General features: G+C 45.7%; 7 protein-coding genes across 12 annotated transcripts in view; 2 read left to right on the forward strand and 5 right to left on the reverse strand.

Annotated features, from left to right (window-relative positions):
- Positions 1-372: 372 nt before the first annotated feature.
- On the reverse strand, positions 373-9320 carry P2RX1 (purinergic receptor P2X 1). Its single transcript, XM_026107249.2, has 13 exons — positions 8970-9320; positions 7361-7508; positions 6948-7019; positions 6392-6461; positions 5765-5861; positions 4789-4869; positions 3394-3535; positions 2713-2843; positions 2461-2551; positions 2117-2182; positions 1339-1431; positions 784-831; positions 373-698 (listed from the first exon to the last, which is right to left on the reverse strand). The coding sequence occupies exons 1-12, from the start codon at positions 9104-9106 to the stop codon at positions 787-789; spliced, it is 1173 nt and encodes a 390-aa protein (XP_025963034.2). The 5' UTR covers positions 9107-9320; the 3' UTR covers positions 373-698; positions 784-786.
- A 3857-nt stretch (positions 9321-13177) lies between these two features.
- On the reverse strand, positions 13178-78723 carry ATP2A3 (ATPase sarcoplasmic/endoplasmic reticulum Ca2+ transporting 3). 2 transcript variants are annotated; one of them, XM_064523420.1, is made up of 22 exons: positions 78386-78720; positions 66170-66187; positions 65539-65621; positions 58138-58242; positions 56656-56794; positions 50919-50999; positions 49551-49636; positions 47441-47905; positions 39231-39319; positions 35878-35980; positions 35415-35546; positions 32946-33071; positions 31209-31427; positions 30447-30782; positions 30090-30310; positions 29372-29574; positions 29074-29159; positions 28095-28228; positions 27504-27621; positions 26791-26908; positions 24490-24565; positions 13178-19042 (listed from the first exon to the last, which is right to left on the reverse strand). In XM_064523420.1, the coding sequence occupies exons 1-22, from the start codon at positions 78501-78503 to the stop codon at positions 18967-18969; spliced, it is 3132 nt and encodes a 1043-aa protein (XP_064379490.1). In that variant the 5' UTR covers positions 78504-78720; the 3' UTR covers positions 13178-18966. The 2 variants fall into 2 exon arrangements, with proteins under 2 accessions (XP_064379490.1, XP_064379491.1); XM_064523421.1 differs by lacking the exon at positions 24490-24565 and having other exon boundaries at positions 78386-78723.
- Positions 78724-99769: 21046 nt separating this feature from the next.
- ZZEF1 (zinc finger ZZ-type and EF-hand domain containing 1) lies at positions 99770-160356 on the reverse strand. 2 transcript variants are annotated; one of them, XM_064523423.1, is made up of 55 exons: positions 159745-160356; positions 155737-155881; positions 154476-154670; positions 153338-153509; positions 152486-152685; positions 151235-151445; positions 149119-149235; positions 147974-148152; positions 146835-146933; positions 145708-145799; positions 144494-144642; positions 143829-143940; positions 142471-142686; positions 141432-141532; positions 140926-141095; positions 139984-140117; positions 138862-138932; positions 138219-138333; positions 137475-137634; positions 136429-136550; positions 136228-136338; positions 135118-135284; positions 134416-134497; positions 133570-133771; positions 132041-132189; positions 131498-131738; positions 129852-129931; positions 128480-128573; positions 127408-127921; positions 126590-126754; positions 125214-125333; positions 124262-124423; positions 123404-123533; positions 123021-123159; positions 122645-122810; positions 121802-122064; positions 120572-120744; positions 119833-119986; positions 119020-119156; positions 118176-118453; positions 116892-117066; positions 116225-116357; positions 114652-114848; positions 113863-113982; positions 112436-112624; positions 111979-112079; positions 111316-111451; positions 109850-110209; positions 107777-107920; positions 106562-106730; positions 104550-104648; positions 103666-103831; positions 102007-102157; positions 101428-101499; positions 99770-100903 (listed from the first exon to the last, which is right to left on the reverse strand). In XM_064523423.1, the coding sequence occupies exons 1-55, from the start codon at positions 160096-160098 to the stop codon at positions 100829-100831; spliced, it is 8928 nt and encodes a 2975-aa protein (XP_064379493.1). In that variant the 5' UTR covers positions 160099-160356; the 3' UTR covers positions 99770-100828. The 2 variants fall into 2 exon arrangements, with proteins under 2 accessions (XP_064379493.1, XP_064379492.1); XM_064523422.1 differs by having other exon boundaries at positions 119020-119159; positions 159745-160355.
- LOC112987309 (neuferricin) lies at positions 160330-166712 on the forward strand. The gene is made up of 4 exons (XM_064523425.1): positions 160330-160755; positions 161067-161207; positions 162156-162342; positions 163925-166712. The coding sequence occupies exons 1-4, from the start codon at positions 160512-160514 to the stop codon at positions 164136-164138; spliced, it is 786 nt and encodes a 261-aa protein (XP_064379495.1). The 5' UTR covers positions 160330-160511; the 3' UTR covers positions 164139-166712.
- Positions 166713-167249: 537 nt separating this feature from the next.
- On the reverse strand, positions 167250-201723 carry ANKFY1 (ankyrin repeat and FYVE domain containing 1). Its single transcript, XM_064523424.1, has 25 exons — positions 201549-201723; positions 196122-196314; positions 194395-194513; positions 191920-192055; positions 190220-190343; positions 188791-188940; positions 187812-187977; positions 185512-185716; positions 184629-184697; positions 183661-183860; positions 183061-183158; positions 182410-182632; positions 181337-181435; positions 179955-180108; positions 178830-178998; positions 177525-177643; positions 177019-177175; positions 175572-175772; positions 174289-174465; positions 173729-173876; positions 173354-173444; positions 172886-173010; positions 172523-172669; positions 171928-172018; positions 167250-171158 (listed from the first exon to the last, which is right to left on the reverse strand). Exons 1-25 carry the CDS (start codon positions 201556-201558, stop codon positions 171026-171028), a joined length of 3504 nt encoding a protein of 1167 aa, XP_064379494.1. The 5' UTR covers positions 201559-201723; the 3' UTR covers positions 167250-171025.
- A 3102-nt stretch (positions 201724-204825) lies between these two features.
- Positions 204826-231806, reverse strand: UBE2G1 (ubiquitin conjugating enzyme E2 G1). Of its 2 annotated transcripts, XM_064523426.1 has the most exons (6): positions 231473-231806; positions 216106-216208; positions 212887-212984; positions 211716-211894; positions 208154-208277; positions 204826-206008 (listed from the first exon to the last, which is right to left on the reverse strand). In XM_064523426.1, the coding sequence occupies exons 1-5, from the start codon at positions 231516-231518 to the stop codon at positions 208191-208193; spliced, it is 513 nt and encodes a 170-aa protein (XP_064379496.1). In that variant the 5' UTR covers positions 231519-231806; the 3' UTR covers positions 204826-206008; positions 208154-208190. The 2 variants fall into 2 exon arrangements, with proteins under 2 accessions (XP_064379496.1, XP_025962987.1); XM_026107202.2 differs by lacking the exon at positions 231473-231806 and having other exon boundaries at positions 212887-212979.
- A 16546-nt stretch (positions 231807-248352) lies between these two features.
- LOC112987426 (SPNS lysolipid transporter 3, sphingosine-1-phosphate (putative)) overlaps positions 248353-285330 on the forward strand; it is a 37528-nt gene continuing 550 nt past the window's right edge. Inside the window, exons 1-13 of one of the 3 annotated variants that reach the window (XR_003260266.2) lie at positions 248353-248633; positions 252313-252378; positions 252840-252976; positions 253492-253643; positions 254653-254719; positions 255564-255754; positions 257962-258114; positions 261426-261615; positions 266713-266778; positions 274891-274989; positions 278828-278996; positions 279485-281058; positions 282088-285330. The exon at positions 282088-285330 is cut by the window's right edge and continues 550 nt beyond it. Coding sequence is in view for 2 of the 3 variants with exons in the window: in XM_026107336.2 (XP_025963121.2) it covers positions 248426-248633; positions 252313-252378; positions 252840-252976; positions 253492-253643; positions 254653-254719; positions 255564-255754; positions 257962-258114; positions 261426-261615; positions 266713-266778; positions 274891-274989; positions 278828-278995 (1497 nt within the window). In the remaining variant the exon portion in view is untranslated. The other 2 variants (XM_026107336.2, XM_064523427.1) reach the window with 2 other exon arrangements.

A 285330-nucleotide genomic window follows, 5' to 3' on the forward strand; every position in this document is an offset into this window, starting at 1 on the left:
CCCCGGGGATGTGCGGCTTCAAGCGAGTTTTCTGGCCGCGTATCCGAATTTCCGCTGCGCTGGTGCGTGGCACACGCCTGCCTCCCTCCCGCGCCCGCACGCGGCACCTCTTGCAGGCCCTGGATTCATGCTCCCACCGGAGGCACCTGTCTTTCAGCAACAGGCAACGCAACCCCTAGAGCTTCTTTACCTGCCTTTCCAGTGCAGATGCAATCCAATTTTGAAGTGGCAGTGGCAAAATTTCCTCCAGAAGGTGCAAAACAGAGTGCAGAGCCAGCGGGCCACATCCCGGAGCAACGCGGCTTTGCAAGCGTGACCCTCCGTGCCGACGAGCCCGGCACACCGGGGCAAGCACCACGCCGCAGGGGGATGTAATAGAAAAACTAAAAGTTTATTTTTTTTGATAAAATAATACACTCTTATAAAATAACCGCTTTTCTGCCGCGCTGGGGGCCAGCGGCTGCCCCGGGAGAAGGAGGCGCTGCACCTCCCCGTGCGGCAGCACCCGGCCGGGCAGGAGACGGGTCGGCAAGCGGCCGCGTCGCCCAGCAGCTCCTGCCGCTCTCCATCCGCCTTCCCTCAGCTTGGAGCTGCCCCAGGCCTCGGCGCTTCCCCCGCCGGCACCGCTGAGGGGGACGATGGCCGCGGGGTAGGGGAGGAGGAGGAAGAGGGTGCGGGTCCGTCGGCTGGCGCGGATGCTGCCGGGACAGAAAGGCTCGTGGGCGCCCGCGGTGTCCTGCCGCCGCCGCCACGCCGCCCGAGGGCCGCGACGTCCCCGCTCACCTCTCACTGCGCGTTGTCCAGCTTCTTCTCCTTCTTATGTGACTTCGACTAGGGGTTAAGTGAGAGAATTTTTTTTTCTTCTTTTTAACAGCCTTCCCCTTACTAACACCAGTGAGAAATGGCTCTGGAGGAGCCACGTCTAACCCGCAGGGTATAAGCACGTTTTTGGATGAATCTGAGGGTTGCATCCATGCTCTGCAGGCAGCAGGGCCATGGGGGTGGTCTCAAAAGGGGGACGTTTTCCAGACTGCTAAAGCACTGGTCGACCTCTGCTTCCCGTAAAGCAGTGGAAGTTTCACCAGGTACTGGACCACGGAGGGAATACAGAAGCTATTACAGTTAACAACAGCTCACGTAGAAGGGCTGTCTAATTTTGGAGAGGAGATTCATGGCTTCCAGCCTCTGACAATCCCAAGGGAGAACTAGCTCAGAGAAGGTGCCTGGCCGCTCCTCGATGTAAGCGTTGTACCTGCTATGGCATCTTTCCCCCTGCACGCCTCCACACTCATGGGAGCCTCCAGCCCGCAGGCCGGGGAGGGCTGAACTGTTACTCACAGGCTCCTGTTCCGCGTATTTGAATTTCTTCTGCTTGTAATAGTCCCGTCCTTGGAGGAAATGCAGCAGCAGCAGGTCGCAGAGGACAGAGGCCTTAAATCAAAGCGAGACAGAAACCAAAGCGTGGGTTGGGGCTGGTCTCCAGACCACCTGGGCCACCTCGTACCTTCCAGCTTCGTTCCAAAGGTCCCAGTTTGCGCCTCAAACTGGGGCCACATCTGCTTCAGACCCATGGCGCGGCCGCTGCTTGAGAGCGTACAGCCCAGGCGTGCACGTGGGGCCGAAGGGAAGCGTGCCGGGTTCGACACCGGGCGATTTAGGTCAAGGGATATTAATTGCTGCCACTTTAGGTATATCCAGAGCCCAGCACACTTTGGGTTCATGGCCTTCAATGGCCACAACCAAACTGGATCTTGGCTGTCTGTCTGGCATGAAATTCTGCCCCTCACCTCCAAAAACCATTCAAAGCACCCCAATACTGGTTCTAGCTCGGAAACTCTCGGGGGTACCAAGACACGGCTCTCTCGCAAAAGCCTCCCCATCGCTCAAGCAAGACGGCGGCCCATGCTAGCAGACTTCACATCAGCCTGTGGTCAGTGGGCACCTATTTCCCTGAGCTACACAAGGCGAGAAAGCAGCTCCCTTCTTCCTTCGCACGTCCCTCGCGGCCTGAGCGGGAACCAGTATTGCGCTGTCCACAGGGACACGTCCCGCTGAGGTCACCCGCCAGGGGAATAAGGGGAGTCTCCGTTTAGGGGCTGGAAATATCTGAACTTACCACTCCAAAAATACCAATTCCGGAGCCGATTGTGGTCATGGTCGGGATAATGTCAAATTTTCCTGCCTGGAAAAAATCAGAGAAAAGAGGAGATATGTCAGAATCAGCTGAGGAAAAGAAAAGGCTGCGAGAGGTGTAGATGGGAGCTCAGCCAAAGAGCAACTCGCACCACAAAATTCACCACCACACAGAGATAAACGGGTGCTGGGTGAGAGCTGGTTTTGAGCTCATTGGTCAAAAAAGGAAAAATAAGACAGGTTGCGTTTCGGGCTGACCCCAACAGTTCGGTGCCGGCGAGCCCGCGGGAGAGCCCGGAGGAGCGGCAGGCGCCCAGCCACCCTCACCTTGCCGTTCACCAGGATGTCGAACCGGATCCCGAACACCTTGTACAGCGTCCTCTTGTCTATCCCGTCCTCTTTGTAGTACTTGGCGTATCTGCCCAATTGGACAAGCAGCGTTACTGGCCGGCCGGGGCGTTCGATGGCCCCACGGCCCCACAGCACCGGGTGCTCGGCGGGCGGCAGAGCCGTTTCCCCCGGCGAGTGCTGCGGCATCCCGAAAGACGTCCCCTCCTGCCTGGAAAGATAATCCCTGACCTGAAGTTGAAGCCCGGCGACACGTTGCTGTCGTCGTTGTAGAGGCCGTGGAACTGGTAGATGGGTTTGCAGTGCCGGACGGGCCAGTCGAGGTCGCAGTTCCAGTCTATGGTGATGCCCACGACACCCCCCTGCAGCGGAGAGAGGCCGTTTCGTGGGGCGCCGCGATGCTACGCCCCGGAGGCTCTTCCCTTTGCATCTTTAATACACGCAAGGCTCTGCTTTAGTTTAATGCTTGCCAAAGTTGGCTCAAGGCTGCGAGATGCAGATATTCTGGCGTACGGCACTGAGAAGGGTTGGGCCGAGCTCGGTTTGGAGCCTGCAGGGAAGCTGCAGAGCTTGCGCTGCGTGGTGACCGATATTTGACTTTTCAGCTGAGGTTTCAGAACTCAAACAAACAGGATTTGGCCATGCAGCTCTAGTCATTAGCTATAAAAATTAAAACAAACCGAATCCTGGATTTACTGGCAGCAGGTCAAATCCTGTCAATCTTACAGAGGAGTTTCCCAGAAAGGCTTAAATATTAGGCCACGTCCAAGGAGGTTCATAATTCAGACATTGCCGCACAAATCCTTGAGAAAACAGATCCCTCTTGTCTCAACAGCTCGGGGGCAATTCCTCCGCTGGCCCTGCTGGCCCCCTTCCCACGTCAGCAAGAAACATCAGTTGAAATTTAAATACCTTAACAGCCAGGAGGGTAAAATTTTGTCCCGACTCCTTCACTATGTATCCCAGGTCAAACACGGGGCATAGGGAGTCTGTGACTTTGTGATACGTGCATTTCTTCAGGTACTGCTTGGTGACGCTCTCAACTAAGTTGCGCCTGTGACGGAAAACAGAGTAAGAGAGTCTGAATCACAGCCCAGCTAAATGATTTGGGTCAGAAAGGACCTCTGGAGGTCTCCAGTCCAGCTCGTGGCTCAAAGCAGGGTAACTTCACAGTCGGGTGACATTGCTCAGGCCTTGTCCTCCTCTGACCCATGCTTGGGACATCCCTCGGGTGGACAGCAGGGCCTCCCTCCGTGCTAGCCTGTCTCCTCTGGGTGTGACAGCCTGCTCTTCCCTGGTTTCTCCTGCCCCACCAGCGGCTTGAAACCTCCCTGAACCTCCTCCTGCAGAGGAGACCTCGCTGCTGAGTTTTCCCTCCCCCAAGTGCTCTCTACTTCTGCTTTTGGCTTGCTATCTTGGCTGCTGCCCATGTCAGTGCATCCTGACTTCTTGCAGCTCTCTCTTCCCTCCCCCAAGTTTGCAAGCCCTCCCGTGGCCTCTGTCATCCTTCCCAGCTGCCTCGCTAGTCCGCCCATCAGCTCCTCCGTGGGATCTGCCAGGCAATGCTTCATGCACAAATAGTTTTCATTTGGAACAGCTCATGGATAACGCATCCTAGAGCTTCAATATTTAGCAATTCTTTTGCTATGTAGTCCAGAAAGGATGAAAAAGAAAGGCTAATTTCTTGCCTGCCACTCCGCCTCTGCCCTTTTGCCTAAAAATAGTCTTTCTGTGAAGCCTCCCTGACCCTGATGCAAGCCTTGTGCCCCGGTCAACCCGTCCCACCATTCACGCTCAGCAGCAGTGATCAAAGGCAGGACGTCTCCCCATGACCTGGCGGGTGGGCGCTCAGCCGGGCCCCCGGTGCAGCCGGGCCACCGAGCACGGGAATTCGCAGCCCGCCTCCCCCGCTGGCCCTCGCAAACCAGGCCTGCTCTCGCCCACTGTCACATTGGGTATTCTACTATTACCTTTGGGGAGGGAAGGGAGAAGAAAAATGGGAGAGAAACCATACTATCATGTGCATCGTAGGAGGTAACTCAAGGGAAGGTAATCCCAGAAACCCTCTTTCTTGTAACTGCAGCCACCAGCTAAGGTAGGGTGGATTTGGGAGGGAGGGCACTGAGGGAAATGTCTCAGTTCCTATCAGCTGATTTGGTAACCAGTGTGGCAGTTAAACCAGTCCTGGGTTTGCCGATGAGGGACTGCATCTTCCACCTGAAGGGTCCAATCACATGCACCGTTTTCCTCCTAGAGCTACGGCTGGGGGAACTGAGCAGAAGCCGTCCCTCCCAAATCTCCCCTTACCTGGACACCTTGAACCTGGGGAAGGTGATGCTGTTCTTGATGAACAAGGTGAACTTTTCTGCTTCCAACAGGAGGGCAGGGCTGAAAAAACAGAAGTGTTGACACATGTCCGTCACTCGGCTCTCCAGCCTCTAGGGAAGGACCTGTTTGGTGGAGATGCATCCAAACCAGGACAGGCAGAACCCAGCAAAAGTGGTGATCTTGTTCCTGCCCTTCCTAAGTAAAAGATCCCCAAGAGGTTTGGAAAAGGACAGAAGTGCCTGCTGGAGGACAGAGAAGGAGTTTGGTGGGGTTAAGAAACCCCAAATGCAGAGTGAGGGGGGTTTGAAGACTGCCAAAAGGCCCTGAGTGCTTCCCTGCATGTCGGCAGGACCTTTCCTGGGCTCCCTCGCAGACCTTTCTCTGTCCCTGCAGCTTCATGGCAAGAAGCCAGGCAGAAATAGGATGTTTCATCTACCAGGAGCTTCTTCACAGCGGCCAAGGAGGTCAGATTTAGAGAGCAACTCACGGGCAGAGGAAGAGGCACAGCTGGATTAATGAACAGAGCCCAGAACTGGTACTGGTCTGTATCGATGGTCCCAAACGGAGATACCCACAGAGCTTCCTCTGCTCTGACAGAGACCTGAAGGCCTCTCTGAACTGTAGCCACAGACCTGGGAAGGGAAGAGCCGCCAGTGCCCAAGCTCCGCTGGGCCTGGGAGATGTGAGCAGGTTGCTGCTTTGGGCGACGTGACCATAAGAGACCACCAAACTCCAGCGCAGGAGGAGCAGGGGCACCTGCATTACGTCCACCCAGAGCGTTTGTAACGGGCAACGTTGGGATGCTTGAACATTTTGTCTGCCCAGCCTCGGCGGGGTGACTTCACTGCAAGGGCAGAGAGCCTGGCTTTGCGCTGCCCTACGCTATGTGCTGCTGGTGCCCTCTCGTGAGCATGGGACTGGGCTGGAAAACAGGGGCAACAACGTAATTTCTTACTTAGGAATGTGATAGTCTACTTCAACGGGGCACCAGCCAAAGATCTCGCAGGTCTTCACGGAGCTGTTGAAATGCACACACTTGCCAGTCATGAGGCCTGCAGAGAAGAGAGACAGCTGCTCACACCCCTGCATGCTGGAAAATCCCAGTGTAATACTGGTCGCCTTTCAATAGACCAAGTCTGAGATTTATGGGATCTGGTAGGAGTATTAGCCCTACCACAGGCTTCCAAGGCACAAAGTACCTGGTGGTTTGGCACCCTTTTACGAAAAGGGTAGTTAATTCTGGCCTCTCAGTTTGGGGCAGGAGTTTCTCTTGCGCCGTCATTGTACAGGGGAGCAACTGGGCATTTTTCTTGCTAAAATACGGCTCAGAAAATGCCTCGCCTTTAGAAAGATACCGGTTCTGTGGAAATGTTTTCGTCTGGATTAAACTTTTGTTGGGAAGGTGTTTTTCAGCTCAGGTATCTTTAGGGAGGGAAAAGCAAGGCCAGCCCAGGCGGGATCCACTCCCGGGATGCCGTGTGGACCCCATCAGCTACCGACCCAAGGCCTCCAAGAGCAGCGGGCAGCTGGCACGCGAGCCGCGGGGACCCTGTGCCCTGCCGGGATGCGGCTGGCCACCTACCTTGTCCCTGGCGGCTGTACCGCCCCTGGCTGCAGTCGCTGTCCTGCTCGCAGAGCCCGGCGTCCGGCAGCTGTCGGGGCAAGCAGGCACGGCTCAGCGTCGGCCCGGGGCTTCGGTCGGGCTCTCCCTCCCGCCCTGCGACGTGGGTGAAAGCTCACCGCGGGCGCCCCAGGGAAAACGCTGCTCGGCTGCAGCCAGAGCCTTGTCCGTACACAGCTTCCCGGGCAAAGGAGGCCACATTAACTAAGGGAGAGGTGGGAATCTATCTAAGCCCCGGGCAGGTGGTTTTTTTCAGACTGGACATGGCCTTAAGCCTGCTCTACTCGATCATCTCCAGAAGGGAAGAAAATGTGGATTCTGGCCCTTTTCAGCAGAACAGATGCCACCACATCACGCTTGCAAGCCAGTAACAACAGCAAGGGGCCTGGCTCAGACCCTCACGAAACTTCTCGATGTGAGGAAAAGCAGCAAAGCCAGCTCCTTCCTCAACACCGCTGCCACAAGCCAGCCCTAAGCATAAGAAGCTGAGACCTAGGATGGCAGTAACAGCACTTACCTCAGGGCACGTTCCTTGCTTCTGGCCGGGGGTGATAATGAAGTTGGTCATCACCACGAAAGAGCTGTCACCCTGCAGACAAACCCGCCAAGCTCAGACCTGGCTTTGGGTTGTCCTCTCTCGCCCTGCTCCGCATGCAACTCCGAAACCCGCTGGCGGGTGGCCCTGGGGACTTGCCGTGCCACCCAGCAGCAGGAGATGCGTCCCCACTAGTCCAGAAGGCCGACGAGGGTCTCCTCTCGAGACGCCCATCAGCACGGTGCTTCGTGGCACTGCGAGCGGGCAGAAGCTGGCCGCAGACACAACCCGCTTGCAGCCGCGGGGACACCTCGCCGGTGCAGCCACCGGCCGCGGGTTCAGGGCAACACGGCGGCCAGGGGAGAGCCCAGCCACCGCCCGCCCTGCCTCCTTACCTGGGGTGGGAAGACGTAATCAACCACGTCCCAGATGTGGGGGCCCAGGCGGCTCTCGTTGGTCAGCGTCAGCCCCTTGAGCTTCACGGACACGGAGCTGACAATGCTGTCCTGCGTCTGGTAGCCCTTCTCGTAGAGGAAAACCCACCTGCGGCGAACGGAGGTGCCCGGGTGAGCGCGGGGCCAGGCAGCTCTCGCGCTGGGACCCCGCTGCCGGCCACGCGGGCTGCCTGGGCCATGTGCGTGGTCGTTAGCTTCTGGCACCAATTAACCCAGAGCATAAACAGCGCGCGGGGGGGTTCAACCGCGCCGCAGGGAGAGCGCGAACGCGGGCGAGCGCTGCTGGGCCGTCCCCGCGCTAAAAAAGGAGCAGTGTGGTTTGCGTCCCCGGGGGTGTGGGTCCCGCTGCGCCGCCGGCGGGGAGGGGACGGAAGGAAGGGGACGGGAACGCCCGGGCACAGCGGCGGGGGCCAAGCGGGGACCGCAGAGCCGGCCGGCGGGGGGACCTCGGCCACGACCTGCTGCCCTCGATGGCGATTTTGGCACTGCCAAAGAAGTCCTCTTTTTCGCCTTAAATTAGCAGCCAGAGCTCAGAGCAGCACCCTCGAGATGCACCCCTGGGGCCCCCCCAGGCCCTCCTCCGAGGCAGGGGCTGTACTGGGCTGCACTGGTGCCACTGGGCGCCCCTCCGGCAGCCCGCGGAGGGGAGGAAAGCCCCGAAGCCGGGGCGGCCCGGGGAGCGTGCGGAGCTGCCGGGCCGCGGCGACGCTGCCTTATCTCAGCGCGGAGGCAAAGCACGCGAGCGGGCAGCGGAAGCAGGCACTGCCGACGGGCGAAGCTGCGCCTCGCCGGAGCACGGCAGCCCCCGCGTCCCCCCCGGCGGCAAGCGCCTTGCGCCAGCGTCGTTGCAAATAAATAAGTATCTGCTGGCCAAACACGCTTGCAGAGGAGAGAGAGGAATCTCGAGCATCCCGGCTTGCTGCGGCCGGGAAAACACGGGCTGGGAGCGGCGGCCGGCCGGGGGGACGCTGGGGACCGAGCAGCCTGGCGGGGAGGGGACACGGCGGCCGTAGGGCCAGCACGGACCCCGCCAGAAAGCGTAGCCAGCGCAGTGACACGGTGCTGACGGCCTCCCACCGCCTCTTGTCCTCACCCGTGGTTGCTATGTTTTTTTAAAACCTTCCTTGCTGCCAGTCCCAATTTTAGCTCGGTTGCTCAAGCCGTATTTCCTTAGGAAACCAGGTGCCAAGCAACCGCCTCTGCCCGTTTCCCCATCCCGCGGCGGCCGTCCCCGGGCTGCGGCTGGGCGACCTCGGCCGCGTGCCCCTCACCCCGGCGGCCGGCCACCAGGAGCCAGGGGAAGGAAGCCGTGGCCTCTCGGCCGCGCGATAAGCACCGAGGGGCGGGTGGCAGGGAGACACCGCGAAAGCAAAATGCGTTTTTTTTCTTTGGGTGCGGAGCATCCCTGCGAGCCCGTCTCCAGGACGGGCCACCCCAGCGGTGCCACCCACGGCGGGACGTGCTGTGCCCACCCGCTGCCCCCGGCGCTTTTTCACCCCAAAGGTGGCAACGCGTTAGCCGGGGAGCCCGGCGCGGCGGCGAGCCTCACCCGATGATGTAGGTCAGGACGACGAGCTGGATGAGGCGGAAGGTCAGCCCCACCTTCTTGTTCCTCACCAGCACCATGCGGGGGGTGTCGTACTCGAAGAGGAAGGAGGCCACCTTCTCCATGCACTTCTGCCCCATGGCTGCGGCGGGACCCCCCGCTCCCGCCGGCGGGTGGGAGGGCCGTGCCCGCTGCTCGCCCGACTCCGGCGCTTGTAGAGAGGAGGAAGAAAAGAAAAAAAAGGGGGAAAAAAGAAAAAAAGGAAAAAATAAAAAGACAAAAGCAAAAGCTAGCAGCGCGTCTCGGCGCACATCTGGGCAGCGCGGTCCCCTCCTCTGCGCGGGGCCGGGGCTTCCTCTTCCTATAAGCGCTGGGCTGGTGCAGCCGGCGCCCTACATGGCCCGGGGGAGGGCCGCGCCGGGGGCAGCCGCCGCGAGGCCGCGGTGTCGGGCAGCGCCGCCGCTCTGCCGCGCAGCGCAGCGCCCCGGGCCGGGCAGAGGCGCCGGGGACGGAGCCGGGGCGGGGAAAACGCGGGCGGAGGCTGGAGGCTGGATGCCTCGGGCAGGGCTCGGGGCAGGGGCTTGCGGGCTCTCGGCTGGCGCTGCCAAGGGGACCCCGAGCATGAACGCGCCCGGCTCCGAGCGCATCCCACATTGGTGGCCTCGCTGCCCATCGCACCCGCTGCCCGCCGGCTCGGGTGGCCGGTCACACCGGCTCTTCCCAAATTTTCCCAAATTCCTGGCCCTGCATCCCCCCTGTGCAGTCAGCGGAGACCCCCAAATCGCTGACCCCGTCATGGGGGGCCGGCGGCTCAGCCGAGCACCTGCCTCGAACGACGCAGAGTTGGGGAGTTTCTGCTGCGGGAGGCGAGGAGAGCATTGGGCTGGGGGGGTTCTCGCGGAAACGGGGGCTGTTTTCCACACAAAAGCTGCCCCCCGGCAGCCCTGGTCCTCCCGCGAGCCGCTGCCCGGATCGGCGCGCTGTGCCGTGCTGCACCGCGGGCTCCAAGCCTGCACGGGAGCCTCTGCTCCGTCCCACCCCAGGGGGAACATTTTTGGAAATACAGAAAAATTTAAGGGTCCAGGAAAAACGTTTCCTTTCCAGAACAATTTTTTAACATTGCCACCTTTCACATTCAAAATACCCCTGAGCTGAGGGCAAGTGACAGCAGAGGAAGAGCGCGACGAACCCATGTGCTTCGCCAGGCGGTGGGAACCACCTGGAGCATCTTGAACAGCCCAGGGGAACATGCGGATGAACCATTTATCCCAACGTTTCGGGCGTACCATGGAGCTCGGGACCCAAAATCAGGCGATCCCACGCTACAAGTGACGCGACATCATCCGAACTCCCAGATCCGGAGCAACGCGGAAAGCCGCCCGCCGGGGAGCCAAGAGCAAGTACGAAACGCTGATGCTAATCACACGAGATTGAAGCCCGATACCGCTATTGAGCCGAGCAGACAAACCTTATAAGCTTAGATATCTGTCAGGAGAGAAGCAAATAACTTACTGTATGAAACGAGGCCTTTTAGGGAAGGCTGTCCACCCTTGCCAAAGCCATGGGGATAATGAAAATAGGACAGCTAAATTTAACAGCAAAATGACTTGTAAAGAAGTCACTTCTAATGTCCTCTCTGGTGCTCCAAGTCAATAAAATGGTTATAGCATGGATTTAGCAAAAATAGTTTCCATCAGGAGATGGTTTGCGTATCCCAATTTAGCCTCTCGCGGAGCCACGTCGCAGCCCGCGGGTGCCGGGAGCGGGCGGCCTCGCACGGGGCCTGGGCACCTCTCCCGCGCCGGCTAAATCGCTTTATACCGGGTAACTAAACGGCTCCGGGCTGGCGTCGCTCAGCTTGGGCGCTCCTCTTGATAACCTCGTTGCTTAAAAATCCAAAAGATAATACTTAAAATCCAAAAAATAAATAAAATACTTAGAATCCCCCAAATAATGCTTTTGCGGGAGGTACGTCGAAGCATGCGCTCACCCTCACTTTGAGCTGCAACAGGCAGCTAGCGCTCCCGGCCCGCGGCCCCGGCGGGGAAGGAGCAGCTCCCGGGAGCTGCCGGGCTGGGAAAAGCGGGAGCCCAAACCCCCGCGCTGGATGCGAGCCCGCCTGCACCCGCCGAGGAAAGGCTGCAGCGGCTTTGCAGAGCCGGCGAGAGACTCTCGGCCGTTGCTTTTTCAAAAACTTCAACTCTCTGTGAAAAAAAAAAGATAATAAATGAAGCCCGTTACACGCTCCAGACTCAGGCTTGGCAGCGTCCGTAACGGCGCTCCGAATCGCAGCCCGAAAATCCACAGCGCGATGGAAACGCGAGGGCAGGGGCAAGACCAGGCTGGGGAGCAGGGCCATGAGCGGCACCTGAGCAAGGTGGTGGCCGTAGGGCTTCGGGCTGCCACCACTGCGCCACGCGGCCACCGCGGTGCCACCGCCACCAGCCGATTCCCGGCCACCGCGGTGACCGTGGCCCCCCTTGCAGCCCGGCTCCCCGGCCACCGCTGCCCACCACGGCGGGCCTTCGGGGCGCAGCGCGCTGCCAGCGGCACGACGGGAAAAAACTTTGGCAGGGGAGAACGAGCGAGGTCCTACAAAACAGCATGTTCAGTTTTATTTCCAATTTTAACTTGTTCTTGACCTCTCCTCCCTCCTTCCCAGCAGTGCTGGCCTCGCTCTGCCTCCGCTCTCCGCTGCAACGCCCCGGCTCAGACAGATGTTTCTGGTGGTATTAACTCCGCAGAAGTGGCATTTCAGTCCTGGGTTGCCACAGCAACACTTCTGACTAGAAATATCTTGGCGATGATTTAGCCAACTCCAAAGCAAACAAATCAAACGGAGATGCTGAAGATACCGAAGGGAGCCACAAGCCCTGCTCCCATCCCAACCGATGGGAACGCACCACCCGCGCCCTACGGGGCGGCCTGGGAAGCCGTACGGGAGAGGCCACGGTGCACGGGGACCCGTTTTGGTGCAACGTGTTTTGTGGCTCGTGCCCTGAGGCGGCACGCGGCAGCGCAGGGGTGGCCCGGAGACGGGCGCTGCGGCGGGAGGGGGACGCGGTGCGGATGCTGCACGCCAAGGCCGTGGCGCATCTTGAGGGCACCGGACATTGAGGGTAGGATACATGACATACCCCGAGGTGCCGGGTCTGGACCCAGCACGCAGACCTGGGGTCCCTCTTTCTACATGCAAACAAGTTATTCTCCCCTTTCAAGCCCAGGATTCACCTGGCCACCTCACTTCAATCCCTGCCCAACACCCCCCGCTTTTGCAGCTAACCCTCAGCAGCACCAGCTCTCCGCAAGCCGGCCGGCAGCAGCCCGCCCGCGGGGTTTAGCCTCCATCCCCTCCTTGGCAAAACAGCATAAAAACAGGGTAAAATAGGGCCTGTTTTCCTCGGGCTGGTGACCTAATAGGATAGAAGCAGACTGTTTGTAAAAAAAAACTGTTTTGGGTCCCATCACCCTTGGTCAGCACCTTTCTCAATCACGGCATCTAGCAAGGGAGCTCCAGGTTCTCGTCTTGGGGCAGATCACCTTGGACCGATGTTATCATGAATTCAAGCTCGTCCCAAAACACAACCTCCAGCTGCAGCAGGGTTCTCCACTCAAAACATTATAATCAGTAGAGCCCCGGGTGACCTGGAGATAGAAATGTAGAGCCCCAAGTTTCTCTCGCAGCTTGCAGGTCTTGGGCCGTCCTCCAGGCTGAAATGGCCTGGACCAGACCCTTTGCTGGCATCTTGGGGCAGCTTTGATTCACCTCTGGGGAGAGTCCACTGAAGGACTAAAAGGGAAGGATGCACTTTTGAGATCATGGTGCATGCAGGACTTATTTCAAGCTACTCTCTCAGCTGAGGGAGATAAGGTGGGGACTGTTCTGGGTACAATCAAAATCAGCACTGTTATTTGTATCCTTGTGCCCTGAGAGTGAATTAGCTGGTTCTTTAAAAATCCTCAACAGTCATATCATGCCACTCCTTTCCTTTCGCCTTTGTCGTCTGATGCCAAAGGCAGGCTCAGCTCCATTTCTAGTTTGGCTGCTACGAAAACCCACAAGAAACCCTGATCTGGTGAGTACAATTCCTTTTACGGCTGAAGAATGCCCTCAGGCACTCCATACAGCTCTTAAGGGCTTCTGAATTTCCCCCAAATGTGCGACAAACAGGCAAGAGCGGGGCAAGAAAAGCAAAAAAAACCCAGAGCCATCCAGTAAAATTGCTTTTATTTCTGTAATTTCATAAGTATAAAACAAATCAGCCCAATATTGTGTGAACAGAGTGGATCATAGTTATGTGACCACAATGAGCCTTCTTACGTCTTCACGACACACCTGGCTATTTACAGTCAGACACAGGACACAATTTAGGAAGCAGTAATTGAGTGGAAAAATATCTCTCATATAATAAAATAGGAAACCTTGTTTCTTTCAATCCTACCCCTCAAATAATACCCTCCCCCCGAGATACGATGATCTACCTTTCACTATGAAGCATAAACTCAGAGATTTCTAGATTTGGCTGTTCGGGCATCATATATAAAAAAAAAAAAATAATCAGCACGTTCCCCAGTTCAAGCCATGACACGAATAGCACCTGCTAACAGCTCAGTGGTCTCCCTCTCCCTCGTCCTTAGTGCTCAGATGAAGCCCAGCAGCACCCGCACCGCTTGGACATGAGCCTGCTCTACAGATGCCTCCATCCCTCCAGGTCACGCAGGGACATCCCGGCTCGTTTAGCACCCTGTCCCTACCGAAAGCTGAATGGCACCGAAAGAAAAGGGTCCAAGGAGCACGATCAACCCTGTCCACCTCCTTACTCACTCCAGTCCTGCAAGCCCTAAACCCAGGCTGTGCCTTACAGACGCCGCTGCTGGCTCTCCCACGGAGCACAGCTCTTTTCCTCCAGTCCCGCAAACCCAGCTCGACCGATCTGCAAGGCAGCCGCTGCCCTGCTGCCGCCCAGCGAAGGCGGGATGCACGCCGCCGAGGAGCGGGGACGCCGCAGGGTGCGGGCAGAGCTGGCTGTTCCCGCTGGGCCACGCGCGGCCAGGGAGGTGCCACTGGAGAGGGGGGGAAAACCAGGTGGGAGCGAGCGGGGACGTGCTCTCAGAGGAGCGGCAGCGAAGGGGACGGCCTGGGGACGCTGGGCCGGCACGGGTGGCGAGCCGTGGCCCGTGGGGACGTGTGGCCTTGCCGCCAGGACCACGGACAGCGCCCAGTGCCACCAGTTGGGCAACTGGGGCGCGCGGGAGCCCCCCTGCCGTGGGGCAGAGCTCTCTAACAGGGCAAGGGGGCCAAGGGGAAGAGACACCTCTTCTTCAGGTTTTTTCAACTGGGATCTCCAGCTTCTTTTATTTGAGGTGGTGGCCACTCCAGATACAAACGAAAAAAAATCACAACAAAACTTAGGAGCCGATTTGGGGAGCTCCTGTGCGTTAGGGTTTCAGGAGAACCACAAACATGATCCCCAGGTTACTGAAACTCAAGAAACAACTCCCACTGATGGGAAGAGCCCACAGGCTGAACCCCAGGCACACCGTTTATTTGAGGAGTGCTTGCAGAATGAGACCCTGCCTCGTAAGCAGCACCATTATCTGATGTACAAAAGAGGGACCAAAATCTGCTGCTGAGTGGTCCTATTGCTCCTCCTGCTACTTCTGCCATGCACCATGCACGCAGTTAGCAGAGATTCTAGTTTAAAACCCCATCCTTCCTTTCTCTCTGGCCTTCCAGATTCATTTCTGTTACAAGAATGAAAGTTCACCGAGCCCTCCAACAAAGTCTATGCTTCCACCTTCTGACTGCTCTGAAACCTAATGGTACCATCCAGGCTTGGCTGAGCAGAACACTGGAAATACACGTAAGACATCACAGCAGTGCCAAAGTCTCAAAGCCCCAAATGAAAAAACTCATGGATTCAACATCAAGACCCTGAACCATATTTGGACCAGCGAAGAAATTACCTGATAGAAATAAAACATAAGATGCAGTACTTCTCAATGTCATTTTTGCCTTTCTTTCCTCTCAGTTGCTTCAAGTAACAGCTGCCTTTTTACATTTCTAACGTACCTCCTGATAGGATTATGTGCCACAGATGGAAAAGCTTATCCAACAACTGACTGCAATGATACGACATCCTGAAACAGCACAAAAGAGTCTTCACAGCTGTTGCCCAACGCTCACACAGCTGGTGCTTGCTCAAGGGACGAGGGACCCTCGCCTCCCACCTTTAATTTACTGGCGCAACCCAACGTGTTGACTGGCCCCTGAGAAAGGAGTTTAAAGTGCTCACAGACAACCCCGCGCTGCCATCCTGGCACTCCCTCTGCGATGCATTATGCATGGTTGCTTCCTTTTGCCGAGGAAGATCTGTCAGAAGAGCCCACGTATGGTAAAAGTGTTGCTGGAAAGACACTGAATTTTATTAAAGAATTCGGACTATGCCAGGCATCAAAAAAAAAAAGTGATTCTTAAGCTCTGTTATCACAAAGGCAAAGATCCTAGCAGCTCTCCCCCTAGGCTGCCTTTTGTAACAAGCTCTTGGGCGAAACAACTACACCAGTGTCCATCTCCAGTCTATTGCACACAACCAAACGTTTCGGTAACACGCAAGACCCAATCCAAAAGCAATGGTCTCAGGTCTTTAATCTCCAAGTCTGTAGAAGAACATACTCTAGCATGTAAAAGCACCCAGCATGCTGCTGGTGACATACACATAATAAATAACTACTCTGATTTATCCTGACCCTTCACCAAAGCATAAAAGAAAAATAATTAGGTCTAAGGATATTTTTCTACTTTATTAAAATACTTGAACTATAAGCCCCTGTAATCAAAAAGCAGAGTGAAACCTGTCTTTCCCAACCAACAAAGGGACAAGCAACTAAAGAACAGAGGAGGAAAAAAAAAAGAGAGAAACGCAGATGTGTAAAGACTGATGTCTCCTAACAAAGGGGATGCTTGTTCCAGGTATCCTTAGTGCAGGTTTCATGGACTCATCATTGATTTCTTAAAGTGACCTAGAGATTTGCACTAAAAAGGCAAATGCAGATTTGCTGCTGCTGGAAAGAACAAGCCCTTGGCTGAGACATGGCTCTGATCTCTTGCACTCGATGGCTTGGTGTTTGGTAACTCACAATTGTAACCAAAGGACTGCAGGAAGAGAGCAAGGTTGCCAGGGCTTTCAGTGGTGTGGCACCTCTGCTAACAAGAAAATAACACAAACTTCATCTCTCTTAAAATAGCCTTTCTGTTAGAGGGTTCAGAAGGATGTTTGGTACAGCCACCCTCAACTCTCTGGTGTCAAATAAGACTAAGCAAAATTACCAGCAGGAATTTAATAGCAACTTAAAATTTCATGGTTTTATCTCTCTGTGCATATGCCTGAAACATAGCTATTTTTTTTTTTTAAATCTCCTTACGTTACAGAACTGTAATCATTATTCATTACTCATTATTGAGACCTTTACATACGAAACTCTTGCACACGCATACGCATTTGGGTAAAATTAACAATCACACACCAGACCTTCAGCTCAGGGAAGCACTGCCATCCTGGTGGTGCCACTTGGCACAGATGGATCAAAGAAGTCGCTGCCGGTGGGATTGGCCCAGGCAGCGGCAACCCAGGGAGCGGCCACGAGGCAGCCGAAGTGCCCAGCTGGACCCCATACCACGGAGCAACATCGAACGGGCTGGGATGCTCTGAATCAGGTCTAGCCTCCACCTGTGTTTCCCGGATTTTCAGCTTCCAGGAAACACAGAAGCCATTTCTTCTGAAGTCACTGGGCTGGTACTGAGCATACGAGAGGCTGGATTCAGCCCTGGATTAAATTCCCACTGGTTATTTCCTCGCACAGAGAGCTGGAGATGATTTGTACTAGAACAAAGTGAAATCCACCCTTTGGGGGAAGGGCAATCACACATATATGGCACTAGTCTTACTGAAACCTTATTTTGAAGGCTTAAGCAGTACCTGGGTCATGCCCTGGTCTTCTGCTCCAGGGCGAGCTTCATCCACGGTGAAAATAGCCTTTAAAGAGGAATTGGCTGTCCCGTCGGATCACCAATTAAATCAATCAGACATAAACTGTTTGAAAAATAAAACTTCTTCAAGACAAAGTATAATAATATTTAAAAAAATCAGCAACGACCTTCCTGTAACCACAGAATATCTATAAAGATTTTTTTTAAAGAGCTCCATATTAAAATTCCTTGAATACATTATATATTAAATACAGTTACAACATTTCATGCAAGGTTTTCTGTACATTAAATCAGCTCAGTAGTATAACAATTCTGTACATTCCCATTGGTCTGGGGGCTCTACTCATCTTTTTCAATGCTGGTGATGGAGAAAAGAAAGGAAGGATGATTTTTGGCACATACTATACAGAAGAAGATTAGCTTGCTAGCTCTTGCCCATACAAAAGAGAAACAGAAAAGCACTGGAAGCTCTTAAGAGGCAAAACTAAAATAAAAACCCAGACAGGAAAGGAGCAAAATGCGATCCAAACAACCTGGCTTAGTGCCATTGGGTACTCCAGGCTGGAATTTAAGAGAGAGGCAAGGCATGGTGTCCAGCCAACTGAGTATTATCGGGATGGGATCATGGGGAAAGGGAGGAAAAGAGGAGGGAGCATTTGGAGAGCTGGGAAAGAAATCACCTAGAAACATATTCTCAGCTAATGCTACTCAATGAGAAAGGTCAATACACTGGATCCCAAAATCCATTCCTGATCCACACACACTCACTTGCAGACTGTGTAATTCCTGCTGCAGAAACATCCCAAGAGGTTAAAATACAGCTGGTGCCTTATAAAAAGGGATTCCATGAAAAACACTGCTCCCAGAGAAGGACTGTATTATGTACAAGCATACATTCCTTCCCATCTTGAAGGCAAATCATTGATGTCAAGGATGGCTTGTGCGAGACAGCGTTGTCCTCCCAGACAGAGAACACAAACTAATGGACAGCTGCTTCTACAGGCTTAAGCTCTGCACACTGCTCCTGCTAGGGAAATACTGAAAAAATTAACCTAGTAAAGGGCGTGTGACCAGAAATAAGCAGTAGATGTGAGGAACCCAAAGTTGTGCGTTCCCAGGTTTTGTTTAAATGATTGGCTCTACATGGAAGATGGCTACAGCTTAAATAGCGCAGGAGATCTAACAAGGTGGTCTGTGGAGGAGAAAAGACAAGACTAAGTCATGCTTTGATGTCTGATGAGCCTGAGAAGCTGCAGGGCTTTCCGCAACAAGGAGAAAAACCAGAGAACAATGTGATAAATAGGGAGATCTTCAGCGTCCGTCACACACACACATGCACGCACACGCAATCTCTACATATAAATACACGTCCACAAGATCTACAACAGTGGTAGTTATCCAGGATATAGGGCACCGAGCCTTGAAACTACCTTCAGACCTGCTGCCAAAGCATCTAGGCAACACAGCTACCCTAGCACTGAGCCTGGCCCCTGCATGCGATGCTCCTGTGGACACCACCAAGGGTCAGTGGCCGTGATCTGCTGCTGCCACGTGTCTCCCTCGTTTCCTCCCCTGCCCTCACACAGATCCTAGCACTTCCCAGTACTGAGAGCTGTCCTGGTGTTATCTTGCCCAGCTCAGGAGAGCATCCTCCCATCCACTTTCCACACACATTCAGTCTTGTTTTAAAACCAGACTCTCCCCCGTTGATCTCCTGTGAAGGAAGCCTTCACTGAGCTCACCTGTTAGGGTGAAAATTTAAAAAAGGGTCTCAAATTTTGCAGGAATAAATCCCCAAGGAACTGGGTTACAATGACTCAGTTACATATAGGTCCATCCCCAAACCATACTTTAGCTGTCCAGTAATTGCACTGTTATGTACAGGAAAAAGAAAGCTACGAAACAAAACAAAATCAGTATTTTTCTTTTCGACAATTCACCCGCATTTGTCGGATAGTCGGACACATGCATGTCCTGCTGGCTTCTAGTGATGGTCAAACATGCAAGACTTCAGTCCGAGTTACAAATTAGGGTTCCTTTACTTAGGAGAGTTTCCTTTGTGTCATTCATTTCTTGTCCTCTTCTCCTGAAACAAAGAAAAAGAGAAGTATTGGCTAGTGTTCAAAAGCAAACCAGCTCCCCATTTTCGTTGTCACATGAGGCCCATCCTGCTTCACAAGCCGGGAAAGGACCTGGTACAGCATCCAGAAGGAGCCAGTCCCGTGGACGGCTCTCTGGCCGGAGCATTCACTCTCCAGCTGCCGACAGCTCGGACCGGACAAGGAGGGGGAACCTGCGTGAGGAAGGACGAGGCAGGCTCAGTCTGCAGGTTTCAGGAGAAGAAACGAGTCAGAGCAAGGGGCATTACAGAGCTACGCAACCGCGAGCAAGGGAAGGTGGATACGCAGGGATCATTCACCACTTCTGACAGAAGGATTCACGGGCACCCAAGGAACAAGGAGGTGGGCGCCTCGAAGCAAGGAGCACGAAACTCTGCTTTGGCTCTTGATACGGCGCGTACTTCGCTGGTGGAGCTCTTTGCTCCTGCTTGCCACCATCCTCCCCGAAGCACGTGTCCCCAGCCACAGCTGGCAGCAGGACGGGGTCTAAATGGATACGGTGCCTCCGTGGCCACTCCCAGGTCCAGCTTTGCTCCACACGCTGGCTTAACCTCTGACAGAGCAATTTTATGACACTTCACGTACGGAATATATAGTTACATCCATATATATACTGCCAGTGCAACTAGCAAGGAACAGGCTACACACTATTTCTACAGCACTTCTTAGCCAAGGGCTCTGCAGGTACCAACAAATTTAGCTTCCTGATGCTCCCTAGGGATTGCACTACCTTCATTTTGCTGCTCGGGAGACTACGGCAAAGGCACCAAGTGACGTGGCCCAGTCTCTAAGCAAACTGCAACTTGTTTGAGAGCAAGCCAAGATTTTGTAGCTGCTGGTCCTCTGTTACAAGCCCAAGGCTGCTCTTTTCCGTCTGCTCCACCCTGTTGGTGAATGAACGAGAATATGTAATGTAATAGGCAAAATGTGGCCTATTCCGTTTTCTATTATATTTTCTCCCTATATAGCAGGAGAAAACCCACTAACTTGTTTGTCTGCCCATGACATCTATCTTTCTTCTCTCTCTCTCTCTCTCTCTTTTTCCTTTAAATAAGGTTGCACTTTTTGAGATGGCTTAGAAAATCACTTATCATGAATATTTTGACCATATTCCTGTTGCTTTTATCTCTGTACACATCACCAACACATCTTGCAGAGATGACTGTTATTATTATGCTCTTGACAAATAAAGGTCTTATCTGAGGTTACAGATTAGCCTCAACATTAGCGCTGGCAATCCAGGCGCCTGCAAGCTTCCAGGGAAATAAAAGGAGAGAGTGAGAACTTTTTCACAACTTCTGCCAAAATTTCCTTTCAGACCCTTTGTGTCCTGATTTAACGCCGATTGTTAAAACAGCAGCTTCTCTCCAGATGAGTTAATCCTACTACATTTGACCATTAAAAACCAACCGAAGCAAACCAGCTCCCTCTACTCCTCATGGCATCAGATGGAGGCGATGACTGAGCAGGAGGCACCTCCCCAGGACAGCCCTGAGCTCCTCAAGCCTGACGGAGCCTTTGGAGTCACCCATCCTCGTTCGTTATGGAGTTGTGCCCACAGCTGGTCTGTGCAAACAGCTGTCCCAATGACACATGATGGGAGTCACCTGGCTGGGGACCGTTGTCAGGAACCTGGTCCTGCCTACCCCACGTGTCTATAGACCTCCACGGTGCACAGCTTGGGTGTGGGCTGGGAGACACGTGTGCTTCTGCCACGTTTGGCTGGTGAAATGTGGAACATCTGTGGTTCCCAGCTGTCATCACGGGAAGCAGGGGCATCCCACTTTCCCTACCGTGAGCCAGGAACTGCACCCTCACTCCGTCACCACAAGCCCTACCAGCGACTTCCGAGCGAAGAACTGCAAAGTTAGTCTACTCTGAAGTACCACCAAGAGGGAAGAAATGCAGAAGAGTTTTCACTGAGAAAAGCCAGCTGAAATGTCGCGATTCAAAAATAACTCAGACATATAACTTTTAAGAAACAAGAAGAACTTCTAAGAAACCAAGAAGTTGGTTTGACACAGGGACAGGAAGGGGGCACTTCTGCAGCACCAACACCGAACATTTAACCGCAGCCTCAGGCTCCTCAACCTCTCCAGATACTTCTGAAAATATTACTCACAGGCCTCCGAGCAAAAATACCCAAGCACGCAGGCCTGCAGGTCTTGCAGCGAGTCTGAGATTTCCCAAAAAACTGAAATCAGCCAAGTGCCCAATGCCCACTTAATTTTACTAGGATCTAGCTCCTTAAATGCCTCTATGGGGCTGTCCTCTCTGCACACCAATGAGAGACTACAAGGTAGGTCCAAGGAACTATCTGCAGAAATAGCTGTTGGGGGCCACCTCAAGTCCCCTGATCCCATTTTGATCCTGCCTCACAACAACAAATTTATCAAGGCTGTCACAGCCCTTAAACTCACGTAGATTTGCATCCAAACAACGTGAGCCCTCTTCCTGCGAGATCTGCTCTCCACCAGAAAAGCCAAGGCTTTGCAGGACAATTTCATTATTACTTTTGACTTTTCTCTTCTCTTACTGTGTTCCTGCAAAAGCGGACGCTGGGGGAGCGCAGCAGCTCGCCCGTGGCACTGATCGCTCCCTCGGCCAAGCTCTGGCAGCAGAACAAACAGCTGCAGCACATGTGGCTCCAAAAACAAGCACCGCTGCCGCAGGGCCCCTGGCAGCTCCAGCCGAGACGCCGGCTCCCAGGAGGAGATGGAAAGGGAAACGGGCTCACATCCCTCGGGACTGGCACAGCGGCGGCACTGAGCGCTGCACCCCCGGCCAGGGGCAGCTTTGCTGCTCCTGCAGCCAGGCCCTGCAGCACGAGGATGTTTTCCTCCCATGTTTCCCTCTGCTCTCCTGCTTCTAAAGCATGGCATGCACAAAAAAAAAAAAAAAAAGAAAAAGAAAAAAAAGCCAGAAGCTGTAAAGTCCCATCTGGAGGGATTCGCACACTCAAAGGTGCAGCCACGCTCTCCTCGAGAGTATCCCACAACTCAAACAGACGACTTGGCATCTCGGGAAGCATTCCTTCCCCTTCCGCGCACAGCTTGGCTAAGGTAGCCACGCGCAGAGATTACCCTACAAGGGCACATCACGGCCTTGCAAATGCAGTACCAGCTCTTCTGCTGCTCTCCGTCTCCTGGAAAGAGGACGACTATTTTGTCCACACTGAAACTGCATTGCTACAACCGCTCGCTTGCTTCAGAGGGCCTTTTACAGACTGCTGTTGTCTCCAGGTGTGGCTGCACTGGGGAGATAAGAGAGAGGAGGGCCCTTTTGCAAAGCACTGCAGCTTTTTTATGATCAGAAATGAAGATTATAACCCCTGTATCTGGGGCTGTCTCTGACGGAGGTTGGGTTGAGGGACCTGCAGCACTGGGTCCGCTCCCACTGAGCTGAAGTCACTGCCCTGAGCTGCACCACTGGGCCACACACCGTAGAGACGGGCCCCTGCACCGTCATCACTGCGCTACTACACCGGCAAACTGCTCTTCACATGGACGATTTCAAAGCATAAAGATGAAATAAGATAAGAAGCCAAATTCCCCGCAGCAGTCTGGATGCCCACACAAATGCACAATCTCTTGTTCAGATCAGCTCCTGCAGCAGAAGAGAGCAGAAAGCAGTGCTGTATGGGCCAAGAATGGGTGAAAACACTAACAAATGGGACAAGTTTGCTTCAAGATAGTGAAAACGAGAAGGACGATGAGAAGGTGCAGAGGGGGAGTGACCAGAGGGGCAGCAAAAGGGCAGGGAGAAGTGGCTGATGATGTACGGAGGAGAACAAGCACTGACGATTAATCACAGGGACTTGTCTGGATTTTATACCTTCTTGAAACCACTCGGAAAAGAGACTTCTGCTTGATTTTGGCACAGATCCCTGGAAACCTTCCTTCTGCATGCCACAGGGCTGAGAAAGAGCAATACACTTGCTTAGGGGTATATTGTATATACTTATACGTAGGGGATGGCAAATATTAGAAATATCAGGTCAGGAGGTCCTCGAGAGTGGTCAGCCACAAGAGCAAAACCCTCGCGAGCCCATCAGTATGTATCTGTCTGAGAAGGACTTCGTGGAGGCCTTGGAGAACACCTCCAAGTTCCCAATCCAAACATCTACGGGTCAGACCATGTGGATACAGCTCAACCACGCGCTCCTGTTCGTTGTCTCACACTCACTTTGCTTCCCAAAACTGAGACAGCAGAAATCGTAGAGGGGCCAGAGACGGGTGAAGTCAGTGATAAATATGCAACGGATGCCAGATGAGAGGCTGGAAATGGACTGGGCAGAGATATGTAAAATATTGAGACCAGAGTAAAACCAGAGGAGTCTCAGCTTTCTTCCACTTCAAGGACAAAGAAAAAAAAAATCAATGGAAATACAACTTATCTAGATCAGATCAAAGGAGAAGCTTTTCCATGCGAAAACTGAGTCAGCAGAACTCACAGCTATAAATCTGCATCCGTCCCCTGAAGACTAAGCTTTGGCCTGGAGAAACAGCTAACACTAAACAACAAAAACACGCCGAGTTTTCAGAGGCGCTGCAGCCCTGTGCTGCCTGCAGGGAACAGAGCAGGCAGCTGGGCTGGGGGCTTTTGGCCTCTCCGCTTGCAACTGTGCAGTGTCCCATGTCGGAGACCATGGCCCAAGCCCCATCTTGCAGAGGCTAAGTTACAGCCTGGCCCCTTGTGCAAACTGCCACAGAAATGGCAGCTTTGCGGGCTTTTTAAACCTCCTTGTGAAGCAAAATGTGGCAAGCCACTGCTAGAAAGAGGACCCCTCATATGAGAGCACTTTTGAAGTGAAAAGAGCAAGATTTTAGTTCTGCGTCACCTCCCAATTTGGCATCCAAATGACGAACAGTGAAGCGCATTGATTTATTCTCAGCTCTTCTGGAGAGCCTGGACTGGAGGCCACGTTTTATATTAATGACCTATAACACTTTTTTTATCTTCATGACCTTTGCAGTGCTGTATTACACATCTTGAGAGGAGAGAGCGCACTGCCAAACACTCTTCTTATTTACAAAACTGACAGACACAGAAACTGGGGATCCTGCTCAGCAGTGCTGTCCTGCAGTCACCTAGAAATCACAGAAAAACCAGGCAGGATGGGACTTTGAGAGCCTCCTAGCCACCACCGTTATGACCAGCTCCACCTACGTCACTCCTCCCTGGCCTTCCTCCACGTCACGATCTCCATCACCACCATCTCCCCACGCTTCACTACGAGGAAGAAAGCAAAACTGGGGCCAGAGATACCCTGATCACAGATACATTATCAAGTAGTTTTCAAAGACACGTTCACCAAGATGCTGTCCAAGCAGGTCCCCACCACATATGACAAAGACTTTGGCAGCAGCACAGGAACACAGTATTCAAGGACGATGCACATAAGAAAGCCAACCCTGTTTGCTCTGGAGTCCTGCAGGTTTTCAACTGGTGCTCCCCGCTCCATGTGTTTCTTACCGTCCTCAGAATGCCTGGCAAAAAAATGACAATACCACATTTAAAAGTGGTTTCTGTTTTGTTTTTAAGTAAATCTGCCCAGGGGAATTAGGAAGATGCAGGGTTTTAATTATTTCTTTCAAATGGGATGATTTAAGCATGATTTTGCCCTGTAGCTGTGAATGAATAGCTGCATTGGAAACTCTTGCTGGATGAGACACAGAGCGACCGGTTAGCATGACCAGCACCAGCACCATGACCGCGTGGATGGAGGTGGCTCAGGGGAACAGGCATGTCGGTAGCATGGCAGGAGGGACCCAAAAGCGAGAAAAACTGTGAGCTGGGATGATCAGATTCAAAAGGATTACACGTATTCCAGAAACAGCTGCCAGAAACCCCGCTGTGCTTGGAGCTGTAGGTAGAGAGCAACAGAAAAGCCCTTCTTCAAAGAACATTTAGTTTTTAGAGAGAAATGCAAAGTGCGGGAGAAGGAAAGACTCATCCCCACACCACAGATGGTGAAGGGAAGACGAGGGGCATGCACGGATTGTGACAGCCAAGAATTACACTTGCTCGCCCGAGTCCTAGCCCAGTGCCGCGCCACGAGATGATTGCTACAGGCTTGTAATAATGCCATGAGCAGACCTGGGTGATGCAAAGCACCTGACCAGTCTGTTGAGAGATGCATCAAATAAAAATAAGCAATTTCCATCCGCTCTATAAAAACACAAGCCTGCCCATCTCCAATTCCGGGCAGAGGGTTAGCTGAACAGTTGCTGTGGTTATGACTCGGCTCGCCAGAGAAAGCGGAGCTGGTGCGAGCACCGCCAGCCCGCCGCTCCCCAGCAAGATGGAGCGATGGGAAACGTGGCCAGGGCAGGCCAAGCCGGCTTGCCCCTATTTCCCTTTCACTATTTGAGAAACCAAACTTCCACGGGGTTTCCTGTTTGACATTTTCCCATGCAAGCGCACTCAGCTTCTAAGCGAACAGGCTGCTGAAGGAGCCGGGGGCCTGCGAATGCCCCCAGCGCAGCGGTGGCCGCCCTCCCTCGGGGTCTGCCCGGTCCCCGGCGCTGGTGCGATCCCCCAAGCCCCCTCCTGCCAGGGCTAACCACACCGCCTTCAGCCCTGAAATGCAGGAATGGATTCGCACAATTTGTAGCAGGGGGAAGTGAAAAGGAGAGGGTTTGCTGGGATGCTGGTGGCCTGCGGGGGGAGAAAGCAAGACCTGAGCAAGGCGATGGTGCGCAGCAGGGCCTGGAGGTCACCCAGGTTGCTCATCGCCCACCCCAGGCCCACTACGTCACCTTCCCTGGGCAAGGACAGGCTTTCTCCTGCCTTTCTTCTTTCTGCTGTCACTGCCAGGGTGGGCAAGCACACCCTGAAAAATGAATAAAATCTATTTTCCTGTTGCTGCCCATACACCAGGGCCCAGAGCTCTGGCAAGGGCTAGCTCCCATGGTGGGCACAGGGCCCTCCGCCACCCCTGGCCACCCCAGCCAAGGCTTTCCACAAAGGCAGGGAAAACCTGAAGGTTTAACTCAGGACAGAGATATCACCCACAGCAACATCTTTTGCAAGAAATGAAAGAAAAGACGATATAATATTTTTCAGAGAGCTGTCTAAACACGCACCGTGATTTACAGTGCAGAGCCGTGGAGCGCACAGGAGCCCCGGCCCTGCTATAAACAGGCTTGGCCTCATCTGAGCTGCTTTCCCACCTCCGTCTGCCAGTGGTCCAAGCCCTAAGAGGGGCTGGCCAATGGCAACCCCCATTAGAAACAGCTTTTAAGGTGTTTGAGTGGTTTGAACTTAAAATAAACGTGGCAAACTTGACATAAGGGTGGCCACAGAGAGGTGGAAGATCCAGGAGTAGGAGGGAAGGACTCCTGTTAGCAACCAGTGTTTGCTTTGTTTTGCTTTAAAGAGAGGGGACTTGATTCCCAGAGATTCAAGAGGAGCTGGATAAACAAATGTGGCAGATTTATCTGTTGTTTCAACTTCTGGGGAGTATTTCAAACAGATTTTAGTATCAACTGTTATGCCTGGCGTGGCAACGGGGAAGGAAGGGGGTGCCAGGGAAGGACCATCTTTCACAGCATGCCACGCTGGAGAAAGCGGATGACCATGCAGGGTGCAAACTCAACGCGAGTACAAAAAGTGAATGAGGGGCTTCGAAGCCATCAAGCAACACCAAGCAAAGCGCCACGGAGCAAACACGGCATTGGTCAGCAGCTGTTTTCTTGCAGACCATGCTCACCGTCTAAGTGGTTGCGGGAAAGGTACTTGAGTCCTTCATCGAGCAGGATAACAGGCAGGGAAATTTTCAGTACAACCACCCACTGTGGCCAGCTCAGGGGGGTTACTTGGAAGATGAGCTGCAAGGCAGAAAGGATTTGACATGTTAACAGGGAAGGAGATAGGATTTTTTGTTTTAAAGATCAGGTTAACTTCTCTTCTATCACCACAGATTGAGGCAAAGGTCAGCCCAGGTACAAGGACTGGGGGTCCAGACAGGCCAAACAGCAGGATTTCTCCAACGTCTGTCAAAATCACAAAGTAGCTCCTGGCCAGGAGTCAAAAGCACAGACCAGGGCTTTGCTCATGTTCACAGAGGAACTCAGCAGCAGAACGGGACACTTGCACCCCTAGACACTTCATCTCACTCACCCTCAGGCATCAGCTGAGGAACCCCAGTGCTGGACGGCAAAGGGAGGTGATGCCTCCAGAAGCCTCCGTGAGCTCCCTTCTGGAGGTAGCTGCACCTCTTCGCATTGCCCTGAAGAGCTAGCTCAATAAGTGCCTCATTGGGACAGGGTGAATCATGGCCCCCATGTCTCAGGTCCTGGTCCTCAGGCACTCGCCAGGAAGGATCATCCCGACAGCTTCCAGACCCAATGGTGCCAGGGGAGTTGCTCGTCCAGGGAACGAGCCCACCATGAGCTGCGCAGGGAGGAAGCACAGAGCACTTACAGGCATGGGCTTGACGTAGAGAATGAGGAAGTGCAGTGCCATGGACATGACAATCGCCCCCAGCAGCCAGATGTTGAGCCACGGGGGCATCCGTAGCAGCGACTGGTTCTCAGACACGCTGCGAAAGCGAGGGGACAGACATTAGCCCAAATAACCTCTCAGCTCCACAAGTGTGTCCAAGCTGGAAAGCTTCCACCTCTCTCCAGGATGCAGGGCTATACAACATAGCTCCCCTCTTCCACATTTCAAAGCTTGAGGCTTTGCCACAATTTGGATTTGAACACCCACTTCAATACAGCCAGCCATGCATGGATTAGGACTGGATGTTAGCATGGCAAAACTTTACTAAAGGATGCAGATCTAGTCATTCCTCCACCACTGTTAACAGTGGCACATTGACTTGGAGGAATGTATTTACAGTAAGTCAATGGTCCCCTGCAAAACCACTCAAAATGGCTCTGCCGAGTCAAACCAAAGACCCTCCTCAGCCTCTATCCGTGCTCTGACACTGCCCACTAACAGATGCTCAAAGAAACCTTTGTGGAAGGGGTGAGGTGGAGAGCACACAGGACTATCCTGCACCAACCGTACCTGTTCAGAGCGTTGCACATTTCGATTGTCACCAGCACGGACAGAGCCATAGTGGTTGGGTATCGGGACTCAAAGATTTCACAGTCGATTCCTTCAAAGATTGGGTTGTCCTCTGTGCACCTCATAAAGTTCCTCTGTCAGCACAGGAAACTGTTCGTAAATACTTTGCAGAACAACAGTACCATATAGAAAAGGCAGGAAAGAGGTGGAAGAGGTAGACTGCTTTGTGGGAGAACATGGGGAATCTGGCTTATTAGAGTTGCCATTGACAGCCTGTGGTTCAGAGCAACTGATAAAACAGTATAAAGCAATCCACCGTCTGTTTTGATTGTGGCTTTGCACAGTTATGTCTGGATAGTTGCTAGGAGATTTTTATGTGCAGCTAATTAGTTGTTCAAGTGAACACGCATCTCTATCAGAAACAGATCTTCCATTGCACAAGACATTAGTTACAGAGCTGTGGCCAACCATGTTGGACGAGAGGGCAAGTCAGGACAAAATGAACGTGAAGATGAATCCTTGGTGAAAGAGCTAACGAAGTTGGAGACAAGCCTAGACCTTATCTCCGTACAGGGACCTCAGGCTCTGGCCAGGGCTCTGCAGCCTGGAAGCTGCAACCTCCTCCTGCCAAGCCCTAGTGACTGCTTCTCACCAAGGGTGTGATGGGACTCCACTTCCCATCGACCCGTTCAGACCCTATGGTAGTGCAATAATTGGTCCGTTTTAACCCGGCATCAGATACAGGAGTTACTTTCAGCTTCTTCGGATAAAGTCCCTCTGACCATGCTGGTTGCTGACAGAAGCAAGGATAGGAACATGGATCTGAGGGAGAACATTTGCTATTTTTTTTAATTAGTCTTTTCTATCAGGAATTTGGCAATGTTACAGTAAGCGCAGAAGGAAGGAGACAGAGGCAAAGGCCCCAGGACTTGAATCCAAGTCCTTACCTGCTCAACACATCACCACTTTCCCAACTTACCAGCTGATAAAAGGAGACTTGTGGTCCTTCGGCATCATACAAGAACCACCAGGTTGCTGCCCCCACCGTAGCCAGGCCAACGTACACTGCAGCCGAAGAGAGAGAAACTCTTACCACAAGCACCGTGGTTGCCACACTATGGCGGGGTGAGGACCAGTAGCCTGTCCCCAAGACCGGACAGACACATTCAGCCCCGCGAGATGTTACAGCATGGGGCAGGACTGCCAGCGGGCCCCAGGAGGAGCATGAAGGCCACAGCCGGCAGGAAACACGGCATGGCACGCGTGAGGGCTCTCACCTCCGATGGCCAGATAGCGGAAGAAGAGCCAGCCGCTGATGAGGGGCTCCTTGGGGTTGCGGGGCAGCTTGTCCATGATGTCGAGGTCGGGAGGGTTGAAGCCCAGCGCGGTGGCCGGCAGCCCATCCGTCACCAGGTTCACCCACAGCAGCTGCACTGGGATGAGCGCCTCGGGCAAGCCCAGGATAGCCGTCAGGAAGATGCTGCAGGCCAAAGACCAGAGAGTCCTAAATTAGATGCCATCCAGGGAGGCAGGGTAAAGTATTTGTACTGTGCGAGGGGAGAGCGAGCAGGTACCCTGGATCCAGACACACCATACTGAATGTTGACCCAGATTCCCACAGCCAAACCCACAACCCCAGAGTCAGGAGTCTGAAATCCAGACCTGAATTTTGCGGTTACAATTTGATTCACCATTAAAATTCATTTTGCAGTCAAAACCAACCTTTGAGCTAACCATCAACCCACCACAGCCACGTGGTTTCCCATTCCCAATGCAGATATTCCTGCTGAAAAAACAAAGGATTCCCAGGTGATCCCTGATATCCATAAGGTTGTGCCCGCATTGCCAAGGAGGGCTCTGATTTATGGGGAGAGTAGTTTCATGGGACTGACGGGCGAGCAGGAGCAGGCAGCTCAGCACCCAAAAGGACACATCTCTCCTGCTATTTTCCCACTTCCCTCAAGCTGGGGCTCAGAAGAGACGGGAAGCTCTCACCAAACGACCTCTCCAACGTTAGAGGAGATGAGATAGCGGATGAACTGCTTCATGTTGTTGTAAATGGCTCTGCCCTCCTCGACAGCAGACACGATGGTGGAGAAATTGTCGTCGGAGAGCACCATCTCGGCAGCCGACTTCGCCACAGCTGTGCCAGACCCCATCGCAATGCCGATCTCGGCCTTCTTCAGGGCAGGCGCATCATTCACGCCATCACCAGTCTGAACAAAGCGCAGGGCGGGTATTAGAAGGACAGAATGAAACAGGCTGGGCAGAAAGGCAAGCTTCAGGCATGAAAAAGCAGGCTAGGCCCTCTGAAATCCCCTCCCGCCAGGCTGGGACCGGCGCGGGACTCACCATCGCCGTGATCTCATTGAAGGACTGGAGATACTCGACGATCTTGGACTTGTGAGCGGGCTCCACGCGGGCGAAGCAGCGGGCTGAGCGGCAGGCCTGCCGCTGGGCCTCCGGCGAGAGGTCGTCGAACTCCCGGCCTGTGTAGGCCTTGTCTGCCACGTCCTCGCTCTCCGAGAAGATCCCGATCCTCCGGCAGATGGCCACGGCCGTGCCCTTGTTGTCCCCCGTGATCATGATGACGCGGATGCCAGCTTTGCGGCACATCTCAATGGATGAGGTCACCTCCTTGCGGGGGGGATCCAGCATCCCCACGCAGCCCACGAAGGTCAGGTTGTCCTGACGGTAAAAGGAGAGGAGGCACATTAATCTCTCCAGGTCTCCTTGGGGATGGAGCCATCTTGGGTCCCCACAGAAACCAGAGAGCACACAAGAAACTCTGCTGGGGCAGTGGAAGTCAATGGAAAACTCAGTTTTGGGAAAAAGAAAAGCTGCTGCAGCCTGTGAGCTCTGCTGCTGCAGGGGAAGCAATCATAGCAAGGAGATCACAGTCACACAGTTGAACAAGAGCAAAACCAAAGACCACCCTGTTGCTTGGGGTTCAGCTCCTCCTGGCAAATGAAGCCAGGATTTTCCCCATGCTGCCTGGCCATGCCCTCTCAGATCTCTGCTCTCCACTGCTGCAAGGGAGTGTGATAGCAAGAAAGATCCTCCCAGTGCTACGGCATCAGCCAGCCCCGGGGGTCCCCCTTCGCTCCCCATTACCTCGTAGCGGATGAACTTGGTGGAGTCGTCCAGCTGCATGGACTCCTTCCGGACAGGGGCATCGTGGGTGGCCAGGGCCAGGCAGCGCAGTGTGTCCATGCCCATGCCCCAGTCCCGGACCCGGGAGAGGATCTTCTCCCGGATGGAGGAGGTCAGTGGGACCCTGGCAGTGCCCACGCGGACGTAGGTGCAGCGCTCGATCACGCTTTCCGGGGCACCCTGGGGAGGAGGAGACGAACCAGCCTCAGGGTGGCCCAGCCACCCCAGGCAGCTTCTTGCCAACAGGCTGAATTCCCCAAATACCCCAGAAATCACCTTGTGCATCAACCAGACCTCAGCCCTGGTCACGCTCTTGCAGATGGGCTTGGAAGCAAAGTGCAACCAAGGGTAAAAAGCCCTTTAAAATAGCTACAAGTATTAGAAACCGGAGGTTGACCGTCTTTTGCAAGCACCGAAGAAAGCGACCGTGGGAAGGCAAAGCTGCAGAGCGCACGTGGTCTCCCTGCAAAGGCTGGTGAGACAGGGAGCTCCACGTCCTCAGCTTGCGCTAGATGGCACCCTCAACCGTGGCAACGCGCCGCCGGCCCGCCTGGGAGAGATGAACTCTCTTCAGGTCACCAGACAGAGGAATCCGGCTTGAGGGGGAAATCTGTCTCTCTCCTCCAGATCTACAGGCCTCCCCGGGTCACTCTGAGAGCACCTATCGCATCTCAGGTCCGAAGGAAGTGAGGATAACAGGTCTCCTCTTCCTACCAGGGGAGGATGCTCGCAACGCCTGCGTGATTTAGGAACACACATCCCATTGCCCTTTAACGTCTCGGCATCACACCCCAGCCCTTTTGACCCTACAAAGGGCCCTCAGCATTCCTCTAACACAGCACTTGCAGAACGATACGCAATCCCACAGTTGCTCCTCTTAAAAAAAGCCGGCTCACACAGCTGACAGCCAAGTCTACAGCTCCGGCAGCATTCAGACAATCCTGACCTGACCGAGAAGAGAGAGTTCATCCAGAAGAGCTCCAAGTGGGAACAACAACATACAAATCTTCTCAGAGACGGTAGGGGGAAATTCCTGCCACTTCTCTGTTTCCTTCTCTTGGGAAGAAAATCCCTTTAAAATACTGTTTTATTTTTGGTTACAGCAGAAAGTTGAATGTAGCCCTCTGGGCATTACTGGAGTCAGAGGGTACAACCCATAAATGCAAGCCCCCCTGTTTTCTGCGGGGGCAGCTCTCCCTCGCCCCAGCACCCTGCACCAGGAGATCTAACTCCCTCCCTCCCTCTAAATGATCTACCTCCTTTTTCTATCCATACAGCAAAGACTCACCTCCTACCCGACCACACCAGTTTATCTGCTGGTTCTTGGACCCTCTGGTCAGCTCATGGAGGAGACAAACGAAGCGACCACAGAGGCTGGATTACACTTGAGACGGCCACGTGCTCCCAGAGAGGGGCATAGCTTCTCCTGCCTCACAGCAGCGCTTTCTAACCGCATCTTTTGCTCCTTGATCCAACTTAGCTCCACTCACAGGACCTCTACGCACACCCATACAGACACACACAGAGCTTTTCCTGGCTGTAAGGAAATGCCAGCTGAAAATCCCCACCTTTCCACAAGCAGACCATCACCACCTTCTCCAGCATGAGCCAGATCTCGACGAGGTGTGTGCAAGGCCGGGGGCGTGGGAAGGAGGCTGTGAACCCCCTCGGGCTGGTGAGGAAGACCTTGGCCCCTACCTTAACGAACATCTTGCTGCCGGCGGAGTTGTGGCCAGTGCCGATGGGGGTGCAATACACAGACATGGACTTGCGGTCGCGGGAGAACTCCAGCGTGCACTCCTTCTTCATCAGCTGCTTGATCACCTGCAGGGAGAGGCAGAGGCGCAGGGCTCAGCGGCCTCCAGCACGCGGCTGACGCAGCCCTGACGAGCGCACGAGCTGGGAGAGACCGGAGGGACGATGCAGAGACATGCACAGACACATCCACCCCTACGCAAACGCAGTCACAGGCACGCAGAGAGGCGCGCACACACACACACACACACACACACCTCCGTACGCCCTGCCACACCAACCCAACCACAAACCAGGCTTGTCACGGTTGCTACTATTAATAACTTAAGGAGCCAAGTATCTAGCAAGATAGTTGCTGGCCCTCGTTAGACCTATCCCCATGACGGTAAAAGATTTATGAACACATCTTCTTGCACGTCCACGTTAGCATCACGATGGCTGAGCCCTCCTCCCTGGGAGGACACATCTTGTCCCAGAAAAGTCAATTACTGAGCAGGGCACTTGGGACTGATTTCAAGTATATTCTGCGGAGGGGAGCAGGGACGTTCAATGACCATCTTGATTACTTGAGTGTTTTTGTGGCTGAATATTTATACAATCATTTTTTGTTGCTAGGAGGTTGCCATTTGTGACAAGGATACAAACAGTTTGGGGCAGGAGTTCTGCTCAGCTGGCCGCGGCCTCGGAGTGCTCTCCAGCAGCAGATGCATCCCAGGAAAAGCGGCACCGCAAGCGGACCTGTCCTGGCAGGAGAGAGCAGCGTTGTGGCCGCTGGAGGGAAGGGCACAGGCTGCAGATGCGATGCAGCATCCAGGAAAAGCGAGCTGCGGCTGCAGCAGACCCAAGGAGGGCTCCTGCGAGAACCGGCAGCAGGTGGCTGATCTTATCAGGAGGTGCAAGAAGGGGCTGCCTTGTTTGACCATGCAAAACGCAAGCCCACAGCAGATTTGACTGCTGTCTATGGATGCACGAGGGCAAACACCACGGGACTCTCTAAGTAAACAGCAAAACCGAGCACAGGAGTACACAGACACAAACTCCAGCGAACACGTGGGCAGGAAGTTTTGTAACCACAAAAGGAGAGAAGTTCTGAGTTTCTCAGTCACAGGAGGGCTGTGACAGCCTCACTCAGTGGGCTCAGGCATGGGCTCCCCAGCACCATCACCTGGGACACGGCTGCAGGGACCCATGAGGGTCCCGACCACGATGGTCCTCATGGGGCCTTCCATGCTCAGAGGGATGGGAAGGACACCTGCATGCAGCCAGCTGCTCATCTGCACCACGGAAAACATCCAAAAATCCTGCTGGAGAGACAGGGGAGCGTGGGAAGGTCCAGCAGAGGACGACACGAACCCTCCTGTAGCACAAAATCAAAGCATGGAGAGCAAAGGTGGCCACAGCACCGAGGCGCAGGGAGAGAAGGAATCCTCTAATTGCCTGTGCACTGCTGCTAACAGCCGGGTAATGGAGAAAAGAAGCAGGAATTGCTCCTTGTGAGCCCCAAACGAAGCTGGTAGTGATGACGGCAACAGAGGACATTTGCATGGCTGGCAAGGCCAAGGCCGAGGGCCATGTACTAATTAGGGAGGAACGAGTGGGCAGAAAAGGAGGGCAATGGCCCTCTGTCTTCACACCCCCTTCCAGGTCCCCGGCACGGTCCGTGCCCTGGCACAAGCAGTATAAGGTACGGCTCCTCCATGCCCAAATAGAAGAGCAAAGCAAGCAGGCAAAGGTGATCGAATGGCCGGGCATCTGAGCGGAAAGACGGCAAAGCAAGAGCCACGTGCAGCAAAGCAGATTCACGGGGCTGAGGAAAGGCTGGGAAATTCCCTTTCGCTTGTCAGAAAGGATTCAGGGGATTTATTACAACCTGTTCACACCTATCCAGGGAACAATCTCTACAGCAGAGGGCTCTTCCATCTAACAGGCAAAAGCATTAAAAAAAAATCTAACGGCATAACACCAAAGCTGAGTAAATCCAGACTTGAAATAAAGTATATTTTAACTAGAAGGATAAGGAGACATTGGAGAGCCATAGCAGCAGTGGAGTAGCCATCACTGGATGTTTTCAGATCAAAAGTAGCTATATGTTTCCAAAGAGCAAGTCTAGTTCAAGTGGAAACTGTTTTGGGGGAAGTTCTTGGGCCTGTGGTTCATAGGTTGTCTGCTCAGATGATCCCAGCGGTGCCTCCTGGCTTAGCAGTCCACAAATCTCTGCCAGTGCAAACCAGAGGCAGCTACTGCACCGTCTGCTCCACAGAGCACATCCCTCCGCACCAGCAAACTGCCTCCTGGGGCAGATCAGTGCCTCATAGTGCCAGCGGTTATTGCTCAAAAAACAGCCGTCTTCAAGCCCTGCTCTCCCTCCCCATGCCAGAGATCACGGGAGTGCCGGCCTCCGAGGCTACTCACGGCATTGCAGGCGTTGGCTCGCTCCACCTTGGAGAGCTTGCTGGTGTCGGTGTTGAAGACGTTCATCTTCTCCACCAGGCACGTCAGGGCTGTTTCCGTGGCTTCTCCCACCTTCTCGTAGACTTTTTTTGACTGGAGAGCAGACAGAAAGGCACGCTCGATTTCAAACGGTGGGACAAGCTTTAAAGCATGTCTCCTATCTCCAGGTCCGGGGACGCTTTCCTTCACTGCAGCGTTCCCAGGATTCCCCGCGCATCGTCTGAGCATCATGGGGACAGGCTACAGGTCACATGTTGGCCCCAAGGATGGATTCCTCACGTCACGAACGGAAACCCCATCCCTCCCCGGGGGCTTCGGCCGGTGCCGTGTGGCAGAACAGCGATGCTCTGCGGGGAAGACCCAGCACCGATCCGGGAGAGCTGCAAAAACTCAGCCCCGCGCACAGGACGGTGGCTTCGCTCACCTCGTTGTAGTCCAGCGAGGAGTCGTTGCAGAGCGCGCAGATGGTGGCCAGCTCCACCAGCCCGTCGTACTGCCCACACTGAACCGGCTTCTCGTCCTTGAGGCTGGGGAGAGAAATCGATGGCTCAGAGCCTCAAACGTTACCAGACTGCAAGCTGGAATAATATCTAGCACCTCCCTGTATACCCTTTGCGCAATTCTCAGAAAGAAAGGAGGAACCTAGATAAAAGCCCAGGGCTTAGAAGTAAAAGCTTGGGTTCTCATTTTGTGTTTTAAGAAATGGGGGCAGAAATACTTGCAAAAAAGAAAAATTATCTATCTATCTATCTATCGCATGGGGCAATACCCTCTTGGAGTGCCCCAGAGCAAAAGGGGGCTGCAGAGGAGTCCGTCGTGACTCAAAACAACGTCCCTTACAGGCCTCCCATCGACTTTGGCAGCTTTTGGATCTTGGTACCGCAAAGGAGGAGGAAGTCAGGCTACTAAAAAGCTGACCACAAAGAGACGTGTTGGAAAAGCAGCACAGAAAACCAGTTTAACGTTCCTTCCCTCAAGGGCTTCGAATTGCTGCGGGTACCCGGAGGAGCTGTGGGAGCGGCAGCCAGCCCCTCTCCTCCCCCAAGATGCTCCTCAGTGCTCCGGAGAGCCGAGCAGCACCCAAGGAAACGTTTCAGGACAGCAGACAAATTCAACGACTGCATCGCTGTGGCTACACCTGAGCAAGGGGCAAGCTCTGCGCTGTGATGGGCAGCTCATAAATAACAGCTCTTTGCTACGGAGCTGCTGCAACCGGCTATTTCCTCAACATCCCCCTAGGCTGAGGCCGGCCAGGCTGGAGGCTAATTGCTGATGAGTCTGGCAAGGAAGCAACGTGGTTACGTGGGAGCTCTGGAGTTAGCCCGGCCCGCTTACGACGAGCACCGGCATCTCCCGACGGGGGATGCGAAGGATACCTTTAGGACTGAATTTTTTGGCGCTCCCGACCTTAAGTAGCCAGGCACTCTGCAAAGGAGTCAGACCCCATGTAGACACGTGCTGGTCCCGGCCGCAAACGCCCCACTGAAGAATCGAACGCTGTTCCTGGTCCGAACCCATCACTGCCCGATGGCAGAAATGACAACAGGGGTTTTCAGGGGAAATAAAAAATTATTCTGACTCAAGGAGAGATAACTGCAGGTTAGAGCTGTACAAACCCAGCCGGCCATCGGCTTGCTGGAAAAATAATCTGTCAGGCATTTATTAGGATCGGTTTATTCCACTGCTGGTTCCCAATGGAAAGAACATTTTGGAGCCCTTGTTACAGCTCAGGAGCGGAAAGCAAGGAGCAGCCAAGAAAATCTGAAAAATCTGTTTGCATAGGGACAAAAAGCTGAGCTGTTTAGATACCGGACGGCAGAGCGCCGCTGCCGCGGCCCCAGCAAACACCGCGTGGTCCCGAGCTCGCACGGCGGCGAGAGGCCTGGGGCAGGACGAGGGGAGCCTGCAGACACTGGGGGGAGTGTTTTAATGTACCAAAAGGCTAGAAATCCCGGGGAAGGCTTTTGCAGCAAACCAGCTCTCCGAGCGCTCAATCCCCTCCAGCTCCGGGCAGGAAGGAGCGGGATTTCGGTGTGCAAGGACTAAGCGAGACCTCACATCCCGCTTTGGCTCACCGGGCGAGAACGGTGCCGCAACAAAAATCGAAAGCAACGGGAATCGCTGCCGGGCAGCGCGGTTTCCCGGCAGACAGGCCCCTGAAGGACCAAAGAGAGATTTCAGCTTCAGCGCTTCGCAGACGCGAGTTCAGCTCCTCAACCCCTCCAGTTTAATTGAGACACGCTGATTAATACCAGCGTATGACCTGGCGCACTTTTTCATGGAAATTTCTATGCAAGGATCAAATTGGCTTTATAAATATTCATGAATTAAGCCTGAGGCTGGGATGAATTATATTCACTCAACAGATGAGCAAAAGAAACCATGGTTAAGAACTCGCCTGTGACCACGCAGCAAAACAGGCAGGAACAGAGAGCACCTTCCCCACCAAGGCTTCCTGCCCGCCCTTTTCATCCTGCTGTTTCCAAGACTCCCAACACGCCGGGCCGGAGAACATCGCCCTGCAGCAACCAGTGCCGGAGAGCGCAAAGGGGCAGGGAGGCTTTTTGCCCTCGGAAGACCCTTCCCGGGTTTCGCACGGGCTCGGCGTGGAGTTTCCCGTGCAGCCGGCGCCGGTGCCGCGTGGCTGGGAAGGATGCAAGACCAACATGGCCCTGTCAACAGCGCAAAGCGGCTCTGCAGAAGACAACCCAGAACCTCTTTGAGAAGTGACAGCTAAAACCACTACAGGCACAACCACATCCAATGCTGGCACTTCTCCTTTCGGGAGCGGTGGAATAAACAAACATTGTCAAAAAAAACCCAAGTGTTTTATAATGCATCAGGGAAAATTCGCTGGCTTTCATTTCCAGCCCTAGGCTGCGATTCAGCAAAGCCCACGTTTCCCCTGAAACACTTCTAAAACCCATCAGCGTCAACAGGATTATACACCAGGCTGCCCTGGCCACCAAGTCCGTCTTTGCTGAGGACCCTGGACTTGGCGAGCACGTTCCACGCCAGGGTCTGCAAACCCAGGCCAAGGACCTCCACCTGGCCAGGCGACCTGGCTGCTGGCCAAGCTGTCAGATCCAGCCGTCCGGCTGCTGGGAGCTACAGGCAGGTGGGAGTAATGGTGACCACCTCACACGTAAAGGTATGGACCTCAAAAATGTGGAAAAAAGATTTGGAAGCGGTACATACTGTGGAAAACCTCATTCAGCATTCAAGTATTTCCACACTTGATGTTTCCATCCACACTGACCTCTCCGGTTCAAAAGTGGACTTGTTTTATTGTGGTTGCTAGCGAAGGGAGAGCCAAGAGGCCCCACCAAGACCCCAGCCCTGCGCTCCGTGCCCAGGAGCCCTTGCCCTGAGCAGAAAACAGGGATGAAAGTCACACCCAGGGTAAGCAGGAGGAGGCATCTCCCACACTTCGTGTGGGGCAAGAGCTGGCAATGAGGGCAGATGAACCGATTTGCCCCAGGTCCCACGGAAACCATGGGCAGCCTTAGGACATAACTAACACCTGCAAGGCCGATGCGGACCTACCAACAGCGCAGGGCAGGTATTTCCAAACACAAGGTTCAGCGCGGCAGCAAACCAGTGCCACGCTCATCCTGAGAGCTCTCGCTGCTCTGCCTCCACAGCCCCACGTGTGCTGGGGCCGGCAAGCTCCCGGCACGGGTCCTCCCAGCACAGAGGAGCCCCGCTTTCCCAGGAAAGCAGAGGGCGGCGAGGGCACAGCCGAGGCGGAGGCTGCCCGGGGGCACCGGTACTCACATCTGTCCTTCGGGGGTGTAGGTGGAGCCCGTGACGCTGAACTCGTGCAGGCTGCACTGGGCGCCCTCGACCTTCTCCATAACGAACATCTGCAAGACGGAGAGAAGGAGACAGCATGTTAGGCGTCTTTTTCCCCAGTAGGAGCCACGGCACCGGCCCGGGGACCCGCAAGCTGCCGTCGTCTCGCTGATGGAGCCGGTGCCTGGCTGCCGGCAAGCACCCGCACCGTTCCCGGCCACCCCCAACCCCCCCTGCCCTTTCCACGCTCGCCTCCCCTCGCTCTTTTTTCCGTCGGAGAGGAGCGCTCCCCAGCCAGGTCCTAAGAAGCCGTCTGTATTTTCCTTGGAGCCGGGAAGGAGGAGGTCACGGCTGCTGGCGCGGCGCGGGTCCCAGCCGCCCTGGAAAGCCGCGGGGCGCAGGCAGCCCGGGAGGGACCGGAGCCATCGCAGGAGACAGCCGGGGCGAGGGGCTCGCGGCACTGCTGGCCGGCCGGCGCGATCGCAGCTCCACAAAGCCCCGGGGGCTGCGAAAGGCCTGCACCCTCTATTTTCAGTGGTTTTGGTCTTCCCAATACCTTCCAGTTTCTGCCTCGCCTCGTCGCGAGGACAAAAAACCCAGCAAAACACGACCACGGGGTTAACGCAGGGTTAAACTCATTGCGCCCTTGTGCTGCCATCCCAGAGGGCAGGTGCCCCTGGCCCCCCAGGAGCGGCACCTCCTTTTTGGTCCGAGACACTGAAAATCTGATTTTTACTTTTTTTAAACCCTCTTAGGGGCAAACAGCACTCCAGAAAGCAACGGTGCCACGGGGCAATTACTGCAAATTGCTTCAGCCTTTTAAACCCGGTGCTTCCCGGGAGGCCGCGGGGCACTCGCGAGCCGCAGCGGGACGAGGTAGCCTTGCACGGCCCATCTCGAGCCGCCACGAATCCCACGGGGAAAGCAAAATCACCTGGCTCTGCCACACGCTGCAGCGAGTGACGGGCCAGGCGGGACTTCGCTGCCGCCAGCGCCCCGACTGCCGCCAGCACCGAACTGCCAGGGCAGAGCTCGGCTCTCGGGGCGCAGCGCCGCGGCAGCCCCAGCGCTTCGGGGTTTGACACCCCCCTAAAACGGGACCTGTTACAGGTCTTTTGCAGGAAGACTCCCACAGAAGACTCTTCTGTCCCACCTAAAATTATGATTTAAGGCTGGAATTTTTATTTTGGGGTGTTGTTTTGCAACGACAGCCTGAATGGATGGAGACGCCCGCGAGACCCTGGGCAGGCAGACGTGCCCAGCGCCGGTTCAGTCCCTCCCCAGCGCAACCACACCTGCGCTCTGACACCGCTGAGAGCACACATCCCACTGTTAAATTCATGCAACAGAATGAAATAAATAGTTTTCTGATGGCCAAAACCGTGCAAAACATGCAGGAAGCCCTCAGGCTCCTGGGAGCGGAGTGGTGCTCCCAGGCATCACCTTCCCGCACGGCAGTGACCTGCCCCGCAGAGACGCCGCCAGCTCCGCGCCCGACCCCGCAGCATCCCCATCCCCGCAGCATCTTCCCCTGCCAGCAGCATGACAGTGCCCAGGGATCACTCACGTGTCTAAATTTCAGGTGCTTCCCACCCCGTTTCAAAGGGTTTCCCCCCCCCCTCCAAGTCCCCCAACTTTTTTCTGTTTATTTGAGAAGTCGCTAGCTAGGAGAATGCAGCAAAAGGCGCTGCAAAAGCCGGGAGCTGGGCGTGCACCGGGGTCCTCTCCCCTTCAGGCTTCCTAAGGCAACTACGGAGCCTAATATTTTCCTTTTTCTCTCTCTCTCTCTTTTTTTTTTTTGAACACAGCTCCAATTCCGAAATGGCATTTCAGTTCAGGCACAGGGCTGAGCCAGAAAGCTTTGCCCTGCATCTGACCTCCCCCAGAACTGGAAGCAGAGGCGCCGCGAGTTGCAAGCTGCAAGCCGGCGGCCCGGGTTAGCGGGAGCCGAGGCGGGGGGCACGCGGGGTGCTGGGGGGCACGCGGGGCACAGGGCATCCCTGCAAAGGGCCCTCGTGGCTCTCCCGGCCCCGCACGGCTCTGCCGTCTCTTATTAAGGGCTCTCAGCCCTGCAAGGAATAAGCTACCCGCAGCACGAGAGAGGGCAAAATACCCCAGCGGGACTGTAGTCGTCGGGGAAGCCCCCGGCGGATGGAGCAGACCGAGAGCCAGTCTAGTGATTTTTGTTAATCCACTCTCTCTCGAGCCTTTTTGCCTTTTGTGCCGTGTTTCTGGGAAGCGCCATCACGACGCGGCTCAGGTCACCGCACGTGTAGGGCCGAGCGGAGCAAAGCGCTGCAAGCTCAGGGATATAAACCCAGCCGCAGGCGGGGGGAACCACCACAGCGCGCAGGCAAGGCGCAGCCGGGGGGCTCCCGCGGCCCCGAATTTGCTGGTTTGGGCAAACCGAGGCAGGTAACGCTGCTGACCCGGAGCCTCGTCACCGCCACGCCACTTCCCTGACGCGGCAGAGCATCAGACGAGCCTTGGACTTGTGGATTTTTAAAGCCGAAGGCTCAGCTTGGAGTTGTATAGCATAAAAATCAAATCAATTAACCACGAACTCCCTCACCGGGGTGAGATTATTTGTCTATACACACGAGCTGGGTGCCAACTTCCAAAACCATCAGCTACACTCCCCTCCTATTAAAAAATAATAAAAAATAGACATCCCAATAAAAAATAGACACCTGCGGATACCCTCTTTGCAGGGGTATTGCGCTCAGCTCCCTTCTCCGAGCCCATCCTCAGGGCGTCTGGGCGTCCCTGAAGGGTTTCGGAGCCGATTGCTAGCCCAAGGCTTGTTGGAGATAGGCAGGACGGTGCTGGTCCTCGTTCAAGCCACCACACTCCGGGGACGCGGCGGTGGCAACCACGCAAAGCCCAGGGCAGCCAGCGGGCAAGCTGCAGAAACCGGGGCACAACGCGGCAGGAAACAGCGCGCCGGGTGCCAAAATGCCAACGCCAATGACGGGGCTCCCGCTCCTGGAGCACTGGAAACCACCCACCCCGGCTTGGTGGCTTTTTTGCCCGATACCGGGTTGTTTTGAAATGCTCCAGGGCGCAGAACAATTAGTGCTTCCACAATAGCAGCTTTCTTATTAAAACGAGCGGCTTTGGGGGCCCTTTTATTTTTTCCATGCCTATTTAAAGAAGAATTCAAAGGCATCCTGTGACCCACAGCAACCGAGGGCCACCTCCCATTTCGTGCCCCTGCTCCATGCCCGTGCCGAGCTGCCGCGAGGCCGGGGCCAGGGCTGCCGGCGGCACCGCGAGGGGATTTGCCGGTTTTGGCACGATGCAACAGCACATTCCCCATTTCCCTTCCTAAAATAACAGAAATAACAACAATTTGAAAAGACGCACCAAACCCATCCACGGCAGCGGCTCCAGCGGACTTTTTGGGGAGGCTGCCGGCGCGGAGGCGGCCGGGGAAACCTGCTCTGGCGGCGGGGCCGCGTTTCCCCTACGAGGCCCGAGGGCGAACACTAACTCCAGTGTCAAACAGCGGAAACGGTGCTGGCACTGCACCAGGTTTCACTCTAGTAACATACCTCTGCCTTTAACCCTTTTAAGCCATACCCGTATTTTTATTTTTTTTCCTTAGATGCAATGAGAGCTCTAAAGAAACGTGCCGTGCCGCTCCTATGACAAGCACACCCTGCTCCAAGGGGGCTTGAGCCCTTCCCCTCCGGCACCTCCGCTCTTCCTTCTCCCGACTCGAGATCGCGAAGCCAGGCGACGCTGCCGTGTATTTTTGGAAAGCAACCGGCACGTGGAAATACCCGCGTCTCCCATCTGGCTGCAGGCTGCCTGGGAAGAGAGGTGTGAAAGTTGGGCCTCCAGGTCGCTGCATTTTCTATACTATTGCAAAAAGGGGGAAAAAAATAAAATAAAAAGCCAGAGCCCAGGGGGGAACCCCCGAGCGAGGAGGACTCCTGTTAACGAGCCCCAGTGTTACTCCAGATAGACGAGCCTGCCGAACCAAGCAGCCGACTCCCACGGACAAGGAAGCGCGGCTCTCCCGGGCAGCGGCAAGGGCCGGAGCATGCAGGTGGGCCAGGATCTGCTGCCGGGACCCCAACGGCTCCTTCGCTGCCCCGGCCGCGTGCCAGCACGGCAAAGCTGCGGAGCGGCGCCTGCATCTCCTTCCGAGCCCCACTTGCAGTCGGCATCCACCGCCTCCTGGAAAGCTCAGGAATGGTGCATGATAGGATGCTGTACAGCAAGTTTTATGACGTTCAGCCTAAATTGCACACAATCTCAACAACAGTCATCCAAAGGCAGCGCGGTGAGCCTAATCCAGAGGCATTAACTCACCGTACGGAGCCCGCGGGCTTCTCGGGAGGAGAGGAAGCAACCTGCGAGGACGGCGCTGAACCACGTCTCCCCCGGCTCTCCGCCTGCCGAGTAACGCTCCCGGGCGACCCACCTAACGGTCTGCAGAAGGTTGCTTCTCGCACGGCGCCTGGCGCCACGGGGGTTTTTTGGCTGCTCTGCCAACGTGCCCCGCTGCCAACCCTGGAGAAACACGGCGGGGGGATCTCCCCGTTCTGCAGTTCTGTAATTACAGCGCCCGAGGCGGAGGGGAGCGGAGCCTCGAAGGCCCCGGTGACCGCTGGCCAGCGAGCACGCGGCGCCCGGCCGCGATACGGACAACGGGGGCCTCAGCGAAAGCACCCGATTCGGGGGCTCCTGGCCACCCCGCCTCTGCTGCCGGGGCATCGCATCCGTCCCGCCTCGCGCAGGCCTAACCCGATTTACGACGTGGGTTTGCGGCTACCGAGCGTCATGGCAGAGCCGCGGCTTCCGACGGGCTGGAGGACGAGGGGAAGGCGCGGGCAGCGGGCGAGCTCGGCCGGACAGGGCCGCCGGCACAGAGGCCTGCGTGTGTTGAGGGCAGCTCAGCGCCGCTTAGTCCTTCGCTGACTGCACGCAGGATTTGCGCGTGTCCCGCTGAGCTGGGGGACGAGCCCACGCTCGTCTTTCGACAGGCGACGTCCAGAGGCGACGCAGGGCCGGGCGAAACCGCGGTGGAGGCCGCGGCAGCAGCCAGGGCCCGGGCGAGCGCGGCCCTGAGCAGCAACATGGCCCCGAGCAGCGATGCGGCCCGTCGCGCGCAGCTGGGAGGCTTTAAAAAGCAACTCGTAGGCCGGCGAAAGTCGCTTTTCAGCTATGCAGAGCTGGCGAAACCTGCCCGAGACGCAAAACGAAGACATGGTGCTGCGGTGCTCCCTCCCGCCTCCGCGGACAGGGCCCGCGCACGTGGCTGAGCAGATACGTTAATCCAAAGCAAAGGTGTGAATTAGTTAAATCACACCGAACCCGCAAGCGGATGCGCTCAATCTGAGTTAAAGCAGCCCTAACATGGCTTAACCAAATCCCCTTCCAAGCTTAATAATTGAAACCACTTTAATTTTGAAGTATCCACCCCAGGGTTCAATGGGATTTGAGGAAACCCGCTGCAACCGCCAGCACCGCTGCAGAGGCGAGGCTAAACGAAGCCGAGCAGGTGGGAAGAGCACGGCGTCCTCGCCCGGCGCAGGCTGGGACGTGGCAGCGAAACGACCGCGCCGCCCGCCCGCCGGGGAGGAGCCGCGGGTAACGGGGAGCGCGCGCGTTTTTCCAGGATATCGGCAGGCTTTTGCGCGGCCGCCACCCGCCGAGGCGGCCTGTTTGGTGAAGGCAGCGCGGGCAGGAGCGGCAAGCACCCGCGCGCGGGCACGACCGCCCAGGGCAAATATTTAACCGGTCGCCGGCGTGCAAATCCGTCAACGGGATCCGCATCCTCCATTACGCAGCTGGCTAACGCGGCCCGGGAACTCCCGAGGGTTAAACATTAACAGCAGTTTCTTTGTGTCCTGAAGCCAACGAGGCTTTAAATAATGTGCTCTGAGAATCGGGATCCAGCCAACTGAATAAAATGGATATCAGAAGGGGGGGGATGGGGTGGAGGATAAATTGAATTAACGCAGGGCTGGATTTCCAACCTTAACTCAGGCCAAGTCCGGGCTGAGTTCTAAGAAAATGAGCACCGATGCTAGGACACGCTTGTTTGCTGCCGCCCTGCTCGCTCTCCCCCCTTACCCCCTCTCCTTTTCGTTGCTTGGTTAATCCCACCGTTTCCGACATGCTCTGACCGTGGGAGTTGATGGGACTTCTGCATTACCTCCAGCCAAAGAGCAGCTCCTTTAGCGGACGTGGTTTGGGGAAGGCCCTGTCACTTCTCACCTCCGTTTCTGAAGCTCCCAGAGCTACGGAAACCCCAAACGATGGGGTAACCCGTTACTTGCTTCCCCAGCATCGGCAGGGCAGAGAACAAGCCGTGCTGCTGCGCTTTGGATCAGGGGCACGAGGGGCCACAGGCCCAGCTCCCAGCTCCCGGTTGGTACAAGCCCACCAGAGCACACGTCACCCAGCCGGGCTGGAGAGCCCTAAAGCGAAAACCCAAAAGATCTGCGGGGGGAGGAAAGAAGAAATCGGTAGTTGGCCTGGCATGAAAATCAGCCCATAAAAACGAATCTCTGATATTAATATCAAAGTTCCTGGAAACGTCTTCTGCTGCCCTCATTAACTGTTTGATAAGCAGGAGGCGCTTCTCCACCGCGCCGCAGACCCGGCCAGGCTGCACGTAATGCCGTTAGCCTCCCACGCGCTCATTATGCAGCTCGGCGCAGGCCGCTCGCTCCGCCGTGTCACTAAGGAAACTGCAAGAGCCGCGACAGAAGAGGAACCGCCTGCCAGACGCACCCCTGCAGCAGCGAGTCACGCAAGCCCGACGCGAGCCGGCCGCGCTCGAATGGGTCCGGGGGGAGAGCACGGCCGGCCCTCCGCCGCGGCTTGGACGGCCCGACGGGAGCCTGCTGCGCGTTGCCTCTGCGCGAGACGTAGACGACCCGCTGACCGTTCCAGCAACGTCCCATCTTAAATCATCGCTAGGGCAGAAATAGCCGACGTTTCCAGTCATTTGTAGTTTCTCCTTAGCAGATGAGGGGCCAAACCCTGTGGTCTGCCTACAGTATGGTCACAACTTTGCGCGCTGCTACCCAAGTTTTAGAGGAAGAGGAATGGTGGCCAGGTCTATTTTTCCCCTTGGTGACACATTTTCCAAGGTTCTTCTATAAAACCTAAGCGCCAAGACCATGAAAAAAGCTTTCCTGAGACTTGAGGATTAATGGGGAAATTGAGAAGTACTTGGATTGTCTGGTCTTTCCTAACAAATCATCTTCCCATGCAGCCAAGCAAATCCACACTTCACAGGGGGGCTACGCGCTCCTCCAGACCAGAAGCCTTTCACTCTCTTAGCCACGTTACCCTGGTGCTCCCTCTCTAGTAAGTGTTTTTTAGCCCCAGCTCAGCTGCACGCACAGTGCCACGAGACCGCTGATTGCAAACTTTCCGACAACCGAGCACGGGTAAACAAATCACTGTTTAACCTGGTCACATTAATTTGCTTCCAACCCCTGAATTTCCCGTGGGCGCTCTTTATATATAGCTGGACCAGAAAGTCGTACTGAACTTCCAGTTTCAGAAGTTAAGGCTTTATAATTTTGCACGGTTCAGAACTTCCCCCTGGCTTGGTCAAAAACAGGGAGAAAATAGGCAAGAGAGGAGAGTAGGTGCTGATCACGTTGGCTTCTCGGGGAGCTCTCTTAATACTGATTCCCAGCAGGAAGAAATGCTCCCCAGCAAGAAAGTCCTGAAATACGCCTGCAAAGCCATACCCCCAAATCGGTGTGTTTGTAAGAGGTAGTGAAAAAGTGAATTGCTAATTACAACCCATGCAAAGATAAGCCCACAAGCCATTCCTCAGCAGCAGTCAGGCAGAAAGGAAGATCAGGGTTTCTTACAGATTCAGCACCAAACAAAACATCTTTCATGCTCACCTTGAAATTCCTAATAGCCAAAATACTGCATTTGTCAGGAGAACAAAACAAGTTTTAGCTTTGTGACACCCTGGTGGGAAGGCAAACACTGTTACCCGGGTCGCCGAGCTGGGGGACACAGCCATGCAGGGGGTACGGTGACCTACCGACAGCCACCTGGCAAGTCACGGCCGAGCTGGGACCCAACGCAGATCACCCCCACGCTTGCAGGCCTCCAGAAGCAGCCTTCCCCCTCCAGAAGCAGCCTTCCCCGCTCACCTAGAAATGCAGAGTGCCCTGTGCTTTCACCCCGGCCGCGGCACTCACCCGGCAGACGGACATCTGGTTGGTGGTGAGGGTGCCGGTCTTATCGGAGCAGATGACGGAGGTGCAGCCCAGGGTTTCCACCGACGGCAGGCTCCTCACGATCGCGTTCTTCTTGGCCATACGGCGCGTGCCCAGCGCCAGGCACGTCGTGATGACGGCAGGGAGGCCCTCTGGAATGGCAGCCACTGCCAGAGCCACCGAAATCTTGAAATAGTAGATGGCCCCCCGAAACCAGGAGCCGCCGTGGACGGGGTCGCTGAAGTGGCTGACGTTGATGACCCACACAGCTATGCAGACCAGGAAAATGACCTTGGATAGCTGCTGGCTGAACTCATCCAGCTTCTGCTGCAAGGGGGTCTTCTCAGGCTCAGTTTCAACCATCTGGTTTCTGATCTTCCCGATCTCTGTGTACACCCCTGTCGCAATGACAACTCCAACAGCCTTCCCAGCTGCAATGTTGGTACCCTGGGAGGGAAGAAAGGGGTCAGAACAAGTGTTAAGGCATGAAACTTCTAAGCCAGAGGTGGGAAACGGGTCACTTGTGAAAGGAGACCCTGAGATCTTGAGTAAGAGTGAAAAATCAGACATTGTGACTCCTGGGTTTGTCCCTGAGACCAGTCACAGACCAAGAGACCTGCTTCTCTCCAGGCTTGACCCAGTAGCCTCCAGCTTATAAGAGCTGGGATGACTTTCTTCCCAATGGAGCTTTCCCTTCCTAAACTCATGCATAGTCCCCAGCCCCGACTGTGCTGCGATCTGCAAAACCCACTTGGCCTGTGTAATGGACACATCTCAACTTGCAACACATGAGACCGCAGGCAACTCTAAGAACACCTCAAGATAAATTGCTCAGTGTGAGATCCCAGGCCCCTCGCACACACGTATGATCCCAATGGCTTGTAAGGCTCAGCAACACTCCACAAACTCCAGTTTTGGTTACAGAGGAATGAACTTTACTTCTGTAGGAATTTGAATCTGGAAGTTATGAGCGCTCACAATCAGGATGATTTATTTTTAGTGACACAATCCTTCCTAACATGAAGCAAAAGGCAAGGCTCAAATACACTGACTATTCAGAAACTTGAATGCAACGTTGGCAACCTGCCTGCCTCCTGCTCTGGTCTTGGAGGACAGTTTGTATTTCACACAGTTCAAGGCTCTGTTTGGGACTTTATATAAATCCACCTTCAAATGAAACAGGTGACTCTCCTGTTCAGTCTCTCAGCCCTCATGGCCTTCATTCTGTCCAAGCAGAGTATGAGCAAGAAGAAAAACTCAAGATCTCCAGGCTCAACCACAACCCTTTTCCCCATCCGTAACCCACCCTACGAGATGAAAAGAGTTGAGATCACCAAAAGGCATTTGAGGGAGCAATGGGCCAAAGCCCAAATAAAATACAGTGGAAGCAGGCCCCCAAATTCCCTAGGATGATCTTTGCCACCAACCATTGGTATTCAGCAAGCGAGCAGCCCTGGGGGCAGCACCCTGGGCCAGCCCCGCAGCAGGGATGCTCTGCGAGAGGGCTTTTGCTGAGCTTCCCACATGCTACAAAGCAAAACTGAAAGCTTCTGAACCCCACTAAATACCAAACCCTAAATTCCACCATTTTTAAATCCCACTGGGTCAAGAGCTGCTCAGAGATGGGAGGATGCCAGCACTTTTGCTACCCTAGAGATTACCCACGGGCTCCAGCACGCCCACCTTCCCCACGCTCGCCGTGAGGAGGGACATGCCCAGCGGGTGCAGCACTGCCAGCCAACGCTGCCGACCGTCCCACCACCCCGCTTCACCCCGAGCAGACACAAGCTGATGCTCTCACTTCCATGAGTACTGCAAATCCTCACTTTTGGGGCCTTTTTTTTTTTTTACAGATTTGTCTCTTGTGCCTCACACTGGCTAACAGGTTCAAAAGCCGGTGGGGGAGAGTGGATGCAGATCCATGATCGCAGTCAGCTGCTCTGTGAGAAGCCAGGCTCATTTAAACCGCCGTGCCCATCGCAGAGCAGTAATTCCCTTTGACCACCCGCCGCCCAGAGACATTCCCTCCCTCCCGGCAATCAGGCTCCTTGCAAAAACACACAAGAAGTGGTGACAGACGTAAGGGACTTACGGAAAAGAGCATGTTCTTCTTGTCCTGGTTGACGGCCCGAGGGTCAGGGATGGGGTCAGTGTGTTTAATCACCGACACGGACTCCCCTGCCAAGACAAGAGCAGGAAGATGAACTGTTCGCATTTCCTCTCAAGGCTCCGTGCCACCAAATGCTTTTAATAGACTGGATCAGAAACTCCACAGCTTTCAAAAACTGTGCTTTGCCACAAAATCATCAAAGCATTCATCATGGAGGTGTCATAGCTGGTCCAAGGCACTTTGAGGATAACGGTTGCAGAAAAACGACTAGCTTAATTCTGTGAAGATCACCAGAGCTAACGGCCCTTGAGCTGACAACGTATCCGAAAGGGATCAGGCCAGATTCCCAAGCCAGGAAGGCAGCTAGCTGTTAGTACAGGCTTGCAAGCTCAAGGCTCTGCCTCGGAAAGCTTATAGCATCCCCTCTCATCTCTCCGCGCTTGAGGAAAAACCCCCTCTTTGGTCCTAGAACTGAAACCACAAGACATCTCTTCTGCATAAATACTCCTCCAAGCTGCACAGGCACAAGAAGTTGCCATCCTACACAAAAATGGGATTTTTAGGGCACTATAGCAGGAAAGGTGCCTAAAGCCCCTCTCCTGAAGGTTTATATTTTGTTCTTCGCAGATTTGCTCTTTTGCTACATCTGCTCTTGCCCTTGGAGAAGGGAGCTAAGTTAATACAAAGCCACGTTTCAAGGAGACTGGGCTCCTTTCCCCATGTTTTTAACATTTTTTTCTGATTGTTTTTCCTTCCCTGCTGCCATCTCCTAACTTAATGAATTTTAAAAGTCATGCAAAAGAGCTGAAATCCTGAAAGCCCTTTTTGCTGTCTGGTCCTTCATCGGCCTTTTCAGCAGAGAAAGAAGGATCGCTGCTGTCTCTCCCTGACAGCAGGGAGATATGCTCTTTGAAACATTACAGGTTACCAGAGTCAGATGCTTTTCCAGTGCAAAAACAAAAAGCCCCAAATACTACCTCACCTCACTTATTGAGCTTGCAAAGCCCCACGCACCGGCGATCGTGTTTTGATGGCCACATGGACGGGGCACGGGCAGGCACCGAGCAGCCCCGTGCAAAACGGCACGGGTTGCACGAGGAAGGCCTGCGCTTGGGGCGAAGGAGGCAGAGCCACCCGCGCCCATCTTGCCTAGGCGCTGAGCCTCAAATTAGGTGCTGGGACCTCCCAATCCTGAACCTTGCTCTTCCACCACGGCAAAGCGCTTAGCACAGTGTCAGCTCTGAAAGTTTGCTCCCGGGAGGTGACATGGGTAAACATTGCCCTGCAAATCAGCGCAACGCTCCCGGGTGCCTCCGGCTCCCCCAGCACGGCTCCCCGCGCCGCCCCTACCTGTGAGGATGGACTGGTCAACCCGCAGCGTCGTGGATCTGATTTCGATGATCCGGATGTCAGCTGGCACCTTGTCACCAACTAAGAAAAGAAGCACACAAACGCCCACCAGGTTAAATCCGCAGCGTCCACGCTCCCCGGCGAAGGGCAACGGGAACACCCAGCTCCCCAGCGTGGCAGCCCAGGAGGTGAGCCGCGCTCTGCCCCGCGGCTCAGGGCGGTCGCGTCAGCAGTTTGCATCTCCATTCCCGGACTCTTCCCTCTTTCGCTGTTGCGGCTGTCAGGCCTCGGGGCAGGGACTGGCTTTTGCTCGGTTATGTGAAAAAGATGCAGCCCCAACCCAGTTGTATCGTAGCACCCAGCCTGCTGCTACTGGGAGGCCGGCGCTTGGTAAGTTCAGGACTCTGTCCACTACTCCTCCCTTGTGGATTTAAAGCTTATTTTGTATGTCTGTAACGGTGCAATCAGTTGCAATTAGACAACGGATGGTGCACTGATGGGACCTTGAGGCATTTCTAATTTTATTGGAATTACCTTAGATAAAAGCAGCCAGCTCGTGGCGTGGCAGACGCCTCCAGCTGCTCCCACAGACCTGCCACGTGCTTGAAACTTCCCCTCCACGTGCAAAACTCAGCCGAGAGGGAGCAGGCTGGGGGACGAGCAGGGAACTCCCCCGGGCTGAACAAATCCCCTGTAATTTGAGGGTTGTGGAAAGAAGAGCCCAGCTGTCTCTCTCCTGAGCGCGAGCATCTTCCTCTCCTTGGCCAAGAAAAGCCTCGAAACGGGCCCGTCCGGGAGCAGCCCCGCAGAACGCCAGACGGCCCCGGGCCATCGCGCCGCAAGCCCTGCCGAGCGGCTGCTCTCCACCCAGCGACCGCTCTACGGCTCCGGGAGCCGACGGGAAGCCGTTAACACCTGCAGTCGTTCTGGGGCCAACAGAAACAGAAGCCGGCGGGTTCCCCGGCACCGCTCCGCCGTTACGGACAGCGGCAGCCTGGCCAACACAGAGCCATCGCTGACTGCCGAGGCACAGGCACTTAAAACCGCTCTAAAGCTGCTTTTCCTGCTGGGTTTCTTCCTCCCGGTGCTTTGGCATGTAACTGCTCTTCCTCATGTCCTCTTATCGCCTGGACACGACCGCGCTCAGGCGCTGCGGAAATACTGAGGCCAGCAGGGCCCTTGCTCGCCGGCCAGTTACATCGCGTTACACAACACTCCCGGCCTGGCCGCTAACGCTCGCCCTAAACCCCAGGCTTTAAAGCGCGCTTCCTCCCGAGACTCATAAACCCCGCCGAGCCGCGAGCGAGGGTGGATTGGCGCAAGGCCACCGCGCGCCGATTTACTCCAGCTGCAAATCCCATCGCCGTCGGGCCCCGCGTGCAGCGCCGAGCGGCCGGTAGCCCTGCGGGCCGCCGCGTCCCTTTGCGGGCCACGGCTGGGGGTGCAAACTAACGGGGGGTGGCAGGGTCCCCAAACCTGCGCCTCCCGCACCAATTCAGACTCCGGCAGCTGCCCGAGAGCCACAGAGCATCTTCGAAGGGGCAACAAGCTCTCCTCCCCTCATGGGAAACGGAGAGGGAATGTGCAAAGCACAAGCTGTTTCCAAGCCTGCAGATTAAAAATCTGTTGACGGCATCTAGAAAGACCGTATCCGAGCCTGGTGCTATGGTGGCGGCGAGGCGCTCAAGGGCAGATAGCTCGATAGCGGCCGGAGAGGCTCCCGGGGTGCAGGAGCAGGACCTGCTCAGTACCAGGCAGCGATGCCGCCGGGATGCCCGCTGGCCCCGGGGCGCTGCTCCGCCGGCCCCTGCACAAGCCGCCTCCTCCTCCTCCTCCTCCTCCTCCCTGGGCTGCTCTGCAGCAGGGACACGGTCACCGTTAGGCGGCTGGTGAGTACGAGCTAATCGTTACCCGTCCAAAAGCTGCGAGTTTCCATCGCGCTGAAAGCCAAGGGAAAGCAAGGAAAACGAGAGAAAACCCTGTGCCGCTGCAGCTGCTGGGACCCAGCCGGCCCGGCCCAGCCCAAGCAAAGGTGCAAGCGGGGTGGCAACACGCTGGCGCAAGGCCGCCGCGGCCACCGAGGAATGGTCCTGCAGGAACCGGCCCTCTCCTTTATTTGCTTAGCAAAGCAGCTAACGCTGAGGCGGCGCGGGGCAGCTGGGCTGCGTGGGGACAGCTGGCCCCAAATTCAGCAGGCATTGGCGCATCAGGCAGCACCTAAGGAAGCTGCCTGCCTGATGAGCTGCAAGCCCGCCGGGGTCAGACGATGTCCCCGGTGTGGCAGCTCAGTTTAACCCCTTTGCAGGACTCACCTCCATCTCTTCCAACAAGCCTTAACCCCATCGGGACCCCGAAACCTCTCCAAGCCAAGCAGGGAGAGCGACAGCTTAGCTCACCCCCCGGAGCCAACCGGACAGCTGCACTGTCCATAGTCATGGACCAAACCAACTCATTTAAAACAGACCAATAACTTAAAACTACCCCCGTAACCATCGTGCCACACTTAGCTTTCTGCTTTTCCAACTGTCCATCTGGTAGACAGAAGCGGAAAAGCACCCCCTTCTCTCCTGCACGCTCTATCCTCTCCCTCAGTGTATATATATACGCACCTATACGTATGTATAAAACACACGCACGTGTGCACAAGAACACTGCCAAGGGCAGAGCGAGCTCCTGGCCGAGAGGAAGCCACCGCTGCAGGACGGCACAGCGTTAAACACAGATGCTGTGACCGCGGTGGGAGCGGGAGACGCAGCCTCGCTTGCCAAGTGGAAGGAGCCGGGCATCGCTCACCCGCACCGCGGCACCGTCCCGCCGGCCGCGGAAGCGCTATTTTCCGCTTTCCTCTTGAGCATCCAGCAGCTGCCCGCGCCCTACCAGAACAGCGGGTTTTCTGACCTGGGCGGGCAAATTTATTGCATTTGCACATGCAAACAGAAGTCAGGCCCTCACACCCGTGCTGTCATCGCGACGTCACCTGGAGAGCCACCGGGCGTCACCAGCCGCTGCTCCTGCCGGGCTCCCCACCTTCCTCATTGCTCAGCCTGGCAGCATCCTTGCCAGGTGCTTTAGTTTGCTAAGCCCAGGATTTGCTACTTAATTTGCTAATAGTTTGCTAATTTAGGAACCCACCCAGAGGACAGCTCAGCCCTTTCCTCCCCAGCTGGCAGTGCCATCAAAAAATAATAATCAGCTGCGGAGAGGTACGCAAGGAGCACGTGATGGGGAAAAGGCGGCGGGACTTCACGCGCTTGGCAGGCAGCAGGGAGGAGGAGGAGGCTGCCAGCCAGCAAACGCTGCTCCCGGTCATCAGTCTCGGCACTGGCACCTGCACTGGCTGCGCAGGGCAGTTTCAAAACTCTACTTTTAAACCATGCCACAGAGCTAAGCAGAGGCAGCTCATTTCCCAGCCATGCGGCGGCGGGTGCTGCTGCTGGGGCACGTCCCACGGCCGAAACAGCCCTGGAGCCAGCCTCCTCTTCCTCCCCACCCACCTGTGCAGGCAATAAACCCCGCTACGTGGATACACCTGCCAGCCCGGCCGCGGCCTCGCGCGCAGCCGCGTCCCAGGTCTGCTCCCGATCCCTAACAGCTTGTGCAAACCCCGGGGCCAGGTCACCAGCTGGAGCTCGTCGCCGGAGCTCGCGCGGGAGCGGCGCCAGGTTACCCAGCCGAGGACCTGGCCGGCAGAGCCTCTCCTCCATCCTCTGCGCATTACTTTTATATGCATCTTCCAGATGAAGTACAACTGGAAGACATAAATAACGGCAGGCTGGCGCCGTGCACGAGGAATTGCAGCTTATTTCCACTAGCAGGGCCACGAGGAGGAAAAGAGCAGATTAGCGTGAGGCATCTGGAGGCTTACCGCGCAGTTTAACACACAAACAAAATCACTGTCGGCTCACGGAAATGCAGCGTTTCCACAACTCCGGTGGGGCAGGTAGGAAACCTCGAGGTGTCATTGATGGGAATGCGGTTCCCAGACGGAAGCACGTGCCACCAGCTAGGCCTGCTGACAGAGGCCTTCTCCAGCGAGGGAAAGGGCCCACAAACCAAGCAACACAACCCTGCCATGAGCCCTGACCGATGGAGAGCCAGATCCTGCCCGGCTTCGTACCCACAGCCCTCGGACACCTTGGTGCTGAGCCTGCTCCAGCTACCCTTCCTCCACCCTCATCCCGAGGGCAGAAAGAGGACCAAAGCACGGTCAAATAGGAGTCAAAGGGCTCGTGGTAAAAAGCATGGGTTTCCCAAAGGTTTACACGCAGTGACCTGGAAAGGAGGTGGGGAGGGGGAATCGAAGCGCGTGACGTGTCTTTCGGGCCAAGGCAGAGGAGATGCCTCCAGCACCTGCTCCCCAGCGCCGTCCCCGCAGCTGCACGCGCAGGGGTGGGATGGGGGAACCAGCCGGACGGCGCAGCGAGCGGCTGCACATGGAAACGGCCCAATCCCAGATGCAAAAACGCACGTCTCCTTGGTGCTTGCAAACCAACGCCTTCCGCTCCGCCTCTCCCGCCCCAGCCCTACTCGCCGTCCATGAATAACAAACCCAAGTTACCAAGGATCCCAGCCCACACAGATGGAACAAGCTCCGTTTCCTAAGACATTAAAAACGCAGCTCGTGTAAGGGCTCTGTTTGCATTGTCTGCACATTTGTAAGGCTGTATTGAGAGGCACCCAGGGACGGCCTTTCATCTCAGTTTTGTTTGGGTGATGTGTGTGGGAGAGCAATTTAAAAAGAGAAGAATCTTGGTGGAAAATTAAGAGTTCTTCCAGCAAATAAGCTCTATGGGAAACGCTGGAGGAAATCTCCCCCCCCCGCCGGCAACCCTCCTGAGATAAAATAACCTGTGCCAGAAATACACTTTTTTTCCTGCTCTCCACTGAATACGTGCCCTAGACACGGGGTGAAGCTTCCACAGGTCAACAAGACCTGACTTTGGCCAAAGCCACTCCAGCTCTACCTGCTCCCCAGCTGCTCTGCCTCTTCCCTTATGCCAAGCTCTCGCTCTTGCTCCAGATGCAAAGCACCATCCCATTGCTGCTCGTACCATGGTGCCAACCTGTCTGTAAGCCAAAATCCCACCACGGGACGCCCACGGTCCCCAAAGATCTCTGCAGACACCGTTACACATCTTTGCCTTGTTGCAGCAGGTTTTGAATTAAGCCCACAGAAACGCTAGCAAAGGCAGCAGGCGTCTTCCCCACAAGCGCTCAGGCTCCGAGTGCCGCCGGGCCCCGCTGCTGCTGGGCAGACACCCCGTCCCAGAAAGCCAAGCGGACAGGCGACACGCTCAACAAGACCCGAGACCCCGCTGCCACAGCTACTCGGGTTAGCAAGGCTCAAAACTGGAGTGAGTTGAGTTCTGCCACCCCGTCTGTCCACACCAAAGCCAGCGTGGGGCAGGATCACGGGGGCCCCCAGCACTAGGGTCCTGGCGCCAGCTGCAAATTGGGCACTGGGAGATGTTTGACACTGTCAGGCTGCCCAGCTCAGCTTGGGACTAAGGTCTCAAGTGTGCAAAAGAGACACCAGCAGCTGTGCCCGAGCAGCGGGGAGGCACCCGCCGGTGCCCTTGCAGAGCCGGGGTGCAAAGCAGCTCTCCTCCCTCGAGCAGGAGCGAGGGGGAGCCCAGCCTCAAAGGCCTCACAGGCACCGACAGCCCCCCTCCTCTCCTCGTCCCCACACCCACCAACAGGGGATTTTACCATGAATCTTTGGACAACGATGCTGTACCTGCCACCTCCACGATGTCCCCAGGAACGATATCGCGGGCGCGGATCCTCTGCACGCCGCTCCTGTCGGCACGGATCACCTTCCCCATCTCCGGCTCGTATTCTTTCAAGGCTTCGATAGCGCTCTCGGCATTCCTCTCCTGAAAGCACAGAGAGCAGCAGAGCTGCAGGCAGCTGGACCACTTGACAGGGAGCAGCAAGCTGCAGAGATGGGTGCTGAGCAAAGGGCTGGGAGCTCCCAGATCCTAACATCTCTCTGCACCACAGCTGGGGAAAGCGTTGCACCATCCTCAGCTGCACGGTACCCGCATCCCCTCCAGTTTGTACCACCACGGTGCCCAGGAGAATTTGGAAAACCCCTGACTGCTCCCTGGGGTCACAGGCTGCCAGACAGTGGTGACGCTGCATGGACCAAGGGCTAAATTTTATTTCCAGCTCCAAGCTGCGTGAAAGCAGAGGGGAGACCTTGTCTGATGGGGAGAGCTCCTCGCTTCAAGTCTCAACTCTCTGTTGGCTTCTGCTTCTCCACCTCTGAAGCGGAGGCAACACATGAGACGTGGTATTTAATTATTGAGCGCTGGGAAGCACTGTTCCATGAGAAGCGTTACGAATGTGTGAAGGCATGTTACTGTTTTGGAGTGACATTAAAACAGGCCCTTGACACCACAGAGAATACGTGACCTTCGGGCCCAAGGTTCTCCCTCTGCCTGGGAAGCAGGGTTTCCCGCCCAGCCTTGCTCCTCCTCGGCTAGCAACACCCTTCAGCACCGCTTCCAGCGGTCCCGCTTCGGATAAGGCTGTGGATAAACACGTGGCCTTCCAGCACGCGCAGCCACGGGGAGGAGCGTCCCTGGCCCGACGAGCAGAGTTCACGCTCCGAGAGGCTCCAGGGAGCAACGCGACGAGGCCGGCGAGAGCGGATGGCAGTGATTGCTGCCGTCAGGCAGGAACGGAGGGGGCAGAAAGCTGCCCTTTGCAAACGCGTTTGGGCACTGCCAAGAGACGAGCAGGGCTGAACTGGCAACAAGGGCAAGATGCTAAACTCCAAGTTACAAAAGTTGCCAAAGAAAGACTGAAGGAATGAGAAAATAGAGACTACATAAATGTTGTGAATGTCATTCTATGATTCACAGGGGCACTTTGGTTCCTCTCAAAGTTGTGATTATTTGCAATACGGTTTCCTCCATGAGAAATCCTGGGTGATCAGGGCTATCCTCTCCCGACTCCTTCCCCATTTGGCGAGTGGTGATGCCAAGCCCTGCTCCTACCACTGCCCTGGGCTTCCCGCCGTCCAGCTCCACACTGGTGCCAGCCCTTCTCCCCGCAATCTCCATGGCCACAGGAAAACACAACCCTTTAAAAACAAGCTCCCAATGGCAAGTGCCGACCAGGCCTTCAGAGGAGCCATTTCAGCAGCGTGGAGCAGAGGACCTCCGCACCAGAGGGACAGGGGAGGGAGGGAGGGAGGGGAGGCACCGCTTACCTGCCAGACGCCCACCACAGCATTGGCTATCAGGATCATGATAATGACGACGGGCTCCACGAACGCCGTCGTGGTCTCCTCGCCTTCCTCGAACCATGCCAGGATCTGAGACAGGCAAAGAGAGAAGGGCCACAGCGCGGCTGAAACTACAAATGCCAGTAGTTAAGAGTGAAGACGCCAACGAGAGCCAGCGAACAAGTGACGTTTGATGGAGGAATGACCACCCAAGATCGCGGCCCGCTCAACGCCAGGTTGGATCCTAGCCCTTGCCCAGGAGCACCGTGACGGACCTGACGCCTCTTCCCAGGTGTCCGGCCTGGTGTTAGTGATCGGAGCCGGGCTTGGCGAGCCTGCTGCACCTGCGGGGCCGTGCTCTCCTCCTGCCAAGCTCCAGCTCCAGCTCGCGGCAGGGCGAACAGCAGCATGCGCAAAGAGGGCCGCTGTCCCCAAGAAAGGCACGTCAACTCAACGCCCACCAAACCCAGAAGTGACTCGTGTGGTCATAACCAGCAAATAAGTGTAAGGAGCGTGGTCAGAGCCACGCGAGACCTACGTGACTATTTGCACTGGCAACGGGTGCATTGGCACCCGGAGCACCTGCAGGCACATGGGAGATGCCGGCTGTGAGCGGGGCAGCGAGGAAGCGCGGCGCATCGATGCAGCGCCGATGCCGGCCGTGTGCACGCCGGAGCACCCAGGACGGCGCCTGCCCGCTTCCCAAACAGACGCTGCCGCCTCCATCCGCCATCGCGCCTGGGGAAACCCAGCGAGCTGCTGTCGTTACCGGCTGCACTAAAACCGACCTCTGATAAGCGTCTCGCAGGCAGAAGTTCGGGGTTGCAATAACGCAGAGAGCAGCACCCCAAAGCAGGAGCCCGCGCGGGTGCAATTTCCTTCCCCCCCAGAAACGGCACACATCTAACAGCGACTCGGGGCTCAGCGCGGGGGCAAGCGCGGGGGCTGCCTTCGGCTCCCCGCACTTACCTTGCAGGGGCCCAGGGCCGCAGCTGCCCACTGCCAGCCCCACGCTTGGCTCGCTGCACTGCTAAGCAGCGTTTTGGGAGAGTTTCTACCACCCTGAGCCGCCCCTCTCCACCCTGCAAAGACCCAATACTGCACTACCAGTGAAAAAGTTATATACAAATATTTCCCCTTCATTTAATGGCTTGCCAGCCTATGTCCTGTGTCAATACGGCAACACCCTTCTTCCTCTGCAGCAGAGGCATGAAGCATTGCAAGGGAAGACCTTTGACATTACTGTGTGTGCTATAGCTCCTAGTGACACCGCACTGTTGATCTTTAGGGAGGGAGAAGAGGTGCCTCTGCTACAGCCGGGCTCACCTGTACCTGCAGAACAACAGTCGGAGGGCTCTGGTTTGGTGCCGGCAGTTCTGAGGTGCAAGGTCAGGACTGAAACCCAGGTGTCTAGAAGACATTCGTTCAACGCACGGATACCGTGGCACCTTCTTGCCCCAAAGCGCCAGCTGGTACCAGCCAGCTTTCTTCCAAACAGGGAGCAGAGAGCAGGACACGAGCGAGAGCTGTCAGATGGCACTCGCGTCCGCGGCTGCTCACCGCACGGATTACAGCAGACCCGCCGGTTCCCCAGCGAGCGGGCGTTACGCGTCGCCTCGGGGCTATATTTAAGCTCGCAAGGAAGCAGCCTGCCTCCTTCCTTCTCCACAAATTGCAACTCGCCTGTTTATTTTTCCCATGGATTCTTTATCATCCGACTCTCTCCTACTAGTGGGAAGTCACATTCAGGCACTAAAAAGCTTTATTCAAAATGTTGTGACTGTGCGAGACAGGATCCAGAAATAAGTGTCACGTAATCCTGTTTAATACGCGATGGCTTACGGCGCTTGCCAGCCCGCACCGCTACCGCAGCGTGCCGCGCTGCTGCTCCCGAGCCCGGCGTCCTGCCGGCACCCGAGAGCACCGGGCTGCCCCGCAGCCGCCTTCACCCCCATCGGCTTTGCCTCGTTACAGCACCTGGGATTTCACAGAAAAGCTGGGCTTTTTGGAGATGAAAGCCCACCTAAAACTCACCCCGGTCCAGGTGCGATTAATAGCAAGCCCTATTCCTCCCCAGGGACCACCAGTTTGACCAGCAAAGGGACAACCAGTCCTGCAGCGAGCTACATCTGCAGGGAGCCCCTGACTCCTCGCCGTGCTGGCAGGAGCTCAACAGGCAGGTCAATACTTAGCTTTGCAGCCGAACTGCTCAAGGCTTCCCCGTGGGAACACCAAAACTGAGCAAACGAGGCCTTTCACCCAGCCTTTCCCCACCAGCGGTCAGCACCAGCATCTGAGCTCACAGACGGAAGCACCCAGAGATACTTTAATCACCAAAGAGACCAAAAGGCAGAGTTGCCTGCAATCGATATTGGAAGCAAAATCAAGCTAAAGGCAACTCAGAGGGAAGCCTTCACACACTGAGTTCATGGAGAAGGAAATGATGCTGTAGGTATCTAGCCTCCCAAAAGGCTCCAGCCCCTGCACCACCAGGCACCACCTGTACTCGGCGTCTTGGCAAATGCAGGTGCAATACCGGGGCACCAGCTAAGGACCAGATCAGCGAGCGGGGAGCAAGGTGCCGCTGGTAAAGAAGGGAAGGCCAGCACGGTTTCTAAGCGCCATCAAGAGAATGTGAACAGACGGGCCAATATTCAGGTTACTCAGTGCTGCGCACAAAGGCGGCTTTGCTAAACACACGGACATTGAGTTGGTTGATGCCATATTAGCTCGCAGCGCTATTAAGCACGGAAGAGGTTGCCGGCAATAACGGTGCATGCTAATAAAGCTCCGCGCTGCATATGCTGCCCGCGGATTTTGCCTACACACCTCGGCTAAGCAAATCTGCTTTACACTCGCAGGAGGTGTTGCAAATGAATCACCGCTCCTCCTCGGGAAAGGCAAGCGCGAGATGGAAGGCTCTGAAGCATCTCCCCCAAAGAAGCGGGGGAAGAGTCTTGTCGAAGCTCTACCACTTGAGAAGGTGTACCTGTCCTATCATCTCCCCTCCCTCCCTCCCTTTTTTTTTTTCTTCCTGTGCCAAAGGACAATGGCAAATGCCTCAGGAGAACCTCTTAGAAGCCGCTGGCTTCATGATGAACGAACACTACCTGGTATTTACCCACTTCAGAGAGGCAAGCTCTGCTTTCTGCTCACAAACAGCACAAACTCCTGGAAAACAACTCGTCCCAGGCTCCTGCGCAAGTCAGCAGCAGAGGCAGCCGGGACCCCAGACACCGAACGCAGGTGTCCACCCTGCTCTTCCTGCGAGGCTAACAAGCCCGAGCGCAGTCCCACACACTGAACACACCACGCTTTTCGGGGGACACCATCAGGTGCAGGAAACGTTGGACCCTACTGTAGGAAGCTCCCTTCCAGAGACACCCCAAATTGTAATGCACCATCCCGGGAGCTCCAAGTGCCAGGGGCAGCCTAAGCAAGGCTTTGTGACATGTTAAATATAAGAAAAATCCAACCCCAAACAGATCTCTTTGACACTACCCAAACCTAACATCACATTTTCTGCAGGGCAGCCCACCAAGAGGCATATTTTGTAAGCCGGCGTTCGCATTGCATCGCATTGCCTGCATTGCACCCAGCCGTACCCCGAAATCCCTGAGCACCTCCCGCAGTGAGACACTGGGGTCTGTCTCAGGACCTCCAAGCGCTCCTTCAGCTCACATCTGTGCTGCCGGCGGGACTCGAACAGAGCAGGCTCGGCTCAGCGAACAGCAGGCAGGAGGCACCTCCCACGCACGAGGGCAAAATGCTGCAATTCCAGCTCAACCAGAGGAAGAAAATTAAACAACATATTGGATTTCCATTTCTAATTTGAAATCTGAATGCCTCTGTGCAGCAATGAAAGGACTTTGCAAAGCCCAGACTTTAACCCATCAAGAGAGAGACTTTATTTCCAAGCAGCAAAGCCACAAAGGTTTTGGAAACACTTGCAGCCTCCTCTTTTCCTCAATACGCAGAGATGCATGATTTAGCTCTGTGCCCATCCCTGCTGGTTAGATCCAAGCATAGATGAATATAGTACATGGAATTTTTGAGCTAGCTTTATGTATATAAGCCTGTCTCATCTCTCACGGCCCACCATGACTACCTGGAACAGATGGCTCCACCACCACCCCATCGCTCTAACCACACCGGGTATGGCTCAAAAGCAAGCCTGCAGCTCCTTTTTGTGGTGTGTCTCCATTCTCAGCTGAACTCCTACACTAGACCATCCTTGTCAAAAAGATCAAATTCAGGGATCTTGCAATTCGCTCAGCACACAACCAACCCTGCACCGTCCCTGGACGATGCTCCCTGCCTGCGGTGGGCGTGCTGGCCGTGGGATCCAGGCTGGCCACGGGATCCGGGCCGGCCTCACAGGGGAGCAGCCACACTTGGGTTTCACACCCGCAGTGATCCCGTCTCATAGCCCCGACTGCCACAGGGATCCGATCTGACTCAGCTCCTCGTCCCACACGGCCGGCGGGAGCACGTCTCTGTACTGGTGCTGGCACCGCAAGGAGGATCGACCTGTCAGCACAAGAGCAATTTAACCATCATCCTCCCCGCAAAGCAAGCGGGCTACCAGGCTGGGTGAAAGCAGGCCCTCATCTTTGGTTTTAGCCCCATGAGGGGCCACCTACTTTGGGCAGAGAGTGGGCTGATCCTGCCACGGATGGGCTGGAGCTCTAGGAGCTGGGAATGGAGAGCAAGGCCCTATCAAAGTGATATCCCAGCTTAACTCTACATGCAAATGAAGTGACTTTCACCCAGCTCACTAGAGAAACTGCACTGAGGTTCATATGTGATTTCAGAAGCAGAACATTGTCTACCGAGATACACCGAGGCTCAGAGAAAGACGCTAAATACAGATTTTTGGACCTTCTCATGCTGCAACTTATTTCTTTCCAAAACTTCCAAGGGAAAAATATGGAGGGGCTAATTTTTCCTTTCTGTTTTATCCATCCACACAAGCTGATGCACAAGACACGTTTTATCGGATGAAAGATGGCATTGAAAATACATTAGTCAGAATTAAAATCAGAGAAAGGGCTTGCACAGAGGCTGTTTAGATTCTAAATTAGTGGCTGGCCTGAACCGAGACCCAAAGACACACATCCCCTGCAGCTCCCCCAGCACTGCTGCCCCCATCCACCCCAGCATCCTTTCTCTTCACATGTGAGGTTTCTTCAGGGGACAGTTCTGCCCATGCCGTACACATGCACCTTGCCCATCTCATCCTTGCTCCACACCCATTCCAGAACATGACTGCACATTCCTTCTCAAAAATAAACACTTTTACTGATTCACCTGACTGCCAACTCATAACAACTCATGTTCCTGGAACTGGTGATATAAAGAGGTCAGACTTCCAGGTAGTGGAGTAGAGAATATACATTAATTTGAGGTGAGCAGTGCTTGCTCTCTTCTATGCTTCCTCTTCCACATTTTCTTTTCGCATTCTTACAAGATTTCTATTGGTTACAGACTTTCACTGCTGCCCCACAAATTAGAATTCCTAGATTTTGTGCATTTAAGATGATAAATGGTTTGGAGCAGGGACCTCACTTTCTTTGCTTAGGAGTGCTCACTTGGGTAAATCTCATCTGGGACCAGTCCAAATAAGCAGGCACCCATGAGTGCCTGGAAGGCTGGCAGCGGGAGGTCTGGGACCTAGGACCAGGGTGCTCAATCCAAGAGGTTATACATCCCCTGCAAGGAATGAAAGGGAAGCATGACAAATTCAAACTAAAGGCAAGACACAAGCTTAGCTGTGAAAACAGCTAAGTATGGCAACAACTTTCCAAAGACTGCAGTGGGTTCTGTATCTCTGTCTATTTTTACAGACTGGATGTTTTCTGAAGCGTATGTTCTGAACTCACCCATAACTATGGGGCTGCAAGAAAAAAATGATTCAGGGAAACCCTATCGCTGCTATACGTAGGAAGCTGCACGAGATGGTCAAAATGGTTCCTTCTACCCTTAAAACGTATGAATCTGCGCTGATGAAAAACCGTGCGCTGAGTCATAGGGCAGGCCACTGGCAGAGCACCGTGCAGAGCCCACGTGCTAGACCAGCTGCCGTCCTTTTGCTCATGCAAACTCTCCATCTGTAACAACTACCAGAAACAAAACCAAGACAAGACTGAGGGACACACAATAGTAGCCTTCAGGACATAAAAGTCTGCTGCAAAGTGGAAACAAATAATCTCATCCTCATGCCTGTGTCCGATCAGACTAACACATGCAGGCTCGAACCTACAACAAGGAAGAGTCAGGTTAGAATTACGTAAATGCTGTGAACTGTGAGGTTAGTGAAGGACTGGATTCATCTGGAAACCCTGTCACTGGAGACCTTTAACAACAGCTAAGAAAGATGTTAAGCCAGAAATGACGTGGGTAGAGTTGATCCTTCTCTGGGACTAGAAGACATCTCCACACCTTTGCCCGTCTATTTCTTCTGTGTCATTGGGGCTCAGAGTAGAGCAGGAACTCACAAGCTGAAGGAGTGGATGGGCACAGACCATCTTCCAACAGGACCGAGAACGCTGACAGAACTCTCCAGCTGTGACTTTCTCAACAGCTTGACATGAATTTTTTAGCCAGGCTTATTTGAATCAAAGGATTCACGTCTGCCAAGTTGTCATTAAATTGCAGTGAAAGAATCTGGCAATGGCAAAGTTTCAAGGTATGAAGATGACTGTAGGTTTTCTAATTGAATTCATTTTATTGGGATTAGCTTTGAACATCTTTTCTGGGGCTCAGCTCACACTGCCCTTGAGCTCTTTTCTGCTGGTCTCCAGTACAGTCTTGGGAAAATGTAAAGAAGCCCAGGAAGTGCTGGGATATCACTTTCAGAGGGATCAGCATTACTAAAAATCCTACAGCCTAATGTCAAAAGCGCGTACCACAATACTGTACGATGCCCTACACAACCACGGCACTGTTGGTACAGTTCCTTCACCCAGTGCTTAGATTCCTCTGGCTCCTTTGCTATTTGGCAATAAATAAATAAATAATAGAAGCCAAGGTCTATTTTACTCGTGCGGATAAAAACCACACGCTTCACTTAGACACTATCTTTTAGACCTCAATGTCATCCAGCGCCTGGCTGGGCTGGGTGCTGTGGGACCCGCGCCTGCTTCTCCCTCCTCACCCCACCACAGCTCCCAGCCGGCAGCAGGTTTTGCCGCTGGGAGAAAGAAGGGGCCTCCGTCGGCCAGCGCGGGTGCCGTGAGCCTACTCGCTTGGCGCAACATCGGCTCCCATGCCACCCAGATTGGAAAGTGCCCCGAAAGGTGCCCGTCCCATCGCACGAGCCCTCCTGCACCGGCGGCGCAGGCTGGTGTTTCTCCGAGAGCCACGCAGGGAGTCGGCGGTACTCACAAACGAGAGAAAAGCTGCCATCAGAAGGATGCGGACGAGGAGATCTTCAAACTGCTCCAGCACCAGCTCCCACAGAGACTTTCCTGGTGAGAAAACACACAAACCCAAGCACCGTGAGTGCTCAAAAACTGGCAAGCAGGCAGCTTAGACCAGACGGGCCACCAAGGCCAACGGGACACTGTCCTGCACTTGCAGTAGAGTTGCTACCAGCACCCCGTTGGCCACAGACATGAACGAGGAGATCCAGGACCGTGGGACAGCACTGAAGCAAATGAACTCGAGCGCTCACATCCTGCACTCGTCATCGCCAGGTCAGCTCAAAGCGATAAGGGATTTTTCTTTCAAATATTAAACATCTTCGTTTCTGGCATTGGCCTGTTTTAGCTAAATCTGTTCCTACTAAAGAGAGCAAGTCCTCCATGTTCCTGCTCGCACCCGGTGCCACCTGGCCGCCTTTCCTTCACAGGAACACGCTGCTCTCGGCCCTGCTATCCCCGCAGAGCGGAGCCTGCTCAGATTTAGACAAAAAAACCCCAGGAAACGCTCCCCCTCCCTCCGGCAGCATCATCATCCTCGGCATTCACCACCCCGTGTCCTCCGAGGAGGGAGCCTGCCAGCGGCGCGGGCTTACCTTCCTCCGCAGGGAGCTCTGTGGGTTTTCGTCGACGTCCAGAGAACAGAGCAGAAAGGGAAAAGAGAAAAAAGGAGATAAATTAGCGATCTGGAAGCAGACTAGCAAAAACATTCAGCATCTGAAAGTGAACTCAGTTGAATAGCTGGGTTTGAAAACGGCGAACAGGCGGCTTTCCCACCGCGTCAGGCCCCAGCGACTCCAGAAAAAGGCCGCTGGGCGCCACGCTCCGCGGCTCGCCCAACTGCCCGGAAACGCGAGACGCACCGGGTCCGCCGTCGGCGCGGCAGCTGCCACGAGCCCCCTCGCCCCGAGTTCGGGGCCGAGCCCGGCGCGTCGGAGCCCAACGGAGACGCAGCTCAGCGGTGCTGCCCGCCGCGCGGGGACGTCACCCGCTCTGCCCGGCCTCGGGTCCTCGCAGCCTCTCTCCACCTCCCTCCAGCGCGGCGAGGGAAGGACAGGCCTGGGTTACAGAGCTTTGAGAAAAAATTGCAGTTTCCCTCCAGGTTGGCAGTGTTGGCTCCTTATTAGACTCACGAAATTTGGTTCATACCGGGCTACCCCAACCGCTCACGCCTCCTGCTCCGTGAGCATGGGAATATCCCGCTCCGGCCTGGGGGTTTTCAGCGCGGACTTGGGCCAGCGCTTCTCAAAATGGCCCCCGGCCGGAGCTGCCGAGCGGCCGCCGCAAGCGGCTCCCGGTCCGGTGCCGCGGCCCAGCTGCGCGTTGCCGTTCCACCGGGGAGCAGCGGGGACCCCGCGTCCAGCCCGCCCGACGCCCGGCGCTCGCCCTCCGAGGAGCTGAGCGCCCCGGGAGCTGCCCGCGCTGCCCCTCGGCTGCAGACGGAGCCGAACCCGGGACATGGAGGTCCAGGCGCACCGTAAAAGCCAAACCTGAGCTCAGCCACCTGCGTGCCACAAAAACGGTGCTCAAAACACTGTGATGGCACCTGCCGTGGTCTCCAGGAGACCCTGACGTCCCCAGGGGACACCTCGGGGCTCTCATCCGTCCAGCACCGCTCACCCTCGCCCCAGCGATCACGCGCGGGGCCCAGGGCTGCACCGGCAACCGAACCCGGGGGCTGGGGACCGTCCTAGCGCTGGCCGCCCCGCGCGTCCCGCCGCACCTGGGCCCGGCTGCTGCTGCGCCCGGCGGCTTCCGTCGAGCCGCGCTGTAAACAAACCTCCGTCTCCCTTGATTTCTTTTTCCACAGGCGGGGAAGGGGAAACGGACGGGTAAAACAAAGAACACATCCGTAAAACAAAGAGCCCCGGCTCTGCTGACAGCTAGGGAAAAAGGCCCAAGAGAGCAGCGAGAAGAGTGAGAAAAAACCCAAAACACCTCCAGCGGGGACAGCAGCCCCCTCCCGTGACACAGAACAGGAGCCCAGACCTGCTCTGGGATCCTTCTCCCGTACAAAATAAATTGTTATTTTATCTGGCTGCGTTTCCCAATGGCAGTTGTCAGGCTGGAAGAAACCCGTCGCAGGGAGAAGCCGGCTGCATTTCAGGCTTCAGCAACAGCCGCACGGACCCCGGAGCCGCGGAGCACCCGGCTGCTGCTGCACAGCACGCTCAGCCGGTCACCCACCCAGTGCAAATCCCACCTGCAGCCAGGGCAGCTAAGCTGCTCATCGCCTTTTACACTTGAGAAATGGAAAAAAACCCCACCATCTGAAGAATAATCCCATGTATTTTAGCGTAATTGCGGATCGCAGGTACTAAAACCCTAACGGCATTAGCGTTTCGCCACGTTTGTACAGGGCAAAGTGTAGTTACCTAAATGCCTTGGCTGCATATTTATTAATGCAACCCATACGGATTTGCTTTTACATGCACCTCTGAATTTCCTGGATTTGTAAGGCCGGGACAGGAACAGTCCGACACTCCTGGAAATTATTTTGCGCCTTGCACTTCTATTCTGCACTCCTGGACTCAGATCCCACGCTGATGCCGCCCGCGCCAGGCCGGGCTTAGTGAGAGCCCCGTGCCCTTGCTGGGGAGTCCACGTCCCAAAAGATGAGCGATTTGGGGGCCGAGGGAAGGGCCAGAGGCCGTGGCAGGCGAGGTGGACGAGGACTGCCTGGGGAGCAGGTGAGATGTCTAACAGAGCTTCAGTTAGCACAAATCACTGCTTTCCAGGTGACGCTTCACGGTTAAACGTTCCAGATGTCTTCCTGGAGGACACCCAAAAGCATGGACAGCTTACGGCCAAAGAGTCGGAAAACCAGCCAATACAGCTCCCTTCTCCTTTGGCCTCCAAAGCTTTCCAGGAGGAGGAAAAGCATGGGAAGGAGACCGCGGGTGGAGATGGCCCCAAGAGCTGGTCATTAGCACGAGCCATGTGAGAACTAGAACCCAAGCGCATGCCCTGATTTCATGCCGTTCCTCTAAAAACGCTAGTACTTAACCCGTGCCATCACCCCCGGTGCATTCTGCACAGCCCTGCGCTGCTGCCACGGGCGCAGCCAGCACCGCCGCGGCAAACCACCCGCCTCCGCGGCCACCGCTGGCCCCGCCGGCCAGGTCGGGGAGAAGCTGCATGGCTCACGGGTTCTCTTCTGTGCTTATCACAACCGGCTCAGGGAGTAGGAAACGAAGTTTATCCCTGAACGCGCTGCCAGATGCCAGGGAAGCACCGCGCACCGTGGAGACCCGGCTCTGTCCCTATTGCTCGCCCTCAGGAAAATCAAAGCTTCCTCGTGCCAAGGGATCAACTACCTCTATCTCCGAAAAAACGGCCCGAGAGACACCGTGTCTCGATGGAGACGAGCAAAGACGTCACCTGGGGTTTAGTAACAGGACGCACAGCTGGGACAGTGCAGGCACAGGCGGCTCCTGCCCGCCAGCAGCGATCCCTCCAGGCACACACCGCTTCCCCGTCAGTAATCCCCCACAATTACCTACTTTTTTTTAAGGCTACATAAATAAAAGGGCAGGAGATGCTGTCTAAAGCAAGCCGCCAGCCAGGCTCACGGCTCCCACGCGGTGTTTGGAAGAATAAAGCCCCTCCGACAACACACGGGGAAATTCAGGGGGAAATTCGGGGTGAACGACCCTCCTCGGCCAGGAAGGCTCCTCCGCGCCGGCATCGCACAGCCGGGAGAGGGCTCCGGCGCCTCCGAGCGCCCGCCTTTCCGCGGCCCCCGGGGTCTCCTCCCCGGGCTTCCCTCCGTGCCAGAGGCAGGGAATCCCCCGCGGCGCCCGCCCTGGCCCCGGCTCCCGCCTTCCCTCTTCGGAAAGTCGCAGCCCGCACCGGCACGATAGCGTATCCCCTCGCCAGCAAATTTCCGCGGCTTATTTTGGGAGTGGGAGGGATAGCGCGCGGTTTAGGAAACCCACGGCGCCCTCCTAGGATGTATTATTTGCAGAAACTAAAAGACGAGTTTTGTTCTCTGCCGGACCGACGCAGTGGAAAGAATTTCCCGCTAAATCTCCTGGGTGGAAAAGCTAAAAATCTGCATTTAAATAGTAACAGGTTTTGGAAAACAAGTAAAACCCACAGGACGTTGAATAAAATAAGCTTAAGCTGGGGTGGATTTTTTTTTTTAAGTTTGTTTTTTAAATAAACACTCTCTCCCTAGCAGCAGCTGTCGGGAGACCCCGAGCTCCCGGCAGGCAGCAGGCAGGGCACCTCCCGGCCTCGACAGCGGCTCAAACAACCCTTGCGCCGTTGTTCCCTAGGGATTTCCAGGGAAACCAGAGCAGCGAGGCTGCGGCTCGTCGCTGCTGGAAACCCTCGGGGGGAGCCCGGGGCCGCAGCAGTGGCCGGTGCCGCCAGCTCCAGCACGGGGGCCCACGCTTGGCCCCGGGTACCAATTAACGCATCTCAACGAAGAGCCAAATAAAACGCAGGAGCAAGCCTTGCTGTGCTTCGAATTCACAAAATTACATGTTCTGCACATGATACTTCAAAGCAGTTGTCTCCTTCCACCTGCAGCCACTCCTCCGATCCTCCCCAAAAGCTCCTGAGATATGGACCCCTCTCCTCTTCCCCCTGCATGCTACGGATTTTGCTTTATTTTCTCCTCCACTGCCCTAAAAGCTACCTCTGGGCTCTGCTCGTTGCGAGGTGGGCTGCCGCCAGGATCTCGAGCGAGATGCCGCCCCGAGCATCCCGGCCACCACGGCTGGGGAAAAGCAAGGCAGCGCCCAGGCCACGGAAAGCCATCTCCGGGGTCCGTAAAACCTCCCAGCGCGACGGAGGGCCGCGCCGCGCCACAAGTAGGTCACTCGCAGCGAGTCAAACGCTCGACGGCCGCAACCTTAATAACATTTTCCTGGCAGCCCCGCGGAACAGTTTAGGAAACAAAACAAGTTGCACAGGCGGAGGTGCCAGGAGCCCTCCCAAAGCCCAGCGCCGGCCAGGCCACTCGCCTCCCTATCGGCCTTGCCGGGGTCACTTAGAGAAAAAAAAAAATATATATATATATACACACACATACATGTCCCTGCCAGGCTGTAAATGCCACGGGAAAGGACATTTAGTGATGAAAACAGAGCTGCACCATCCATCCGAATTTCAGGCAAGGCTCGGGGAACAGCAAGGTGGAAACATGTTCACTGTTATTCCTTAGGAAACAGAAAGGCCATTTGGGCTAAAAAAAGGCAGGTTAAGAAAAAAAAAAACACAGAAGGAAAATGAGAATAGCATGCCACTCTGAGAAAGGTCAAAAAGCTTTTTTGGTGCTCCCGAGCGGAGATGCCGACCAGCCCCGGGATGCCCCGGGCAGCTCCTGGGTGCGGCCGCGGGGAAGGCCGGCGAGCGACCGCGTTAGCGCAAGCCGCTTGCTTTTCCACGTTTTGTTTGACTTTTGCACTCGCCAACACCGAAGGTATAAATTAGCAAGGTGTTACGGCCAAATCGATCTCGGTGCATTTGCAGCTCTGTGCAGAGCGACCGGCTTCCTCCAAATCCCCAGGGCCACCTGCTGCGAGCTAAACCGCGTGCAACGCTCGCAAGGCAACAGCCCCCGAAAAAAGCAAAATAAAAAACAGTAGCAAGAGGGAAAAAAAAAAAAAGAAGAAGAAAAAAAGACCTGAAAGAGAGCAGCCTTAAATCCAAACTGCACTTTTTCCCCCTACCACCCCTCGGCCTTGGGGGGCCAGCGAGGCTGAAGGCTCACGCTTCACCCCGACTCCCATCGGCCAGCCGGGCTGCCTTTAGGGTTGATGCATTTGAACCCAGATTTTGTTTTTCATTTATTGAAGAGTCGCCGCCGCGCTGACCTCCCTCCCCGCACACACACACCCCTGCGCCTGGAGCTCTTCTCAAAACATGTCTATTCGCAACAAGCCGCTTGGATGGATTTTCACCAAAAACAAAATCTGCACCGCGCTTCACATTGTATCAGCAGAAAAAAAAGTCTCCACGACAGAAAAGATCTGGTCTTCTGGATGGGGAAAATAAATAAAAAATAAAAAGCGAGCCGGACAATTAATACTTTGCATGGCTAATCCTCCGGGGACCACACGCCTCGGCGCCGTTGAAACCGTTTCCTTCCTGCAGCGAGATGCTTGAAGATTGCTGGCGAGGCGAGGCGCGTCCAGCCTTCGCCGCGAAGCCCCTCCACCTCCTCCTCCTCCCCACCCTGCCGCGGGGCCCCCGGTGCGGGAACGCAACAGGAGTGCACGGGGGCACATGCGAAATAAATAAATAAAAATATACATATATAGGGGCAGAGGATTGTCACGAAGCAGAAGAGCGTGGGGCCGCGGGGCACTCCGACGCCAGGACCTCCCTCTGCATGAGCGGTCACGCGTTCAGATCAGTCTTTGGAAAAAGCAAGGTGGGAAGTTTGGGTAAAAACAACAAAAACGGGAAGGATAGTTGGAACGAGGTTTTTATAGACAAAACAGGAGGCCCCGAATAGCACCGGAGCTGGCTGACACCGTGCCCTGCACCCCGTCTGCTCTGGCATCCCCTTGGGGACCTCTTTGGAGGACAAGTAGGAGATGGTACCATGCATCTCCAAGACGCCGCGCGGCCACGCTGAGAATGGCTTCCTGGGCCCAACGTGGGGGCGAGGCCTTGCCACGTGTCCCGTGCTGGCGATAACACCTACAGCAAAGCCCTTTCTTCACATCCTACGGAGGTTAAAGCTGCCCAGCTCACCCCGGCGAGGAGGTTCATATTCAGCTGCAGACAGAACGAAGGTCCTGGACCTCACGAGCGTTCGAGACCGGCGTAGAAAAACCTTCAACCCGCGAGAAGCAACTGCAGGATCTCCTAAAGCAGCTCCTCCCCTGCCCAGACCAGCAGGTTCGACGCCGGTTCTGGAGGACAACCCCACAACCCCACACACTTCTTGCCAGCCCGGCTTGGGCTGCCTGCAGCTGAACTCTCCTAAGGTGAAAGAGGCCATCACGCGTTCTCCTGGTCCAAAGTTTGGGTGTTTGGGTTTTTTCCCCTCCACTCACTCACTGCATTTTCCTTATTCTAGGCCCTCTGTCGACTTAGAGGTTGCAAAAGGGAACAAAACCAAAACCGGCCGGGCACGTAAAGCCTACCAGCCAGCTGGGAGGGCGCATCCCAACGCTCTCCGCGGGATTTTGCTGTCCCCTGGCAGCCAGAAGGGACCGAACGCCCACGCACGGCAGGTTGGGTTCCTCCTCGAGTCTCTGCTTTCATCCCCTGGAGCTAAGGAAGTAAAAGAGAGTCTCTCCCCCGCCTACACACCCCTCCCAGAAAAACAACTGATTTTTATCAGCAACAAACACCAGAAAAACTGTTTCCACCCCAGAAAAAACAAGCACTTGTGCAGAGCTGCTCAGGCGGGGATGAGAGGATTAAATGGGGGACTACCAAAGTGGCCGAAGGGCTCTTCCCTGCATGAAGCCCCCAGCCGCCCTGCGCACTTTGCCATGGGCAGCTGCAGAGCCCCTGCCAAATTATTCTTTGAAATAAAAAAATAAATAGATACATAAAATAAAAAGGCAGGGGGAACCTCAGCACCAGGGAGCTGGATGATGCACAGGGCCGGAAGGGGCATTGCCATGCTGGGGCAGGAGGAGGAGGAGGAGAAGGTGGTGGTGGTGGTCCTCCAAGGGTTTCTGCATTATACTACGGTTGCTACAGTGTTTTCATAAATACCAGACAAAAACAAAGCTCGCCTTTCCAGCCAGCCCTATTCTGTTCTGCATTAATTCATGTCAGTAGCCCCTCCCTCACTCCCTACTTCACGCTAGATTAAAATATATGTACACATATATAGCTGCTAAATACCAGGAAACACCAGATGCAAAAATATCAGGGACAGGAACTGCGGGCGGCAGTGGACCCGGAGGAGGGTTTCCTCTCCGTGGCACCGCACCGCCGGCACCGAGCACGCCGCGGAGCCGCGGCGGGATGCTCTGCGGGATGCTCTGCCCGGGCTCCCGCAGCCCTCGGCAAAGCCGGGGAGCAGCAGGGACCTGCCAGCTCCCGCCGGCAGGAGCGCAGCGGAAGCACGGGACCTGCTTCGGGACGCCCGGCAGCGCAGACGGCAGAGAAGCCAAGCGGCGTTTTGTCCGGAGGAGGCTCTGGGCGAGCAGGAGCGGCTGCTGCAGGGCTGCGCCCCCGAGGCAGCACCGGGCCCCGGGTTTCGGGGGGGGGCCAGGCTCCGGCAGCCCCTGCGGCTCTCCGAAACACTGTCAAAGGCCCTAAAGCAGCACGGGGACACGGCGGACGGGGCGGCCCACGGGCACGTGGCCCTGCCCGGGAAAGCCCGAGACCCACAGGACCAAATACCCGCTGGATCCATCACCCGGGGGGGCCAGGGCAGGGCAGGCAGCGCTGCTCACCGTGCCTCCTCCCGGCCGTAGCGAGCTGTCGAACCACAAAAACAGCAAATATTAGTTACGGGCAAGAGGATAAGTCAGCGGCAAGGATGCCTTCAACAGGTTAATAACTTTTCTTCGAAGAACGAAACTCGGCACCCAAATGCGACCCCCTCCGCTCCCGCGGGCGGCACAGGGCGACCGAGTTACCCACCGGCCTCAACCCTCGGAAAGGCGATCGCGCGGGAGAAGGGGGATTTCAGCCGCAGGCCTTGAAACGGTTAAAGCACCGGGTTAAACAGCCCCGGAGGAGTCTCTCGCACGCGCGCACGTCATGGAAATACTCAAGTAACCACAGTTTTCTCTATTGCTTTTTGGCTCCAGCTATTCAACATTTCTGCACTTCCAGCCGTGGCTCTCTGCTACCTGTTTTACAGCATGATAATTGGCACAGACAGCAGTTAGCTGCCGCGTTTGGGACGGGGGTTTTTTCCAATATAGGTTACTGTTATATGTTCTGCCTCCAATACTAGCAACGCTAAGGTATAAAAAAAGACCATGAGTCACAACACCGAAAAAAATTCACATGAACAATAATAAATTCAGGTGGTGGTGGAGGGCGGTGGTTGGCGGTTTCTGAGCTTTGCTGGGTAGTTTTTGGTATTGCACCGGGTTCAAACCGTGCCCAAAAAGCTCTGCACCAGCCCTGCCGCCTTCCAGGGTGTCTCCAGGAAAGCATCAGTGCCCCGGACACCTTCGAAACCTCTCGGGACAGCTCTGCCCACTCGGCGATGCCCGCCGGGCTGCTCGCGCGGCTCTGCCGGGCCGGGACATCACCGGGCACCTGGAGCCACCGTGCTCGCGTGCTCCCTGGGATTAAAAACCTGGATTTTTTTCTAGGGCCCAATTAAAGAAACCGTGTTTAGCGTCTCCACAAATGTGAAGGCGCTCGAGATGTTTTAATGCATCAGCATTTCTCCAAAGGGAAGGGATTTTGAGGAGGAGAAAAATAAAAAAATTAAAAAAAAAAGAGAAAAGGAAAACGTAGCATGTTTATGAATCAGACTGTTAAGCGTGTGTTTCGGGGGTGGAAAAGGTGGGCGATGCACAGAGGAACAGAGAGCAGAGTGAGATGAGTCAGAAAATGCTGCTTTTCCTCTTCTTACTGGCATCTCAAATATTTCAGCATGAAATAGAAAAAAAAAAAATTCTTTTTTTTTCTCATTGTCGGGAGGGAGCGCGAACGTAACCCCGGTGAGCAACCGCCCGCGGCGAGCCGGGCGCTCAGCACCGCGCCGCCACCCCGGTCCCGCGCCGGCAGACGCACCGCTGCAGATGCCTGTGCGCACGCAGCCCCGGCTACGCGCTGTCAACGGAAATAAAACACCGGTGTTTTTGCCACCGCGTCTAGCAAAACACGGGCCGGGGCACGTGCTAACGCCTGGGAACGGCGGCGGGTTTGCAGAACCTCAGCGCCGCCGGGCCTCGCGGTGCAGCGCGGAAGGACTCTCAGGCAGGCGCTGAGCAGGGCGCACGCGGGGAAGGGGACACGGGAGCCGACGACCCGCGAAGCCACCCGAAAGGAAAGGCCTTTGCGAACCAGCAGCTGCAGAAGGGCTTTTGCTTCAGCCTCAGAGATCGTATGCAAAAACAGATAAATGCCCCTATGCTGCAAACACCCGGGCACTTGACTCCGCTGACATTCACAGTCCATTTAGGTTACTGATGAGGCAAATAAAATTCTGCATATGCATTAGTGCTGGCAATCTCATGCCCGAGATGCATGCTCATTTACACATGGAAATCCACTTAGATTAGAGAAATTAGAGCTATATTTAAAACAGAAAAAAAATCATTTGACTGTCTGCTGGGTAATTCCCATTTTTTAATCCAACCCCTCTGCAAAAGTGAACTAACTTAAGGGTCAGTTGGGCCCTTGTTTTTAAATATACAAATATTTGAACCCCTTCAGGGTGTTCAATTTGGTATAAAATGACAGCACTTTATTACACACGTGCATTTTCATTATTTTTTTTTTAAAGCTGGGATTTAAAAGCAACCTGTGCATATCTGTGCTGGTGGCTGGGGGGGGGGATACGGGAGTGCCCGAACTGGACACGGGGAACATCCCCAAGCCTCAGTTAGTTAAAATTCCCTTTGAAGACTCAGGAGCCTTTCGGGAATCGCCACGGTGAGATGTTTCACGGGTTCCCTCGGCGAGTGAGATCGCCATGCTGACGGCAGATCTGAAACTACAACCCGATCTCCTCCGAACACAGAAATACTCTCTTTTTGTCCAAAAACCTGTATCTTACAGTTCTGCTGCCAAGCCACGACGCCAGAGATATTAAACGAGCAGCATCGCTACTTCCTCCTGCAAATTTAAATGCAAGCACTGGAACTGAAGAGGCAATTTTATGCCCCAGAAGAATATACCTGCCCCCCTCCAAAACCTTATACCTCCGGATATAAAACACGGCCATAGCCACTGCTTTGCACTGCACGCTGGGGCTCGCTGCAGCTCATATTTTTGAGATGCATCCACATGAGGGGGGGGGAAAAAATAAAAAAAAATGAAGCAAGCAGCTCTGCACTGTATGTCAGGAGACGGGTTTTAAGAAAGATTATGTATTTTAGGTCGTGATTCATGACACAACTGGCAGTTTGATTTCGGGTTCAGAAGGAAATGAATGAACGCAAAACAGGAGGGCGAGAAACCGAAACTAGCTGAAGCTGAAGGAGGTCTGTCCTCGCCCCGGGAGCGCCACCAGATTTGAATTTTCTTCCCCCCGCTCTGCAAGGGCCGCCGCGCACCAGCTCGAGCGAGGCGCCCAGCCCTGCTGCGCTTCCGCCGCCGCGCCACCTGCGCCCTCTCGCCGGGCTCCCTTGGCACCTAGGGCTCGTCGTTTAAAAGGAAGAAGGGAAAAAACAACAGAAAGTGCATGAGGTCCCATTCGGCGTAATTTCAAACTGCGTTAATCTGGTGGCATCGCGGCGAGAAAGCTATAAATACTGCGCTAAATCTCAAAAAGCCAGACTTGGAAAGAAGTCGGTCCACGTTCCCCACCCAGAGTCGCGCCGTCGCCCCTGCAGCCCCCGCACGCCGCCGCGATTCCTCTCTCGGGGGAGACGCGGAGCTCCCGCAAAGCCAACAGCTCTCGCAAGCCGACGACGGGCAAGGAACCAAACGTCTGACGGCATCCGAAGCGAAAGATGGCAACGCAGATCTGCCGTGCGAAGTCTGGCACGTAGACGCTGCTGAATAAACGGGGAGGGGGGAATAACCCCAGGCATCTGACGGGCGCCGCTCACCCCTGCCCTCCGCTCCGCACCGGCATCACGCCTCCGAGCCCCCTCCGCGCGGGAGAAAGGCCGGCGCTGCCCCGCGCCTGACTCAGCGGCGATGATTCACCTGGACAAACAGGAGCCCAAAGCCACCGCGAGGACGGGGGCCAGCTCGGCCCCAGAGCCGGGGCCGGCCGGGCTATCGCCGGGCGACGGAGACTCCCGAATACGGCCCTACGCCGACCGACTCGGCGAAGGGAGGAAAAACCGCCGGGCGACCCGGCGGCAAGCGAGACGGCAAGCACGAAGGGCCCGACCGGCGCCGGGGCCCGGGCCCGCTTCGGGACGAGGCGCATCCCTCACGTCCAGCTCCACCTGCGCCGTTCTGCCGGGAGCAGCCCCGGGAGAAACCTCCGCGGATTTCCCGGAGCCTGAAATCGTAACGAGCAAACGGAAAGGAGGCAGCGCTGGAAGCGACGGGATCAGGCACCGACGGGAGAGTTTATAAGCTCACCCCCTCGCAGGAGCCGGGTTAAGGTCTCGCTTCCCAAAGCATCAGCTCACGCTCGCCCGGAGAAGCCGGCATCGCCCTGCCGGGAGCAGCGCCCTGCCCGAAGCCGGGATCAAAGCAGCTACGTGCCACAGCCACGGGTCGCCCCAGCGAGACCCACCTGTGGTCCCCAGCGGACCTGCTTAGTGCTTGCAAAACAGAATGTAGAAGTTGCCCTTATCAAAAAGGGAGAAAAAGGAAGGAAAAAACAGACAGGCGACCCACGCAGCTGCTCAGACGCGGCTCCCCGGCGCAGGCCGCCCCGCGCGTCCCCCCCGTATCACCCGCCGCCCCCCCTTCCCCTTCCGCAGCACCCCGGGAGCAGCCCCAGCCCGCGGCGCCCCCGCTTCCAGGGGACTTCGGGGAAACCCCCCCCCCGCCCTGACCGCGGCCCGCCCGTGCCCCTCCGTCCCCCCCCCCAAAATGAATCCCCACCTCAGCGAGGCGGGCGAGGGCTGCCTAAACCGACGGTAACCGGGCAGCCCCCCTCCGCCCCGCACAGCCCCGCTCCGGGGGCCGCTCCCAGGGTCCCGGCCCGGCTCAGCCCCGACGGCGGGGCCGCGGCCCGCCCCGCGGCGGCACCCCGGCCCTGCCCGGCCCCGTCCCGCCCGCGGCGCACTCACCGTTGGGGCCGTACTTCTCCCGGCTGCGGCGGACCTGCTCGGCGCTGAGCCCGCAGCTCTCGGCCACGCCGAAGCGGCGCAGCACGTCGAGCACCGGGACGCTGTGCGCCGCCTCCATGCCCGGGCGGCGCCGGCCCGGCCCCGGCCGGGGGAGCGCGGCGGGCGCACGGAGGGGCACGCGGGGCGCCGCTCGCACGGCGCTGCCTCGGCACCTCTCCGCCCGCCGCGGGAAGGGGCGCCCCGCCGCCGGGCCCGCCTCCTCCCGGCGGCACCGCCCTGCCCGCCGCTTCCCCCGCCTCCCCCGGGGCTGCAGCGGCCGCCCCGGGCCGCGCCCGCCGCCGCGGCGCTGCTGCGCAGGGGGCGCCGGGCCTCGACGGCGGCGGCGGCGGCTCCGCGCCCCGGGGACCCCCGCCCGCCCTCTCCCCCGCCGGGTACCTGCCGCGCGCCCATTGGCTCCGCCGGGCCCGCACGCACCTTGTGCCGCGCGCTGATTGGCCGCGGCGGCCCTCGGACCTGCGCGCGCGACCCCGGGGGCGCCGCCGCGGGGGCTTCCCCGCGCCCCGGCCCGGCCCGGCCCGGCCCGGCCCCGCCCCGCCGCCCCCCGCGCGCTCCCGCCGGCAGCGAGCCCCGCCCGCCCCCCCAGCGCCTCTGTTTCACTCTCTTGTGTGTGTTTTTAATTGTTTCGGGGCAAACTTCGTGGAAGCGGCGCCGGGCAGGCCTCCCCCGCAGCCGGGCAGGGCGCCGGGGCTCCGGCCGGCGCTTCGGGGCGCTGGAAGACGCCCAGAGGCCTGGCTGACGGGCGGCCCGGCGAAGCGGGGCGCGGGGCTCCCTCTGTGCTCTTCCCGCCCCGGGGCAGAGCCCGGCGAGGGGCCGCCCGAGCGTTTCCCTGGAGCCTTCGCTGGACCTCGGGGGGAGACGACGGTTCGGCGTTAACATGGGCGCTGGCAGCATCAGGGGCGACGTTCGGTGGCGATGGGAATCGGGGAAGCAGTAATCGCCGTGTAACGCTCGTTCAAGCTGCCACCGGCGTAATTAATACCCCCACCAACGTCCTTCGTCTGCGGCGCGGCGGCTGCGACGTGCTGCCTCTTTCTCGAGAAAAAACGTCAACGCAGCGAGAAGCAGGAAGTGGCCGGCGCGGTCGGCACACCATAAAAGCTGCGCGGCGGCGGCGCGGCGCGTATTCCAGCTCGGCGTGAAGGCGCCTGCACGTGCAGTCGTTGCTGCAAAGCAGCGTTACCTGCAGATGTGCCGTGCGAAACGCCCGGCGCGTCAGAAAACGACGTGCAGAAAGCGGCGAGGTGGCTTTGGGAGCCGAGACCCCAAGGCAGCGAGAAAGCGGCGGCAGAGCCGCGCGCACGGCGCCGTTAAACGCAGGGAGTTTGGGGAGCTGAGGTTCCCGGCGCCGGAGGCCGCCCGTAGCGTCCAGGCTCTGCGCCGTGCCGTGCTGCGAGCGGGGTGACCGCGAGCAAGGAGCCGGGCGTTTGCGACCGCCGCCGCGGAGCAGGGAGCAGGCAGGGAGAAGATCGAGATCGGACGTGATATCGGACGTCTCCCTCGGGACGAGGCTCTGGCGGTATGAGACACCTGGATGTAAGAGGGACAGCGGCTGCTCTGCGTAGAGGGAAGAGGCTACAGAAAAAGCCAAGTGGTGTCACTTCCTAAAAAGCCAACCCGTCCCTTGAAGCTGCGGCACTGCAGCTGGCCCCTCGGCGAGGTCGGCAGGAACGTTCTGGTCTCCAGTCAGCGACGCGTCCTCCTTCCCCTGCCTCCTCACGGGAGGGGGGGACGCGGGCTGAGCTGGCCTTTCCCCCTTCTTCCCTGTGTTAATTGTCAGACGACCCGGGGAGAGGCATCTGCAGTTGTCCTCCCGAAACACGGTCTGAAGTTCTGGTGGACTTGGAGAAACCAAGCGAAGCAGGTGGGGCCCCTGCTCCGAATGGTTTTCCGTGTTCCCAGGCCTCACCAAACCACATCAGTTTTACCCGGGATCTTTGGGGCCTTGACTGTCACCCTGCACCAGCAGTTGGTTGCACAGTTTCATCCCTGCGTTACATGGCGGTAGTTGCCAACGTCTCCGCGTTTAGCAGAGAAAGGGAGAGTGGGAGACAGCGGGATGGATGGAGAAAGCGCACGGCCATCCCACGCTGCCCCAGCGCCTCTGCTGCCTCCCAAGGATGCTCACAGGCCCGGGGTCCTGGGGGAAGCCTGTTCCAGCCGCTATTTAAGGCTCCCCTTCCCCATCATCTAGGGCAGGGACACGCACATCCGAGTGAGCGGCCCTCGTTTATGGGAGCACCAAGGTTTTGCCCATTGATTGAGCACGGCTGGGCCAGCCTCGACCCGTCCCACCACCGTCCCACCTGACGGGGCCCCTCTGTGCCCTCCTTCCTTCTCCGCTCAGGAGGAGCGAGGACCGCCATTACACAACACAGTTACTTTACATCGCTGTTTTGCAACGCTTAACTTGCAACATGCTTTTTAAAAAACTCTTTCTAGCAGTAAAAAGGCTGGGGTGTCTGTATAGCAGAGACCAGCAGTAGCAACTGGAGGAGCTACCCTGATTTGGAGAAGGAGGAGACTCATTGCCTCCAAAATTCGTGGATGGAGCATAGCTGAGACTACTCAGCTAACTCGAGCATCTGCAGACATTTTCACATTAGGCACCAAACTTCGCTGTTCACTTCAGTAGTTTTTATGTGACCTGGCTAAATGTCCCCCACGTGCATACCCAGTTCTTACTTTTCAGGTACTTCCAGTTTTTACACTGCATCTACGGTTAGAAATGTATGGCTGACTAAAATACTTTCCCTGTGAATATGAATCACTCCGTAGCCAAGAGGACAAGGAACGAGAGAAACGGGTGGTGGAGCATGAACTTCAGTTCATGCTCCAAACTGAACCAAAGCGAGCGCAGGGACAGCAGCAGTGTACGTCTCCGTGAGGATCACCAGCTGATTTATTTTTATATATATTCATTTCCATGAAATGTTTTGCTGATCCCACGAGAGTGGAGGTCCTGAAGTAAAGGTAGGTATCTGCTCCTTCTCTTAGTTCCTAATAGCTGACCGCTGCAGGAGGCAGGAGTGCTCTTTTTTGCAGGAAGCTGGTTCTCGGCGTTGCCTTTGGAGCCGTTTGGGCAATACCACTGTGCTCTGCCATGAGCTGCCCCGGGGCCATCTGGCTTGCAGAGCTGAGCAGTTCCACCAGGTGCCTGGAGAGAATAAATGCAGTCTATTATTATTAAAATATTGCATGCCCTTGATGAGGTTCACAAAGGACTTAATGCAATAGAGCATCCACAAAACTCAGAAACTGCCTTCAAGCAGCTGCGCTGGAAGGGTGTCACAGGACTCCGAGTGGCAGAGAGAGACTAAGGCTGAAAATTTTCCTTTGTGTCGGATGTGATTTTACGATGTTTTATGATGTGATTTTTCAGATCGTGTTGTGTGAGCTACCACTCACTGCGGTCAAAGCCCAGCTTGCTCAGACTTGAGTTACCGCTGTCAGTGGTCAGCACGCCCGAGCCCCGAGTCCCAGGCCAACATCCCAAAACACTGAGCGCACAGCCACCCGCTGCCTGGGACGTGGCTGTCTTGTGCCGCTTGACCAGCACACAGCAGCAGCTCTGCGCAAGAAGCAGAGCTAGAGGACAACTTCACGGGGCAGCACTCATCTCTGGTAACCAGGAGACCCTCATTCCTTTCCCTGCCATCTCCTACCTCTCTACCACATTCTGCAATGGGCACAGCAAAAGAAAAGCCGTGGTGGTTCAGACATGGGTCCACCTAGCACCCTGTGCGATCTCCAGCAGTGGCCGACCACAAGCACAAACGCCTACTGCAGAGTAAGATGAGGGCGGGCACGTGTGACACTTTCCACAAATGCCCTCCCAGCGTTTGGCCATTTTCAGCCCACCAGACTCCCTGAGCCCACTGCGGTTAGTTGTTTAGTAACCTCTAGCGGATCTCTTCTCCAAGCACTTGTCTCATCTCATCTCCCCTTAAACCCACTGAGCATTGCCTTGGGCATGGCATCCACGAGTCTGCTCTGCGTTGCGTGGACACCCACCTTCTTTTGTTCCTTGGCTCCTGCTAATTTCACATGATGGTCCTAGTCTTTGTACGGGAAGAGACAGTGACCACTAGATCCTCATCCTTCAGGATTTTGGATCCTCTGCCATATCCCTCTCCCCAAATCATCTCGTTTCCAGGCTGAGGATCCAAGTCTGCTCGGCCATTCCTTGCACGGGAGCTGTTTCAGAGTGTTGACCACGCTCCGGCACGCTGGGAAGTGCTACATCAGAGGACACCCTATTCCCAAATCGTTTGGAGCAAAACCATCCTCAAAACAGTAGTTGCAAAAGAAGGGTCTTTTGGAGCAGGTACCACGCTAGCCCTCTGGGCCGTGACCTCCCGCGGAGCAGCCAGCCGCCCCGGCGGGAGCCGGGCTGTCGGAAATCGGGCTGCAGCCTCGGCAGCACCTGGGAGCGGGGGATTCCCTTCTGGAAGCCCCAGCTGTGAACCTCGCCGCCTTCAAAACGACAGGCAAACCTCCTTATTTGCCTTGGCTTCCCAACAGTAATAATTTCTGGAGGATGAAAAACTTAAGAGAGTCATGAAAAAGAAAGAAATGGTTTTAACCCCCCCGTTCCCGCGGCCTTACAACGATCCCCTCTGCCAGTTTTAGCAGTATGGGGGGCACAACATGGCCCGGCCAGCGCTAACGCTTAGCCAAGGGCTGTACAAGGCATCTATTTCTGCACAAGGTCTTGATTTGGACCTTGTTTATACAGAAGGAAATTGGGAATAATTCTGCTGAAACCCGCGGATTTACGCTGCTATGATCTTGGTTTAAGTGAGAACAGACTTGGATGGATCGCGCCTGCTCCGGAGCCCTCCCGAGCGCGCGGAAAGGCTGCCAGCGAGCGCTGAACCGAAGCCACGGTCCTTGCCCCAAGGATTTTACAATCTGTGGAAGATTAATCTTTCGTCTCCGCTTTGCTCCTCTGAGATGGGGAAAAAATTATATTTGCTGGAAACACTCAAAGAGTAGCCAGCTTCCTGGTAGACGCGATGGCTGCTGCCCCAGCTCGGACGTGGAAGGTCGCGGGGGATAACACACGCTGAACACGCTTTTAAGGACTGTCAGCGACAATTACGGCTTGAAGGATGGGAGAAAAGGGAGAGGGCTTTCAGGCGACTGCGTTGCATCCTCTTTGTTTCTGCGGCAACACGTTTTCGGGTCGGCGTCTGCACACTGGGCTCGGCTCGGATTCCTTCTTCGTGCAGCGGGGAGTTACAGGTGGGGACAAATGCAAGCCCGGGCCCTTAGCTCGTGAATTTAACACCATTTCCAGAAAATCAGGTTTCATCACCGCCTCCGGAGCGCACCTGCAGGCTGCACGCACTCGTATGCCCGTGCCAGCTTCTCCCCGGAGAGGGATTTTGAGCCAAAGGAGAACAAATCCAGGGTTAACCGCCCAAGCCAGAGGCTAATGCAACACGAGGAGATGCGAATCTCTTCTGTCAACAGCACAATTTTGCCCCCAGCCCTCCCTTCGGCTCCAACGCTGTCAAACAAAGTGACATTATTTTATTAAATAATTCATGCAACACCGTTTGCCGTGGCCATTCCTGCCCCCAGCCCGTCGTTTTCTCCCGCTGCAGCCACCCCCGGTTCATGTGCGGCAAACCGCCCTCCACGAGGGAGAGTTGGAAACTGGGTTTGTTTTTTTTTTTTCCACAGCAACTTTGATATTTGCTTTTCCTATGGAGGAAAAAAAAAAAAAAACTCTCCTTGAAATAACAGTTTGAGGCTCCTCTAAATGTTACACACCGGCCGACCTTTCGGAGCCAGGCGTAGGGGTTTATTTTTAATCCCCCAGCCAGGACTCCAAGCAGCTCCGGGCCAAATCCTGCTCCCAGCAGCCAGGAGCCAAAGAGCCTGAAACGCACAGAAGAGCAGCAGAAACTCTCGCCACGGCCATGGCCAGGGATCCCCTTGGTGGAAAGAGGCCGCTCGCGGCTGACACATGCACGTTGAAGCATTGCAAGGGCGCAGTTATCACCGGGGTTTGGCTTCTCGGAGCAGCACACATGCCTTTTTCAGGCAATTGCCCCTTTCAAGCAATATTTTACAGTGGTGGCTATAAAACATCTGCCAGAGGTGCCCTCGTTTTATGGCTGTGTCTCTAACCAAGCTCAGACGTGGCTTTGCTGCAGCGTGCCGATGGCGCGTGGCGCCCCAAGAAGCCTCACGCCTGCGCAGAGCCGGGGGGACCTTGGGGACCGGCAGGTCCCTGCTGCCACCGCAGCTGCTGGGCCACTGAAACCCTCTGGAGACGCGTCCGGCTCCAGCCTCAGCAGAGCCGGCAGCAAAAAGCTGCCAAAGAACGGACGGGTTTGAACTGGGCTTCGAAGCCGGGGGCAGCTCCGCGCGAGCCCGACGCCGGTGCCCGGCGCTGCCGAGGAGCCTCGGGAGCTTGCGAACTTCCTGGCATTTTCGCCGACCCCAGCGGCAGCGCTGGGAGTGCCTGTTCAGGAAGCCTATATTGGACAAACTGTGTTGTTTTTTTTTTTTTAAGCTGCATTCCAACTTCTTTCAAAGGTAGGAAAAGACATTAATATCCATCTAAGGGGGAACGCCGTGACACCGCCTCTGACGCGCCAACGCTTTTTCCCTGATGCAAAACACCTCCTGGAAAAAAAAAAAAAGGAAATAAAAAAAAAAGAAAAAGCCTTTGTGGCCTTTTGTTCCCAGGGTTTTCACTGCAGTTTAGGAAACAGCACAAGCAAATCAGGCGGAAAGCGAAAGGCGGCTCCGAGAGCGCCGGGAGCGAGCGGAGCGCCTCCTCCGCCGTGGCCGGCCGGGCATCCCCGGCGCTGAGCCCGGGGAGAGCGGCCACAGCTGCTTTTGAGGTGGCCGAGGGCTACAGTTTCGCTCCGTGTTTCCCTCCGACAACAGCATAAGCCCCAAATAAAGAGAAAAAAGAAGTCCTTTTCCAATGGGGCGAAAGCGGACAATTGGGAAGGTGCCCCCGCAGCAGCCGGCGGGGATGCGGCTATTTTTGCCGGTGCATTTGCTCCGGTTTATTTTTACGCTTTTGGGGCGCTCCGGCTGCGGGAACCGCCCGTCCCGCTCGCCAGCCACCGATAAACCCGCGCCCGGAGGCAGCGAGTGCCCTTATCCCTGCAGGCTCTTCCCTGCCTCCAAACCCTCCGAAATGAGCCAAAAAGGGAAGTTCTGTGGCGTATTTTCAGCTGCAGGGCTTAGAGAAGTGACCTTTCGCGACCACGGGATCCCCGGCCGAGCAAGCACTGCTATTTTTAACTGTGTATCGGGCCCGGCGATGTCGGGTTTCCTTCCTCTTTCTTTTTCGTGTGCACCGAACAAAAGAAAACCAGATAAACCTCCAGCAAACCTCCGCTTTGAGGCAGGGAAGCCCACGAGAAAGACAGCTCAGGGCAGCCAAGCCACGCTGCTCGGCACCTTCAGGCCGGCCGGCTGAGCCCCGCGTGCGCAGAAAATGTCACTGCGAATCAGGAAAGTTAGGCAACAGTTTCATTGCAGCTTCTTTACCAAAAAAATGCAGCCTGGGGTGGAGCAAAACTGCTGGTCATTTGAGGTCAAGCCGGAAGGAACAGCAGGGAAAAAAAAAAAAAAAAAAAAAAGGCAGCGTTAGGTTTTGAAAAGCCCAAGGATCTTCTTCTGACACTCTCTAAACAAAACGTGGGAATTTTTCATTTTAAGGTGACACAGCTTTGGCTGGTTTTCAGAAGTTTCCCAAATGCCTCCTGCAAATGTGCCCCGAGTCAGCAGCCAGCTGCCTCCCCAGCTCGGGGCGATACCCCGACCCCGGCCTCGGCCCCTCCTGCAAACGGCATCCGAGACGGGCCCCAAATTATGCCGCTTTTCCCCAGAAACTCCCAAATGCTCTGCATTAAAACGTCCTCAGGGAATGGGCCGGCAGGCGCTGGTGTAGCGGCTGTATTTCCAGCCTAGCAGTAGTGTCTGCGTTTTGCAGGTAGTCTGCAAAAACGTGGAAACACTAGCTGGAGCGAGATATATATGTATTTATCTATATATAGCTTCCAGATATATCCAGAACTACCTACGCACGGCATGAAAGAAATTGTTTGCCAAATACTTAACATGCTGCTGTTGGTTTTGCTGCTTCTCTTCCCCCCAAATCCTACATTAGAGAGCAAATATATAGTGTTATAGGAACCGGTTTGGGCTCTGCAAGTGGGGAATGCGCGGGCTGCTCCGTTCATGGGGGTTTGGATATGACCCCAGAGCCGCTGCGAGCGGTTTGGTGCTGCAGGGACGCTGCGCCTCGAGGGCGGTCGCCTTTACGCGAGGTTTAATGCTTTCCCCCCCCGCTGTTTTCTGGCCTCTTGGTTTCCAGCTTGGGAAGCTGGCGATGGTTTTCCCAAGGGATCAAGCACCTCTGTCTCTCTGTCTCTGTCTCTCTCTCTCTCTCTAGATAGATAGATAGATAGATATTTTTAAGTATCTGCAAGTATTTATTGAGCAAAACGCACCCCCTGCAAGCAGGGAAATAGCCCCTGGGCTCCTCCCGGCCGCGAGGGCAGCCAGCAGGTTTGACGCTTGGCCTTCGCGGGTGGATTTGCTGCTACGGCGGGCAATTTTCCGGTGGCGCCGGGAACGCAGAGCCTGCCCCAGCCGCGGTTTCTCTGCGCCTCTCCGCCCTAGCTTCGCTGCTCCTGCCCCATGGGCGAGCAAGCACTGTGTGGATGCACAAGCCAGAGTTCATCCAGGTGGGATCCAACATTGATGGGGAAAAAAATATATATATATATTTTTTTTTAAATCGTTGTTTTAAGACCGCCTTGGGCTGCGCTGTCCCTCTGTGCCGGGGACGCGCTTGCCCCATCCTGCCTAAGCAGCAAGGTGCTGGGAGCCGTCGCGTCTCCAGGCGATGCCGGGGTTCCCCTGCATCGCTGCTTCCTTTCCGTTTTCTGCCCCGGTCGCTGAGCTTTGCAGGTTTTCAAGGTTTTCTGCAAAACCTTGAGGCCGGGGCTGCCTTTGGCCCAGGCGAGCGTGCCGGTGGTGACCACGCGAGTCCCCAGGTGCCACCAAGGAAAACGCAAAGGGCCAAACTGAATTTGCAACAGCAGGAGCATCCAAAGATGCTCAGCAACCCCAGGAGGGTTTGCGAACCGCCGGCACCCCCGCGCCGGCTACCTCCCCCCCTCGGAGAGCCGGGGGGAGCCCCGTTTCCCACGGCAGAAGGGAAACTCAGCCGAACATCTGCACCGGAGCCGCGCGGAGCGGGCGCTTACGGGAAATTCAGTTTTCGGGGGCGAGTGGGCGGCCCCGTGCAGATGGCAGCGGCGGCAGCCTCTCCGCTCAGCCTCCGGCGACGCGGATGCAGCCGAGGGCGGCGCGGTTGCTAGGCTTCCCGGGCGGCCCGGCCAGCTGGCGTGCTCCGGCGGCGGTGCCCGGGGAAGGGAGGCCGCGGCGGGCGAGGGGGTCTCCCCCCAGCGCGTCAACCCTTCGGAGGCGGCCTCAGCGCCGGTGAGCGGCGACGCTTTCGGCTGCGACGAGGCGAGCCGGCTTTCCGAGCTCGCCGGGATCCAGCCTCCCCGGCGGGAGGACAAACCGGGGGTGATGAGCCCCTGCCACCGGCCTGGGGGGGGGAAAACCTCGCGGCGCAGCACGTGCCCCCGGGGCTCCCGGCGCGCCCCGGCCGGCTTCCTGCTCTGCCGCTTATCTCGCCGGCCAGGCCGCCTCGAGGAAGCCGGCCGCCGCCGCGGAGCCGCAGCCGGGCCACGGGCCAGGGCGCAGCCGCCCCGCGCGCGAGAGGGCACCGCAGCGTGACCGAGGGCTGAGCAAAGGCGATCGGCGCCGGACCCCTTCATCCCCCCAAAAACGGAGGATGCAAAAGCAGCTTCCCGGAGTGCAGTCAGTGCTTTGCTCCGAAAAATTAGACGGGTTCAACGCGAGCCTCCCCTGGCAGCTGCAGCCTCGCAGCCGGGCTGCGGGATGGCAAAGGGGCTGCAGACCGGCTCGTGCAAGCCCGAGGTTGCACCTAAAGGGGCTTCACCGAAGGGGAAGGGTATTCACGGTCTCTCCAGGGAACGGCTGCCTAAAATCCAGCCGTGACCGCGAGACCTCGGGCGCCGCGGGGACGCAGACGCCGTGCAAGCTAAACCGAGCACCAGCGCAGCAGACGCAAAACCAACAGGGTTAAAAACTTGCTCCCAGCGGCACACGGACACGGGCGATGCAGCAAGGCTCAGCGGCCAATTCGCAAACAAAAACTGGGCAAAATTTGCTGAAGGAGTCACACGGGGCGTCACTCGGCCCCACCAGAACACCCCATGCAGGGGTGCGCCCCGAAATCCGACTCGGGCGCTGGAGAGCTGTTTTTGCAACAAACCCCTGTGTTTAACAAGTGCTATACAGACCGCGCGCGGCCTGGCAACCGGAGCCGTGCGGCCGAGGGAGCTGTGCGCCGAGGGATGCGAAAAAGCAACCGCCGGATTTTGGCAATCCCTTTGCAACAAGTTTGACGTGCGTTTAGGGGCCAAGGAAGCGTCAGCGCTTCGCGTGCCCTTTCCCGCTCGGTGGCCGCCGCGTGGGGACCGCAGGCCTCCGCAAAGAAAACAGCTAAAGGAAAAAAAAAAAAAAAGGAAAATAATAAAAAAAGGAAATCCTGCCGAAGGAAAGCTCCTCCCGGCCTTCGCCGCCACCACGGGTGCAGGGGGCTGTGGGTGCAGCCCGTTCCCGCAGCTTCGCCCTCCGCGGCCCAGGCGGAGGCAAACTGAAACGTTAGGAAACTGCACTCGCCCGTCTGGAGCGCAGGGGAAAAGCTCCGGGTTTTCCCTCCCCTGCGCTGCAGATGGCGATGCCGTGCGTAAACGCTTCGGCGGCGGTGGAAGCTGCCGGGAGCATTGCCCGCTGCAGCAGCTCCCGCGGCGAAGTGGGTGCCCGCCGCCGCCCCGCGCTCCTTTTGCATGGCAAAGTTGGGATTTTCAATGCAAATGCTGCCGCGCAGCCCGAGCCGGCGGCGGCCTCGGCCCGGCAGCGTCCAGGCAACGACGAAGGGGAAGAGCTCGCTGCCGCGGGGAACCCCTCGGGCCCTCGCCCCAGCACCTGGGGCGGCAAACAGCATCGCCGGGATTACCGTCCCCGAGCGTCTGCTTTGCAAAGTGCTTTGGGACATTTGCATTTGATTAAAATAAAGGGCTCGGAAAATCCAGGCTTTGCAGTTCCTGCCGGCGACGGCCAGGGCGAGGTCTAGCAGGGCGCCCGGCGCGAGGGAAGGCGAAGGGGCAGCCAGGACAAAACCCCACGTCTGAGATAAACTCGAGGGAAGGAGGTGGAGCAGGGGACGTGACCTGCAGGAGGCTGAACGGGAGCCAAAGCAAGCACGCAAAGCGCTCGGGACAACTTGCAGAGCTTGTTGGTCTTTGTCCCTTTTGCTTTGGCCTAGGATTTGTATATGGAAAAAACATGCCAGGCTAACAACAACAGACCCGCTCCATCTGGATAAATAGTTAACCAAGTAGTCAAAATAGTTGGTGCTACAAAACAGCTGCTGGGACAGGAGACACCGGGGAGAAGAGAAGTGTCACGGTAAAAACAAGATGGGAGGAAGGAAGCGCTCAAACGCGGGAACGTGCCGGGGAGAGGAGGGGAGGACAAGCAGCAGCCGCGGGGCAACAGCGATGGGCTCCTCGCGCAGGTCCGGCACCGCGGGACCATCAGGGCGCTCGGCATCCAGGGGCTCAGAGCAGCCCTGGCTCCAGGGTCCCCAAACTGGGGCAGCGCCCCAAAAAACATACCGTGAGAGCTGGAAGCGGTTTTTCTTTTCTAGCTGGACAACTCGACAGCAGCCAACAGCCGTGCCAGGAGCAGGCGCTGGGCACAGGGGCTCCTGCAGGAGAAGGCACCGGGGCTGCAGGACCCAGCTGGTGACATAGGTTCCCTGTGAGAGACCTTCAAAGGAGGAGTTCACCCTTTTCCATCCCTATCAGCCAGGCAGAGCTTAACCTCAAGTCAGATATCTGAACCAGCTGTGTAAACTTAAAGGCTCTGATTAGCCTCCCACCACCTTAAATACACCAGCACGTGTTAACAGGGAGGGTGGTTTGCTGGCAGGGAGCTTTCCAGCAGCAGTAGGCATGTGCTGTGGCCCATGGCCCTGAGCACCATCTCAAAGAGCTGTGCTGTGGCCCCAGACCTGGCACAGGAATTGCAGCCCGTGTTATAGAGGAGACTTGAGCAGCTGATCTCCATCGCCCGCCCCAAAGGGCTTTGGGCAGCCATTCCCGCGGCTGTCTGCCCCTGCGCTCGCCTCCGGGCACGAGCCCCGGCCCCTGCCCGGCACGGGGGGCTCCCCGGGTCTGGGGGACACTCGGCGACCACAGTTTGCCCCGCATCCAACAGACCTGGTGAGAGCTGCAGACACCCCCCAAAATGACGTCCCCATGGCCAGCCTGGTCGCGGGGGCACCTGGCAGGCTGCAGCACGCGGGGCCGCGGCAGCACCGCACCGGCACCGTGGACTTTGGCCGGGCGCGCTTGTCCCCGACCAGAGCTCAAGGGCCACCTCCGAGCCGCACACGCATCAGGCAGCCAAGGAGTTTCCGCAGGAACTGGGCAGCCCCGGCGGGCCGCTCGGGCTCCCTTCCCGGCGGCGCGGCCGAACAATGCGGCATTGTTCACTGCCGGCCGGGCGAAGCCTGCGGTGGAGCGGGCTCTCCCGCGCCGTCACCCCGCGAGCCGCGGTGCCCCGGAGCAGAGCGTGCACCCGGCCGGCTGCAGCGCGGCACCCGGCCCCGGGACTTGGATTTTCCCACGACACTGCATTAACACTTTCCTTATTGACCTGGATAATTAAGAGCCTTCTCCAGGCCTGCAGCCTCTCCTGGGGCTTCTCCAGTCCTCACCTTTCATCCGCCACGCGGTGAAAAATAACCACGCATATTCCTAGTGCGCTGGCAAAGCCGCGGCCTGTGCAGCTACAGCTTGGCCCCGTCAGTCGGAGTTACGTTCCCAGCACTAATTACCTGAATCAGTCACTTGCTGCCAAACTCCCATCCTCTCCCATAAAGGAAAAATAATTGCAGCTATTCATATACCTTGAAGGATGGTAAATTAACTGGATAGGGAGAAAATACACACACGCTCTACCCATCTGCGCAGCTCAATTTAAGATCTTAGGCTAAAGTGTACAGGTAGGAAAAGATTTTCTTTTGAAATGACACTTCCATGATATATAGGTCCTACCTGCAGCTTTCATTTATCGATGGTTTAGAAATTATTTAATAAATTACAGAAATGCTCGAGAGCAGCATATGTTCTGGATGTTTTTAAGCACATCGGTAGGAAGAGCTGCAGATGGCTATGCTCCGAGAAAGAAGCGGTATAATTGCCTGATGGACACTGAGAACTGATGAAGCTTTTATTAAAACAGTCATTAACCCTTCATGAACTATTTTTAAGCAATCTTATGATATAGCTAGGCAAAGGAGGACTGGAGAGTGCACTGAAGCTTCAGTGACTCTGACTCAGAAAAGCCCCTAAAATGTCAACATTCCCAGGGAAAATTCAGAAAAAAAGTCATTCGACTTTGGCCAAAACATTATATTCCTGCAAAATTGCTTTGTTTTCTTTGTGGCTTTTCAAAGTGTGGTAGTACAGTGTAATACAAAAAAAAAGATTTCAAAACAAGAGTAACTTTAAAATGAAAAATGTAAATATTTGTTCTGACAGAGCGAAAAGGGCTGCTCCGACATTGTCAGGCTCTTCCCTCGCTCTCGTTTCCCCACCCAGCATGTTTTGCTTCAGTTTTTATGAGAAATCAACAGTTTTAGAAAGCTTTTGGATTTTCCGATGGAAAAGAGTTCGAGGGAAGCGTTTTCAACAAGTTCCGCCAATTAGCTCTTGGCTCGCGTTCCCCGGGGCTGTTACGAATTTTCCATCGCTGGAAATCTTAAATATCAAACCTGGATGTTTTTCCCGAAGATATATTCTAAGTCAGGGCAAGGCAGCGGCTGATGTTACACAGCGCCTCAGTCCAGCTGACCGCGACGGTCCCTTCGGCCCTGTTAATTTACGCAAACGCTAAAGCGAGCGTGACGGGGCCCTTGGGCAGAGCTCGGCAGCCGCTGCGGGTTTCGCTCCGCGGCAGCAACCGGCTTGTTTTCATCCTCCTGCTTCCTTCAGAAGCACGTAACGACCGGCGGCCGAGCCCGGCCCTCGCAAAACGGTCCCGCTGCTCCCACTTCCTTCCCGGCTCCCGCGGCGGCCCCGGGCATGGCGGCACGGCTGCGGCCCAGAGCGCAAGACCCACGCGTGTTCCCCGAAAGTCATTAACGGACTTTTTATTTTTTATTTTTTTGGAAATGGTAACGCACGCGCCGTACACGTAATGCACCGCATTAATCAAAAATACAATTTTAAGCGCGTTAAATATTCAGAAGCGGCTCCAAAGCAGCGAGACCATAAATAGCGATAATATCTGTGTGAAATAGAGGCGGGTTGGTTTAACTGTTTTGTCGCCGGCCTGCGTTTTGGCAAAACGAGGGCCGAGGCCGGGACCCCTGCGCCCGGCGGGACCGTCCTGCCTGGCCACGGCAGGGACGTGGCAACATGGCAAGCGCCCGCGGCGGAGGCACCGGCTTCCCCCTCGCTTCGGGGCTGGCGGCAAGCTTCTCCCCCGCTCTTTTCAGCCTCGGCCAGGCAGAGCTCCCACCGCCGAGTTTGGGGGCAAAACCCCCGAAAGGGAGGAGGCGCGGAGGGGCGACGGGGCTGGCGCTGATGATGCCCCCCCGAGCAGGCCGGGCGGCTTTAACGGCTTTCCTGAGGCAGCGGCCGAGGCTGCGGGGCCGCCGGAAAAACAGACTAAGGGGCGACGGGCAGCAGGGCAGGGTCACTGCGGTGCCGGGACCAGCCCCGTGGGCGAAAGGCCGCGCGAAGGGCCTGTGCCAGGGTTTCAGGGCCTGCACGAGGACTTCAGGGCGTTTCGGGGGCTGGCAGACCTTGGTGGGACGCCCCGACCTGAGCCAGGCCCGTCCATCAGCCCCGCGCACGCACGCGCTTGGCCTAAGGGGACGCTGAGGCCGCACCAGCACAGAGAGTCTCTCCTTGGGGGCTCGCGCGGGAGCCCGACGGATACCTGAGGGAACAAGAGGGCGGCGATGCCGCTCCCGGCCAAGGAGGACCCCGGCGACGGGACGCAGGTGATGGCAGGACTGGCAGGAGAAACATCCCCGAAACGGGGCAGGGAAGGGCCCGTGGCTTTGGGGGCCTGGGCGGAGCAGGAGCAGTGCAGAAGGGAGACGTGAAAATCACAGAGGCACCGGCCGGTGGTTTCCCCTCCTTCTCCAACTCCCGTAGCTCAGTCTGGGCTGAAATCTAGCTGAACGAGGATTTGTGGTTCTCCAAAAGCCTCGGAGGCAGCAAAGCCCTACGAGAAAAAGAGCCAAGAGCTGCCTTGGGCAGGAGGTGGGCCGCCGCGCGTCGGCAGCAGCATCGCGGCCGTTTCGGGTCCCCGCAAGCTCCTGGCCCTTGCCCCCCCCCCCCCCCAGGTGCCTCCCGAGAGGGGCGGCCACCAGCCACACGCGGGCACAAGCAGACCTGCAGGCAGGCGACCCGCTAACCTCCCTTTCCCACCCGTGCACGTGGAAAGCGGGTCCCAGGGCCGGCGGCAGACAGCAGCTGCGTGGGCGGCCAGCCCCGCCGGGGCCGTATGCCGCGTTCGTCGCCGTCGGAGAACAAGCGGTGCCAGCTGCCGCGGCAGGACGCCCTGTTCCCCGCCGCGAGCCCCGGCACCCAGCTGCCCGGCGAGGACGCCGGAGGAAAGGGGCCTGGAAGCGCCCGGGCCCGACTCCTTGCAGAGCAAAGCAGCCGTAGCAGCAGCAGCATCGCGGCCCTGCCTTGCCCAGGGGGTACAAGGAAGCGTTGAGCATGGGGGGGGGGACACAAATGCATCAATTTTGAGGAAGCGTAGACATCTTCAGCAACAAATAAGGTGCCAAAGCTCAAACATAGCATAGTGTATTTTGAGACCAGAGAACAAATGAAGAAAAATGCAGTTCTGCAGAGCAACGCAAGAAGGATGCTTGCTGCAGGCCAGGCTCTAGTCTTTAAAATCCAGCAGTGCATCCGGTACTGATCCCAGGAGGTATGAAACACTTTTGTCTCTTTAAACATTAAAACTCACAGCAGGAAGAAGCAAAAATATAAAAAAAATTAGAATGGTTTAATTGTGCAGCAGAAGAAGAGCTTAGCCTGCTACTCAGAGGAACGTAAAAACCATGGGGGGGATTTCTGTAAAACCATTGACATTTTTGATTTGCGAATTTTCAGTGGGTGGTTTATGTAAAGGAGAAGGGTAAGAAATGCAGACATGACTTATGCTTAAGCAGGCGGATGAGACTAAAGGTCTCCTGACTCAACAGTTCTCCTGACTCAAGAATTCATCTTTTTTTTTGCCTTTGGAGGTTTTGCTGGATACAAGAGCAAGCCATACAATTTGTGTACTTAACATCAACAGTGTGCTCTGTTTAGGCTCTAAGGCAACAAAACCAGTTTAAAGGCTGTCTTTAAACACTTAAGCATGCACTTAACTATATGTGTTTAAGATTACACCCTAATTACATGTTTAATTTAATCTAAACTAAGCACTGTGATGAGCTGAGGCCCTGGTAAATGTCTCGCTTCATATGTAAGTTGAAGTCCTCCTATCACGGAGGTGACCAATGCTGACTTCCTTTCGGGAAGAGAAAAATCTTTATAGGATGTTTTTGCTGATTAGAAAGAATAAAGTCATAAGAGAAAGTATTTCCTGGGGTATCTCATGCACTGACATTGTATCTTCCACCCTAAAACTTAAACAGAGATTCAGCTACCTGCTGTGGCTGGTAGTAACTGCACTACTGCCCATACATGCAAAACGCTTCTAGAGCAATGCACAGCAACGTTTTAAGCAGCACAAAAATTACTTTATCAAGTAGTTTGAGGAAGTCGACTCTGTCTGGCTAAAAATGCATGGGAAACATATTTAAACAAAATAATTATCGACGTGGCATTTACCCAAAGCATTAAAATGCACCACACGCCACTTTGCCCCTTTTCTTCTTTTTGCATTTGTTTCACATCTGTCTGCATTCATGCTGCCACAGAAATGCTGCTAGGCAGGAGAGCGGCAGCAGCTCCTTCGGAGGCCAGTAAGCTCTTCCACCGCTGCAGCAATGCAGAAGTTTTCTACAGCAGCAGCGAGCTACAGCTAAGATTGCCTAGGAGGCTAAAAACTACAGGTCCAACAGCCACTGAAAGGCAGTAAGATGAAAGCTGAGCTCCCAGCCCAAGTACACGGAGCAGCATTACAGATAACGGGAATAAGTCTTGTTGCAAAGAACTAACAGAGTTTTGCATGTCAAATATTAGACCTGAAGTGGTAAGGTGGTCTGTACTATACTCCTGAGTATAAAAAGGACTAATCTCTAGATGCTAAGGACAATTACAAAATTCTATGAGATTTCCTTATGTTCGTCAGGAATGCATGCTGATGTTTCTGGTTGGAAGGAATGAGTTTTGGGTTTTTTTTTGCTCCTCCTTAGATCACATACCGACTTATGAGTGCCACTGCAAGATTGCAGCCTAGGTTTGAGTTCGGTAGCAGCTTTTTATTATTTGTGCTTTCTTAGGTAAAAATTAGGAAAGATTACTGCAAAATAGACCTGATTAAATTGACCTGACTGCCACGGAAAGAATGAGCATTAATCTCATTTCCTTCACCTCTCATTTAATTCCTTCCTTATTCACAATGGATTTCTGCAATTTGCTTGAATCAGAAATTGCTCCTTTGCTTTAAATTCAGAGGCAGGCCAAATTTCTGCTTCCAGCTACCAAGCTAAGCACAGTTTCTGTTTATATATATATATATATTTTATATATAAAAAATATACCAGGATTTTATACCCACAGATCAGTGGGCAGTCACTCCAGGTTTAAAAAGATGCAAAAGGACAGATCACGCCCCACCATTTACAAAGAACAACTGTACAAAATTCACAACGCCCACTGAAAACGTTACATGATAGACCCACGACGCTTACCGAGTTAGCATACAGAACTCCTGCAGCTAATATAACTCTTTAAAAGGATCCAGTCTCTTAAAAGTTTAAGGTCTAAGGCACGCAGCATTACCATATACAGTGTACACCAGCACTAAGTTTTTATTTTCTTCATATATTTATTGACTAAGCGGAAAGTGAGGCAGGATTCCTGTGAAAATACATATTAAACATCACAATACTGAGAAAGGACTCCCATTACTCTGCAAAACTGACCTTTGGGAAGCAATTCTGGACCTATTTCATTTCAACGGAAACAAATCTCACTTATTTCAGTGGAGTCAGGATCTACCCATGGCATCAAATCCTGTATTACACCTCTGGCTAAACTTGAAATGAAAGCTCTCTTCAATTTTTATTTTCTAGCACGCAGGCAAATGTGCCTGGACAACTCGGGGCATTTTGTTCAGTTCCGCTTTAACCATATTGGAGCCTCTTTTTAGAAGTAGATAAGCAAATCATCTACTTTCAAGTTAGTTTACAGCCTAATTTTGATCTTTTAGAAGACAGTCTTGATTCATTTAATCTGGAGAACAACAGTTCCCAAACATTATGGTTGTGATCTCTATTACATTCCAACGTCTGCAATCGTACTAAATTTATACTGGATTAAACTGAACTTGTTAGATTTGTAAGTTTATTTACACCAGCTGAAACCACGAGCCTGGTCCCCTAAGGAAATGGTTCCCGCTTTCCCACGACTTCACAGTTCACATTTTCCATTTGTATTTACTGAAATTACCCATCAAGACCATCCTCTTTGCACGTGGAGCCAGCAGAAACGACTCACAGCTCGGTGCAACAGTAGGAAGATGTCATCTTCCTCGCTTACGCTTCCCTGAACAGCCCTCTCCTCAAGCCAAAAGCTAATGTAAATAAGCTTTTAAATCAAGTCTGTTGGACTAGTCGAGTACAGCCACTGTTGCTGACAACCACGTTGATTTGAAACTGGGAGATACTAAGACAAATCTCAGCTTTACGAGCACAAGCCAACAACCTGGGCAACGAAACCAATGGGTCTCTGCAGTGAGGACGAGGATCTAAAGAGCAGGACAGGGATTTAAAAGAAGCCTTCAGTGGTATCCTGCACAGTGTGACCCAGTAACAGATATAAACCACATGAGGACAAGCAGGCTTACTTACAGTCATGAAAAAAACGAAGGTTCATAAGGAAACTCTTGAATCTCACTGCAAATTCAAGCATTTAACATCCAGTGAGGAGAGGAGAAAAACAAACAAGAGCAGACACTTTGTTGTACTTTTTTCTTTTTATAGAATTTTTACAATATATTTCTCTTCATTTGCATATTTTACCCACATCTTTAGCTTTCTTTTTACATGTTGAACTGAACTGGAATAAATCTAAAGGTTTGATATATTTTAAACAACTGATAAAAATTGCAAAGTAGTAAACCCGTAAGAAAAGAAATTATAAAACTTTTTTTTTTTCTTTTACGTGTTTAATGAAAGCAAGTCAAATGTATCATTAGGAACAATATGGTTTGTCTTAAACACATCATAGGTGATTCAGGCAGGAAACAACTATTTTTATATTAGGCACATTTTTTTTTTCAGCATACCTGTTTTCCAGACAGTTTTATACTATTCAACAGTATCATCCGCATCCACTTGGAACTGCTGCAGGATATTCAAAATGCGATTGATCATGAATATTCATTATTGGTATTCTCTTCCCCTTTCTTTAAAATAATCAGGAAAAAAAATCAGTGTTCCTTGTCTCTTAAAACCCACAACAATTGATTGAGTTGTAAGGCAGCAACAGATTCAGTGTCAACTCGGGTCACAGTCCTTCAGTTCCATCTAGTGGGTAGAAATAATCTGTAGTGGACAATGTTCCTAGACGGTCCCTTCGGGGCAAGACGACTGCCTGGCGAGGTCAGCCACTGCTGGTACGGGCAGTAAGTGCTATGCCTAGGCAGGAACACTGGCCACTCCCGGGTCATCCTTGCAGCCTCGTATCTCTTCATACGGAAAGCAAAGGGACAGTCCAACAGAAAAAATGCGAGAGTGATAGAGCCACGATAAGTTCTATGAATGGTTTATTTACAGTCTTCATCCCTGATGTGAAAAAAGAAAAAAGCCTTCTGCGACTAAAACATAGGCAGATCTCAGCAGCATGCTACATGCCTTAGCGATCAGCCCGTTGCATATCCTTCACTGCTTAGCCATGGATTCACGCTGAGGCAGCGAAGAGAAAGTCCTGCTGCTCAAGAAGAGCAACTGCAAAACGTTCACCTGTCCCATCCATACACCTCCCTACAGCAGACACCAGCATGTCTGTTGTGGTGTAGCAGCTCTCAGCCGTTCACACTTTTAGAAAGTGTGAAATAGCTGGTTTCTCAGGGACCTCAGACACCCTTGCAGTGGTATTGCAAACCCAAACACATTACTCAGAGGTGGGGACAAAATGATCCGTGAGTTAAAAGACATGCCACAACTCTGACAATTCCCTTCCCATCGTGATCTGCTTCTGGAAAGAAGGAGGGCTTTAACCTTCAATTACAGCATACTGGAGGAGGGTTTTCAGAGCAGGGTTTCTCTGCCTCCTCTCAGTCTTAGATAAATAGTAGGTTTTTCCTGAATTCTGGCATTCTCATTTGCTAAGAGGGCTTCTCCTTTTCTGAAGGCAATGGTTCTGCTTGGTCTTCAGTTTTAAGTTCTTCAGGCAGAATAATCATATTCTCATTTAACTGCACCCCCTGAAGAGGCATTCACTTTACACTCACCTGGCAGAACAGAAAAGTCACAGTTTCTTAGACTACAGCACTAGGGGCCATCCAAAAAAGGCGATGCATACTGCACTAATGCCTAGTTTCCCTCTCAGAGGGAGATTGCATCACCATTAAAGTATTTCCAGCCTCAACTGACAGAAAGATCGTCACTTCAGAGGTCATCCCCAAAAGCAGTGCTCCTACACACGTTGCACAATGTTATTTAGGCACCACTCGCCTTTTGGACAAGCAAGGCCAATAAACATATTCCCTTCTAACACAGCCATTGCCTTTACACTGTTTGCATTCAGTTATCAAGACTCCACTCCCGAAGTTTTTGGTTGCATTTTTTCATTCCTATGTTGAGGTGACAGAAGGGAAAAAGAAGATAATTAAGCATAAAAGTAGTTCTCCGAATTCATACATGGCAAGACCAGTCATACATACTGTGTAACAGTATACAAAACACGCCCCCCCCCCCCCCCCAAATCCTTCTATGTTCTTTCTCTCTCTTTGGAAAGGGAATAAACAGCATAGTTGAACAGGAAGAAAGCCAATTTATTTCAACATAGAAGGTCTGCAATTCATTCCACGTTCATTAAGAGTAATGCAGTTATTGCTCTATAAGATAGACTGGATTAATCATTAACCTCCACCCTAACTGCTGGGGAGTCAGGGTTTCCAACATTTCCAGGAAAGACCTCCTAAGCCACCAGTACCAAAGAATTAAAAAAAAAAAAAAAAAAAAAAAAAAAATCATGAATAATTTCTTGTGAAGATGTGATCTTTGAGAAACATGTAAGTTCCTCAGTTCTTCATATCACCACTGCTTTCTGAACGGAGGCTAGCCATTGCACTTTCTGTACTAGAATAATGTACTATTTAGAATAATACACTGCAGATAAATTAAGGTAAAAGCTGGTGATCCAGGTGATCAAATCAAAGAACAGGAGAAACATTAGCCTCTTGTACAAGGATGCTCTGAAAATGGAATCCTTTAACTGTGAATCACCCAGAATTTGTTTTACAACCTGTAGTTTAGTAATAATTAGTTTAAGTTCTTTTCCATGGCTTCTCCATGCCTTCAAAGAAAAAGGAAACGTGACAGGATTCAAGTGTGGACCATTTCTGCATCAGCCTACCAGACTCTGGTTTGCCTATTTCACTTCCAATGACATATGGATTCTGCTGATGGCATCACCCTAAGTTCAGCAAGACTTTCAAAGCTTTCACGTTCCATCAATCAAGTTTCCTTAGGAGCAGATGATATCAGCATGGGGCCTTCCATTCTCATACTTCAGATACCTTCTTTCATTTGCTTCCTCTGAATAAAAAAAATATTGTTCTGTTTACTCTAACATGCTACAATATGTGCATACATAACTGTAGGCGACGCGTGAGTTACTTCAAGATGTGCTTTTTCATTGAAGTGCGCTTTTACTTTTACAAATTCTACATCAAGGTGGAAGGAAGGAAGGCTGCAGAGTGCTCATACACTGAAGCTGAAGGAACTTTTCCTGAACGGAGTTAAGATGTTTGTTCCAAGGTTCCTATGGACAAACTACTCTATCCCATGCACTCCGGCCTGAGCCAGTATTAAACATTCCAGAAACTTGTTGATTTGTTTGGATAGTTAATGGCAAGGCTGATAGCAGCAATGTTCTTCAGGGCCTAGAAGAGAGAAAAAGTCATGTTGAAGTTTCTCCCCACTCCAAAGTCGTAAAGAAATCACTACATGAATTTAAACTGAAACAGATAAATAACCAGCCTGTTTCTACCTGGTTATCTTCTCATAGTGCAATAATTGTCATACATCCAGGCAGCTTCAGCAAGGCAGCTTTGTCCTCAGTTGCTGACTGACCTTCCCCCGACCAACACCATGTTCCAGCAATTGAGAGGTTAAAATCAAGTTAGAATCGATACACCTGGTTAAACCTACTGTATTAGAATGAGTTGGTATCGTTTCCCAACAGCCAGTTTGCGGCACATCATCTCACTATTAAAGGAGAGGAGCATTTGTGCATAGTTCATTCACAGAAAAATTTCAGAAGCCTGTCATGGTATCATAAAGCTCAAATATATTCACATTTATTTTGTAAAACTCCACTGGGCAATCAGAAGTCACTGGATACTTCTGTCTGCCGGAAAATTATTGCAGAACACACACCTCTGGGGTTGTGTATTTTTGTTATTACCTGTGCTGTGCAGCGATGAAGATGATCTTCAGTATTTAAGGCAAGCAAATACTCCTGTAGAGATCCAAGCTCCTGCAGCCAGAAAGTATTCAATGAAAACCAGAGTTTCTACCACAGATACCATCCTATGAATTAACATTAAAATGCTGATCACCGTAGCAGTCCGTAAGAACCAGAGGTACGAGAATTACACACTAGACTCCTAGACCGGAGCGTAGCTTGGGATCACAGGTGTCAGTTCACTACAAACTGTTTCATATGCAACATTCAGAATCAGCTCAGAGAGAACCACATTTAAACAGCTTTCAGTTAATTATTAAATCAAGATTCCTTTCAGAATAAAGAGCGGCTTTAGGGCCTATTGCCTTAACGAAACGAGGAAGAGTCACGACTATTACTTAAAGTCCCACAATAGATATGGCAACAACATGTCCCTCTATTAGAATTTGGTACCGGTCTCCACAAGAGAAAACTGTTAATTGTGCCAAGAAAAAGAAAAACTGCATTCAGTTTGACATTGAACTATGTAACATTCCCAACACTGGAGAGAGGCGGGATACAAATGCAATAATTGCTTACAGTAACTCTGTTTTCTGTAACGAAGAAGAGTTCAGCAAGTGCACGATGAAGAGGAAGGAGAATACCAGGCTTGGTCACATCATGACACAAGTTGTTTTCCATATGGGTGAAAAGCTGCCAAAGTGGCTTCAACAAGGTGAGGTCACAGTCCCTGAAAAAGGGTCATTTAAATGAAAACAGTGAGTAACCATGTTCTTACTCCTGTTTTGGGGATTAAACAAGCAAACCAAAAAAATTGAGAGCAGACATATGTAATTTTGACAGTTAGACGTACAGATGAAATAAGAAACAAAAGCAGCTTTTTAACACTTAAATTGAACCAAGTATTTCAGCATGTCATTAATTTTATTCTTAATCAGTGAAGCTCACAGACGTTAAGGACTTTGGACAAAAGCCTCTATCTATGAACATGTCTAAACTACTCTTCTAAACTGAATGGCCTGCTGAATTGAGGAGTTTAAAATAATTACAGACATCACTTTGCTAAATGCTCTGGCTCCACTGCTTGAAATTTTACAGTACTCAACTATAACATAGGGTAGCTGACACCCCTGAGCAGGACAGACAGACAAAAATAAATATGTATCTTTGCAAATAATTCAAAGTCTGCCTCCTTTCTAGTCCTGAGTTAAAGCAACCTAAACCAGACATTGCTTATCATACAGACAGGATGACAAATATAGCTAAGCACCATCAAAGAGGGGAACTCAATTTCAGAATCTATTACCAGATTAACACAAGAAAAATATAAAATATTTTAGGCACAATGGAGACTTGATATTTTAGCAATTAAATTTGTTGTCCACAGGACAAAGCAAATGTTTTATGATGAAAAAAATGAAAGGAACTTGGAAGTATCATATATCAATATATAAATCAGTGGTTACAGCCAAATCAGTTTCCAACTTGGATGTAGATTGGTGTATCTAAAAATTTACCAGGGGTCAAGCAATGTTTCTATGTAACTGTTTTTACTACTGTATGAGAATACATTTTTTGAGTTCTTTTCTAAAGAAAGCTGACAATGCTGTCATAGTCAGGATTTTTTTGTTCTGAATTAAAAGGACATAACTGAAATGAGCGTCAGCATTCTATTGCTGTTGTCTTGTTCTAAAGAGTTAATGCAACTTTTTACAAGAGGCTGTAAAAGCTCAGTACTTTCCAATATGTATCTTCAGAAGAAATACACACGTCATGCATACTCGAGTATTAGCGCACATATCCCTTCTGAAGCTCAATTATGGGATTTGAAATAGTATAAATAAAAACGATAATAAAAAGAGTTATCTACTTTGTATGGAATCAGATCGTCATTTCATCAGTTTATTATTGCATCCTCACTTTGATTCTGAAGGACAACTAAAACAAATAGAATCAATTTATAGAAAATTAACTGGAGTCTCCTTTTGGCCCTGTTTTGGGGCGATTTTTTTTCTTTATAATTATTACTGGAATTTGAGAAAGAAGAAAAAGTGTTTTTGAAAAAAGACTTTGTAACAAATTTCTGCTATCAAGGCACTGTGAATAAAATTTGAAAGACAAATTAAGAACACCTACTTTAAATCACGGTTTTCTGGTTTTAGCATAATAATATTAGGTTAGTCACTGCCTTTTCTTGCCCTTTGCTTTTAAGGGTACAACTTCGAACAGTGCATTTACCTCTGGGCGCTGCATTGCACTATCTTCAAGAGCAAGTGGATAGCCTTCAAACGCTGGTGACCAGTCTGACGGCATGCTACCCCCACCTGCCATTCCCAAATTTTGGCCAGTGGGAGGTGAGGAACTACCCTTTCCTCAGACAGCATCTGCTTGAGAATTTCAAACCCTGGAAATGAATTCAGTCAGCTGTTACTTTTGCAGGGAACCATTTTGCTCATGCACCCATATACCTTCTTCTCCATATCCTAAGCATTGCTCCAGCAAGCAAAAATAAAAATATGGAACAAAAAGCAGAGATAATTCTAGATAATTCCTGATATCCCCAGTCTTTTCTGGGGCAAAATTTAGGCAAACAATAGCAATAATCCTTTTTGAAATTAAAGTTTTGCCCAAATAAGGAGAACCAAAAGCAGGCTCTTATTATTAGGTGATATGGATTAGGCTTTCACTGATGGCAAATCATCCACCAGTTTCACTTCCATTAAAAATACTTAAACTTTAAAATAAACTAACAAATCCATTCATGCTGCACCTACAAATTACATCCAGAAACAGGCTATTCTAGCGGGTAACTACTTTGAAAAACACAATTAAAATGATTTCCATTTCCAATTACGGTAATCTTGGAGTGTTTGCTAAATCGCATGTATAATTATTGTCACATAATGAGTCTTTGAATGCAAATAACCTTACTATAATTGTTATCTCCAAACCTCTGTAAAGGTTTTGTATTGGCATAAAGTCACAGCAAATAAGAGACATCAGTCAAAACCCAACTTGAATGAAAATGAATCACATCTTTCCGGAATACCAAAGAAGTCTGTCAAAACTCCAGCAAAATCACCTCAAAAAGCCCTTTCAGCTACATTATGAATAGTGCTTACCAGTCTGAAACCTTCCAAGATGACCTGCCGTCACTGTAAACTTATAACCCCATTCTGTGTTACTCATATCAGAAGTGAATCGGTAATAGAGTGTATCACCTGTGTACAAGGGAGAAAGTCCACATCAGTACCTTCTGAATTACTTTTTCTGTCAGAAATAGAATTCAAATTAAAAGCCTGTTATTAAAATAAATTATCGTTAGATTTCCTCATTCAAGAGAGGCCTTCCTTTATTTTTTTGGTAATTACAAAATGCACAGAACTTTATGACAAATGGGAAGCTGATGCGAAATGCAGAATGTCTTCCACTATATAAAATTTTTTGCAGAGAACAATGCCTCTTACATTTTGAGTCAATTATACAGAACAAGGGGGAGTTAAAGAAACTCTATACTGTACGCAATTCAACTTCACTTTTCCAGTTGTATGACGGATCAATTATAATTTATGAGAAAAGAACCTCTGCATAGGCAGCAAAATTTATACTCCATTAAACAAAAGGTAAAAATTTGCTAAAGTAGAGTGGCACTGTTCTTATACGTCAGAAAATTAAGTTGCAGATTTCTACTCTAGGGAACAAAGTTATTTAACTTAGTCACTTAAAGCTGGAAGAACTATCAAGGTGTTTGACCATTTCACCGTCAGGCAGTAGAACACTCAAGAAGTTCTTGTCACTGAAGTCATGGTAGTTAGTTGTAACGCTAAACAAAAGATATCTCTATCTATTGTGTTGTGTAATACTAGAACTGGTTAAAACTTAGGATTTCCTTCTGTTCCATGAAAAATCCCATCCCACCGGGAAAAGCATGCTCGCTTTTACTGTCAAGCAGAATTTTCAAAGTTTCAAGTGGCAGGAAAGTTCTGAACACATTTGTTTATGATAAAGAAAACTAAAAATAAGCCCAAAACAAAAACTGTTCAGTTCAGTTTCCCGTTTCCCACATAAAATGGAGCCACTGCTCTCCCTACTCTCAAGCAGCAAGGACAGTCCGGGAAAAGGCCTGCCACCAAATGAAAAGCCCAGAAGCCTCCAAATGCCTAGTTTCAGCTGAGGTCTGCGTCAGTGAAATCAAGGCCTTAATCCAGAGCTTTGGTTAGAACTGAAGTTTTACAGGGTCTCTAGCCCATGGCTGATCCAAAACAATGGGCCTGAAAGTTCAGGTTTCTTGGTAATTATTCTCTGCAATTATTTGGGGGGAATGGGAGGAAAGCAAGAACTCTGTAAAAACCAAAATCATTCCATAAAACATACTTTGATTTCTACCTAGCACCTTCTAACCTAAACTGCTTTGCTCAGAACGTTCCCAAGCCTATTTACGGCCGTTGCCAGTACGCAAAGTCCAAGGTTTTCTGCAATGTCACAGAGCGCAGTGGGTTAAAACAGCTCTGCGTGAGAAGCACGAGACCCAAGGTGCTTTCTCCATGAAGTCCTTCAAATCACTGGCATTTGCTACTGTGAAATCAAAAAGGTGCTTAAAGAACACAGCCTAGAGCTGTCAGTGGACTGACCCTAATTTTTTCAGCTATGTTCAGTGGCAACAACTGGAGGCAAGGCACTGGCACCCTCTCCTTTATTTGCTCTGAGTGCTGGTAAAGTACAGAGACAAGATAGAAGCCTATCTTTTTAAACAAATGTGCTTCCTGTGGAAAGTAAGACAAGACACAAACAATGTAAGTGAATATCCTGCAGAGCTAAGACTGTGTTGGAAGAGAATCAAGATCAAAATTTGTTTCCAGTAGCTAAGTGCCTGCTTTGACTGAGGTGGGGAAGAAAAGGTCAGAAGTAAAACAATATGAGATACGTCAAGTACCAGAAGAGCAGATAAGCCCACTTTCAAGGGACAAACAGTGGAGGAGTCTGTCACAGCAAACAGTTTAGGACAAGAAAAGCAGTTTTTCCATGTATCTCAGGAACATCACCACTTAATTGTTGTCTTTCAGCAGTCGCTCTCAAGAGTCCCCAATACCAGCCATTCCCTATACGTTTACATTTTAAAACATCATATATTCACCTGGAAGCTCAAAATCAGTCCATTTCTGCGGAGACCCGCTGAAGCTGTGCCGATCCTGCTGGAAGTCACTGCTGCTGGACATGAGTAACTCATCACAGCCTTCTTCTGTATTACACTGAGAGTCAAATTTGATTGAGAGGTAGATAGCACCAGGAATGTGAACTTTATCCTGAGAAATAAACAACAGATCTGTGTGTACTATCATACTGTATTACCAAGAAGCTACTTAACTTTCACCATACAAGTAAGTGAGGTATGACAAATATTACAGCATCTCCATGGAGGAAGTTCATTAGTCTCACTGGGAACTGATTTAACAAATGCAAAGTATGGCCCATTGTATGTATTAGATATTAAGAGTGCAGAAATGAATTATTAGCAGTGGTTTACTTTTTTAGAAAATGGTAGTCATTCCTGATATTGATCTTAAGGGCAGACCTTAAAGGTTCACAGGCACTTAGAAAATAAAAAACAGAAGAGTCAAAGCTGTAGAGAAGTTAAAAATCCAAAGAATGCCATAAAATCTGGAGACCACTGGACTTTTAGTCATTCTTTTTTGTCCCATTTGCAACGCCCTTCTGAGATCTTTAATCTCTCTGCCTACCATGGGACTTGGGAGAGATGACACCATCCCAGAATATCTTGAATATACACCCAGAGGCAGCAACTGCTTTCCACCCTTGATTTGCATGTGCATACTTAGAAAGATGCTTTCAACCAATACCAAGAAAAGAAAATCAGAAATTGCTTGTGTCAGGAGAAGTTTAAAATGAGAAATACACAAAAAAAGACTCCACTCCTAGTTTTCCTCTAACACTGCGAGAAAGTAAGAGGCCAATTGAAACAGATTCCTGGAGGAAAGAGATATTTTTGCTTATTAAGGCCCTGAAATCATTTAAGTTTATGATCAGCTTTAAACACATGCATAATAAACCCTTTTAAGTTGCAGACCAATCATATGATTGAAATAGGAGTGCACTGAAGTGCCTTACTGAATATATCTCTGTGCAGGGCAAGACCCCAGTCATCCGGCAAGACCCTTCTCAAAAGCAAGACAGAATGGGATATCTGACAGGTGCTTTGAGCACTGAAGTCACAGAGATGAGATACAGGAATAACTGTGAGACTTGTGCTCCAGTCACCTCAGTATTTTTCAAATAGTCTTCACTATCTTCTTCCTCTATTTTCCACTGCACTGATATACGCATAACTAACCTCAAAATTAGTGTTGTTATTATAGGGATGTTTAGATTCACGCATCTGGACTGCCATTCCAGGTTCCTCCATAAACTGGCAAGCTGTCAGCGCCATGGTTCCTAGCATGCTCTCATTGCATCCATGCAGGACTTTCTGCAGAATCTGGGGAGAAGCGACACATCGCGTAAACACAATTTTCTGTCAAAACAGCATTTGCAAACTTACATGCTGATGGCTGATAAAAGAGCCATCTCTAGCCACACATCATTTCAGAAGAGAGAAATCAAGCTACTATGAGGCAACAAGACAAATTCACAAATGGTGTTTGCAAATGTTATCTCCCAGAGGATTTTATTCAGTCCTCCGTTTCAGACCTTTCACTCTTTAAGTGATTAAAAAAAAAAAAAAAAAGAGAGAGAGTTATTAGCTACATCTCTTTCCACAGATGCTAGACTAAAGGCTAATCTATAAAGTAATTCACAGGAAACTGAAGCTGTAAACAAGGAATATAATTTTAATCAGAAGAACTTTGTTAGCATACTAAATAGACACCTTAACCTCCTGTATCTACGGGTTTTGACTTGAAGAGAATGCGTAATATGTTTCAGCCTTCAAGTTGTACAAGTTCATATAGAAAAAGGAGAGATCACGTATCAGTTAAATGACTGCAGTGTTTAAAAAAGCTAGATACAAGTGCTGTGTCATTAAAAATAAAAATAAATGCCATTCAGTCTACCAGGACACACGAAACGATGATTTCAGAACAGCCTTAGCTCTCTTGGTAGACAAGAGCCTTTTGCTTGTTTTTCAGAAGGGCACAAAAGCCCTTAATCCAGAGTCCTGCTGCTCAAGGCCCTTTACAGGTAGTTATAGCAACCTACCGCATCACTTCACCTGCGATTTTCTAACACCTTCTACAAACCGTAAGACTAGCCATACTAGCTCAGACCAAAGGCTCCATCCAGCCTAATACCCCATCTCTAAATCAGCCAGAAGAAGATTTCTTGGGGAAAAGGAGCATAAAAAACAAACGAAGCACGTAGCATAGTTCCCTGAATGCTTTCTTTGCCTCCAGACACTTGCAAAATCACCTAAGTCAAAGGCTACACAGTTGTACTTAATACGCCTTAACGGATTTTTGTTTCATCAGTTCATCCTGTCATTTTTTTAACCTACATAAACACCCTGAGGCAACAATTTTAATGATGCAATGTGTCAAGAAACAGCTGTTTTGGTTTGTTTTGGACCTGCCACTTACTACCTTAATTTGACATTCCCTTGTTTTCTTATAGGGAAGGCCAGTAAATAATGTTGCCTGTCTGCCTTTTCCATGCTGACCATGGTTTTAAAACTACAGAGAAGGAGAGTACAGACTACGTTATTACTCCCTCCCTCCCCCACCAGGCAAAGATCCAGGATCAGGAAAACCAGTCGGTTCCTCATACGGAAGTTATTCCATACATGTAATAATCACTGTCACTCTTCTGCAGACCCCTTCCAGCTGCACTGTATCTTTTTTATGAGATGAGGGAGTCAGGCTGCATGCTGCAGTCCAGGTGAGAGCACACTATGGGTTTATACCACAGCATACTCATGCCTTCATTTTATTTTTAATTCCTTCCTTGAAGATTCCTAGCATTTGATTTGCTTTGACTGCTATGAAGCATCGAGTTGACATTTTCATATAACAGTCTATTATAATTCCAAGATCATTTCTATCATAGTAATGGTCAGCTCAGATCTCATCAGTCGAGTAGCAGGTATTTACAATACACACATTGAGGTCTAACAAAAAACAGCTTTCAAAATGGACTGCCTATTCTACCAATTTCTCTGCACCGTCTATTTCCCCCTGCCAAAGTATAACTCTTTCATAATTCTTAGTTGTTTCTAAGGAGCTAGTTTTTTCACTTTCTGTTAACAAAACCAGTATATTAAGACACTGACAGATTCTAACTGCTTTTTCAGAACTAATTGAAATTTTGTAATTTCAATTTCACTTAAAAAAGAACTGCAAGTGTTTTTGTAAGCCAGAGGCTCGTGGCACGTAGGCACAGGATTTGCTCACATATCTAAGTGCAGTCCACTTACTTTTTCCCATAACTGCTTTTCTTCTAGCTGCATAAGCATGTCGAGTATGTATGTCATATGGGCTGGGCCACTGAGATCTAGGATTTCCTCATTTATTGCCACATCATCAGGCCACTCAGCTAACAACGATGTCAGCACATGCCTGGCATAAAGAACAGCAGTTGCTTCGTTCACACGATACAGGTAGTCCCTCACAGCCTTTTTACTTCTAGAATCCAGCTCTTTGTGCAAGAGTATTGAACTCTTAGTGCGACGTTGCTTGGCATAACTAAGCTGTAGATCACTCTCTGTGTTGGTTATCAGTTTCTGGGCAACTGGATTGGTTTCTTCTGTTGCTTTATCACAGAGCACAGGCTTTGACTGCAAAAAAAGAGATGCATGTTTGAGAATGGAATTTCAACAACTTACTTCCCTATGTTTAGGCATCTGACCAGTCCATCAGATTGCAGGCTGAATTTACAAGTTAATTTGTCTTTTATATACAGCTAATCAGATGCATCAAAAAGCACAAGTTGTGCTCTTTCATGCACATACAGGGACAGAATTCCTCAGAGAAGACTGACTGTATCAATGCATAGCTACGTCTGAACTGACACTAAACACTGATTCCACATATAAACAGAAACAGCAGTTAGAACTGACTCTAACCTCGAGTGTTATTTTAAGCTAAACTACAGAGGTAAAGCAACACAGTGCCATGCTGTTTGTGAGCCTAGAATAGAATCACAGCGTGAGGTAGACTGGGATGGACCTTTGCAGGTCATTTGGTCCAAATCCCCACTCAGAGTCGAGGCAGGTTCCTCAAGGCCTAGTCCAGTCAAGTTTGGAGTATTCCCAAGGGCGGAGACTTGACAATCTCTGTAGGAGCTGTTGTAATGTGTGAATTTCTGTCTTATAACTACCTGTAACTACTTCAGGAAGCCCTTGGTCCAGCTTGCTGTGCAAATGAAACAACTGTGCTGGTGACACCCCACGGCCAGGAATAAACACCCATGGTAAAGGCAAAAAGCTGCGCAGCCATGCCATTGATTGCAAAACCTCAACCTCAGTTCCTGCTCTTTCACTGTCAGTACTGTGTCTACTTTGCAAGACATTCATTGCTTCTTTGTTCTCCTGCAATTACTATAATGTAACAGTAGAATGGTAAAACAGTAGAACTTAGTGCATAAATTTATTGTAATTAGATAGAATCTCTCTTGTATAAGTAGAGGAAATTACAGCATGCAATTACAGTTTGTTCTCCTGATCTAAGAATTAAGTTCTGTTATTTCCTTAAGGGAGGAATTACAAGGAAGACTACTCACTTCTTGTTGCACCGGTTCATTCGTTTTGACATAAAACATAAGCAAGAGATTATTTCAGATGTTAAAAAGCCTCAGATTTGAAGATACTAAACAAAACTGAAGTTAATCTAATGACTAAGTTCATTATTCCAAAATTGCTTCTCTTTATGGAGACCTACGCACCAAACACGGTAAGATGATCATATCTGTATCTACTGCTTTTGAACTCTGCTCCTCCAACCTCAAACGCTTGCTGGGTTGCCATTTCTGAGCCAATGTTCGGATCCTCTCATCTGTTGTAATTACATCTCCATCAAACCTTTAAAAAAAAAACAGAAACAAAAAAAAACCCCAAGAAACCCCCCATACAAATGTGTTTTGAAATTAAGGCAAATTAAATTTGCACTGAAAGCCTTCCCACCTTGTGTTTTAGAAAGATTCATTAAATGGTACCTATTTTTGTCATACGATGTTAACTAGCCTCCCTGTTCTAACAAGTCAGTTTTACATGTTACAGAATTGCTCATCTCTGTAAGAATGAGATGGCTCCACGATATGCTTTGATTACCAGAAGCCACGGGTAAGCTGCTCATTCGTCCTCAGTTAGGATACTTTAGAAAAACAGTAGACTGACATTTGAGAGTTACTGTATTCAAAAGAACATGCAACATATTTCAAAAGATGGTGACTTGTTTCCATAACTACAACTAAAACTTAGCAGGACTTCATTTCCTTGCTTTTTCACACATGAAAAACAAATCACCTTTGGAACAATTTCTATTTTGTACCTGTTAAAGTTACCACCTGTGCCTGACTTTGCCTTTCTGGACTCAGTCTTTCACATACCTCTTTTGAACTTCCAGGAAAAAAGAATCTGTTCTTTTCATTTGCAGCTCATACATGGCCCGAAGAATATGGAGAGGTGCATTAAGTGCATCATGTGTCATCTGAGCGGGGTGTGGGGAAAGATAACATTGTAAGAAGAGAGGAAAGTTGAGCTTCTTTAAAGATGAGGTAGGTATTATTTCTCTGTTTATCACATGAGCACAGAGTTAATGAATTTCATGCTCTCTGAATTAGTAAGAATACAAGGTAATTTAGCAAAAAGCTTAATAATCATTTTGTAGCGCTCATTACTGTCATTCTGGTATGAAGTTTTATTCCCTTTAATTAACAATACACTGAAATTGTAGCCTCATATTCTTTAAGTTTAGAAGAAAAGCAGCCTTATAAACTCCCAAATATTTTATGCAACTAGTAAATTTGCAGTAACTTCCAAGGAGGGAAAAATAAGTTTAAGTACCAAGAAGCATATTTTGGTGGCTTCATCCAAACCCTCCAGAGGGTCAAGTTTGTTCTGCTCTAAATCAGTGGGACCAACAGTGGATTGCTCCACATCTTGATCTTGTTCCCTTTCTTCCAGTTCAGTATCCTCACGTTCAGCCAGGGAACTGATCTCTTTCTTTGACGAATACAGCATTATTGACAAAATCTACACAGAGAAAAGGTAGCAAATGGTATAGCAGCTGTAGAGATTAGTGTATCTGCAATCAGCCTTTTATAAGAGCATTATAAACATTTGGACAGAGTTTAACACATGCTATTCTAAAAAGAAACATCACTTAAAAAAACAAAAAAAAACAAACCAAAAAGTATTTCCCATTCCACAAATGATTTACATCTTCCAGGCTACTACAAAGACAACTTAACTAGCTGTAAGTGTAAACATTTGAGAAAATAATTCTTTAGCCTCTTCAGGACATCAAAGGTTTCAGCATTCTGAAACAGGGACAGAACCTTGGGGACTGTCACCAATAAGCTCATGGTGTTTTTATGCACTCTTCTCCTTTGAAAATACACCTTTGGCTTCAGCTTGGCCAACAACACTACTACTTATAATAGGAGAACAATAATGTTACACACTTCCTTGGTCCTCCAATTTGCATCAGTCGCAATGCTGAGGATTAATACAGCACTATGGTGAGACATTTTAGTGCTTGAGGCAGAACATCAATTTGCTATGATGCTGCCCAAAGGAGAGCGAGGTGGGACACCTTTCTGAGCCAGGGCTAGTTCTTTGGCTGTAATGCAGAAGGCAACAAGATACCATACTCCAGATCTGATTTTGCAATATTTCCACATACAATCATTTTCAGCACTGCTCTTAAGAGGCATTCCAGGGCTTTTTTGCTTTCTCTCATCTTTGCTGCAGTCTTAATTACAGATTAATACAACGACTCTTGCCTATCATAAAACACAACAATTGAATCCAATTTTACCTTCCAGCAATCTACAAACATTCAGAAAGAACGTATCCAAATGTACATTGGACTTCCCATACTACGCTGCAGTAATGACTTGCATGTGCCAGTAACTGTGTAACAAGACTAATATTTTTGAGATCAATTAGTATGATATTTAAAATTGAAGAATAGAATTTTCTAGAACAATCTAAATAAAATTCATAAACAAAACTGAGTAGGCAATTAACGCCTCATCTTGCAAATCCCTTTCAAATACAAGCAGAAAAAATAAAAATCAGCTCCTGCCTTAATGGACTATTATCCACACAATCATGAAGGACAGAGAAAGGCAGTAAATGAACACTTTTATAAAGACTAATTAGAAATACTTTTGAGACTTTCTTCACAAAATAAAAATGCAATGCCTTAACCTTTCAGGCCATCCTGTGAAGCCTGACTTTTTATAAAATACTGCTTATTCTCTTACCTCCAAGTCTCTGAGAAGCCAGGTCTTGCTGAAGCCAGTTCCTTTGCTGCATTTCTTCACCAGAAGCTTGAGTAAACCAGACTGAAGAAAGGCAGCCTGGATTTCTTTAAAACCATGAGTCTATCAAAGACACACGCAAAATAAATAAAAAATAAAAATGCATCACAAAGCTTGCAATAGCCTTACTCACATGGCTTCAACTGAAATTCATGCCCAGATGTACTATAGTAGAATTTTTTTTCTTTTATTTCCCTAAAAAATACAGATCATCTCTTCATGTACTTTAAGAGTATCACAGAATCACAGAATGTTTGAGGTTGGAAGGGACCTCTGGAGATGATTTACTCCAACCCCCGTGCACAAACAGGGTCACTGTATCAATAACAATATGCACAGTAACAAGTGGATGTTTGTTTTACTCTGACAGTAGGAAAAAAAATACAATCTCTCTCTTCAAATACTTCAGGAGGGAAGAAAAAAAAAAAAGAACAAGTGAACTTAAATGCATGAAGTGTTACCTCTACAAATTTCTTCAACTTTCATGAGGGATCAGCCCCTGCTGAAATTTGAGGAAAATTGATCCAGCTTTCAGTTCTGACTCACTAACACTGTTTAAAACTTAATAATACTTTCAGGCCCTACAGACAGGAGATCCAGGGAGCCAGCTGTGACAGAAATGACTCTGTGCTAGTTCCCCAGTGGCTTGGTCAACGCTCAAGTCCCTGTTGCACTAGGTAGTATATAGCTAAAGGCCAGAACTTCGTATTCTACATGTCAGGGAAAAGATACCTTGAGTGTTCTGTAAAGTCCCTTCAGAGCAAGTGACAAGACCCAGGTCGCTTCCACTGCCTCAGCATAACTACTGTCTATGCTGGTTTGCAAGAGGTGACTGGATATCAGAACAAAGTGCTGGAGGTACTGTCTCAGCTGGGTCTCGGAATCGCTGCTTTCCTGTCCACATTTCTGAATCAGCTGATAGTCTTTCACTACAAGAGAGAAAAGACATGTTTCTCTATGTTCATCTTAAAATGCTGTGAGATCACCTCTTACCAGTAAATATTATTAGGTTAAGACAAGAACATGATTAGTATGTGAAGTACATTCTAATAACCATATTAAAGAGGACCACCTACCAGAGGACATGAATGTTTGCTCTGGCAAAATTCTGGCTTTGTACTCAAATTATCTCTGTTTCATTAAACAGTTAAGAAAATATCTTATCTTTCTGGGCAAATTAAAAAAGTAACAACCAGATAACAACTTCTGGCAGCAGCTTATTGACTGTACATATTTGCACACAAACAGTTCAGCATACAAAGCAGAACATGCTTTAATATTTTTAAACCAGGTGAAGTACAGGAAAAAAAAAAAACTTCCTCTGGTACAATGACCCAGGAAGCAGCATCTAGTTGTTTGGGTTTTTTTTTTGTTTGTTTGTTTTTTAAATAGCCTTTAGACACCATAATAGCCAGCACACTCTACTGATGTACCCTAGAATGGACTACTCTAAGATATCCAGACATTTTCCTTGGAGTATATATTATTTCATACTATATAACTCTCTTTACATTTATGTCCTATAACTTTAGAGATATCCAAAATGTTTCAAAAAGTTCTTCCACACAGGAGGAAAGCAGAGAAGAATACTCCTGACACATTATAAAACACATGACTAAAGAAGTCAGGCCTGTCCTCCTGGCATGCTTTTCTACAGGATCAGGAAAGAAAAACAAACACAGCACCATTTCATAAGCAATCAATCAGTTATGGGCATGCGTTTGTTTGGTTTTTGCCTTCATTTGCTAGTGGGTAGCACATCCTGCCCACACTGGGAACAGGCACTTCGTTACAAAAAAGAGTATTTTTGGAGCAACAGAAGGGACTACCTCAAACGTGTTCAGGCTCTGAGTGCCACTCCTTTAAATGGCAGCACTTAACCACACAGGAGCAGCATGTGCATTTTTCAAATTTTCAATTATTTTAAAACAATAAGCACATGTTTATAGAGGACAAGATACAGGCAGTAAGCAAATCTCAAAACAGAAAGAACTGCTTAATCAAAGGCCTAATTCTCAGACTCCTCAATTAATAAACTGGTCAACGCTGCTTCCTAAATCCTCTTCCGAATAAAAATCAAATGTTAAATCAAAGAAAAAAAAGAGGTCTCCATAATCTTTACTGCAGAAGCTTCACAATTTGATTTAACTTACAGGCAGAAAATCAGGTGATTTACAAATAAAGGAATGCAATCTCTGCAGACCTGTATCAAGGGGTCTATTTAAAACATTCGGTTTTGGCTACCCATAAGAAACTGTAAGGAAATACTCTGCAATTCTTTGATAAAACAATAATGTCACAGAACCTGTTTTCCTCTTTCGGGTTTTGATGTCTACAACAACTGCCCTGTTTTTCTCAGTGAAGTGCTTCAGGATGATCACATTATGAGGCTCATTAGCATTATCCATGTATACAGAACGAGTCCCCATACACAGCACCTGAAATTGCAGAAAAAGTTTCAGTTATGATTTGGAGTATTTATTCAAAAATACACTATCACCTTTTATGTTGGTTACATTTTGGTTATGCTTGGTATTGTATTTGTTAGCTGAACAATCTGCTTGCTGCCAGATATTTACTGGTCTTTAGAGACAGACTGTTGGCTTCTATAATGAAATACCTACTACAAACTTAATGCTAAGTAGGCAAAAATCAGAGTTATGACTACCAAGAACGACACTGGTTTGTTTCACTTGTATAAAAAACCCCTTTTTGAGATTCAAATGTACTAAGCTGGTTTTCTCATTATAAGTAATACTCATTCAAGGAAATGCAAAGCAAAACCAGCTATATTATTCTTCACTAGATAAAAATTATTTATGCGCAAGTGGAAAGATGTGAACTCTGACATACACCGGGTTTTGAAGGTTTACAATGGGATCTCCCCAATTGATGAAATCTGTAATATTTAGAAATAGAAACCTAAAAGCTTTAATCAATTTCTTTTCCTTTAATATCAACAGGCCACTTACCTCAGGAAACCCAACCAGCACCAATAAAGTGAAGATATTGGTGTGCTTTAGCTGGAAGGGTAGTTGCTTAATGCAATGGTCAGTGAAAGCAGCGATCACATTATGCCACTGCGCAGAAGAGTTCAAAGATCGAAGAATATCTGCCATGGAGCTTGCCCAGTCCAGACCTACACGACTGGAAAGCAAGAGCAGTCTGTATTAGGAGGGCTGGCTACAGACTTTCCTGAAACTACTTCTCCTCAAGACACAGTACCACTATCACAGTACTTTTTATCTGTTACAGCTATAGTTTTCATACTACTATTATACAACTGTTTCTTCCAAATATTTGAAGCTTTGATGTTCAGCGACACAAAAAAATCTATTTTGATTTGCATCATTAGAGCATAGATATTATTTTGTCTTCTTAAATCGTTTAGAGTCCCAAGTCAAAGTTTGCCTGAATGCTGTCAACTTGAATTCCTAATTTTAGTTTACAGCTTAGAATTTTTTCTTTATACAAAAGCAAGTGGTCTTCTTCCCACATACATGACTACCTGCTCTCTTACTATTAACTACGTAGGGAGTCTAGAGAGCCTGGCCTCCTTGTTCTAAAGTTACTCCTTGAGAATCTCCTTTCCCTCAGCTGATCTTCTGAATATTCTGTCTTAATATTTTAGATGCTTTTCTATTTGTTTATGAACCTACACTAGAGAACATAGCTACAATAAAAAAATAACACTGTCATATTTAACAGGCATGATACTAATCTTAGAATGCTTCAGAGCTTTCTCAAGATCCTGAAAATGGAACATCTTCCCTGCTTCTCCTCGTTACTTCCAATGTAACTTTACTATACAAGGTCTCGATCTTTAATACTCTTCCATAAAAGGGGCAGATCCAGAACTCAGCATTGATGATAGCTGCCACATGATGCGCTCTCCTCTTTTCCCAAGTTACACAAAGAAAATGTAACTCAAAGGGAGAAAATTAACTTCATACAAAAACATAGGACTGTATTTTGTTTTTCCATTAAAGTTCTAAAACATTAGGTCTTCCACCATAACATGCTACATATATAAGTGCAGGAAACTCGGCCATTCTTCACTGGACAGCCTTCTTTTGGAAGGAAGCTTAAGAGATGCTGACTGCAACAAGGGCTGAGGCTGCTAAGCCCTTCCCAGGATCAGGAGGTGGGTTTAATTGACTTCCTGGTAAAAACTTCTCCATGCATGAGGCACACGTAAAACAAAATTAGTATTAGTCCCATCAAGGAACAATTAATAGGTTTTAATTAAAAAGCACCTGTCTAAACACACAGCTCCCAGACTGAACAGAAGATGAGTTGTCTTCCACCCTTCTGGCACTGTAGACCCATCTCCTGCAGCAAACAAACTATGTTTGGCTGAAAGGACTTTAGCCACTGCAGCGTCCACTTCTGCAGGCATAAGTCGCAGGATTAACTGGCCCAGAAGTCCCAGTGTTAAATGGTAAGTTTCATTCAGGTGGCCAGCATTTGAAATTACAACCTGAAACATCAGTGGCAGTATTTGTTCCAGGTTAATCAAAGACATTGTGGAGCCCTATGGAAAAAGAAAAAAACCCAGTAAGGTGCAGAAAGAAAACAAGATTTTTAGTCTAAGTCATAGCACGTACAATAGTTTCTGTTCTGATGCTGTCTTTCAAATGGTAAAAAAAGGAAATGACAGACTAGGCTTTTGTACACTTCTGCAAGCAGGCAGAAGGCTGCAAATCATACATCTTAACATAGTTTTAGTTACATTAGGATTAACCATACAAAATGCTTTCCATAAAATTGAAACAGGAAGCCATGGTCAAGGCTGTATTCAGTAGTAAAATCTGACATACGAGCCTGAAGTGACAGTTTAACTTTTCTGGTATTGAACAGTTACGATGGACTGCTTCACAGATAGATCAAAATTCCCTTCCCCTCTACCCCCACCAAGGAATGAAGCCTAATGTGTCCTTACTAAGGTAAAATGGCTTAAAATATTCCAAGTCTGACATCAGCATTTTGTGACATGTAAGCAAGAACCCTTCTCCCACATCATTTAATTTGCTATGGATGCTATCCATGTTATTTGTGACTCCTATCCAACTATATAGATGGAAAGTACAAAGAACTAACTGATTTAAAAGGTGGTAACATAGCTGCAAGCAATCCTAGAATCCTCTTCTGAGAGCATTCAGCAAAAACTTGTTCCTGGCTAGGTATTAAAACCTTCTCTGCTTGCTTCTGTGCTGAATCTTCTGAGAGGTAATCACCTGCTTTTTAAATTAAAAAAAAGAAAAAATAAAAAGACATAAAGACATTAAAATATAAAGTAAGAAATAAATAATAGTTTAATGCTTATAATTACAATCTAAGGACAAAGCACATTTTTTGGCTTTATTAAAAATTTGATAAACCAATCTTTATATAAAAAATAGCAGACAAAGAGATACATCTACCTCATTTATCCAAAAACGTACACAGAACAATACCACGGACAGATTCATTTTACTATCACAATACTAACAATTCCAGCTTCTAATGGAATAAGACACTTAACCTCTGGTTCCACTTAATCTCTGGTAAGAATACTAATTTAAAGGTTCTCTGTAAATTAATGGGACTATTAGAAAAAACATGAGAAGTGGGTTTGAAGTGTCTAGCACAAACTTATTAAGTGTTGTGTTAGATCAGCAAGAACTATAATCCGTTTGCATGGATGTATCTCACTGAATTCTACTCTAGTTTCTAGAATCTTTTAAACAGATTGCAATGTAGCAGTTATTCAGAGCAATATGGTTGTCAGGTTTTTATGAAACAGACAGTTCACTTGCATTACAGATATTTGCAAATACACAAAAATGAGATAGGAATAAAAAAAATTCAGCTGTTTTCTTTGTATATGGGTGGATATTTCCATGATAAGAAAAATGGAAAATAATCTCTTACTTGATGGAGAAACATTATCATCTGCAGACAAGTCTGACTCTTGACTTAAAACTGCTTTCTTTGCAAAGAGAGCATTAAGATTGCTTTCAGTTCCTTGTTTTTCTGCTTTATCTTCTGTAGAGGACTGGATTTCATTGTGAGCATCTCCTTTCCCCTAAAAATAAAACAAATGCAATAAAAAGATTAAAATACAATTTAATACCTACGGAAACAGCCATGGAAAGAAAAAGTCAGTGATTTGCATTTGGCAAAAAAGTTTTTCCTAGACTATCAAAACCTTTCACTGGTTAAGAATTTCTTGATGCATACAAGTCTTAAGTTTCTACACAGTGAAAACGAATTTTTATTTTTTTGCCTGTATCTTCCACGTGTAAAACTATTACACTTAAAAAAAGAATACAATGGACTGTAAAAGACACACTTTCCTACCTAAATAGATCTAACTACTGGCGGGAACCACAAACTATTCAGAAAAGAAATGTCCTTTGATTCACCAAAATGTTGGAGGGAGGGGCAAAGTTGCTTGTGAGAAGATAAGGTGATGCTTTAATCTTTGATCAGATGAATCTAGTTAAAAACAAGGGAATCAACAATCCTTCCCTTGCCCTCCAGTTTTAACCTACAAATGAAATCCTTCCTATTCATTATTTCATTTACATGCCCCAGAGTAGGATGTTCAACCTCCTGAAGATCACACAACTAATGGATACCAGGGGCTCTATAAATAATGGGTACTCACATTGCAATGCATAAAGGAGCCTGTGTTTGCCTTCTCCTCTCTTCCCTTCGCTGCTTTATCTCCAATATGGCTTTTTGCAGCACCATCTGTGGGAGGACTGACTGGAATGGTATCATTCTCTGAAAAGGATTCACCTTCCGGCAGCATACAGAGGAGAGCTAAATTTTTCAGACCTGAAAGCAAAAAAGAGTGACAAAAGCTATTTAGAGTTTGAGTGGCAAGACAAGCAAAAAGCAGAAGTGAAACATATTGAAACAGAACTGCAAACTTCCCCTCAAACATTTCTTTTGAATTTTACTAAGTTCAACCCCATCAAAGTGATGTTCCCTATCATGTTCACTTGACTATGTAATTCCATTAAATAATTTTGTGAAGAACAGGTGGTGACATTTCCTGCCTCACAAAGATGCCATCAGGGTAGAAGTCATAATTGGTTTAAAAAAAAAAAAAAAGTTTCAGCACTCCCAGCACTCTGAGTTATGAAATGTAAATGAAATATTTGTCTTAATTTTTAATCTTCTGACCACTTAAATATTTATACAATAATACTGTACATTAAAAACAAATAGGTGAAACAATGGAGCATGCATAAGTAACATTTGGTGGCAGCAATAGTGGTATTTCAGCAGTATTAAGGCTTCTCAAAAAATGCCAATACACTCATATGAAATTGAGTCCAAAATTTTTAATACATTCAACACAGGATTCTGTTCTATCACCCTATTTTCTATTAGTAGGTCTTAGTTCACAGAAATCTTCATTTCCAGACAAAAGGACATTTTCCTCAGCAACTCATTTCATACCACAAATAATGTTAAAAAATTTTAGCCTATCAAGGCAGAACAAAAAACATTTTCTACCAAGTTATTTGCTATCCTTCGAGTCCTTCAATTAACAATAACACTGCAGCAACAGGATGTGAAACCATATTGATCCCTCTACAACATCCAAGAGGGGAAAAAAAAAAACAAACAACCGAAGAGTTGCCAAGTTGTCTTCAATGGTTTTGTAAGCAGTAAATTAATTTTCTCAAGCACCCTATTCTCCCAAAACATGTTCCAATGACCCTGAACGACACGTGTTGTACATTTGCTTTCTACATAAACAATTATTCTCAGTGAAGTACACAGTAATTTCCCCTTTCCTTTGGAAACTTCAAAGTGAGTAATCACAGACTTTTCTGAAAATCTGCTGGAAACTATTGTTTCAGAGAAGGAGGAGCTGAATCACCTTTTCCGTGCTGCGCTTTCATCAGGCAGTCTCCGATGAGCTGGATGCACTGATGTTGCAGAACTCTGGCATGACTGAGGACCTGCGAATCTAGTTGCTCTCCTTCTACTTCTTCCCCATTTGCCAGGTCTGCACTGTAGAGAGTCAAAGCTGCAAACAACAGCCAGGAATAGTTGTGGACATATGGCTGGATGAGCCTCTGTCGATCGCTGATTCGAATGGTCACCATTGGGTACACTGTGATGCTGTGAGTGGGCAAGTGACTGAAAGAAGAAGATATTGACAATTTTGAAACACAGCTCCTTTCTTGATATGTTATTAATAACGCAAAATATGTTTATAGGAAACTATCACAAAAGAACGTATATTCCAGAACTTCAAGCTGTGGACCTTCAAGTGGTGTAAACTATCAGAGCCTCACTGACATCAGCAGTGCTCACTTAAGAGAACCTGAACTGTCAAGAGAACACCTGCTTGAGGAACACAGCTTGAGAAGATCTTCAGTGTCAAACATACACTGAAACCTACGTTGTCTAACCGCAGCATTGTGTTCCCTTATTCTAGCCTATCATTCAGGATAGATGAATCTCCTCCTGCGGCTTTCACAGCCACAGCTAGGAAACACCTGGAACCAAGTAAGTTCAGAACTTAGGGCAGGTTTCCAAGCTACAGAAATATTTGCTGAACCAGTCCTATATCTGCTGTTTCCTCTAAGCACATCAATTACATGTTCTGATGTCAGACATGACCTTGCAAGAAGTGACATGAGAATGACTGTACTTGGTTGCTAATTAACACTTTTATAGCACATGAACTAGGGGCACAAAATCACATATTCAATACCTGTCAGAGTACTTCTTTGCAGAATAGCATCCATAGCAAAGGTCAAAGTCATCACACACATTGCAGTTCATTCGCCGACCTATGATAACTCCTTGACAGTGATCACAGGCGTACTCCATGTTAACCATTTCATGGTCATCTTCGTGACCTTCAGGTTTAACTCCACCTGTAAAGAAATTTTTTAAAATTCTGCCAATAATCCTTTTTGGTAAAGGATCTTTCTTAATTTCACGGACAGATTAGAAAAAGACAAAAAGCCTAACATTTCCAAAATGTGCAAAAGAAAAGTTTTTCCCTTTGTTTTATGTACAATTTAGGAGAGACTATTTTGCTTTCACAGGTAAGGCTTTGAGGGTTTTTTTTTCTTAATTCTTACCAAGGAAACAAGTTTTACAAAGATCCATGTCATTACACTGCAGACAGCGGTAGCGGTGCCACGGTGCAATTTCATCACAGCCATCACAGGATATGTCCACATTTAACAGGTCACAGTAACGAGCAACAAACATGTGCATCTAGAACAATAAATGGATACATTTATTTCCTGACTTTAAGAAAGCCCTTTCTAGACAGAAAGCAGAACACTCCCCCCATAACAAAAGGATGGGCATTTTTTTAATCGTTTTAGACTTTTGAAGGCCTGTGTGGAGCCAGGGATCCAACTCATGAAAAAAATCAGTGGAAGCCAGATGCCTTTCTCTCCTTCGTGCTTTTAAAAATCTCCTATTTACCCCTTCGGCAGATAAATAAGCAAATCACCTTTCTCTGCTTCTCTGGGTCAGCTTGAGCTATCTTTTCATACCAGGTCTCAAACATTACATCCTGACATTCATCCATCCACTCACAGTTTTGCTTGTAGTCTGCAATTTCATCTTCTTCGCTCCACTGACTAAAAGAAAAGCAAGCTCAAAATGAAGTTTGAATGCAATAAGGCTTCCCACTAACATAACTTGGAATGCTTTTTTTTATTATTATTATTTAAACAAGGTGCTATAACCTAAAAATAAGATAGCAAGAATTCCAGTTCACTTGATTAATAAATGACTAAGTAGCAACCTCCTTGTTGCCTCTGTGACAAGTTCTTAAACACATATGAGGAGCATAATGCAAAACCAGAAAAATCCACGTTTACAAAACTGCTGTTAGTAACTCCGGCAGATTAGATCAGAATTTTTGAAAGGTTATTTCCCTCTATATTTGTTCACGTGTAAGAAGAATGAGCTTTATAAAAATGCAACATGAAGCTGTTAAATACATTCAATATTTAGCAAGACAAGGTACTGTATTATCTGCCTTGTACAATGCTAAACGAATGAAGCATTCCATCAATAGTCAGTTTAAAGATCAAATTTTAATAGCCTTTGCACTAGTAACACTGAAGAAAACCCAAACAAATACTTAAGCACTTCAATACTTGCCAAAGTTTTGACCTACTTATTAACAATACAAAGTTCAGAACTCATCCTTAACTAAGTATATATACACACAAACATAAATATATCTTTATGTGTGTGTGTGTATATACATACATACATACACACAGACACACACAGAGACACACAGAGACATGTATCAATAGTTAGCCACACGTGAAAGTTGCATTTCTTCCTGACTCACCAGATCACACTGTCATGAATACTTATGTTTTCTTGTGATGTGGTCATAAGAAGATACGGTAACTGAATCTCAACAAAGAAGGAAAGATCACTTGGTTCCCAACTCATATCCAAAAGATGAAGGAGAGTTGTCTGCACGCAAGATAAGGCAGGAAGCAATGATCTAAATAAGAAACAAGATAACAAAATATGACAGCTCTAACCTAAAGCTGGAATCGCGTATTTGGGGGTGGGGAGGGGAACATTACTGTAGACTGATTTCAAGGCTTTACTTTGCAGTAAATCAACTCTGTGGCAGAACCTCAGGTTTACTTATACACAAAAACTTACATGATTTAGCAAGAAGCATAGCCAACACAGTTTGAACCAAAGATGGCATCTTTTAAAGATTCAGGAGAGAGAGAGCTTATGCTATAACCTGAGTACAGCAAGGGGGTCTGTCTCCTGTCTACAGTAAACTGTTTTTTCTTGATATTCGCAGGAGCTTTCTCTCTTTGAAAATTTGCCACGATCAGTTGAAACTGGCCAAAGGACTCAGAAGTTATTTGCAGGCAGACAGACATCATAGTCGCAAAGTCTCATTTCTCTAGGACACCTGGCTAGAAATCCTAACAGTTCTAACCAAAACATTATCAAAACACGAGGCTTTAATGTTACAGCATGGTGGCAGAACTGTGATATTACGGTTTTAGTAGAACTACAAAATGCCATGTAGTCAAAGTTTGAACATTAATGAATTTATTGAGCTTTCCTGCATAGCAACAATAAAAAGGTAAGCTGGTGTTTTAGATCACAAACGAGATCAAGATACCTTACTTAGTTCTGTAAACAATACTGAGTACGGTTCTAGCTCTTAATTGAGACATCAAACAATAAATAACAAATGAGAGGGGAAGAGGTGAGGAAGAACAGCGATAAAAGCTCACATTACATAGGTAAGCAGTGTACTGTACCTGTCATTAATGGTACTAAATCCCTTCACAGAATTCACCAGGAACAAAACAAGCTGATAGTAGGACTCTCGAATCTCTTTGTGTAGCTCAGCGCCGCAGCCTTCCAAGTTTCCAAAGTAGCTAGAAATTAAAAAGTCAGTTTAGCAGTCTGGAATTCACTGCTTCATTTTAGGTAGCATGCTTCATGCAAGTATAAGAATGGGCAGCATTTTAAGCACTTCCAGCAAGTGGAAAGAATGCTAACTTTGTTTAAAGTGCAGTCTGTCACTTTCGAAGGAAAAATAAGACTCCTGTATCAGGAATCAGAAGTCAAGAAAGAAAATAGCCAAGAGAATATTGTCATGGCAGTAGCAAAAGCACATTCTGCCAAGGTAAAATGGTGCTCTAAAAATTTTGATCAAGCCCTTGAATGAAATAAATGTACTGCGAGATGACCATAAAAAGCTTGGGACAGATGCAAAAACTTGGACCAGTGAGAAATCAACCAGCAGAGCTCAGACAGCACTGTCCAAACACAGCAGAAATCAGACCTAAATTCCTATGAACCAGAACACACAGCATTAGCTACTGCCGTAAAGTAGTGCTTTCTAGGTCCATAGAAAATCTGACAAAACTTCCAAATTATTTTTCCTTACTTGGCATAACAATTGCACATGCATGTAACTCTCATGATTTCCCCCCCACACTTTTGTGTTAATGCCCTGTAACTGGTACGTAGTACAGACTGACTGGCTTGTATGTCCATCCCTTTAGCCTCTGGACACATTAACTAATGAAATGTACGACCACACTAAATAAAACCCATCTTGTACAGGTATCACATCCAAAATTATCAACATTTATGAACAAGCCAATGCTTGACTAACAATATATATCACGCACCATTCTCGGAAGCTAGTTCTATTGCCATATAGGTAAATATCTTAATTTGCAGAGTTCACAGAAGTCATAAAGATGCAATGCTACAGATGATGAAGTAATTACATGTTACACAGGAGTTAGATTACTATATAGATGAGAAACACAAGAGCTTAAAGTGAAACAGTAACTGAAGACCGTCCAATCTTTTTGAGCTTGCTGTGATCCAGGCAGAACTGTAAAGGCTTTTCTTTGTATCTACACTCTTATTCAACTGCACAACACCTACTGGCATGAACAGCTCACAACTAAGTCCCACTTGAAAGCAATTTTTTTTTAAAATGACACATGTAAAATATGCATAGTAGCTTAAATATCAATCTTCACAGGATGTTTTTATTCTATATATGGATAAAAATCAATTATTTTTTACTATTTTAAGTTTACGTGACTGGGACAACACAAGGGCCCAGACATATGATATCACGTGGCTGAGACTTGTCTAGATAATTACTTACTTTGTAAAATCTTTCTGGCAGGCCAGAAGTTCTAAGAGAAAAAGTACACAGGGTGGATGAAAACAGTGTGGTTGCCCAAGTGAGTTTAGGCACTGGCGGATTGTCTTAAGCACTTCCATGATACTCTGTGCTTGGGACTTTCTCAAAGCAAGGACCTTTAAAACACTAAGAAAAGCAAAAAACATCTATGAGGACTTCAAAACATCATGCTTAAAATAACTCAAACAAACTACAATTCAAGAAATCCTTGACTAGTTAAAAAACAGACTGATACCTACATTTTCAAATGTATTTCGGCAGCCTCATATTACAGTAGTGATTTATTACAAAAATATTCATTTTAACAACAGCTGTAGTTAGTGATAAAGCCCACACTGGATTCCAGTCCAAGTTTTAGAGATTAAAAAAGACACCTGAGAATTGGAAGTACTTCCTTCAGTTTACAATCTCAGAATGTTACGTAATTTAATGATAGAGATGTAACTATTCTAGCTTTGTTATCGAGGATTTATAATACCGATAGACCATGCCTTACCTGTTTGCAGATAGGAAGCAAAATACTATGGTAACAGATTTCAGGAAGCAAGACAAGAAACATGCTGATGTTCCACCTGATCTAAGTGAGTCAAACGAAATAATACTCTCCACAAGCCTGACCATGGTTGTGAACCGCCAAAGTTTGATACTTAAATCTGACACCTATTTAGGTACAAACTGTTTTTCAATGCTATCTTGCAGCTATAATATGTTTTATTCCAACTGAACAGGTCTGAACACAGTCTTCTGTATTTTATAATTGACATTTTCAATATGCTTACCTTTCATATGTAAGTGATTGATCCTTAATGAAGTCCAATATGCTTTTCAATATAGGATATTTCTCTTTCACAGTAGGCACAGCTTTTGGCTCTTCCATTGATCTAAAAGACAGCAGCCTTAGTCTTCCACGGCTGAACTGAGACTTTCGTGTAGGAGTGGAAGGAGGTGACGATACATCTTCTTGCTGTGACACTGTGTTTTCAACAGGCTTACATTGAAATGCAGATGCTTCTTCTTGGAGGGGGTCTGGAACTTGTTTAATCTTTGTATCAGATTCCGTCATTAGGTGCCCATCCTTTGAAACAGGATGAGCTACTCCATTGGAAGACAATGAGCCTGCTGCCTGGAAGTCCGCTTCCACAATGGAACCTGTCCTTTGGCATTTACTGCCGACATACTGCTGGATATCATCAGTATCTCGGGCTTCCAAGTTGTCTGAGGCAAAACCTTTCGTCTTTGCTCTTACAGGCAAAAAATCCAGCAACAAAAGGCTCTTCTGCATACAAAGTTTTGCTGCAGCATAAAAATTGAAAGAGTTAGAACCATGAGTGTAGAACATCCAACTTGCCACCTTCTGCTTAGGAAGAAACTATAGTTTATCTTGTTTCTTCTGAGCAAAGAGAGCTAGAAAATACTGGTTTTTTTAGTATAATGAGCATGATGTTATTTAATTCTCAATCTCTAAATACTAAATCTGAATAAACACTCTGAACCATATAAAGGACAGAACACATGTCAATGAGAACACATTTTATTCCAATAACAATCTACTATTCGAACAGTTAATCATGGTAACTAGCATCTACAAGGATAAGTAAACATAAGTTAGGAACCAGGTGACTCAAGTGATAAGTCACTCCCGGTGGGATCTTTTCACATTCTATTTTCCACAAAGAATAGCAAGACATAGTCCCAGATAGTTCATGTTACGTACACTAATCTCTCTTTTAAGGAGTTAAAAAAAGAAATTGCTAACTTACTTTCTACAGCTAAAACAACAATGAAGATTTACAAGGTGATGCTTTACTAAATCACCTGAAACACTTTCGCGTTTGGAAAGAAAACACTTACCAAGAGTTTCTGGGTTCACCTCAGTTGCTTCTGTGTTCTGCTTCTCCTCAGTGTCATTTCCCCTACCCATCAGGGATTTCTGCTTCATTTCTAACTGTAGACAGGATGTTAAAATAGTTAAAATATGATTCTCCCTGTATATCCATACAGCAAGGCACTATGAAGACAGCATCACAGTAAAGGAATTTAATCTCAGGAACAGATGATCATATTTACTGTTTCCTAGTACAGAGTAAAACACCCAGTAGTATAAAAGAGCAGTACCTAAACACTGTCAGAGCAGATCACACAGTCTCGTACTGAAATGCTCAAGGTTTGTAGGCTGAGCCCCCTCCCTGTCATGCAACAGGACGTGCATCAGCCCTATAAAAAAAATCAAAAAAAAAAAAAAAAAAAAAAAAAAGGAGGCTTCCCCTCTACCTCCTCGCCAAATGGGAAAGATGCACATCTAGTCATGGGAAAGGATTCTGCAAAAGCATCACATCATCTAACTGGAAAGTATGGCCAGATACCATCCCCACTGGAGACACACCTATTGTGCAACCAGAATGCAAACCTCACCTGTCATGCAACAGGTACAACTCAGTGACCCATCGTGACATGCATGTGCACTCACTGTATCGCCAGGCACATACTCATGCTGTGGGGAACTCTTGCAGGCAAGGGGAGGGAGGAGGTCACAAGGTACTAGAACAATGATTTTGGCCTGCCCAAGAGTAGCAGAAAGCGGGCCACAGAGCGACTCAGTTGTTCTAGAAGGCCACAGAGTTGTTAACACTTGCTTAGAGTCTCCTGCAGACCAGTGAAACTGAAATGAAGTTTGCCTCTCCTCAGCTGCGGGTAATGACACAGACACCTCTCACCAGTTCGTGAGCTGATGACACCGACTCTTGACACAAGCCTTATGTTTCAAGGAAAATTATGCGTAAGGAACATATCCTGAACTGCAGCCAGTTATCTGCTTGTCAAAAAAGCAATTATTGCCTTTTCTGTTAGCGCTGCAGAACTGAGAATGATGTTTAAGACACATTTCTTCCTACGTGATGCCTCAAAAGAACTCCAACTGCTGGACAAGTATCTCCCTAATTTACAATACACATTCTTGCTGAAAAATAGCACTATTTCCATTTCAAGTCAAATTCTGTCCTAAATACTCAGGATCACACATTTGGGGTGGTAGGAGGGGAGAGTAGTGTAAGAATGCAATTAACGTTTAAGTTTGAATTTTAGAATTGAATATACCTTTTTCCTAAATGAAAATACTTGCCCTAGAATCACTGAAGCAAAACAAGTTTCCCCACTACTCCTTAACATTGCATTGTAAAATATTAAGACAGATGACATTAATAGATATCCCCCTGAGTGATCTTACCATCCATATTCTAATTGAATCAGCCAGGGAGTATACTTGTGCAAACTCATCATTCAAAGGCACCTTGCCTCCACTGTTGACTGAAAACAAGAGAAAGAAGAGACCTGTTTATTTACTGCTCCATTTTAACACAACTTAACTTAACTAAAATTATGCTAGAGCCTTTCTTTCATCCCTTATTCAATACTTGGAATTATGCCTGTAAGGAAAATAGGGAATAAAAACTGCCAAGTTCTGTATGCCTTAAATACATTAACTGTATCTTGACAGAGCTATTTGCAAAGTTAAATTATGAATATCTTTCTCATCTCTTCCCAAAATTGATGCCTGCAGTCAAGGAAAAGAAAAACCTCCCCCATACATCCAAATATTATTAATGCAAACTGTTATCAGAACAAATCAACAAATGCTCAGCATTAACTTAAACTTGTATTAAGTTATCAATAATTTTTTCCTTTTGTTTTACACTATGACCTTCTGTAACAGACTTCCAAAAACCAAATTACAAAAATTAAAGACATGACAAAACAGTTTCTATCAAAATTAGCCTGAAAATGACTATCAAGAAAAAGATGCTTCTGTTCAGGGTCTTCCCTCCTTGTATTTTTTCACTTCACAGCACCACTTGCACATATTTAAGATGGCACAGGTCAGTAAGTGTCCTGAAATTATAGTCTGCCTGAGGAAGACTAAGACAGATAAAGCTATTAGCATAATAGTAGGATGGATATCTTATCCAGTCATTAATATATTCCTGAGCTACAGCAGTTTTCAATCTTACTCAGCAAAGTATATCAACGTGTCAGACAGTGAAAAATGACTAAAGGCAATAAGCAATAACCACTTTAGTCATCGAGTCAGTCTTTATGTCAGTCATTTTTACCCATAACTTTATAGCTCAAAATATAAGTTGTTTAGCTTCAAAACTGTGACATAAAGGGAAGGCTCTTAACTTTTCCTACAGTGAAACTGTTTAGAACTAAATGCACTTTATTATTCAATACTCGGAACATATCGATAAGCTTAAAGCACAGTTGTTTATTTTACCTACTGAAAAGATATAAGTTGCAATAAAAAGAATGTTATGCAAGTTAAAAGCAGAATATTAACTTTTATTAAAAAAAAAATCTTTTGAGGATGTCAAGATCAGTTTCCACAGAATAACATTTTTGAAAGTAATTCAGACCTCCTCCCCAAGAAAATTTAAAAAGCTACATAAGTTGATGCTGACTTTTTAGAAAAGATCTAATGAGAGTGGAAAATAATTTAAGAGCAGCTAGTTACCAGAAGCCACATTCTTCTAAATTAAAACCCCAGAAGAAATCATGACTTCTCTGGCTCATTTTTAGAATAAGACTTAGGCAATAGAGTGTGTTGATTATTAATGTTTATAAAGAGCTCTGAAGATAAAAGCACATAATAATAAACATAAACACAAATTATTTCCATCACACTCCAGTAATAAGGCCTACTTAGTCTGCCTAAACCATGACTGCAGTTTACTGATGTTCTTTATACAAGATGAAATATCTTTTTAAAAATCCTTATACTAAACTGACTTCTCAATGTTTGTAACTCAACTATAATACAGCGTCTTACAATCTTTAAGCCTTCATTATTAAGAGAGTCACTAATATTAGAGTTACCATATTTTTGAAGCTTCTCATATAAATCTGGAGTGAGATACACCAAAGCAGCAAACGTTGAGTTCACAGCTTGATCAACAGCAGAACCAGCAACTATATCTGTCTTTGGGGTCTGTTTTTTACATGCCTGTATAAGTCCTTTGAAAAGTTCAGATTTTTGCCCACAGAAATCCTGGGCAGGATCTGATTTTGCGAAGTCAATGAGAAAGTTACGGCAGTCATCTGGGGGAGAGTTCCTAGTCTGGAAAGAATGTTAGAACACATTTACTTTAATATTAACTGAAAAACCGCTGCAGCTTGTTTCTACAATTAAGTCAACTTTCAGTACATCTTCTGCAGTTAAAATGAAAACTACTAAAAGGGCAAAAAATAACAGTTCCACACTTCCTTGATATGTGAATTAAACAGTGCAAAAGATGGCAACTGCAGTTCAACAGCATATCTTTAATTAGTTTATCAACTAATTAAGTCTGAATGAAACTGTGTTATACACAGTGATTTCATGCCAATGGGGGAAAAAAAACAAAACAGTGGCTTAAATACCTCTCTTTTATCTTGGTGCAGTCTACTGATTTGACTTGCTCCCACGATTGCCTCAGGACACATCTGATGCCTGAAGACAGGTTTCCACAAAGGAGAATTAAGAACTGATGTTACTTTCAGAGGAGGCAAATCTGTTTCACTACCTAGTTCTGCAAGAAATTGAGAACAGACATTTCAATTACAAAATGTTTTTGTTCATTTTTAAGAGTAATGAAAATAAGAGAGCATGTTAAAAATCCAGTGCAAAAAAAAAAAACAAAAAAAAACAGTAAAGCAAATAGACTGAGCAAAATAATTTAACAACACCCTCTGTTTCTTTAATGTTGCACAGATAATAGATGTATCCTTCCTTTAATGATAGCATCAATACCTTACACTATAGTGACAAGGCATTACGCTATGGAAGGGCTGCACTCACAATGACAGAAGTTTCCAAAACAATTTATAAGACAGTTACAAAGTTCTTCTTCTCCTACCTAATAATTTGCCACATGTAAGGATGCACATATTAACAAAGGAGTAAAATGATCTACGGTAAAAACTCTTCAACTAGTTCCCTAAATTCACACATAAGCAGCTCCATGATTTTCCAAGATGAGTACTGACTACTTGATCCCACCAAGAACTCTTTAACCATGATTAATTTCTCCAAAGTGCTGCATAAATTTGGATTTAGGAAGCTACTGAAAAGTGTTCTGGTTTTGAAATCCTAAAGGATAAACATCTAGCTATATATATTTTTATGGCACCCATCTCACTAACATTTTGCATTTTTCCTGTCTTCAGTGGCCCAGATCCTAAGTGTGCTTAGCTTCTGGAATTAGCCAGACTAAATATGTGAATTCACTAACAGGTCTAAGGTTTATAACGTGCCTAAGGGTTTGGAATGGTAAGCTTTGTGGCAGGGGGAACATCTCCCCACACATACTAAAGGTGCTTACTATATCGCAGGAGTCACCAGAGTACAAGTACATTACAGAACGGCTAGGTCAGCAGAACTGGACAAATATAAATCAACACCAAATGCTCACGCGAAACGTTTTAAATCACCACAATTTGTGTTCTAAGCTTGGTATTTTTTTCCCAGTTTACTGGCTACAGGTTTACACCACCAGCATATGGCAGCTCATAGCATTAGAGAGCAGTCTCAAAAGAAAAAAGAACAGGAGTAGTTTGGGCAGATTCATGTATTATTTCATAAATGTAATTCAGCTTAATACGATTGCTTCCAAATGTCTGTCTCTTCCTAGTATTGGCTTCCCAATATTAGAAAAATCACAGTGATCCCCGTGACATGCCCATAGAGCAGTCTAACAGAACAGCAGTCAGGCTTGCGGCACAGAGGCCACAATGGGTATAGCCCAAAGACAAAAATTTATTTATTAACTAGCAATCTAGCAAGTCTTCCATCTTCAGAGAAGCGAGGCATACAAATGGAACTTTATTCCTACAGGGGATTCAAAACATAAGATTCTTGTACCTTATGTTTACATGGCTCCACAACCGCTGCAGCAATTAAGCACACTCACCTCGTAGAGATTTCAGTGCCATACTCCGGGAAGCCAAGCGCCCCATCAACCGGGATACGAGAAGCTGTAAATCCAAGCCCCAAGAAACGGCAACATCTGGTAGGCCATAAGCAGTGACGGAAAACTTGTAGCCCCACTCATTATTACTGCTGTCAGAGTGAAAGAGAAACTGCAGCCGTGGGCCAGCCTTAAAGGTCACTTTCTACAGAGCAACAAAACAGTCATTTTGCCAAATGTACATGACAAGAAGACGTTTCAGGGTAACGAATTTCCTTCAGCAACTGTGGTTTTTCAATATTATGTTTTCTCCATAATGGGCCTAATTTCCCCACCAGGTGAATGAGAAACCCATAGTTATAAGCAGCTAAGATTTCTATTCAAAAGCTTAATGAGAAATTTTAGACAACTGAGCCTCTGAAGATGGAGCCATAAAACAAGAGGTGAACACCCCACTTGAGCAAGTGTCATTGAAAAACCGGAGTGGTCACAGGAAGCACTAAACTTGCTGTCTCAAGATGTAAAAAACTGGGGGGGGGGCAGAGGGTCAGAGAAGTTTCACCCATGTAGCTGCTAGCAGTTAAACGTCATTATTGCTTTTCATTTTGGCTTGTTCCTTTGATACCAGGAACAGAGAGGGATTCTTTAGTCATTCATTCCTTCTACTTGCACCACTGCAGGACTGCAGACTTTTTTCTCCACTCCTCCCCACTCCCAACTTTAGAGGAGTTTAAAAACACACATACAAGGAACAAGGCATTTTCAGACAGTAAGTTTTCCACAAGTACCATAAACATTTCCTAATATGAGATATTACATCACTTGGTTCAGAATTTTAAAGGTGCTCACCTTAGGCCACTTTTCAGTGCCAACCTTTGTATCGTAACGAGTTTTTGCACCTCTGGCATCAGTAAACTCCAGGTAATCATACCTGTGAAAATTGCAATTCGTTACTTCCAAAGTTATTTCGTAAATGCTGGGGGAAAACGCCTGCTTTTGGATTTCCACAAGTGCTGCATTTCAGACTCCAAGCACCCCACCGCATCAGAACCACATCTATATTGCTTCACGTCACTGCTAAGGAATTTATTTCATACTTCAATGCAATAGTCCCAGCAAGCATTATCCTGCAGAATCTCTCCAGGCCTTCAGAATTGGTAATTGGTGCTAAATTTAACATCCAGCATATGACTTAAGGAAACAGTAGCCTGATATGCTACCAGGAGAAATCGAACCAGTAGTTTTGCCTAAAGAGGGCAAAATAAATACCACAAGCATAACTGCGGTAGTCACAACAACATTACAAAACAGATCAAGGGCAAAGAGCAAAGTTCATACAAAGAGTATGTCTGCGCATTTGTCAAGTGAGCTGGCCTTCAGCACGAGACATTCAAGAAAATGATTCAAAATAACACGTTCTGTGGTAAGCAGGACAATGAAGAAAATGAAATGGCACACTTGGAGAGAAGGAAGCATTCCTCACACAGCGAAACGTAACTTGCCACTCTGCAAATAGATACTAGGATCTAACATGGCAAAAGGTTAAATTACCTCCTTTCAGTTTCACATTTTTCATCAAACTCCACCTCAAAGTAAGTTGCCCCATGACAAAGGAAGACTGAGACCTCATGGCAATTATTTTCATAGTTGTGAGGAGATTCCATCGTCCATGTTCGCAGCACTACAGGTTGTTCTTGCTGCCAGCTTTCCATTTCCATCTGTATAATGGAAATGCACTCCTCAGATACAAACATACAGCATTCAGAGAAGACTGCCACACTAAATTTTTATGTCTATACATGGGTGAACTATATAGGTTGCCAGATGTACATACGGGGTGGCACGTAAGAGGTTACAGCTTTGGTTTGCACCTAAGCTAGGCATAAAGACACCCTTGACAGTCAGGAAAGAAAGCAGCACTTCTAACGCACAATTTGCCTAGTCTACTGGGGAGGAGACAGTCTCACCCCAGAAGTGGCTACAACTCTCCGATGATTGCAAAAGGGGGTCTGGATGACTAGTGCAGATTTAAACAACTACATTGCAGACATCTGAAATGAGATAAGGCATACACTGTCCCTCTATTTGCATCATCACAAGAAACGAAACAAAACATGTTGAGCACAAGCTATTTTAAATTTATTTTCCTCCTTCATTCTCTGAATCCCTCCTCCTACCTGCCTTCTGGGCATCTCATTCCAGTTGCATTTTCTAGTCACCTCACTCATCTCTTTCTGTATCAGAACAAATATTTCCAGTTCTTCACTCAATGTTTCATTACATATCCCATACTCAGAGTAGTTTTCCAACTCCTTTCAAATGCTCAACAACTGAATCACCTGAGTTTCCTGTCTCTTTCTTGCAATTTTCCTTTTGTTTCACTGTACTTAACAGTGCTTTATTATGTTTCATAAAGCACTGCATAATTTTGCAATGCAGTTAATAGCATTAATGCACACATACTTTTTAATACGCATATAAGAATTCATTTTTAGACTGCTTGAAAGAATTGGCAAGAGTTCCAATCAAGCAAAATGCTCAGTATTAACAAAATTCCAAAGGAGAAGATGCTCACACAAGAACGATCAGAGAGTGAAAGACAGAATTCAGAAGTTCGCAGGAAACCTCAGGTTGGAACTGTCTGCCTGTATCTTTAGTTACCTTATGAGGTTCACTACAAAGGTTTTTCAGTGGTTCTATCAAAGTGCTGAATCCCTGCAACAGGGTACAGTATGGAATGTCTAAAGTGCAAAAATCCAACAAGAAGATCACCTAGGAGGAAACACACGCAGTTTTCATTAAAACACATGTAAATGTAATGATGGTACTGGGAAATAGCACAAAATCCCAATGTTCACTTACCAGCTGACGAGTTGCCATAGCAAAGACAGAGTTACTTATTTTTTCTATTATTGTTTTGCCACTATATTGAGATAAAAGTGACTGCAAAATCGTTCTGATATTTGACAGGAACTGGCCCACATCTAAAGAGAAAAAAAACCCTTAATAGCCACCTTAAGGATTTACTACCATAACCTGCTTTATCAAACACTATTAAGTGCATGGTGATGTGCACAACAGGAAAGACCTCTGCTGCCCCAAGCAAGTGATATTCAAGACTGAAAATAGTTCAGAGAAGTTTTCTGTGATACTTCTATTGTCAGAAGCAAGACACTCCCATTAACAAAATTTAGAAAAAAACAATCAAACAAAAAACCCAACAGAATCATCAGTAATTTAACCAAAGACTCTAAGACCATTTCAACAATGCCAGTGCAGTATAACCAGTTGCCTTCCTCCATAACTAAGAAATGCAGCTTACATAACAAGCAAGGCTAGCAGTTCTTAGCTATAGGCTTAGACTATTTCTAAATGCAATACAGTAGCACAAAACAAATATGAAGTAATTTTACATAAATTTCCAGACATCACATCTCCATTAATATTTGGCCCAATCATTAATACTGAGCTATTGTTTAAGAAAAATGTTGCTTTAGTGAAACACATCTTAGAAGTGTCTAGCTTAGGTACATTCCTTTCTTCTTGCTATCACAGACATCTGCGAAAATATAAACCACCCACACAGAAGGGAATCAAAATAATGGACACTTAAAGAAAACAAGATGCTCAGATGAAAGTCTGTAACTGTATTTTGTTCAGTATTTGAGCCTCATAAATTACTGAAATGTTTTTCAAAGATTGCCCAAACACAGAATTTCAGCCATACTGATATTTTAAGTGGCTTCATATGCCTATAAACTCCTTCTGAGAGAGATTAGAAATGTTAGGACAGTTACAGGTGTGCCTCACACATCTGCTGGTAAACCCTTATTATACTTTTTGCAAAATCATATTTTAAAGTCCTGTATTATACCACATTTAATTTTGTATTCAGTCTCAGCACTTACAGTTTTTAAGTATTTCTATAGCAAGATCCTTGGCTGAATTATCACTACTCTTAAGTTGCAGGTAGCACCATGAAAGGAGGCTACCCTGAACAGACCAGAATAAGGAAGACAAGACTGTGCCACTCTCTCGCTGTGCAACATCCAGCATCATCATTTCACACTGAAAAATAAAAGAATACAGCAAAAGGATAATCTCTTCTGCTGCGGATTGACACGCATGAAGCAGTAAGTAAAGTCTGACAGTCATTAACACCCTCCTCCAAAATTAAATGCAACTGTAGCATATAACATCATGAAATAATATGTTTTTAAAAATCCCAATTTTAAGTAAGCTATGCTACATTTGAGTCACCAGTGTTCTCAGCACATTTTTTCTACTTATGATAAATGACCCTCCTCCTCCATTTACACCTCCCTTTGTGGTATGACCAATTCTAACCTCCCAATATGGGATGACTGCTTCTGTTTTCCTAGAGTTGATAGGTTGCCATGGATTCTCTTTAACACTATGGAAAAAACTTCCCATCTCATACATTACTTACCCTACCATTATGAAATAGGAATACTTAAAGAAAAATATTTATATTGGTAGGGAAACCTAATACCACAGACAGGAATAGCTTTACCAAGGACAGGAACACTGGTTTCTTTAGCATATATCTTAGGCATGCAGTTTGTGTTCGAATACACACAAAAAAAATGACAGCAGAGAAGTGGGAAGAGGAACAGCACGCAGACAGCTACCTCTCTTGCTGCCACTAGCAGAAGGGTGTCCATGACTGACAGCACTTCACTTATGTCAAAATCTGCAGAAACTCCTTTCTCTGGTAATAGTAAGAGTCCACTTGGATCTTGATCGCTACAAAACAAAGATCTCCTTAGCAACCAGCAAAGTCCAAAATACAAATTTAGTTATCCTGATGACAAACCTGTAGAGGTCCTACTGTATCATTACCATTAAAGTCAAAGGTGTTTGGGTTCCAGTGAATCTAAACAGATAAAACCAATGCCAACCACCACCACGAACAAACAGTTACTTAAAAAAATTAAAGACAGCCTAACAAAAGTATGCTGTGACTTCCAGAACAACTGTTATCCTTGGTAATATTTTACATAGCCTTTCAGTTGATAGATAACTTTAGTAGTAGTATTCTTCTAGCTAAAGCAAAGTCAGTTGACTATTTTGTAGAATTATTTTCCAGAAGAATTACAATTATAAAAAGAATTAAATATGAATTTATTAACAAATGTGGGATATTAGACAATTATTTTTGGTATTTTTTCCAATTTGACCTTGGTATCATTAGTGCCCGCATGGAACAGCAGCAGAGGGTAATAGTACGAAGACTAATTCGACATAATTATTTTTGGTATCAAGACCCCTTACCTGAAGTGGGTACACAATGATCTGAAGGCAATATGTACAGATTGCTTATGTTTTTGCTCTGTGATGTTTTTCTAGAAAAGGAAAAAGATTTATTTTTATGATATGTTCTGTTTCCCTCCTCTTTGAGAAAGAATTATAAATTCTGTGTAAAAAGACTAATGAGGGCAGGGAGAAGAAAGAATAACAAAAGTTTTGTTGATTACAAAAAGACCAGCATTTCCACAATCAAGAAATGATTTTAAGTAAACATTTTCATTAGAACAGTAAAGACGTTTCTTAAAAGTCCTTGAATGCAGAAGTTCAACTCCACTAAAACTGAGCAACCAGTCCTGCAGCAATGACTAAATGTTCAGTATTCTACAACTTGCCAAAAAGAGGAATTTTAATGGCATTTTTCAATTAAGCAATTTATTAGTGGTACAATAGTAAGCAATTCAATAGTGATGCAACAGCTCAGATTTTGTATTTTTTGTTTGAGATCAATATATTGATGAAAGAAAAGTGTTTGGTAAGACCACAAAGAGATCCACATATAAAGGCAGTTAAAATGAAATGTGGAACTACTTAATTTTCAATATTTCTATAGGATTAGGAGAGAGAAAAAAAGCAGAATTTAATTTTTAGAATGTCTTCACAGACTTCAAGACACGAGACTAACTATTAAAAAAAAAAAAAAAATCACTCCTTCCATGTGATTCAGCCTCCTAATAGGTAATTACATACAAACATAAGTACAAGATAAAAGTGTAAGCAAGGCACAGTTGGTCTAGAATCATTAAAAGCAGAAATGATAGGGAATCTCCTAAATATTTTTGCACAGTACATAAATATCTTGTACTGAAGACATTTTCAGAGACTGACTGATTTCAAACTATTCATTTTTGGTAAGATAAAGGCAAGGATAGCTCCTTTTTCTTTGGATAACATGGAGGGAGGGAGGGGGAGGTACTAAGAGGCAAAGGGGAAAAAAAAAAAAGGACAAAAAGGTTTTTATTTTAATGGGACTAAGTATACAATAGTTGACAATGAGAACTCAGATTTGGCCCCTTCTCTGAATAAAGAAATGTAACTGAACTCATGAAAGTGGGTACCAAACAATCATTTTCTCATTTCATCGTTTACCATCATGGTGAAGAGCTGGTGACGCCTGGTCTGTCTATCTGGGAAAAAAATCGCTGCTCCACTGAGTAACGTGTTCTTAACTTCCTCTTTTAGCATTTTCATTGGCATGAAGTTACTGTCCCCCATGTCCACTACTGCTCATAGAAAAAGGAAACAAATGACAAGTTCAAATTAATACTCCAATACTCCAACTAATTTATTAGTGGCACAGTTGAATTAAATGTGTTATTTTACACACATCTTTGCAACCCAGTTATACGCATAGAAAATGAGGGGAATCATTTTCACTTCTGGCATAAAAGATCTTCCTGGGGATATATTTGTTCAAATGAGTAAATTAATTCCAGGAACATTAAGACCTGTCAACTAATCAAAGCTGATAAAGCTTTCAAAATGTAACAGATTCTGTATAAACTTGCTTATCTCTAGCTTGCTTTTCAGAAGACTTAGCTAATAACATAAAAACTGTACTTGAATAAAGAGGGTGAAATCCTACTTCCAATGAAGTCTAAGGTGTGATTCCTGTTCTCTTCAGTGGCTCCAATATTTTCCCTGTGCTTCTGTAAAACCTTACAGGCACCTTGTAAGATATTTATTTATATTTATATCAAATACCTAAAATAAGTGAATCTCAGTAACACTACAGTTAAAGCATCACATTCCCTGCTGCTTCAGGCTGGTAACAGGTTCAAAAGAAGTTTTTTATTGCAGCCACTTCTAGGCCACATATTGTAAGAAAAGTCTATAAAACCATTTCAGAGGGTCAAGGAAGGTTTCACTGTGATAGACTGACTATTTAATACACATTAACCTGAAGAAGCAACAAAAGAATAGTAGCTGTTTTGGTCATTAGGAATAAAAATATTTTCCCAAATTCTAACTATTGTAAAACACTTGTAAGCCAGAACAGAGGAAGCAGTTAATACATTGAATAAAAATTACCTTCACACAAATGTCTGTAAAGCTCTTCTGCAGCTTCTGTATGACCAAGTGTCTTGCTTTGAGAAGTTTCTTGAGGCTTACCAGTTTTACTGTCTCCAGTAAGTACAGAGAAGCAGCTCTGGAGAAGCTGCAATAGCACTGTTTGAGCAAAGATGCATTCTTCCCTCGAGCTATAAGAAAACATAAAGCAGAAGTAAAAACTAGAAAAGAAGAAGCTCTTTTCTATCAAGTAGTGCTATGATAGAGTCACTATCTCAGATGAATAAAAGACATTCAAAGTAGAGAACATGCAGCCAAAAAAGCATAACTACCAGCTAAATAAATCTGCAACTCAAGCTTCTACATAACATTACGCTTAAAAACCCATATGGCAGAAGTATGAAAATGTTATTTATGTAAATGATGCAGTTTAGGAAGAAGAAACTGCTGCAACCAAACCAAGCATACTTTATTTCTACATATACACACAGATTTGTGCTTTACCACACAGCAAAGATGTGACTTACTTTTGGTGAAGTTTATTGTAAAAATTCCAGAACAGCTGCATATCAAGGCCTGTGAAATCTAAAAATGACTTGTATTTTAATCCACTCTCCTTCTGTTGAACCTTAAAGAGGCAAAGAAAACACAGGACTGAAAAAATAACTCTATACACAACATATTTATAAAGAGTAGATCCCTGAGCACTGGGCTTAAGGCAGACTATTTTCCTATAAATTTGCAGCTAACATAAGTTCTTTCACCTGCTTAGATTTTCTGGTGTCTAAATGTTATGTTCCTGCTGAAACCTTCCCCTTCACAAAGCACTGTCCTCTTTCCAGATGCCTTGTTTCCTCCCCCTCTCCCCAAAAAGAGACTTTGCAACCTCTACCTCTTTGCATAATGTGGGTGAAAGTAAATAATAGGTGCAAAACTTATTGTGCAGATGCAACAGACAAAATGAGATGCACAGGGTTCAGAATCTAAAGCTGAAAGACACTGAAGCATCAGCTATATGGACAAAACATGATTTCATCTAAAATGCGAACGTGTCCTCAGAAGAAGTGCTCAACATACATCAGCACATACCAGCCACACCACTTCACTGCATGTCTCACCTTGGATACTGACATAATTATTTCAAAGAACAGAGAACATGTTTTAATCTGTGCAGCTTTCCTAGCTACCTCTCTATTTACCATGTTTGCTTCAGAAATAGCTACGCTACTTAATGGACAGTAGAGCATCCTTCTGTTGCATTGAGTTCACCCACCACTGTAACCTAATGCTGAGAGATGGTCCTTAACTCTCTTCAGGACATAAGTGAACATATTCCTAGTTAACTTTAGCAAAAATACATAGAATCCCATCTTTCAGACATATTTTTTTCCCTCACAGCATGGTACTATTAATTATTACTATTACTTTCTAGTAACACTTCGGTTTATCTATTCAGTAACACTTCGGTTTATCTATTCACAAGGCTATTAATTTATTATTAGTATAACCCTATTGCTTTGTAGCACAGCAAATACATGCTGAAAAAAAGCTAAGAAGTAAAAATACCAGGTCCTGTGCAAGCTGCTGGATGAAATGAAGCGTCTTCAGGAGAAGAGTTGTGCCACAAACTGTATCATCATCCATCTTCCTGCACTGCAAGCAGTTCATGCTCCTATTGGGCTCCTCTTGCATAGGCCGAAGGTACCCAAGAACATTCAGGCCTTGAACTCCCAGCCGTTCTGCTGTGTCTTGCCTCGTGCACAAGAATTTTATCATTAAGTACTGGAAGGATACAAACACAGCACAAGAGGTGGTTTTAAAAGTCAGTATAAACTAGGCTTTCATAAGATGTGAGTGCACAGATGTGCGGAGCAGGTGGGGGTGAGCAAGGCTTATTGCCTGTGTCCTCACTTACACTCTCCCCCTCTCCCAAAATGTTATGCTGATGGTTCTGTGACCTCTACATACATCTGCAAAGTTAGTTAATTCATTATCAGTTTCATTCAGTCTGTATGCTCTATTTCTTGTCTCTATAGCTACAGCATTTTTGCAGGTAAAAAAATACCAGCTACATTTAAAAGCAAGCAGAATATCAGCAAAAAATATTTACAAAATACTTCTATGCAATCTGTCCATGGTAAGATACAAAACTTAAAGCTGATGGGAACAGCAAGTTCCACTATCCAAGTGCACTTACTAATTCTGTATGCTCAGAAGTCTAAGGGACTAAGCGTTAATGGACAGCAGAAGAATATCTTAGCAAGTGGTGAAAGTTTTAGAAAAAAATGCCAGTTGATTTATAACTGTGGCGCAACTTCTGATTTCCACAGTACAAAAAAGGTTTGGGAATCTATGCAACGGCTGATTCTAGAAACAAAATAAACGGCGGATATGAAAAACAAAATTCCCTACAAATCAAAATCTACATTCTGTCATTCTTGAAATGGAGAAGTCTGACACTCCTCAGGGAATTCAGTCTAACTCATTGAACTACTGAGTAACTGTTTGTCACTTAAAATAAAAGTTGCAGAATTTGGCCCTAAAAGAGTAAATGCTGTAACAATGCAGCTGTTAATTGTTCTAGATATTAAAATACCCTAACAATCACATCATCCTTTTTAGAAATATTTCTTCACCATAAAACCACTAATGCACACATTAGCACATCATTTTGCATTAATTTTGATCCTGAAGCACTTGTAACTGAAATTAAATATTTGTATACACACAGAAAAAGAATGAAACTCAGAGGATAAAAGTCAAATTATCCTTTTAACTAAGAGTCCATTGAGTTTTACCTCTATCCACAAGAGTTATCCATGCATAAATAAAAATTAGGTTTATTTCAATTGGCATTACAATAAAGCACAGAGATGACCTTTTGCTCATTGTGACGAGGAGAATGAATTCTCCTGGTTTCTTACTTGGGAAACTCTGCATTGTCGCATCTTGACATCGACCTCATCCCATTCTTCTTCCACCTCAAACCAGCCAATAGGATCATCATCTCTCAATTCATCACATGAACAACTGCTTCTGTGTATAGAAGAATTTAACAAAGTTTTAAAAGGAAATGTTTAAAGAAACTGCCAAGCTGCTGTTACGCCACTAAAGTATTTTTAGCATGTTATGGCTGTAAAGGTTAGAGAGATGAAACAGAAACTTTCACATACACAAACTCTTGAATATACAAGCTAAGAGTATTTTTAATTCATTTCATTTATTTTAAGGAAGTCTTTTTTTAGCCATGGACCCTGACCTCCCCTCATTCCCAGAGTAATTTAATAAAGGCTAATTATAAATGGTTACTGCTATCTGTTATCATAGATCTGCACCTGAAGTACAGAGTTTCTTTTGTTATATTCTTTTTTCAACAGGTCTTTAAATTGAGAAGTTGAAAAGAGTAGCTATAGGCTTTTCCCATCACAAACATCAAATTAAGATTCAACAAAGTCAGACAAGTAGCCATTAAATGATGCATTAGTTTTTAAGTCATCTGGAGCAAATCTCAGTAGTTCAAATAGCATTGCAAAAAGGTTTGGCATAACATTTCCTTTCAATGTATTCAGGACAAAAAGTCCACCTATACCTGTTTTTTAAAAATTGCTTCAATTCCTGTAACTTCCATTTATCATAGCTTTCAAATCTTCTGAAATGTTCCTCCGCATGGAATTTTTCCGAAGAGCTATTATAGGCAAAAATCAGCCCACACTGGGCCCCAATGGCACCTCTTCGAACCTAAAAGAGCAAATCCAGAGCAATGTATACAAAAGCTGACAATAAAAGAAGCTGTTGCTTTCACAGAAAAGAGTTACAGAAAGCAATGAAGTACTGAGAAAACTGATCCCTGGAATCACACTATGATTTTTACCTAAAGAAGAAAACCAGAACACAGTTTAGGCAAGTGTTATGAAAGCTTTTGTAACCCACAGAAAAAGGATCACATGTACAGTTAACGTTCACTACAGTTATCACCCTGCTAGTACCCTAACAATAGCTGTAGTTCCACATGCTATTTCTCATTCTAATTTTATATACATACATGCTTTTTTTTAAAAAACAAACAAACAAACAAAAAACAGAATTATGTATCCTGGTGTTACTACTTTGCAATGTTAAAACAGCTTAGTTGTTGACTCTCCAGCTCCAGTTAGGTTTTACTTGCCGGAAGTCCATTCACATTTAATTCTCTTGGACACTGAAATATACATTCACGTTCCAGGAATTAAACTACTGCTCTGTCTTAAATAATGAGTAAGTAAATAAATTCAGCTGCTGATATCTCATTGCAGTTGTCTCCTGACCATGAGAACTGCTCACAAGACCTTGCTTTTAAACAAGATAAAATTGTTCCAGGTGTTCAAATAACACTGATGCATCTGAAAAGAATTAAAAAAACCCCTACATTTAATTTGAACTCTCATGCTGCATCTTGAAACCTACCATTCTGAGAGCTGCAAATTTATTGTAAATATAAGATACTTTTTAGAGAGAAACCACACACCTGGGATTAGAAACCATACACCTAATATTCACTGGCTTGAGTATATTGCAAGATACACACAAAAGCAACATAAAATAAATGGCTCTCTTTCTACTGCATGCTCATGGCACCTTGAAACAATCTCAGATCTCCATTTCATTAAGTTTCCTCTGATTTACACAAAATCACAACCCAAACATAATACTATTTCATCAACAAATTAAAATTTCAATTCATACAAGAGATCTTTTCAATTCAACACTACTGTTGGGGGGGTAAAAAAGCGCCTTCTACTTGAAAAGCATAAGGAAACTACATACCTTTATTCTAATTTGTGTCACCTGAAATGAAGATTCAGTTCCAGTAGAAAGAATGATGCTTGCTCTGGTCTTTCCAGTTTCGGTAAGAAAACCTAAAGAGGCAATGGGAACAGAATGAAATCGGAAGGATTGTTAGTGCAAAAAGCTTGAAAGAATTCTAACATTGTGGGAAGATGGTGGGGATCTAAGTCTAAAACTGTACTAGTGAAATGCCATAGCTGATTTGAAAATGTTTCCAAATAAAAGGGTAAAAGACACATAGAAAGATGGTATCATCCTAGTGTATTCTCCCACAAAGCATACAGACACCTCTCCAGTGTCTCTTTTGGGACTTGAAATCGCTGCAGATATTGCAGAGTGTTTCCCCACTCAAGTTTAGTAATAACTCCCAAATATTATTTTGGCCTGTGGCTCTATCCACGGATAACTCACTCTTCCTCAAACTGTGATCCACATCAGAAGGCAATCCACAAAACAATTAAAGAAAAATGGAAACCATATGCATAAGCAAGCAAGCAAACAGGTAAAATAAGCATTCAGAATGTGCCTAATTTTCTGTCACAATACTTTTCATTTAAAAGTAGTAAGGCACAAAATAGTACACAGGTTTTTCCAGAAAGATTAGGAGGCACTTCAGTTAAAAAGGAGGCTGAGAAACACAAACCATCTTCCTTCAGTTGCATCCAGTGCATATTTTAGAATATATTTTATTAACACAGATAAGCTTTAAAGAATTAATAGTTATATATAGTGACTGAAAAGTTCAGTGATTTCTACCATAGGTCTCCATATTTGGGAAACAAGCTGTGAGTGATTTATGACTTCTCCCCACAAAACGTGCTCTAGCATAATTTTCTTTGTGACAGCTTACTGCTCACATCCACATAGAGGGTTAATAATTCCTCCCCCCAAACCCCAACCTGTTTTTGAAAATGCATCAGCGCTTGAGATTCACCTTGCTGGAAACTAGAATTTACATGCAGTTATATATAAACCTTCCATATTTTAAAACTATCAAGCAGTGCCAAATATATAAACAACTGCACCACAGACCTGTTAACATGGAAAATCCAAACTGCTCCTTTGTGTCTGGTTGAACATTCGAAAATTTAAGTCTTTGCTCTTACCATCCCCTGTCCATGGCTCCACAAGCAGGTTTTCAGGTCCTGATTTATCTTCTTTTCCCTTTACATCGCAAGCTTGCAAGGTTAGTCGCAATGGTTTTCCTAAATAAGCACATCAACGGGTTTGTCAGCTTCATAAAACATGAAACCTGTCTTCCAGTTTTAGGTTCTTCACACAGAAAACAATTGAACCAAAAGAATCACAAAACAATGAGCTTTTTACCATTGTCAGAAAAAAAGGAGGAGGAGCTGGACTGTAAGAGATATGCTAGTCTAACATCATAGCTAAAGTTTTAGATAGGGACAGAAGGACACAAACTAATGACAGCTAATGTTCCTTCAACTACCTGCACACTTTGGAATTCACAGTACATGAAATACCACTCTTGTTGCAAAAAGTAACAGTTACTTGGAGAAAAATGAGCTAATTTCAAAGCTTTTGAAAGGAAATACTAATATTATAATTACAAAGAAATTTAATGTAATATTTGGCACAAGCCAACAAGTCCTGACAAAACATACTACAAGGCAAACAAAGGGAAAAATTCTTCAGCGAGAAAAATGATAATCTCAGGAGCCGACACCCCAGAAAATACAGATTTACGAAACAAGCACAATCAACACTTACAGCAAAATCATACTGCCTTATGCCATAATAAACGACTCTCAACTTATCACGGATTAATTTACAAAAGTGAAAATAAGAGAACTGTACATAGGTGCTAATGACATTGTTTTTACACTTAAAACAACTGCACATGGAAATGTGTGCGAGAGAGATTACTTACTAAAGCTAAACAGGAAGAAAGAAAAGTGTACTGTTGGAAAAAAAATGCAAATGACACCAGATAATTCAATACAATACAAACACTATCACGGTCTTGATTTAAGGGCCACTGTCTACGAAGTTCACGCTTTTTCCCTCAAGATGACACCACCTCGTTTGATTCTTGGATCACAGAAAGCTTATCTACTACCGATTTCTAGGGCAGTTAAGCTTCACAAGGCATATCTTCTTTGTGACAGTCATTAATTATAAGTCTTGTATAATTTTAAACCTCAGCAGAACAAGTAAAACAACTTAGAAAGCTGTATATTGTATTAAGTACACTGAGTAAAGGATCCGACAATTATTCATTTACCATATTTATACAGCAGGTTCTGTCTAACTGTGGCCATAGAGGTGATAAGTGATGAAGCCTTGTATGGAGTGTCCAGATGATCGGTGATCGTACAAAGGGAACTGATCACTTTAGCAACGCTCCCTCTGGCTAAGGCAAAGGCCAAGAGTGTAAGTTCAACATCTGGAGTGGTACAACAACTGGGGAGAAACAAAAAAAAGAAAAGAATAAAAAACAGATATGAAAGAAAATTCAGAAAAGAAACCCAAGTTATAGAAATCAAGTACATTAAGTACAACTTTAATATGTGATACCTCTTTCTCATGCGGTAACCTATCTGGAGAACTCTTTAAGCTACCAAATTATAAAACCTAGTAGCTATGTGGCTTGCTGTGGTTGCTAGAATAAATACTCGATATCTCATTTCAGAGACAATTCTGCAGAGCAATAAAGTGTCCTGTTCCAGGCAGACCCAGTCCCCAGAAGGAAAGCTATGAACTCAGTCTGGCTGTCTGGATGCTCTGCTTTTTCCCAGATGAGATGGGGACCAGTGAGCACAGCCTAAGCTCCCTGCACAGGTGGCGTGTTTTGCAGCAGTCTCTGTGAAAATAAGGTTTCTTCAAACGGCAGTCACAGCTGCAAAACCCACATGCCCCGAAGTACTAGCAGCTAAGCCTGTGTCAGGCTGTGATAGCAGTCACGCTAACTAGACTACTTTTTGACAACAGCTATCCCAACTCAGTTTCCTTTTTTCCTAGTATCAGCAGTCCCAGCTTGGCCTACTGTCTACAGCCTGAAGTGCTCTGTCACAGTATAGCATCATGTAAACAAAACCAGCCTTTGACCTTTGAAATTATCTGTAGTCGAAATTTCTTCTTCTTCACCAAACTTCCCCTGTCCCATTTAAGCCACTGCACAACATCTTAGTGTTAAATTACACTACTACACAGCATTTCAGATCAGAGAGAAGGGGGTAGGCATGTTGCTTTTAAATAAACACAACTAATACTTGAATTAAAAATCTAAGGTGCCAGTGCTCAATGTTTCTGATTTTTTTCCAAGCTGCTAAAAAAGAGCAAGTAAATACAAATAAGGAAAATACTTTTGCCATAAAAATTCTTCTCAATCATTTTCCACTGTGTCAAAATACATCAACACAATCTCACCTTGTTATTCTTATAAGGAAGCTATCTACTTCTTCCAAAACATTTGGAGATAAGAAACTCGAAAAATCTGTAGAGCCTGGCGTTAGGGACAGAGGTGGCATGTGTTGCAGTGCTTTCCTAGTAAAAAAGATGGAGCATAACATCAGAAGGCCAGACAGAATCAAAGAAAAAGTCTTCTAAAATGAACGAGAAGTGTGAATCTTTATGCTTTAATGTTTAGGTGTCTATAGGTTCTTTCTGCATTCAGAAGCTATTTACACAGATAATATTTTCAAAAGGAAGAGACAATATCGCATTCTAGCTGGAGAAAGTTCAACAATTGCTAGGTAACCTTGAATCTCATAATCTCACAATCTCACATTTAATGACACACAAGTAAATCAAGGGGTTTTGAAACAAACCTCCTACAAACAGCATTAGAAATAACTTCTAAATGTGTCTAAATACAACCTTTAAAAGTTGTAGAATTTAGCAAGAGCATCCTTCCTATTAATCCTTCCATTAAAAAAGGAAAGAGTGCCTTTAAATTCTTTCAAAATAATTACAAAAAATAAGAAGCTTATTAGCTGAGATCAGAATTTTTGTTTGATTTCTTAAGGTAATGTAATAACCATTGAAAATACGAATTCTTAAAAAAGATGTGCTGCTACTGTCTCGCTCATAAGCGTTATTCAGTTATTAACAGTACGATCATTTGCCTTTTGGGCAGAATTTTCATCTATATATACAATGCACACTGTTAAATATTTCGATTCTATTCTTCCTCCTTCCACATTCTTTCTTTCTATATTAGCAAATTTTAACTCACTGTGAATTTAGCCAAAACTAATAGATAAAACTATACTGTATGCAAAACAAATAAGCTATCCACAACCTTGAAATACCCAAATATTTAATTTAGTGTTAAAAAATCTTTTAAGTTTCTGTTTCAAAGGATTAACTCATATATAGTAATATTTTAGTAAAAAACAGCAGTTAGGTAAGCAATAAATAGGGGATAAAGAGGAACCAAAGTAGGTACTAAGAAGCACACAAGAAGAAATAAAATAACCTCTAGGCTAAGATTAAAATAACATATCTGGATTATCACTGAAATAATTTGCAACTGTGTAATGCCCAGCTGTCCAATGCAGCTCTTGAGGGTGGGCAGTTACATCAAAGTAATTCTAATTCTGAAGTTTGTTTTTTGGCTTTTTAATTCTGAGCACTGAACTCATAACTCCTGAATGCATGTTTTGAGTCAAGATGTCCTCTTTTAAAAGTTTTTAGACCATATTAGCCCAAGATTCACATTATACTTCTAACAAATACCTAAACTGTAGCATAACGGAAGGCCCTCACCTTTAGCAAAGCTGTGCAACTATGAACCTTCCTATGGCAGACATAAGCACGTATAAAGTTATCTAAACTTTATAGGGGTTTCATAGATGACACAAATTGCAGATAGGCTTAATGGACTTTAGCCTGTGGTACTCATTAACCTAATGACAGTGGTGCTCTTAAGCCTGGTGGCATCATGCTAACCAAGCTCTATAAAAGTTGGCGTGGGTGTGTTGCCATTTCATTAGGATTCCAATCCTTCAAGTCATCGAGCAGAAGGGTTTGGCAGTTGGACAAGGAAATGTTATACAGCAGAGCAGCCGAGCACCACAAGACAAACATCTGCACAGAAATACTGCACATACCCTGCTATATCCCCGTGTAACTTATGGCAAGGCATTACACGAGCAAAAATTGCTGAAAACAAGCTAAACTGAACTCCATTCAAAAGTGGAAGGTGATCAATATTCACAAGCAACAAAGTTTACAACAGAAAATCAGTTAATTTTCGCCTTCTTGAACACATTATGAGACAAAGGATAGCTAAAAAAACCCTCATTTTTCTCAGTGTTCATTCAGTTATGACTGAACTACTACGTTACTCACAAAGGACAGGAGAACCATATTTGCTTTGGTATGTGCAAAAGGATAAAGGAGAAATATCAAAATTTAAACAATCTGGTAGTTAAGATGACGTTTAAACACCTTAATGGAGGGAGTGGAAACCAATTACACGAGGCAGATTAGTTGACAAAGGTTGGAAGTAGTCAAAAAGACAAGGAAGTTTGGTACTTACTGAGTATTTTTTAAGATAGTGTGAACAAATGCTGGATTTGTTTCCATGGAAGCTGTTACCAGAGAGGTCAGCAGAGACCAGTACCAGATAGCCGAAGCATCGCATACTGAGACGCCCACCTTCTTAACTCTTTGATAACCAACTGCCCTGAGTCCATGGATTCTAGTATCACACCCATCACTAAGGCAACGCTTGATATTTATCTGTACATCTGTCAAAAACACAAAATAGATTTTTTTCCATTTCTTCTGTTAGACCAGATGTAGAAGAACCCAAATATTCAAAACAAGAATTACTGCGAAACCTGTTAAACAACTACGCACATGTATTTCTTAAACATGCACCTAATGAGTTGGAAAATTTAGCTTCTGAATGGCCTACTCTGATCCATTACGCTGTAGTATAGCCCTGTACTGCTAGAAACTAGGAAAAAAGGAAGTAAAAGACCCTCAAAATGGACGTCAAATCACTACCAGTACTAATCAAACCTAAAAAGGAAGTGTCCTTGGGAGGGAGGAGGACAGAGGTGGGAAAAAGGGTAAAGCATAAAAACAAATTTTTGTAAGTTACAGAAAAATTCTCACAAACGTTCTTGACCATTCTGCATAGATAACATTCTCTTAGTTATGTATGAAGAACAACATGCCTGCTGCCTGCTTCTGTAGCTGTGAAAGTTTATCTTAGAGGAACACATCAGTCTGAGCTGAAGGGACATTTGTGAAGCTTCTTTGGAAGAAGCAGCTTTGCTGTGATTGATTCCAGTATAGCACCCACAGATCTACCAGGCTTAAAAATAACACTACTTAGAAAACCTTAGCATAAAACCTGCTTCACGGAAGTCATCTGACTGCTCTTCAGAGGTTTTCTACAAAAAAGAAGGTTTCTCAGAAACAGATTTTTTGCTAGATAATAGTATCTAACATATGGTTTCACTCTGCAAGCAAAGATATCTCAACACGGCCCAATACCTTCAAATTGAGAGGCTGAAACTGCATCTTCAATCATTCTAACTACTCTACCCTTAACTTGAGTTACAGAGAGATGCCATGAGAAAGACTCTTCTATGGGCTAATCATTTATGGGCTAATCATTAAACCACAATCAAAATAATTTCTCTGACCCAAAGACTAGGTCAAAAGTTTCTACTTTAATGACTAACACTTTCAACACACCATTCTATGACATACCCAGCCTTTCACCTTCAAAAAAAAGCAACAAAACAATACACCAACAGTATGTTTATTGACTCACACATCTGACTAATGTTAGCGTTTTCCAACAGTGTTACGTAGCCAGTGATATTGCTTGGAATGTGAACATCTCGGACCTCCTGGAGACTGCTGGCATTCCTTCCCACTGCCACCGTAACTTGCTGTGGCATGTAACTCTGGTCATTAGCTGCCACTGCAATGGACAGATGTCTCAAAACAACATCTGGTTTCATCTTTAAACTGCAAAGTAAAGAAGAAAAAATAGTTTTTGCAAAGAGAAGTCAAACGCTACAATTTTAGCTAAGCCTCACCCAGTTTCCACTTTTGCAAGGGTAAATAAATCTGTTGGAAATTATCCAACAATTCCCAGGCTTTACCACTGCTGTCACAGCATATAAGTTAAGAAAACTTGTAGTTATCTTAAAGTCATCTCTGATAGTCAGACTGTAGAATTTTCTATTGTCCAGCTGCATTTCAACTGAGAAGACATTCCTCAGAAATAAAAATGTGTTTAAAAAAAATAAAAAGAAGTATAATCTCAGATTTATTATCAAACAGCCACTAAACATTTTTGTTTAAAGACACAGTGATTTTTCCCAGATTGTGGCAAAGCACTGCCAACACTAATCACTGCATCTATAATACAGGTTGGAAAGCTGAGCTACAAAACAAGGATATGTGTCAACATGGAAGAGGCATTTATCTTACAGTTGAATACTTTTCTTGGTGGTTAGGCTTTTAAACTTTATGCAAAGATTGGCATGACTTACGTTTTCAAATCAATTAATCTGTCACTCAGTAATTCACAGTTTTTTTCAGCTACACCCCAGTGGCTGCAAGACCTAAGGACTAACAATCCTGAAACGCAGCTGTCTATTACAGAGTCGCTCACCGTATCCAGTGTGAGCGAGCACTCCCATCTGACTGCCAAAAGGATGTTGTTTCTCCATTTGTCATCTTGTCGATATCAGCAGAGTTGGATGAGGTTTCTATGTGAGTATAGCACTTCGTGACAGATTTCAGTTTGTCTGACTCTTGATTACCATTCAAGTCACTAGGGTATTCTGTAGAGGTAAAGAAAAGAAATCCCTCATAATGTTCTTTTTCATTCGCTTGTTTTTAAGAATTGCTATACCTTACTAATAATTAAGTATCTCACAGAAATGAGCTTGTTGCCATAGAACACAACTACTGTAAAATTTCTTGAAGCATTTCCTATATAAAATAGAAGACAGCAAAGTTTCATTTTAGACGAACTCACAGTACTCTTAATCTACCACCTGCAGTATGAAAACATCTATTTCGCCTGGAGCTCAATAGCCTTTTCCTACTGGCCTCAACAAGGCTTTACTAGCATTATGCCGATATACGAACGGATGAGAGGAAAAATTAAAGATGAGAAAACCTCACTCTTAGCTACTCTAGGGAAGGGAAAAGCAGACTGTTTCCCCAAATAACTTGATCACTTTCTATGTGGAGAAGAGAATAAAAGTGCAGGGATCTGAAAATATCATAAAGTCAAGCTGTGAACTCAAGCAGCACTCCCTTAAGGATGTCAAGAGCAATTACCACCAGGACAGTCCCAACTGAAATATAATAAAAGATTCACTACGTCCTCCACAAAAATAAAATATAAAATAATTTATTTTTTCTACTGAAAAAGTCAACTTCAGGAAATGGTCACCTTCACACGGGAGGTGTGTTTCTAGTAACTGGTAAAAATATTTGACTGAACAGAGAATATCACAAGTTAGTAATCGTCATTCTAAAATAGGTCCAGAGAAAGCAATAAACATCCAAGAGTGCTACTCAGAATGCTAGACAGTGAGGAAACGAGTTTATTTGACTCCAAAAAAAAAAGTCAGAAGCACACAGATCAACGTCATAAAAAGTCAAGTCTGTTAAAGATACAACAGTAAAAAAAACCCTTTTTATTTTATCTGTAATGTCTTCTTCAAGCTATGGTTACACTATCCATCCTGCAAAACAAACAAGCAAACAAAACCCCAAACCACAACAATTTCACCTACCTCTCTCTTTTAGGAGAAGTCGATCTAAAGAATCCTTCAATACAGAAGACCGCATAGTACAGATATTGTTGAAGTACTCCAGCACTGGGTAAGGGATAGCAGTACTAGAAATGCGATTCCGGTGCAAGAATCTCAGTATCATTGAAGCATGAAGACCAAGACGCTCTTTTGATTCGGAAAATATGTCAATAAAACCTAGAAACACACATTATTTCTATCTTTGTTGCAACATCAGACAGAACTTTGAGCAACCAAGCCATCATTTTTCCTCTCTACATCTTATTAGTAGGCACATTCGAATTAAGTATGGGAGCCAATATTGGAACTACATTCCAGAGGAAGTAGCTCAAGTTTACAACATTTAGAGCAGGATCATGAAAGGTGCAAGAAAACGAATATGTTACCAGTCACTTGAAATGTCTGAAAGGGTTCAAAACAATCACCAGAAATCTTAGTTCTTATGCTTATTTTGCTGTCTCAAAAGCACCAAACTCTTATCTGTTATATTTTCATATCTAGATGAAATAGATGCTGCTTGGTTGAAGAGCTGAGGTACCCACATCATTCACCTTGGGCTATGCTGGCATCACACTTTGGCATTCTAGATTATTTCTGAAGAGGTGCCTAATGCTTTCCACTGACTAGGTAAAAAAATCTAAGCTCTGAATCACAGTGAAATTAGATGTGCAGAGTACCCTGTGAGTTCTCCCCTCACTTTTCTATTAGCCAATTCTAAATTGACTAATTCTAATTAGACTTTTCTATTAGCCAATTCTAAAACTTCTTGTCCAGTCCTCCCAGGCAAATCCGCCTTAGCTACTTATCGTTAAACGCTTAGAAGGAACACCAGCAACAGATACTTAACCCAGGACTGAAATTCTGGAAACTGACAGTGTAGAAGTTATATGCTATAAACTGTGAAATATGTTTTAGCAGGATTCAAAAAGCTAAGCAACAATATAACATTAAGTACACAACTCACCACCCGAAACAGACTCACTGGAGGATTCTTCCAGTTACCACATATAAAACTGCTACTGTATTAGTTAAGACACTCACCAAAATTTTGCAAGTAGCTCCCCATTCACAAAGAGAAGAAAACACTGGTTATTTCTGAAAGCAAGCCAGCTGGCTTGTAATTATGGGAAATCTTTAACTTGCAACAACTTCACTTGTTTGACACTAGGGAAGTGACAATGACTTGGACTAGAGCCGTGAGAAGATAAGGGAAAACAAAAGTTTTGTCACTCTGTTCTCATACCTGGAACTAGTGAACAAGCCTGCAGTTGCCTGATGACATGACTAAGCTCCCCTTGAAGATTAGCTCCACTAGAATTCTTGAGAGCCTCCAGCATATTCTCCACATCTACAGTGCCATCTCCTTCAGCATCAAACTGTGCAAAAGCCTAAAGAGGAATAAAAAAGGGAAAAATTATTTCAAGATATTTACTTTAAACAGTAATTCAAGTTACTTTATATAAAACTTGAACAGTAAGCATTGCAAGATTATTAAACAAAATCAAAAGAATCGATTTCTTGCAGTATTGAATTCATGGCAACAGGAAGCATATCCTGGTTGAAAATCTGCAGTTCTTAGCAAGTTTTATGGCACTTGCACTGCCTTGCTATAAAAGTCAACCGTAGTTATGCTTAGGTGGAGACAGTACATCATCTATACCAGTGAATCAGCAGTATCCACCCAACATCTGTGACTAAGAAAAAAGTGCTCACAAAAGAACATTAAAAATCGATTCCATTAAAGGGGAGTTAGTTCTAAAAGACATTTAATCCGTCACTCATTATTGCTACAGCCACCTCATGCTGCGTGCATTCAAATTCTTTGAGATTTTAAATATTTTCTTTATTTAAGAAAGAAAGTGCCATTAGAACCAGTTTTTTAAAAAATATATATTGCCTTCCATACACTGTCTTCCTAAAACAAACAGAAGTTTAAAATAGTTTGACAAAGTATTTGTGAAAACTGTGTAATGAGTTAGGCGTCTATAGGACTTCATTTCTTATTGAAGAAAACCACTACCAGAATATTGACCTTAATATAAATAGTTATAAAAAGTTGTGTTAAACATGTATAAAGAGTAATTTACGCAACTACCCCTTCCACATCTTTGTAGTGCAAACAAAACTTCTTTAAAACAAAAGAATGAGATATTTTTATTCAGCTAAGCTTATAAAACAGAATCAAGCTCATAAATGTAAAATTTTTAAACCAGCCATTTCAGAGAACTCATGAGCCAGGAGCACACTATTAAAAGCCACTAGTTATAGTTTCACTAACTCCCAACTCTGAACTTGGAATTTCAAGTTCAAGTACATAACCAAGCAAATTTGGCTTCGGAGAACAGATCATCTCCTAAGTGTCTGAGAGCCAAGAAACTACAGCTATTCAGAAGGGAGCTTCTGTTTGAATCTCTTATTTTGCTACCTGAATATCAAACCTCAGGTACCATTAAAAGCACTATCCTAGAGAGAAATAAGCTGAAATGATTAGATCAAAATAACCTGCCAATTAACCCTGACATAATTACACTACCTAAATGACAGCAAAGTCCTCAGAAGATAAGAGAGTTTAAACACTGTATTTTACAGCTTACTAAAGCTCCAAAGGCAATTCTGAAAAAGAGAGCTGAATTTCAGCTTGGCAGTTTCATAAACTCTTGTTAAACATATGGCTGAGCCTATGCTAAAAATGATTACCTTTAAAAAAAAAAAGAGTATTATTTATAGGTATGACTCGTGCTGGGCATCAAATAGAAACCAAAGCAAAAACTAAGCTTTGTTTGAGTACAACAATATAAAGGGAATTAATTTTAACAAAGATAGCTCAGGCTGCCGAAAAAGTTCAAAGTACAGTTTAGTATCAACCCACTGTTGCTGTTACAGGACTTCTCCTCATCCTTGAAGTCAAACTGAATACTTAGTAAAACAAGGAGTGAACAAGTGAGCAAGTTTTGTGATTTTAGTACCGAAAACAAACTACGCACAAAAACACAAGAAAAGGTTGGAACTGCTGATAGCTATTCTAAGTTAATTTCTTAAACTTTTTTGTAAGAAGAGATTACCAGACATATATACTTTTTTGCATCTTAATGCAGTATTTTGTTATTTTTTTAAGAAACTTTTCCTATGATCTCAGTACTAGGTTGACTTTCACCTGCCCTAGAACTCTAATAAGGTTTTTCATGGTTTAGTATAATTTAAACTCTATATTCATTTGACACAGAAGTTGCACAACGTCCACTGCTTAGATAAGCTCCCCTGTGCAACGGTGGTACAAACAAACGAAAACACTTCAATAAGCAAACCAGTACTGAGCCGTGCTCATGTTTGGGACACGGTGCAAATGCAATGACAGCTTTATACGATCCAGCTGCATTCTGCTCCTTAATAAAGCATTAAGTCCAGACACTTCCTACCAAGCTCAACACTGAACACGAAGAAACATTAGAGAAACATCTTTCCTGGGAAATGATGGCTAAGTTTATCTATCCAGGAAATATGGCAAATGGAAAAATCACCACCTCATCTCGCAGGCAGCTCAGGAACTGGACGGCGTGAGAATATATTTAAAAGTTGTATATTCCACCCTTTGCTCTTAGTAGAGCTGAAGTGTTCACGTTTAAAGCGAAAGCTGAATACATCACCGGATAGCTGCTGAAGTGCTAACGGATAAAAAAGGATTCAGAGTTTATCTAGCGAAGAGATATATTCTTTAAAACAGAGGTTCGTTTACACATAAAGCATTCAGTGTACTCGCCCACAGCCCCACACTGGGAGTAGAAAAGCTTAACAGGCAGAGCAAATCTGAATCTAGTCTATGCCAGGCAGGATTCTGTAAACATCAAGAAGTGAAACCTACTGACCTGTCATCAACAAATTGACTCCTCATCAGCGTAAAATACATCCTGGAAATCTAAACTACTACATCTCACGGGCTACTGCCAGTTATAGAAACAATGACATCAAGGTTTTCCACACAACTCCAACATCTCAACTTTGCAGGAAAGATGAGATGTGACCGTCTACCCATGCCACTACAAATCCCTTGACAAGTCTTTGAAAGAGCAGGAAAAAACTACATTCTTCATCTTTTTTGCATGAATAACTGCAAGAACCTTTCCTCTAACAGAGAAGGATCTGCAAAACAGACAGTCCTCAAAATATTCCCATAGCTGGCAAAGCTCAGTTGTTTGCATTAACAGAAAGAACGCCAACGTACTAATTTCACACTTTTACTTCCACGACAAATGAGAAAGTGCTCTTCATTGGTTCTTGTAAAGGAACTGGAAATTCAGAGACAACATTTCAGTGAACTACGTGATAGAGAGTGGTATAAATGTTCCTATTTTTACAGCAAAATTAATCTCTTTCCATTTTCCAGTACTCGCATTACTATGTCATTACTCATTTCAAGCAGAGTATACGTGATTTAATAGTCAGTTTATAAAGTTATTCTACTGTTCCGGAGCAGTACGACAACAGAAGGAAGTCACCGGTGAGGCTCAAGGACTGAACGCAGTAAGAAATTCAGAGAGAATCACTGTCCTAGCTGAGCGTGAAATTCCCAACAGGGTATTCTAGCTATATTTTAAAGACTAGCTAGAGATTAAATGTTCTAGATATTAAGTTCCCTCTATCCTTTTCGGGAGCCGAAGGGAAACTGCACTCTCTTCCATGCTCAAAACCTTACCGTGAGACCTTGTGTCTGCCGAGGGGAGCTCTGCTGGGCCACTTGCCTCCAATCTCCCAAACCTCCTACTTTACAGTAAGCAATGCGACAGCAATGGCATAGCGGGCAATCTCACGGCCGCCTTTGGAAAGCGACCGTACAATTAAGTCTGGTAAGCTTAGATCTGCCCATACTACTAAGGAGCACCGCAGAGAAACGATTTGTAGAGAATTTCCTACCTCTGCTACCACGAGCTGCATTAGGGGCAGCAGTAACGTTACGGCAACTGCTGTTTTACTCAAAAGCAGCTGCCGAGCATTATCGCTGGAAACAGCTATAAATAAAAGAGGTGTCTGCGATCTGACAGCCCGCGACCCTCACGGCACCGCAGGCGGCAGCCGCGCTTTTTGGGCCGTGCCCTCGCCCCGGCCTCGTCCCGGCTGCCGGGGGCCCGGCCGGCGCCGCCCCCCCCCGAGCGCCCCGCTGCCGGCGGCGCTTCTCCGGCCGCCCCCGGGCCGCCGCCTCCGCCCGGCGCGGAAGCGGCCGCTCGCCCGGCCGCCGCGGGCCGCGGGGCCGCCTCACCTCCTCGCTCTCGCCGCGAGAGGCGGCCGCCAGGCGGGAGACGCTCTCCAGCACCTCGCAGAACTGCTCCAGGCTGACGGCCTCGTCGCCGCGGCTGAGGCGCTCCTCCAGCCAGCGCACCAGCGTGCTGTGGTGCCGCGACACCAGCGACTCGGGCAGCGCCGCCTCCCGCAGCCGCGCCGTGGCCTCCCGCAGCCGGGCCTGGTCCAGCAGCACCTCGGCCGGCGGCAGCGGCGGCGCCGCGCTGGCGGCGGCGCCGGGCGGGTAGGGAGCGCCGGGCTGCGCCGCCGCCTCCATGCCCTCCTCGGCTCCCTCCTCCTCCTCCTCGCTGCTGTGGCTCGCCGCCGTCCCCATGGGCCCCCCGCAGCACCGGTGCCGCGGCCCGACGCTTCGCGTAGCCGCTTCTGCTTCCTCCTGCCGCCGCCGCCGCCCGCGGCTCCGCCCGGCCCGGCCCGGCTTAGTCAGCAACTTCCCGGCCCCGCGGCACCTGTCAAGTCCGGCGGCGGCGGGCGGCGGGCGCGCCACACTGCCGCCAAGCGAGAGCCGGCGCCGCAAAGACCCGCCCCCGCCCCGGAAAGGCGCGATGTGGCCGGGTCCCGCTCCGCACGACACTTGCCGTAAAGCGGCAAGGCGGCGCTCTGGAAAGCTGTCGTGGCTGAGCCACACTGCCGTCAGCCGTCGCGCGGTCGTAAGCGCCTTGCCGCGCTGGCCGCACTGCTGCGCGGCGAGGAAAGTGTCGCGAGGGGTCGGGTGGCGCGCGCGGCCCCATGTGGCGGGGGGCGGCAGCGGCGGCGGCGCTGTGCCTGGGCGTCGCCTGCCTGCTGGGCCGCGGGTTCGATCCCCGCGCCTGGCTGCCGGGCGGCGGCCGCCTGCTGCGCGCCGCCGAGCTGGCGCGGTACCGGGGGGCGGAGGGCGAGCCGGGGCTCTACCTCGCCCTGCTGGGGCGGGTGTTCGACGTGCAGCGCGGCCGCAGGCACTACGGCCCCGGCGGGGCCTACAGCGGCCTCTCAGGTACCGCGGCGCCGCGGGGTACTGGGGCCGGACAGGGCCCTGACTGGGGAGGGGCTCACTGGGGGCGGACAGGGCCCTGACTGGGGGGGGGGGGGGTCACTGGGGGCGGACAGGGCCCTGACTGGGGGGGGGGCTCACTGGGGGCGGACAGGGCCCTGACTGGGGGGGGGGGGGGGTCACTGGGGGCGGACAGGGCCCTGACTGGGGAGGGGCTCACTGAGGGCGGACAGGGCCCTGACTGGGGGGGGGGGGGGGGGTTACTGGGGGCGGACAGGGCCCGGCTGGGGGCTCAGCGGGTGCCCGCCGTGCAGGGAAGGACGCCACCAGAGCGTTTGTGACCGGGGACTTCTCGGCGACGGGCCTGGTGGACGACGTCTCGGAGCTGTCGCCGCTGGAGATGCTCGCCGTCCAGAGCTGGCTCTCCTTCTACAGCAGCAACTACGTTTTCGTGGGTGAGCGCATGCCGGGGCTGCTCACGGGCCCGGGGCCGCCTGCCTCGGGGTGTCCCCTGCCGTGCTGTTAGCGCTGCTGGGAGCGGCGGTCCTGCGGTGGGATCAGTCTTCCTTCTGCCACGTCGAGGAAGGGTTTTAAGAGCGTGGCTGTCTTAACTGGGCGGGCACAGGCAATGGGAACCCGTGAGCGGAGAGGGGGGGTGCTGGGTGGGAGAGGGTGCCTGCAGCACGCCGTTGAAAGGCTGGGGGAACACCGTGCCACCGGATTTCCCCTGGGCCACGTCCGCCTTGGTGAGGGTTCTTCACATGCGCTGCAATGGTCCAGGTGACCTTTGGAGACCAGCCTGCTTCTTAAACGCGTGAGTGATTTACCTGAAGATGCTGGCTCTGCTGATGGCAAATGGCTTTTAAATTAGACCTGTGGGTGTAGTTTGAGCTCTGCTTTCCTCTAAGTCAAAGCCTGCTTAGCAGTTTCCCTGCCCTGAGCTGTCAGCTGCAGCTCACTGCCCTGCTTTTATTTGTCTCTGCTAAGGAAAAGCCATGGAGCCAGTGTTGCAAGTATTGAATTAGCAGAACTCAAAGGATTGTGTAGGAGCAGCAGTGCAGGGAGAATATTTTTGGCAGTGAGGTGCATGCGTTGGAAAGACTTCTGGGTTCTGCAGCTGAAAGTGCCATTGACTTTGTGATCTTTATTGAGTCATTAGCACGTGCTTGTGCCTGAGCTTGTCCTGCGTGGTTTTACTGAAAGGGGTCAGTGACTGTGTGATCCAAGAGTGGAAGGGACCTAAGCTCAGTTCTGTTTTCAAACTGGGGCACAGCAAAGGTTCTCTGGAAGACTTCTGCTTCTTTGCCTTTAAATAACAAATTAAAAAAAAAAAAGAAAAACAGAACTAGTCATTTTCCTTGCCTGGAAATGCTGCAGTCTTAATTGATCTTCTTCTCTCCAAGGAAAGCTGGTGGGCAGATTCTATGATGAAAATGGAGCACCGACAGAAGCCTTAAGGCAGGCTGAGGCTGCTATTGGGGAAGGCCTGAAGTTCAAGGCAGAAAGCGACCAGTGGAAGCAGCAGTTTCCACCCTGTAACTCCGAATGGAGCTCTGCCGGGGGCAGCCGATTCTGGTGCTCCAAACAGAGGTAAGCTCTGCCTTCCTGCTGCTATACTCGGACTCTTTGGAGTAGAGCAGTTCTGCCTTTTGAATTTGATTGCGCTGAGCTTTGTTGTTGCCTCTTCTCCTAGCAGGAGTGGCATAGGAAGGGGTCCGGGCTCCTCAGCCACTGTACGTCATTGTCCGTAACTGAGATCTGTTTACTTCTCCGCAGAAGGGCGTAGGTTGGTGCTGAGGGCTGGCATGGCTGAAATATGGCAGGCACATTCCCTTCTCCTGTCTGTGATCTTGAGGCTGTGCTTTCAGACAGAGGCAGAAACAAACTGCGAGGAGCAATGGTCATGTTTTCTGCTGTGGCAGGTCAGCTGCTGCTGCTGTGTGAATCAGTGCCTGGATTTCCTCTGCCGGTTCAGCTACTGCTGACAGCCTCATCCCAGGCCCCAGGCTGGAGTTGCAGAAAGGTGTAGGCAGGGCTAATAAACGCAGTCTCCAGTGTGAGACAGCAAAGGGGAGCTCTGCTCAGTGACCTGACAAGGGAGTGAAAGGGAGATAAAGTTTCATCATGATCAGTGAAACTTTTAGGAATGGTATTTCTGAGGCAACAACTCTTCTGTCACACTGGAGTTGAAATCAGGGTTCAGAAGTTGCTGCAGATGCATGTGATCCTCCTGTCCTCAAGAGAACAGGATAGAAACCCCACTAGGACTGTCTGCTGCATCTGAGCAGGGTTTCTCACCTACCCTGAATCCAAGGATCAGCTGGTCTTCTTTCAGGAGACTTCACAGCCCGTGTCACAGTCTATTTCTGTAACCACTTTCATTTAAAACCACATAAAAATGAGGTTAAGCTTTGAATAGTCATTTTCTGCTTGGTCTGTTTAGTTGTGTGCATCTCTTGGTTTAGGGACTATTTTGTTTTAAACTGAAATCATTTTGTGGACTGTGTTGCCAGATGCTTGGGCTTCATTTGAGTATATCACTAGCACCATGGACCTCAGGGGATCTGCTTCTGTGCTTGAGTGATCTACGGTGCAGTCTTGGGACTGGGTGTTGTGTGGAAGCCTCTTGTGTAAAAGGTTACAGGCTTAAGAAAAGATGCAATAATTACGGGAACAGATGGGATTTGCCCCCTTAAGAGACATTATGAAATAGCTGCAGAAGTAATTGAGACTTTTCTTTTCTTTTGCCCCAGTTCTCAAAATCACTGCATTGGGTTATGGCACATACGGCGGCATGCATTATCTATCAGCAATCAGCTACCTAGAAACAGGCATCTTGCCATTAGGCAAGCTGTGTTCTGTAGGGCTATGATTCTTCTTCCAGCAATAGAAACAGTGGATACGGAAGTTAGTTGCTCCCAGAAGGGCGAGAGCACGTAGCAGTACTGATGAGACCGGGTCCAGGCCACGGGTTGCTGAAGCACAGCCAACAAAAGGGCATCAGAAAGCTGTGGGATGTTGGCTGTTAGGAGTGAAATCTACCTCAGTATGCACGTTAGCTCTGACTCTCTGAGACTGTTTTGCTTTGTAGCTACATGAGTCTGTATTCACTGGAAGGATTTCCCCAGTTTTGAATCAGCCATCTGAATTGTGTTTATTTTTTCATCCTTAGTGGAGGCATAAACAGAGACTGGATTGGAGTCCCCCGGAAACTGTACGTACCTGGTTCGAGGGGGAGCCACTGCGTGTGTGTGAGAGCTACTGGTCCCCCATCTGGACAGCTGGACTCACCCGAGCACCGCGACAGAGGTGATCTGGATAACCCTCGCTTGGAGGAGTACGAAGGCTGCCATCCACTGGCCGAATGGTGCGTCCTGAAAGCGTGACTCCAAGCGCTGGATGTGTGCGCCTAGTCCTACGGCAAACTGTTGCACTTTGGGTGGGCAATTGCAGCTCCAGCTGCATTCCCTTCCATCTGTCAGTGCAAAGGGAGAGAGAGCAATTTCAAGTTCTTTGTAACTGTATTTAATACGTGACAATGGAGCTAAGAGAAAGAGGGAACATTTTTAGCCAAGTGAAGCAGTTAGTGGCTGAAAATCAGCAATAGGAAACTTGCTTTCTTAGTGCTTTATCCCTATGGTATTTTTACATCTGGCAACAAATTGTAGTACATGTAGCCTGGACTAGATTTAAAAGACATGTCTCATGCAGTCAGGAAATAGATGCCTGTGTGCATAGTGGTGGGTATAATATGTTGTATTTTAAGGAAGTGAGTTGGTGAGCACAAGAACTACTGCAGCAGCATTGACTTCAGCTTATGTACAGTCCTCCACTGTCACTCAGGCTCTGCTTACTACACTGTAGTGCTAACGCTCCTTCCTACTCACCTGCTTTGCTCCAAAGAGTTTAAAGGTAGCAGGGGAGAAGCCTGAATTTCTCCTGCAATGAAGGTTCAGAGTATCTAGGATCTCGTGTAGTCTAGTTATACAAAAGCTCTGCTTATCAAGGTCTCGGAGTGCAGAAGGCAAAGGTCATAGCTGCATTTCCTCATTTGGTATTTGTATTAGATGTTGAGCAAAGATAACGGAAGGTACCCATGCAGATTGTTGTTTTAAACTAACCTCACCTTCCTGGTCCTCTGATTTACTACTTTCAAATGAATCAGAGGTCAGAAATTGATAGTTTTAATTAGACTGTAATGAAAGCTATATAACAACGTGACCATCCTGCTGTAATCTCCCTCTTTTTCCTATTTCCATTCTGGTTTGTGACACCTCTGCCCTGCCCCTGATCCGATACACGTCTATCAGACTACAACCTGAGGTTGATATCCTCACTACCCAAGGCCCAGCTCACTTGAGGGATTTTGCCAGCTGTGATAAAATACAACCTTTAACTTCACTGACTCCCAGAAGAGCAGGGCAAGTTACTACCATTTCTGTGCAGGACTAAGAAGGAGAAGGGAAAACCAGAGTAGGGCCCAGGTACTATAAACCCAGGCTGCAACAGGGCTTTTATTGTTTTCCTAGAGTCTGCTGCTAAAATAGATTACATGTAGTCCAGCAGTGGCACACTTCTGTGCTGAGCTGTGTTCAGTTCCTCTTGTTAAAGCAACAACCACCTATTTAGAAACAACTGGGAGGTGTTTATAAAGCCATTACATGTTTTGAGCTATTTCTACCTCTCATCCCCCCAAAAAACACCCACAAATCTAAGCAATTAGTTAATAAGCTAGTGAGACTACGAAAGGCCTGGCAGCATCCCTTCCGAGGGAGAAAATCACTGTTGCGGTGACAGGAGGTATATACCACAGCACTTTACCCCTGTGGGGTTTAGAAAAATGAGGCTACAGGGCCTTGGCCCAGGGCCACACAGCAGCTTAAGCATGTGTATGTGCTTATTAGAATAAATGGTCAGGGTTTTTTAAACCTGGTTTTGCTGCTTATTTTCTGTCATCATCTCAAAGTTGTCCTACAGAGGAAAAGTCCTCCAAGGCACTTACAGACCAATGCACTGGGTCTTGCCTGCCACGACTGCAAGTTGTACAAGTAGATGGGTGGCAGCATAGAGCCATCACACAGTGCTCGAGTCCTCAGTCATGCTTCTAGAACTAAACTGAGCCTCAGGCTTGTGCCATCCTTGGAGATACTAAGTTTTTAGCTTAGAAGATATTAGACTTTTTAAAAAACTGCAGTAGGGTAGGAACTGCAAAGCAGTGCTTCCATGTCTTGGCTCCTTAGTGGGCATTGTAAAGGTCCTCTGCTTTTGGGCACACATGCCATCTTAGCAAAAAAATTGCCTGTTTAGGGGTCAGCAGCACAACTGACCTCAAATTGTTGCTACTAATTCAGTAAGATTATCACAGGGAGCAGTCCCAGCAGCAAATGTTTTAGCTAACTGACTGAAATGATTGGCAAGTTCAGCATTTTTAAAAATAACTCAAAAGTTATAGCATATTCCAGGTTATTGAATACAAAGATTAATCTGTAACTGCAAAGCACTTGGATTTCTAGTGAAGGGTGGCATCAGCCACAGAGCTTCTAAGTTTAAGCAAGTTTCATCTTGCTGTATGCTTAAGACTGCTCTTCCCAATGCAAGTAGTGTTGAAATGCTAATGGGATGGTTTTGACATCTTAAGAGCCACATGAAACCAAGTATGGGGCTATAGAAAGGTAAGACTGATTTTGGAGAGTCACTTGTTGCTTTGAGTTAAAAAATAAAAAATTTGTAACTTATTCCTCAGTTTAGCATCTAGGGAAAAAAATACTTTCATTCTAACACCAGGAAGAAAATCATCTATTAAAATAAGGAGACTCCCTTACTCTGTTCCAAAAGGATTGTCTTAGTTTTTTACTACCCTAATTAAAAAACTAAGTTAAGTTCTCTCCAGGGTGGGGAAGGAGGGGAAGAAAAATTATTTTTACAAGGGTCAATAAAAAAGTACTCCAGTGGTATTCACAGTTCAGTCTCTATTAGCTGTACTTTATTTTATTAATCCCATCAAAATACTTTTGCCTGGTTTTGCCATTATACAGAAGCTTCCCTTTCTTTGAAGTAAAGCTGCAGTAATTATATACTCTGCCTGAGGGTAGATTACCTGCTAGTATGTGACAGTGCAAGACTTATTTTAAGTGAACTTAGCTCAGCTTGTCCATTTATATAGCTAAAATCATGTTTTGGCTCAGATGCAGATCATGAATCAGCTCTGGTTGAAAGTTAGGGTTGTTTTACACAAGTGATTAGAGAGTCATCTTAAATGCCTTGCGCTGGACTTCTGTGGTGTAAACTAGGGGCACACTCGAGCTTGTTTGTTCTACAGAAACATTGCATGGAGGTCCTAGAACGATTACAGAGCAGTGAGTTGTAATGCCCAATTGACTATTATAACCCCAGTTTTCCTTTTGGCTTCTAAGCCTTTGTAAAGATGCTTGGGGAGAGGGCAGCTGTCTTATGCAACTGGAGATTCTTTAGTAGCAGTATTTTCACATCATGATGCATTATCTAGTTATGTATTTTATTACAAGTATAATCATTACACAACAAATTAATGCATATTGGAAAAATACATTTTTTACAATGACTCCAGACAAACATTGCAGATAAAATGCCATTGTTCTAAGACTTCCTTTTCTATTTCACAGACTGTATTAGAAGGTTTAGAGTTATTTATCACTCATAATAAGCTTTGATTCTGTAAAGATGAGTTTGCTGCAATATCCAACCCTGCTGTTAAAGAAACTGAGACTTGCCTTTTACTACATTTGATCTACAACAAAGATCCAGCCTTGGCCTCCCCTATTGTTACACGTTGATTTATATGCATTATGTGAGAAGTTGTACAAGTCAGATCTCCAACACAGGAAGTCATTAAGGCATCTGTCAACTTTTAGCAAGCAACTTGTAATGCTCTGTTAGTACCTTTAACACCAGCATTCTCACTCTACTTAGTGGTGTGAAGCAGTGATTACACCTTCCTCAAATAGATACGTGAAATAAAATTTAAGCCAGACCACATTTTGTGCTTGTGTAAGAGTGCTGGATGACTAAATCAAAAGGAATCCAGTCTCAGAACAAGAAGCTACAGTACGAGCTACCACAGACTTTCCATGCAGCCCTGTTGAAGTGCCCGAAGCCTAGTCTGACAGCATCACTTTCCAGGGACAGGAAGACTGTTTGTTTTCCTTACACCCTCTTGAGCAATGCTTGGCATACTTGTCTCAAGGTGACAGACACTGCTCAAGGACAGCAGGGGCAAGAGGGGTGGACGTTTTGGTCACAACTAAGTATGCTACAAAAGAGGAAGTGCATTTGTTTATGGAGTTAGAAATGTGTTGACCATCACTACATTACCACGTGCCTCCATTCAGGTTTGTACCCTGCAATGGGGCACTGCCAGCTAGACTCCCAAAGAATCTCAGATGCCCAAGATCTCAGACCCATACCAAGAGTGCATAAGGGACTGAGAGCCCCACCAACTGTGTTTGGTGCAATCAACCTCTTCAGTTGAAATAACAACTAGAAGAGAACTAAATTAAGGTTTTGGTTCAAGTTGCAAGTTTTTCCCCTTTAACTCTGGCAGAAAGCTGTTTAGAGTTGGCTGTAAGGAACCTATCTCAAAGGCACTTTAATTTGATCAAATGTACTAGACTTTACTTCAAATGTAATGAACACTTCAGGCTGTACATTAGTCTCTATCAATAGCCTTAACTTTCCTTGCAGACTTCAGTGAGAAAAATAAAGCTGGTATAGTACTGGCTGTATATGGCAAGGTTGGAGCATCAAGTGTAATTCACCAGACGAGAGTTTCAGGCAGTCACAATGCATAATCCACCTTCCAGAAGAAAACTAACCAGCCATAAGCTTGAATTTAGTTAAGCTGAAGTTTCAGATTACATTTTTTCCATCCATTACTTTAAAAGGCTGTTTATTCTGTTAAAATTCAGCTCCCTGTTCCCTTGCCCCTTCCATCAGGGAAGTTGCTGAGAAAAACTGAAGCTTAAATGCTTTAGCAATTACATGTTGTACAGCTTTCCAATTAAGTTGAAGTCCATAGGCTGGGGCCTTGGAAGAAAACTCCTCTAGCATCTTTCGGTCTTCCAAGTGCACACTTAACAGTATTGCAGTTCCAAAACAGGAAGTTAACACGTTATCATGGGATACCCTATAGTCAAGACTAAACACTCTCTACATTGCCATCCTGTTAAATTTATCCTTCACTACTCAAGACCTACAGGCAATGATAACTTGAAACACCAGGAAGTGATAGACAGGAAGTACTATGTTGTCCATGATCTATTTTGCTTACCAAAAACCAAGCTGTAGTTTGCAGTTAAATGCTTTGGACGCCATATTTTTGGTCTCTCATCCATCTAGAGCAAGCCTAAAAGGCAGTATACAAAACAAGTTATGCTAGAGACGCACCATGTGTGTTAGGAACTGGTGTTGCACACACCAGTTGTGTTACCTGGGGCATTCTGTTGGAACACGGCAGCAGCAGACATTAAACAATGAGGCAAATTTGTATTTAGCATCATCCATTATTCTTCTCTAGTGTTACAAAGTTCAGGATTCCAGTTATAATATACACATATTGGAAGATCAAAGTGCAGTGAGACTTGATGTGAAGTTCATTGTGCAAATGTCAGCATTTATACCATCTCCCAAAGTTTTCCTGCACAAGTTTTGGAGCAGAACCTCAAGCAAGTCTCCTACAAAGAACAGTAGCAGTCTGGCTCATCATCTCATCTTACACTTGAGAAAGATCAAGAAGTCACTACTCCAAAACAGGGCAGCGTGTCATTATCATGAACTCCTTACTCTACACTTCACATAACAGTCAGTAAATAAATGCACACAAGTTGTTCATGAAGTAGAGATGAAGAGTACTGAGTTGAGTCTAAACTAGATTCATCTCCTGGGATAAGTAAAGCCTTGACAAGGCATTTAATTTTAAGCACATATTTCTTTTAATCTGACTGAAGCCTTTGCCCAAACCATAATCTTGTTCAACAGCAAAGTGATTTCCCATTTACCTGGACAAGCTGGAGTTGCAGTTTCAGATTCAGCATCTTCAGAGACCATAGCCAGCCTATATTTAAATACTGCAGCTTAATCCAGAAGTGTGGCATCATACTGCAAGTCCAGAATCCTTTCTTCAAGGCCAGATGCTTAATGTTAGCAGTAAGCCTCCAAACAAGTGCTCCTGATCACTGGCAATCCTGCTGAAACTGGACCTGAACTGATCATCTAGATGGGCAGCACATGCTACACTGGTAGGGTGACTGGCTCTCCTGCAGCAATTAACCAAGGTCCTGAAATTCAAGGAAAGTGCTAGTCTCCCTCATATGACTCATAATGCACTTCAGCATTTATTGCTGTTCATAGCAAGTTAGACTACTTAACTGGTTTTGGTGTTTCTCCATTTAACATTAAGCTTAGGTCTTAGAGCACTTATGCTGCTTAGGGTGTTTTTTTTTTTCCTAATACAGAAGTTTCATGAATCAAAAGGACTAGCAATGTAAATATGAAAGTGCAACAAAGTAGACTTTGATAGGTCTAGCAGGTATGAGCAAGAATATTTTCTACTTAAAACAATCTTGCACTTCCTTGAACTTGCTAAAGCTAATGAGACACTGAGGAGGTATCAAGATGTGGATCTGCAATTCTGACTGCTTTGCATCAGATGTTGTAAAGCTTTCTGTTGTAAGGCCACAATTCTTGAACTATGCTTAGAACTAGACCCCATTTTAAAAAAAGTTTCTTGAAATGAACAGTGGTTGTAACAGCTCAGTCTAGCTTCACAAGAAGTCTTCTCTAGAGAAGGGGAACATTTATCTTTAAGACAAAGCAAAGAAAAATACCTGGTTACCCTGAAACTTAATGCCATCTCTACTAAGCAGCCTGAAAGCAACAGGACTTAATAGAGTTGCTCAGTGCAAAGCACCATGTCAAGGACAGACCTGTTTCATGAGGATTCAAAGACCAGCCTAACAATTTTAGCTTCCGTACCCCACTGCAACTACAAGAGGGTCTAAATTCCTGTTTGTCACTTGGCTTCAATGATCCATTCAAATTCCTAGTGAAGTCTATCACAGCCCAATACATTTACAGTCATACAAAGTCATTTATACTGGAATATATCATAACAGGGTCCTTAATTAGTTCAGTCTATTGCAGAAGACATGTATAGGCCTCCTCTTCCCTGTCCACAGGGCTTGTAAGCAGAGCTGCTGTCAGGAACACTGACTAGGAGTCCCTTTACTTCCACAGCATACTAGGAGACTCCTCCCAGAGTCAGGACATCAAAGCAAATGTTGCAAACCCGAACTGGCTTGTTCAGATCAAATTTTATGATAGGAATCTCCTTTGTTGAGCACTTATGGCAGAGCAGACGTCCACAGTGTCGGCTGTTGATACAAGAGGGGTGGGAAAGAGTGAAGTATGAGCTCACTGATACAGTGAATGCCAGGGTTTTGTTTGATACCATCACTGATAAATGACAGCATCACTGAAAATCCTACAGTGCTATGCAATTGAAATGCTGCATTTTTTTTCTCCTGTCTCCTGATAACTGTCACATAAGAATTAGATTCCAAACCAAAAATACATGTTACTTTAATAGTCAGTCACCTACTACTACTTCAACTGATGCTTGTGCATAATTTACCCAAAATGCTAACCATAATCTTACCTGGGTTATGAGGAAAAAGTCTGGCTTAATATCTAACCCAGCACTTCTTACAGAAGTTCAGATTAGTTAAGAAAAGGCAGCCCACATCTACACAAGAGCAACGGATATCAGCATCTTCAGCTACTTTCATATTGCAAACAGCAACCCTAACCTAAGCCGGCAGAAAGTGTCCAAGTGTCACCTGTTTTTGAATAAATCAGGCCCTGCTAACAGTAAGCTTCTGAATCCTCTGTTCCACTACTGGAACTTCGACATGATTTCTTGTTTCCAATAAGCCTGGAATATTTTTTAGATGCACAGATTGCTTCTTCTAATAGCTGACTGCTGCTCTAACAAGTAGGCAAGGTGGAATGTTTCAGCTTGATTACCAGTTATGCACCTACGTTAACAGGGAGGTGTCTGAAAGTGGCGGAAGGAACAAGCCTTGCTACATTTGGAAAGGAATCCGTTTCCTTGCAAGCACAGCAAGATGTGTCATACATTACCAGTGATGCTTTCTTGTTGTGACTCCAAATTTGGCAGTGCATTCATAGCAGTTGGAGCCATCACACCAGGGAGGTTCTTTTGTCAACATATCTGTTAGGGGCAAAATGTAAAGGCAAAATAGACTCTGACACCTAAAGGAGTATGTTAACATTAAGGAAACTTTTTCTGCAGTTTTAGGTGTCACTCAGTATAGTTGATTTAACTACAGCTGCAGTAGCTGCAGTTTTGTTTGTATGAAATCCATAGTGACTTTCATCGATCCCACATTATCTGCAGGGAATATAAAGTAGCAAGTTAAAGCAAAGTCTAATTTTAAACCACATTAGACTACACCAGCCAGGTGTAGTCTTTCATCCTCTCGGGAAAAGGAAGTACATTGAAGTTTGAGAGGGCTCCCATATACGCACTGGGCAATTTTTCAGCTCATCTTTAGAAGATGAGTATTTGCATCCCTCAAAGCAATAAGATATTTACAAGATGTTCAGCACTTCTGGAATTAGTGTTTTACATCAGATGTTCAAAGTTCTTTCTGACACTGAAGTATCTCAGAAGCCTATGCTAAAACACTTTCCAACTGTAGCAAATAGTACTTACCCAACAGTCTAAAGAGAAGCTGTTTTGTAGCAACCTGGTAGTTGAAGATATTGACTCCTTGATTATTGTTAACCCCAAGACGAGCCCCAGCTCTCACTATTGCACGGCACAAGTTAGCATTCCCCTTCATATATGCCAATAGGAGCACTGAAAAATAAAAGCCAGACAATTCCCTGCTAACACAGTAGGTCTTGTGTTTTCGCTCAATCCAGAGTAGGATTTTTAGTCCCTGAAGTATCAAGGTAATGTTTACATCTTACTGCATTTAACATTCTACTGCCAATTAGTCATGCTTTAAAAGTGACATACCACTAATATGATTTAAGTGACATTCAAGTTTAACAGCTGTTGAGTCTCGCCTACCTGTGTTTCCTTCAGCATCAGGTTTGTCTAGAGGGTATTCTGGCATACACTCCAAGAAGAGCTCACAGATGGCTGCAGCATTATCTTTCCCATATTGTCCCAAAATATGCATTGGTGACTGGCCTCTGCAGGGGAAAAAAAGTATACTATCCGGATCAGTCTGTTTACAGTTATGCACTCCAGCAAGCTTTGTTTTCAAACTGAGTTGCAGACTTGAACAATGCTACACCTGATTTAATTCAAAGTGCACCATACATGACTACCTAATGTGTACCAAGAAGAGGAAGTTAATTTCTACAGTATTTAGAAAAAGCATGCTCCGCACACTTCACTGTAAGATTAGCGTAGAAATGCTATAATCCAAGCCAAATCTTTAATTCCATATCTAGTTATACCAGCACACACTTTAAAAATATATTGCTTTTTTTTCCTCCCCCCTCTTAAGTCTGTTAAGACTATACTAGTTACCTAATATTAAAGGCTTCTGCATCTACATTGCACTCTGTGAGGAGGACCCGGATATTGTTTAGACGGCCATGCATCACTGCCAGATGAAGAGCTGAAAAAGGAGCAGAAGAGAAGCCTCAAGAATCTAAAGTAGTTAAGATCAGCAATAATTGCAGCCTGATAAAGTTAAGTACTCCCCTTCTAGTTCCCCACCTTCCTTGTCCATCTCTAAAACTCCCTCCGCCAGCTTTGATTCTCTGGATTTTCCTTCTTTTTTTTTTGTCTTTGAAGACGGAGCCCTTTCAACAGCCAGTCTCTACCACTAAGGGATACTACAAGCAGGCCTACTGGAGTGTTTACATGTACGTATCTACTTGAAAAACTTGACTAGTTTACCATTGTTTCCATTTTCATCCACAGCTGCAAAGTCTACTCCATTCTCCAAAAGAACCGAACAAATTGTGGGCAAGTCTTGCTGGGCTGCTAAGTGAAGAGCAGTCTGACGATGCTTAGTCAATTCATTCACCTGGGCACCTGCAAGCAGCTGTCAAGATTCAAGAAAAGATGTCTTCAAGAATGTGTTTCAGACATGAACTCTTGGCTAACAGTCCTATGAATGAGGTACACAAGACTTCATTGTACAGAGATACTTCTAGGTGTCTGGCCAATATGTACATAATGCTATCACTACTGAGCTACTTCAGCTTTTGTACATGTTCCTAGCTACGGTAAGCGCAAGGTCAACTAAGCTGCATTTTCCAGCGACTGCTGTTAGCCAGGCACACTTATATGAAGGCTACTGCTGCGGCTCAGTCTGAGCCAAGGTAACTTTATGCAAGTTTGAGACCATTTCAGACAGTGTCAGGTTCAGCTGACTTCCCCAGCCTATAGGCAATCAGCATTAAGACTTATCAACACGGATTTCTACAAAGTGAAAAAGACTCTCCAGTACGTACCAGATTACGCACAATGATCTCTGAGCCAGCTTGTACAGCCAGGTGGAGAGGCGTTAGTTTCGAGGCATCCTGGACCCGAGAGTTTACGTTGGCCTGGACACTTATCAGGAACAACACACTCTCAATGTCAGAGTTCTGAACAGCTACATGAAGGAAATTCCGACCTTTATTATCAACCTGTGGTAGAAAGGGCATGTGAAATGAAACCCTTATGTTACTTCTACAGAACAGCAAGTAGTTATGCAGTAGAACTCAGAGATCCACTTAGAGATACTTGCTCCCTCTACTTGATGTGAGCTGCAGGGTCTTGTTCCTTTCACTGCTTGACAGTAGGTACTTACCTATTTCATTATCAAATAAAACAAGCAGAGGAACTGTCAGCAGCAGCTGGAAGCAGACTAGTGTGGGCAGATCTTATTTCTGCTCTACAACCTTGTCATTTCTTGACCACAGTGGAGAGTATTAAGACAGACAAAAAAGGTTAACAGCTATCATAGGAAGTATGAAGTAGCAGTTAATGATGAACAAACTCATTTGATCAATGTGAGACAAACTTGAGTAAGTCAGGTAGTTAACACTGGAGAAGGAAGCAACATGCAATCCTGCCACACTGATGCAAAGTGTGTACATTTGTTGGCTTAATACCAAGTGCACACTGCTGCTCATATCTGCCTTAAAGGTGATGTTAAAGCATATTTAGAACTAGGATATATTTATATGCAAGTTTTAGATGTGTAGCAAGAGCTCACTAAGCACTCAGATACTTCACTAGTAATTAAACTTACACACAGTAGGAAGAAACTGCTGAACAGCTGCCTGAAGTGTCACACCAGAAGCCTGAAGACAGTTGGAGGTTTCATAGTTCAACAGTGCAGCATAACACCTATCACTTAATTGTCTTAGGACGGGGTTTATTTTCAACAGCTTTCTAAGAGAGCTAGGTAATAGGTTACTTCTGTACTAGTCCATCACAAGATATACCAGAAGAGTTAGTTGGCACCTTCTCCTTACACACATTATGCCTGTTCCTCAATTTAGCATTGAGAAGGTAAGACTATGAGGTCTGATAAGACACTGACCCTTGATTTTCTCTCATGAAAAGCACATAGACATCTATAGTCTCCTAATAAATCCTGCTATAGAAAATTAGCATCTGGCCAGCTCTTGGTTGCATATAGAACCAGAAAAGGATAAAGCAGAGTTTGCTTGGGGAACACCTGTTACAGCAATCTAATGCAGTAAGAAAAGAAGAGACAAATGAGCTTTGAATGCTCTCCTCTTACCTGTTCAGCAGCTCCTGGTTCCCTCTTCAGAATTGCTTCAGCTGCCTTGTTGTTTTTATAGGTCATAGCACATGCAAAGGGAGTCATTCCTTGCCTGTCACGTACACTTAGCTTTATTTCTGGATGTGAAATCATAAGCTGAATGATAACATTATGTTGGTTGCTAATGGCAACATGGATTGGAGTTCTTCCTTCTGCATCCTAGAAGGAAGCCACAAAGTTCACTGTATGAAGATGCAGTAAAACACAAATCCTTCCCTGTCTTCAAGGAATAATGGAAGCTTTTTAGTTTAATTCTGTGACCTACCTGACAGTCTTCTGCTGGGACACCAAACACTTATTTCACTTGCCTCATGATTTGAGCTCCCATTACAACTCTAGTTGCTTCTCTCAAATAGGCTGACCTCAATCCACTGTGTTATACAGCCTTGTAAGTAGCTCAGAACTAAGTCCCCACACAGTTAGATATTTGGGGGGCAAAAATGAGCATTCAAGACAATAGCCAAGCACTGAAGCAGAATGCTTTCAAACAAATATTGTCTGGTAGTTGGTGTTATTTACTTTATAATATTAATAATTTGTTCTCAGAAAAATAGTTTAATTCTACAGTACACAAACAGATGTACAGTAAGTGAATCCGAAGTATCATGTCAGTAGACTCAGTATTTCAGTAGTGATACCTCCCTAGCTTGACTCTCAAGTACTAGTGCTAGATTTTCCTGGAAGAAGCTAAACATTTACAAGTTGGCTCATTAAAAAGTACAACATGTCAGATGCATGCATGTTTTGCAAGCAGTATATTAAAGTTCAAATTTTGATAAGGTATATTTATGTTTAATCAGTTGTCTATATCAAGAAGCAGTCTACAGCCATAGCTTCGTGATGTATTTTTGATGTCATATCAAATAGCACAAAGACCTAAAAACCCCATGTGTTTATTTCTCCTTTTGCTATTCGTCAAGCTTCCATTCAAGGATTATTATGTAATCAAAAACTATGAAGTGCAACTCATATTACTCACCCCAGTATGCTCAATAACAGAAGACACTTCCCAAACATGTCAATAACCTAGTAGGGCATTCTGCAGTTTTATGGTATGGTTGAGCTAATGATTAATTGCTGTAGAAAACAGTCCTAGTCCCTTCCTTAATTCACACTAGGGACAGAGGAGTTGAATTCAGAGCACTATACTGACATTAAGCTAACACTGCAGGAAGTTTTCTGTATCAGTATTTTCCTGCCAGTATAGCTTCCTGAATTAACCCACCATATGCACAGACCAGAAAAACCACAAAACTGTAGCCAGTCATTGTACTGGATCAGCCATAAATAGAAGCAACCTCTTTTTCTATCAGGCAAAAAACACTGCTGAGATGGAAATTGGTTTTCACTATGTTCAGCACAGAGAACTAACTTCAAAGAAACTATCCACCATTTCTCTACATACCTGAGCATTGACATTGGCACCAAACTCCAAAAGGCATTGGATCACCTCTTCTAGTCCCCAGCAGGCTGCCAAGTGCAGGGGTGTCTGTCCATCATGAGCTTCTTCTTCTCCTTCTCCATTAGGACCTGGCTTTCTGGGGCTATTCACATCACAACCACTAGAGGAAAGAAAGAGTCAAGTTAACACATGTTTAATCCAGACTTAAGCAGTTGCTTAAAAAAAAAAAGTCAGACTTTTTAAAGAGCTGATCCAGCATCTGATGACAGAGTCTATGTAAATATAAATTCCTAGTTTTAGTTTGACTCTTATCTAAGCTAGAATCACATTCTTGATGACATCAGAATGTGTCTTTAGATTAGCCCAGCTTCCATACATGCCATTCACTCACTAAGAGGTTAATGAAGCACATAACTGCTATTGGCTCAAAATAGCATTCAATTAGTTTAAGCAAGGAAAATATGTACATGTATATTGGAAAGTCTGTATTTTAGAGGAAAGGGTCTGACCTGCGAATAAGAAAGCACGCTATTTGTTCACTGTTCTCATCAATAGCTCTATGAAGGAGAGTCTGTAAGCACCCACTTGGTCCTGACCCCCAACAGGTTGAATCACAGCCATGCCTAACCTGGAATGAGAAGCACAATAAGGCAGTGAAGTTTTCTGCAAGTCTCCAAAAGGCACCTAATACTTTTTATGTCCTTGACTAATTCTTCTGAAATATTATGCCTTAGGGGTAGAATTAGAGATGCCCGATCTATTCTTGTGACAGTCATCACATTTTAGGAAACTACTTTACTGTCTTCCAGACCAATATTTGATTGGTCTAATACTTAGCTAGGTAGTGTTAAACAGCACTTTATTCAGATCACCCATGTATGTTAAATAGAGAGGTCTTAAGCCAGCTCAGGTAATACAAAGCTACCTTGCTTTCTAGTAACGACAAGCACCTAGAGCAAGTGAAGTAGCATCAGATGACAGCCGTTGAAGGTCTGGCCCATTTACTTGTTTTGCCATACACTGCTGGAAGTAGTTACCCTACATGTCTATTTAAGAGATGAATTCAAAACTATTTAAGTGCCATATTGTTCAAATAACACTTGCTCCATTTTATGAGCTCATTTACAACATAAGTCTTAATTCTAAATATTCTTATCTGATGCCAGCCCAAATGCTCAAGTACAGTTACAAGACTTATTTCTCAGACTGTCAGCTAAGTTTAAATATTCATCTCAATCTAACAGATAACAGCTGCATATCAAAGAGTTTTCAGATAACTTCCTTCCTTATACAGGAGACATAAGGAAGCCTACTTATGTCTCATACCAGCAAGTTGCCTGCTGGATCACCTATGTAGGAATAGGATCGAGTCTTGAAAAGAAAAGAGACAGTGTACTGTCTCTCTAAAGCATATACATATACTCTAAAGCATATACAGAGAAAAATTAGGTGTTCTGTTTTATTCAGGAAGCTGACATTTACACAGGTCTTTATATGCTATATACTGACATGTTAGTAGATTCTTTGGAAAGTAGATGCTACAGCACCTTGCTCTCCAGAATCAGGAATTCTGATAACTTAATTTACATCTTTATTATAGTAACTACAAGGTATTTGACTATACAGAACTGCAGTGTTTAGAGAAAGTTTCCCAAGAAAGAGGAGCTTCTGGTGAAGAAAAATACCAGAATTTAGGTAGTGCTATAGAACTACTCTGCTCTGGTCATGCACTAGCAGTTCATTTCTGCTAGTCAGCACTTCGTTGCTAGCGAGATACAAGAGCAAGACTAAATTAAGCAGACTGACAGCCTTACCAGAGTTGATGCAATATCTTCCAAGTTATTTTCCAAAGCAAGCCATAAAGGTGGATTTCCTTTCTCATCTGGCACAGACATGTCTGCTCCCCTGGTACAAATAGCATCCACCACAAGAGGGAGCTGATTTTTTATTGCTAGTTGTAGGGCAGTCTCTCCATCCTGTGTTCTGTAAGGTGTACAGTCTGAAGTCTGTTACAAGCCCACTAGAAGTTAAACTCGCTGTTACAATAATCTACTGGCAAAGACTAGTATTATTTCCCTATCTTTGCTACGATAGAACTCTACAATCAAGCAAACCTACCAAAAGACAGTCTTTCATCACAACTACACAGTTTATCTTACTTTTTCCAAGTAAGAAACAAGTCATTTCTAAAGTTCGAGCTAAGAGTTTTAACACATTGCTCAGAGACACTTTCCTTTCTCATTTAAGCTCAGCCATTGTCTGAACATGGAGTTTCCTTTAGAGCAAAGGCCTCCTGCCACAGAAGGGAACAGGTTTGTTCATACTGTGGTAACACTCCAAGCAACAGTCAAATACCAACTGCAGAAGAACTCTGAAGTCAGAACAGCAGTATCAGGCAGTTTATCCCCATTACCCTCATTAGAGTGTATACATAGCAGAACTGTGAACAAAGCATGTCAGCCACATGTAAGCAGATAAATATTCTTCTGTTGTTAAGTTTAATATCAGCTTGTCTAGAGACAAACACACGATGCAAGTTATATCTGAATCCAGTTGCTGTGGCTACACCTAATTTAGTTTACATGATAGAAGACATACAGCTCCAGCAAGCTGGTAAAAAGAAGGGAAACGACAAGAGTTCAGTACTGTGTCTCTGGGACTTGAGGGTTTGTGATAAGAGGATCCTGTTTTATCTAGAATGAAATGACACCTCCCTCTGCAATCCCAAGAGGGGCCAATGACTGATGAAGCTATAAATAGCTTTAAGTTTGCATATATGGCCCATCAGCCCTAATTAGTTCCATAAAAAAAAAAAAAAGGCCAAGTGTGTAACTATCAAGATTTGAACCTTGAACTTCCAAGCTGTTACATGAGGGCAGTAATCACCACCTGCTCCTAAACACAGATCCAGTTCAGTGTTGCATCAGTTAAGATCTTACCTGACATTTATATCTGCCTGATGCTCCAGCAGAAACAGTGCACTCTTGCTATCTTGTCTCTGTATCGCCATATGTAGTAGAGTCTGCCCATCTGACATTGTGTCATTGATTGATGCCCCAGATCCAAGCAGCTGAGCTGCTATTGTGTGCATGCCTGAAGATTTACAGCTCATTAGTATTTTACCTTCAGTTCAGAGACCTTCTAAAGCTTAACAAATAAGGCTTCAAGCTTTCCATTTTCAATAAGAGGCATACTGATTCAATGTTAGAAAACTTACATATATGAGCTAAACTCATAACTATATAACTTGGATATTCATTGATGGACTAATTGTAGAATATTGATTATCGACTCCTTTTTGTCCTGAAGACACCAGATATGGTTTGACATACAGCAGAGATTTTCCCTTAGTTCTGCAGCCTGAATCTAGTAAGGTCCACACCTAGCCTAATCCTTCATACTTCCTCTGACTTTTGTTCAAGAAACATATTGATTTTTGGCATTATACTCATTAGTCATTCACATGAATATTACTTTATCATTCAGGTGCCTAGCTTATGGCTTCCTTCTCTCGTTCCAGGAGATTAAGTCAATGATTAAAAGAAATCTACATTTTAGTTCCCTTATTTTAAAATCACTGGAAAAGAAAAAGCAGAAGCCCAGACAATAAGTGTTTTCACACATGGATGATATCTGGCACTTCAGAACAGAGTATATGACTAAATATTCTGCCTCATATCTCATTAAGCTCAGAGTATGAGAAGTCATTCTCTATACATCTGTTTGCAGCTCAGTAGGACCACACTTAAGTTGATTCACTGGTGACCACACGCCCACTTTCTTTTGAGGACGTGCCGATAAGGCTGAACCATCACTTGACTGCGACTATCAAGTTTTCCCAAAACCACCCCCCTCCCCTTTTCCGGCAAGAAAGCATCTTCTGATTCAGTTTTTCTGTTCCATTCTCCTTCGCAGCCACTTAAAGTAGCTTACCTTCCCTTTGTAAAAAGTAATAGTGTATTAACCAGTTTCTACAGAGTTAACCATGAACAGACACAATATGGTGAACTTTTCATTGGTGTTTTTCATGAGTTCACACAGTGGAGCAATTCCACACAGCTGCAAGTAGAGCTGTGGGGAAAAGCTCCAGGCTACCCCCTAGCGAACAAATGAAGCTGCAGGGCTAAAAAAAATTTCCTACTAGTAAGCTAGATGTGAATACTCATTTTTAGAAGCCAAAAACCACCACCTCAAACTCTCCTAGACAGCTTCTCATTAGCAGCACAAGTCAGGCCATGAACCCACAGCTGTTGCTTTGTCCCAAGAATCTTATTCACATCATGTCTTCCACATATCTAATTCTTGTTTTGCAGGCACTTACCTGTCCACAGAGCCAATCCCAGCACAGTCTGATCTCTCGAGTCCTTTAAACTAAAGTCAGGAATGATTTGCAAGTTGTTGGTAGCATGAAGAGCATTGGCTAGAACAAAGCATTCAGAGTTAAGAGCATTCTTGCATTCGACATGCAGTTGCTGACTGACGTTGCTACTCCTGCATCTTTAACATTTTCAAGTAGACTGTTCGTCTACCCAGTCAGTTTGAAGAAAAAAAAAATCCCCTCCTGAGCAAGTAATAAGTTATCCCGAGTTTCCCCAAATGCTGGGACTGTTTAGGACTATGCAGCAGTGGCAATACCACCAAATCTTAATACTCATTCTGCCAAGCCATCCAGCTTTCTGGATAAGGGGCTTAGCCTTCCCCCATTACTGCTTCTGTTTCTGAACTGGGTGGCTTTATATAAAGCTGAGCATGAAGACTTCACTGGAGGCTATATTGCAAGATGGTGGCAGCATCCTTCCTTCTCAGCTCCTTGGGAAAGAAGATACACTCAATTCCGCTCCCCTCTCCCCCCCCCCCCCCCCCAAATCCCACCTATGCCAGCTGAATCTGGGAGATACCTAGATGCCATAAGTGGAGAACTCTGCTAGTATTTCAGTGTTCATTTAAGCCTAATGCTGCCATTACAGCTGTGTTGACTCTGCTCAAAATCCTCTTATTGAAGGAGGTGAAGGACACAGAAGGCATCTTCCTGTGGCGAGACTTTACCTGTATTTAGTAAATTCCTGCATTCACCTGAACTGAATACTTTGACAGGGGAGGAAGGGGATCTCACTTATACAGCCAGAACAGCTAAAAGTTCATGTCCACTATCCCTAGTGGAGCATTCGGAAAGATCAGTAGTACACATCTGCTCAAGACAACTTAACATTCTAGTTTTAAGCCAAAGTCACCTGCTTGTTTAACCAGTCTTGTTAATTGATCTAATTAAACAAAACCTACAGGAGAACACATGTTATTTGTAGTTTTTCCTAACACAGTTTAGTTAGCAACTAGACATGCCAGCCCATCATATCATCAATATAGTTTGAACCAGGGGAAAAAAAAAAGACATACCTTTTTGTTCCAGGATGACTGACACCACATCTGGATGATTGTGAGCGATAGCCATGTGAAGAGGAGTTTGCAGATAGACATTCTCTGCTGTTGGAGAAGATGCATCCTTCTGACCAAGAACTGCTTCTGCAGTTTGGATGTTAGGATTGGCTCCTTGTTGCAGAAGTTCTGCTGTCAGGTTTGCTAGGCCATGCCTACATGCTGTATGCAGGGGTGTTTCTCCCTTTAATAGACAGAGGATTAGGTTAAAGGCTTGAGACAAGTCATGAACTAGAGAAGTAGCTTTTAAATGACTATACCCATTTTTGTGGTTATGTAAAACTTAAGTCCTAGTAGTTGAAGTTTATTAGAACTTCCAAACTACATGAAGTAACCTATCATAAGGAGTTTACTACAGCAGGAGGAAGTGTTAGAAGCATGCTAACCCCTGGTGATGCTGCAAGAGCAGTGCTAAGAGAATGTAACAGCAGGACAATTACTAGGAAGTATCTGAAACCCACAGAACACTCAGGTCTTCTGACTTCTTTGAAGCTGGTGTTAACCACCTTTTAGAGATTCATTTTCTCGAAAAAAAAATTCTGGTATTGTATTTCTGGAACAGTGCATTCAAGGGAACTTTCAGACTAAAGTCTAGAAGCTTCTACTTTTTACCCATTTGTTTTGGTGGTTGACTTTTGCTCCATGAGTTGCTAGGAAGAGAGAAGCTGCCTCATTTCCAGCACCAGCTGCCCTCTGAAGCAAGCAGTTTCCTAAGAAAAACATTTAAATGTAGTTAGAGTGCTGTTCCAACTACACCTCGACACTACCCAGTGTTAGCACCTTCCCTACTACCTTACAACATTAAAGCTTGAAGCCAGTGAAGAAAATCCTATCTACTGGTTGTCCTCTCCCAATGCTGCACTGTCACGTGCACTGCCATTTAGCAAATACATATTTTGAAACTATAAAGAGGATGTCATGACCTGGCAAGGAGTCTATAGTTTTTGTTACGTCCTGCAAATCAAGCTCAGCTTGTGACCTGTCAGAGTTCCAGCACCGAGAGAAGTTGCTACCACCTATCATTCATTATGTCTATGTGCTCAGCAAGAACTGTGACAATTATATTCCACTCCCCAGAAATCTTTACCTAATTCCATCCAATTCTTTAAACAGCCTAAAGTAGTTTGGATTTCAGAAAATGCAGTTAGTAGCACCAGACAATTAACTTGCACAAACCTTCCACCTAAACAGAAATACAAACCTCTGTTTTACCTGTTACCGTGTCTGGTGCATCTGTATTGCTGCCTCGTTGGATCAACCTTGCTGCAAAACTGTTCTCATCAAATGAGGTTCCATTTACAACAGGGGTGTCCTCAAAAGGATTTACAGACTGATCAGAGGATACGGTGATATATTGGATTGCAAGCCACAGAGCTGTGCTTCCCTCATGATCCTTCAGTTCCAAGTCTAGTCTAAAAATAAGAGTTAACATCCCCCAATTTATGCCTTAAAAAGCATTCCCCGTGCAGCTTCTAGCACTCAAAAGTCTCTTAACAGCTGTACTAATTTATCTAACATCTTATTGACAACCCTTTTACTTGCCAAAAAAAAGCCTGCTCTAGCTTCACGTACTTCAAAGAATTTGTAAATATTCTAAAACAAGTACCAGAGGTCACCAAAAGGCATGTCTAAGTTTAAGCTCATCGCTCCTGTGAGAAGTGTGGCATTGCTGGATTTGGACTGCCACAAGATCCATGCAACAGAGACAAGTTCCATTGCATGTGAGTGAGTAGTGTACAAGAGCTCTCAATTCAATTAAAGAGAAGCCAAGCCAAATGAAGTATTCTGTTTCTTTGCCCTAGTAAAAGTCATCTGTATTAGCTTTATGCAGAATCCAAGTTAAATCCAGAAAAAGTATTAAGACATGAGAGTCTTATTACTCTTTTAGGCTCCACTATGAATGAAGTTATTGCTGCATTCTTTCAGCTAACCCTGCTCAGAAAAAAAACACCGAGATGCAGTCTGCTTCCTCTTTACAGAACAACAAGCTTGCTTGGCTTCTGGCATTGTGTAGGAAGACTACTTTCATCTTGTATTATGCAAAGCCCTTACACTTTTGCATCCCTAGCCTATTGCAAGCCTACAAGGCCAAAAGGTCTAAAAGACTTCTGTTAAACCAGTTCTCATACCTCCACTGTACACAGCAACCTCACTGTAATTTGCATTTAAAAGAAACTTACTGTTTGCACTGGAGGAGTTGACTAAATACAGGTTCATTCCTGACCACAATTGATGCATGTAACGGGGTCCTGCAATTGAAGCCAAGTACAATTAAATTATTAAGTGAGACACTCCTATGCAAGATCCTCCTACCTAAGATTCTTCACCAACTCTCCCCCCAAGACTTCTGGGGTTAACCTTCTCCTCTGCTTTCAGGCAAAAGGGCCCAAGTACATCTGGACAAAGCAAGCCACCCCTTTAGTGGATATGGTTCCAGTCAATTCAGTGGTAAGCAATTCTTTACATCAATATAATAGCTAACCTTCAAGCATATAGTGTAAGAGCTCAAATCCTTTAACTTATCAAAATTGAGTAGTCCATGTACTTTGAAAGTCTTCCTACATCATTTTCCATGCTTGCTTGCCAACCCAGCCCAACCCATAAAGCAGCTTAAACACTCTACACTTCAGTAACCATGTACCAAAACACTAAAAAAAGACATCTCAAATATACTGCAAACGTTAGCTCTTTCAGATAATTTCAGTTTGACTGACAGCTTTAAGAGAAGTGTTTTTTAGGAAGAGCCATTTGTCATAAATTTAGCTTGCTTCAGTGTTTAGTGATCCAATAAAGGAAAACTGCTCACCCCGCATTTCATCAGTCAGCTCACCCCAGCTTTCCATACCCGGGGTATGTTTAGTGACAATATCATTCAACTTACACAGCTTTCTGCTTTCAGTGCTATCAGCAAGTCAAACACCGAAGCAACAACCTGATCATTCTTGCTTCCAGTATCATCTGTGCCTTGCTGACAGACCTGAGCATGTTCCCAGTGGGCTGTATCTAATCACTACACTATTATCTGTCAAACTGGTAGCAGAAGTTACTTCAGCCAGTATTTACCTTCCTTTGCTGTCTTGCATGTTTGGATTGGCTCCAGCCTGTAAGAGAGATTCTGCTATCTGTGCCATCTCTGCCATGACATCTGGTGAATGCTTCTTGGGGCTGTATGATGCCACAAGGTGCAGAGGAGTCTCCTGTTCTCCCAGTGTAGCAGCATTCACACGGGCACCATTTTTAATAAGAAAGTTTGCAGCAAATTTATCTCCTTTTGTGGAAGGAAAGAAGGTTATCTGTGGGTATGTTAGGAACCCTGCATACTTTATACAAGTCCAGAAAATGGATTCAGTGATTTCCCTCTGTACCATACAATCTTTCCAATAGAAGTATCTGTTCTTAGAATGCCCTAGCAATAGGTAACTCCAAGAACAGTTTGCCACAAAGCCAGGATTAAGGTATCTCATAACCCCTCAGAACAAGCATTTTCCCTAGAGGTTACATGCCAACTCTAGAGTTCAAACACTAGTTTACTTCATGTGGTGATACTGAATAAGTTTGCTAGCTCCTGTATCAGTTAAGATAAATCCATTGCTGCTCTAATGCACAATTGGACAAATTGTGAGACTAAGCATACAGGTCATCTGTGACCAAGAGGTACTATTCCACAGCACCAGTCAAAAGCTGAATAGTTGGAAGTTAGTCACTATCTGTTCAGTATTGCTACATAGCAAAGGCTGTGCTAGTGCTTGTTTATCTCTTGAAAGTTTAGGCCCTGCTATACGACCTAATGGCTTCAGCAGTCAGGACCCACCATGCAAGGCATTAAGAACTCCCTCCCTCAGAGTTTCTCAGAAGCCAGGAGTTATGCCCATTTCAGTGCATCAGACCTTGACTTGAAACACCACACTGCACTTCAGCATATTACTACTCCCTATATTCCAAATACTAGTTTGAGTAGAGGTATACACAAATTGCCTGTCCTGAACAAGAGACTGGAGAACAAAGAAAACTGTTTACCTGTTTAAGCAGCATAAAAAGCTGCATCACATCCAACAGCCAAAACCAAAATCCCACTTTCCCCAATTTCTGTATATGACATTCCCCCACTCTTCTTCAGTGATCAGGGGAAATAAGGATCACATGGCAGATTCAGACAATTTGCTTTAGCTCCATTTCCAGAATATGTGGTTGTTAACAGTGATTAACTCACTGAAGCTTAGTTGCCGAAAAGCAAGCATTCATTCTCAGAGTTTTAGCTTAGACTGAAAGCAGGCATTAGAACTAGAGGACAAATGCAAGTATTAATTATAAAAAGCAGCCTGCTGCAAACTTGCTAATGCTTCACAAGACTGCAGCCACCACAACACTGACCTATGCCTAGAAGGTCTCCTACTCCTGCTGCTGAAGTTTCATTCATAGGAGCAAACATCAACATTATCCTGTTCAGATATGTAAGAGATTAAAGAAAAGTCACGAGCTGTATTGAGCTCTCAGACTCCCTTAGAAGTAGTTTCAGTTTTGTAGGATTTTGTCTGCCAGTAGAAGCAGATACTTTTAATTTCTTGTAGCACCACGACACCTATGAGGTCCAGTCACAAGTAAGATCCCTGCTGTACTTTCTGGACCAGAGAGCTGCCCAAAGATATAATCATTGCAGGACAGTAGCAGCATGATGCTCTAGAAATCTGTTTTAAACCAGACCTTGGCCATAAGCCAAGACGCTGCTGCTCCAAAGCCTTCTGAGTATTGTGGCCATGGCAACCAGGTCCTAGTGTGCTCCAGTTCTCATAAGATGCATTTTGCACTCTAAGGTTGAGAGCAGCTCAAGATAATCAAGTAATTGTACTCAAGCTCCACTCTATTAACCATGCTGCTATTAACTGGAGCTGGAAGAACTTTGCAGATATTTAAACTAGCACAGAAGCACCTCTATCTGCTGTCCAGTAGGGGAGACCCTTGCTGCTAACCATGATCAGTAAGAAGTAGATGCTGCATTCAACCCAGGTCTACAAAAAGGCTTCCCTTTCATTTTGTAGCTAGGTTGTCCATGTATGATATAGCTTGATTCAGCTATCTGCCAGAAAAACATTAAGTGTGTTGCCACATTAGAATGCTCTCAATATCTACCTATATCCTTTGCCAGACAATGCTGTTCTAGATGGTTTCTTGATATCATATACTACAAGTTTAGTTGACCAGACAGCAGGCTAGCATTTACATTCAGATAGTTTCTGGGGTTTTTGTTTGTTTTTTTTTTTAAATAAAGTGTCAATTACAGAGTGATACAAGGATAGCCTTTGGAATATATATTCCAAGCTGGGAATAACTGCTAGTTAAAGAGGCTTCATATCCTATTTACTTACCTCTTTGGATAGCTTTATGTAATAGACTCCAGCCACTCTTGTCTGCCCTATCTACATCAGCCTTGTAGTTGACCAGTGTAGTTGCAATACTCTCCAGTCTTTGGGAGAGGGCTAGATCTAAAGCAAGATCTCCATTGTGATCCAGTTCATTGAGCTTCCCAGGAAGCTATAAAAACAATTTAGTGGATTGACATTAGTTATACTAAGAGACACTCACAGCCCAACGTGAAATTTTAACAGCCCATTCCAACCACTGTGATGTTAGAGCTGAAGTTCTAACACAAAATATTAGTGCTGCATTTGGCTAAGTACCTCTCAAAACACAGGAAAACAATCAGAAGACTAGCATTCCTACATGCAAATCTAATCAGAGGCCTGATCAATGAGAAAACAGGAGTTCTGTCTGCAAGCCTTTTTTAATCCACAGGAAGCAAGTCTAGTACACTATTGAAGATTCTGCCTATACAGGCAGAATCAACAAGGTACTAGGAAAAGTATTCAAATGTTCCTTTTTTCAACATCTCATCCTAAAATCCAAGGGATAACTAGTTAGCTAATGCTTTAGCATGTTCACCTGACCAGGACAAATACCTGTTGCTTCAAACATTCAATAGAAGAAAAAAGGATTTGTTCAAAGTAACAGTGATGCCTACTGAACTACAATGAATTAACAGAGTGTACTATTATATAGTGACTTATAGGGTGCACAACAGTAACTGGTATTGGATCATATCAGATACAATCTATTGCATGCAAGGCATATGTTCTAAGAGTATTATGAAACACTGAGTTAATCTTTACGAAGACTCTGATGTGGTAGCCAAACTTCCATTACGTAAATGGAAGCATCTATGGTAGTGATAAACAACGAATGAAAAGAGTCAGGGACAGAAACCGATAACAAGGTTCAGACTAGCAATTAAACTAGCTATTTGAAACACCAAATTTTAGAACACACAGCAAGTCAGTCTCACTATACCTGTGAATCCATTTCAATAAGATACAAGAAGACTACATCTTCTCTCTCAACTTTAATCGCCTTATGCAAAGGATATTCTGTCTTTGATTTGAACATTTTATACAATAACTGAGCACTCATGCTACTGAAGTCTTCTTTACGCAAGTCATCCTAGAAGGAACAAAAAAGCAAAGGGTAAACAATACTTCTATCTTGTTTGTAAACAACTTGGCATTGCACAATGCAATTAAAGTCCACAAAACAAGCTCATTTAAAGCTCCACTTTGATAACATGCATGGCATAACAACAAGCAGGAACAGACCCATGTGTGTCACCTAGAGATAGCCAAAGATAGCCTTTTATGACTAGGAAGAAGCATTCAGAGGAGGTTAAACAGGTCTTGCAATTAAATTGAAAGACCTGTTACAGTGAGGTTTTCTGCTCCCCTGTGTCTACAGGCAGGGGAAAAAAAGCATTTCACCAACCCTTAGAGTAGATCAATATCCAATCTCCAAGTTAAGACAGTAAATTAGTTTAAATCACAGATTCAAGTTATTTGAGAAAAAGGCTTACTACTATTGAAGAATTCATTACAGTACAGTTAATCAAGCTTTCCCCAAAGTAATACAGATATTAGAACAAGTGGCACTTCCAGGTCAGTTGCAAGACTTCTTGCAGCTCCCTCCATTAGAAAGAAACTCTCCACTGACTTGACTCTTACTGTCAAGGATTATATTTGAAAGTAAAAGCCAGGGATTCTCAATCGTATTGACAAAAACCAATTGCAGGTGAACCTCTGAACAGTTCAGAATCCAAATCTGATACACAACTCTTCCTTATTAGAACACGATCTCTTTGATTTGGCTCAATTTACCAGGGGAAGAAGCTTTCTAGAGCAAGGTATTTCAACAGAACAACTCTTCAGGCTATAAGTTGCTCTTTCATCATGAAAAGTTCACTTCAAGATGGACAGTGGACATTACCTCCAAAGAGGACAAAAAGGGGAAAACAAACCAAAAAAGAGGAATTAAGAGCCATTTAATGCATTATTTTTCTTACGTAGCTATGAACTGGTATTCTATAGAATAGTGAATAAGACACATTGCCCAAAAAAGCATCTTATAATTATAACTGAGAAAGAAGTCAAGGGAAGAAAAGTGATTCCTGTCTCGGGAGAAGCCCCTCCACTTACATGGGGGGCAAGGCAGACAGATGTGAGAGCTTTTCACACTGGTGCCACCCCTTGCAAACAAAGTCAGCACAACAGGGCAACAGTCACTGAAAACTATGCAGCAACTGATATAATTCCCATTCCAAATGGGAAGCTTGGATGCTACCATACCAAAACATACTGTATTGTCTAACCTCTGAAGTTAAGCAAAATTCTACAATTTAAGTATCTCCACTCCAACTTATTTTTCTCCTGTTTCCCTCCATCCAAGTACTTACCCAGTGACTAGCAATTATTTCAGCACAATAGTTCAGAAGAGTATTAGCATTCAGCTCCTCAGCAGTCTGATAGAAACGAATACAGTTCCTGACATTAACTAGTGACATAACTCCCTTCTCACATCTGTCAAAATAGGAAAGTCAGCATTCAGTCAATCAGGAAACAGTTTTCTGTAACCGCTTTCCCATGCTATATGAGTTCTACTCCTTTTGCTGGGTGCTAAAAGAAAATGGCTTGGCTTTGCTTTACTATCTATTTATGCTGCTTAGCATTACTTTAATCAGAACCCCTGCAAAACAGTTTCAGGAAGCACAGATTCCTATCAAAGCGGCATCTATCAAAGCTGAGATTCCCATGATAGCACCAAACACAGTGCTGGAGTCCACATGAAGAGAGAAGCATCCTAGTTCTCCCAGCGGAACAAGCTGCAGTTCATTCACTGTTGTAAAGACAGACATCTTCCCTACTTCATAAGGGCTACAGTGATCACAAGCAGCTTTTGTGCTGAAGCTAGAAAGAGACCAAATACAGCTATCTGTTTCATTAAAAAAAATATACATAAGTTTTAACAGCAGATTCAAACTCTTTACGGGTGTGAAGTTATTACTTTGAGTTTTAAGTAACAAGCCAAGTACCCCAAACTGAAGATGAAGTTAAGCATGCCAGTGATCTCCAGGCAGTTATTCAACATAAAAAACAAACAGGAGATAAGTATGATATACAATACTTGCCTTTGGGTACAAATACCCACCAAGATATCTACTAATAACTATGAGCACATTGCACTTAAGCCTTCTCATTGTAGCTGGACTACTGTGATCAGGCAACACTTAAGGAAACTAATTAGTACAACAGGAAGATAATATTGTTAGGTTGGTACAAAATCTGAATGCAGTGTTAGCACTGGCCTTACAGATGTAGACTTCTAGGTTAGAAGAGCTGATAGTCCAGATGGCTTCTTCCTGTTGACTCACTGTTAAAGCACAGATCAAGTAAGGATGCTAAGTGCTGCTACAACCCCAGACACCCCTTGGGCTGAAGTTTCATACCAAAGGGTACTTCACTTCTGAAGGAATTCAAAGCCTCAAAGTTGCAGGAAACTTGAAGAGGTTTCCCTTTGCACATTCAGGCTTCTCACTACGGACCTAAGCAGTTATTTAGAGCACTTGATATATTCATGACAAGCTTGCTCCTACTATAATGGTGTAATAAGGATATTTCCTTAAAACGACAGAGCATTGTACTGTCATGATTACCTTTCTTTATGAAGGAAGGCTGCCATTTTGAGACACAATAAAACAGCTGTTTAAGTTAGAAAATTTCACCTAGGGCATTTTAATACTACAAGCTACTTTTTGACATTGATTCGCTACAGCATTCTTTTTACAATTCCTTTCTTGCAACAATTCAGAGCTTATTATTAACATACTACTCTCCACTTCCTCTCAACACCAAATTAAGGTTGTTAGTTTGACTGGGAGAGGAACTGGAACGTAAACATGAGAAAAACTGCTACAGTTAAGTTACCGTGCAAGGCTTCATCTCCTGTGACCTATTGAATGTCATGTTGCATTCTAAAAACTTCAAGTCTGTCTTTAAAGATGTAAAGGTTCATCCAATTGCTAGCAGCTATTAACTTATTTCTTGAGCTCTCTGACTTTGTTCAAATAGAAGATTCAGTGTATTTACCAAGACTCACCTCTCCCTAAGCAGCTGGAGCTGAAATTTATTAGCTAGTTTCATGAGCTCCGTCAGGAAGATATCATCTTCTCTTAGCTCAAGTTCATCTGTGTAGATCCAGCGCAGCATTGCCATGGTTACCTCTGGGTCAGCATCTAGCACAGACAAACAGGGATTAATAAGATACCCAAAGAACAATCACCTATTCAAGTAGTTGATATTCCTCTCACTGTTAAAGTTACAGTTACCAGGAAAAAGATGCTGGGTTGAAACTGTACTGCTTTAGTTCGATCAAAATGCAAGAACAGAGGCAAGACTGATCAGAAATTAAAAAAAAAAAAATCTAGCAGCAATGCTGGCATCACCAAAGAAACAGTCTTTTCTGCCCCTGGAAGACTGTGCAGAATGTAGGGAGCCCTATAACATCTCCTACCTGCTATGATAAACACTGCATATTTAGGGGCCAGGCCAGTGATTCTCCTTTTAAGCCTTTGCTCCCTCACATTATGACCAAATCCAGAATTTAATCCCTACTTTTGACACACCCAAGTCTCCCTTTTCACTTTAAGAACCCTCTCTTCCTCACTTTGAAGGCGACAGCCATGTGTTATGAACTGCTGCATTCCAATAAACATCGCTTACCTCTTAGAAAGATCTACAGAGTACTTAAAACTGCTGGGAACCATTTCTAGGAAATGGTGCAAAAGAGTTGGTTTAAGAATTTGGTTAAGCTTCAGGTGTTTACAACACCAGTTCCAAGTCTGCATGTTTTTACACCTGAAGTGATAGAAACCTACACCACGGGCTGCTAGAGATACAGGTCTCATGGGCCAGGAGCCTTTGTCATCTGGTCAGAAGTATTACAGATACAATCCCAGTCACAAGGATATAAGTGAGGGTTACTAGACAACACAAGAGCATACAAGTTATAACAAAAATACCATTAGTATAAGAAAATATCAGTCTCTTAAGGTGTGGTGTTTTTTTGTTTTTGTTTTTTTTAAAGACATAGTTAACTGAATCACCCATCCTAAAACATCTTTTACATGAAAAGTTGGCCCCAGATTATCTGCAGACTACATGCTATTCCAAGTACTATTTGGTAGAGTGCCTAAGAAACAGGCTGTTTGGTAAGACAAACATCTTTGGTCCAATGTTCTTGAAGTAATCAGGAAACCCACCTGAGCTATCATCAGCACTGCTTTGGCTGAAATGCACTTTCTCTTTCCAAAAAGAGAAGACATTTATCTCTTTCTGCTCTTAAAGGGGATATGAAATTTTGCATATTATACGAACTATAAAAACAATTTTGAATATTGCCTGCATTTTAGTTTAGGCCATCTTAACTTGCAAGTTCTAAACAGAGCCTCCTAAGAACTACGTCAAGCTTTAAAGTGTACAGCTTGTTGCTATTACTTGATACCCTAATCTTGTGCAGTTGATGAAAGTTTAAAAAAATTTGATTCTAGACAGGGGAAAGTGGCACTAGCACTTATTTTAGCATCACACTATAATGAAGCAATATTTGCATTGTTAAACATGCAAGACTATGTTTGAGACTTCCAAACTAGGGTGAAGTTGGAGCTAGAAATGCTATGGACTGTCACTTAACACTTGTAAAAAAAATTACAATGAGCATAGATTAAAGAGTCCTGTGCTGACAGTGTTCAGTCTGAGATTGCTCCCTGGCATCTGTTGTCTTGCAGCTGCAGAAAGATTCTGAAATCCTTCTACAGGGAAACTTCTGCTGCCTCACAAAACTGACTTGCTGTTTTCCAGTTTGGCTGCATTTAGGATTCATGATAAGATTAAGAGTAGCAAGTGAAGTCAGTGGTTGACAGTCAACATAGCAGCCTGCAAACCTGTTCAACTTCACTCCCCTTTTCATTGTTGAAGGATTAACTGCATGCTAAGACTCCTCCATACTATCCCTGTCAAGGGGTTCAATCTGCAGAAATACTGCTCAACTTAATCACATGCAAGAAACAGCTACAGTAAAACAAAACACCATCCCACAGAAGACTCCTTCAAAAAACAAACAAACAAAAAAACTTATCCTCAGCCTATTTTCAAAGGTATCAAAATACAAAAAGTAAATAGCTTTTACAAAAGATCAAAACTTCTCCCTATTTCCTAATACACTCTAAGCAGCAAGTTATGCACACTACCTCAAAAGCAGCCTGACCTAAAGAGGAGGAAGTTGAGCTCCTCCATACAGATTTGTTTTTCATGTTTAGCTTACTCAAAAAGAAACAGGCCACCATTCTTAACTTCCATTCATTTGTGAGAAAGAAAACTGATTTAACTAACACGGCCACCTAGTTTGCAAACCTACAAGCATGTTTCAGAGACAGAGCTTCATAATTAATGAATTAAGCACTACTTTCTGTGAACAGTAGTATTCTGAATGCTAAGTAATCTTTTCCTAGCAGGCCCTTTCTTCAGTCATCCCAAAGACAATCAAAGCATCACACACTACTCGGCAATGACTAACCTGACAGATCCAGCTCCTCTGTTGACACTAGGTTGGCTAGACTCCAAGTCTCAGTGCGTGCCGCCAGCACAAATTTGTGAGCGCTGATGTGCTTGTCCCCAACCTTTATCTTCAGATCACTGAGAAGAGGAAAAGCACAAACATGTATGATAAAAGCTCCCACTGTGCTTAGATAGCTACAGATTCAGCATTCCCACAGTATCTATGTCCTGATACCCAGATTTAGGTTCAAGTTGTTTGACGGAACCAATGAAATTTGACTGGCTTTGATATTTTGCTAAGTGACCCATTTGTTAATTAAGGGGCGGGGGGAACAGGGGGAGGCGATGAGTCTCATTACCATTTAATAAAGTTCAGGGTTTGGGAGTTATTTATTTTAATTTCATTTTAAACTAAACTGCTAGGGAATTGCTGTATAAGGTAAAGAAAATCCAGCAATCTTGAGGTTAAATACTTAGGCTGCAGTGTCCTCACTGTCAGCTAAGCTTGCTAAGAGCCAAAGGTTTCAGGCAAGACCAGCAAGAGAACAAACAGCATTTGACAGCAGTCTGGAGTATGAAGGAGACTCCAAGAATCGCCCGCTCTCTCTCTCAAGGGACCATCTGACAAAACCACCAATTCCATTCTGACCCCTTTAATGCCAAGCGTCCTTTGTAGTTAGGAACTACACGCCCAGTTTATTTTAAAGTCCCATAGCTTGCACGTGTTCTGACCATACAGATGTACTTCTCTAGGCAATTTTCTAAATCAAACCACTGCTGAACTAACATACAGAATACAGAGATGTTACATAACAAAATACTTACATGGGGACTTGCTTCCTTCCTCCTTTTATATAACTGGACTGCTATTCCATGCATTTAAATCTAAAGCTGAACAGCAATGAAGTAGTAATGCAACTCTGACATATGCTAAGAGCTCTCATCTTTTACCAACATGCTGTAAGTTTATCTTGCCAGACATGCAAACATTTCTTAGGGAAGCTAATGAGGAGATGGGGGAAAGGGACTATTTTAAACAAAATTATATATTCTCCCTTTATACACCTGACCTCCTATACTGTATTGACTTTGCTTTTAGAAATAGCAAAGAAATATTGCTATGTGCCAATGCAGTCTCAGAACTAATCAGTTAAGGAATCTGGACTACTGAAGATGGTCCTTAATGTGCTTATGGAAAATAAATCAGGAAATCTAATCTTATGTCAAGATACAAAAATACAGTATCATTTACACCACTAAGTCACTTATACCATTACCCAAGATTTGCTACCTAGTACAACCAAGTCGGTTTAATCAGGCTTCTTACATACAAGAGAACTTGTTTCAAGGACATAAGCTTTCAAGCAGACCTTGCCGTGGTTGTTAGAAGACGCATTGTGTAATTAACATGTCAGCTAGCCAGAGGTCTATGTTAAGATAGAACTTCTGTTCAAAGGGAGTTTAGCTGTTGACCATTTTTGTCAGTCACCTATTTTCTTTACTTGTCTTAAATGCAGACCTCATAAGCACAAGCTTCTACCTGAAGCTCTTGATACAAAAAATTGGATTCAATATGCTACCTGATCTTAGCATGCTCTTACAGCTGCAGTTGCACCTGAGGACCCTATTTACATGTCAGTCACTAGAGACAAGAAAACTCTTGCCTCAAGACTCATAGTTAATTTAAACCAATAAATTAAGTCAGTGAAACTTCCTGTAATTTCCCTCCCCAAAGATTTTTCTCACCTGTACTGTTCCTGCTGATAGAGTTCAGCTACAATGGCAAGAAGTCGGCAGATGAAAGTGTCACTGGCATTCTCTTGGTTAGCCTGGGCAGCCAGAAGATTGCATCTCCTTTCTGTATCCGCTAGTTTCTTCTGCAGCTTTACATACTCCTGGCGGAGAAGCATGAGGTGCTTTTCCAGCTTGGCCACCTCCTCTGCAGACACACACAAACACACAACATTACCAAAAGGCTGAAACACTGCACACCTTTGTTTGGCATCTGTGGGTGACCTCACTGCTACTCTACAGCCATGTTCACACTAGTTGAATCATGCAGCACTTAATGCTTTCTCCTCTTCCACACTACTCAGGTATCACATGCTCAACATGAAACCATTTAAAACACTGCTAGCCATAAATACATGGAAATTGTCAGAATGCATGGATAATAGCTAGTTATAAATAGCGTTCCTGAATCCTGTCCTATTATGAGTGACATGAGGAGCTTCCTATAACCATGAAAGCCCATGACTGTGGGAATTATGGTAAAGAAGACCAACTCTCTTCGCAGCAATTGCCTATTAGTTCAGCTTAGTTAGGATGCTGTTTGACTTTACAGCTGAGGCACCAAGCAAGAGCATGCATTAGAACCGCTGGTGACAGTACTCATCTACTTCGGAGTAAACTCACCTGTCTAGGACCACTTGCACTGCCAGATAACAAACTCCTTAGGAAACAGCCAGCAGAACAGAAGACAGACCCTCTCCATAATCTACATTTCAGAAGACCAGCCAAGGGCATAACTGAAGTCAGGCAGAATATAGTTTTTTGTTTTGTTTTTAAATCTGATACAGGAAGCTCTACTTGCTGTAGACACACACTCCTCTGTCGGAGGCACTGCAGCAACAAGGCACCACTGCAGAGTTAAGCCCACGGTGGCTACTTGCATTCAGAAGTAGAGTAGCAACAGCATTTGGGCCTCTCTGATCCCTGATCAAGGACTCCCACCCCACTGTAGAACCCCTTCTCCCACCACACACACTTAAATGGTCACTGCGGTGAGTTAGTTCACTGAACAACAGTGCAGAGCTTGACACAAGAATCCAAGGTCACCTATATGACAAGAATCTCTGCTTTGCTGCTGGAAGGAAAAATCTGTATGCCTGCTTAAAAAAAGAGAAGGTTAAGCTTAAAGGTTTATTTATGGATCAGCTGCCTAAGTAAATACATATAGCTATATTTTTGGTTAATTGATTATTCCCCTCCACCCCCAGCAATCCCCATCATTAAGAAAAGTTTCTAAATAAGGTACACATCCAAAACCACCTGTCTTAAAACAATGTGGAGGGAGGAAGAAAAGAGATCTGGAAGGTACCTGATGATTTCATACGGAAGGTTCTTATAAGATTCCTCCCTACTAGCCAAGAATTCCTGTTCCACAGAATTTTCTCAAACATTTAATAAATGTAAGTCCCTATTATAAACATCAAAGAACTGAACTCTACAGATCAGTTTTCTTTCTGCTTCAGTAAGAAGAAATTCAACAGCATAGCAGGCCTTGGCCTTGCTCCCACACAGGTCCCCCAGGGCTGAGCATCCTTCTCTAGTTTGCTGCAGACAGAACACCTCTTCTAGTCTCTCCTCGATGGACTGCTGTGGCAAATGATCCCTTGCAAGTCTCTTAGCTTAATGCCTACTGTAATGGATAAACAGAAGGTAGTTTACCCTATTTTATTCTTCAGTTAATACTGCTTAAGCAGGTTTTGAAGTGTACTTCCTTCACCAGACTTTCATTGAGTTTCATTTTTTAAAAGTTAAAAGGTATCGTTGCCAAGTTTGGGATATTTTTTCCTTATTTTGCTGAAACATGCTATGATTTTTTCATGATCTACCCAACAGCAATGCCACACAATCCCCCAAAGAGCATTTGAAGCATTGCTCTATTCACCAAATCTAAACATAAAAATGCCGTTTCAGTATTCCCAGAACTAGAAGGACATGTCTCTTGAGCAACTGTTCCTTCCTGAACAATTCATAAAGAAGGTGTCAGCAGTGACACAAAGCAAACCCTACAGTTACAGTAGGGAAAGCAAGAGTCCGATTGCGGCCAAGAGCTGATAACACTGAAAAACACTCAGAACAGCTGTGAAGATTGGTGTACAAACACCACTGCTGTTCATACAACCAGGCATTTTTAGGTGCAATACGAATTCAAGTGCTAGGAGCAAGAAGCTGCCTGCTGAACCTCATGGCAGATATCTAAAAGAAATACTGCATCTTCAAGCCAGGCAATGACAGCATGAAGGCAGGAATAAAAAAAGAATCAGTACCAGAAGGCAACACTTCAAATACCCTTATATTACAAAACCCACCTCACTGGCTCCAAGTGACTTTGGAGTCACTGGGACACCCTTCAGAACTACCCTAAAGCCTCAAGCAGCAGCAACTTAAGCAGCAGGAAAACGAACTTCATTGTTTTGGATTGCCCTGTAAGTTTTATGCAAAACTACTAACAATCACTCCATTGGCAGTCAAGGAACTTCAGAGACTGAAGCTGTGAGAAGTCTTTTTTTCCAGATTCACAGTTTTATCCCAGCGACAGCTATTGATAGGGATTTGTGTGCTGTAAAGATTACAAGGATGAGCTGTAGAACAAGTTTCTTATTCTACACACGACCACATGCACATCAACTGAGTAGTAGGTACTATCACACACTTTCAGACAGCATTTGATCTTGCAGTAGCTTTCAGGTGCCCATTCAACACAGAGCCCTCAACATCCAGAAAGTCATCATTCACTGCAGAAGGGGAAAATTCAAGTTTTCCCCGTGCACCATTCATTTATTTAAAGAATAGGTATTGCATTGTAACTTAAAGGAAAGCCTGCTCAAATTCAGATGTCAGAAGCATTGTCTCTGTTTAAACTGGTAAATCTAGAGTTTTGTTGTCACTATTTTCAGTCCTCAAGTGTTCTACTTTGGGGCAGGACAGGTGGGGGTTTTTGTTGTTTTTGTTGGGTTTTTTTGTTTTTTTTTAAATAACCACTGTATCTCCAAGTTGACAACGATTTTGATAGAGCACATGTTATTTACAGCCTGCACTAAGTATGAACATTTATTTGACTAGGTCTCAAGTCTAGCATACAGTTACTGAATGCATACAAGCATTTAAGATACTTTTACAAAGACACTGAAAAAAGACAGCCTTACTGTATTTTCAGACAATAGCAGTAGGCCTCTGCCTAAACAAGAGTTTAGGCATTTATGAATAGGATGCCTGGGTTCTGTGGAGAGGCATATAAAGAGCAGCTCCTTTCCTAAGCTCACAGTCTAGGTATACAGTTAACAGATGGCCAGGCAGGAAAATAAAAGCAGCATTTGTTAACACAGACTCCTGGCAGACAGGCTAGCATTTCATGAACTGGCAGAAGTTTAAGTCTCACAACAAAGACGTTGAAGAGGACTTCAGAATAGGGCAGTGTCATTTCTCATTCAGACGACACAAAAATATTCTTGAGAGCAGCGAGATAGTTGAGTCTAAAGAGATAAGCAGGGAGGGAACAGGCACCGACCGGGGTGACAGATGGTGTGTATCTAGAACTACAGGGAGGAGCCGGTGGAACCCATTGTACTGTCCACACCACCCTCCACAGCAGTCATCGCAACTGTATGGATAAGCTTTTGCTTCCTTATTAACTAGGTCTGAGTGAAATGTTGCAAGGGAATAAATTCCTTCCTTTCCCAAGTGAGGTCCTTCATGCACTGCTCCAGCCTTTTATCCTCTCCTCCCCAAGGCTGTCCAGATTACTGCTTCACCACCCTCTCTACTTCCTTGTGCCTCCTTGGTTTTTTGCAGTTATGATCTTCTTTGCAGCAGCTATCCCAAAAATACTACTGCATACTTCCTGCTGCCCTATGCTCAAGTGTTAATACAGCAGTTTTTACCCATGCCTGTGCACCACCTAGCTTTCTCTGGTACTGGTGGTACAAAACCCTTATAAAAGCATGCTCTGCTCTTGTCTTTATGGACTGCTCAGTTTGCAGCTAGTAACTGCAATGCATCTAATTCAGTACTTCTGCGTGCAGATGCAACACTTTCACAGGAAAAGCATTCAGCTTCTAAGCAGAAGACTACAATTTGACAAGCTCCCTCCACTAGCAATCCTGCATTTCCCAGCTGACCCTCTTATACCATCACTCCACAGGTATGGAAAAGTGCATCTGCAGATGAATGCTTTGAAGGGACAAAACAGGTCCCTGCACCCGAGGCTTGTAGGAAAGGAGCGGGGAGGGAAGGGGGGCTTAGCTCCAGAAGCTACAACTCCAGCTTTCCAAGCTTTATTTATTACTCCTATTCACACAGAATCACTGGTTGCAGGATTTTTTAGCTAAAAGATTATAGAATAACGCAAATTGTGAAGAGTCTTTGAGAAGTATGGATGGCTAAGGCAAGACCTGCATTGACAGCAGGCTCACCCTGCAGAGCAGGAGTCTGAGCCACATCCTCATATCCTTGAGGATCTCAGCGGGAAAACCACGGCTCATCTCCTGAAAGGCCATCTTTGGCATCTGCTGCCCACCAGGGAGCCTCGCTGAGGCTCAAGCCTAACAGCCTGGGCAGCTAAGCGTGCATCAGAGGCATTTCAGCTCATGCAGTTTCTCTAAAAATTGTTACATGAGCTTGACTGCAGTGTCCTCTCAGCTGATGCGTGCCAGAAGATCAGCATTTGCTGCATCTTAGCTAATCTTTAACAACTGTTTTTAAAAGCCTACTATTGTCTGGAAGCCGCACGTCAGGAGCTGAAGGCTATGCTTTCAAAACTGGAAGTTAAGAGTTCTCGTTTCCTTTATAACTTCGGGCGCTTCAGCTCAGTTTGCCAAGTCAGTTATCTCCACAGAGGAAAAGCAGAAGCTTCTGTCTTGGAGAAAGCTGTAAACATCCAAGTGTTTTTCAGACCTCATGATCTCAGCTAAGCGCACTTGGAAGGGACAAGCTGATAGCCGCCAAATAAAGCACTGCGGGAGCGCCGCACGCCTAGCGAGCGCCCGAGCTCGAAACGAGGATTCCCAGCACCCCGTGACGAGGGGGCTGGACGCAGCTTCCGAGTCTCCCCCAGCAAAAGCCGCAGGCAGCCGGACACCGGCAGCGGCGCGGGCCCCAGCGGCGGCGGCATCGCCCCCAGCCCTGCCCGAGCTGCGAAGTTTCGGGAAGGAGCCGGCGGGGCGTCCCGCGGCTCCGGCTGCTCGGGGCCCGCCGTCCCGCCGGCGGCCTGGCCTGCCCCGCCCGCCACGGGCAGGGCGGAGCCGGCCCCGGCCGCACAGAGCGGCCCCACCGCCGGCGCTGCCCGCGGCCCCCCAGCAGGGCCCGGCCGAGAGGCCACCCCGGCCCGGGGCGCTCCCCGCGCGCCCGCGGCCCCGCCCGGCCCCTCGCCCCGGCTCCCCCCCTTACCGTCCGCCATGTTAGGGCCGGTGGCCGCCGCTCTCGCGAGAGCCGCCTGCCGGGCGCGGTGCTCTCGCGAGACTGGCGCAGCTCCCCGCCCGCCGCCGCTGCCTGCTCGCGGCGGGAGCTCCGGGGCGCAGCAGGGCCGGGCTCCGCCGGCGCCGCTTTATACGGGCGGGGCCTCCCGGCGCCGGACACCCGCCCCGCGCCGCAGAAGCCCTGCCGGGTCAGCCGCGCGGCGACCCGGTAGTGCCGCTTCGCTGCCCCGCCCGCTCCGGAGGCGTCGTGCGGGGGGCGCCCAGCGCTCCGCTGCTCCCTTCGGGGGCGCCTTAGCGAGGCTCCGCGGCCGCGCTGGGCCTCCCGGCGGCGGCGGCCTGGCGAACTGAGCACCTCCCCCCCCCATGGCGGCGGTTCCCTCTCTGGTGCCGCCGTGGCGCAGCGGCGTTAGCGCTGGCGGAGGCCTCGCTCAGCGGCTGCCTCGGCAGCTCCGACACAGCCGATGGGAAATGGCAGCGGCTTTCGGTCCGTTGCGGGCTCCGTATCTTTACCGTTACCATCATCTTTACCATTACCTTTACAATTACCGTTACCTTTACCATTTTCGCCATCGTCGCTGCAGTTCCTGTGCGCGTTGCTCTGCTTGCCGGGGGCACAGGCCTGGAGCTGCAGCGGCAGCAGGTGCCTCAGAAGCGGGTGGAGAGTGGAGAGAGGAAATAACATTTCTCCAGCCACGTACCCAGCGCAGCTGCTACCCTTTTCATTGCTCCCAGTCCTTCCTGCCCATACGCAAGAGCAATATCGTAATATCTTACGCATCTTGAACACCTTTTGTCTAAGAGCATTTTTTTTGTCTTCAAACAAATGTTTTAACACATTGCCCACAGTACTGCAAATTCATAGTTTTCTCCTGGCTTCACCATTACGTGACCTTTGAAAAGTTGCTCTGTTCCTTATCTTAATTTTCTCCGTTTTTTGGACAAAACAGTGAAACTAGAATTGGGCATAGACCTAGAAGAGCCACAGCCTTTGTGTAATTTCTAGACAAATCAGGCCGCATCCCCTGTCTCATTTGCCACATAACTAACATACACCATTGCTTTATGGGTCCCACTTATTACCTTGAGTAATAGTGAGGAAATGCTTATCACTACTTGATCAGGTTTGGTCTTAAGTTAAATTTCTTAGTAGCAACAGAGTAGGGTTTTCAGATTTCTGCCATGTTTTGCCTCTGGGGAATCTGCAATCTTGTCATTTCTGTTGGGAATCGGTCAGGGAGAGAAACAATTTTATCACCTCTCTTTAAAACCCAATTTCCTTTTGTCTCAGTTTGAAATCACTAGTATGCGCTTCTGAAGATTGGAAGAAATTTTAAGATTTGCAGTGCTCCACCGCGTGCATTGTGATGGCCCCATACCAACAATGGTGTACCAGATGGTACTGACAATAAAAAATTCCATCCCCCAAAGCCTACAAATAGAATGACTATAACAAAATACACTTATAATCACTTCAGAATTAATGTTCTCCATTTATTGATCTAGTTGCAATAAGCATTTTCTAGGCTTCACAGCAGGAAAGAATTTTAGAATGACAGCTTAATAGCCTTGTTGATTTTTACAAAGAACTTCTCTGATGCATAAGGAGCAGCATGGAGAAGTATGAAAAAGGAATTGAGACAGCCATCCTATTCTGATATTTATTAAAATTCCATGCTTTCCCTTCCTTTTTATCTCCCAGTGATGCAGTGTTATCTGGAAGGCAGGCTGCAAGGTACTGGGGGGGGGGGAGGAGGAACAGAAAAACTCACCCATAATTGTGAGTCTCCACACAATTTAAAAACACAGTATGCTGACAATTACATAAAACCAAACTAGATGCAAGATCTTGCAACAAGTGAAAATGATTAAAAATGCTGGTTTCGTTGATTGTTCCGCAAGTACGCTAGTACTACTTCTATGTAGTGCATCTCCTCAACGGTGTGCGTATCTTGAGGTCATTAAACAGAAATTTCTGCTTTCATATCACTAGGCATCTGGCTATGGCTGTGCCCTTGCATGTGTGGGGCAAGAACAAGCAAAACCCCAAGTGCGATCACAGACAAGTTAAGTAGGCCATTTCTGCGCCTACCAAAAATTTGTTACAAGCTGGACACTTGGCCCCAGAATCTTAGACAGCTTCCTAATTAAATTATTGGACATTAGTAATACCTGTAGCTCATGTGTCTTAACACTATCTCACGGTCATGCTCCTACCTCTGGAATATCTGGGCTGTGAGGAATCACATAACCATCTGGGTAAGCAAAACAGTATTTTTATATTTGCAAAGTAGGGGACCAACACTGCTATGAGATTAAGATTAACAATTCTTCCATATAACTGATGGAAGACTAAAACTTCCAGGCCTACCTCTTTAAAAAAGAAAGAAACAAACCCCAAAGTACTTCTTTCACAGAGCAAATTAGAGTAAGATTTAAGCTGTGAAGTTTAGTGATGAGTCAGATGTGGACTATGTATTCGTTAGTTTGTATGAAAACACAAAATACTTTTCAACCTGCTTAAAGCAGCAAGTATCAGTTATTTTCAATTGCTGGCCAGTTAAAAATCAAATTTAACTAATGGTTTCTCACTTAGTTACGTATTTGGTAACTATGAATATCAAACACACCTATGCTTATCTAAAGCAACTGTAGGAGAAAGTAATGACTTCACTTGTAGTTTTAATTAGTATACCTATGGGGCTTTATCCCATATGCCTGCCTCGCCGCTAACAAATCTTTCCATCTTCCGCCTTACCCAGCCCCTCATGAAACCTGCTGTACACCTTTTTGGTGTACGTATATTGCATAGTGACCCAAAACAAAGTATAGCCAGCTAGCAAGTTAATACTGAAAGCTTGCTACAAGATGACTTTTAATGACACTAAAACCTCTAATCTGTTAGTGAGTTACTCTGTGCTGTTAAAGGCTGTAATAAAACCAATCTCTGACAGAGCAGAGAACAGCCAGGTAGTTGCAGGTTCCTCTGCAAGTTTCTTTGGTAGAAAGTTATTTCAGATAGGCTTGGAAAACAGTTACTAGGTACTCTGAGATCAGGATTTGTTCATGGGAAGTGCAAGACAACAGAAAGAAAGGGTTGTTTTAATTATTACTTCAAGATTAGACACAATGTCAAATTTCACAAATGTTTGCGGAGTTTTAGGTCATTGAAGGCATTCAGATAAGTTGTGCTCTAACTGCAGTTCCCCCTCCCTATTTAAGATACTGAAAACAGCCAGGTTGACACAACATTATTGGAAAAAATTATATTTTGGAAGAACTCACTACAGAAGGTGACAGAATTCCAAAAATCAAATTACATGAAAATATACATCGCAATTTTCTTTGTACATTAGGTGAGGAAACTCTGAAGTAGAAGGCAAAGAATATGAAGGGCCACAGAAGAGAGAAAAGGGATAAGAAGGGAAAGTATTTTTGATACCAAACCCAGAAATTAGTCATTTGAAAGCCTACAGATGTGCATGCTTGAATTCAACTTTGAGAAAAAACAAGCTTCCCCCACACACACCCCGCCCCACAAACAGGCAATGAGAAAGGCAAGAAAAAAAAAAATCACCCAGAAAAAGCAGCTCATCCTATCTTGGACTAACTTAGTCAACTGAACTTCCAAATGAAAGCACTCAAGTCCTTTGGAAGGTAAAAACCCAGCAGGCTGCTTAAGGGTGCTCCATGGCCAGTTTTATTGCTATACCCAATTCAAGAAGTATGTGCAATTGGGTTTTAAAAAGGAGGGGAAAGAAAAAAAGCACCTTTGAGACTACAAAGGTCATTGTAAAAGAAGACACAAGTAATTGATAGCAAATCCTTTCAGGGTTTAATTAGGAAAATCTTAAAGTCTGATGAGGGAATAAGAGGGAGCACATTTCCAAAAACCAAAAGAGATACTAAACTTTAATAAGCAAGAGATTTTAATTAAGCCTCAGTGGGTCAAAGGAAAATTAAGTGGAAAAAAGTCTTTATCCTAATTGGTTTTAGTTTGACATGCTTCACAAGTTTTTTTGTTGTTTTTTTTTTGTTTGTTTGTTTTTTAACTGATAGGAAACAATGAATAGGGAGAGAAAAACCTGCTAAAATCTTTAGAATTTACACGATTCTTATCCTAACTACAGACAGCATTATTTGGTACAATGTGTATTTGTGGATGTACATGAACAGTATATATATTATCCGGATCATGTTGTGCTATGTACACATCTTTACAATTCTTCCTGAAGGTTAAAGCAGTTCATTAGATTTCAAAATGCGTAATCATCTTGTGTTGGCACTTGTTAGGCTCTTGTCAGCATTGATAACTGGCATGTTTTATTGCAGCCCAGTTCCAGCCAGTGTTTGCCAACTTGTAACAACAGAAGTCCAGCAATAGGTGGGTAGAGTGCAGGAAAAAAAACAGTGCCATGTTTCTCAATTGAAGACCTACAAAGAAATCAAATTAATTAAAATAAAACCCCTCACAATCCTTAATTATTCTAAGACCTTAAAAAGTGTTTCTGTTCAAGAAATATACTCGATAGTTGTTCAGGAACTTTACATACCTCTAAATAGAAGATGCATAAATCCAAAATCGTCACCTGAGACAGATTTGAATTAGTTCAGCGTACTGTGTAACTGAGCCCAACTACCACACTTTTGAGCTCCTATTGCTTTTAAGTTACTTGTCAAGTGCACAGTATATAAAGTTTTCATCACTCACACTTAGTGCAAAACACTTGAAGGTTTACTACTGAAAGTTTTTATACATCATTTATTGTGAATGATAGATGCTGATTAAACAGCAAAGTGCAGTACCAAATGACACAGCAGTGCTTTGTTAAATACCACAGCTACCAAAACAGACTGTGCGCATTTGAAACCCACTATATGGCCCCTTCTCATCCAACTTGTCACATATCACTTACTTTGGAGGAGTCACCAAGACTTCAAAAAGATTCTGCCTTCCAGAAATCAATACCTAGTAGCTGTGATGAAAATGCTTTCACTACAGCCAACTTTAACATGGCAACAGAATTAAGGTTAATTGAGGATATTCTGGAATGTTTCTTGCAACTACTCCTCCTTTCTCTAAAGGAGAGGGAAACTTTCAGCTGTACTAACAATTCTTACACTGTAGTTTTGGACAGTTGCATAAGAGATTCAGTTCCTTTGCCTGGTCTTTTGGTAAATACTAAGCACTTCTCATGCTTTCTCTAGACTGGAAAAAGTTCATTTCAATCAAAGCATTTCTTCAGAAAAGAGATACTACAATACTACTTTGTCACAAATAAAGCTTTTTTTTCCAGACAGAATTAATTCTTATAGGAGGAACTATCTCCTATACCACCTTGGTGAAGAAAGGACAAAGAAAAAGTACCTAGCAGGAGCACTGAGCAAGCTGTTTGCGTAGTTTGGACAGTACAACCCCACTGAATTATGGGCAGTGCCATATCCCCCCCTCCCTCCCACTTTTTGTATGCTGAAGCTACCCAATACATATGTTTTCAGACTTCTCCAAATGGGGTCAGAGTATTTTATTTGCCAAACCAACCACTAAAAGAGGGCAGCGTCAACATGAAGTTCTGTTTTGCTTTGAAGAGCACAGGTAAATCTATTAGCTAATTGAGGACATTAATCTTGGTGTGCTAAGGAATACAGTGAACAAAGGATAGGTATTTAAGGGCCACATTTTAGTACAGAGGTTTCTACGAAAACTTACTGTAAAAGATTCCTCTATTAAGAGGACGAAATTGTTCAAGTTACAGTAAATACCTTGAGTCAGGAGCTCATTTTATCAGGCGGACATAAGGTGTAAATATGATCCATCAGCTATCCTAAGGACAAAACTGGTAGAGGCTCTCAGATGTGCCACAGTTCAGTTTTCAAGCAGAATCTAGCTGTTTTTCTGAAACTGTAATTAGACCTTTCCCAGGAACAGTAAGTTATTTGGGGGCTGTCAAAGAGAATACAACCTTTCTTGATATCATCCATGGGTAGTATCTCAATTCATCCTCCTTGATATCCTAGCAGGGGGTTTTTGTTTGTTTTTAAATAAGAATTCCCATGGATACTTGAAGCAATCCTTTTTAAAAAGCTTCCCAACAACTTCCCCAAAACCTCAGATAAAGCCTGCAAGCAACGTGCCACCAACACCTGCAAGAGAAATTCTACATATATGAACTTGAGATAAGACAAACTAGATGCCTTTAAGATTCAAACAAGTAGTCTTCACAATAGTTAATATGAAGGAATGAGTATTCCCTTTTTTTATAGCCCTAGAAGTCCTTAAGTACTTAATAAAGCAGGATGAATATTGCTGAAGAGAACTTCAACTTCTGAATAGTTTAAGAATACTAGTAAAGCTCCCCAGTGTAGGCAGAGGGGGCTGTTACTGCACTGCAAGTTCTTAAGTATTTCCTTAACCATGAAGTCTTTAGTATAAAATATAGCCAAGGAACTCCACTGCAACCAAGCTGTTGAGAAGAAAGGGTTTTTTTTTCATTTTTGGAAAAAAGAGCTCAGCAACACTTATCTAATCCAGAAAATCCTCAACTCAGGTAACTGACTCTACTTTAAAAGGATACTTACCCTGAAAAAAGTGAAGCTACTAGCTGCTGAATAAGTGTCACTCAAAAGCAGTTTCTTGGCTTTTTCTTACACAGCGGGCAACTTTTCTTTTGAATTCGCCATTTCTGTCTTCTCTCCATTCTTTCTGTAATGGAACAGACAACTTTCAGATGTCAGTGCGATAACAATATACAAATTCCAGGAAGAAACTTGGTGTTTATGTTTCTAGATACTGGCCATCCAATCAACACTTAAATTTCTTTACAACCATTGAGCTAGTCACTAAATACCTGTGACATTCATGCAAGTTACCCACAAGACAGCAAAGACACAGCCTAGCCCCCTCCCCCCCCATCATTTTGGCATTCTTCCAGACTAACCTGGTGGTTACAACCCGTTCTCAGTCTCAAAGCTGAAATCCATTTATTTCAGCTTGCTCTAGAAGCAACAGTCTATAGACCAGAACCTATTCATACAGGTTATAAAAGCTAACTTTATCCTCTGCAGTGATGAACAAAGGCACACAGCAACTTTTGTGGAGCCAGTAATTATTCTGCAATTTTTAGGACAGTTTCAATTCCCTTTCAATCTAACCAGGACACTCCAGGGTAGAACTGCAGAAGTCACACTATTTAGAAGAGATCTAGTGTCCTTCAAAAAGGAAAACCTCTAGTTAGATATGACTGCAAGATATTGGCTCCATGAGGAAGATCTTAACAGAATATTCAGAGACTATCCCCATATGCATATTGTGGCAGGTATCCAATTTTAGAACTGCATAGATGAAGAGCAGAGATAAAGACGAACAGGAAGATTGGCAAGACAGGTAAGTCTGATACCATGGCACAGCTCCAGGTTCACCACAAACCCACAAAGAAATGCAGTCAGTTTTAAACTTTGATTTTGTACCAGCTTCACGAGGAACTCAAATTAAAGTGTGGGAGCATCACAAAATGTGACTAGGGTTGATGTGTTGGACACTACCTTACAGTCAGACACTGAAGTGGCGGAGGGGGGAGGGGGAAGAACCCATTAGTTCATGAAGTAGGTTGTACAGACGTTAGTTTTTGGTATAAGCAATATTTGCATGCTTAGTTTTTTCCTGAAGTAACATAGCAGGCAAAACCTTTTCATCTCCTGTGTGGGGTGAAGGCTGTAGCACGTTTGAGCCAGAGAAGATAGTGGTAGTTGATACAGCCTAACATTCACCACCTTGAAGCTCACCTAGCCACAGCCAGTATCTTGACAAGCCCAGCAGGTTTTATTTTTCTAGCTAAAGCACAGAAAAGGCTACTAATTAGTTTGTTCTCCTTTTCCAGCAATTAATACAGCAAGCATTTGGTTCATTGGATGGAGACACAGGGCAGTTTATGCAAGAAGGCTTAAGGCCAAGAACAGCTTTGAATTCACGCCTTCCTAGCTTCAGATACTTGTTTTGTTTCTACCTTTTAGATTTGTAGCTCTGCGAAACAGCGTTCGAAATTGAATGGCAAGTGATGTTCCCAATTTGACAGCAACCTCTCCAAAACTCGGGTCATGAACTGTTCTATTTGCCTCTGGCAGTGTCTGTTCAGGCTCCTGTCCCTTGTATTTTTCCCCACTCCACGAGACAGCACTCCAACATGCGTTGTTCAGTTTTCTATGAAGCAGGTATTTTACCCCCCTCTGCTCTTATATTGCTGTGGTCACTAGCATCCATTACATTACTGATGCCTTAATATCGTCCTCAGTCAGAGATGGATTTAAGTTCTTGGTCCTTCAAGCTGGGGTAGGGAATGCTGTGTTTCCTTAAGACTTTTTCAAATTTCACCTAAGGCTCAGAGACCTACTCACCAGTGGGTGAACTCAGGACTCCTTTAAAATACATAGCTTTAGATATAACATCTATCATACAGAGAGAAAGTCACCCCTGCAGTACTTGGCAGAGAGCAGGGGTACAATACAGGAAAAGACTACAAAAAATGAGATGCTAAGAGTGATAAGCATAGCTAAAAATACAAGCTTTCTCCTGTATTAGGTCAACAACATTCAACATACATGAGTTTGCAAGCAGGAATTCTAGTTGTACTTTTAGCATTTCATTAACAGCTTGCTCCTCCCAGTATTCTCAGGTTGGCCAGCAGGAAACTCGCGTCCTGGATATTTGTTTCCACCAGTAACATGACACAAGAGGGGACGTCCAACACTCACAAGAATGCTAGATGAGGACTTCTTCACTACTACTTGCTCCCCCCTGCCCCATTAGGTTTGTTTTGCATGAGACTATTTCCACCATTGTTTTTCAGATGAGCTTGACCACCTTTGGAAATACTAATAGCATTGTAGATCAAATGCTTCAGGAAACTAAACTCCTGCCCACTTTAGGAAAGTGAAGCTAGTTCAACAAAGCAGGTTAACATGCTTCTGGAAATCCTCACACCTTCCAATTACCACTCCCCTTTTCCTCACTCTCCCAGGGCCATTAGAAACCCCCACAAAAAGAAAACACCCACAAAATAAAACTCCTAAGCTTCTCTAACAACACTGCATGTGTTAGTCTTTGCTGAACTATATGCCAACAGTAATCTAAATGAAAGTAAGTTAGCACATCTCAGCACTGATAACTCTTCCCTCCCCACCAAACACCTATTAGTCTGCTATTCTGCTATAAAAGCAGCTCTTTTAGATAATCAAAAAAAAAAAAGCATTTATGCAACCTCACAGCATAGGCCACACTCCAGAAACACTATGCTGCACGAAACATTTGTGTCTCCCTAAAGACAGAAGTCCTCACTGCAAATTCGCTTTGGTTTTCTGACTCTAGTCCATGCCATTCTCCCCACTCCTTAGCAAGGCACTCAAGCCTAGGGTAATGCTTTCTGCAGAGCTGAATGGTCAGATGCCCAACAAAACTTTCAATTGCATTCTCAAAGTACAGATCTACAAAGTCAAACCCACAGCTTTAATCTAAGATTTAATAAGACTGCTTTACAGAGGCAAATGCAAAAAAAGTCGCAACACAGTTGTACTGAGGCACCCCACTACATTTTCTCCTTCTGTTCAAATCAATAAATCAGCATCTTAAATAATTTCTTAGACAATTTTTAATACACAAGTAAAATACTGGGAATCAAAACAGGTTTTAGACTGTATCAGCTTCTGCATCTAAACTTAACAGCTACCAGTTCCAACAGCTGTATATAGCTACACAGGATTTTACACAGCCAGCTTCCTTGAATTTTCTAACATGAAAGGAGCTAAAACTTACCCGTAGGTACCCTGTGAGCACAAGTTTACTCCAAATAAATGCATTACTACATAGCAGAAATTAAACCACTGCCTATGAAGTTTGACAGCATCTTTACCTTGTAGCCTATATGAAAGAAATTTAAGTGTACTTCATTAGTTATACAAGGACTAACTAGCAATTATGTTTCACAGCACATGGGCTTTTCTCAAATATAAGATAGCCTTAGCTTAGTTATAAAAGATTCTTCCAAAAATTACTGTACCATTTGTCGCACTAGAGGCAAAACTCTGTAGCAAGGAATTTAGCTTTCTATACCAAAGACCATTTGCAGACCAAGAAAAAAAAAAATCTTACCGCTGCATCAACATTAGCAGGAGAATCACCATTGGGATCCGCCAGCATAGAAATTACACTAATCATTATAGTTTCCACTGTGTGAATGGGAAGCCAGCGTTCCTCAGGTTTTTCATAGCCATATTTGTCTTCTCCAGGCTCATGAAGAATTGAAATGCAGACATCACCATTCTTGTCGACTACAAAATAGAACAAAACATATTTCAGTAGTGACCAACATGTTGGCATTTCTTCAGGCTAGTTATGGAACTATTAACCTTCACTCCAGCTAGTCTCAAAAACAAGCTGGTGAAGAGACTTTATGAAAAAGGAAAGTAATTAACTGTTATGGAACTTAGTCTCCAAGAAGTGAGGTTTAATCAATTATTCTGACCTAGCCCTTTTATTTTTTGGGGGGGGGGGGGGGGTGGCAGAGGGGGACTTCTAACACCAGGCTACAGCTTGCAAGACTATTTGGATGGGCTTCCACTACAGCATTTTTCTGGCAATATCAGCAAATCGGAGGGTGACCTTTTTTCATCCCATAGCAAAAGCATCAGCTGGATATTACTGCAGTATACTGGAATATAATTTAAGTTGCTGGAATTGGAATCTGCCTGATAGGTATTCTGATATTTCTAGAGTTGAACTGACACAGTATCAGAATACCCTCAGTTCTTTAAGATCAGAGCACTATGCTGGTCTCCTCACAGCTTTCCATGTCTGCAGCTCAGACCTTCCCACCTATGTCCAGCGGCCCAGAAATAAGTGAAGCGTTAGCAGGAACCATCTTCAGAGGGGCTAATAAGATGCTGTTACTTCATGCTTCACTGGAAGACAAACCTGGGCCTTCTGTACTGAACCACCAGATCAGTAATACGGTAAAATGAAGTACTTAATGGTATGACAAATAGCAGCTAGAAAATAAAGTTTCTCCTCAGACTAGAATTTTGCATTACACATAGAAAAACACCTATAAAGTTACCAAGAATTCAGAAAGCCAGTAAAAATACTTTAGGAGCAGTCACTCAGAGCAGAGTTTTTAAAGACTCTGCAATGGTTACTACCTCTTTTTGAGGTGAAGACAAACTAAATGCAGAGTTTCATATTTCTGGCCTGAAAATAAATGTAGAAGTCTTTATTCACAAGATTTCTTTATCGCAAAATAAACTGAAACTTCGGTATTTCTTACCATTTGGGTGCCAGATTTCTGTGATGAACTTCATTTTTGGCGGCCTCAGTGGATAGTCTTTCGGAAAAGTAAGATGAGCCTTGAAAACACCACCTTCACTGGGGAATCAAAAATATCTTAGTAGAGTTTCTTGTAAGCTTGAGTTGAAGGCTGGAACTTAATGATGCATCAACATCTTCAGGTTCACCCCTTGCACAGCTTAACACCACACTGGTAGTTAACAGTACCGTTATCTTCATATGTAACACAGTTTCTAGATTGAGGTCCTTTCACAAGATACTGCCAGTTCCCTAACGCTTGCTTCTTTTTTAGAATTAAGATGATGTTCCAGAACAAAAGTAAATTCAAAAAACTGCACAAGAAATCTGCCATCTGGAGTTACAACTGAAGTTTTTTTCCTACTGCATTTATTAACAAGAAAAAAAAAGTAAAGGTGCTGCCAATAACTCCCCTTATAGAGACTAAAGTATAGCCCAGCAGATACCTGCTTGTATTCTTCCTTTAGGACACCGTAATCAGTTCTCATCTCCTGGTATCAGTCTGTAGCAGCAAGCCTCAACAAAAAATTACAGCAAACTTTTTCTTTGCATCTCTAGCACTACTTTTTAAAAACTGCCAGTACTACCTTTTCAGCACTTTGCTAGATGGACTCAAACATGACAGCAAGATGTTCCGCGTTACAGCTGCCCACTAAGCTGGAGAACAATACTAAACAATAGATATCCAGTTCTCAAGTGGGAAGCACATACTTAACTGAGGCAACTGACTTGATTTAAATAGTGAGGTTTCAATATCTGGGAATATTCGCTTTTGAGAAGCGTGAAGGCCTATATTAAAAAGAAAGTCTTGTAACATTTGCCCTATCACTGTCTTTTCTTGTAACTGAAGTTTATAACCAAGTTTGAAATTGCAGCAGCACAGATTATGAGAACTGGAACATAATCACTGAAGAATGCAGTGTGAGATGCAGTGTCGTATGACAAGCCACTCCTCAGTGGCCACACACACAAAAGAATTGTGGTAGGAAAGAAAGCTGTTCAGTGCATTTATCTTTTCTGTATTTGTAGAGGAGCAGGAGCCAGTATGCAAAGCCCACAGGCTACTGAGAAAACAGCCGAAGTCTTACCACCAGCGACAAGGAAAACATGCAATTCCAGCAAGTGTCTCATCTTAAAAACAAACAAACAAACAAACAGATCACCAAGTCTAAATGACTTGGCACTTGGAAGTAGGCAGCTGAGGGGATCTGAACCAATAGCATTCATTTTCCACAAGTTTCCGAAAGGCAGGCAGTTTCCAGAGAATTCTTGTTCCTGGGAAGGTTGAGAATCCCAGAAACAAGACTGGCTGTTTTAACAGCCGTACTAGGCAAGATAAAGGAGAGTTAGATTACAGTTGTTGATAGCTCTAAAGCAGTAAGTCTTTTTCTCATAATAAAAAAGTTCCTCCTTCCCTTCTTAAAGGAGCAGATCTAGATAATAAAGCTACTGGGCTGTATGGCATAGCTGGTTCCCCACATTTGACAACGGCACATAAACACAGATCTGTAGCTGGATACACAGTAGTAACTAGTTAAAGTGCAGTTGTCATTTGAGATGTCAGTGACATTTTTAAGCAGCATTCCCAATACATTAGTCATAACAGAGCCATTCACCAAGTCCAGTCTTTCTAGGTAAATTCAGAAAAAAAGTGGAATGAGGAATGAGGAAAAAAAAAAGCTGATTCCCTGGTTAAGTTAAAATACTCTGTTCTACTGCCACAGTAAAATGGAGCAGGAAGGACGGACTCACTGTAATACTATCTTGGAAAGCAGTGACTAAGGGCTGGAACAGCAGACAGCTTCCTAGGTAAAAGCCTCAAAACAAGCTCAGCAACCTTGGGGGGGGGGGGGGGTAAAACCCAACAAGTAAATACAAACCACCACACACACTTCCATACATGCTACTGCAATTCTTAGATATCTGAGTAAAAAGCTCAATTAGAAGCAGTATGTCTTTGCTGACAGTATTAAACAGCCATGAAAATATAATGGCTCCCTACTAGACTGTTCAAAAGAGGTCACAGAACCAATTGAGAAGTTGGAGATCTGTCTCATGAAAGACTTGATGAGCACAGTGTAGCAAGTTTGAGAAGCAAAGCATCCGATTACTGCATTTAAGTACTTACGTCAAAGCCTGCAAACAAAGGTACATGACAACTTGATGTTGTAACTAGAATTGACCTCAGGTAAATGCCACTAGAAGGCTTTTTGTATCAGTAATTTACCACTGGAACAGCGTGGTGAAGGAGAACAGTTCGGCCTTAAGAGGCACACTTTAAACTGACCTCTTCTAGGTGTAAAACCTTTCCCAGGAGCTAGGATAGATGATTATATAGAAGCTCTATGATGAAGAGACAAATCACTCTCTCAATTAACTAATGACTTTGCCCACTCCCTGCAAAGAAACAAATCACACTGTATTTCTGGAGCACTGTGGTACGTGCATAGCTGCATAAACACAGCCAACTTTAAGTCCAGGAACAGAAGTGACTATATGAACTTCATGGTTTTGTGTTCAAATTCCGATCAGAGATCCCAGTCCGTGGGAACAAGAAGAGTTAGGATTTATTAAGTTAAAGCTTTTTCAAGCCGACTGTGCAAAGTTTCCCAAACAATTCAAATTTGATCAACATTAACGCACCCTTGGTCACATGGGAAAGCTCTCCTTCAGTGAATTATCAATTATGGAGGCTGACATGTCTTGAATTGATGGAACTTCAGGCTAATTCTATGGCCTGCTGCAGCTTTACAACTACACCCCTCTATTGAGTATTTTCCTGTAATTGCCAGCACTAAGTTGGAATGGTTTAAATTTGTACTAGTGGCTAACCTAGAACCTCACAGCAATAAGAAGACAGCAGTCTGAGTACATCTGCCTCACTTAAAGGCACAGAAAACAGAAGTTGCCTCTTAGCATACCCTATTCTTTCTCATATCTACAGCAGTACACTAAGCGATCTGGGTTGCATTTTCCCCAGGGTAGTAAAGCAGTTTAGAACTTCTACATAGCAAATTCAGCTATTTACAGATACTTTACTAGCAACAGAACAGCATTACCTAACTTTGTTATCTATAAGCTACTCGGTATGGAGACGTAGGTTAGCTTCTGCTCACTTAGACCGAACTAGAACTAGTAAATTAGAGTTTGCTTAAGTTTCTGTACAAGCAGCAGTACTTACTATAGTGTATCTGGAGGACCAATAATAAGGACTTCCCATCGATAAAGATCATTGTCATCTATTAAGCCCGCTGAAAAGCCTTCCACTGGATTTTTGTTGAGCTCTGTGTAGAAAAAAAATTTAAGAATGACTTTAGGCGTCTATGATATGCATTCGCTGTTTTTCTTCACGTCTCTACAGGCAGCCAAAAAACAAACAGAAAAAGCTCATGATTTGCAATGATTTGGTGCCTACTGACGGACTTAAGGTCTGCATGAGTATCCTGAACTCCCTACCGCATACAACAGCGTATTGTCAGAGTGGAGACACACGGGCTAACTCTAAAGCCATTTGCCAAGTACATCATGAACCAAAGTTCACTGTCTCAGAAGGGCTGAAAAACAGAACTTGGGACCCGAGGATGTGGACTCCTGAACTAGCTACCAAGTGTCTGCAAGTCAAAAAACACAAGATTTTCTACAATTAAAAATAACATACTACAAGAACACTGAGGAACCAGATCAAAATATATTGTATTTTAGCTCTGAGAGGAGGAAGAAAAAAAAACTGAAGAACAAAGTCACACCATATTTTTAAACTAACATCCTGCTTCCCTTAAATATTTTCAGATCCTAAAAATCAATCATTTAAGACACGTGCCCAGGGCATTTTGAGGATAATGATTCCATACGCTCTGAATAGTTCCTAGAAGGTGGCAATTCAAGAGCATATGAAAAGAAGCTACTAAGAGCTGCTCTTTTTTCTTTTAATTAAAAAATAGCTTTATCCACCAGTGATAAGCAACATAGGCTTTTCAGTTACTATAGGCTACTTTATACAGTTACCACCAGATGGAAAGCATATCTGGAAATCGCTATGCAAAAGTCAGACTTAGTTGCAGACTCCACTAAGCTTGTTTGGAGCCTGCTCCAGTGAAAGCAGCAAGATTTGGAAATAAACAGATCAAACGAGTTCTGCCCAGAACTGAAGTTACAAGAGAGGCGGGGGGACAAGGGGGGAGAGGAGATGTCTTTTAACCAAGAGCTTCAAATCGAAGAGAAGTTTAAATGCCATAATGATACCAAATTGAAATTCTTAATCTAACATTTAAACAATATGTACAAAGTCCTGAAAAATCTTTTATATGTAGGATAGGAGAAGGGAAGAAGTTATTCTTTCAACAGGTCATTTTTTTTTCCGGCTAGATTAGGGTTTTTTAGAATTACTACCACACTTATTTTAATTTGTCAGCCATTATGCAGCCACTACTCTTTAAAGATGTCAATGTATGCTTCCGCACTTAATCTATACATTCCTCCTGCGCAGATTGAATAGAATGAGCACAAAATGCCACTCTTGCTAGGCACTACATTTTGGAGGTCCTTAAAAGGTCCTCGGATACACCTCCTCAGTTCAGGAGAGGACTTCACGTCCTTATGGGAAGAAGGCTACCATCAAGTCCAAACCAATCTGCCAGTAAGCCTGCAGATACCACGGGTCAGTTAAGAATTTAACCATTCAAAGCACGGTTCAAACAAAGCCACAGGAATCTATCCAAGCCCTAAGCCTTTGAATCCAAAGCAGGGGAGAGACAGGGATGACGGTGGGAGTCCTCAAAGGACAGTCCTGAACAGGCAGACGACAGGAATATTGACTTCGCTTGGCCATTAGTAATTCAGAGTCAAATGCGTTGGCAGCTGGCTCTTAACATACAGTGCAATATTAAGAACCAAGAAAAAATTCATTGCCATGGGGGTGCACTGGAAGGGCTTTTCTTAGAAGCTACTCAGCAGTCGTTCAGTATTTCAACTGACCGAGTCAAGTATTCACTCTCCAAGATGCAGGACAGAGAGAACAGATGTTCAAAAATACATATATATATGTATGATTTGGACCAACAAGACAGGGCCTGAAAGGACAGGTAATATCACAGGCTATTTAACCAAGACAGAAATTTCAAAACCAAGTATAACATGACCCCACTTCTGCTAAGCAGGCCAGTTCTCTCCTCACCCTCTGAGGTACAAGAGATGCTGGAAACAGCAGCATGAACTGGAGTGACAATTCTATTTGATTTTTGGTGACAGGGACAGAGAGACTAGGTAAGGGCATCACATGACACCAGAATTCAAGTTTAAAAGTGGCTGCCGCTGGAGGGGCTACAGACCAATTCACATCTCCGAATATTATGCTTCACCAGCCCCTTGCCCACTTCCCTCCTGCAGACTTCCCTGCAGCAGGGGACATGAAAAGTTCTACCATGTTACACTCGAGTACATCTCCTTTTTCATGTATAATCACATATACATTGTCTATTGTTTGTGCAAAAGAGGGTTTTTGTCCTAACCTCTGTAAGCCATCCTTCTGATGAGAACATTTGTATTACAATAAAGCCATATTTTCCTCCTTTCCCACTTTCCTGTTTCTGTTACCCCGAACAGCAGGCATCCAGAGTAACAACAGCTACTGACATTGGCAGAAAAAGTGCAAATTCTAGATTTAAGTATCTCACCTTAAGATTTCCAAACTTGCTCTTAGGTCTCAAAAAAGAAAAAACAAAAAACCCACCAGGCTCCCTCATTCCTACATTTCCACAGGGAGAAAACTGTTTATGCCAAGCTGTGTGCAAACTGTTAAAACTCAAGCTGCTCTCAGTTAGCTTCCCTACTGCTTACTAGTTATCACTTCTCGCTGATAAGACAATAAACAGGCCTGTCAAAGTTCAGATTCTGGAAAATTCAGCCTGCTTCTGTCTATCCAGATACACCACACTATTTTGAAGCCCAATATGCACTTTTTTTTTTGATTTGTGCTATTTTCATTTCCTTTTACATCTGCCTCAGAATAAGAGCTCTTCCTTACCCTCTAGTCCTTTCACGCATTTTTCATATCGTTGGTCCCAACGAAAGCCAACTCTCATTCTGACTCACGCTTACGACCTTGCAGCACTACATTGTAAAAGATCTTGTGAGAAACAGTAAGATTGCTGGATGCCAAATCTTGTAATGCAGAAAGTCTGTAAACTGTACAGAGGGGACTGCCAATGACAAAGTCTTCAGATACAGCTGCTTGGTGACACTCATGTTGCCCTATACACCAAATTATGGAGATACTGCTTTTACTGGAGATAGCATTATTCTCTGCTTATAAGACAACAGCTTTTCGTACTTTCTTTTCACAGTAGCAGTAGCTGAAGCATAGCTCAAATAGTTACTGCTTACATAAACCCTGTAACTTCAGATAAAACAATGCTTTAAGCTCAAGTCACCTGTCCTGCAGCATGGGTGGAAGCTCAAGCACCTTCTCTAGCAGAATTATAGAGAATAGCCCCTGGGAAATTATACAGATAGTCTGGATGAGAGAGCTCATTTAATGCTAAACTGAAGACTGGGGTGGGGGGAAAGCAACTCACTCAGGGAAGTTTTGCACTGCGATGTGGAAAAAAAAAACCAAGCCATTCCCGTCAGCTGCTTTACCCTGGGTAGCTGTAAGCTGCTACTTGTTAAAGCTTGTGAATGCTGAAGCCTAGTTTAGCTTTGGGTTTTTTTCCTCTTGTTTTTTTTGCCCCTTTTTTTCCTCCTTTCTCCTGGAATATCTCTGGATAGTCTGCAATGCTGCATAGCAGAAAGGTTAGCCAGTACAAGTGCTCATCTCTTCATGAGTCTCAACTCAGGAGTTAGTGAAACCTTTATCCAGCTCCACGTACCAAACCCCCAACAAACAGAGTGCTACAACTCTACGGCAAGAAAGGAGCAGATGCCCTGCACTGGACAGAGCCTGCTGCTAGGCCAGCGGGCCGCTCTGCCCGCCGACCGGAGCCTCCAGCGGCACTGACCCTGCCTGCAGGAAAATAAGCCACCTGCTCTTCGTGTCTGTCATTCCCCGCCAACTACAGCAGTTAACCACTTGCAGGCCGAGCAGGAGGGCTCCTACACGGACACGTGGATGAGTACGGTTCGTAAAGCAAAGGATCCAACTCCCCGCCACGAGCGGAGGGGCGAACAAGCTCTTAATGCTGGTCTCCTCTACAAAGCCCTGCTGGAGAGAAGAGCTGGCATATAAGCCCTAGGAAAGCAGAAGCCTCACACCTATGAAGAACCATATCCCTCAAAGAGTTGTTTTTCAACTTTTACTTTTGAGGTTTCTTTAGCTAAAGATACTGTATTTTTTTTGCAGTATAAATCTGAGTATGTTGAAAAATCCCCATCATCTCCGTTCCCAAATTTAAGTGCAACTTTCTTGCCTCTATTATATAGTATGCCCTATGGCCAGTTTTCTCTGCATTTGAGGGCTTATGTAAGAGAAGTGTTTCTTCCCAGAAAAAGAGATTCTTACGTTTGCTCCAGAAGCAGTGTCAGGTAGAGCCCTCGGAGCTCAAGCAGCAGCTGACAGCTACGGCAGCACGAACCTGGGTAGGTGCCAAGTAGCAGCACACTGGGACGAGAATCCTATGGCCTGCTTATAAATTATTTAGACATTCAGTTCCTTTAATCCCACTGCTGAATCTATACCCGATTTGGGAGACATGGAGGACTACAGGCCCCTAATCCAGCAAAGCTGTTTAAATCTAGAAGAGATCTAGCTTTAATGGCTAGCTTCCCACATGATCTGGCAACTCAACACCACACTGCTGCTCTGGTGGTTTAGTTTTCAGGAAACCAGAACTAAGTTACTGTTGCCTTAAACTTGAGCCAATACAGTACCATGAGCCGTGCTTCCAGTTTTCAGTGTTTAGTTTACACCAAACTACCAATGTTCCCACACTCACTAAAACTGCCTTTATATAAGCCAAGAGACTTCCACAAATCCAAAAGCAAAACAGCGTCAACAAAAGTGACTAAGCAGAAACAGCCCCATGGCTGCATGCAGCAGCTATGCACGGCATCTCGACTTTCCAGCCTGCCGCTTCAGCCGGCCAGCCACCGCATCTGAACACTTCAGAGCACTGTAAGTCGTACTGCAGAAGAAAGCTTTCAAAACATAAAAGCTTCTATAGTGTTTTTAAATAGCAGCCTCTTCAGTAAGTTAGATACAGCTTGGGTTTTGTGCAGCCAGTGGATTGAGTTCAGGGAAATAAAAGCAGTCTGAGCAGCCTAAGCCTTAGTTAAGGCTACCGGAGAAGTCATTAGCCATCTACCAGTCACCTCCCAGAACCAGACAGGAATGGGCCATACCAGAAGCTGAAGTAAAACAGGTTTGTTTCTTCCTTGGTTGCCCTTTTGCAAGTCTGAGCACTAGTCCAGAAGCTTCTGAAGTGTGCATATACTGAAAAGCATCATGCGAGATTCTTCTTCTGTACACCATATAGTTACATTACTTAATTGAGGTCAGTTATGACTTCCAGGACTTTCCCTTCTGCTACATACCCGGTTCCAAATCTTTCACTCTAGAAGATTAGGGTTGGGTTACTGTTGAAGCAACATGATCTCCTTGCAGAGACATATTCCAAGAGCACTCCATGTTATCTACTTTCATCATGTTCTGTCTTGCTCCACAAGCTCATCCAAAAAGCTTTAGTTCAGCCAAAACAGCAGATATGAAGGATGTACACTCCCGGTAGCCACTTTGGCAGTGACAAGCAAGATAGCAATTAAAACATGTTAAAGTCTTAGTCTCACAAATGCATTTCTAATTATTTTGGAGCCAGACCGAAGTAGTAAAGACAAATCTGTGTTAAAAAAGGTCTCTATCAAACAGTTCAGTAGCTGCTCTAGATTTGGCCCTTAACATTAGCCTAGTAACAAACCAATTTCTGATACTCTGCACATCACCCTCTGTTGATAACAGCAGCGTTACAGAACTCTACAAATCTACTTCTCCTCTCAGTTTAGAGACTTGGTAGGGAACGTTGTATGATTAGTGTTAACAGGACAAGTTGCTCACTGACATTTTCTCAGTGCAGTGAAACACAGCTTAATGTGTGCTGCTGCATCACCATGTTTTGCTTGCTCAGTCTCCTCAGTTATACCAGTTCAGCCTTCCAGGGATCTGCATAGCGAATCAGGTTTTGGAGGGACAGAGGACAAGGTGGTTATTGTATTTATTTATTAAACCAAATCAGTTTCTTAGTCAAGTTCACAACTCGGCTCCACAAACTAGGCTGCAAAGCACTAGCCCTAGTGAAGGGGCAGAAGCTGCTGAAACTGCTACAAGGGGCCTATAGATGGACGCTATAGTGCCAGAGGAACATGAATGGATGCAGACTGGGATTCTTTCACTACTGAAGTGCCATGTTATTCTAGATAAGTAAGAATCAAGTTTCCTGACTATATATATTCTGTAGCTCCGTATTTGCATGAGCTGTGGCTTACTTGAAGCCAGACAGGCAAAAGCTGACTCCTAACATACTGAATGGAAGCTTATGGGTCTTCAGAGTTGTCTTGGTTCTTGAGACATTCCCCATAGTCCCTTAAGTCCATTGAGGCAGCCACTGACGGACACTGTCAATGTTCCTTCAGACACCTATCTCAAATTAAAGGTCTCGAAGCCAGATCTCTCATGTAAACTCACAATTAGATCACAGATATCCAGCTACCTCTGTGACCCCACAACCCAGTTCACACAGCTCATAATCGGTTCCCACACACCATCTTACCTGAATCCTAAAGACAGGCAAGAAGAAGGATGACCCACTGAGACATGTTCATTCTGTAGCTCTCTTCATACACAGAGATCTTCTATGTACAGTCACACCAGTCCTTTTGCAACATGTCACACTTAAGCATAAACACAAGGAAGGTCTCTTCCCCCCCCACTTATATAGTTGCTATTACAGAAAAATCTCTGCAAATGAGTAACAGCAGAGAGCTGAGTATCTTCCAAGCCCGCAAGTCTTATCTCAAGATGTTCTTTTCCTGCCTGAACTAGCATGCACAGAACACTGAAAATTCAGATGTTTTCATCAGTATATTTTGTGATTCATAGTTTTGTTTAAGGTTTTGAAATACTTATACTTCCAGAATTAAGACTTCCTCAGCAGTAAGTTCAGAACATATGTTAACATTAATATTTGGTATAATTTTGGTAGAAATGGAGAAAAAACTGTTTCCTGAATTGCCTAGACTGCTCAAAACATGCTTCCTGCATCCTATCACACCAGAGTCTAGCACAATTACACCACTTGATTAAAAAAAGAGATCTGTAAAAACATCCCAGTAAAGCTGATGGGGGGGGGGAAGAAGGGAAGAGGTAAGAGGAAGGGAAGAACCAAGAGTCAAGAGGAGTGTAGGAACCCTGACTAAGTCCATGCTTGAAAGGAGGCAAGTATCCCACCAGCTAACGCTCAGTGGTTTACCCAGAGAGTGATCTACTGCAAGGGGCCACATTCGTCCATCACACTCAGTGTAAGAAAAGTGCTACCTTCTTTTTTGCCCTCAGTGTCCGATAAGTGTTTTTGTTGTTAACAAGAGTCAGACAAGTATTAGGCCGGTACATGATTCTGTCTGCATGCGAGATGGTCACAGCCTTTAGCTGACAGAGATCTAATTAGGATAAGTAGTTCCCTAGACTCCACTGATTATCTCATCCCAAAGCAGATGTCAAAAACAGGTCAGAAGACTCACTCTCTGTAAGTGCTTATTTCTCTCACCTAAAAAGGAGCCTAGAGAGCTACAGATGTCTACAGCACACACTGCTAGAATTTGACACAACAAATGTCATCCTAGGTACCAGTCATATGAATGTAGTTGACTCTAGTGTAGGTAGTAGAAAAGGTTATAACAACTTCTTTACAGCTGTTTGCAAACTACCAGTAACTTAAAGTTACAAAAAAATAAGTAAAGAAAAGTTACCATCCAAGTATCTTCTGAGTGGCCATAACATGCATCAGTCATAAAACATGACTCTTGAACAGAACAAAGTGTTCTAGCACCTGTATGTGGTTTACGCACAGGAATGGAATGGGATTCCAAGACATCCACTAGAAAATCTGCGTCACAAGGCTAAGCCATAGGGAGATGCTAACATCTACAGACTTTGCCAGCTTTCCCCATCGCATGCTTAAGTGGTGCAAATCACAGACACTTCTCTGGCTTGTTTTCTCTTGCTTGTAATATGAATAATAGGTTTGCATATCCTAATTTGAGCTACATGGTTATTCAGAACTGGTTTAAGACATTCATTTTCTCTTTGACTCTTCATAACTTCATCTGTTGTCTCACACGTGGTGCTGATCTAACTACAATGCTAGCCAGCTTCACATACTAGATATTGTGATGAGTGCATGAAAATAGTTTTCCTTCAAGTGACAATTCACATGAAGAAAGACTGAGTTGCTGTTACTATCACCCTAAACCAGTACAAGTACTGCTAACATTCACGCCCAGGAGAGCAGTTATTTTTCTGGAATCCTATTTCATTTAGATTGCTATACTTAGTGTTCTTACAGGGGCTGGATATCTGATCTCTCTTCCAGCTGATCTGCCTTGGATCCAAGAGCGGGGGAAGGAGAAGAGAAGTAAATATTCATATTTACATTTGCAGAGTAGCCTAGAGCTCAGACCTACTAGATTCCTGAGGTGAAAGATATTGCCAAGACCAGTCCTCTGACAAATATCCATACACCACTGAGAACTGAAGCACAAAGCAGTTGCAAAGCAGTTGCAAAGCAGTGACAGTGTAGGTCCACAACCTGAAGTGTTGCCCAGATTCTTTTCCTTTGCTGTCTAGATTCTTCGCTGGGACAAAAAGCAGGCAGAGAAGAGGCACATGCCCTCTTCTTCTCCCAAAGCACCCACTCTTCCTTCCCTAGGCATCTAACTTTCTACATTCATTTTAGTATTTGATTAGTCCGTACTTTCAGAACAGCAGAAAGGAGATGCCTTTCAGTTCCACTTGATCACCCAGTCTTTTTGATGGAAACAAAAAGCTGCTTTTTTTCTTTTTTTGGGGGGGAGGGGGGAAGGGAAATCCTTCCATGCTACTCCATACCAGCACTTCTTGGAGTTCACTTCTGGAGAATATCCCCTGTGCTTAAAGACCATCACAAACCCCAGCCTTCAATGCAGCAAACAAGAACATCTAGATCAAAACAGAGGCTGCATTAAACACATTATCAGAAGAAAATTTAGCAGAACACCTTCGCTAGGCAAACAACTTTTACCTACAAAATTTAGATTCTCAAACTGTTCAGAATAGCAGGGCTTGGGAAAGAATATCCAATATCTAACGCCAAAAGAGACCAACGATCCTATCTTAGGTGAATGTGCATGTAGTGTTCCAAGTCTTTCTTACGTTAAGAAAAAAAAGGAAGAGTCAAGGCAGAATCAGTTGTAATTACAACAGATAGTTTTATTTGAGGACTTTTAACTATACTTGGTTCATCTCAAATCAGTTTTAGACCAGAAAAATAAAAAATACCACTATGTCAAGTCAATCAATTTCTCATTGTTTACATTTCTGTAGCAGATAGTTCTTTAACACTAAAGTTAAAATCATTAGCAACAGTAACATAAGGCAAAACGGTTTAGTAGAATTTGGATGATTTAATAACTCCAAATAATGATCTTATCAATAAATCAGGAATTCTAGGAAAGTATTTTCACATAGGTATTAATTTTACTCCATGTTTAACAGCCTCTCCAGCAGTATCCCCTCATTCCAGTACTCTCTAGGAGAACAGAATAATCATTCTGTCAGATCCAGATGTGTCCATACTTCAGTGCAGCTTACAATGCCTAGTTTTGGGGGAGCAGAGAAGGAAAGAACTAGTTTATAATCAGCTTGGTTCTCTCCCCGAGAAGTTAGTACACTGACTTAACCAGAACCAATTGGCTGTTACTATATCTAATCCCTTAAAGAGCTGAGCTCATGAAGTAGATTTTTACTGGCAGGCAGCTCATCCTGTTCAAGCAATTGGTCAAGTCATCAAGCCCCGTTGTTTTATATTTAGCTTAACCTCACTTTCCAAAACTGCCAGCAGCCCTGAACTTTTGCTCTGGTGATTGCAGCCATAAATACTCTTTTCTTTGGGGAGGCAGAGTTCAGCTCTTTCAAGTATTCTTGTTGCATGGATAACCAACATGTGGCTAGCAAAGTTCACCACAAGTCACGTTCATTACGTTATTTGTAGCGCAACAGAAATTCAGACTGCTTGTACTGTTCAGTCACTGTAACAGGCACGTGTTTCAGTAATGATGTTATCTATAAACTCACTGTGAGCAGGGTAGCTTTGATGCTTCTGTCAACACATCCTCACAAGAAACAGAAGTGTCTTATCTGCTATAAGGGGGCCCTACGCTGCAAGAGTGTTAAGGTAAGTGGTACACACATGCTAGACATCTAAGCATCCCAAAAAGCATCAAAGCAGTGAAGATTGTTGAGGGTTACCTAAAAATATTAGGGATTCCTTTCTAAAAAGGCATTTAAGTTTGACAAGTGCAGGACCTTGGAGTCTTAACAATTCAGGATAATACAGAATTTCTGGTCAGACAGACCAACCTCTCCAAGGGGGCAAACAGAAGACTAGCATCAACTTAATACTTCAGATCAGTGCCACGCAAGTGATTACCTTGCTCTAAGCCAGGAAATAGCCAGTACACAGCTGTAACCAAACACTTATGCCACCAGCCAACCAAGGAGATATGCCATCTCAACTTCGATCTGCGAAGTGATCTTAATTCCATAGCTCCCTCAGAATTTATTATTCAAGTATTTTAAACAGAAATCCTATTTGATTGCCAGAAATTCAGCTAGCTTAGTGTTGTACTATGAGATTTTTCCACATAAGAAAATGAGGATTGTTGAACTGTCACATTAAGTATTTAATACAGTTTTCCAAGTTGTTAATTTTTAACTAGACAATTTTGCTTTGAAATAGGAGCTGTATACACTTTAGATTGAAATACTGCTGCATTTCTCATGTTTGAAAAAGGATACCAAAAACCATACTAGTACTTGAGTTAAAGAACATTTTCAACACAGTAAAACTTTGGCCAACAAGGGCACAGCTATTCCCCTGTTTTCAGCAACCTATGTTTATGTTAACGAGAACTTGCACTTCTGGTTCCACTGTGCTCTACCGATTTAACTGCATCCCCTCTACATGATTTTGCTATATGAAGGAGACAAGTCTGCCTACTCTAACAAGTCTGCGTCAGCACGGATTTGGCAGAAAAATGAAATAAAAGCATTTAGATAAATGCCTCAATCTGCAAAACTCTTGGGCTTGACAGATCTGGAGACCAGAAGGGTAGCTTTAAACTCTCAATTGCCTCTCTCTTTCTCTTTTTAGAGAAAAAAAATCAGTTTGAGGGCTTTAGGGAGAATGCAGTTCACCCCCCCCTTTGCAGGGGGGAGCAGGTGAGGGAGGGACAGACAGACACTCTACTTACTGATCTAGTGCTATGCTGACCTACCTAATGTAGACTTTTAAGTGCAGAGGCACTTCATTCTTATTTTTCTGTACCTTACCCATAAGGGAAAAATGGATGGGCTACAACTTCAATTTCATATTATTACCCATCCATATCAAGGTGTCTTTCTCCTTCGAAGAGAAAGGGCCCACAAGAGGAGATATGTTTACTGGATTTTAACAGATTTCCAGGAACTGCTGGATCTTGCAATTAAGTTTGAGGAAAAGCAGCCATTTAGCTCCACAGACATCCATGCACAAGACCCTCCCTTCAGCCCCCAGCCTGTGCTCTAAGTACTAATGCTTGGACTGGCTTTGATAGTCAGAGACCTCCACTCGGCAGTTCCTTTACAGCCTACCCCCCCCCCAAAAAAAACCCCCAAAACACAACAAAAAACCCTACCCAATGTTCTGACTGCCTCAATTTGAACTGCTCCTGTGCCTAAAGGTTGGCAGGCACATTTAGATACAAGACAAGTTACTATACATTTCTTAGGGATATAGGTCAATATTTCACTTGCAAAGGAACTGAAGCTACTTCCTATTTAAAAAAAATTAAATTGAAGTTATATTTTGAGAATGCCACTGAATGTCCTCTCTGTGGATTATAAGCATCTAGAACATGCTGCATAATAAGACAAGCATGTTGCATCTATGGTGCTGTGGTACTAGTTGCCTGCTGAAGTTGCAAGTCAGCTTGCTCCAGACGAGTGAGAAGTCTGTCTTCATACACTTACTGGAGCAACTTGGGATTGAGCTGTCAAGTTTCCTTAATGTTTTCCGACAAAACCCTTGGTTTTAGGTCTGACAACCAAGAAGGCCTTCCAATCTGACCTCCACTTTAGAGGAGTTTTCATAATAATAATAATAAAAAAAAAAAAAAACCTTCATTAAAGTGCCACAGGCCATAGATACCTATTTTCTCCATAATGCCTTTATTAAGAACCAAAGCATACAGGAGTCAGAACAGGTAACAGTTCTAAAAACTGCTGCTTTGCCTTTTTTTCTTCCCTTGTCATTTTTCCTACCCTCTTAATGTTAGAAATACCCATCTAATATCTCCTCATCCATTAGAGAGTTGTTATACTCAACTGCTCCACCATATTTTGGGTTTTAGGTCCCCCTTAAAACCTCCCTTCCCTTCTGGATGTCTTGCTCCAAGTCTAACAGCTCCGATTTCAGATCTCTTGTGCTTGAGTAACGCTACTTTGGTAAGCGAGTGATCCAGAGCAATCTAAACCAGTTTAGATCACACAACTCACCTCTACCACCTGTTCACTGTCCTGCAAAACCCAACCACTAGATACAACCCAGTGACTCACCACACTTGATATAATGCAAAAGCTGCATGTAGCAGAAGGACTGAACTATCAGCCCCATCAGGAGAAAGAATATCACAGTGTTGATTTTTGTTTTGAGGTAGAACAAGTATTGTGGGTGTAAACAAAGAGACACTTTGGAGCAGCTCAGACTTGGAAGAAGACAGCCAGCAGTAGGGAAGGAAGATCAGACATCATGAAGCTCAGTCTCTGCATTGCGACTTCAAGTAGCCTGCCATCAGAAAAAGCAGTGTCAGAGTCTAGTTTCAGCTCAGTTCAGATGTTACCTAGGTTATTAAATATGGAAGAAACAGGTTTCCTTCTCAGGTCAGTAATTATTCCAGCCAGGACTTCTGAAGAGTTCAAGACACTTCAACACCCACTACACTGAACTATGCACACTCACAATCACTTTTAATACAGTTTCAAGGTTTTTTTTTAATCCATGTAGAAGGATACCAACAGCATTAACATTACTTAGAATAGAAAAACCCACAAAATGGTTGTACATTACATGCAAAAGGTTGTACTTGAGTCAGCACAGTTGAATCAGTATCAGCAGTAGAGGCAACTGGAAAAGCTTACCAGTTTTTACAACTGCATATGAAACCTTCAGAAGGGAGCAAGCAGGAAGATTTGGGGGTTAACTTCTACAAGCCTAAGATAATCTACAAGCCCATCTAGGAATCCAACCACCGTGTGCTCACAGAAGGTAATAAGACCTCAAAAGAGAAAGAGGTAGAAAGGGAGAAAGAAATAAAAGAACAAAAGCAAACAAAAAAATACCACTACACAACAGGAGCTGACAGCTAACCCTCACTTTTTGTTATGGGAAAAATCCCAGTAACTAGAAACAGACAGCTGAGGAATTATATTAAGTTACCAAACACTCATTTTTACCAGATTAGAGAGCAACTGTTTTACACTATTTCTTACATAAAAAGATCATTTATAAGGAAGTGAAGCTTCGCATCAAACATGGCCCAGAGCTCCTGTAGCAAGTCCATATCTATCGCTGCTAGCTTACCTGAGCGTGCGGACACCCCACTGAACGCGGTAACAACTTCTGTGGTTACTAAGGCATTGAGAGGCGTGCGTTCATGTTCAAGAGCGCAGCCACAGTAAGTATGATAAGCCTGCTCAGTTTTTTGTTTAAAAGAACGTCACCGTAAAGGGATAAAAGGATTTCCACGCTACGGATGGCTACGTTAAGTTGTAAACTTACTGTCACCAACTGCAGTTAGAGGATGCGTCTGTTCGCACCTCAGGCCCTGCCGTGTAGCTGGCTATCCCTGGTTATGTGATTTTGCCCCCTCGCTGTAACGAAGCGCCGTCCTCCGCCCGCCGCGCTTCCAGCCGCACTGGCGATGCCTCCGGCCAAACCCGCCTCCGGGAGCCCCGGGGCCGCCCGGTGACCCCGGCTCTGCGCGGCCGCTCAAACTTCAGCCGGAGCGGCGCCGGCCCCGGCCGTAGGTACACCTAGCATTGCCTTATCTGGGTATGAAGCAATTTCCACGCCGGGGACAAAAAAGGCAATCGGATCTGCCCAGGGGCCAGCCCCGGCGGGGCGCTCGGCGCAGGGGCGGCCCGGCCGCGTGGGCTGGGGGAGGGGGGGGGGGGGACCGGCGGGCTCCGCTCCGCGCCGCGCCCGGCGCCGGCTGCCGGCTCGTTTCTCTTTAAACCTGGCAGGCAGCGACACATGGAGCCGCATTGTGCGCCCGCCGCCGGGCGGCCCCGCGCCTGCGCGCCGCCGGCCGGGCCGGGCCGAGCCGAGCCGAGCCGAGCCGGGTCCCCGCGGCGGCGCCGGGCCGGGACAAAGGGAGCCCGGGGGGGGGGGGGGGGAAGGGGGGGGTCGCACCAACGACCCGGGAAGCGGAGCCGGGCCGCGACCCCGCTCTGCCCCGGCGGGCCAGGCCCGCGGCACCGGCCCTTCCTGTCCCCGGATCGCCAACTCCTCCTTCCCGGGCGCCGTCCCGCCCTCTCGCCCCGGCAGAGCCCCTCACCCCTCCCCGCAACGGGCAGCCCCGCTCGGCCACCCCAGGGCCCGCTGCCCCCCCTCCCCCCCCAGCCCCGATCCCGGTGCTGCCCGGTTCCCCCCCGCCCCCGGCTCCGGCTCCGCTCCCGACAACAAAGGCGAGCTGGTTCCCCGACCCGCCGCCGGGCCCGGAGGGGAGGCCGGGGACGAGGCGCCCTCCGCGGCACGGCAGGGCCCTCCGGGGCGGTGCGCGCAGTGGGGCAGCCTCACCGCAGGCCCGAAGCGCCGCTTCCAGGCAGCGCACACCTCCCCCCCCCGGGGCGGTTCTCGGTGGCTGACAGACACCCCGCGCCCCACCGAGCCCCCACGCTGCGGGGCGGAGAAGCGCCTCCGGCCTCCCTTCTCCCCCCACCGGGGACAGGGCCGCGGGGAGGCCGCCGGCTGTGCCCCCCCGCCCCAGCAGGCCGCGCTCCGCCGGCGGGACGGGGGCAGCGCGGGGAGGGCTGCCGCGGGCGGCCTCGCACCCCTCCCCCCGGCAGCGATCGCCAGGCCGCTCCCCCTCCCCCTCCCGGCCTAGTTCCCTCAGCTCCCGGCCGGGAGCAGAGCGGCGCGGGGGGGCGTAATCTCCCCTTCACCCCCCCCCCCCCCACGAGCGCGCGCGCGCCGCCGGCCGCTGCCCCCTCCCCCCGCGCAGGCCCCGGCCTCCCCCCGCCGCCGCCGCGGCTCGCCCCCCCCGCCCGGTACCTGCTAGTTGTCTCCGCAGTAGCAAGGCGGACTGGAGCTCCGTCATTCTCCCCCGCTCTGCCCGCGGAGGGAGTCCCGGCGGCGGCGGGGACGGCGCGGCTCCTGGTGCTGCGAGCGCCCGAGGCGGCGGCGAGTGGCCCTCAGCCCGCCCGCACCGCGCCCCGCGGGGGTCTGGCTCCGCGCCGGCCGCCGCCACAGCAGCAGCAGCACGCAGGGTCCCTGGCAGGGGCGCGCGCCCGTGGCTCCGTGCCGCCCTCCTCCGCCGCCTCCTCCCCCCGCCCGCTAGGAATTTCACTGCACTCCGGGCCGCGGCGCGCAGGCGCACTCCGGCCCGGCCGCCGGCCTTTCCGCGCCGCCATCTTGGGAGGGGATGTGGGCAGCCGGGGGGTGGGGCCAGCCGCCGCTCGGCCGCCATGTTGAGGAGGTCGCAACCTTCTTTTTCCCTCCCCCCTCCCCCTCCTTATAATCCCCGGCCTGCAGGGAGGGAGGGAGGCAGCGGCTGGCGAGGAGGGCTTCCCTCAGCTGGGGATCAGGGCGGCCTCTTCCCCGCGGTACGGCGCTGCCGCGAGCTGCCCCGGCCGCCTCTGGCCGGCACCTAGCGAGGCTGAGGGCAGGGAGGTTTCCTCCGCAGGGGCTGCTCCCCCGGCGGGGCACGGATCTCCTCGGTTACTGCACTGCTCAGAAATACGCTCGGATATCGGGCAAAGGAGTATGCAATAAAAGCTCTGCGGGCAGTTTGTCCCTGCTCAGAGAAGCCCTGCTGGCCCTCAGGCTGCTGCCATCTCCCAAATCCACTAAAATACATGAGTTTTTCTGGGGAGGGGGTAAAAAGAACAGTTTTGTAAAGAAAGTTGCTCTCTCCAGGCCTCGTAGGATGGCAGCAAGTGGGGGCAGCTCGGCCCGCCGGTGTGAGAGGGAGCGCGGCCGCCCAGGAGGCCGCAGGCAAGGCGGTGGAGCGGCAGCGTGCCTCGGCCATGGAGGGGACACCTAAAAATTGTGAGATTTTGTCCCAAGGAACTAAGTAAGTGGCCAGGGAAGTACTGACAGAAATAAAAATTGTGTAGATAGTCACGCGTCAACTACGAAAAATAGAGTCTGATAAACTGGCGTATGAGACTAAAATAAAAGGTGTGGGCTCCTCCGCTGACTGCTGGAGGCTTTGAGCATCCTGTCGGAGTTTCTGATTTTACATTTTAATTCTCAAAGAAATGCCGTTTCTGGCTATTTGGAAAAACAATTACTACCAGAGGCAGAAATTCGTGAAACTCCCTGTTCTGTTACGAAGAGAAATTACTACAAAGGGGGTTATCCTGCGCCAGTTTGCCAGTGTGCTCAAATCCTTTACAGAAACAGCTGTTTTTCCACTGAAATCAAAAAGGTTTTATCTGGTTTGTGAACACAGAACTGGGTGTGCAAAGGAAGGGAAGATCGCTAGCCTGTAAGAGAGACGTTTTAGTGGTTAGTGCTGAAGTTACTTCCCACACTGCCGTTCAGATGTCTTAGTGCAGACTGAGAATTGGTTTCATGACTGTACTAGTGCCATTAGTCAAAAGACTCCCCTCTGATGTTTTTGCAATTCCGATTAAGCCTGTGTCCTCTTAACTGATTAAATTCGGATGACACAAGACTTTCTGAAATACGGAGAAACATTTCATCCCTCCGTGTGCGCTGTCGTTACTGAAACACATTTCATAAGTGGTGTTCTTAGCCAAAGAAGGTCTTTGTTAAAGTCTTTCTCCTTTAAAAATTGACTCTAATTCCCAAATGTATTTTATATTTGTATTTTGTATGGCTTCAGTCAGGTTCATTCAATCTTAAAAACCAATATATACATTTAAACATAAAAGCCTATCATGTGAAAGTTCATTTTGAAAACTTATTATGCTGAGAGACAGTCACCCAGATTGGTACTCAGGCATGCTGATGAGAAGTGACACTATTGTGGATGGTATTTCTCTTTTAGGAATAAAAGGTAGGCTTTGTTCACAATGTCAGTCAAGGCAGCACTAAATTCACTCAACTTTCTGTACCTGATGTCAATTCAGGCATAAGCATGCATTTCTGACAGTTCTATTAATAGAGGACCTACCTACAGCTTTGGAGACTGAAAGGTTATATGAAACAACTCTATTTCCATTCCAGCACAGTCCAGATCTCCCTGAATTTCACCATTAGGTCTCATTGGCAGTCATCTTACTTATGAAGGGAAATCTCCTATGGATAGACTGTGATAGTCCATAAGAGGAACACAGGATGCCGTAGGTCGGGAAAGAAAGGGTATGGTTTAAGCTGGCATGGGTGCCTGGATTCCTTTGTTCTGGCAGAAAAGCCAGATTCAACCCTAGTTTATAAAGGTAATAAGTATTTCGTTATAAGAGGCTCTGGCAACTTAAAGTACCTTGCTGTGTCAAAGCACCTTGCCCGCAGCTACAAAATACAGAAAACGGCTACTGGTGGTCAGGGCAGGTTTGGGACTGAGATATAAACTATTTTAGTGTTTCCTTACAGCAATAAGGACTCTGTGGAATCCCAGCATGAAAATGTCACCATCATGCCACAGCCAAGTGGGAATTCTGTCCTCTGGCTCCCAGTTCGTGTTACGTGTCCTTGATCACAATAGGCTATCTGAAAAGAGATAAAAGGCCTTCCTTGGCTAGATGAAGTGATCCTCCTGTATTTTGTTAAAATCCGCCTTCCGTACTCCCTATGCACAAACACCTTATCCCTACTGTTTGCTGAGTCAGCATCCTAGCAGTAGATTTTTAAGAAATGATCTTAAGAAAAGAGAGAGTGCTTTCTTAAATTCATTTTACTCCCTCTGGCATGCTGCCTTTCTGCAACTTTCTCTGCCATCTCTGCATTTCATGGATGGGCAATAAGAATTCAGATTATTTTTTCTCTTCTGAGACCATTTCTTGTATGATGACTGTTCAGAGCTTAGAGCCATTGCCATGGTCCTTACTCCATCCCTTGGCAAGGAAATATTATCATAAACTTTCATCTTTTGGATAGAATAGAAAATCCTGGATCTTTTTTTTCTGTTGCCCGAGAAAGGATCAAGGTTTCACCTTCAGCATCTTAATTTGCTTGAATATGATGTCGTTGGTTTGATTTTCCCTCCCAGTTCTTTGTTCGCAACACAAATAACGGATCACACTAGCAGATAGTTTCAGTTCAGTAGAGAGTCTTCTGGCTGGATTCACACTGTTAGCAACATCTGCTCCCTTACTTCAGTTTCTTGGCAAAAACAAGAAGCTGATGGTAACACAGACGTCGCTTCCTATAACATGTACTGCAATGTTCATCCAGTTTTACATGCTGGAATCAGTGAAGAGATTTTTAAGTGGTAATAACAATGTGAGATACTGGTTTTAGGCTTAAAAAAGTTTCTCTGAGGCAAATGGGCACCACATTGTATCCATTATAATGTATGATGGTTTGCAGGGTTGGGTTTCTTGCAGTTTACATCCAGCGAACAAGTTGCTTTCTTAATAGTAACTGCTACATATTTTTTAAGGGCATATATTCTGGATCCAAATCGTTACCAGGAAGAAGCATCAGTTTGCTGAGCCGTGGTGTGCCATTCTACTCTCCCCCCTTATATTTTTTTCCTGTGCATTCCCTGATACATAAATAGTTTGCTCTAAGGAGTCTTTCTTTGAATGAGCCTTGACTGAGCCTGCATGTGAGTAGTAAGATCCAAATTACTTCTTCATACATTGTATGCAAGGGAATGTTTGGTCATTACTCTGAAAGTGTATCATAAAGGCAAAAGCTCTGAAAATGCTTTAGCAGAGACAATTTGGGAAAAAGAAGACAGCAATTTGCTACATTTGTCTTCAATTCATAGCTCCCTGCTGGCTTGAATAACAGCATAGCAAAGACTAAAAGCTGTCTTGTTTCCAATTAGGTATAACCTATAAATAAAGTAGGAAGCTAAACCTGGGGCTGAACACTTCGGTGTGGCCAGTAGTATTTTGCATAAGTTCAAGCCTACTCCCACATAACATGTTACTTAAATGCTGCTGGGCTCATGTTTCCCTGGGAAGTGGGTGTGCATGTGAAGAAGGGGGGTTTCCTGGAAAAAATGGACCAGTGAACCAATAGCATGGCAAACAGAAACCCGCTACAGCAATTGTTGCAGCTGCTGCGACATATCTCTTCAGAACATACCTCAGTGCACGGTATGATGAAAATGTTTGTATTTACTTGTATTGCAGCAATGTTTAGCTTCTCCAGCTGAGATAGGAGTCCAACTGAGTTAACGCTAATCCTTAAAGATCTCTGGTAGAGGTAAGAATCTCCGTTCTCCTGTAAGAGCCAGAATCATTAGGACGGACAACGTGTTCCAGTACAAGGTGCTGAAATGATTTTTCCAAGATTTCAGAGCTAGCTCTGTACTGGAGCCAGAAATAGGAGCTGGTCCTGACTTCCAGTCCCTGATACCTGAAACCGCAATGGTTTTGGTGCTCAAACCTCACCATGTGTCAGTCTGTCATTCCTTAATGGATCCAGCAGTATTCCACCTAGCTCACTGACCATAGATAGGGCTTTTTTGGTAGTGCCACAAAGTGTGAAAAATGATTGTTTGAGCCAGGGAGATGTAGATGCAGACTAAGTTCTTCACTGAAGGGTAAGTGACATCTAAACAAAGTCTTTTGACAGAACTTTTGGATAAGATTTCTGGTGTGAATCAACCTTGAGGGGAACGTTCATGATAAAACAATCTCTGGAACTGCTGGAAATCCTTATGGCTCCTTGTGTTGGAGCTGAGTCAAACTCATAGTGGGATGGCTCTGTTTAAGACCTGGGTAAACTAGAATGACCTTGTTCTAAATTTTATTTATACATGCTTAAACTACCTTAAAGAGATAGCACTCTCAGCTGGCAGATGGAGACATTGCCTGCTCAGGAATGCTAGGATCAGGGTAAAATGCCCACCTGACATATATTCAATTTACACAACCTGGACATGATTTCTTGAGAATGCATTGCTTTTTTCCCTACATTATTAATGAGAAACATTTGACTTCAAAATCAGACAGCAGATGAAAGCAGCAGAAATTAGCGTAATGATAAAAGACTGCCTTGCAAACCAAAATTGTTATGGGATGGGTTAAATTAAAATGAAAATGATAATTTTCTAGCTCATATTTATAAAAAACTGAGCCTGAGAATTTTTTTTTTTTGCTGCCTGCAAAGTCTGATCTAATTGGCAATCAGTTTAATATACCTGACGGAAAGCAATCATGAGATCCGCTCCTGTGTCAGTTTTCAATCCTTGGAACAAATACAAGGATGGGTAATGTGAGGCAGCTATTTTTCTGAAATGCTGAGATGTTACTGGAAGAAAATAAACATCATTATTCTTCCTTGAAGAAAAAAGAGCATATATTTGAGAATGGTCATTTGTACATAAATTTGAACCCGGAAGTTAAAATACTGTTTTCATTACTTGCTGTTTCTAGGTAGGTTTAAACCAGAGATTTAAGTAATTGATTCATGATTTAAAATGGCAAGCAGGAAATCTTAACTTAGTAACTTAAAAAACTTAATAACTTTAATCGTATTTTACATTTACAATTCTTGATTTTTTTCTTAAATAAAAACTGACTCCTTGTGCTTGGCAGAAGATGACTTACTTTTTGTCAATCAAAAGGACAAGCCTAGTCACTGATTGAAGATATGTCAACATAGATCTATTTAAACTTAGGATTTTCCTTTATATGCTCTTGAGTACTGTTTTATATCTTTTGTTTACTAGATGTTTCGGGTTTTTTACTGATCATTTCTGTTAAGTGACATTTAGCTGGGATCTAAGATTCAGTTAAGATGCACAAAGGAGTCCTTATCTTTAATGAGAAATGAAAACTTGTTTTTAGCTCCCCCAGATTCCAAGATATCAATACTAGCAGGTCTCATCCTCCCACAAGTTAGAGCTAATCATCCTACATCTTGATTTTACCCATAATTTGGAAAAGGGAAAAACAAGCTGGCTTGCTTTTTCAAATCCCAGTCGAGTTCTCAACTCTGAATGAACCAATCATCAAAATGAACTTGTTGAATAAACTGAACCGAAGAATTCACTTTCTGCACCTGCAGATGAAGCGACTGTTGTAAAAAGCTGGTTCAGCACTCAACAAGCTATTTCTAGCCTCTTACTGAGTAACACCCACCAGTTTGGTATTTTGACTTTCTTTGAAATTTCTGCAGCAAGCCTGGCTTGCTTGTATATTTTGTACTTGATGATTCTAGATTACACTTTAGAGTAGGCTGTCCTTATTTCACATTTTATTTTAAATTGAAACTGTTTCTAAAAAGGCAGGCATGCTTGGTTTAAATCAATTAATGTCACTTTAAAATTTGTTTTGTCTTTTAAACTGGTAAATTATTTGCTTTTGCTCAGGTTTTACACAGTGTATCATGATTTATGTCACTTACCTGAAACAGTGGCTGATTAACTGTTGCATGGAAGATGTATAAAGTACTTAGCAACAAAGCTCTTTCTTTTTCCTGAAATAGTCTAGAACAGCAAACTTGCAGTTCTTTGAGATATACTAATATTTGTATGTGTGACGTGTTCTAGCACCTTTGCTAGTACAAAATTAGTACAATGCACAAAAGGGAAGAAAATATGCATGCATGACAGCTATGTATTTCACAGCAAATTGCCATAGAGACTAATAGAGCAATGGATATAATGGATATAACAAAATAGGTTAAGATACTTTAACCACAGACGTCGGTGGGCTGCAGTTTTATCATACAATACAATATTTGCCTCTCCTGAAAACTTATACTACCATGATTCTTCTAGGGCACACAAGTACTCTGGTCCTGAATTTAATTTCTGCAGAAGCCCAAGGGAAAATTCAGCTTTAAAACAGGCAAGGAAATAGCAGGAAGGCCTGTTGCTAGAAGCAGGCGAGAGGGCCGAAGGGCGAACGCCTCAGGCCTGAGAAGTCTGATAACTTCTTGTAGCCATCTTGCTTTGGTGCTGGGTTTTTCTGATCTTAATTTCTTGCTAGGTATGACTAGTTTCTTTTTCTGTAACTACTATGCTGTGAACTTCTCGGAGGAGGAGAAAAGGGGGGAGGGGGAATGGAGGCAGTGAAAACACAGGTGGCTTGGGTTATATTTGGCTTTTTTGAACAAATTAATCACTCCGCTGATTTACACTGTCCTTACTTCAATGTACGTTTAAATTCTTTCTTTAGGAAGCATCTTCATGAAGTGGGTCAGACAGCATTCCACGGACGTAAGCCTTTCTGTGAGGTAAAGAAAATCATTTTTTTATTGATTGGAAAATTGAGTAACTGTAATTCTTCCATGACTTTGGTCAAGTTAGTTAAACTCCTGCAACTGTTCCAGACTTTGAAACAAAGGTTCTTCTTAGCTTCATTTAACTTGCTGGTTTACACTAATAAATTCTCATGGCATTTTTTCAAGTAAATATACCAGCAGAAGTTGATATTAATGCTATTATCGATAAGAGCTGTAGCATTATGCAAGTATTACTTTCTGCTATGTGTTATTTTTAGGTTTAGGCAATAGTGTTACACAACAAGGGAACATGGCTGAAAACTAAATACTGACTATTAATGAAAACCATCTGAAAAGCTACTTTGAAGCATGGAGTAGAGACTTTGCTATGTTACTGACTCATAAGAATGAAGAAATACAGTTCTTTAACTGGTCCTGAATTTGTCTTAAACAAAAATAGCTATTAAAGCCATGAGAATAAAATTCTGGTATTAATGGCCTGAGATTCTTTATTATTAAACTGTATTGAAATAGTGACACTATCAACTTTTTCAGTGCAATTGCAAAGCATGCAACTGCCAGCATGATTCTAGACAAGGAAGAAAGGCCATATTTTGTTCATGTACCTTTTTAATTCTGTATGGAAGACCTTTTGAGACTATATTCAGAGCAGATAAAATCACTGGTAATATAAATAGTGGATGGAAGGAGAGTATGAATGGAATGAATAGATAGAAATGTATAAGATTAGTATCTGTCTGCTCTTCTAGTGGATAGCAATGCTACAAATAATAGCTGGTAAAATGCTGTGAAGGAGAGTTGTTGGCTATTTCGATGTCTTTTATGCTTGATACGACCTAAAAGTAATTCTGTATTTCAAGAAGATGAAATACTTTTATGTAATTACTGAAATGAGAGTTCTCCCAGAGTAAGTATCTTGAGAGATCATTGTGGCTGATCTACGTTAGATGTATGTAGGCCCTCTTGTGACTTAATGAGAATACTTAAAAAACTCACAAATTCTTTTTGGCAGTGGTATGCTATTACTCTGTCTTACTGAGGGAAGATGCTGAATATCTTGCCTACAATCATAAAGTCTATGGCAGAGGAGTGATTAAAATCCTAGACTAGCACTTTAGCTTTGGTTATCCTTTCCTTTGTTAGAGGTAATGAGAGATCTGCTTTACTGTATTTTTTGGCATCTAGATAATGCAAACAATCTGTAGGCAATATATTGTTTGAATACATTACTAAGTATCTTGGAGGGTATTCTGTTGTTCAGAATTCTATGGGCTTAGGAATAGTGCGACTGTATGAGATGAATGAATAAAGAAAAGCACTATTACACCAAAAGATGTCAATGAAGAATGATATCTTACTGTAGAAATGCAAAGAGATCATTTGTCATAGAGCAAATGGCGAAAAAGAAAATGACATATTAGGCTTTATGGACCTGAGCAGTGAGACAGGCAAAGTATGAGGAAAATTAAAAGAATTTAAGAAACAATCATTACCTTTTATGTAAGAACAAGGAGTCTTCTGGGCTACATCTGTTTCCCTTGTGACGTTGAGAAGAAGGTAGGCATCCTTAAATACCAGCAGAGGACTTAGATGTACACTATGTGCGCATTTTTATCTGAAACGATACCAAGGGATTGATTTGTGTTAATAATTGCTTGCAAATGTTTAGTACTGCTGAGGAATTAATAAATATCTATGGTTCATATTGTGGTTTTACTACTGTGCTTTCAAATGTTGTAAAGAATATTGTATGCAAGACAGAGTATAAAGACCCAAATGCTGAAAGCCTGAAAACATATTCTGCATTAGAATTTAACACAAATCAGATGATAAATAGGGCTGTATAACTGTTTCGAAGTTTTAAAGTGTATCTTTTTATTTCTCCCTTTTAAGGATAGATGGTATTTGTTTTATAGGTAGAGACTTGAGGTCCCTTTGTTTCAGCAAAGGAAGTCTGTAGCAGAGCAGGGAATTATTCCCAACTTTCTAGTTCCAAGATTACCAATATAGCTAACAGACTATCCTTCCCATCCTTTAATGGTTTTTGCTTCATATTAATGGATTTTATGTTTTGCTTCATCAAAGCAGTTTTGACTGGCCAAGGCTTTTACAGACTTCTGTATTGCTATCTCATTAAAATCAAACAAAGGATGCCCAGGAAAAGGATTCTGTCCACTATCTGTATTTGTTCTCTTGTTCTTGGAGCGGAAGCAACTATTTCCCAAAGCTGGGTACCTATTAGTGGTACTATAGATTTATTTTAATCCCAATTTCCTATCTAAATTGCTTCATAAACTTAAGTAACTTCCAAATATTTGCACAGCAGTTGTCATAAGCGTCCGGAGCCTGGCATTGTTGTAAATAAGAGCTTGGAAATGTCTAGAGTTTCCTTTTCCTGGCTGGCAGAAGTTGTTTTCCAGTGGTAAACAATTATGCATGGCTACAGAGAGTTAATGCGCTCACCCTTACCAAAAGCTGTGAACACAGCTTGCATTTTGCCTTACTGGAAGCATTGAGAGTGACTGTTAATTTGCTTTGTCCAGGACACTCTTCTGGGGAATAAAGGCATTCTCAACATTGAGATTATTCTTGACTTAAAATTATGCTTATCTGAGTTTTTAGTAAATCCTGACCTTAACATTCTCCATAGTGATTAAAATACTGTGTTCAATGGCAGAATGGTCTTTTAGTCTGGAGGTAGCAAGGCTAAGAAGAGAAAGGCCATACAGGGAAAGGCCTATATTTTTGTTCTGACACTGCTTCTCTGTTTGTCATTACTCATAATAAATGGCTCCTTATCTGTTTTGCTGTCTTAATTAAGAGGGCTCTGGTGTATAAAAGTGAAGACTTCAGTGATCACCTAATGGTTCTTCTGGGGATTAGTGTATGATAGAAAGGTCAGAACATAGGTTAAACAGACATTTAATTCTGTGGCTTCTTTCCCAAATCCATGCAGATTTCACAGCCATATTCTGCTGTGGCAGAAGAATCCACAATCCTGAAATGCAAGCAAATCCAGTTATCAGGTACACCAGTAAAAACAAACTCGAAGTAAAAACTGGCAAAGGCAAAAGCGGCTGAATTGGTCAGCAAAACAGTATCTCCGATGCACGGTATACATAATGCCTCACTTCTGTTGGCCTCCATGAGCTCTTCTGTGCTTGAATAAATCCCAGCTAGAAAAGGAAACTCTGTTCCAGTGATGTGCAACTTCCTCCTTTGTCTGATGTTAATGCAAAATGTGCTCACTTGCAATGAAGATTTTTTTTTCAGAGGACAAGGAGGGAATGGTTAATAGTATTGGGATGATTTAATCTTTTACTGATCTGTGAGTATGTGTTGGAACAGTAATTTCTTCTGCTATTCCCTTTGAGATGGAATTATATGCATACAATGGAAGAGAATGATACCTGTGAAATAAGTCATTTAGATAAGCCCTCTGATAAGTTTTTCATAAAGTTGCATTTTTTTTTCCTAAAAAAAGAGGTGTAGGAGAAGAGTCTGAACTTGCCCCCTTCCTCCACCAAAAGCATGATCTGAGTGCCAGGAAGTTTAATGTTATATATAGCTTATTTGTCAATGACAATGAAAAAAGGTAGATTAAACAGTAAAGAGTGTGTGAATTTTGTTTTATCTGCTGCTATCACAAGGCTAAACTATGCTTACACTGGATCTACACTGAGTTTTGTGGCATTATACAGACAATATGAGACAAGGTATTTTAAAAGAAAATACAGGCTGAGGAGGCAAAAAGGATATAGTAGCTAAAAAATGCAGTATTTATTGAAAGTCACAGAACAAGAATCTTGCTAGGGGGTATTTTCCCATCAAGTGTATACTGCAACAGGTGGTCCAGTTGGTTTTCCTGAAGGGTTTTGGTAACAGAAGACTGCTCATGAAGTGTAGTGGACTTATAAAAATTGTTAGTCTGGGTAGTTTAGTCCCTTGCCATATATTCATTTCATAGGATGCATGCAAAGGCAAGAGAGACAAGAACTGAATAATGGCTCATATTGTTAGTTCTAGATTTGCAGGTAGAAATATTGTTGGCAATCTAGTCACATATGGTTGACTCAAATTTTCAGCTATTAAATTGCTTTCTAAAAGAATAAATACTTCATAATAGTACTTTAACCCATTAGCCATTGCCTTTAGCAGTTGAATGTTAGTCATGACTAAATATGGCTACAAACAATACACTGAGATGGAGCAGACTCATCAAACTGTAGGTCCAGAGTTTGTCAAACTCCTATAGGAAGGAGACCATGCAGGCTACCCTCTTCCAGCAAGTACAGGCTCTATGTTCAGGAGAAGAACAATTTGGCAAACGTGCATTAGTCAGGAGGAATGCAGGAAAAGTGTACACATATTAGTAGATGAGTCATCCTTGGAGTTTTGCAATATTGTCTTTTGTGAGAACAGGAAAGACTATTGACTCTGTAATATGTCTGAAGCTGAAAATCGTGCTGAATTTTGTGCATGATTACATCACTCGAGTAACCTGCTCTCCTGTCACTTCTGTCACTGTTTGGTTTAAACTCTAGATTAAACTGCCTTCCCTCCAGACATGCAACCCAGATATTAATGTCTAGGTTCAAATTTGTCATTACATTTTATCATTCCAGACTGAGTTAAAAATGAACAATTATTCTGCAGTTTCATTCAAATACAGACCACAGTGACAAAGCTTAGAAAGAACACAACCTCTTACGTAGATCTCTCTTCTTCTGCAGCTCCTTCATAGTCATCACTGTTGTCTTTGTACATCCCTGGAGTGCAGTGTTTCAGAAAGGTTCATGCATACATGCCACATTACTAAGTCTTGTGGCAATCCATATTGCAATTATTTGGAGTAGAATTTGAATTCCCATAATTTATGAATTTGCTTCCATTGTATAGGTTTAAAATATGCAGTGAATATACCTCAAATGCAGATGATTCCCATATATACTGTGAATGTGCACAAGCACGTATTCTCTTTTGGCTACTTTATGTTCTCTGTCTGGGTGGTGTTTGAGAGGAAGAAGAGACCAAAAGCAGAGTATTTCTTTCTTCTGGAAATCAGCATTGGTGGATCTAGTCACCAAAGAATGCTGTTTCCATGTCTATGTCTTTCATAAACTTTGTTGCTCTTTGATCTTCAGTAAGTTAAGTAGCTTTTTTTTGTTATATATATAGGAATGGTTTGGAGTTATTCAGGATAACAAAATATTCTTCAACTTAACATCTTTCTGACAGCTTGGTTCACTATTAATGCCTCTTCTGACCTAGGTCTCTGAGAAGGCTCTGGCAAAACCTTCAAAGCTGTTCATGGATGTGGCAGCCTCAGTGTCGCAGAATGTTGGACCATGAAAAGATATTTGTATAAATAAATACTTTCAGAGGCATTTTGTAGTAAATACTTGGAAATCCTTTCAGGGAAAACTGGAGTCTTTCACACCAGTTGTCTGCAAACTGTCTTGTCTCCATCGCGGGCGTGGCGTGTTTGTCAGCAGCCTCTTACCCGGGTTTAGCTAAGCTGACAGGAACACACCAGCGGCTGTTACGCACGCTGTTTCGACGAGTCTTAGTCGGTTAACTTAGCACTGCCTTTGAGTGCACAAGGCATCTCCGCATGAGCTCCCTCCTGCTCACACCAGTGTCTTCCTTGCTGATGAGAGTGGCTGCACAGGACAGGGTTGTGGCCACGCAAGGGTAGGTACCTCTGCCTCTCGGGGAAAGGACATAGCACAGAGTGGAGACACCACAGGATTGCTGCCCAGATGCTGAGTGCATGCCAAGACAGATAGGGCACACTGAGTAATAGCTCAGAAGAGCTTAAAGAGAGTTTTGAATGCTGTAGTTGAAACAAGCCAGCTTCCCGAGCACATGAAACTTCTGCGGCTTGGCCTGCTGAGCGTCCGCCCGCCAGCTCCAGCTATCACCAGATGTTCACCTGGGGATTCTCAGTTGCATTTGTCAGGCTCAGTAACAGCTTTTGGCACCGTAGCCAGTTTCAGAATGGTATAAGAAAATATGTTGCTGTATGCATGGTTTAGTGCCAAATGCCAAGAATGAACAGGTTCTGACTTGCTGCTGCCGTAGAAGGATTTAACTGCTGGTGACTTTTTGCATGACACAGCTATGAGATCTAATGCTTGCTTCAGCCATAAAGAGGTTGAACCTGGTGAAGGGAACACGATAGGGGTAAAAAGCTACTTTTATGTTGCATTGGCACCTGACACCCTTATTATAAGCTATGTAGGCAAACACTGTTCTTTGTTCCAAGACATTCAGTTCATATCTAACTGACAGAAATGAACAAATAAGGAAGAAAAATATTTGGCTATGGAGAAATGAGCTGTAATCTGCCTACCTAATTTTGACTTGTATTGTATAGTGGTGTTCTGTAGACCACATGGCAAAAGTAAGTCATGACAAAGTTTTGCAGGAATATTTTGGCATGGAGTTGCCTGGATGACCAGCACGTTGGAACATGAAAGTCTTAGAGAAAAGGACTGATAGGCTGTTAAAGGCAGAATAGCTATCAGACAAAGAATGATGTCTGTAAAAACTGCTGGAGTAAGGCTAAATCACCCAGGGCCTTTTAGAAGCAACTGTAAACTTATATCTAGCAGCGAAGAATAGAGTGGATGGAGGGATACGGCTTGTGACACTGAAGTGGGGGAGAGAGGGAGGCTAATGCAAAAGGGAAATGATCGGTACTAATGATTTTGGTGGAGATGCAATATGTTCAGCATTGAAATTCCACATGACAACCTGGCTGAGAGCTTTGACCTTGCAGGGAGGAGCAAGGCCAGCTAACAGAGCACAAAACTGAAGTGCAGTCTGGAGCAGAGCTCTAGAGGATGGGGCTTAAGGTGATACTCAGAACACAGACCTGGGCTAGTAGCAGAGCATAGCTGCACCAAACTCAATTAAAGGTGAATGGAAGCTTTAAGGAAGGGGAAAGGGGGAATCAAGGGTTTAAGAAGAGTTTAGAGCTGGTGGTTTGATGTTTGTGAGGAAACGTTTTCTGTTTAGATTGTCTGTATCTTTGGAAAATTTGGAATTTGGAAATTCCATTTTAGGAAAGTGGAATTTAGTTATTGTCATAACAATAGTAGTTAGAAATCTGCTTTTGACTGTCCTTAAACATCAAGTCTACATGCCCGGAGTTGAGAGCAACATAGGATGTGCCCCAGAAACTCAACAGACATTTGAAGCAAGAGAGATTTAAGCTATCCAGAGTAAAATCCTGACCAGCCATCCCATGGGGCCTTCCTCGCAAGGCTTGAGAGATATGGCTGGGCAGCAAATGTGGAACTACATATACCTACTAAAGGATATGGAGCCCAGATCCAGCTACTGCGCTGGTTTTGAAGATACCAAAGGTGACAAAAAAAGGCACAACTTCAGGCCTTTTCATTTCCTCTTCCTAATAAACCTTTCTGTTGCGAGCAGCCAAGATTCGTCCGTTTGAATCTCGAACGCCCTGCAAAGGCTCTAATTCTGCCGGTTGCTGTTGGTTTTCCTTTTTGTAAAGAAGGTGGAAAACCCGGAGGTTTGTGGCACGGCCCGCGGGGAGGCTCCTTGGGGCCGGGCGCGGCCGCAGAAGCCGGGCGCGGGCAGCGGGGGCGCCGCCGCGGCGCGGTGCTTGGGCGCCACCCGGCGGCGCGGCGAGGCGCTGCCTCGGCCGGCGCTGCCTTTCGAAACCTGCTTTGGGGTTAAAAGAAAGCAGAGCTGGCGGTCACCTTCTCTGCCTTTAAAAACAGCTGTAATTCTTCAGAGCAAGTTTGATATTTTTTCCTCAGCCTGTTTGTGCACGGTTGTGGCTGTAGGTGCAGTTTTAATTTCTACAAAATGGTACTGATCCCGTATTGCTCCTGAGTACAGTCAACTCTTGACTTTTCTGCAGTAATAAAGCGGTGGGATGCATAGATAAAATTAAAAAAATGTGCACTGGAGGTTGTATAGTCTATAATAGAGGAAAAATAGCGGTGATAATATTGAATACAGAGCATCAAGGTATCGAAGTAGTAAGTTGACACACTGAACTGTTTTCAGACACAAGTTGACTTATGTGGAGTTCCCTTGTACAGGAGTGGGGAGACAGGCCCATCATCTGTATGTAAATCCTTCCTCAGAAAGTTGAGAGCTAAGGTGTTACCAGAAAAAACCCCAGCTGAAATAAAAAACACAGACTTTTCCATGATTAAATTAGACTTGAGCAGGAACATGCCTTCTGGTTCATGAAGCACTAGATTGTCATGAAATGAAGATGGGATGAAATACAAAGTGTTGAGCACTCAGAATTAGAGGAGTCCGGATCTCACAAAGTGGCCAAGAACACTAGATGCTGGTTTGTTTTCAGTTTAGTCGGAAGTGTGAAACACCGAGTCTTTAAACAAATCCTTACGCTCTTGTCTTCCTGCATGGATCATAAATTGTGATCAGTCCTTGTTCCAGTTATCTGCCTTACTCTTAAGATCTTACAATTTACGGTTGATTTTCACTTTAAACATTCTTAACAGGGTGCAAAAAACCCCTACTGTTTGAAGTTGGTAATCTGCAAAATGGCTCAAAGGACTATGTGACCAGTTGTTACGTTGCTAAATTTTAGTTGACACAATAGGAAAACTGATGCAGGAAGAATGATGTAGGAATATTTTTTCAAGTTTGAGTGGATAGAAGAAAGCAGAGAAGGAAGAGACCTACACCCCCTGGAAGACCTAGAACTCCTTCTTGTGTTCCCCTTGTGTCACTTTTGGGGGGAGAAAGAGGAAGAAATCCTGTTGCACAATTAAGAACTGTGGAATGTGCACAGGTCCAGCAGGGCTGCATAAGTGGTTTTTTTTAAATTTCCATCTTCCTTTCCTTCTTTATTGTAATATTCTGGGGTTTTTTGTTTGTTTGGTGCCTCCCCCCCCCCCCCCCCCCGAATCTAGTCTGGCATATACGACTTCTGTTTAAATTGCTGATTTGACCTAAAAATTTAGGATGTTTTTGGAAAGGACTGTTCTATTCTAATCTGTTCTGGAGGCAGAGCTGGCCAGTGCAATGTGGATGGGAGGTAACAGAAGTGACTGGTTGGGTGGCAGGGACAAAGTTGGTTAGCTCTGTTTGAAAGGAGGGTGTGTGTGTGAGTGTGTGTGTGATAAAGATCTGGGGTGAAGAGAAACCAAATAACTTATTGAGGGTTGCACAGGAAGTCTGTGGTAAAGGGGGGCTCAAGTCCAAGACAACTACTTGATCTAGCAAACTAGCTTCTCTTTTTTCTTTTCCTCTCTCTCTAGAAAGGTTGCTTTTAGCTTTAGAAACTCACTGAGCCCTTGGAAAAGATTATTATTAATTCTGCATATACGATTTCTCTGAGATCCTCACAAAATTCTGCACTTCTGTTTTTTAGATGCACAATGGATTATTTTGCATGTATTTAAGTTTACTTTTGCTTTTGTTCAGGGTAGAGCACTTAAATGCTTTAGTCAAAACACAGGACCAAAGTTTGTTCTTTGTAAAGTTCTTCCTACTGCAAGGAACATTCAATTTCAAGTTTTAGTGGCTGGGCTTCATTGCCGGAAATGACTATAGTGATTGAAGTTCCTCATAGCCTGAATGCAAAATTAACTCATAGCTTAGTGCGCTAAGGAAACACTTCATAATATATGGTGACTCTCTGCACTGGGAAATATGCAGGATCCTGAAGTAGACGAAAATACAACCTTGCAGTTCCAGCCACCTCTGGACGAGCAGAATTACGGCGCTACTGTCGCACATGCAAGACACTTTCCACGCGAGTCGGTGTCAAGGAACAGTCCAGCGAAGAGAGATTACATGATAACTGGTGTGCTGTGCTATGCAAATTTAATAAATTTCATGGATTGGTTCATTGTACCAGGTGAGTATTCGTCTTTCTAAGGAAAAAGGAATTTAAGTTCTTAATAGCTCTACTTCTTAGCTATAAATGTTCTATACTATGATGATGTCTTTTTAATTTTCTCACTAATCTGCTTTGGCCTGTTGGTCATTAAACTTCCAGTTATAAATCTTAAAAGACCAACAAATAATGTAAAGTTATTAATGGTTAATGGGATGCTTATGAAAATCATGTCTGTGCAATGTTTAAGATTTATATTTTTAAAACTAAAATAGACTTGAGCCTACAGAGCAACTAGTCTATTTTTGTGTCTGCAGAGATTTGGCTAAGAAGCTTCTCTTTACTGTACACAGCAGCTTACCATGCCTTCTTTGGATCTAGTGGATTAGATGTGGCATTTCTTTATCTGAAGAATAGTCATGTCGTTCCTCCCCATTAAAATTACAAAAATATTATCTTTGTGCAGGCTCGTTTAGAGAAGGCTTGACTTCCTCATGATCTGGTGGAAACTGTGTGATTTCTGTAATGAGGAGTATAACATGATAGTGTAGAGAATGGAGACTCATGTCCCTGAGCACCACTTAGCAATTTCTAATAAACTATAACCTTTTTTCCAAAGTGTTTTTTTTTTTTTTTTTGACCTAGGCATGGACAACAAAGTGTCGCTTCCAGTAAAGTAGTGAGAAATCTATGTTTCCCTCCCTCCCTGTAAACTGAAGTCTGCCTAAATTCTTCTGCTTAGCTTCACTCCTAAATATCTGCCATGCTTCCTGTGGGCTGATTTAGAAATTAGGATGAAAAACCTGATGTAAGCTTGCTATATTTTACTTCTGAGTGGCCTGGAAATCATTAATCTTTTAAAAACTAGAAAAAAACCTAAAAGGATGGATTGTTAAATCTGGAATTAATATCTGGTGTTACTACACAAACTGTTCATCTTTACTACTTAGACCAGAAATGTAAGTCATTCAATCTGTATCTTTAAAAATTGTGAGGCTTGTGGTATTAGGAGTTAAAACGTTTCTTTTTTGTACACTTCTTCTTAACTACACATATAAGAGGGAAGGAAACAAGCAGGGGTACACACTGGACAACATTGCAATAGACCTACTGCAAAAAACCCGAAGTATCAGTCCTGTTGTCAAATAACTTTCCCTGGAGTAGGCAAGGGGACAGGGGAGGACGGAACCTGGGAGCAGGACCAGGGCTGGTAGGAGGGCATGCACACGGAGGTGTTACGTGCCAAGAGTCTTTTGGCTCGTTCCTGGCTTTGAATTGTTCTTTGGCTCCTGTGCATGCTAGGATCTTAAAATTTTCAAGAAGGCCTGTGAAGTAAATGTTGTCTATGAGTTTACATGCTCAGCTTGTCTGTGAGATACTTCCAGGGACATATGAAAATTCTGGAGCAGAGGTGGGGCTAGTATCCAGCCTTTCAAATATGAGACTTGAATTACAATATAGGCCTGAACCACTTTTCAGTTAACTCTCTGACCACGTGGGCCATGGAGGAAATCCATTTTTTTGCATTTTATACAGCAGCAATATAGTTTTTCTCTGCTAGAATTGAGCCACATTGCAGAATTCTTGCATCAGTACTTTTGCATTTGGCTGTCCAAAACTCTGAGCATATTGTTAAATAGAAGTTAACGGGAAAGTGAGGGAGGAGAGGCTCAACTATTTGTTTAAAAGTAAGCTGGTGACAGTTGAAGAACTGTGGTTTCCAGATAGTTTTGCTCACAGGTTTTGACAGAGTTTGCTTCAATCTGTACATGAAAAACAAGCTCTTTCCCCAGTAGTCTGCTGGAATTTGAGTCTTCAATTTGTTAAAGATGGTGGCTTTTGTCCTCTGTTACGCCATGCCTGGCTGTTCAGATCAATGCTGTGTAATTTGCCATTAAAACTCTTCTGTCTTAAGTCGGCTCAATTATTTCAGTTATGTGGAGGAGATAACATGGTGCTCCGTGTGAAATTTAGTTTGAGCTGAAGTCGCAGTTCATATCAAGTCTTTTATTAGCTGTGGTTTGTACTAAATACTGTGTTAGTCCAGAAGTGAAGTTCCTGTTGTACAATATTTCTGTGTGTTGCTAATCAGCTATCAGGAAAGAATAGATATAAGAGTTTAGTTTGCTCTGTTTTAATTATTCAACATCTTCTTGCTGAAGAGAGACCTTCAGAAGTTATTTGTTGTTCTGCATGAAATCACTGACTTAAACTTGTGATATCATTAGGAAAACACTGAATGCAGAATATGTTGAAGACTCATTGAGAAACAACTGTAAAATCGTGTTGCTGTTAGGCTAGACCTTGATCTTACACTGCCTTCAAAGTCGTATCAGTAAATAGTGAGAGGACTGATTATGCTGCAGCCACAGGGACTGTAGGAGAGTGTGGATTTAGCTTTAAACCAGCTGGCTCAAGTATGCTTCGAAGTTAGTTACAGCAGCACGGAAGGTGGCAAAACATGTAAAATCTACTGCAGAAGCAGAGCAGATACTGCTTGTAACTGCTCCCTGAGCTCCATTCCACTGCAGACCAGCTTCCATGAACATAGCAATTTGCATCCATCTTTTTTTCTTAAGTGGCGACTCCCTCTCTTGATAACATTTTGATTTTGACAGCTTTGGAAAAACTAAGGCTGAATGAGAACAAACTTCTTTAATTGATATCTTTCAATATCATCATACTAATAGTATGCTAATTCAAAGCAAAATCTTCTGCTATTTTCTTTTTCTTTTTCAAGAACATAATGCAAAAATGCAAGATAGGTGTGATAGTAGTTCTGCAGCCTTGGAATGACATATGGGCAAAAATGATTTTTTGTATCAACAGCATTCATGCATTTGTGAGGTGCCAGATCCACAATTCTTGTCTCAGGTTGTTGCTTATGTGGTTTTCCTCCATGCTTTTTGACAACTCTTCTAACTTTTTCCACACTTTTTTTTCGAGTGGTTAGAAATTGAGAGAGAATTTCAGTCAACCATTTACTGCAAACAGAAATAATCATTTTTTGGTCAAGTTTGGCTGTCATTGTCACCACTAAATAGATGTTACTTTGCAAAACAACACTGTTCTCCATATCTCAGCTGATATCTGCAAAATGGCACAGAACCGTGATCAGACCAGAATAACTTTTCTCTGAATTACAGTCATGCTTCCCTGGCTATGGGCTGATTTAGCCACCATCTGATAATGAAGGCTGTAGCCATTTTCATTCTGAACAATCCAGTAAGCGCTAATTTCAATGCTGTATATACTGAAAACATTAACAGTTATTCTTAACAGAAGGAACTTCAAAGCATCCTAGTATTTTAAGATTATTAAGAGAATTTTAGGATTAGCTGTATGGAAATAGCAATCTCCTGGCTGCAAAGTTTTGCCACTGTTTTGTTTCACCTTTTTGTTCCACCACTTACTCCCCAACCTTGGACTGTAAATTGTTTATATGCTTATGCACTGGTGGTGTTAGAGAAATAGAACAGCTGTGACTGAAATACTAAGTAATATAATGATAAGAAATTTTAATTCTCCATGCATCTGTGTTTGTGGTAGAGTAATGGTCTGCATGTAAACTAGCAAGCTAAATGTACTGCAGTTCTTGCAACTCCTCTTCTTGGAGTAAATCTTTGAGCTGGCAAATGAACAGAATCACAAGGAGCGAGCAGGGTACTTCGCTGTCATTCAGTGTTTGAATCTTTTGCAGGCATCCTGTTAGATATACAGAAATACTTCAAGCTTAGTGATGGAGATGCAGGTCTACTGCAAACAGGTAATAAGATCTCTTTATTTCATGTAATTTACTTTGCCTTGCATTGATGCAGTCTGTTCCTAAAATACAGTCTAGTAACGTATTTCTGTTAGTTCCTGCTGATGTGTGGTGTTGCTCACTTCCCCCTGTGGGAAGGCTGACTAAAATTTGAAGCCAGAAGTCTTAGGCTCAAGGAAGACTGAAGTGCAGTCCTTTAAAAATCCCACAGCATGTGAATCAAAAAAGATGAAGGAATTTCTCAACTAAGGAATACAGAACTAGAGTAATTCACCCATGTTTTATTTTTATGTAATTATTTTTGAATCAACATTCTTTTTCCAAATATCAATCTACCTACTAATTTTGCAAACTCAGCCTGTCTTTTACCTCCACCCTAAAAAACAAGCTGTTTGTCTGAGGGGTGAGGAGTACTGTAAGAATAATTTGACCAGTATTGTCTTTGCTCCTTCTTTGATTTCCAGTCTTCATCTTGTGTTACATGCTGGCTGCCCCCTTCTTTGGATACCTTGGTGACCGGCACAATAGGAAAATCATCCTTGGGGCTGGTATTTTCTTCTGGTCTGGTGTAACGTTAGGCAGTTCATTCATCAAGGAATCGGTATGTTGCTTTTTTAGAGATTACTACTAAAATCATCTGCTTAAGTCTTGCAGCAATTGATGGAGTCCTCCTGTGGTTGCTTCTGGAAAAGCTGTCAGTGAGCAATTACTCCCCAAGCCTGGACTAAAAGGATTTAGTGCTGGAATGCTTTATGGGATGGAAGTCTAGATTAGGCAGTGGAGCACCCACTCATTACTGTTGCAATTGATGGGATCTTACTTCTGTCCCAAATTCTTGTTGGTTGTGTCATTAAGGTGTAGCGGATTGGCTGGCAAACCTATGGCCTATTGACCATATCCTCTAATTCTCTCTGGGTATCGCTCTAAGAAGTCACTGTGGTGCAGATGGTACAAAGCGCAGTGGTGGGATGCTAGGGAGGCAGGTGTGAGAGGACATATGCAAAAGGCAGGTGAATTCTTATCTCCTCTGGTACATTTGACTCACAAAAATGCACCCCTTTAAAAGTAAGCTTTCTTCTCACATATGTTTTTTTGGACTGTGTCTTTTTCTCCCAGTATTCCTGGATATTCTTTCTTTCACGAGGACTGGTTGGCATTGGCACGGCTAGTTATTCCACGATAGCACCTACCATCATCGCAGACCTGTTTGAGGAAGGAAAAAGGACCACAATGTTATCTGTCTTCTATATCTTCATTCCAGTTGGAAGGTTGGTTTTCTTGCTAGTAATTTTTTTTGAAATTCTTTCTGACATGGCTGGCATTTCAACACACTTTGACCCTTGATTAGATAGATTTTGGTATATGTCCTCATTTCACAAGGATTTGTCACTTGATTAGCATATTTAAATAGAGCTGATTAGGTTTATTTCTGTATTTAGTTTCAAGGAGAAGGGAGAACCTAAACTCAGAAAACTGTTAGGTTTTGAATAAAATATTGAAGCAGTCCTAAGAGAAATTTGTGTGTGGAAGTCAGTCATTTATTTTTGTTTTTTGGAAAATGAAAGCTTTCAGATATTAATTTAGCTGACAAATTTGTTGAGAACCCTCCACTAAACATCTCCCAGGGAATAACTGGCACTTCCCTCTCCTCTTTTAGTTAAATCAACATTATCTTGGAAAGAGGCAGAGAAGAGCTTTATAAGTGGTTCAGAGGCATCCTCTTTATTAGGGCAGGCGGTCAGGGCTGAGTCCAGAAACCAGATAAAAAATAAGAGAATTGCTGTAGGGCTTAATTCATATGGCTAGCATGGAAAGAGGCAAATCATAAACCACTCTATAGTCTGTCTGATCTGGGTTTGCAGTGTTACTCTATAGAACATGTATCCCAAAGGAAATCTTCAGAATCTCTCATTCTTCCTCAGAGTTTTTTCAGTATTAAGTTCTTTTCATTCATAGATTCTTTCAGGGAAGACAGTGGATGGGCAGTGGCTCCATCACATTTCAGGCCCAGAAAGGCAAAGAGGTCATGGCATCACCCCTGGATAAGATGGTAGAAAATATTTTTTAAATTATTTTGGCCCCTCTCCAATTCCTGCCTTTCCTTCAGATATCACACGCACCTCCATTTTTTCCCCAAGTTTATTTTCCTTGTAGCCCTAATGATAGTAGAGATGTTTACAGAATACTTCTCTGTGCTCTCCATAGTGGTGAGATGTGTCATTTCAGCCAACACAAATTCATTAGTGCCTACTGATTATCCCTTTCTGTTGCTTTCAGTGGTCTGGGTTATGTCCTAGCATCCAGCATGGCAGATGCCACAGGTGACTGGCACTGGGCTTTCAGGGTGAGTTACTTACTTTCACTCATGGGGCAGAGCCATTCACTGTAAAATCATAATCTTGGCTGGGGTTTGGTTTATTCATGTTCATTGTGTTAAAAGAGGTGAACGGTGGAAGAACTTTCTACTCTCTGATCCTACATGGACCTGGGGTTTAAGAGAACTCTTCCTGCAGGACAAGTGGAGTCTGGAAGATTTACACCTAGCTCTTGCAGAATGAAAGCAGGCGTAGGTGAAATTGTACAGCAGCCACCAGGCGAGGGCAGGTTCTGATGTTCCTCTTACCTGAGGACACACTCGGAATGGTTGTCAGTGGACCCAGACTTCCTCAAATAGAGGCAACTGAAAGTAAAATAATCCTTATACTGGTAGCACCAGTGTAGTTTCTCAGGAAAGTAGAAGGGAATCAGATTCTTTTTGTTTGTTTTCTGAAATGCTGTTGGGAACAACTTCTATTATTTCAGGGTTTAAAGAAAAACCTTAATCTGTTCTGATTATGTCATCGTGATGTCTCCCCATACTGAACATCTAATAATTTGAAAGTGCTCTGTTAGATCCTCCTAACTTATCTATAAAATTAACTAGCTAGTACAGGATGAGTCAGGAAGAATGTCTACTGGAATAATAGTCTTTTATTGCTGCATCAATGATCCTTACATTTATGATTAGAGTGCTCCAGTATAGTTTTCTTTCCTCGCATGTTTTTCTCCAAAATCAGAGGTAGTGTTCATGTCTCTGTATGATAGGAGAGGGATCTCCCATAAGTAATTCTAACACTGAATTTGAATTGCTGTGGAGTTTTCAGTATAAGAAAAAGGTATCTCTGATCTAACCAGCCTTGTCTCTACAGATAACGCCTTGCATGGGAGCTCTAGCACTTGTTCTTCTGATTCTGGTCGTCCCTCGCAGGACCCAGAGAAGGACAGAAGCGCACAGAGCACTGAGCATCTCCGGCACAATACGAGTAGCAGCTGAGAAACCAGGGGTACAAAGAACTGGCAAGACGACTTGGTGTGAAGATGTCATATCACTTGGCAAGAAGTACGTGATTTTAGCTACAAAAGTTCCCCCCATCAAAAAATGGCCATTCCACTATTAGAACAATGGCCATCAAATCCCAGTCCACGCCTCTGTATCACATGCTGTATACCAGATGATGGAAACATCATTAACAAAATCTTTCTTCCAGTCCTTTACAGGAATGCTACATAAGAGTTTGAAAACTGCTTTGCTTCTGCTATCCTCTCATTTTGAGGAGGGGGAAGGAGGCAAAAGTAGCTGAACGATAATCCTCTTTTTTATAGAAAACTTGTGCTAAAACCCCAGTCTTGTTCCTAATACTGATGCAATTTCAGTACCACTCCAAATCTGTCTCCAGCTTCACAGACTGGGCATCTTACTTCTGGGCCAGGTCTGTACTGGGCTCCAAAAGATAACCACAATTGTATAAACCTACCTGAGCCAGATTTAATTAAGATAGTACAGGTCTGTGTAGCAATAAAACTATAGCAGGACAAGGCTCCCTGTCAGGGACTTGTGCAGGTGTGCATAGCTTATGCTGAAGCACTTGTTGGTATAGCTCACAGACACCCATCAAGATTAAGTTATGTAGTTTAAAGTGAACTCAGCATGTTCACATCTGCTGTGCTCTCCCTTCAACTTGTAGTATAAACTAGATTGGTAAAAGTGCACATTTTGCAGGTATAACTTTATCTGTAATTTGTAGTGCCTGAGGAAGGTTGGGTCAGCATGTATCAGGCAGTCTATATATGGTATAAACCGTATATATATGGTTTATGAAGTAATCATACATGTGTTGTAACCAACTAACCTGTAGATGGCAGATGACCTCTTGCTCATAACCTCACAGAAATTAAATTCAACATCAGCTCACTTGCAGGACCAAGTCAGATACTGTTTGCAGCAGTTTCTCAGTCATTTTGTCTTACAGGCAGCGGAAGCCCTGCCGGAGGCAGGGAGGAGGAGATGGATCAGGTTTGAGAACAGCAGGTGCCGCTGTGCACCTGTGCCAGACCCTGCTCCTCACAGCCTGCCCTTGCAAGCTGCTTTCCCGGGATCCTGGTCAAATGCTTTTAGTGAAAGACAAGCTCCGTCTTGCTTTCTTGGGATGTCACCTTGCCTTGTAGTTTTCTCCTCTGGAGGATCCAAGGCTTTCTGACTGGTAGACTGGATTTGCATCCAAGCTCCTATTTGCATCCAGAACAGTTAAGTACATTAGCGATCCAAACAAGGATTTCCACAGTTTCTAGGCAATAGCAGTCTGAGGTGAATCAAAAAGCAACCTGCCTGCTATTGCAACAAGATGACTAATATCGAAGTTGTTTTCTTACAAAGATGTTCCTTACAACTTCCAACAATGTTGTAATAATAGATTTTCACTTTATTTTCCTTTAGCAACCAGTTCCGAAAGCATAAGGACATACTGCTGAAAATTGAGTTGTGCCCCTTTTAATCAAGTGCAGGGGCCCATATCTTTAAGAGATGAAGAATTAAGTTCATATCTTAACAGACCCTCTTGTCTGGCAGTCACCTGGTCATTTGTAGCACTTTTATTTTGCATTAAGATTTCATACCTCGCTATTGATCACAAAGGGGACTTTCTATAAACTATTAGCTAGAAGGAGACCGGTAAAAAGTTGATCTCCTTGTAGAGGGCAGTGAGGAGGCAAGAACTGGGCATTTTTAAAAAATGTTTCTCCTTTTGTCTGAAAGCTTTCTCTGCAGACTGAGAGTCTGTTTTTACTTACTTAGGTAGAGTAAGCCACTGCATGTTAAGAGTTTGAAAGACTCAGAAGTTCCTTTCATATATATTGGTTACACAAACAACTTAAAAACCATCTAGAGGCATTTAGACTTGTGCATAGAACACTTTAATTTAGTTGCTAAGCCATTAAATTCTTGCCCACTCTCTATTGTTGTAGTTCCTTTAGCAAAAACTTCACAGCAATTGTCTTAGCAAAAGCTGACAATGAAATCCGCAAAAGACCAGGAATGGGAAGTAACGTGAAATTGGTAGGTCACACCCTTAACTCTAAGTACGACTTTACTGTCCAAGTTCACAGATATAGCCTCATCAAAATTCAAATCAGTGCATTCTGATTATAAGATCTCTGAATGGATTGTTTTGTTATTGCATGAAAACCTGGATATTGCAGGTAGGCTTTCCCCTTTTCTTCAGTTTTCCCTATTCTTTCAAATTGTTCTAATATTTCTCTTGTGACTTTCAGCTGGAGTTTTGTCTGGTCCTCACTGGGTCTGACTGCCATGGCCTTCGTTACTGGAGCCCTGGGCCTGTGGGTGCCGCTGTTCCTTTACAGGGCTCAGGTTGTCCAGGGCATTGTATCACCATGCCTCGAAGAATCGTGCAATTCATCCGACAGGTGAGGTGTGCACAACTGTGGAAACACAACACAGAAACACTGCTTAGTGCTAAATCAGTTTGCTTCCAAAGACAGAGGGTAGGATGAGAGTGGGAACACTTCTTGTGAAGGCAAATGGGTGTGAACGTTACACTAAATCACTTCGAGGTATGCTGAGATGCTTTTAGACTACAGTTCCTTTTTGTACTTAGTCACTCAGTTAACTGGAAAAATGCTGCTAGCCCTATTTATGTAAAGCAGAAAGAAGCAGTGGCAGGAACACCAGCAGGAAAAAGAGCATCTTTAGAAAGGAGGCTTCAGTTGACTATGGACTCCCAACCCCAAAATACTTAAATACACATTTAAGCATATTTAGAGCTTGTTTTTTTGTAACCTTCGCATTGTCTTCCTGTTAGTCTTGTTTTAAAGCTACTGCCATGTTGGCCAATGTGAAGCAGGCTGATAAATCTGATGTAGTATCATCTCTCTATATCAAAATTGGTTAATCTGCTCTTGCAAGTAACTCTGCCAGTAGAGCTCTTACTTACAGACTGTCCAGAACAACAGTGATACACAGATAAAATATTGGTTGTTAGATGAGCGAGGCTAATTTACAACAGGAGAAGGATTTGATGTAATCATAGTATGACTCTTTGGAAACCTCTTTTCCCCAGCTTGGGAGAGAATTATTTTCCTTAGAATGTTTTGTCTGGAGTAGAGAAAGGTATTCTGTGTTCCCTTGAGTCTTCATGGTTACCCTCAGCGCTAGCGAGCACTGGGATCCTTCTCCGCTATGTACTGACCCCCGACAAGTGGTCTTCGTGAGTGTGCATATCTTTCTTCTGGAGGTATCCCAGTCCTGGTTCTGGTCCCTGTTTTCCTGATGTGTTTCCAAGAACTAACTGCTTACTATATTCTCTTTCCAGATAGAATTAAAGGGAAGAGCAGTTAATTTTACCTTGGATATGTCTTCTGCTAACTGGGTGCTTTTGCTTTTCCCAAGGGAGTAACCAAGTCAACTCTGAAATAGTTTCTGAGTTGTAGGGTAATCAGATGGCTAGCTTGACAGGAGATGGCCACTGCAGGAAGGGCTTAAATGTACACATTTTCGTCTGGTCCATTTCCAGTACAGACTTAAGCCTAGTCTGAGAGCAACTGTCCAATTTTCAGCTAATAGAAGGTATATTGAAAAGTCCTCCAGAGGTACCTAAACAGTAAATGCAATTGTCCTTCCATGGATGCCACCACTGGCACATTATTTATTTGTGAATGCTGCTGAGAAAGTGAGTGAATGCAGGAGTTTGGCTTAGGGTAGGCAGGGAAAGCCGAACCTTCGGATACATTTTTCAAACTTCCATTTTTAAGCTTAATGTGTTAGCTTATGTTTTGTTTTCTAAATCAACTTCTGAATTATTATTCTACAGTAATGTTGCTAGAGCAGACATGGTCTTCAGGGAAGGAAAAGGGAGCACCTGATAGTTTAACCTCATGTACTGCGTCTTACAGGGTGCTTTAAAAATAACCTTGGCATAAGGTAGTGCCAGAGGCAGCATAAGGCTGGTTTTAGACTACTATTCCAGAGGGATAGAAAGAAAAGCATAATATAAACAGCTATGTCAGACCTGTAACTCACAGTGCTAGGAGATCTAAGCTGCACATTCCCAGATTGCCCAGGGATGCTTTAAGGATATTATCCTCTGTGGCTGTTCAGCAGTTGCAGGCTTTGTTTAAGGATCAGGGCTGTGTCACCTAGACTCCCTGGAAACACAAATTCAAATGGCACCGTAGCTGAGTCAGGTCTCAATCCTTTCAAGGTAGATAAATAGGCACTGTGAAGCTTGTATTGCCGTCTTTGTGCAGATACCTTTGAACAGATGAGACAGACACCTGGGCATTCTCAAATCTTAGAAGGTCCCATAGTAGCCTTCCCCAGGACTACACTGCTGTACTCTCCTTCTGCCTATCAATTATACTGTGCTCTAATTTAGTGCTGGCTGCTCCTCCTTCTCCCAGCAGTAGCTTCATTTCAACTGGAACTTATAGCATATGAATCTTCTAAGCACAATTCCTTGAATGCTTAGATAGACTAATGTCACCTTGGAACTTGCATCTCCCAGACAAATCTGTATAATAGTTATTCTGCCTGTTCAATCTATATTGTCACTAACAAGCTATAGTGAGTGAAGGATTAGAATGCTGAAAAACCTACAGGCAGAGTAAAAATATGCTTAAAGTTGGTTATCATGTATAGCAGTATTTTTTTTCTTGTAGAATTATTAACTGAGTTCTTCCTAATCAGCCAGGAGGAAATGAAAAAATAGATATACTGCAATTTAAAGAACAGATCATATCCTAGCTGTTTACTTTGTTTTGCAGGCAGAGAAAGCTTAGGAAAACGTACAAAACTTACCACGTAGCACTCTGAAATATTTAGAAGCACTTGTGCTCAGGACATTATGCTTCTGTACCCATCTGCCTCAGGAGAATTATGATGCATTAAACAGCCAGTGGCACCACTGGTCCTGTTTCAAGAGACTTGCTTTGTCATTAGGATCTCATTTGGGACACAGAGAAAAGCCTATGTGGAAGTCCCTTCGGAAGCTAAATTTTCTAAGCAATTAGAACACATACTTCTTGAAAACATGAACTCGCCATTCCTGGGGAACACATCTGCATTTGCAGGCACACAGAGCTGGGTGGCACTTGAAATGCTGTGTTCAGAAAATGCTGCGTGGAACTCCCCGGGGTTCACTATTCAGTGTTCTTTCAGCTGTTTGGGGAAGTGGTAGCTGTTTCCCATAGCTGGAGAAGTGACTCATTTCAGCTGTGCTAACTGGAGGGTTATAATAGTTTAGATGTATATGATTCCTTGCGAAAGGATGTCTTCCAAGACAGCAGATTGTGATACAGAGTTGTTCCATCTGTGTTTTAGGGATGATTGAGTAGATTGGTTCCTAGGTTAACCAACATGACTGGAACTCTTCTAAATCACTGGATGTCCAAGCCAGGTCGTACTGAGAAGTCTCCTCCTTGAAGCTGGGTGCATAACACCTGCTCTGTGAATGGGGAAATATCTGCTCCACAGGACAGAGCATCAGTAGCAGAGGCATAGTTGCAACTGAGGCTTGGGATTAAATCCACTTAGAAGGAAAGGGAGGGTTGGATCAAGTGGAGTCAAATTCAAGTTACCAATTAAAGATTCCTCTATTTTGTGTGGGGTGAAATACAGAACTGAAACTGAAGGTATAAGCTAACAATGGGGCACCCAACACCAAACTTTTTCCACCGTATGGTCTTACTCTGCTCAACTGAATCCTTTGCTTTGTCACCAGCCTAATATTTGGAGGCATCACCATTGGGACAGGAATCTTGGGTGTCGTTGCTGGGGCAGAAGTTGCAAGAAGGTTAAGGAAGATTAACAATAAAGCTGATCCGCTGATCTGTGCCGTTAGCATGTTCATTTCTGCCGTGTGCCTCTACATAGCTCTGATCGTGGCCCAGACGAACATCGTTTTCACTTTTGTAAGTGCTAATCTATTTATCATGAGCAAAATATCTTCTGGAATAATGGGGAGATAGGGAAGGGGGAGGAGGAGGGGTGGTTTTGCAGAATTCTCTGTTCATCTAGACCAGTAAGAGTTTTCAGTGACTGGTGATAAGGTAGCCAGCAAGTTGAGCGCTGTGCACGTGGCCATAATACCACCTGCGGCTGTGGTCTCTCCTGTGAGGGCCCTGATGTGCGTTACTTGGCCCAGTAAAGAGGGCAGGCAATCAGTGAGCATTATAAATTGGGACTCAGGACTTATGGAGTCTGCCTACACACTAAAGAAGACAATAGTAAGCCCGTGTAGTTAGCTGCATGAAGCTGGAGTTTCCCTATCCAAAAATATAGTTAAAAGAAGTCTCAATCTTATGTTAATTTTTAATGCTGTGCCTTTTAAATGTAACTAATTTAGTATTCTTATTTCTTTTTGCTCTCTGAATACTTAAAATTGGTGTTCTTAGGATTGTACAATATGTGCAGTTCTTGCTAAGAATATTTAGCCATCACCTTCAGTGCCCCAAATCACTAGCTGATCTTCAAAGTCAAGCTTTTGGCAATGCAACCTGCAGTATAAATCACTTAAATTCTTTCCTCAGTAAAGAAAACGACAGAAACTTACTAGGAATGATGAACAGCTCCAAAAACTCCCCGTGAGAGGGAACTGAATGTAAACCTTATTTTAACTATAATCTGGTAACAGCTAGGGAAAGACTCCAAGCTTTTTTCCTGTGACTCCATAGCTACCATTACCACGATTAACATAAATAATAGGATCCAAGTAAAATTAATTATAGTAATCACACTTCTCTTCAAAAGGGTGTTTTTGCAGCAGTTTTGCTTCTAAGAATAGTGCTTCTTTAAAGAGATTTTCCTTTTGACTTGTCAGGAATGTGTATTCCTGTGGAAAAACGCTTTTCCACCAAAAAAGCAAAAAGCTAATGGATTTGTGTGTGTGTTTGTGTGTGTGTGTACACAAAGCAAAATGTGAAATTGAAGATTATTTTTCGTGTCAAGAGCTGGGATGTAAGTGCCAAAAGAATTAGCCATTTTCTTTGTGTGCATCTTAGATTCCCACGTAGTCCTGCTCTGAGTGGGTTCTTTTGTCCTTTTTTGTCATTAAAGGTGTAGCACACAATCTCAACTACCTGTTCAATTTAGCAGTATGTGTTAGATGAGTCAATCAGTATATCAGTTTTGGATTTCCCTTTTCCAAAATACACCTTTTATTAGAGCTGGTAAATTGAAATTTGTTTAAAATGCTTTTCTCCCTGCAAATAGCATTCTGTTTTCAAGCGGTATGTTATCTGAGAGGAAACTCTGGACTGGGATATGGACAACTGTCATCTTGAAGTTTCTTTCCCAAGGGCAGACCAGCTGGGCTTTTAGCTCTGCCATTTCGTCTTTTGTTTGATTTGCTTGATTCAGGTGTTCCAACATAAAATATCAACAGCGTGTAGTGGTAATAAATTGTATGTAATCTAGGCAGCCGTTTCTTCTAATATTTTTACCACTACAGCTGCCTAACTATTGCCTTCTCTGGCACCAGCCGTGCCTCCCTTCTCTTTCCAAACAAGATCTGACACTAGTCACACTGGTGTGAGAATTGGAGTGGCGTGCCAGCTGGTGCATCTAATTTGAAGGTCCCACTGAAGCAGATCTTTCATTTGTGTAGGACACTAGCAGGAAACCAGCTTTCCAGTCTCTGTTTACTCAGGCACACTGATGTTAGCAAACCTGTCTCCATCACTTCACTGTGTGGCAGCTCCTGAGGCAAAAAAATGTGTATGCATCAACTTGCAAAAACTGTAGTTTCTGTATGGTGCTTTCCACTGTCTGAGTGGCTAATGAAAGGCAGCAATGAGTTGGGTTTCATCAGCTGTGGCCAAGGCTGGAAGAAATGTTTCAAAGCACAAGAATTCTTAAGTTAACATGGAAATATTGCAGGACTTCCAAGGTCTCTGTTGGGTAGCTGAACCGAAATGTCGTGGGATCGCTCTCCTCTTTTTGGATCCATAGTTCTTGATTTCAAAGTCTATCTTTGAAAACATAGAGAAAAATAATTATCTGTTATCTCAGAGGAGGGCTCTGTCCATATTTGTGCCTCTCTCCAAAACAAGATGAAAGATGTGTGCTCTCTGCAGTGCAGCGGGTACTTTGGAAAGTCATAATTAAACCCTCTGGCTGGAAACCCTGGGCTATATTTAGTGTCAGGGTAACATATATAAACAGACTCATCTTTAATGGTAGTACTGCGTCAGTATACAGTCTTGCCCTGCAACTTGCCTTTGAGGGGGACGTTCTGCAGCTCTTGTCTCTGACACCTTCTTGAAAAGAAAGAAGTGGTTGATCAGATAAGGTCCAGCCATACTGACTACCTTATTTCATGCCTAGGCATGTGACCGTTTAAAAACAGGAAGTGTGTTTGGCACTGAGGTTGAGTACAGTCTAATTCTCTAGTGTCTTCATACTGGCTTTAGGTATGAATGTAAACAGTTATCTACAACACAAATTTGGAACATTATTTTGGTCGCATCCTGTGGAAACCATATTAGCTCCAAGTGTTCAGTCTGTTGAAGAAGTTGGGGGTCCTGGAGAAGGTGACAGCAATAAAATACGATGTTTCAATCTTTTCTGGGTACACTTAGGAGATCACAACAGAATGCCTTGACACAATTTGCAGATTGATATATTACCTTCCAAAAATGTATGAGTTAAATTTTTCTAGTGAACCTATGACTGCAATCTGCACAAGACCTTAGGGAAAAAAAGCTAACAAAGTTGTATCTCTAATGTTAAGACAATTCTGTATGATATAATTAATTTCTGCAGTATGAGACCTTAGCCACAGAGTATCATATTTTTTTAAATCATTGATAACTTTTCATTAATTCCCATTCATTGGAACTTTCTGGGCTTAGAGCATACCTTGTCTCCTAAAGATGAATTTGACTTTCTTTTCTCAGCACCAGGCATGACATGCCCTTGTTCTTGGAGGTATGTGGATATTAAATAACTTGGCCAAATCACAAAGAAAAAGGAAAATCAGAAACAACACTTCACAAGTACTAAGCATCATAAGTTCCCTGTAAGAAAGATAGACTAATCCCTCTTTTGGTCTGTAAAGACATGTAGTCATGTATTCCATCAGTGGTATCTAGAAATAGTCTGAGACTCTTCAGAACCTTCTGCTCTAAGCATTGTATTTGCATCTTGTCAGATCTCAAATATCAGCCAGGATTTCAATAAATCTCTTAGTTCTTTGTCTCCTTCCTGTTTTGCTTTAACTTGCACTATATATTGCTAGCTATTGCACAGTTGACAACATTAACATAAATAAAGTTCATGCCATTATCCCTGTATAGAAGGATTCAACTGTGCTTCAGCACTTGCTTATAATTCCCCCGGGAGTACTGCAGTACTGCTTTGACCACTCTATAGGCTGATGGCAATGGCACATTTAAAGTTTCTTTGTATAGAATCAGAGGAAAAGGAAAAAGGCAAGGTCCTTGATGAATTCGCATCTTCCAAGAGAAATCAGAGAGTATTGCCTTGAGATAAGATGGCGAAGGGCTAATATTTTCTAATGGCTTGCAAGATTTGACGTTGTTGGTGCTTATCGCGAGGTGGGTTGCCAATAAGCTGAGCTGTGTGACATCGCTACCCATGTTAACAAACATGTTCCATTTTGTGTTTGGCCCAAAGTTCTGTAATGAGAGACTGTGTCGCTTGCTCTCCAGCCGAGTGATGCGCAGAATCATTTCTGTAGTCTATATGCTACTATTGCTACACTCATGGAATTGGGGAGGAATGATTGCATTCTGTCTCTGGCAAGGGCAAGGTCAGCTAAGGTCAAATGAGTGGAAAGACTTTCATAGGTATCCAGTGGGATGCATAAATGCAAGAGCTAAGACATAGCCAAGGTCTATGTGAAACTAATATTTGCTGTAAAACTTAATGAAAAGTAATTATGGGTGGAGGATAGATAAAGCTGAAATTAGAAAAAACCTATATGAAGCATTTGGAGGAAGAGATGTCTGGATAAAGGCCTGTACTCACATACAAATGAACAGTACAGGCAAACAGGAGAGGAGGTAGGTATGACAGGAAGATGCAGTGATTTCGTAGGTCTGGTCTGTCTCACTGGGAGAATCAATACTGTTCCTCTGAAAATGTCTGTTAGTTCACCACTGTGACTCTTCTGAGGACTGCATTTTCATCAGCCAGATACAAGATTATGATAAAGGCCCTACCAAAAAGATGCTGGTACCTATAGTGGTGTATCTAGGGTATTTCCAAGGTACCACGCGACTTTGTGGCCTGTGTAGTTAAACAGATTCTGCCTTCTGGAACCACTCCAGCTTAATAGTATAGCTTTAATACTTTCTTCAAGTATTGATTAGTCTGTACAGCCTGCTCAAATCTATGTCTAGGAGCTGGCTGGAAGGGTTAATCTTTTCTAAGACCACAGGTGTAGAAACTGTTGGGAGTCCTACCCCTTTTCCTGATGGCTGGGTCTCCATCTGTGATGAATTAGGGAATTCCCACAGGGCACCAAGGTTTCCAGGCTGCCTGTCTCTAGGAGCCCATTTCACTTTGGAAGTTGCCTCTTTGAAGGAGCCATTAAGAGTACTTGTGCTTGCACAGAGGCGTGCCTTTGGTTTCATTTGGAAACCAGAGCAGAGGGAGATCTTTGAGTACTCTTTAAACCTGTGCTGGGAGGTTTCCCTTCACAGGCTCTTGCCTTCCTTTTCTTAGATTCAGCAGTTCACATCTGCATCCCATTCTAACTGTAATTAAAGTTTGTTTGGGAGGGTGATATCACGATTCCTATTTTGGCTCTTCTGCCAAGGATCTGTGACACAGAGCAACTCATATACCTTCTCTGGTTCCTTTTCCCCTCATTTAAGGCAAAGACAGTGTTTGCAAGCATAGACAGAGCAGATGTTTAATTTATAGAGAGATGAGTATTTACAGCAACTCATATAGACAAGCATAGTCAGTGAGTCTGCCATTGTCTTTGCACTAAAGAAGGTCAATGTGGTGTGTGCAGTCACTGCTTTCTTCTTTTTTGGCAGATTTTTATTGCATTTGGAGAACTGTTTTTATCTGTAAACTGGGCTGTTGTGACAGACATACTGTTGGTAAGTGCTTGTGAACCTATTTGCTTATTTCCATTTTTTCAGCTTTTCACAACTTAATATTGTTCATAAACATGTATCTTGGTGGCCAGAAGAACCTGCTCCTTCTAGGGAGAGATCAGTGGATCTTACTAAGAATACACGTATTGGTACCCTGCTGATGTCAGGGGTGTAATCAAGTGGCATAGTGTAGTGCTGTGCAGAGATACCAGTAACATTACAGGTGTAGCAGAGCAGTAGTCCAGGCTCATTGTAAACTCAGAAATGAGATGTACCAGTTTGGATGAAACTCATATAAGTGTAACTATCTAGTGCTTTTGCATTCCTACTAGTCTGTTTTTTTTGTACAGCTCTGTGTTGTTGGATGTCTGCCAGAAAATGGTCTGCACCAGAAAGAGGATCATTTTCTGTCTATATTTTGAGACTTTCTGTTTGTGCTCAAAAGGTTTGGAAAGATGATCCAAATGAGAGGAAGTCAATATTCTCTAAACCCAAGTTAGTAAATCTGTTACGCTTCTTCATTCTGTGAACTATTAGTAAATTCCCTTATTCCAGACTACAGTGCAGAAAGATTCCAGCACTTTCAAGTCGAATTCGTAAGTGGTGTTACACTGCCAAAGAGTTAGGCAAGCAGTGAAGCTTAGGAGACTCTTGGGAGTTCCAGGAGTGACACCACAAGCCCAAACACTAGCAGTACATATTTCATTTGAATTCTGTCACCAGCAACTTTCTTTAGAAAGAAGTGATGTGAAAAGCATGCATCTTGTGGCACAATTAGTCTTGCTATCAACAAGCAACTAGTTCTTTCTATTAATTTATTACTGCAAAGGTTTTTAGAGGCAGTAATTTTTTAATATCCTTGAGGATGGCATGTCTTGACGTCAATGAAAAATTTGGTAACCTTTGGTTTATGCTGTAGCTCCACAGTCACTCATCAGCTTCTGTGTAAAACACGGGACAGATATTATTGTTACACTAGCATGAGTTTCTACTGTCACTGAATTACACAGATTACCAGTCTTATGAAGTATTTTATGTGAGATTCTTCTGTAAAGTCATAGTACTAGCAAGCTGAATAGTTTATCAGTTAAATAAAACATGGAAATAGTCTACTTTGTTCATGTCTAGTAATCAAACTGATGGTACAGTTTGGCACAACACTGATGTAAGTGCCAAAACCAGAGCTATTAAAGTAATTGAGAGCCCTTTCGTTGCTACCCATGGACATAAGACAAAACTTGTTTAAATCGACATATCTTTTTCTACAGAGAATAGAATACTGTAGCACAAATGAGAACTAACCTCTCTACTTTGGAGGATCTTCTTCTGTAAGGTCATTTGGCAGAAAAGTGGGTATGATAGTAACTCAAGATTTCAAGCAGGATGCTCTCTGAGAAAGAGAGAGGCTAGGGAAAGGTGTTGTATTGGCGAAATGCTGATGCACTTTCTATTAATAGCTGGAGAAGACGAGGTAGAGAAAATTGTTTAAGGCCACCAGGACAGGTGAGAGCAGACAGAAAGGTAAGAGCAAAGCAAAATATAAATCTCTGACTGAGTTTCCCACCCTCAGGCTAATTATGGAACACTAGTAGCAGAAGAGAGCCAAATCACGTAAGCATCTTGTATTTTATGTAATAGGTTTTTATTCCAAGGGAGTTCAAATCCATTTGCAGATTGCTATCACAAGCTCTACTTTCATAATAAATGTTTCATGTAAGAACCACAGTGAAAGCATTAGTATGTAGCACAACATGCAGTGATGCACAACAACATGTCACAAGAGTTTAGGACAGTGAAGAGAACTTGCAGGCCCTCGCTCAGAGTCTTAGCTCATGGCTCATGAGGAACATGGTTGCCCACAAGACTCATCATTGCTTGCAACCGCAGGAAATGAGGACTTACGACGGAGTTTGCTGTCACCAGCAACATTCTGTCAGCCCAGAATGTATAACTTTCTTGGGTGATGAACATGACATTGGTGAGTCAGGTACTGTTGATTTAGGGTGAGGCAGCCAAGGCACAGGCAGCTCCTTCACACCATGAACCCAAACTGCAAAGTCTGCAAGGAGATGTGCTTTCATTCAGTTCAGTGTGTCGGGTCTCAGCTTGCTTAGGGAAAGCTGCTTCATATTCCAGCATGTAAGAAATCTATTTTGGGTGTCATGATCATATCCTTGATCCATGTAAATCCGTAAGAGGAGGAAGTTCTTGTCTCCTGAGTGACTGACATTCCTTCATTTGTATTCATTTTAAAAATTGTATTTTTTTAGGTACAAGCAATACTGCATCAATTGGAACAAGTGGGAAGGTGAGAGGTTTGGCAGAGCACAGCTCTCCCCTCTGTAGTGCTGTGTTCCCCCGAGCAAATGTATGCTTACCATCAATGTTTTTTGGGTTAGAACTGTTGAATTCTAAATGTTTAGATTTTTTATCAGAAGAATGATGCAGTTTACCTGAATTTGTGGATGTCTGCTCATTCAGTGGCAATCTTGCTTGGGAGTTCTTTTTCATCCTGCTGAAAACCGATGGGTTCAGTGTATTACTGCTATTATATTGACTGAAGGGTGCCATAGATAACGATAGTAATTTGTCTTTTTGCATTGTTTCCTGTGTGAACTGGTGGAATTTCTGATAATGTGGCTGGATTTGCAAATGCATGTTCTTATACTGCCATGAAAATGACTTTTCTTTTTCCCCACATGGCACTGCTAACCAGACAATGTAGCTAGGAATTTATTTATCCTGCAACCTGTGGAGCTGAAGACAAAGGAAGATGCTGGCTGAATGATAAGGACTTTCTTCCTTTGTGGCTAATATATCAAGATTCATTGCATGTAGCAACCTTTCTGCCCCTTATTCAGCTGTAAACATGAAGGTATCTAGTGTACAACTGCAGTCATAATGTGCAAGTGGAGAGGTGCCGTAGCTGCCTTAGTTACAATACTCTGGCTATCTGGGAGGCTGTACGTGGAGTCTCCCATGTGAACCATGCTTACCATCTGTGAGGTATGGGGACTCTCTATTTTAGGCTTTTGGCAGCGCAGAGTGTAGGAGACGCTGGAACTGGAACCTGTAGGGTTGGGAAGGCTACTGACGTGTCCCTGTCTTTCTTTGGACGTGCCCTGGGAGGTGCAGAAGCATTTACCAGCCTGTCTGTTCCATCTGCTTTTTTAGCTGACAGCTCTGTCACATAGTCTGCAGGAGGATCTCTAAGCCCTCCAGAGACAGCAGGACAGGGATTGCAAATTATATCTGTTTGGGGCACCCTGCTTATCTGTCAAGGAATCCAGACTGGGATCTCCTAGGAGATGACAGCGTGTAGGATGTCATCTGCATCACTGATGTGGTGCGGGTAACTGGGCGGTCACCTTGGGCAGGCAGGATGTTATGGCTGTTTCAGAGTCCCTGTATGTGGGAGTGTTTGGTTTCTTCTGTTCCTGGTGAATACTACAGTGCGTTGAGCTCTTGCATATTGTTTCTGTTGTGCAGAATAGCCTGAATAGTAACACAAGCAAAGTCTGTATGAGCCTGGTAACTATAGGAAGCCTCCTACCCTTCTATTTTTTTTGTTACAGCTTTGCTCCATATGTCTCTTGTGCTTACAGGTATGAGATATTAAATAAATGCAGTGACAATAAGAAAGTGGAGCAGGACACTGAGCGGGCTAAAGTGCATCTATCCTCTTTGGTGCCTGCAATACCCACAGAGTTAAATGCATAGCAATATTTGGTCTGTGTTTCTCAAACACAACCTGGTGTTATCGATTAAAGAAAAGAAATCTGAGGCTAGGGCAGGTGATGTGATATCTTTGGGGAGCCAAGAACAGACAGTCTCCAATCTAGTAGTGTCTGTCACAGCAGGGTCTACTTCCCAGTTTCTACTGGATTTTCTACTATAGTTTATTTCTCTAAAAGAGCCTGTCCCCAAAGCACAGAGTAGTTTGTGTATCCGTGATTGTGGCCGTTTCCTGTTAAGAGGGGCATTGCCAGTGTGGTTCTGTACTGAAACTGGTTGCAAGATGGGGTAAGCAGGACCGAAAGCCTCCCACCTAATGGAAGGGATTATGTGAGCTCTCAAGAAAGTCCCTTTCTGAAGAGAGAAAAATTGGCTGTAGGCAAAAGGACACGTCACTGCTCATAGCTCTGTTTCTGGCATCCCAGCAGGGTGTAAGGCATGTTACTGCTTATAAAAGCCTAGCTACAGGAAGGGCTTACTAGGCATAGATCAGAGGATAAATAGCCAAATTGGCTGTAATTTGTGCTACTAATTGTTTTGGGACAAATCTGTGTGTTTTCTTTCTCATTTTAGATTAGCTGTTCCGTTAAATCTAAATGGGATGTTTAGCCTCACTTCGTAAGGAAAAAGGGCTTACTACATTCTGTGTCTGATCTCTTAAGTTTCGAAACCAGGGATTTCAACTAAGTTTGACAGAGATGGAGATTTCAGGAAGACCTAAATTCATGCGAGCCTTGTGAAAACAGGAGACCTCACTGAGAAACATTATCCAAAGTAGCATCCCCCGGAAGAGCCCTGTTTTAGGGAAAGACTGCAGCATATGCTCGTGTATTGTCACGCGTGACAGAAGCTGGTAGGAATGGGTTTGTGAGAGAGAGACATACAGTAGGAAAACCACAGCAAAGGAAAAAGCTTGGCATGATGCTTGGAGTGTGAGATGTAAATCTTGCATTATTCTATGCATGACTTTTTCTCAGAATAATGACTTTTAAGTGCTTTGGTTTCATAGATGCTTCAATCAGGAATGCACGTCATGCTAGCTGCTGCTAGGGGCAGATGGGGGGTTGCAAGTGGGAAAGTGAGGCAGTGCTGCTGAATCCTCTGTAAATCCATCTCTGAATGCAAATCATTACACTAATATAGCTTATTGTCCTTCCTGTTTCTGCTTTGGTGCTACGGAGTTGTATTTTCAGTATAGTTAAAATACTGTAACTTACTGGTATGTATAGGTCCTGACTGCATGTAGCATTTTTTGCTCAAAAGAGAAATTTTGCTCGAAAGAGCAATTAACCTTGTTGTCTTGGACAATGACAATGTTGCTTCCTTACCCTCCAGTTTTAATTTCCACTAATGCACTTCCTTCCATTCACCCTAAAGATGTGTCATTGATATTGCTATTGTGATACTGCTACATCTTAGCGATAGGTGAATATTTCTGTACATAAAATTCTGAGACCTCTTTAAACACAAAGCCTGATAATCAAACTGTAAGCTAAACATTAGAGCAGGATCTTTAATTTTCTTCTAAGCCCATCTTGTCAGGCATGTTAGTGTTTTCTTGAAGGCAGCTACAAAGCCACAATAACTTACATACCTTAAGTTTGTCCCTTGGCAAAACACCAGCCACCCTTTAAATAGTGTATGATACACCATAAGGTAAGAACACCTTTGTTTTCATGAGAAGCATATTAATAATTGACAGGTCTGTGCTGTTTGCCTGTCAGGATCTGTCTTGCTCGTGGCTTAAGTATGTGAACCCCTGTATGGAGCACTGAGGAAGGTATATATTTGCTATGAGACATTTCACAGATTTTGAGCAGTGGTGTTCAGATCAGTTTCCAAAAATCACAAGACTTTTTTTTCTGAAAGGAGGCAGGATTGTGTGAATTCCCCAAATCAAACAGAAAAGCTTATTCCAGGGATGGCTTTTCAGTGCCATTCTGGGGGGGTGCAAGCATGGCTTCTTTACTTCTTTCCTTTATTATAGGGCAAACTCTCTCATTCTCTCAGAATTAAACGCTTGCTCCATCCCAGTGTCCATGCCTCGGAAGGGTTGAATATGACACTTAAGCAATTACTAGAGGGATAATCATTTTCTATTAAACAAATTCAGTGAATCCCTTTAGTTTAGGTATTTTTCTTAGGAATTAATTAGCCTTCAATTTTTTAATGCATTGGGCCAGCACACTCAGATTTAGAGCCATACAAGAATAATGCAGATTTTTGTCAATTCAGGTTTCCCAGATTGTGTCCACTTCTGTTCATTTCAGTTACTGTAGAAGAAAATGAAATCAAAAAGCTTCAATGCCAGAAAGAGGTTTTGCTTTTTGTGAAGAGAGCTCTTGTCGTTGATGCCAAAGCTCATACAGTCCAGGCTGATGGCAGATATTCTCCCAAATTCATCAGTTTTATGATTTCTGGCTCACTCTTTAACCCCACTCACTTTAGGAGAAGAACTGATCAAAACTTACTTTTTAAAAAGGATTGAAGTGGCTGATAGCCAGGGTCAGGACAGTCACTTAGTGAATGTCATAGAATATATTTGTCAGAGCATTATAATCCTGAAGTTCAAATACAGTGCTGATCCCTCTAGGAGGATGCCATTTTCCTGCTTTCTTAATTTCCAAATCAAGCAGGCAGCCCATGAAATGCCTGAACTCCCCTGAGGTCAGAACTCCACCTTCTGCCGACAACGGGATGCCATCAATGGTATGGGAGATAAGACATGGCAGAGTGGCCTGCAAGCTCCAGATGAAGATGTGGTGGGTTTTTCCTTTCCTTTCCTTTCTCAGGGATCTTTTAGAGTTACTGTGGTTGGAGTCACATGCAGCAGCAATACTGCCAGTGCTCAGATATCAAAGCTTTAAGCCCTTCACCTAAGAATAAGGGAGAAGAGACATCAATCAGAACGCTGGTCTGTTGGTTAAGGTACTTTATATCTGTAAAGTGGCAATAATCCTTTTAATAATCTACTACACCTTGTTTGTGTAACATGTGGGGTCTCTGTGGCAAGCACTGCAATAACCAGAATGAATAGTGAAGGCTTGTGCTTTCAATAGTATTAAAACAGTCTGTCCCTGAACTAATCAATAGCCACACTAAGGGCAAATAGTTATCTGCCCTTGTGGAGGAAGACATGCTGATACATATGCTCTGCCTCCCTGGAACAGATGCTGGGCAGAAACGTAAGCCTATCACATGTGACTCTAATTTCCTTTGGGTTGTCTGGGTGCTATGAAAATACTGTTGAGCATTTACATGCACAAGGTGAACTCATGCATGAGGGTAGTTAGTCTGAGACAGCTGTACCTGTTGTAGGTTATCCATGTGGGTATATCTTCCTTTATGAGGATTTAAGTCTTTTTAGGCTTTTTGTATCAAGGAGGAATAGAGGAATGGGAGATATTGGGAGTCTTTGATATGAGCAAGTGACAAGTGGTTGCAAAACAAAGGTAGGAAGGGTTTAAGTTGTTTCTGTCTCGTTATTCTGAGTATGAATGCTTTGCCCATAAATGTATTACTGAAAGCGAGAAATGAAAATTATATAGAATCACACTGTACCTCTTCAGGCACAGTTGATCTCCTCCAGCAGCACAGACTTAAAGCCCCTATTACCCCAAAATGACCATATTCCATTTCTAAAAATAGTTATAATCACTCTGATGCTTTGCAGAGTTCCGGGCACACGCTACATCTTCTTCTTCAACTTGTTATTTAAACGGCATGCACTCAAAAGCACAATCATTTTGAGGTACTGTTATTACACTAGCTATATCTCAGGTGCTATCCAGTAAGAAGCAACAAACTTTTGTCATCAAAGCTGTCATCAAACCACCATCAGCCGTCTTCTGGTCTGGAAAGGTTGGTCCCCTCCATTCTTGTGGTCTGGAAGGTCTCAGCTGACATCCTTTTAACCATGGCAGCAACTTCAGGTACCAGCTGTCCCAAATCTCCCCCCAGTAGTCTAGGCCAGGCCCGCTGACACAGGGTCATGAGGACATTTTGCTCAGAGGCTGTCAATGCTGGATCTCCTTACTAGTAAATCAGTAAGACTGCAAGGGTTACTGACTGGACGTTTCCATTAATTGCATGGCCAAGAACATGCTGCAGTGAGCCTGTGAATGGTAGCAGGGGAGTCATGTTTTTCACACTTTTCTGTCATTCCTTTTTTTGTGTTGCTTTCTTGAACATGTTTTTTTCTAAACAAAGAATCCAGTGTACTCTTTTTATCTCCAAACTTGCAAACAGTGTTTGAATATGGAATAAATAAAGGTGAATGTATTCGTCCCTCTAGAATGTCATATAAGTAGTTGTCCATTCATGAGATTAATTCTGCTGATATTCATTCTTTTGTGGATTTTGCTTTGTTCTTTGTTTCAGTATGTTGTGACACCAAGACGGCAGTCTACAGCTATAGCCCTGCAGATTTTGGTGAGCCATTTGCTGGGAGATGCAGGCAGCCCATATCTCATTGGGATTGTAAGTGAATTCTCTGCTGATCTGAGCTTTCTTTAGGGTAAAACTTTTAGAAACTGAAAGACAGACTTTTGCAGAATTCCAGGCAATTCCTGTCCAAGCTAGAAATTATTCAAGTTGTAGTCTTGATAGTGGAATACAGAGGCAACCTTCTTCTAAACACTTTTTTTTTCTGCATTGCTTGAGTGCAACTGCTGGTTCTGTGACAGTGCAGGCATGTAGAATATAATCCTATACCTATATATGTGAATAGTTCCATGCAGTGTGTAGAAATTTATTTTGATTGCAAATTTGCAAATTCATATTTTTTTAAGGCATTGATTTTTGCAATGACAGTTTCTTGGGTATTGTACTCAGATTTACGCACTTTCTGCTAAATTAGTGAGGAGTTTTGTGGAAATTAATCAAATACCATTTTATATATTGAAAACCAGAATTCTTAGTTCAAATCTTTAGGTATGAAATCATGCAATTACTTAATACTTTCTTGAATATGAAAATTAGAAGAAGAGTAACATCAATGGCTGCCATTTGATACTACTTGGCATTTCAAGCTCTGGTCTCAAATTACCTTAAACTTAAACAATTTGGGACCTAAACTTTCCATCTAGAGTGTTGAACTGTGATTGTTTTATTTACTTAAGTTGGCCTGAACTACGTGAGACTAGGAAAAAAAGGGAAGAAACTTCATATAGTTCCCAAAATAATTAAACATTTTAATGGGCAAAATGGGATGACATTTAAAATTTTGTTTGGAATATGCTCTGAAAATATCATATAATGATCTTTTAAGTGCTAGTTTTATTTTTAATGTCTTTGAGCCTTTGAAAATTGCACTGATATGCAGCAATATTTACATGAATGTTAAATTTGTTAATCTCTGAACCTTATGAAGCTGCTTGGCTTCTGCACACTTAATAACTTTGAGACTGTATGCTTTATTTTAGCTGTGGAATTCCTAAAATTAGCTGAGAAGAACTTGCCTGGAGAATTTCAAGTTATGAGATGCAGTGGTCATGTCTTGCCAAACAGATTCAAATTCTAGAATATGACTGGCTTTTTTAAAAGAACTACCCCCTCCCCCCAGTTTTTCAATTTAAAAACTCAGAAGCTAAAGTTTTCTGTCAGATGCCTGATAAGTCAGAGGCCAGTGAGGTTTGTAACACTCTCTATGAAACCGTGCAGCTCCTAGGTGAAGACTAGCAGTATTTAATTCCGTATTTATATGGTTCTTAATAAAAATAAGCAGGGCAGAGTTAAGGGTTTTTACATGATCTCAGCATTACCTTTTCCAGTTTAAAAGCTGAACTGTGAAACCCAAGTACTGAAACAGATTCAGTGACTGTTACTTGGGGCGTTCTGGCCTGAAGCTTTTGTAGTAAGCTAAGCAACAAACATTTCTTTTTAACAGCAGAGAAGTAATGCTATCCCTCTACTTAGTCTTGTCCAACTTATACTATGTGATGGTAGTGTCTTCCTGGCAAAGCCAGGTTCCAGGATTTCCAAATTGCTCGAGACCCAATTTCTTTGCCTTTCCTACTTTTCCTTAATCTTAGGTGCTACTGGACAAAGCAGCCTAGTGCTGCCTTCTCTTTATAGTTCATCTTTGCTTTCATTCCAGGGGATGATATCTGTCAGTATTATTTCCTTCTTTTATTATTTTTGATTGAAGAGCCAGTAATCCTGCATACGGTAGATAACCAGTCACCCACATTGATGTTTCTCCTTTACTGGCATGGGGGAGAGAGTGAGTCATTGTCTTTTTTTTGGAAGTTTTGTTTATATGGAATTTTTTTGTAAGAAGTTAAAACACCTCATGATCGGACAAGGCTTTGCCTCAGGAATATCTGTTCTGTCTTTGTCATGTGTCAGCAATGTTAGAATAGGGCCAGAGAGAAATGCCAGAGTGAGCAGTGCCTTCGGGTACAGCTGCTGGTGGTCTGACCAGATAGGAGATCCCCCTCTTCCTAACCTGGCTGAACAGCAGAAATCCCAGCTATCTAACCTGTCTGGCAGACAAGACAGTCCTTTTGCATGGAGAGGTTCCTCCTGGGTGGTTAAAACTACTGGATCTCTTTTTGGAGCAGATGAAGAGATGGCTTTACTCATTGCAGTATACTATGAAACTATTGCCCTAGTACTGATTTGGCTCTAAGTATGGGGGAAGGTGATAACCGACATCCTTGTGTCATGAATTGCTGAAACAATGCACAAAAATGGGAGATATCAGTAAAACTGAAATACATCTTGTGCATTCCCCCCTCCTTGAATAGTCTCTTGATTTGTGCTTCCTTCCTGAAAGATGAAGATGTTTGTCTCTCTTACCCACAGTTCTTTGCCATCTTTGAGGCACTGGTAGAATTAGGGCTTCCTGCTGACTGCTGCTGCGTCCTGCTAGTAACTGCGTGCAGAGTGCGTCTGTATGGAGTACCTTGCAGGCAGCTGCCTTAAATAGCAGCTAATTGAGAAGTGTGAAGACAAAAAAAAGTTTGCCGTGGTATATACCAACGAGATTATCCTCACATAACCTTGCAGCTTTGCAAAGAACAGAGACAAAAAGTCCAGGAATGAACCTGTTGTATGTCCAAGCGGGGTCCTGTGCGATAAGCACAACATTGTGTTCTGGAATGCTTCTGTGGACCAGGATAGCAAATCTGCTCAGGCCTGCTGTTGCTTAAACCCTGAATCTTCTGCATTCAGGTCTTGCAATTGTTTACTAACCTCCTTCAGCTAACCCTTTAGCTTAAAAATTGTCTGGAGATTCAGTGAATAGTCTCCCTCAGAGTCTGTTTTTTTTGCTTTGAGCTCTAGAGATTTCCCTACCAAGCATTTTAAAATTAAATGCATTTGGTTTGCATTTCGGCCATTATACTTGCTGTAGTCCCTAGGTACCCATTTAGAGCTGATCTTGCTCTTATCTGCCTAAAACTGTCATAAATAATCATATTAAACCAAGCAAAGGTTGAAGAGTCTCATATTTGTGTATTTCAAGTCACGTAGCATATTGTAACTATCAGGGACAAATGTGGAATAAAAATTACTGCATTCAACATTCATCTTTTGGTTTTATACTAAAATGAGATTTTAATTTCATGGATTAAGTATTGAATCTTACTGGGTTTCTTGAAATCAGCTTTTCCTTCTGTCTACAAAAATAAAATTAATGTGGATCGTTTATAGCTTTTACAATCTAATCCTACAGCCAGTGCAAAAAGCAGCTGCCTGACATCTTCCCAGTTTTTCATAATGTCACTCCATGGCTTCTCAAATGGGTTTTGGCTCAAAAGCAGACTCCAGTCTTCTCTCTGAAATCAATTTCCAGATCTTCCCTTTTTTAATGAGTGTTGTTGCTTGTGCCTGTAACTGATGCCAGTCCCTTGTTTCTATCCATTTGATGCTGATTAGGGAAGTATCGATAAAGTTATCAAGTAACATCAAGAAATGATAATAATTATTGCCAAATGTTAAATCTGCTCTATGCTGGCTGTCTGGAGATGGGCTAGTAAATGGTAAAAGGAGCCAGTGCTTACTGGTCAGAAAAAAAAAGCAGAAAAGCAGAGTAGAGTCCGAAAGCATCAAAAGGCGATGGTTGCACTATCTCCAACTCCTGTGATTGGAGGCACTGAAGATATAAAAGAAGATGAAATTCCCAGATCAAATGGACGCTAATCAGTGGAGGAGTATAGATGCATTGGGTACCAAGTCTGACATATGCTGGTAGCAGGCTTTTCTTCCCTATCTGCCCAGTTCTATTCTTTTCAATGGCCACACCGTAAACAGCCTGCTTAGACCAGAAGGATGGTGTTATTGCAGATAAATGACAGCATTGTTCCCTCCCTAGATCTCTAATGCTATTCAGGCCAAGAATGCTAACTCATTCCAGTGGAGTTTCTGGAGCCTGCAGTACAGCTTCATCATGTGTGCGTTTGTTGGTGTCTTTGGAGGAAGTTTTTTCCTCCTGACGTCTTTCTACATTGAGGAAGATCGTAAGGAAGCAACACAGCTTTGAGGTTTCTATATATCTTTATAACTTTTAAACCTGTATCTGATTGTTTTCTGTTTGTACACTAGCCAAGGTAATGACTCTGTAGATTTACAACACAAATGTCCATATTATGCTAATGCAAAACTCCAGCCAAAGTCTCAGATTAAGCAAATCTCCTATATTGAGCAAAAGAGACTTTGCAAAACACACAGAGATCAGGGTAGTGCTATTACTGACACCTTCACAATGCTGCAATATATGGAGGTAATAAAATAGCTTCACTGTAAGCAGTGCACCATTAAAGACTTCATGGAAGGTGTGGGTCTTCCTCTACTCTAGCCTTTCTGAGCCCAGTAGAACCATTCCTAACTCTCTGTAATGCTTTTCTCTTTTGCCTGAAAGAAGTCATATTCAGAATGTAAAAGACAGAGGATATATGTTGAATTGGATGGAACACTGTCCTTAATAGCCTGGATTCATATAGCTTCCTTCTGCTCTGACTTGATTTTCTAGGTACGAGGAATGAAGGCTGTCTTTCAAAGGAAGATGAACTCCAGGGCAAGATATGTAAAGAAGAAGAAAAGAACCTCCTCCCCTTTTTCTTTCCTTTTGCTTAATGAGATACAGTTAGAGAAAAGGCCAAATAACAATTCCTCCATATGGCAGAAAAACCTGCACACTGACTTTTTGGATGCTTTTGATTATGAGTCAAAAATTGCTACTGAGTTGGCATATGGCAACGCTCCCCCCATCTGTGAAACAGGCGTGAATATGCTGTGGAGCTGGGGAGCTCCAGAAGGCAGTGTATAGAGCTGTCACAGGCATGACTGTTAACCTAAACAAGACAGTAGCATTTAAGGCAGAATGTCTAGTGAAGATTAGGATGGGAGGCCTATGAATTCTCAGCAGGATAAGATTGGCCTTTAGAATTTGGAAAATATGGATAGTGCAAGCAATATTTTCAGTCATCTGAAATGACCAAGAGAGGCAGAGATTAGTCAAGGGTCAGTGTCAGATTTGAGAGTGGAGAGTTGTTGTGACTCTACATGTAATATGTGAATGGCTTCTTTATAAAACTTTGAGGCTCTTCAGTGCATTGCCAGGCCTTGGGTAAGTATCTCTGTACATGAGTGAACAGCGGTAGCTATAAAACCACTTGAATATAACTATCCAGTCGAGCTCTTATCTCTAAAGAGCCTAAGACTTTGGATATGGTATCTATTGTCATAATATCATGCCAGGTGCCAAGCATGACATGATTATTTTGGCCCATTTTCATTGTTTGCGGTGCTGTGGTTCCCAGCAGCGCCTTAAAGCCAAAGCCTGGGGAAGATATTAGCAAGTGTGAACATTGTGAATCTTACCTGATTCTCCCAGTAAGCCATAAGGACCATAAAGCACAATATTCTTCTGAGTGTGACTAATGTCATTATAAATAGCATAATAGAGCAACTGCAGGTTTTTTTGTTCTCTCTCATTTTTCTGAAATCTGTTCTGAAATTTGACTTAAACCCTGATAGTCAAATTTGGCCAGAGCTTAGGCCATTATGGAAAATAATGGAGAAGCTTTTTTGTGATACTCAATGAGAGTTTAAGAATTGCCTTAAAAATGAAATCTGGTATTCTGAAAGATTGAGCAACTCTTTCTGGTTGTACAAGGTAGCCAAAGCCATTATACTACTGTCTTTTCGGAAGTTCATGTGTTGCCCGAGGGCCCACATCCAGTAAGGGATTCCCAATACTGGATGTGGACACATCAGCTTGTATAGGTCCTAAGTGCTTTTCTTAACATTTTTTTCAGACTATTTTTAAGCTACTTGGTAGCAATGTTTGGATTGAAACCTCCTGCATATATTCGGCAGACCTGATGAAATGTGTAACATTTGTCTTCCAGATAAAGCAAGAACAAGTCACTTGGCACCAGTTCCATTGTTCTTCTTAACACAATGCCCCATTGTGCAATGAATCTGGGAGGCCTCATGGCAGTCTTTAAGGCCTTCTAAATTCTCTATACACTCCAGACTGGACCTTTAAGAGCCTGAAATTCATCTGGTACACTGTTACTGTACCATTTGTGCTGTTTGAAGGTAATCCAAATCACTCTGGCAAATTGCTACTTGCTGAAGAAGCTAAATTATGAGGGGAAGTGAAATTCAGTAATGTAATATATTGTACAACAGTATCTTCACTAGGTAGCATTCATTTTTGCATCACTTTTATGCCCAGAAGGTGATGGAAGAGTTCAGTGACAGGGGCCCATCAATATTTGAGGCCATAAAATAGTTTGCATTTTGTTTAATTCTGTGATCTTTGCAGGTAACTACTTAGTGCCAGATCCTTTCTTTGTATTTCACTGAAATTTTTGGGAACCTGAATATAAGCTCACTGCCATAAAGATTTGCATTGTGCTTCAAGTCTCTTGTACAGAGCATGTAAACATGTATATATGTTCAGCCTAATTATGAAATTGGGGATATTGGTTTTAGCTAATGATTTGTTTCTGGTAAAGAACTAATTTTGTAAGGTAACCTGATGTAATGAAAGGTGTTGAACTTAGATTCACAGAGCTCCATATCAGTAATAGAATCGCAAGACGCTATCTCCAGGTTGCAACTTCTAAATTCACTGACAGCTGTAAACCAGATGTCCCCAACACCGCAGCTGATTCCTTAGAACTCAGGCAGGCAAGCCAAGACCTCGAGAAGCATTTTTCCTGTTACTCGGCTGTGGCAAAATTTAAGCAGCTTGACAATACTTCTCTATTGGCACATTTGTGATTTGTCCTGTAAATAGATGATTTATTTCTCACATTTGTTAAATCAGCATTAAACTGTCTTTAAAAAAAAATTCAAAACCTGTATTTGGAATGCTGCAGAGGCACCCATTTGACATATGAGCAAGAGATGCCAAATGCTGTTCTGTAGATGGTACATAAAGTCCCTGACAAACTCATTCCAACTCCTACTTCTTATCTCCTTTGTGAAAGTCAGTGGCTAGAAACTAGCAGGGTCACGCTGACTAGTTCACTTATATCTTTCCAAATGCTTCTCTGTTTTCTTTGTAATGTAAGGGGAGAGGATTTTTATTTCTGTTAAGTGTTTTTTTCCGCATTGTAGCAAGACTAACCAGCCAAGAGGCTGGATGCTCTGAGCTATGCCTGGGCGTCCCTGGAATTGCACAATCCTCTGGCTTGATGAGAACTGTCGACTCAGAGGTCTTGCAAAGGTGCAGTGATGGTGTGACGCAGCCCGGGGAGGCTCTGCCTCCAAAGCAGGGAAACTATTTCCATCATCCAGAATTTTTACGAGGTATTTAACCTTTCTGATATTTTTCTTGCATACTTGCCTGACCAGATCCTCACTGTTTTTCTTCTTGGCCAGCAGATGAAATATTAAATGAGAATGTAACCTCCTCAGTAGAATATATAAAAGCAGTAGAATTTCTCAAAACTTTCTGCAGATCTTGAATTTGCTTCTCAGCTGGCAGCGCCAGATTCTGCACGAAGCAGTCAGTGCGACAGTCTCTCAGTCCTGGAGGGGACTGCGGTGCATTTTAGCTATTTAAGACATTAGGCTTTTTGCATGCCATCAAAGTCCGGTATTAGAGAAAGTTACTGAGTCCTGTCACACAGCCAGTGAATGAATGAAAGTTCTCTTTAGGAGTTAATCAAAATACTAGGTGTTTTCTATGGTTCAAGCTGGCTAGAACTAAGCAAAAATGAGTGGCTTAAAAAAGCTTATTTAATTTGCAGCTCTGTCTAGATTGGAAAGAGCTGCTGCTGGAAGGTGACAGTTATTAAGATAGTTTGTTCTGCAGTATTCAAGCTACTTGGAACCTGCGTGACTTGCAGCACACAGGCTGTGGGAAGACCCACTTTGTCTCCTACGTCAAACGAATGACAGCTGAACAAGTTGACAAAGCTGTTGCATGTTCTGTAACTGTTTGTATGTTTGCCTCTTACCTTTACCATTTTTTCCTTGTTCTTTCCAACTAAAATAGTGGGTAAAAGGCACTTTGGAACTGCTCAAAAAGATGTGGTTTTATAAGTCCACTCAGGTAATGATTTTGATCTTTTCCTCTTCCTCCCCTTTCATCATTCCCCAAAGCAGGGACATGGGATTGGTACTGACCTTTTGTGCTGTTTATGTGGATTATTTTTTAAGGAAGCATTAGAACTCTGCATAAAAATTGCCTTCAAAATCGTGATTACTTTGGCTTCTGCTAAATGCCTGAAAAGGCATCAAGTGGGCAGGACATATCTAAGATACACAGTACTGTTATGTGTAAGTACTTCTCCAGAGTGATTCATTCCACCAGACAGGATGCTGATGTGTGAGTGCTATCAGCAGAATATTAATTTTCAAAAATCTCTTGTGTAACTTTTTCTTTCCCTCCCTAGCCCCTCCCCAAATAAATAGCCCTGTACACTGCTCCTGAAAAGGGTTTCACAGCACCTAAAACATCTTTCTGCACTGTGGCTGAAGGTGTGCAGATGGCACACTGTGGCTTTCCAGGCTATGGATTTATACATTCTGTCTAGGCTGCTCACTTCTAAGAAGATCTTGGGTTTAATTCCTCTTTGCCCTAATCGCTCATGCAGCTGAATTGTCTTTTGCAATATATTTTTGCAGACCAGTTGTGATCCTTTATAAAGCTACTGATGTAGCCATATGTGTCAAAAGCATCCTTTAGCTTAGAAGACAGAGCTCAGGGTTGCTGCTGTCATTGTGAAGGACCTGTGCTGAGGCAGGATCACTTATGAGTGTACCATCCCTGATGGCTGTTTTACTAAATCCCTCTTAACCTCCACTGATGAAGACTTCGTCACCTTCATAGGTGGCCTGTTTCAGTACTCCATTACTGAAGAATTGGCAGTTTTCCCCACACTATCTTAAGTAAAATGTTGTGTTGCAGAATAACTGGCTGAATTCTGTCTTGCTGTCCTCCCTAGCATTTGTCTTCCCTTCTACGTCCTGCATTGTCCAGATTCACCTAGTGACTTTATTGTTCGGTATATATGTCCTTTTAGTTCAGAATGTGCAGATGAATTAACTGATTCCTGTTTGGAAAGAAAACTAAAGGAAAACAGACACTGTCCACCTGAGAATAGCATAAAATGGGTACAGAAAGGCTAAATCAGCCCATTTATGCTGTAGCTGATTTAAGCTCTTCCATAGTAGCAGATATATCATCTCTGCTTCTGCACTTTGCCCTCCTCACATTAAAATGTGGATGGAGTGTCTGTTGAAATAGATTTTGAAATAACTAAGAATCCTAGAAGTCCTCCATAAACCCAAAGCTTCTATGGCAAAAGTTTTCTTCAGAGATCTTTCAAATGTGTTGCTTTCCAAGAATCATTCACTTTTCAGGCCTCCTTCTTTCTAGTACTGAGTTCTCCTACCCTGCCTGCAATAACGCTAGTTAGTGCTGACTGTGAGGGTGGCTAACTTGGACGCTCCTTCCCCTAGGACCCAGAGAGAATTCACCTCCTCCCTTGATGTAGGCAAAAAAGCGACGAAACAAAAATGCATTTGGGCCCCTGCCAAGTCATATTGGCATTCAAGTAGATGGTACTGGCTGCATTTCAATACAAGACAGCCAGTGGGTTCATCTGAGTTCTCCTATAATTATCTTCATTGTAATCCAATAAAGTCTTGGAGAAGTTCTTAGCAAGCTTTTGTTTGTAAGGGAGACAAAGGTGGATATGAAAAGATTCTTGTTTCTAATGTTGTATAGCTGATCAAAATTGCATTGATCTCACTTTGTGTAATTCAATGTTTACATTAAAGTTTTGTTTTTAATATGTAAATTGATTATGTATTCTGCAGTAATAAAATGGCTGTAATTCTGAGAGATTAATGAAAGTGTTGTTGAATCCCACTGTAGAAATAATCCTTCATAAATGCACTGTCAAATGTATATGGAATTAGGAATGCAACTGAATCCCAGTAGGCCTAACCCTGCCAGTGCAGTTAGAATAGGACTCAAGTGTACATTGTCTCCATCAGGATCCTGTACGATGCACAAGTCTGACCTGTATAGGACTTGGCTTATATTGTGGTACTAAGATATGACTTTGTCTGCTCATATAGTGTGGTGCTTTTGTTCCTACATCTAATATTTTTCTATAGTGTTATGAAAAATGCCTTTAAATGGAGTTAAAGGTAAATTCATGCATTCATGTATGCAGGTATAATTTTCTTTTCAATGTTTAATGTGTTGGGCAGTAGGCTTGAAACTGATGTAAAAAGGATGAAGGTAACCATTTTTGAAAGAATTGACTTCAAGCTAGCTATTTAATTCCACCATAACATGTCCTGCTAAGTGGTCTGATTCTTTTCTTTCTTCTTTCCTTTCTT

The sequence above is a fragment of the Dromaius novaehollandiae genome, chromosome 19 (assembly GCF_036370855.1).
Source record: "Dromaius novaehollandiae isolate bDroNov1 chromosome 19, bDroNov1.hap1, whole genome shotgun sequence".
In the NCBI taxonomy this organism is placed as follows: domain Eukaryota; kingdom Metazoa; phylum Chordata; class Aves; order Casuariiformes; family Dromaiidae; genus Dromaius; species Dromaius novaehollandiae.

What these genes read in the sequence shown, in the direction of transcription:
- P2RX1 (XM_026107249.2), bottom strand. Translation starts at nt 9,106, where the DNA reads ATGGGGCAGAAGTGCATGGAGAAGGTGGCCTCCTTCCTCTTCGAGTAC. An exon ending in ATTACGTCTTCCCACCCCAG is followed by an intron (nt 7,020 to 7,360) that starts GTAAGGAGGCAG and finishes GTTTGTCTGCAG; the next exon opens with GGTGACAGCTCTTTCGTGGT. An exon ending in GTAGACTATCACATTCCTAA is followed by an intron (nt 4,870 to 5,764) that starts GTAAGAAATTAC and finishes CTGTTTTTTCAG; the next exon opens with CCCTGCCCTCCTGTTGGAAG.
- UBE2G1 (XM_064523426.1), bottom strand. Translation starts at nt 231,518, where the DNA reads ATGACGGAGCTCCAGTCCGCCTTGCTACTGCGGAGACAACTAGCAG. An exon ending in ACTGCGGAGACAACTAGCAG is followed by an intron (nt 216,209 to 231,472) that starts GTACCGGGCGGG and finishes TTTTCTACACAG; the next exon opens with AGCTCAACAAAAATCCAGTG. An exon ending in AGAAATCTGGCACCCAAATG is followed by an intron (nt 211,895 to 212,886) that starts GTAAGAAATACC and finishes TCTATTTTGTAG; the next exon opens with TCGACAAGAATGGTGATGTC.
- ATP2A3 (XM_064523420.1), bottom strand. Translation starts at nt 78,503, where the DNA reads ATGGAGGCGGCGCACAGCGTCCCGGTGCTCGACGTGCTGCGCCGCTTC. An exon ending in GGACATCGTGGAGGTGGCAG is followed by an intron (nt 51,000 to 56,655) that starts GTACAGCATCGT and finishes TTCTTTTCTTAG; the next exon opens with TTGGTGACAAGGTGCCAGCT. An exon ending in AGGACTCCAGAGCAAACAGG is followed by an intron (nt 19,043 to 24,489) that starts GTTGGCTTTCTT and finishes TCTTTGTTTCAG; the next exon opens with GAGAAGAGGACAAGAAATGA.
- ANKFY1 (XM_064523424.1), bottom strand. An exon ending in TGCACCAGACACGGTAACAG is followed by an intron (nt 183,159 to 183,660) that starts GTAAAACAGAGG and finishes TGTTTTTCTTAG; the next exon opens with GAAACTGCTTGCTTCAGAGG. An exon ending in ACAACAAGAAAGCATCACTG is followed by an intron (nt 171,159 to 171,927) that starts GTAATGTATGAC and finishes TTGTATCAACAG; the next exon opens with CCGACACTGTGGACGTCTGC.
- ZZEF1 (XM_064523422.1), bottom strand. Translation starts at nt 160,098, where the DNA reads ATGGGGACGGCGGCGAGCCACAGCAGCGAGGAGGAGGAGGAGGGAGCC. An exon ending in CCACCAAAATATGCTTCTTG is followed by an intron (nt 112,080 to 112,435) that starts GTACTTAAACTT and finishes CACCCCGCTCAG; the next exon opens with ATGACACATGATGCACTTAA. An exon ending in TTCCTGGAAGTTCAAAAGAG is followed by an intron (nt 111,452 to 111,978) that starts GTATGTGAAAGA and finishes TTTTTTTTAAAG; the next exon opens with GTTTGATGGAGATGTAATTA.
- LOC112987309 (XM_064523425.1), top strand. Translation starts at nt 160,512, where the DNA reads ATGTGGCGGGGGGCGGCAGCGGCGGCGGCGCTGTGCCTGGGCGTCGCC. An exon ending in GGCCTACAGCGGCCTCTCAG is followed by an intron (nt 160,756 to 161,066) that starts GTACCGCGGCGC and finishes CCCGCCGTGCAG; the next exon opens with GGAAGGACGCCACCAGAGCG. An exon ending in TTCTGGTGCTCCAAACAGAG is followed by an intron (nt 162,343 to 163,924) that starts GTAAGCTCTGCC and finishes TTTCATCCTTAG; the next exon opens with TGGAGGCATAAACAGAGACT.